The 257,084-nt window shown below is 37.3% G+C and overlaps 4 protein-coding genes, 2 long non-coding RNA genes and 1 pseudogene across 8 annotated transcripts; 3 read left to right on the top strand and 4 right to left on the bottom strand.

The window, feature by feature from the left end:
• Positions 1-4,412: 4,412 nt before the first annotated feature.
• LOC125225105 lies at positions 4,413-6,208 on the bottom strand (annotated as a pseudogene).
• Positions 6,209-7,742: 1,534 nt separating this feature from the next.
• Positions 7,743-8,094, top strand: LOC125229854. The gene is made up of 2 exons (XR_007177452.1): positions 7,743-7,843; positions 7,930-8,094. It is a non-coding gene; the product is annotated as an uncharacterized LOC125229854 (long non-coding RNA).
• Positions 8,095-15,989: 7,895 nt separating this feature from the next.
• On the top strand, positions 15,990-16,432 carry LOC125229848. The gene is made up of 2 exons (XR_007177451.1): positions 15,990-16,181; positions 16,268-16,432. It is a non-coding gene; the product is annotated as an uncharacterized LOC125229848 (long non-coding RNA).
• A 19,458-nt stretch (positions 16,433-35,890) lies between these two features.
• Positions 35,891-40,962, bottom strand: LOC125225100. The gene is made up of 3 exons (XM_048128652.1): positions 40,424-40,962; positions 37,306-38,697; positions 35,891-35,894 (listed from the first exon to the last, which is right to left on the bottom strand). Exons 1-3 carry the CDS (start codon positions 40,960-40,962, stop codon positions 35,891-35,893), a joined length of 1,935 nt encoding a protein of 644 aa, XP_047984609.1.
• Positions 40,963-43,503: 2,541 nt separating this feature from the next.
• On the bottom strand, positions 43,504-164,477 carry LOC125241591 (pyrokinin-1 receptor-like). 3 transcript variants are annotated; one of them, XM_048150178.1, is made up of 5 exons: positions 162,928-164,477; positions 65,404-66,294; positions 61,722-61,942; positions 46,017-46,125; positions 43,504-44,378 (listed from the first exon to the last, which is right to left on the bottom strand). In XM_048150178.1, the coding sequence occupies exons 2-5, from the start codon at positions 66,185-66,187 to the stop codon at positions 44,032-44,034; spliced, it is 1,461 nt and encodes a 486-aa protein (XP_048006135.1). In that variant the 5' UTR covers positions 66,188-66,294; positions 162,928-164,477; the 3' UTR covers positions 43,504-44,031. The 3 variants fall into 3 exon arrangements, with proteins under 3 accessions (XP_048006135.1, XP_048006206.1, XP_048006282.1); XM_048150249.1 differs by having other exon boundaries at positions 65,404-66,126; positions 162,928-164,476; XM_048150325.1 differs by having other exon boundaries at positions 44,183-44,378; positions 46,017-46,139; positions 162,928-164,476.
• LOC125225095 (angiomotin-like) lies at positions 144,922-146,195 on the top strand. The gene is made up of 2 exons (XM_048128642.1): positions 144,922-145,132; positions 145,774-146,195. Exons 1-2 carry the CDS (start codon positions 144,922-144,924, stop codon positions 146,193-146,195), a joined length of 633 nt encoding a protein of 210 aa, XP_047984599.1.
• Positions 164,478-176,336: 11,859 nt separating the features above from the next.
• Positions 176,337-255,193, bottom strand: LOC125228510 (acyl-CoA Delta-9 desaturase-like). The gene is made up of 7 exons (XM_048133106.1): positions 255,045-255,193; positions 223,568-223,884; positions 218,770-218,900; positions 189,941-190,152; positions 183,302-183,487; positions 179,470-179,639; positions 176,337-176,694 (listed from the first exon to the last, which is right to left on the bottom strand). Exons 2-7 carry the CDS (start codon positions 223,881-223,883, stop codon positions 176,582-176,584), a joined length of 1,128 nt encoding a protein of 375 aa, XP_047989063.1. The 5' UTR covers position 223,884; positions 255,045-255,193; the 3' UTR covers positions 176,337-176,581.
• Positions 255,194-257,084: the final 1,891 nt, after the last annotated feature.

Genomic DNA, 257,084 nt, shown 5'->3' with positions numbered 1-257,084 from the left:
CATAGTGTTATGTTTAGTGGTACTGCCGGTGAGTACGGTTGTCAGAGATCAAAGAGAGTGCAGTGTTATGGCCAGGCCCCGTAGCCAAATGGCATTACTACGACGCGAAACGAAAACGAAACGCCGCGAAAGTTAGTCTGGCTCAATCGCGCCAAAACGCAAGAGCGATAGAGATAGATAGCTACGAAAGATATATTATCGTGAGCGTTTGTGCATTCGGCTACGCATACGGTAACGCTTATACTAAAATAGTAACTACGTCTAAAGTTACTACGCTAACTGGTAACAAAAAATAACCAGTTCAACAAATGGAAGAGTAACAGTAGGCATATTAAACAGTTATTTTGCTACTGACATGATCATCAGAATACTTCAGTTTCATTAAAATGTGGCATTGTTCGAATATTTAAGTACGGCAAGGGCAAAAGATCGATAATATCTATTGTATGTTAATTAGACAAAGGCAGAGGTTAGTGAGCTGGTGTTGCTTTCTTAAAAGCGATTTTATGGCTCTTAGTGATAAAGTAAATTTGACACCTCAATAAACTCAAATGATAATTAACTTTATTTATTTACGATCGTTCTTGGAACCCGTTCAACGAACCACCTGACTACGGTGTCGATCGATGAGGGAGAAATCTGTGGGAAAAGGTACCCAGTACGTACAAATATCGGTATCGTCTTGAACCTCGTTTTTTTGTCGTCCCATTCTTCATTCGTATTAATGAAAAACTTATGTTAAAAACGGTCAAAATTTATGCTAAAACTTAATTTGTCAATAACTTGAAAACCGTGAAACTTTTACTGGGGCCATATTAGGTTGGTTGGGTACCTCCTGGCCTGGTTTACCTCTAGTGTTGGTGTGGCATGTCATTTATGGAACACCCTGTATATAGGAAATTAGAAACGTCTATCATAATAATGTCTAATTTTTGGTCTATTTAATTTTACCACCACAAAAGTCTTTAAAATTGATTTGTAATTAGTATTTTTGTAAGTAATATAATAAAATTATGTTCGTACCTAATAAATAGGTCAGCTATCGTATTATTCAACATACTTTGGTATTACTAAGTTTCTGTTTTCGCATGGTTGGCTTAATTGTGTGAATAACAATAGTACTTATTAAACATTCTACTACTTGTTACTATTATTTACTAATACCTAAACGGGTCGTGCCTAAATAAATGATAATTTTAATCTTATTACATTTTAGTAGATACAATACGATATTGATTGAATTGACTTATCAAATAAGTAGGCTGGTTTTGAGAGTTGTTTTTGGTTCATATCTCTTCTTGTTTAAATTAAGAGTATCATTACAAAGACAATACTAATACAGAAAATATTATCTCGCGGGAAAACGTAAGACGTTCCGTAAAGTTTCGTATCTTCGCCTGCGATACCTAACATCGCCGAGTTAGACATAAGTTGCCATAAATTAAATATTTACAGTTCTAACCTTACAGAAAACTGCTAAATACAGAGTAGGTATTTTTTGTGGGTGGCAAGATTCTCCGAACAAACTGCTGCTAACTTCATAAAGTTCATGATCAGTTAGGTTTTTGTCCGACGCCAACCACACGTTTTTTTAAGTCAGTGTTTTAACTTTGATTTTATAAAGTGATACAGAGCAGGCAATGTTAAATTTGTCACATTCCTATGTGCTATAACTATTTCTCTTTCACATGGAACTGTTATTTAATGGCTAGCTTACGTGTAAAATTTACAATAGAATAAAACGTTAGTGAAGGTAGTTTTCGTCCATCTTGTTGCCGAATTTCGCCTACCCTTAGGGTTGTCAAATTCGTTGTGACACATTAATTTGTTGAATAATATTATCTATTTTTGACATCAAAACCAAAGGTAGATTTGATCTCAATTATGAAAATGTTAATAATAAGCGGAAAGCGAAAAGTTTTTGAAATAATCAACATATTTTACTTAAAAACCATTACTCTCCTTTACTTGACCAGTTGGTTAACTTTTGGAAACCCTAGCATCTTCACAGATGTATGTATGAAATAACGTCAGATCGACGCCGAACTTCGCCTACTACCCATTTTTTCAAAAATAAACTTAATTTCGTGTGATTAAAATTCATATTATTTTATCCCACTCTAAGGATATACGACTTAACGTGTTTGAGCCACAAAAAAGTTTATCTAAGCGGTAAAGCATGCCATAGGCGAAGTTAGGGAATTGTACCCAATCTTCGCCTATCACCTTTAAGCCCGTTTATTACCAAGTTAACCAATGAAATTCGAACCTTTTGAGGACTATATGAATTGAGTTTTTTTGCCAGAATGGACTAAAATGTCTCCAAACTTGGGTGATTTTTTAGAAAAGGTGTCAAAACCCAGGCGAAGATACGAAACTCTACGGTTCCTTTTTATAATTAACTTAAGACGAAACGCAAATAAGGGGTGTTTGTTTAGCGCTATTTTAAACATTAATGGGTTCCTGTATATTTTGAACAACTTTGAACGAATTTTTTTTAATAGAATAAAAGGTTTTCTAGCGGTGCTTGTTACATTTTTTAAATTGTTTCGTTCTTTGGATAACGTTTTTAAATATATTATATCCGTCGACAACGTCACAAATGTTAAGTTTTGGAATTATGAATGCTTAAATTTTGACAATGTAATGTAATGCAACTTATAGGTGCTCATACAAAATTTAAGTCAATAATAAATAGAAAAAATCCTAAAAGTAACTAGTTTCCGTTTCCTCCAATATTACAGTATTTTTGTGATATAAATATAAAAAGTTACCTACCTCAATACGGTTACCTTAATGGCAGGCATTGCAGGGCGGCGCTACTAGGAGCGCGGAACTGGTAGACTGGTACCGAAGAAACAGCGGGCTAGAAAGTAGACATACCTTACATTAAAGGACTTACCTATTGAATTAGGTATGGCTCAAGAAGAGTTATTACTTTTATCCATTCATTCGATTGGCATCATAAAATTAGGAGTCATTTTTTTCACATTTTAGTCGGCTAGATTCCCAGACAAATCAAGTAAGTAATTGGTAGAAAATCTTAAAATAAAAAAATGCCCACTTTCAGTAAAATACCCTATCTACGATATTTAAAGTACTTTCTCTTCAAGGGACATCCTGTGTAGCATAATTAATCTTAGTTTCATATATAATTATGTAAATATGTTCATGTAAATATTTCTGTATACATTTACATATTTGGTTCAGGGACAATAAATAACATTGCAATTTTTATCTGCCGTCTAGAATCTATCACACTTCTCTGGTAATAGAATATACTGATAATTATAGTTCTATTCGAAAAGTATTGGCTTGGCACAAAAGTAATGAGACACTTGGTTTACGTTTTATATTTTTTATTATTATTACAATACAAAACGCTTAGTCGATGATGTAATCACCATTAGCATCTATGCTCGTCTTCGTCGTTTTTTCTTGATAGCAGAAGATAGTTCGGTGAGCTGTGTTGAATATTTGTTAGCGTTTACAGTTTCATTATGTAATAGTTCATGAAACAGCATGCCTTGCGAGTCCCAGAAACAACAAAGCAAAACTTTTAAGCGGTTCTTTTGACTCAGCTTCGGTTGAGTTGGTGGCGTTTCTTCTCGAGGCAGCCAAAAAGCACGACGTGTATCGTTCTCATAATAAATCCATGATTCATCTCCCGTAACCAGATCAGTCAAAAACTCTTTACGTCGGGGTCGCAGCAAAAGTGATTGACAGATGGCGACACGGACTGCACGACTGGTGTCGGTAAGGACGTACGGTACCCATCGAGCCAAAACTTTTCGATACCCAAGCTCATGCAGATGGTATTCCACAGCGTGGTGACTGCAGTTAAGTGCTTCCGCTAATTCACGAGTAGTAGCATCAGGATTCGACTGTAGTTCGCGGCGTAAATCGTCATCATTGAATGCAGGTGGTCGCCCTGAGCGTGACTGACTTTCAAGGCTCCTGTCTCCTGATTTAAAACGGTCAAACCATCTGGACACCGTGGCATGGCTTGTACTTCCAGCGCCCAATGCAGTGTTGATATTGTCAGCCGCAGCCCGCGCACTGTGGCCTAACAAGTACTCGTATAAGTAAAGTGTTCGAACTTATCGCTCGTCCATTTTATTTCAATCTAACTAAACCAATCACGAGGGCGGTTTTATATACCCTCACATTAGAAGTTCCTAGAATGTTCTACAACATTCTAGAATATTATCGAAAACAATTAACTTAAGAAAGGAAATGTATAGACTTTTGTAGAGTGTGTCATTACTTTTGTGCCAACCCAATACACACAAATCCTGATGTATCAGAATGAACAGCTTCTTCTTCTGCCTGGCTCCTTCTGGCCATTTACTTGGGGTCGGCCCTTCTAATCATGCGTCGCCAGGCCGTTCGGTCCTGGGTCGTCTCTGGTCTTAAGTTGCCATCCAGGTTGTTGGGGGTCTACCTGGTCCACGAGGTGCATCAGCTAACCCTAGGACTTCTTTGGTCATGTGTTCTGGTGGTCGCCGCATCACATGACCATACCACCTTAATCGGCCTTCTACGAATTTCTCTAGGATCGGTACCGCTCTGAAACTGCCTCTTACGTAGTTGTTCCGCACATGGTCAAGTCTCGTAACTCCGCCTGCCCATCTCAGCATTTTCATTTCAGCGCAGTGTATCTTGTTTTCCTGCTGTTTTTTGAGTGGCCAGCATTCAGCTCCATACGTCATTGCTGGGCGTACTGCTGTTTTGTATACTTTGCCCTTAATGTGTACCGGCATTCGACTATCGCAGAGTACACCCGTGAGCTCCCTCCATCTCATCCACCCCGTGTTTATCCGATGGGTAACATCCATGTCAATCGACCCATCATCACAGATAATAGAACCAAGGTATTTGAAATGAGAGACCCTTTTTAACTGATGGTTTTGTAAGTGGATGCTGGCGCTATTGTTGATGGTGCTGAAATTGCAGTGCATATACTCCGTCTTCTCCCTGCTCACACGCAGTCCTGCTCTTTCCAGCGCGTCCCTCCATTCCTCTACTATGCTTTGTAAGGTGCTGGGGTCTTCGCTTATGAGTACTATATCATCAGCGTAGAGAATGTCCCATGGCGGAGGTCGTTGTAGCTGTGATGTTAGATGGTCCATCACAAGGTTGAATAAGAGAGGACTGAGTGCCGAGCCTTGATGTACACTGACCTTCACTTGGAACTCTTCGCTTATTCCGGCTGGGCTTCGGACTCTTGCAGTTACGTCTCGGTACATGTCCTGGACGATGTGGATATACCGCTCTGGCACCCTATGTGCTCGGAGGGCCTGCCAGATTAGTTCCCTTGGTACCCGGTCGAAAGCCTTTTCCAAATCTATAAAAGTCATGTGTAAGTCGGATTTATTGGCTTTATATTTTTCCATCAGAATTCTAATCGAGTGTATAGCATCGGTCGTTGATTTGCCCGCGACAAATCCACACAGGTTTTCAGAAACGTTTGTAAGTTTGAGGAGTCTCCTATTTATGACCTATTCCCACATTTTAAAGGCGTGTGATATAAGCTTTATGGCTCTATAATTGCCACAAAGTCTAATGTCTCCCTTGTTTTTGTAAAATGGGATTAAAAAGCTTCTTCTCCATTCATCAGGAATGCCATCGATTAAAATTCTGTTGAAGAGCTTAGTTAGAAACTTAACCCCCTCGTTTCCCATTTTCTTCCAGAACTCGGCAGGAATTTCATCTGGTCCAGCGGCTTTATTGTTTGACATCGACTTGACTGACGCGAATACCTCTTCTGGTGTTATGCATGGCTTTATATTTTTCCATCAGAATTCTAATCGAGTGTACAGCATCGGTCGTTGATTTGCCCGCGACAAATCCACACTGGTTTTCAGAAACGTTTGTAAGTTTGAGGAGTCTCCTATTTATGACCTATTCCCACATTTTAAAGGCGTGTGATATAAGCTTTATGGCTCTATAATTGCCACAAAGTCTAATGTCTCCCTTGTTTTTGTAAAATGGGATTAAAAAGCTTCTTCTCCATTCATCAGGAATGCCATCGATTAAAATTCTGTTGAAGAGCTTAGTTAGAAACTTAACCCCCTCGTTTCCCATTTTCTTCCAGAACTCGGCAGGAATTTCATCTGGTCCAGCGGCTTTATTGTTTGACATCGACTTGACTGACGCGAATACCTCTTCTGGTGTTATGCATGGTATCGCACCCTCTATGGATGGGTTTTCGAGGAGATGCTCTCTGGGAAAAGTTTCATTCAGTAATTTGGAATAGTACTCTTTCCATCGGTTATTAATATCATCGTTCGATGTAAGCAGCTGGCCTTGCTCGTCTTTAATAAACTTGGTTGAATGTGTATCTTTACTATTCCTGTGTCTTTGTTTCGCGAGTTTGAAGATATCATTGTCATTTGAGGCAGCCTCGAGTTTTGCGTAAAAGTCATCTTTCGACATAGCCCTGGCTTGTGCTACAACACGCTTTGCGGTTTTCTTTGCCATTTTGTACATTTCTAGGTCTTGTTGGTCTAGAGTGGCCTGCCATTTTTTGAAAAGTGTTTTCTTGACTTCCAACTTCTCGTTGACTTCGTCATTCCACCAGCTTGTATCCCTGTTGCCGTTAACGGCGCCTTTGGATATCCCAAGATATTGTTTAGCTTTTTGGGTACAGTGCGATTGAAAGTCACTCCACATTTTATTGGCAGTCTCCTCCCCTTCAGCCATCGCCTGAGTATATTCAGTAACGTCTTTGCATAGTTTTAGCCCTTCTTCTCGCTCTAATTTGTGCCAGCGGATTCTAACGGATTTGTCTTTCTTCACCTTGATAGGTCTGGGAGTTATAAATTCAGCCACTAGTAAACGATGTTGTGATGTTAGCGGTTCTCCGGGAATGATTTTACAATCTCTAAAAGTTTTTAACCGATCACGATCCGCTAAAATGTAGTCTATTTGACTGCAAGCTCCACCGCTTTTATAAGTTATGAGATGTTTTGAAGTTTTCGAGAAGAACGTGTTGAGAATAGCTAGATCATGTGTGAGCGCAAATTCTAAGATGCACTCTCCTTGTGAGTTAATGTTGCCATACCCACTATTGCCATGTATTCTTTGGTAATTGATAGATGTCTCGCCAACATGGCCATTAAGATCACCGCCAACGTACCTGAATTCACTGCTTGGGATAGATCGCATCAGTTCATTTAACTCTTCCCAAAATTGATCTTTTTCCGCAGTTGAGCAGCCGACTTGTGGGGCATACGCGCAAATGACATTCATTGTAACGTAGTACATTTTCTTGGTCGTAATTAATTTTTTTTTATAAATCTAAAATCGAAATTTCTTTAATTTTATTTTAATTCAAATCCTCAATTGGTGCAAAAATACTTGCATCCACACATGTATGCACCTTTCTGCATAATCTGTGCATGGGTTGCCAGATAGCTAAAAATAACCCATTTTATGAGATTTTTAATTGTTACTCCAGTACATTTTGATAAATTAAATTAATATAATTATATAAAAATAATGCAAAAAATTATCTTAAATACATAACAAAATACAGTAATATTAATACTCTAAATAAGAGGCCTGTCTGGAGTGACAATCTTACTATGTACATCATAGTAAATCTTTCATGACTCTGATGGAGTCTCAAATAAATATAATATATTAATTCGATATATTATGTCTTCCTGGGTTTGTCACCCTATGTCCTTGATTGCTCCATATGCAAATAGGTTAATGATCTTGGGTGGTCCATTTCCTTTTTGACCCTTTTGGGTGCACACGCACTTTCTCCACAAGACCATACCGCATGGTGGTCAAAACGGTGGAAGCAGAAGGCCTGCAATAATCCTCGGATTGAGTGAGTATCTGAATTGTTCTGATCAACTCCATAATGGCGTGAAACGTTGTGGGTTTGTTCCTAACCATATGCTTGGTTATTCACAGGGATGATCTGTCTTCTGCTGTGGGATTGGGAGCGCTCCGCTAGGAAATTTCTTTGACCTTTAGCGGTGAGCTAATTTATTAGATTGTCTTCTATTTTGTCATGCTGGTCTTGAGAGCATTAGACTAATGTATTTTTATGTCGCTTTCAGGAGCCGGGATTATATTTATAGATATATATATTATTAACTCTGGAAATCCTTGTGACCGGCGCAAGTTCTGAGTCCTGTTTGCTGGAAGACGGCCTGCCTCTGCCGCATTTGTCTCGGTGTCCACGTGGCACGCGTTCCGGGTTGAAAAGTCTCCGCAGTGCAGCCAACATTCCCCGGGAGGTCCCGTGCCACCTTCCACAGCTTTCCCGAAGGTTCACCATCTTAGAGGTCGGTCCAATTTATCCTTCTAATGGTCAGGGCAACTGCGTCAGCTGAAATTTAGTTAGATTAAATTCATAGAGTCAGTAATTTAGAGCAAGCAAATATTTTTGAGAACTGGTACCTAGGTATTTTAGTAGTATAAATTTCTAGTTAAAAATTAAGATAACTTGTGTGAAAATTTACTTAGAACCCTTTTAAGCGACCTAGCTTCCCGCTGAGCTCTGTACATTTCATTGGTGTCGAACAAGAGAATTATAGGTCAGTTTTCACACGGTTAGCGCAGTAAGTAACTAAATTAAGAACCAACTGAACAAACACATTTTGGCAAGAATTTTCCATATAAATAAATGTTATAAAATATAAACAAATCTTAAATTATTTATCTCCACCATATACTTCCCTTTGCAAGCTTATTTCGACACCGTTTTTTTATTATTTTCAGTTTTAGTATTTTTTTCTATTATTATCACTTGTGTCCTTAATTTTGTACAGCCGGAGCTTTAAGTTTATTTAACAATAAGGCACCCAGTGATAATTGGCGCCCAAAGTTTTGAATTTAAAAGCTTGCTGAAGGAATTTTGTGGAATTTTGGTACCAGAGAAATATTTAGAATTTTTTTGTATGACTCACCTTTTGTTTTTGCTGCTTGCTCTTAGACTATGAAATATTCCTTTTGTGTTATTATTGAAGTGCATTTCTGTTGATTTCCTGCACATTTTTTTATATATTTAGAAAGGAGAAAGTTTAGTGATTACGTAATCATTTTGAGGTTATTCAAGTGTCAAAAAGAAAGTTGAACACGTGTTAGTGTGCATTGACTTCCATAGTTGGAAATTTGAATAATTTTGTGTGCATTTTCTATAATTTGTATCGCCTTGAAACTTTTATTATTATTTTGAACGTTTTACAATATTTTTTGGAAAACTAAAAGTTGCCTGCACTTGTAAGCAAAAGTTTACCAGGGTTTTGATTAAAAGTAGTTGCATTGACTTTCAAATTTGCCAGAGCTTTATCATTGTGTTACTAGATTTTATATTTAGCTTAGAGCCAGCAAGCATTTGGTTTTTGTTTTTTTTGTGGCTTGTAACTCTAAGACTGTTTAGGACACATATTTTTTTTGTTTTGTGTTTGGACTTTGGCAAGTTTAGAAAGAATATTAGATTTTGTCAGTCAGCTGACTGTTTTAAAAGGTAACTCAAATAAAACAAGGTTTGAATTTTTTAAAAGAAAATTTATAGTTTAAAGTACACACTTTTACATAATAGAGCATTGTAATACCAGTATTCTCAAGAATTAGATTCACATTTAGCAAAATGGAGAGAAATATTCAGTTTCACGCATTGTTGAAAGATGAGCTGACTTATGAGGTGAAAATTCGTTCTGAAACTCCCGCCAGTACAGTAGATGCTCTGAGGAAACAGCTTCGGGTTCTTGTTGTCGAGGCTCCAAGCGAAGACATTTTAGAAACTTCGCTAGCGGCAGACACGGAATTGGATATTGTGGCTAGGAAGATTGATGATTTGTCGTCCCTTGTCGCGAAGTATAGTGAGTCCAAGGAGAGGTATGCCTTGAGCCGAGCGAAGGCATTAGGGTACCATATTTATCATCGTCTCGCTAGGATCCAGCCCGAAGAGGATGACCAGGCATTGTTGCTTACGAAGTGCAGTTTGCAGTCCAGGTTGGAGAGTCTGCTGGCGGAAATTGAAGGTCCACTTGTGGGAACTGCAGCACCAGTTTGTGCCGCTGAGGGTTCGAACCCAAGTGCTTCAGCTTCGGCCGGTAGTTCTGAAATGCCAACAGATAGTTTTAGAGAAATGCGTGTACAATGCTCGAGTGACTTGAACATTTCTAAATGGCAAGTCAAATTTAATGGATTGACAGACCCGCGCTCATTTTTGGAGCGTGTGGAAGAATTAAAGGAGGCAAATGGTGTGTCAGATTCCAAATTATTTAAGGCCGCGCCTCACTTGTTTATTGATGGTGCTTTATTATGGTTCCGTGGTATTAAGAGTTCGGTTTCAAGCTGGCAAGAGTTAAAGTCACTCTTGTTAGATGAGTTTGTCCCTGGTGATTATGATTTTAGGTTGAAACAGGAAATTCAGGCTAGGACACAGGGCGAGAACGAGCCCATTCATTTGTATTTTGCAGTAATGTCAGGAATGTTTGCTAGATTAAAGTCAGACTTACCGGAGGAAGCGAAGCTTGACATCTTGTTGCACAACATTCGACCACATTTTACACAGCAGTTAGCATTGGTAGACATCCATTCTGTCGCCGAACTGAAGACTTATTGTCGAAAGGTTGAGTTTTCACAGCAAAGGGCGAAGTTATTTGTAGAACCGCCGAAGGTTAGTGAACATACACTTTGTCGCGATCATGTGTATAAGGCCTCCAGTTCCAAACATCAACAAGTAAACGCTATTGCTGAAAAACAAAGCTTCGCGAGGAAGTCTGACGGTTCGGTGCCACAGTGTAACACTTTGCAACAGAGAAAGCAACATTTTAAAACTAATGACTTTAATATTTCAAAGCCACAGCGGCCGGTGTGTTACAAATGCAACAAAACTAATCACAATTTCAGGCTTTGTAAACAAAGGCCTAAAAATAGTTCGTTTAAATGTTACGGTTGTGGCAAGCCTGACACTGTACGGTCGCAGTGTGACATTTGTTGTCAAAAGGGTAACGTTCAGAAACCGATACCACAACAGTCAAAAAACGCCTAAGGCAGAATCGCAGCAAGTTAAATGGCCAAGTGAATCGATTAAATTTAGAATCGATTGCACAAAACAATAATTTAAGTTCGATTGCTACGATTCTGTTTACACCAAATAAAAATGATATCAGGCCATATTTAAAAATAGGTGTAAATAATTTTGAGGTTTACGGTTTAGCCGACAGCGGCTCAGCATTGTCGGTTTTAGGTAACAATGCACATTTGGACTTTTTGAAATTCGGTTTTGTACTTCAAGAGGCACACTCCAAGTCGTGTAGTGTTGCGAATGGAGTCGATTGTGAGACAATCGGGCATATTTTTGTCCCGGTTACTTTTTTGAATGCTACCAAGGTTATTAAATTTGTAGTTGTACCCTCTATTGTTAATCATGTTGTTTTGGGGGTAGATTTTTGGAAAGCATTCGATTTATTGCCTGACGTTTTAAAAAATGCGAAACGTATGACTCCACCTGAAAATTATTTTATGTGTAACGGTTTAAGTGCGGAACAAGTAAACACGATCCGGTCTTACGAACACTTAACTGCGGCCGAGAGGGAACTCGCGGATACCGTTGTAGGCAAATTTAAAAACATTTCGTTCGAGGAGAAGGGGCTTGGCAGAACCAGCTTAATGGAGCACACCATTGACACTGGCGACGCCATGCCCATCAAAACGAAACAATATCCTTTGTCTCCGGAAAAACGCGCTGCTTTATCCTCCGAGTTAGACCGTATGTTGAAGTTGGACGTAGTTACGCCCTGTGAGAGTCCGTGGAATAATCCGGCTCTTTTAGTTAAAAAATCTAACGGTGATTGGCGATTCTGTTTAGATTGCAGGAAGTTAAATTCGATCACGAAAGGAGATTCGTATTCCATTCCGTATATTCCCCAGATTTTGGACAGTTTGAAGGAAGCGAAATACCTGACCACGATCGATTTAAGTTCCTCTTTCTGGCAAATCCCGTTAGCAAAGGCCTCACAGGAGAAAACCAGTTTTTGCGTTCCCGGTCGTGGTATGTTTATGTTCAAGGTCATGCCCTTTGGCCTCTGCGGAGCGCCTGCGCGTCAGCAGAGGCTCATGGACAGCCTTATTGACCATAATATAACGAGCGACATCGAAAACGGTTTAGTTTTTTGTGACATCGATGACATCGTTATTTGTTCATCAGATTTTCAGACGCACATACGGTTGCTCAATCGTGTGTTGGCGAAGTTGGAAAAGGCGAACTTAACCATCAACTTGGAGAAGTCTAAGTTCTTCAGGCAGTCTATAAAATACCTTGGTTACGTCGTAGACGAGTTCGGGTTGCGTACTGATCCTGACAAGATCTCTGCCGTTCTCAACTTCCCCACACCAACGAGCGCGCGTGACGTAAGGGCATTCTTAGGAACGTGCTCATGGTATCGACGGTTTATCCGAAATTTTGCATCGATAGCCGCTCCTCTGAATAAACTTACGTCACAGGGCAAGAAAGCGCCACCTTTCAAATGGTCTGTAGAAGCAGAGGAAGCATTCAAAACTTTAAAAAACGCTTTAGTTACGGCACCCATTTTGGCGGTACCGGATTTTAATAAACAATTTACAGTACATTGTGATGCGTCGTCCTACGGGATTGGCGGAATGCTTTCTCAGACCATCGATGGTGTTGAGCATCCTGTTGCATACGTTAGCCGCGCCTTAAATAAATGTGAGCGAAATTACAGCGCCACAGAAAGGGAGGCTCTCGCGGTTTTATTTTCAGTGGAGAAATTTCAGGCATATTTAGGCTCGCGTAAATTTAAAGTGATCACTGATCACGCGTCACTCAAATGGTTCATGAACCTTGAAAATCCGTCAGGGAGGTTAGCTCGTTGGGGTTGCAGACTGTCTCAATTCGATTTTGAGATTGAGCACAGAAAGGGATCGCTTAACGTTGTGCCTGACGCACTTTCGAGACTTATGAAAGTTGACGTTATAAATATTACGAATGATGACGCTGAGCCAGACGAATGGTATGACAAGATTGTAAATGGCTGCAGGTCACTTCCCGCGAATTTTCCGAATTTTTGTTTAAAGGACGGGAAACTTTTTAGACTTTCGAAGGCCAAGTATAATTTGTTGCGAGAGTTTGATTGGAAAGAAGTGGTGAAGAAGAGTGATCGAAAGAGAGTTTTGCAGCAAAACCATTGCGAAGCAACTGCAGCTCATTTAGGTGTTTTTAAAACTCATCGCCGGTTGGCGTTGACATACTTTTGGCCCGGTATGTACAAGGATGTAGTCGAGTTCGTAAAGGCTTGCGATGTCTGTGCAGCGTACAAGCACTCGCAGAAACCGACTGCAGGCCTCATGGGACAACCAAAGGTATGTCATCGACCATGGTTGGTAGTTAGTATCGACCTCGTCGGTCCGCTTCCGCGCTCTCGGGCAGGTTATACATTTTTGTTGGTTATTACATGTTGCTTTTCGAAACATACACTGCTGTTTCCACTTCGCCGCGCTACTAGCGCTTTGGTGGCGAAGCATTTTGAAAACCATGTCATTTTGGAACATGGCGTACCTGAAACCGTGATTTCGGACAACGGAGCGCAATTCACGGGATCAGAGTTTAAGCAGTTATTGAAACGCTACAACGTACCTAACATTTTTTACAGTCCGCGCTATTCTCCGCACGTGAATTTAGTGGAACGTTATAACAAAATTGTAATGACCGCCGTAGCGTCTTACGTAAAGGAAAATCACCGTACATGGGACGAAAAACTGCACCAGATTAGGTTTGCCATAAACAGTGCAGTCAGCGAAACCACCGGGTATTCTCCTTTCTTTTTAGTGCACGCTAGGGAACCGGTCATTAACGGCTCCTTTTATAAAGATACCGATAAACAATATGGGGTAGGTATCCCTAGAGAGGAGTATGCGGGCGAATTTGGTTGTTTGAAAGATATTTTTGAACAGGTTGGGGTACGTATGTTGCAAGCACATGAAACAAATGCCAAGTATTATAATATGAGACGCCGAGAGGCGAGATTTTCGGTTGGGGATATTGTTCAGAAGCGTACGTACACGCAAAGTGACGCTTCTAAGTTTTTTATGTCGAAGCTCGCACCTAAGTATGAACCGTGCAGAGTTAAGAAGGTTTTGTCCCCATTAGTTTATGAGCTCGAAAGGTTGGACGGTCAACCAATCGGGTCGTGGCATATTAAAGACTTTAAGTAGGTATTAACGGGAGTCAGGTTTTGAGGTGGAAGTCATCTCTGGACGCAAAGCCTCGAGCCTATAGGGCTTGTCGCTTTGCCGCCAGGGTTGACAACTGCTATCACCTAGCTCTCGTAACATAACATATGCGGTTGAAATCGTTAGTAGTGTTAAATATTCGGTAAATATTTAATTCACGAATTTTGTTCGGAACGTGGCGAACAGAAAAGCTGCTTCGTTACTATGTTTGCATTGTGTGATGTATGTTAGGTATTATAAATGCGTGAAGTATGTTAGGCGCGATCGATACTGTGCTCAGTCTTAAATCGAATTGGGCTGTAGGTACTTATAGTTTGGTTAAGAGTTTGGAAGAGTTATCCTTGGACGCACGATCCCTCGTCTAGTACCTGTCGTCGTGCCGCCAAGGACGACAAACCACTCACCAGCTACTGTGCCCCTCAACCTCAAGGTCAGAGCCGTCTTTAATATGACCAAATAGCAACATTTGTTGCAAAAATTTTGTCAGGTACTACCATACCGGACAAACATCGAAATAGTACGTTTTTTTTTGTATTTTGTTAGCGTATCCTTTAGGTAACGCGTCGTTAGGCTAAATACCTAACGTTTTAGTTTAGGTACTATTTCGCATGTTGCCACGCCTTGTTTTGTTTACGGTATACCATGTTTTGTGAGTGTTGTGCAACATGATTTTGGATGTTTCGTTTCCTCCGACAAGTTAGTCGGGGACACGCTTTTGGAATATTTAGGAGTTTCAACTAAGAGGGACTGAAACTTAGATTTTGACGATTTTGTTTTGTTTTGAACTTCAGGTTCTTTGGATTTCGGAGTCGGCCCATAGTTTATGGACTAGACATTTTCATTTTGCCCGGACAAGAAGAGTATATTTTGAGGAATGCTGATCAGCGGTCCTGGCGTTGGATATTGGCTTTCTTAGCACAAGGTGCTACATCGCGTTGTGCTGAGAACGCCAACGGTTCGTTCACTGGTTGTTAGGTATTACGGAGGTTTTTTCTATGTGTTGCGCGGTTGGCCTCATAGTTTTTTTACCTGCCGTTATTGATTACGTGGGTTCGAGATTTTTTTAGTTTGAGTTTTGTGGATATGGCCTTTCAGGCAAGTTGATGAAAATGGTGGAATTGTTTAAAAGTTAGGAAACTTTGATGGTTTTGTGTAGACATTTTTTTTGAAATAAAATCTCGAAGCCTCGTTTTGTTTTTCTTTTTTTCATTGTCCTTCTGGGATACTATCTCTTTTAGTATTATAGTTTAGTTTTCTTGCCTTAGGGTTGTTTGTTGCCTTGGTTCCTCACAGTTCAATGTGATGAAAGCCGCTGGGGACAGCGGGCGGTTCACCTACGTTGAACCTTTAAATCGGGGAGGGAGGTATTGTAACGTAGTACATTTTCTTGGTCGTAATTAATTTTTTTTTATAAATCTAAAATCGAAATTTCTTTAATTTTATTTTAATTCAAATCCTCAATTGGTGCAAAAATACTTGCATCCACACATGTATGCACCTTTCTGCATAATCTGTGCATGGGTTGCCAGATAGCTAAAAATAACCCATTTTATGAGATTTTTAATTGTTACTCCAGTACATTTTGATAAATTAAATTAATATAATTATATAAAAATAATGCAAAAAATTATCTTAAATACATAACAAAATACAGTAATATTAATACTCTAAATAAGAGGCCTGTCTGGAGTGACAATCTTACTATGTACATCATAGTAAATCTTTCATGACTCTGATGGAGTCTCAAATAAATATAATATATTAATTCGATATATTATGTCTTCCTGGGTTTGTCACCCTATGTCCTTGATTGCTCCATATGCAAATAGGTTAATGATCTTGGGTGGTCCATTTCCTTTTTTGACCCTTTTGGGTGCACACGCACTTTCTCCACAAGACCATACCGCATGGTGGTCAAAACGGTGGAAGCAGAAGGCCTGCAATAATCCTCGGATTGAGTGAGTATCTGAATTGTTCTGATCAACTCCATAATGGCGTGAAACGTTGTGGGTTTGTTCCTAACCATATGCTTGGTTATTCACAGGGATGATCTGTCTTCTGCTGTGGGATTGGGAGCGCTCCGCTAGGAAATTTCTTTGACCTTTAGCGGTGAGCTAATTTATTAGATTGTCTTCTATTTTGTCATGCTGGTCTTGAGAGCATTAGACTAATGTATTTTTATGTCGCTTTCAGGAGCCGGGATTATATTTATAGATATATATATTATTAACTCTGGAAATCCTTGTGACCGGCGCAAGTTCTGAGTCCTGTTTGCTGGAAGACGGCCTGCCTCTGCCGCATTTGTCTCGGTGTCCACGTGGCACGCGTTCCGGGTTGAAAAGTCTCCGCAGTGCAGCCAACATTCCCCGGGAGGTCCCGTGCCACCTTCCACAGCTTTCCCGAAGGTTCACCATCTTAGAGGTCGGTCCAATTTATCCTTCTAATGGTCAGGGCAACTGCGTCAGCTGAAATTTAGTTAGATTAAATTCATAGAGTCAGTAATTTAGAGCAAGCAAATATTTTTGAGAACTGGTACCTAGGTATTTTAGTAGTATAAATTTCTAGTTAAAAATTAAGATAACTTGTGTGAAAATTTACTTAGAACCCTTTTAAGCGACCTAGCTTCCCGCTGAGCTCTGTACATTTCATTGGTGTCGAACAAGAGAATTATAGGTCAGTTTTCACACGGTTAGCGCAGTAAGTAACTAAATTAAGAACCAACTGAACAAACACATTTTGGCAAGAATTTTCCATATAAATAAATGTTATAAAATATAAACAAATCTTAAATTATTTATCTCCACCATATACTTCCCTTTGCAAGCTTATTTCGACACCGTTTTTTTATTATTTTCAGTTTTAGTATTTTTTTCTATTATTATCACTTGTGTCCTTAATTTTGTACAGCCGGAGCTTTAAGTTTATTTAACAATAAGGCACCCTGTGATATCATACATGGTTGGTTGTAGATAGCGAACTAGATCGATATTAACCGGTCGTTAATCCTGTTCACCTCCACTATGCGGTCCTGGAAGTCCTGATCCACGGCTATCCCAACACCATTCTGTGGTCGCGTTCCGTGGTACACGAGTTTGTAGTTGTGCCCAATATTGCGTGACTTTGACCCTTTCCATCTCGTTTCCTGGATGCAGCAGATGTTGATGCGTCTACGATATAAAGCTTCACTCAGCTCAGTGCTTCGTCCCGTCATCGAACCCACGTTCCAGCTTGCTAATCGCACTTTAGGAATTTTATCGGGAGCTTTATTGACGTTGTCGTCGCTTCGGGGGTACGCCCTAGAATTCGTAGAGTTTCGGTCGCTGCTGACGTCGCTTGCGGGGTACGCCCTAGTGGTTATCGTTCTTCTTAATTTTGTACTTTGCATGATTAGAAGATTGGTGTTGGCTTTTTATTTTACGGCCGGTTGCCACCTGACGCCAAGGTTGTAATCTTCCTGGAAGACTTGAGAGCCGCCGTTCATCCTTACTGTAAGGGTTCTTCCGCCGCCATCTCTACTGCACGCCCCAACCTGGACGCGCAGTACACCTGTAGCCTGGATTCCGAATCTCAGAAAAGCCTAACTGGTGAGGTTTTATCACGGAGTGTCCATCTCCGGCCTTGTGGTCCGCGGGAGGTATTTTATTTCCCTCCTACTCTTCGGGCGAGTTGCCTCGCCCAAGAGAGCATTCCCCTATCCGCCGCCTGGGGACGCGGGCTCTAGGGAATTAGGCTACCCCGAGTGAGATCAGAATGAACAGCACTCTACAAAATTAAGTTTGTAAAGACTTGGAACTTTGAAGAAACTGACCGAACAGGAGCTGGTACCGATACTACCAAGTTTCAAAATTAAATTCTAAATATAAATTTATGTTCGTAGGTGACTTAGTTGACTTACCCGTTAGTTCGCTGTCGTTGCCTTTGTATATATTTATTATTATTTCTTCAGCGGTGGGTGGGATTACTAACATAATTAACAGTTGGCAGAGTGGAATCAATAAGAACAATTAATATGTTTTGTGCCGATAATAGGATAAATACCTAAGTTTGGTTTTAAGTGCGGTGAATTATTTTGAAGTCAATGTCAAGCTGTCAATACGTCATGGTGCTATCTCGGTGTTCAGTTCAGTCACCTTGGAGTTTTTATGTGAAAAAGGTTCGTGGCGAAAAGGAACGATGTAAGGTCAAACCATCAACACCAGACACGACAAAAAAATCCTAGCATTTCACGGTTTCCCGATACGGTTTAGCTTTTTAGGGGAAAAGGTACAGAAGGAACCCCTTATGGTGCAACTCTGTCCGTTTGTCTGTCTGTCATATTATTTTCACTTATATGTGGCCTGTGGGTGACGTAGTGGAAACTACCATTTCCAATTTCCATGCCATTTATTGGGATTTTATCCATACTAATATTATAAATGGGAAAGTGTGTGTGTCTGTTTGTTTGTCCGTCTTTCACGACAAAACGGAGCGACGAATTGGCGTGATTTTTTAAGTGGAGACAGTTGATGGTATAGAGAGTGACATAGGCTACTTTTTGTCTCTTTCTAACTCCCCACTTCCCTAAAATGGGGGGTGGAATTTTGTATGGAGAATTCCGCAATTTTAGAATTTAACGCGAGCGAAGCCGCGGGCAGAAGCTAGTTTTATATACATTGAATCTGCTATTGATTAGTATCGGACAATGTTTAGTGAAAATGTCCAATTCTCTAAAATCTAGCCGGAGATAAAAAAAACTAGCAAACATTTTATACACGTTTGTACAATTTGTACATACATTTCGGAATCGTAGCCCACCTTGGGCTGCAGGGTATAGGTTTGGTATAGGTGAGTACATAAACGATAGTAAATTAATGTGGATTTAATTATTACAGCAGTAAATATCAAGTGCCTGAAATACTTCCATTAGCAATGCCCTATAGCAGATTTTTGCGTACCATCGGATTAGTGGGTAAATTATAATCTAAGGATATTTCATCTCATACAACAGGAATTAATAATGTTTTATTTACACAGTACACAGTATGACAGTATTTTTATTTATTTTTTATTTTATTTCAAATACGTCAACGGATGCAAAGGTGTGTAAGCGAATTATTTCATTTTGAATTTGAAGTTTAACTTATACGCTTAAATTGTTTAGCTGAAAAATCAGTTGACCAGCTAATATGCATTTAGTCGGACTAGGTCTTAATACACATCAAAATGTAAAACTTAGGGATTTCATTAAACCTCAAGTTCGTCGGATTTATAGGCGATCTAGGTGGCTCCGATAGTGCAGGTAAGGAGCCCTTCTGCCCTTGCGTAACGAAGCGCGGTCACTACACTCAGTACAATTTCATTTTGCTCTCAAAGGATAGACAAGTCAAGACCAAGTAGATAGTGTGGTATGCTAATTCGACATGAACCGCAAAACATTATAGACAGGCAAAATCCTGTATAGTCGTTAACGGCAACGCTTATGTACGAAAAACCCTTGTGGACGTCAGCTGCTGTTTCAATTTTTATGGAAAAACCGAGAACAAAACAATTCACCCATCGTCTCCCATTTAATGATTTGTCAGATAATATTTGAAAAACCGTCAGCTGCTAGTCAACAAGTAAAAAATATGTGGTTTACTATTTCCTGTTAGCAATGGTGCAAGCGCCTGATGATTTGATATTTCTGCATATGCTACGGCGCATACTTAAAATAAATAAAGGTTTTGACACCACAATACAAGCAGCTGGTATTCTTTTGGTTCTCATTACATCTAAACTATTATCTAACAAAATGTCGAACGGAAGATTGACTGATTTGATTATTTTTTTACGTCTTTCAGTAAATGACATTCTGAAACCAACCAAGGAAGTGGCAGCTGGCACTCATATGGATTTATTCTACATAGCCTAATAACCACTCTACTGTTTTCACTCAGGAGGCTATTTGTCATGAAACCTTTTCCTGGCTGGACGTATGTTACACTGCAATATGACTAAAAGCTAAAAGGTACCGTCGGTGCTAGTAATCAACGAATGAAAGGAGATTTCTCTCCGTCTGCAACTCTGCCGATTTTTCTAACCAAAATACCTCAATTGTATAACTTACTTAATTTTATCAGATTACCATCATTATGTATACTTCTGAAATAGGTATACAATAGGTATACTAGGTATTTATATGTCAACTATAAGGGTTAAATAAAAAGTAACACCAGAACCAAATACCATTTTTATTATAACATTTACTAGGTTTTCAAAATGATCACATAATGTCTAATAACAACACATCCTACGTAACAGTCGTGTTCGAAAGAACTTTTTAATACAAAGTTACGTATCTTATATTATAATATATTAATACATTTAAAAAATCGGTACATCAATTTTAAACGGTATATGTATAATATTGAGATTATTCTGCACAATATTTATGAAATTATTTCCAAACGGAGTCATTAATTCGAAACATTCTGAAATCACTACAAATATGTACTTATGAAATTGATTAATTTGAAAGGTAACAATAAAAATCGATATAAAATGTTCAAAATTTAATTATTTAGTAGCAATTAACCTTTAAAACTACTTTTATCATAATAATATCTAACTTACAAAATATAATGAAATCAGTCTTACAATACTTGTAGATACTTATGCACGGGTAGCATGGTCGCGCGATAGACATAAAATATCAGGCCGTCACTATCGCACTATTAGTAAGTGCGAAAGGAACGGCCAGATGTTTTATCATTTATCGTGCGACCGTAATTGCCTGCATGGTTTTAAATTGGAAACACCACGATGAGAATGAAATATTGAAGTGAACATGTTTACAAAAATACACTTTTCGGATTCTGATTGGAAGGGAATGAACGCCCTAATCCAGATTAAACCCTAGAATCTAACGGCCGCGATACATTGTTACTAGTTCACGGAATCATTAAGAAAAAAGAGGTTGATAACTTTATACAAACGTAGTCCTATTCCCGTTATGAATAAAAACGTGATAAAAACAGTAGCTTTATATCTAACAGGTATTTATGTACCTACGCATTCGTCTGATTTTCACAATTTACCGTAGGAGCAAGAAATTCAATAAGTACCAATTTGTAAATACTTCTAAGTTTTTTTGCAAAAAAAAAAATTGCGCAAGCTTTTATCACCGACTGAACCTTTCTTTCAACAGTCATTTACTGCTCTCCGAGGCGTTTCTAAAAATCCCTTACTCGATGGGGATACGACATTTCATAACAGAGTTGCTATGGCCACCTTTCTGCTTCATCATCAGATCAGCTTCATGATACCATAATATTGCATTGTCACGTTATTTACATATTGTGTGCAAAATTTCAGCTCAATCGGAAATCGGGAAGTGGGTCAAAGTTAGTTCCTACGTTCTAACCCAACTAACATACTAACAAGGCAAGTTGAATAAAAGCTTGTATAACCACAAAATTAAAATTTTGAAAAAAACCCCGACCGCGACATAGTGAACCGATTTTCATGAAACATGGCTAAGAACACTCCCGACTAACTCAGCTTTCAGACAAAAAAAACTAAATTTAAATCGGTTCATCCGTTCGGGAGCTATGATGCCACAGACAGACACACACACAGACAGACAGACAGACAGAAAAACACACACACACAGACAGACACGTTAAACTTATAACACCCCGTCGTTTTTGCGTCGGGGGTTAAGAAAGGGAGGAAAACGGGACTGGGGCTACGTTTGTACAGAAACACGACGTCGGCTGTCAAATCTAACCTAATTTATTACATTATTGGCATTACGAACTAAAATACGTGTCTTCAATGACATCAACTGCAGGAATTTTTCGCTACATACGGGTTTTCCCCATATTATGTCCATAGCTCTTTCTGTCAGTAATTTATGTATTACAAAACATATACATTTTACAGTAAATTATTTACAATACAGTTAAAGTGTTCTTAAAACTGTCTATCATCAATGGAGGCTGTATGGCCTATGGATACCGTATTACAATCATCTTTACATTTCATTATGGGTAAAATCTTTGTGCACTACAATTTTTTTTTTAATTATTTCTAATTAATCATTTGTTTTACAAGTTTCTTGCAAATTTCTTGTTAAAACTCAGTGAATTAATATAACTTCTGAACACGCAGATGATTCCAAAATTGTTTTGAATGTGAAGTCTTATGCGTTGCGAGGGTTCAACCAAAGCGGGAAGATTTAACAAACTTTATTCATCGTTTTTACCTCACTTACATTGAAATCCAGTTTCAAATGAATATTAAGCTACTCAGCGGAGTATTGAATTGGAATCTTCTGTTACTTATATCAAATTTTGATTTGATTATGACCCTTTAAAAGAGTCATTGGGACTAGGGCTTTGTGAATCAAAAGCAACTTTATTACTAGTTCTTGAACTACAAAGAGAGAAATTACGAAGAAAAAAATAGGTTTCAATCATGTCATTCCCAATTTGATCCCTTTAGCCTTTAACATATCTTCAGACGTTCCTCGTACTCGCACACGAAAATACAATAGTTATTTGTTATACAAGGGGGCAAAGTTGTATTTTAACGCCGAGTGTGGAATTGAGAAACGAGCAAGTGAAAGGATTCTATAGTTGAACCACGAGCGAAGCGAGTGGTTCGAGAATAGAATCCTGAACTTGCGAGTTTTTTAACACACGAGAAGTAAAATACATTTGCACCCGAGTGACACAAAACTTTCCCCTCACTATAGCGAGGAAACTACAACGCAAAAAATGCGTTTATCACTGCTTCCAGTAGTTCCACAGGTGGTAAATCATCTTTATTACTAGATTCACCTACTTTTATCAATTTTAAAGCAGTTAATTTGACTTTATTCAAGGTCAAATTACTTTACCCACTAGTGGATAAAATGCGTTTTTACCCGCTGGTATTAAAGGACAAAACACGTGTTTCCGAGCTAGTGAGGGGAAAAAATATTAATGCCTGAACACGATCTCGACAAATATCGATGAACATTTGAGAGACGAGTCTTTATCTTAATATAAGTATGTTTTGATTGACATGAAATCTACACGACATGTATTTAGTAGAAAGTTAGATGTGAGTGATGTGACATGTAGTAGTACTACAGAGTTCTATGCAAAAGTTGGCGTTATGAAATATTTGTAAAAATGACTGTTGACATATTTTATTATTTTCTATCATTTACACATACATTGGAAGGAAATCTTTCAAAATTCAATAAAAAGTCGCCTTAATTTAGGATTTCTTTACTTGCTTGCCTGAGTACGCCTATAAAAATATACTTTTAACATCACCCACAGAGACAGAGCAAAGTGACATTTTTCTGTTCAAGGACTTTATGTTGCTACTGTAATATATTTACGGAACAAAAGGAGCTAGCACATAATATAATCAAATATATTTTTTGTGGGAAAATAAGTTTGGCGTACAATAATAAATTATTAAAAACCTCCTCAGATGATGTAAAAAGCAGTATCCGTCATTTGATAGCAAAATAATTTCCATCTTATGCGTTAAACTTGTATCCCTCACTACGATCAGAATTCTAATTTATAATTGTAAGATGTTGTATTATATGTAAACAAATAAGCAATTTTGAATTTGAAATAGAACCCCTCGCTACGCTCAGGATTCAATTATCACAACCGTTGCTTCGTTCACGGTTCAATGTACGACCTCGCCATAACTATGGCACTTTGCTCCCTTATTACACAATCTATTACGTCATTTTCATTATAATACCTACAGTTCACACTAGAACCTGTGTATTGATAAGCTCACCATTTTATGATACTCTCAGCAGAAATGTATGAGCAAGACCGAGGGGTTTCGAAGCAGAACTTTCAGTTTTAGGACCAGTTATCACGTTTTCGAATATTTTGACAATTTCTATTAATCTCGATTGCAATAAAATTGCACTATGGACGAAATGCGTACAAAATAGATAGTTACACAATGTTATCAAATAGTTGACTTACCAGTCAATCAAAACTTGTGGTTATGACAAACTTTCAGGCAAATTCTGGTTCGAAATAAAAACATAGTCCTAGCCACGTCCTAGCGTACAGGTAAAAAAATAATTATGTTGTATTTTATTTTGTAACTACGAGTAGGTAATGTTTTTTTGTTTGTTTTAAGTATTAACAATATCTGTTACTAGCGCGTGTTCCCATAGATAACACCTAGCTAGATCGATTTTTCTCTCGCACCAACCTCCAGTCAACTTTCGCTAAAAAATGTTTTTAGACTTGATACTTAAGTAATATAAATATCATATTTCAATGAAACCACGTGAATTTTAAAAATATTATTATACACGTAAACCTTTCTCAAGTACCAGTCTATTCATCAGTAAAAAGCGTATGATTATCCGTTTAGTAGTTTATAAGGTGTAGAATAATGAACATACATAACTTTGCTAACATACATAACCTCCTAGTTAAGGAAAAAAAAATTATCAAGAGTTTCTCCAATTACTTATAACTGAATTTATTTACTATTACAGCAACTAATCAGCCAAAAAATTGTCAAGGTTTTACTTTAATGGAAACAAAACACGCTATGTTATAGAGGAAGATAGGCCAAGGAAAAGAATAGGTCAAGTGCGAGCTTGCTTAACTCTTTCAAGTCTTTCAACGAGGGTTATCACACAAACTTTTTACTATCTCACCATAAGAGGTTTTTTTAAACTATTGTACCGCTTTGATAAGGAACCCTTAAAATAGAAAAATAAAAGTGCAAAATTTAAACTGTGATATACCGAAATCTACGATAACACCTGGTTAAAAGCGATAGTTTTAGCCCAAGAACGTGAATTAAGGCATTAATACTGCTCATAGCACTGCTGGGTACGTAGCCGAATGGCACAAACGCTCATAAAACGAAACGCTCGTAGATACATATATCTCTATCGCTCTTGCGTATTGGCGCGAGAGTGCCAGACTACCTTTCGCGGTGTTCACCACAGACGCTCTATAAATCATCTGACAAGATGTAACAGGCCTAATTAATTAATTGTTATTTATTCAACAGAGTCGCCATTCACATTACTTGAGTGATGATCATGTGTGTAGTGTTAGTTATAACATGAAATACTTTTGAATAGTAAATTCAGACACATTCAATTACAATAGTATATTATATAACGGTAACGTTATGAAGGCTATAAAAGTTGAGTACCGCGGTTAGGTCACGAGGCTTGTCGAGTGGCCTAAGTAAGGTACGAGACTTTTATAGCCTTCATAATGTTACGATTGTATACTATACTTTTTCTACGACAGCCTACATACCTATTCGAGAATAATAAAATGGGTTATTTACCTACTTCATATAATGAATGTGTACATTTGTGTGGATCTCCATTGAGTATTCTGTCCATAATGTTGATGGCGAGAATTATGATAATTATTATTCTTCAAAATATGCCAACAACGCGGTTTCAGAGAAAGTTGAAACATTTTTTTGCAATGTTCATGTCAAAACAATCATAACATTTTTGGTACGCTTTATCTGACTTTTCAGGTAACAAATTGTCAGTCACTTTGAGCGCCATAGCCTTGATTTCTTCGGAAGTACATTGTTCACCAGAATCACTCATAATTACTTAAGTTTTTGCACAATAACGTCGAATTGAAACAAATTACACTACACCGAAAAAGTTCAAATACTTCTGTCAAAAGTTTACAAATGTCAAATATACCATAGACAAGAGAAATAGAAAATAAGCCGGTTTTCAATTACGAAAAATGTGGTTGCGTTCAAGAATATTTAAATGTCGAATGTAAAATTATTTGATAAACTTATGATTTTTACCTTTGTTTTGCAATATCTAATATGTAAAACACATTTCAGTTTAAATTTTCATCTTGATTTAAATTATTTATTATTTATTTGAAAACATATTTCAATGACATTACAGATAAATCCAATGCGTCATGAAATTAAATAATAAAAAAAAAAACAGTAAATAAGAACATTAAAAAAAAAAACATTACAAAGAATAAAAGTACTATGAAGTAGGTAATTATGAACCTAAATATTACATTATTTATTAAAAGTTACTTATTACTGCAAATGAAAACATACCTGATAAATGGAAGTTGTGCTTTAAAAAAAAATTAACAGAACTCCTATATTCCTATGATTACTGCTAGCAATAATCATATTTAAGATCCGGATATCCGGATATCCGAATTATCCGGATATCCGTTGAATTTGAGATCCGGATCCGAGGTCTCATAGGATCCGGATAAAACGGATAATACGGATCCGTAAAATATGGGTATCGATCCACAGCAGAAAGAATTTTCGAATGAAATTTATGAGTTGTTTCCTGTAGTTTGTCGCCTAAAATGTTTATTCACATTTATTTAATTCAAATACTACAGAAAGTCAAGCTAGGTTAGGTTTGGTACATTACGCCATGCGATGAATCCATAATACTATATGTATTAATGTTATGAAACTAAACGACGACTAAACGACTTGGACGACCGGTCTGGCCTAGCGGGAAGTGACCCTGCCTGCTAAGCCGCGGTCCCGGGTTCGAATCCCGGTAAGGGCATTTATTTGTGTGATGAGCACAGATATTTGTTCCTGAGTCATGGATGTTTTCTATGTATATAAGTATTTGTAATATTATATATATCGTTGTCTGAGTACCACAACACAAGCCTTCTTGAGCTTACCGTGGGACTCAGTCAATCTGTGTAAGAGTGTCCTGTAATATTTATTTATTTATTTTATTTTAAATAAAATGATGATTATGGTAAATTAACTATTGTAAAATGTGTTTGTAAAATATTATTTATTCTACTATTTTGAGTTTCAGAGTTAAGTATTTAGGATTTTAGATTTAATTTAGTTTTCCCCTCACTAGCTCGGAAACACGTGTTTTGTCCTTTAATACCAGCGGGTAAAAACGCATTTTATCCACTAGTGGGTAAAGTAATTTGACTTCGAATAAAGTTAAATTAACTGCTTTAAAATTGATATGAGTATGTGAATCTAGTAATAAAGATGATTTACCACCTGTGGAACTACTGGAAGCAGTGATAAACGCATTTTTTGCGTTGTAGTTTCCTCGCTATAGTGAGGGGAAAAGTTTTGTGTTACACTCGGGTGCAAATGTATTTTACTTCTCGTGTGTTAAAAAACTCGCAAGTCAGGATTCTATTCTCGAACCACTCGCTTCGCTCGTGGTTCAACTATAGAATCCTTTCACTTGCTCGTTTTTCAATTCCACACTCGGCGTTAAAATACAACTTTGCCCCCTTGTATAACAAATAACTATTTATTTTTAGGCTATACTTATACATATTAAATAAATAAATAAATAAATATTATAGGACATTCTTACACAGATTGACTGAGGCCCACGGTAAGCTCAAGAAGGCTTGTGTTGTGGGTACTCAGAAAACGATATATATAATATATAAATACTTATATACATAGAAAACATCCATGACTCAGGAACAAATATCTGTGCTCATCACACAAATAAATGCCCTTACCGGGATTCGAACCCGGGACCGCGGCGCAGCAGGCAGGCTCACTACCGACTGCGCCAGACCGGTCGTCAAAACATATTTTTACGCATAATTGAATAAATAAGAATAAAATGAACAGTAAACCATAGTTTTTAAAACTGCTTTCGTCAGCATCCCGCAGGAATAACGATAAATTATTAATTTTCTATAAAGCAGAAACGATTGCCATGGATATTTTTAAGCTTAGTGATTAATTAAAGATCATGGAAGTAATTATGTAATTACATACGTAATCGTTTTATAAGCTGAATCTAAGTAGATCCATTTTTTTTGTATTTAATGAGATGGGAGGCAAACTAGCAGACAGGTCGCCTGATGGTAAGCGATCACTCTTGCCTATAGAAACCCTAAACACCAGAAGGATAGGAGGTGCGCTGCCAGCCTTAGAGCTTCACTGAAAAGCGACTGCCAAATATCAAATGACATTTCGCACATACGTTCCGAAAAACAATTGAAAATGGTACATGATAACTAAATACATGTAACACAATTTACACGTCTAATACTTTTTGTGTAGGTACAGTCGACTACAAAGAGTTGTATCCATTTTTTCACCTTATTACAATGTAATAAGGTGAAAAAGTGTGTACATCTCTTTGTAGTCGACCGTACACACATATTGACACTCCCTAGTGGGGAAGTTTATCGACAAAAAGAGGCCAAACCTTTTTTTTCTTGACCAAAGCATGAAACTTGGCACAGTTGTTCCTTATATCAAAATAAGCCGATTAAGATCGGGAGCCTTCGGAAGCCTCCCCCCTGGGGCTCGGGAGGGGGGGTCAAAGTAACCGCTTCACCCGGCTTGCTTTGAAAAATTCTAACATACCCCGTTTAGTTCATAGGTCATGTTTGGTATCGTTTTCGAGTAAATCAATAACGTAGAATTCATTTTTGGTACTAAAATTATAATTTAATGGTACATAAAATAAAAAAAAATGAAAAGTTTGAAATTTTCATCTATGATTTACAAATTCAAGTCATCATAAATGTCAAACTGTTTGCTTTTTCTACAAATAAAAAATATGATATGAAAGCCTATTTAATATAAATTATGAATAATATAACTTTTCCCCACCTTTACTAACGTTAAGTTTTAGAAAAAAAACCTTTAAGCCGCGCGGCGTCGGGACGCCGCGAGCGTAATTTTAAAACGCCTTTATTTTAAAAAACTCTATTAGAACCCGTTTAGCTATTAGGTCATGTTTAGTATCGTTTTCGAGTAAATAAATAACGTAGAATTTAGTTTTGGTACTAAAATGACCATTTAATGTAAAATGAAATAAAATAAAAAAAATCTGTGAGTTGCAAATTCAAGTCACCATAAATGTCAAACGGTTTGCTTTTTCTATAAATATAAAAATATGATATTAAAGCCTATTCACAAAGGATAGTACGTGTTCACCTACGCGAGCTTAGACTGTGTGCGGGGAACGCGCCTCTTTCATATATTTGATCGCCAGTGTCAGAGGTGTGTTAATGCATAAATAGAAAAAGTTTCATTATTATTGACTCCGGTGTCGACAACGGCAACACTCGGGTCGGACCACACGATCTAAAGACCGACTGTACCTGTTATTTATTCATTGTAGTGAATCCTGTAAGAAATTTATATAATAGTATTTTATACAATCGTGATATAATACAAAACTTTTCAGTCGAGTACCATGTGTAGTACGGTATGAGAGTAAAAAGCTTAATTATATCACTATTGTATACAATACTTTTTCTACGAGTCATCATCTTCATCATCAATGGACGGAAATATCACCATTCATGCAAGTTAAAATTAATGTCAATAGAGTCGTTCACCGTTGTATCAACATCGAATTACCTAGCAACCAATTGTTTGTAATAACCGTCTCTGATTGGCCGATAACGCGACAGATAAAAAAAATGTATTTCAGATGCAGGAAAATTTGCCAGATATCGCAAATTAGTATAGAAATTGTATGAAGTTCTATTTTTGAAATTATTATATTTAACTAAAGTCAATTATAATGAGCTTATTATAATTGAGTCGGAACTGCCATAGAGTATCCAACACTGAAAAGTTAGCACTTATAGTTTAGTCTGTGGTGTCCTAATTGACAGATTACTCATACTCATACTCATACTATACATTCCCTTCACAGAGACATAGCTGGGTACATATGGAACTGCATAAAGAAGGTTCTACCCACTTTATGCAGTTGCATCGGTGTTTGCAACCTGATTTACATCTTTTAACTTCTAAGCATATACCGGCCACTTCAGTGTTGCCTGACTGGGATGGAAGGAAGAAGGAGACGAATGGGTACCACACTACCCATTCGTCTCCTTCTTCCTTCCATCCCCAAGAAGACGGACTTGGCAAATTTTGGTGTGGCACCAACGCCTGACTCCAAACAAGAACGCCCTGAGTCCCATTTCTCAAAACTGAAAGTTAAAAGTTACAAGCGGAAGTCTCTTTGCAACTTGTCATATTAGACATTGACAACCAGTTGAAAATTGTAACTTGTAGCTTCGAGAAATGGGCCCCTGGTACACTGTGCGCTGTATATGCTGATGCAAGGCAGCCTCTGAAGGAGGTATGTGCTCCAATTGTCGATCTTTTCTGGTACCTAAAGAGGTAGGTACTTCGACCACTCATTCACCGTTACGCAACGACTTGGTCTGAAACAATATGTGCATTATCATTTTAGAGTCTACAACTATCAAATTACAACTTTTTGGTGGATCACGTAACCTTCAGTATTACCCACTTACGTTACGTATCATACAAAATTATTACAAACTTTAGTAGAATCTGATTTGCCTCTGATATTGCTCCATCTTGTAATAGTTTGACACCTTGGGTGGCCTGGCTAAGCTTCAAAGCCAAAAGAAAACGTTTCTAGATTAGACATAGTATGGGATAGGTACGATAAACGCAGCTTGAAACGATCAACAAGGGAGAAACATGGCCACCCAAGGCTTCAAACTATTACGAGATGGAGCAATATCATAGATAGGCTAATCAGATTCTACTAAAGTTTGTAATTATTTTGTATGATAGGTAAGTGTGTAATAGTGAAGGTGATCCACCAAAATGTTGTAATTTGATAGTTGCAGAATCTGTTTACATAAAATGACAATGCACATATTGTTTCAGATCAAGGGTCCTTACGCAGCAGTGAATGAGTGAAGGAAGAACCTCTTTACTAGAAAAGATCGACACTTGGAGAACATACCTCCTTCCGAGGCTGCCTTACTTCATCATATACTGCCATTTGTCTAAGACTGGGGCTAAAGACATGCCAACCACACCCTTGCTGCCGACGCATTAGGACACCACGGACTCCACTGCCAGTCTAGTGCTGGCCGAATTTTGTGACACGCTGCACTTAACGATTTAATCCGCAAGGCTCTCGGTACAGCGAACATACCGACAACCCTCGAACCTGTCGGCTTGTCAGCAGCAGACGGAAAGCGGCCTGATGGTTGCTCGCTTTTACCTTGGTTTCTGGGACGACCCTTGGCGCGTGACCTGTGTGGATACCTTGGCTCCGTCCAACGTCTAACGTTCGACCCAGAAACCAGGGACTGCTGCTGCAAAACGCCCAAACATTTTAAAAAAAACAACTACATATTTGCGGCAATTGCATTTGAAACATTTGGACCATGGTCATCAGACACCAAGCAGTTCGTGAAGGAAGTTTCTACCAAACTTGTCTGGGTGTTTGGTGACATACGCATAGGCTTTTACATCATATTTTTTATTTAAAGAAAAAGCAAACAGTTGACATTTTTGTTGACCTGAATTTGCAAATCATAGATGAATTTTTTTTTTTAATTTATTTACCATTAAATTATAATTGTAGTACCAAAAATAAATTCTTTGTTATTAATTTACTCGAAAACTATATCAAACATGACCTAATAGCTAAACCGGGTCTAATAGAGTTTTTAAAATAGAGGTATTTTAAAATTACGCTCGTCGGGACGCCGCGCGTCTTAAAGTAATTTTTTTGTGGAACTTAACGTTTGTGAAGGTGGATAAAAGTTATATTTTTTATAATCTATATTAAATAGGCTTTCATATCATATTTTTTATTTATAGAAAAAGCAAACAGTTTGTCATTTATGATGACTTGAATTTGTAAATCATGGATGAAAATTTCAAATTTTTTAATTTTTTTTATTTTACTTACCATTAAATTATAATTTTAGTACCAAAAATGAATTCTACGTTATTGATTTACTCGAAAACGATATCAAACATGACCTAATAGCTAAACGGGGTCTAATAGAGTTTCTAAACTAAAGGCATTTTAAAATTACGCTCGCGGCGTCCCGACGCCGCGCGTCTTAAAGTAATTTTTTTGTGGAACTTAACGTTAGTAAAGGTGGATAAAAGTTATATTTTTTATAATCTATATTAAATAGGCTATCATGTCTTATTTTTTATTTATAGAAAAAGCAAACAGTTTGTTATTTATTTTGACCTGAATTTGTAAATCATGGATGAAAATTTCAATTTTTTTATTTTATTTTATTTTATTTACCATTAAATTATAATTTTAGTACTAAAAACGAATTCTACGTTATTGATTTACTCGAAAACGATACCAAACATGACCTATGAACTAAACGGGGTATGTTAGAATTTTTCAAACCAAGCCGGGTGAAGCGGTACTTTGACCCCCCCTCCCGGGCCCCAGGGGGGAGGCTCCCGAAGGCTCCCGATCTTAATCGGCTTATTTTGATATAAGGAACAACTGTGCCAAGTTTCATGCTTTGGTCAAAAAATTAAAGGTTTTGCAATAAACTCCCCAGCTATCCCGGGTCCAATGCAATAAAATTATATTTTTAACTTTTTATCCTACATCTGCAATTTTGGATGGATGTATTTATTGGCTATGTTTCCGGATTGACGCCCCAGTAAAACGGAGGTATTAGTGAACAACAATAAATTACCCTGCATTAGCTTATGTATGTTAAACAAAAATAGTGGCCTACAATGTACAATGGGAGTGACATAAATTGTGTCACTTAACTTCAAACTCGGGTAAGTCCTTTCTGCCTTTTTTGTATAATCATCCTTAAAACCGAATCGATTTACCCGAGTTTGAAGCCAAGCGACACAATTATGTGTTAAAGGTTCATCTAAAAAGTTAATGAAGCTATAATAGACTATATTTATGTCGTTTTGTGAGTTTAAATTATTTTATTTCGGTAACAGCAGCTTTGTTTTGACAAAACCCCTATATAAAAAGTTACCTTTTCAACACGGATCCGTTTTATCCGAAATATCCGGATATCCGGATCCGGCGAATTTTAAGATCCGAAATATCCGGATCCGAAAAATCGACGGATCTTGCAAACCCTACATATGAACCTATAGACAAATAGACTTTCTTATCGTTACTCAAATGAACTTAATTTGGATACCGCTGACAATAATCTAATTGACAGATTTAAGAGGGCTTTCATGTGAAAAATAGTGAAATCGCAACCGAGCGCTTAATCATACCGTATGTAGTATCAAATTAAAGAGCTTTCCGAGTAGTTTACAAATATATAACGTATTATAGGACTATTTCTACTTGGTCTAACAAAATATGAGAAAATATCCAGAAGTGGCAATAATTGTGACGGAGAAGGCTCGTTTTCAAAAAATTGCCAAAAATATATAATAGAAATTTGTAATCACTAATGCATTAGAGCAATTTAAGAAAACGTTGCAGATTATTTTTTTTCGAAAATAACTCCGATGTGATGTAGATTTTCAAAGAAATTGTCACTTAATTTTAGGTAATTTCTGAAAAAAATTGAATTCGTCTTACTCTTTCTAAAAACCTTATAATAAAAATGTAGTTTGAGGAGTTTGTAGTACAGGATACACGTATTATAAATTTACCAGTTTGAGTATTCCAAATTGTCCAAATTTTACAAATAAGATCGACTAATCCAGCTCTATACGCGGGTTTCCCTAAACGTGCATCAGAAAAAAAATTCGTAATTAATTTAGTGAGTAAGTTTTCTAAAATCCAGTCTTATAAGTATCAAGATAATAAGATGCTCTAATTGAAACTTGAATTAAATATATCTATTAGATAACGGAAAGTGTAGTATTTCACCGACTAAAACTATCAATTTTACATTAATTTTGACGTTTTTCTCGAAAGCAGCCTTAAGTGCTGGAGTAGAAAAAGACATACAGCGTGTGGATTCCATACGGGCGAATAATGTATCCAGTTATAGTATCTAATCATACAAATCATATAGGATAATCATTTTATTAAAAAGTGTTATTAATTAAGAGTAATTATTTTTTTGAATCTGACCAAGCAGCAATGTACGCCGTCCATATTAACTTGACATGACATAAACGTCATGTCGTAATGACGTTTAGGTAGGTACGCTAATTGATGTGGACGTAATACATTGCGTGCTGAATTATTATGTATGAAAAAAAATATATCTATTCAATAAAAAAACCATGTAGTTAGGCTCCTTAGGTCCAATACTAATCGTTATTCAAATATTCGCCCGTATGGAATACACACGCTGTATAGACGCGGAAAAGTATTTCATGTTATAACTAACAATACACGATCATCACTCAAGTAATGTGAATATTGTGAATGGTGACTCTGTTTAATAAAATAACAATGAATTCATTTTATTTTAAATTTTTGTAACGAAACCTTTTTAATTTTAACTATAAAACTCCCGTGAGACTCATACATATTTAAAAATATTTTAAGCGGGTTACTCACGTATTAAGTCGATATCGACTATATCGACTTAATACGTGAGTAACCCGCTTGAAACCTTTTTAAATGAGAATTATGTTAAGTGCGTTGTGCGATACATATTATGCCTAAATATAAATAATGACAAACAAAGTGATAACATTTATAGTTGATTTTTAACCGCCGCCTCAAATCTCTCAAGGAAGGTGGTTTTCAATTAGTTTTTTTTTAATGTTTGTTCCACGATATCTCCGTCGTTACTTGACCGATTTTGATTTTTTTTTTCGATTGAATGTATATGCATACAGATTGGTCCCATTTTTCTCAGAACCCAGTTCTGATGATGGGATCCTGGAGAAATCGAGGGAACTCCTCAAATCTGAAAGGCACACATAAATATGGTGATTTTTGTGTTTTTTAAGGAACAGCAGGTTCCGTTCTGACCATCATCAGCAGTTCTATCATTTCGTGCAAATCGGCAAAATTTGGGAGAATTTTTTAATTTCCATTTTTTTGTGTGGTAATGGTAAGAACTATGAAAAAGAAACATTTATCAATAATGCATTTTCTATTATACGCAAAATTTACCGATTTATGAACAATAGATTTTTTCCAAAAGAAATGGTAATGAAGTATAGAATATGGTAATGATGATAGATTTTATGGGAATGAAAATGCGATGATGGTAATGAAGTGTCAAATAAAAAGGCCATCATGTAGTCGTAAATTTGTTTTAATTGAGGTTTTTTAATCAGCCTTGGAACTCTAATCTTATAAAAGAGGAAATTCTTTAGTTTTGAATATTTACTTGTTACTTTCAATAGTCAGGAGCATGCTAATAAACGAGAATGGTAATTAACATAAAATGATGGTAATGAATTTAATACTGCAATTCATTACCACCGTTTTATGTTCATTACCATTCTCTTTATAGTAAACAGTAAATTACGGTAATGAAAAGAATGGTAATGAGTTTTCTTTACCTTTTGTCGATTAACTCTTTAAAAGCAAATGCTATTCTAGGTATATTTATTCACTAAGCTTTCGAATAGAATATTCATTATTTAAATATTCATAGTTCAATAAAACACGTAACAATTAAATAGCAAAACAGTGCAAATGGTAATGAAGAAAAAACGTACCAAATCCAAATCTCCGGCGCGATATATTTTTTTATAAAAAAATGGCACACGTCCGTCCTGTTCACTGTTTACTGGCCGACTGACGTGGTGATCGCGGTCAGAGCGAACGTCGTATAGAATAACACTTGCAATGCCTACTGGCCAATTCCATTGTTGCAAATTAAACTTATGGTAATGAAATTTTCTGTACAAAAATATTTTGAAGCGGTGGATATAAATATCAATGTTAATACTGTATAAACCACCAAACTTTTTTCCCCTTATAAGTACTTCATCTAAATTAAGAGGTTAAATTAAAGCAGTACATGTAATAGTTATGTAATTTGCTCTCGAATCTATAAATCTAGGTTCTAACTGGTAATGGTAATGATTAATGAAGTTTTAGCATGTTTATATTTTATTTATATATTTTATATTGCAATAATATAATTCATTTTAGATGCAAAGTATACCTATGAATCTTACGCAACATATAAAAAATATTTGAAATGAATTTAGGAGTTAGTATATGTTTTATATCAACAAACATATGATTTGCACGAAATGATAGAACTACCCATTTACGTACGGAACAATGACATTTGATGCAGTGGAACTGCTGATGATGGTCAGAACGGAACTCTTCAAATCTGAACGGCACGCTTATAGTGACTTTTGTATTTTTATAAGAACAGCATGCACTTACGTTCAGAACAGTGATATTTGGTGCAGTGGAATTGCTGATGATGGTCAGAACCGAACTCCTCAAATCTGAACGGCACGCTTATAGTGACTTTGGTATTTTTATAAGAACAGCATGCACTTACGTCCAGAACAGTGACATTTGGTGCAGTGGAACTGCTGATGATGGTCAGAACCGAACTCCTCAAATCTGAACGGCACACTTATATCATTATTTTTAAAATCGGGACTTAATCGCGTATAACTACATATTAAACTGACCTCCAACGTTTCAAGGACGGCGTTGTCCCCGTGGTCTCGGAGAAGACTGGCTTGAAATGACATCAACACCTTCTGACAGCCGCGCGAGTTTTTCGAACTACCCGCACTTGGTTTTGATTATCAACTTGAACTGTTTGCGCACTAGGGATGTTACTCTGTCGACATACAACACTGACGATATTTGATTTAACGACTGTCGATATTATTTTCGGCTTACACTTATTAATGACAGGATTCCATGTGGATGAGATCCTAAAACCTTCGTCCCGATTGAAATTGCGATGTTTTTTGATTTCAATGGCTTCACGCACTTTTCTACTGTAGAAATGGCGTTCCGTGGAAAGGACTTTAGGGTCATGTAGTTCGATCCAGTGGTTTGGCCCTGACTCTAACAAATGTTCAGCCACGGCAGACTTGTTGACCTGACGATTTTTCACAGCCGCGATGTGCTCCTTTACCCTTTCTTCTATGGTGCGCTTAGTTTCTCCAATGTAGGAGCTACCACAACTGCAATCAATTTTATAAACGCCAGGTGATTGAAACGGTATAACGTCCTTAGGTGATCTTAGGCTTCCTGCAACTTTGGATAATGGCGTGTACACCGTCTTTATAGAGTACTTTCCAAGTACTGTACCAACCTTATCCGTCACACCTTTAACATACGGCAGAAATGCCGGTTGTCTGGACACCTCAGGACGTTTCCCCCTTGCCTTCCGTCTAGGTTGCCACTTTTTATTCTTGTACCCGTTCCTTCTAAGCACCTCCTGAATATGTGACAACTCATCCTTCAAATATTCAGGGTCACACAGATCATACGCTCTATTCACCAGCGATGAGACAACTGACTGCAGGTGGCGCGGGTGGTGGTGAGAAAGGGCATTCAAATACCTGTCAGTGTGCGTAGGCTTTCTGTAAACAGTGTGAGTTAGGGTTCCGTCCATTCGACCAATCACTTTCACGTCTAAGAATGGCAAACTGCGCTGTGATTCTAATTCGTACGTAAACTTAGTCCTTGGATGAATAGAATTAAGATATTGGAGAAGTTGCTCCACCTCCTGCTTACCACCCTTCATAATACAGAAAACATCATCCACATATCGCTTCCACAACTTCACTGCCCAAGGCTGCAGATCTACACTGGCCTCGATATGCTCCATCCAGATGTTTGCCAGAACCGGTGCCACAGGACTACCCATGGCAACCCCATCAATCTGGAGGTAATGTTTTCCGCGATACAAAAAGTAGCTCCCTTCCAAGCAGTTCCTCAGCAGCACCATTATTGTCTCCGACATGCCACTATCGCTCAGTTTCCTTCTGACAACTTCTAGACATTCTTTAACGGGAACATTGGTGAAAAGTGACTCCACATCAAAACTCACCATTATCTCATCTGGTTCCAGCGTTACTTCTTTGAGGATGTCTATAAAGTGACGAGAGTCCTTCACGAAAGACGACGTACCACCCACAAGCGGCTGCAACACCGATCCAACATGCTTTGCAAGATCGTAAGTGGGAGAAGAAATCTGACTCACGATAGGCCGCAACGGCACGTTTGTCTTATGTACTTTTGGCAAACCATACAACTTAGGCGGTAGCACAATCTTCGGTTTGTACAAACGATTGAAAACGTCTTCCTCGAAAATCTCTCTGCAGTCTCTGATGACAGCCCTAATGCGACGAGTAACCCTAGCAGTAGGGTTGTACGAAACAGGTTTGTACACAAGATCGTCATCCAGCAAGTGTCGTATTTTACCATCATAAGCCGCTGTGTCCATCACTACTGTGGCATTCCCCTTGTCAGCCTTTAGTACTAAGATATCTTCATTATTCTTCAGATTTCTAAGGGCTATCCTCTCCTCTGTAGTGGTGTTACTCTTTGGCAGTTTGGCTCTCCTCAGGATAACGGCAACATCCTGTCTTAACGCTTCCGCGTCACACGACGGTACCTTATTGCGCGTTATGGCCTCCTCAACACCGCAGATCACGGTCTCATAAGGAATACGTTTAGGGGTTATAGCAAAATTCAACCCCTTCCCCAGTACACTGACAGTTGCATCATCCAAAGTAGCACTCGATAAATTAACAACTGTGGTGGTAGTTTTGTCATCGCGAATATTCCCCGTACTCACGTTTCTCCTATATCGATAAAGCAGTCTATCATATTTTCTGTTATGCACATCACTACTAGACTCAAAAATACGACCAGCTTGCTCGTAGGTAATGCGATCGAGTAAATCGAAATCCTCGCGTGACAACACTGAACTACACATACAATGTACTTCGTACAACTCACACTGCACTTTGTCCAAGTCCGAATAATTGTTTTTTATTAGCAGTTTCAAGAGGCGGATGCTGGCAGCCCTCAGGATATTTGCCGAAAACGGTATATCCCTACGCGGTTTTATCCTAACACACGTAGGTAGCAAGTCCGAATCGCGACACTTAATTAAAAATGCCAACGACGTCACTATTCGCACACGTTTCTTACGCAAATACCCTAGACGTTTTATTTTGTTTGCTAATTCCGGCCCGTACCGGTTTGCAAAACACTGATTTAAACTTTCACGATTATTACACATCATTATTTTTAAAATCGGGACTTAATCGCGTATAACTACATATTAAACTGACCTCCAACGTTTCAAGGACGGCGTTGTCCCCGTGGTCTCGGAGAAGACTGGCTTGAAATGACATCAACACCTTCTGACAGCCGCGCGAGTTTTTCGAACTACCCGCACTTGGTTTTGATTATCAACTTGAACTGTTTGCGCACTAGGGATGTTACTCTGTCGACATACAACACTGACGATATTTGATTTAACGACTGTCGATATTATTTTCGGCTTACACTTATTAATGACAGGATTCCATGTGGATGAGATCCTAAAACCTTCGTCCCGATTGAAATTGCGATGTTTTTTGATTTCAATGGCTTCACGCACTTTTCTACTGTAGAAATGGCGTTCCGTGGAAAGGACTTTAGGGTCATGTAGTTCGATCCAGTGGTTTGGCCCTGACTCTAACAAATGTTCAGCCACGGCAGACTTGTTGACCTGACGATTTTTCACAGCCGCGATGTGCTCCTTTACCCTTTCTTCTATGGTGCGCTTAGTTTCTCCAATGTAGGAGCTACCACAACTGCAATCAATTTTATAAACGCCAGGTGATTGAAACGGTATAACGTCCTTAGGTGATCTTAGGCTTCCTGCAACTTTGGATAATGGCGTGTACACCGTCTTTATAGAGTACTTTCCAAGTACTGTACCAACCTTATCCGTCACACCTTTAACATACGGCAGAAATGCCGGTTGTCTGGACACCTCAGGACGTTTCCCCCTTGCCTTCCGTCTAGGTTGCCACTTTTTATTCTTGTACCCGTTCCTTCTAAGCACCTCCTGAATATGTGACAACTCATCCTTCAAATATTCAGGGTCACACAGATCATACGCTCTATTCACCAGCGATGAGACAACTGACTGCAGGTGGCGCGGGTGGTGGTGAGAAAGGGCATTCAAATACCTGTCAGTGTGCGTAGGCTTTCTGTAAACAGTGTGAGTTAGGGTTCCGTCCATTCGACCAATCACTTTCACGTCTAAGAATGGCAAACTGCGCTGTGATTCTAATTCGTACGTAAACTTAGTCCTTGGATGAATAGAATTAAGATATTGGAGAAGTTGCTCCACCTCCTGCTTACCACCCTTCATAATACAGAAAACATCATCCACATATCGCTTCCACAACTTCACTGCCCAAGGCTGCAGATCTACACTGGCCTCGATATGCTCCATCCAGATGTTTGCCAGAACCGGTGCCACAGGACTACCCATGGCAACCCCATCAAAGGTAATGTTTTCCGCGATACAAAAAGTAGCTCCCTTCCAAGCAGTTCCTCAGCAGCACCATTATTGTCTCCGACATGCCACTATCGCTCAGTTTCCTTCTGACAACTTCTAGACATTCTTTAACGGGAACATTGGTGAAAAGTGACTCCACATCAAAACTCACCATTATCTCATCTGGTTCCAGCGTTACTTCTTTGAGGATGTCTATAAAGTGACGAGAGTCCTTCACGAAAGACGACGTACCACCCACAAGCGGCTGCAACACCGATCCAACATGCTTTGCAAGATCGTAAGTGGGAGAAGAAATCTGACTCACGATAGGCCGCAACGGCACGTTTGTCTTATGTACTTTTGGCAAACCATACAACTTAGGCGGTAGCACAATCTTCGGTTTGTACAAACGATTGAAAACGTCTTCCTCGAAAATCTCTCTGCAGTCTCTGATGACAGCCCTAATGCGACGAGTAACCCTAGCAGTAGGGTTGTACGAAACAGGTTTGTACACAAGATCGTCATCCAGCAAGTGTCGTATTTTACCATCATAAGCCGCTGTGTCCATCACTACTGTGGCATTCCCCTTGTCAGCCTTTAGTACTAAGATATCTTCATTATTCTTCAGATTTCTAAGCAACTGTCAGTGTACTGGGGAAGGGGTTGAATTTTGCTATAACCCCTAAACGTATTCCTTATGAGACCGTGATCTGCGGTGTTGAGGAGGCCATAACGCGCAATAAGGTACCGTCGTGTGACGCGGAAGCGTTAAGACAGGATGTTGCCGTTATCCTGAGGAGAGCCAAACTGCCAAAGAGTAACACCACTACAGAGGAGAGGATAGCCCTTAGAAATCTGAAGAATAATGAAGATATCTTAGTACTAAAGGCTGACAAGGGAATGCCACAGTAGTGATGGACACAGCGGCTTATGATGGTAAAATACGACACTTGCTGGATGACGATCTTGTGTACAAACCTGTTTCGTACAACCCTACTGCTAGGGTTACTCGTCGCATTAGGGCTGTCATCAGAGACTGCAGAGAGATTTTCGAGGAAGACGTTTTCAATCGTTTGTACAAACCGAAGATTGTGCTACCGCCTAAGTTGTATGGTTTGCCAAAAGTACATAAGACAAACGTGCCGTTGCGGCCTATCGTGAGTCAGATTTCTTCTTCCACTTACGATCTTGCAAAGCATGTTGGATCGGTGTTGCAGCCGCTTGTGGGTGGTACGTCGTCTTTCGTGAAGGACTCTCGTCACTTTATAGACATCCTCAAAGAAGTAACGCTGGAACCAGATGAGATAATGGTGAGTTTTGATGTGGAGTCACTTTTCACCAATGTTCCCGTTAAAGAATGTCTAGAAGTTGTCAGAAGGAAACTGAGCGATAGTGGCATGTCGGAGACAATAATGGTGCTGCTGAGGAACTGCTTGGAAGGGAGCTACTTTTGTATCGCGGAAAACATTACCTCCAGATTGATGGGGTTGCCATGGGTAGTCCTGTGGCACCGGTTCTGGCAAACATCTGGATGGAGCATATCGAGGCCAGTGTAGATCTGCAGCCTTGGGCAGTGAAGTTGTGGAAGCGATATGTGGATGATGTTTTCTGTATTATGAAGGGTGGTAAGCAGGAGGTGGAGCAACTTCTCCAATATCTTAATTCTATTCATCCAAGGACTAAGTTTACGTACGAATTAGAATCACAGCGCAGTTTGCCATTCTTAGACGTGAAAGTGATTGGTCGAATGGACGGAACCCTAACTCACACTGTTTACAGAAAGCCTACGCACACTGACAGGTATTTGAATGCCCTTTCTCACCACCACCCGCGCCACCTGCAGTCAGTTGTCTCATCGCTGGTGAATAGAGCGTATGATCTGTGTGACCCTGAATATTTGAAGGATGAGTTGTCACATATTCAGGAGGTGCTTAGAAGGAACGGGTACAAGAATAAAAAGTGGCAACCTAGACGGAAGGCAAGGGGGAAACGTCCTGAGGTGTCCAGACAACCGGCATTTCTGCCGTATGTTAAAGGTGTGACGGATAAGGTTGGTACAGTACTTGGAAAGTACTCTATAAAGACGGTGTACACGCCATTATCCAAAGTTGCAGGAAGCCTAAGATCACCTAAGGACGTTATACCGTTTCAATCACCTGGCGTTTATAAAATTGATTGCAGTTGTGGTAGCTCCTACATTGGAGAAACTAAGCGCACCATAGAAGAAAGGGTAAAGGAGCACATCGCGGCTGTGAAAAATCGTCAGGTCAACAAGTCTGCCGTGGCTGAACATTTGTTAGAGTCAGGGCCAAACCACTGGATCGAACTACATGACCCTAAAGTCCTTTCCACGGAACGCCATTTCTACAGTAGAAAAGTGCGTGAAGCCATTGAAATCAAAAAACATCGCAATTTCAATCGGGACGAAGGTTTTAGGATCTCATCCACATGGAATCCTGTCATTAATAAGTGTAAGCCGAAAATAATATCGACAGTCGTTAAATCAAATATCGTCAGTGTTGTATGTCGACAGAGTAACATCCCTAGTGCGCAAACAGTTCAAGTTGATAATCAAAACCAAGTGCGGGTAGTTCGAAAAACTCGCGCGGCTGTCAGAAGGTGTTGATGTCATTTCAAGCCAGTCTTCTCCGAGACCACGGGGACAACGCCGTCCTTGAAACGTTGGAGGTCAGTTTAATATGTAGTTATACGCGATTAAGTCCCGATTTTAAAAATAATGATGTGTAATAATCGTGAAAGTTTAAATCAGTGTGTGGCACACTTATAGTGACTTATGTCCAGAACAGTGACATTTGGTGCAGTGGAACTGCTGATGAAGATCAGATGGGAACTCCTTAAATCTGAACGGCACACTTATAGTGACTTTGGTATTTTTATAAGAATAACATGCATTTAAGTTTAGAACAGTGACATTTATTTAGTTATGTTTGTTAAGAATATTGAGTTTTCAAGTCAAATTTTGTCAAGCTTCGATTTATTATAATCGGATTCATGAGGAATTGTTGAGGAAACTCCTCAAACCTTAACGGTATACGTATATTCATTTGTGTTGCGATCAAATAATTAAAGTATTAAAAGTAGTTTTAAAAAATACCTACACATTTCTACATAATCCAACATTCGCAAGTAGCTTTCACCAGAACCCCAAAGGCGGCGGTTGTTTTTTTTTTTAATTATGAAATGATGCGTTGGTTCGAATTAGGCCCGTAGTATTGAGTGTGTTACACATAATGAAGTAATCTCTCCAAATTCCCTCGGTCTTCTCTATTCTAATATGTGTGACTCTGAATCTGTCCACGCTACCTTAGCATAAACGAGGCAGCAATACTGCATAGATACTATATCCCTGTAAAATTCATACCTACTTGACGTAACAATTGGCTTAAATGCGTGGTCCGACTTTAATCTACATCAGGTATTTATAAAAAACCGGGTAGCAGACCACCCTCAATACTGTCTTTTCATTAGGTAACTATCGCGAAGCACTTGCCTTTCGTCTTGTTAGGACTTTCTGGCCCGCGCTCTGTGACGACGGGAGCGCGAATCACGCTAGTAGTAGGTATCAATTGCCGGGAGTGTCCCAGCTGACCATCCCTTGTTTATGAAAACCTCTCTTTTATCCGTATCCCTTCTGCCGTCGATTCATCCGGTCTCGAATCTCTCTCATATAGGCTTCAGGCTCATCTGATAGAGTGACTTTGGACTCTTGAGTATCTCCACTGGCCTCCTTTGAAGCGACTACGTATATTTTTTTAGAAATGTTATTTTCTTCTGTTCCTTTACTTTCATAAATCCCATTTTCTACATCTCGCTGGATTGAGACGTCGGTCTGGGCATATTTGTGTTGATAATAAATTATATTACGGTCGAAGTCGAATTTGATTTTTTTATCTGACGATGATGACCTTAAAGATCCTCTTGTAGTTCTCTTGTCGCTAAGGGCGCCATCTTTAGGATTATTACCTGTTGAAAATATCAAATTAAAACAAACAGAAAATATCAGTAAACTTTGTTGAACTAATTTATTTTAAATTATGTACATTAATCACGCCAAGCACATTAGAATACGTTATTAAATATGTATCTTTTATCTTAGCTTTGAAGCTAGATTATTAAAATAATTAAAACCGAACAGGTCCTGCTCTCATTAAAACAACTCTCAGGTATTTTTGGTATGGCTTCTATTTATTTGGGGACATAATTAGTTTACCATATTTTTTACATATTTATCTAATGTAACGACAATTGGTCACCATTGGCCCACTTGCACCAATCACTTAACTGAGGGTTAGTGGGCTATCATCTATCATATTCCATATAAAATGGTGGGTTAACCCTCGGGTGAAATAGTTGAGAGACATTTGACTAGTTTAATACGCTGTGCCTAATCTAACCTCGTCTGTTCCCGGTGGGAATAGAACATACTCGGCTGACAGTGACATATTATAATCTAATAGACTAACTTATAAACTGTAGGTACCCTCCCAATCCCAAACACGTACGTATAGAAAGTCCAAGGGAGGGGGGAATTGTAATATAAAATCGATATGAATACGTGAGCGTAGCAAGCGAGATTTTCCCATATACAACCTGTTTTTATTGAATTCCGTTAACTTTAAGGGTTGGTTGTCATGGTTGTAAATCAAATACAATTAATTTATTTAAGAAACTAGTGTCTTAACTCTTACAGTTATCGAGTTATTAAAAAATAAAAATAAATTACTGAACATGTGTGTGACAGCCTTTACCAATGTTATTTGTTTTGACATGTGCCGTCAATCACTTGACACAACTTGAATATTATTCTTAAGGGTCTCTCACACTAACTAATTCATTTATTATGTATGAAAACGATGAAAAAATTTTTTTTCTGAATTTAACTAAAAGTAATATACAGGGTGGTTCCTGATAATGAACCTAACAACGTGTCGAATTTAACGGAAAACAAAAAAACACGGTGTATGTGACGTTATCTGGGTAAAGGGACCTTCTTGTCGATGGCGCTTACGTCCCGCGGCATGGTATTTTGTACACGAACATCGCTCATAACGCCGTAAGCGCCATCGACAATAAGGTCCCTTTATCCAGATATTGTCACATATCCAGGATTTGAAGATCTTTGGTCGTGGATCGTGGACGCTCGGAGCGTTTGGCGTGGCATGCAGTGGGGCGGGCGAGTGTACGAGCGTACGTCCAGTGTCAGTTCTATCAAAGAGGATCGAGTATTATAGAGAGTTACTGTCGAAGAAAAATGTGTAATCACAGTGCATAGACTGCCATCTCTTGACACAGGCTTAAAACTTTTGAACCTCCGTTTTGACAATTTGGTCCATATTCTTAGCTCGATATGTGTTAAAATGTCAAATATTAATATTAGCGCCATCTAGCTGAGCGTACCCCAAAGGCGTAATCCCATCTAGGCCACCGTACCTTTTTCTGTACGGTACTGAGGTACCTACGTTTTTTTTATTGTTTGACATGCAGGGTCCGCCCCGCTGCACGCCTGAACGTCCACTCAGGTCACTAAAGGAGGATTAGAGGCAAGGGAGTTTGGTGGAATCCGGGGAAATGAGAGGGAGAGGTCAACCCACATTTACCCACCTGAGTTGTCAGTGCTGCTTGAAGCGGGGTTTCGGCCAAGAGCGAGCGTCGTGTAGGAGCTGCGCTGTACGGCCCGCGCTCCGGGTCGGCAGCACCGCACCAGCGTGTTCTGAAAATGATCACCTGCGAGATTTATTCCGGTTAGCGTACGCAATGGCTCTACTCATAGATTAGTAAACAGTGGTTAATCTAATAGGACGAATCTCTTAGGGCCGCTTGCACCAACGAAAGTGGATGGTTAACCCACAAGCGGCTATTTTATGTGGAACTTGACAGAGTAAATTTTCAAAAAATAATTATGGTGTAAAAATTAAGAATATTTTAGTAAAAACATTTCTTGATTCATGATAACAATTAGTTATCGGTTTGGATTAATTTACCGCCCGTTAAAGGCTCACACACTGTAACCTTTGTATTATTTGAATTAACTTAATGGATTTCAAAGACAACACATTTTCGCGAGGAACCCGTATAAAACAACGCTTTTCTGAGGCCAAGGAAATGGAATAATAATATACGAATTGAGGTAAATTTTGCCAAGTTAAACGAAACTTTCATTTGGTATGGAAATTCCCTTTTTGTCGTAAAATTGAATTTTCACAAAATGTCTTATTTGGAACTTTTGAGCATTTAGAGTACGATCCATAGTGACAGCCACTCTGGACTGGGAAAATCTCTTAAAAGTTTCTATGTATTCTTTAAAACTAGGAGTAGGTACACTAAGTATAAACATATTTCGGTTTACTCTCGAACACTGTCCATTTTTACTTTTAATAGCGGCCCTCCCCGGCTACGCACGGGTACCTAAATCATAAATCCACTTGTCTAGTGTGTACCTGTGTCTATAAATATGTTAGAGCATTTGTATTAAATAAGTTAGACAGAGTGATTTATTTTTTTCGATTGTTCGAATTATCTCTACATGTGATGATAGTAAACCTCACATAATTATGCGTCGGCGGAACTATTTGTACAGTAATGCCATCATGTCGTGAGTTGTCTTGGGTAGTCATAGCCATTTAATTGTAATATTGTTAATTTGATGTCAAGTAATTGAAAACAATGCTCCATACAACCTTCCACCACCTTTTTAGGGAAGTCGGGGGTTAGAAAGAAACAGTGCCCCTCTCCATGCCTTCGACTATCTCCACTTAAAAAATCCCGTCAATTCGTCGCTCCGTTTTGCCGTGAAAAACGGACAAACAAACAAACACACACACTTTCCCATTTATAAAATTAAGTATGGATTTTGTAGAACGTGCCCTTTGCCATTTGACTGCCGTAGCCTATAACTGTAAGTCCTTATACAATATCGAGTGGAAAAGTGCGTAGTAACCCGACCGGAGCTCTTTCAAAGGTGGCTCTCGAGATAACCTCCTTGAGTAGGTTATTTCGAGCGTAACCATTGCCGGATTGTTTACCACACAAGTTATTATGTGTGCATCCCGTTTTGCACTGGAATTCAGTGAAATTACTAGAGTTGCTGAGTACTTGTGGTACAGTAATGCCGTTCAAGACAATTTAAAGTGGATAAGGAAGCAGTCCGGTGAGGTTAATGTGGAGAATTTGTGTTTTACTTAAATTGACGCGGAACTAGTTCAGCAGGTAATCTTGTTAATGGGCCTTTTTTAGAATTTGGGACCCCCAATTAGCGTAAGTTGTTAACAAAAATTACTCACTGTCAGTTTGATGACAATAATTAAGCATGAAATTTTAATAATAATACTGTTTTTGTGTTAGTTACATAAACTTTAAGCGATAATCTACAATCAGAATGTGAAAAAAGTAAATTTTTAGACATGTTTTTGCTTAATTGTCGTCACAAAACTCACAGCGAGTCAATTTTTGTTAACGACTTACGCTAATTGGGGGGACTCAAATTCTGAAAATGCCCTAATCTATGTCGGACCCACAGATCATAGAATAAATCTAGATCATATATGTATTATTAGTAGGTCAGACCTAAGGAATTCTTCCAACTACACTGTGTTAGCTGACAAAATGCTCGCGGAAATGTACATATCTCCGTGGACGGTGTTAGGCAGCTCGTTAACCTGAACAAGAAAACATATTTGCGAGTGAAGATCCCTACGGGACGCCGATGTCAACGCCTCCTCAACCTGCCGGTCGAGAGAAAGTGACAATCGTTGACACTCCGTGAAGATCAAAACGCAGTTTGGCTCTGTTGCGCCGCTGCAGAAGAGTAATAGGGAGAGATAACGAAGCGTAAGCAACGATGACGTTGGCTGGGTACCTTGGTGATAGTTTAGAACTAAGAGAATAGCTTGTCGGAGGTTAGATAAATAGTCTAGCATTCATTTGGGAGCCGGACCCCATATCCCTAAATTAAATTTTTTTGGACCAATCTTCGCTTGAAATTATAGTTATACAGGGGAGATCCGCCATGAAACGGACATTTAACTTTGAAGCAAGATTACATACTGTAAACTTAGGAACTTGTTAACTATCCTTATACATTTCAGATATACTATAGTATAATTATTAATACACCATCTTTAATGAAACTTTATTTTTAGTGACAAAAATCTATTTAATTTTTCTCATTTATGTCCGTTTCATAAAGCATTTAGCATTGAATCGGACAGTGGGTGTCTTGAAATGGACAAGGAACCAATGCCTTCCTTCGAGGCACATAAATACTCAATGTTTCACAAAGTTACTGCTTTTACATAATGATAATTATTTTAATAAGGCAATTACTTTGGTAGAACCCAAACCGAGGTCATATAATTAACAACTACAAAAACTCCACAGCAGACTACTGCAGCTTTTTCTGGAAGAATTCTTTGGCGGTATCTGATAGTGATCAAAATAAATAAAATCAGTTTAAAAAAACTACAGTAAGAATAATGCAAGAATAATGAATCGGACATTGACTGGTACATTATTGTACGTCCGTTTCAATGCGACGGTACCTGTCCGATTCATTGCGCATCTAACCTATAAACATATTGCCCAAATTACAAATAATTAAGTATTGATAAGATTATGTTTCACCATGCCGTATTTTCTTGAGAATATATCGCAACTAGTACAACCATTACAATTGTAGTTTAAGATTTTATGGAATTTTATATCGGTTTGCAAATATCATCATTCCCTTGCCCTTTTCCCATTATTTGGGGTCGGCGCAGCAGATCATCTTCCTCCATTCCTCTCTATCAGCCGTCATTTCCATACTAATACCTTTCACTCTCATAGGTCTTCCACTACTATTGTATCCATCCACCTTCATATTTACTACTCGTTTTATAACATCGCTTTCATCCCTCCGCATTAAATGCCCATACCATGCTTATCTACTTCCTCTCAACTTCTCTGTCACTGGCGCTACTCTCAGGCTTCCTCTTATATATTCATTCCGAATTCTATCCAGTCTTGTCACAACATTCGCATTTCATTCACATGCAGTCTTCTTTCATCATTCGTCTTGGTGGCCCAGCACTCACTTCCATACAGGACGACAGGTCGGATAACTGATTTATAAATTTTCCCCTTCAGCCTGAGAGGCATTCGGGGATCGTACGTTGTGCCTGTAACCTGTCGCCACTTCATCCATCCATCAGTTTGCAAATATACGACATTTTTTACTAAACTCGCGCGGTTCTACCGCCGGGATCTGTCATTATTGTGGGCTTACCTACGGTCATCAGCGTTGCCAATAACCATAAGGTATGAACATGTTCTCTTCGATTTCTTAAAGATATCGATAGTGTCCGTTTCATAACCCGTCCATTTCATGGCGGAATCCCTCTAGATATTCCCTACGCTTATAGAAGTATAGACCCGCGTAGCCGATTTGGGCTCAGTAAATAATTGTGAAATTAAAATTTAATATTCACTTAAAACATGCATAACACTCATGAATAACCACTCTGCACTCGAAAATTAAATCTAGTGGAACATAATTATATTCTGTTAGAGTTTTAAATGATTCACGGTTAGTTTGATTAGACTTATATTGACCGGGATATAGACCGTGATTACCTTTTCGACGCAGTTGCATGCATCATGATCTCGACGCAGTTGCATGCATCAAGAAGGTACTCGTAATCACGGTCTATATCCCGGTCAATATAAGTCTAATATATTCAGTTTATTTAACATTCAATTTGATATGTAAGTAACTACTTACTTAGATTGCTGCCTTGTTTTAGATTCAACATGTATGAATATTGTTAGTTTATGTACAAATATTATGTATATTGTGGTTTATGTATACTTGTGATTGTAACATACCAACATACCTGCAAAATCTTAAGTTTATAGGTAGTTTGGCTTTTCGGTATCGTATCAATCTAAAATTACAACTAATATCGCAGTTTTCAGCATCCGTTTGTGGTTTAGTGTGGTATTTCCTGCGATTATCCCTACTTGTAATCAATTTAATTATCAACCGGTATTAATACAATTGATTAACATATCGAATGCACGTGGATATACGAAGCTGTTTCTCTATCGACCGTGAGCAGTGAGCAATCGGCAACATACCTAAGCAGTTAGCGTTTTTCAATGCCACTTAATCAAGACGCCCACTGTTCTTTGGCTTCGCTATTCGCAGTAATTAAACTAAGCGAAACCTAGCTTGATTCCTCGATCTCCCATTGTGATTCAATGTTATTTAATGTGACACTTGCTAGGTACCTTTTTGATTTACTTTATCAGTCAATTGTATGTTTAACTTAGCACTTAAATAAAATAATAGATGTGTATATTAATACATTATTAAATTATAAACTATATGAATATTTCAGACATTAATACAACACATAACTAGGCGTACTTTTTTTGTACTTTGAACTAAGTACGAGTAACTATAATTGAATTGATTGTCAATTCAAAGACATAAATACAGGACAAGGTTGCTATTAATTATACATTAGCGTGCGTTTAAATAACCATTGTTAAATAATGATAGCGTGCATCTTTCTAATAACTCTGCAGAAAGTGACATGAAAACTGTTACAAAAAAATCATATTAAGGAGTTCTCATAACCTGACCCAATATCAAATAATTTCAGATTACAATAAGTTTATGCTTAAAACAAAAAAAAACGATAATTTCATTTTGTTTAAATCAAACATGACGGTCGACCGCAAAGTTCAAAATAGGTGGTTTACGCGTCATACAACAGATGGCGCTGGCTGCATTATGCAAACGCAAACCGTTCGACCGGCATCATAATTATGAGAAGCATAATCCATAATTATATGTTCATATCGTTGCTATGAGCAAATACAAAAAAATCAGCAAGTGTTTAAAGTGACGGACTGATGGTGTTTAAACTGAGAGTGTTTATGAAGCTGTGAGCGTAGTGAGGGATTCAAGGTGGAAACAGGAAAATGTTACTTAATTTAATTACATAAAAATATGCAAATAAGAAAGAAAAAAAACATGAAAAAAAGAGCTAGCGCGGAAAAAATAAACATCTTTTCTCGAAATTCTCGAATGAATTCGCCGTTCGAAAGTCTGTGGAAAACGACGTAATGTTACGACTTTCGAACGGCGAATTCATGTGTTCGAGATTCAAAAATCGGTCCCCAGCAGGCCTAGCACATGATGGCCGCGGGAGTATGTCGCCGCGAGGGTAACCTATCGATGTTTCGAAAATCCTTTGTCCGATTATCACTTGTCCGAAAACGGTTGACAGAATTTTTATAATCCAAATACATTGTTTACCATATTTTTAAAATGTCGCTAGTTTGCTATGCCACATTATCGTTTTCCCGAAACTCTTTAACCAGAAGAACGGTTGCCAACTTTATCATTTGACAACCAATTTGTTAACCACCTTTTCATAAATCCGATGCTACGTGACATCGAAATGTCATTTCCCCTAATATCATTTTATAGAAACTCAATAACCAGAAGAACGGTTGCCAATCTTATCATTTGACAACCGTTTCGTTAACCACCTTTTTCATAAATCTGATGCTACGCGACATCGAAATGTCATTTTCCCTAATATAATTTTATAGAAACATTACAATAAAAATAGGTTAGGTTAGAAATCCGACCCCCACGGAAACAAACTTGCTAAGAAAAGTGGGTTAGGTTAGGTTAGAACTGCACCATACAGAAACAAACCCTTACCAAAAGAGTGGGTTAGGTTAGGTTTGAACTGTGACCCTCACAAAAACAAACATTAGCAAGGAAAGTGGGTTAGGTTAGAACTGCGACTATTCAGACACAAACTTGTGCTAGAAAAGTGGGTTAGGTTAGGTTAGAACTGCGACCCTCACGGAAACAAACATTTGCAAGAAAAGTGGGTTAGGTTAGGTTAGAACTGCGACCTTACAGAAACAAACTTGTGCTAGAAAAGTGGATTAGGTTAGGTTAGAACTGCGACCCTCACAGAAACAAACATTTGTAAAAAAGTGGGTTAGGTTAGAACTGCGACCCTACAGAAACAATGGCAATGACTCATAGATCAAGTAAGAACTGCGACCGTGAGGGTCGGGAACAAACTTTTGTTAGAAAATTAAGGATTTATTGAACTTTTGATATAGCGGCTTAGTAATATTTCGAATTATAAAACTATACGCCATACAAAATTGCTGTCAAATGATACTTAGGAATTTTAATAAGTGTTAATTCGAATTTCGAACTTTTGATATAGCGGTTAAATAATATTTCGGAATAAAAACTTTACGCGACAAAAAGTAGTTGTCAAATGATTCTTAGGAATTTTAATAAGTGTTGATTCGAATCATAAGTGAAACAAAATTACAGCGAAATAAGAATCGGGAAAATAATAATAGGGGAAAAGTACTTTCGGGCAAACAAAACTTAGGCCAATTAATAAAATGGGAAGCGTTTTCGGGCTACTAATAATCGACATTACAATTTTCGACTTTTTGATAGGTAACCCGCCGCGAGATAGACTACCTGTCCTTATGTCATTAATACAATTAGACAAAGACGTGTCATCTATCTCGCGGCGACATACTCCCGCGGCCATCATGTGCTAGGCCTACTGTGCTGCCGGTTGGAAGTGTATAATCTAAAAATGTCATAACGCCGGCGGCGCTCTCGACAATCTCAAGTGTTGCTCTGTTGTCGCACTGCGCGTGCAGCTATTTGCAGGGACCAATCAATGAGCTACAATTTCATGATTGATGAGTTTCATATCAGGTTTTTAATATTATCCTATAATTATAATCTCGGTGCTTGGGCACTATTTGTGTTAGTACCTAAGTTATTTTTTTATGTTACGGACCATAACCAGTCATTTTCTTTTCTAATTAAAAAACCAGTCAATTTAAGTACCTACTAGATAGTTACGCGGAAAATTGGTTGCATATGATATAATTACTTCTACAAGCAAAGCACCCTACTGCTCCCACAACCCCCTTTTTCTTTGATCCTCCTTTACCGACCGAAGCATGTCTGCACATCGAAGACGTCGATGTCTACAACGCTATCATTTCCTTTAAAAATGGTTCGGCGGCTGGCTTGGATGGCCTGGCTCCACAGCACCTAAAAGATCTGACGGCCCCATGTGTCGGAGACGCAGGCGTAAAACTCACTGCATGTATTACTAAATTGATAAATTTTATGTACACAGGCGGCGTCCACCCAGACATTGTACCTATTATATACGGAGCTAATTTAATTGCGCTCACTAAAAAAGACGGAGGCGTCCGTCCAATCGCCGTGGGCTCTACTTTTCGCCGTTTGGCGTCTAAAATTGCAGTTCGGTACATTTTGGCAAAATTACAAAAAACTTTTGAACCTGTTCAATTAGGTTTCGGGGTTAGAGGAGGGTGTGAAGCCGCTGTGCATGCTCTAAGGTCTTACTTGGATACCGAGCAATGTGAGGTTTTGCTGAAAATTGATGTGAAAAATGCCTTTAACTCTTTAAACAGGGACGTTTTCCTGTCTGAGGTGAAATCTCACATCCCTGAAATATATAATTACTTACTCCATTGCTATGGGGATCCATCGAAGCTGGTGTATCATTCAAACGAACTATCATCTGAAGTTGGGTGCCAGCAGGAGACCCTTTGGGGCCGGCTATTTTTAGTTTAGGTATAAATCAGATAATTAAAAATTTATCATCAAAATTCAACGTGTGGTATTTGGACGACGGGACTCTCGGTGGTGACGTGGATTCAGTACTAGCCGACCTCTCGCTTATAATTGACAAATTCAAATCTATCGGGCTTACTTTGAATTTCGACAAATGCGAACTTTACATTCCAAATTCCTGTGTTGATGTTAACAGTCTGTTGCAAAAGTTCAACCACCTGGCACCAAATATTAAAACTCTAAATAGACAAACACTTAGCCTTTTAGGATCCCCAATATTTGAGGAAAGTTTTCCCAAGTATATTCAAAATTCGATATCAAAATTCCAGGATCACTCTCACCGTTTATTTGAATTAAGTTCGCATTATGCACTAACCATTATTAAGTTTTGTCTTTTCATTCCAAAATTAACGTACGTACTTCGTTGCTGCCCTTTGTGGAAGCATCATGATCTGTTAACACGAGTAGATAATTTAATTAAATACAATTTGGAGAAAATTCTTAACGTTCAGTTCAGTGACCGCTCATGGTGTCAAGGGGCGCTTCCCATTAGACACGGAGGTTTGGGCATCCGTAGCATGTCCGGGGTAGCTCTGCCTGCTTTTTTATCGTCTGCACATAGTTCCTTGGGTCTCGTAGGTAAAATACTTCGCACAAACTATGAGATCTCGGGCTTGGAAGACGCGAAAAATGCATGGCTGCAAACTTGCCCCGGACAAAGCATCCCTGAACATCCGGAGTCACAGATGAATTGGGACGACCCAAAGTGCAAACTGACTCTGACCTCCCTTCTAAACCATAACAACGCCGCCGAAAAAGCTAGACTCCTTGCTGTCGCAACCAGAGAGGCTGGGCACTGGCTTCACGCACATCCTTCCTCTAAACTCGGAACCTTCTTAGAGCCCAACACGCTTCGGTTGTCCATTTGCCTTCGTTTGGGTATGCCAGTTTGTGTTCCCCATCGCTGCCCCTGCGGTGCGCAAGTAGACCAGTTAGGGCACCACGGTCTCTCTTGCCAGAAAAGCGCGGGCCGCTTCTCCAGGCATGCCGCCCTTAACGACATCATCCGTCGGACTCTTGCATCGGTCAATGTGCCCGCTATTTTAGAGCCATCCGGCATTTCACGAAGTGACGGCAAGAGACCCGACGGGATGTCTTTGGTTCCGTGGAGTATGGGTCGGGTGCTGGTGTGGGACGCAACCTGCGTTGACACGCTAGCCCCTTCACATCTCCACGGAACTTCTGTGAAGGCGGCAGCTGCTGCAGAGGCGGCCGAAAATGTAAAAATCGGCAAATACCGCGGCCTCGGCGCCGAATACAGTTTCGTTCCATTCGGCGTCGAGACCCTGGGTCCTTGGGGTTCGGGCGCCCTGAGTCTCTTTGGAGAACTTTCAAAGAGACTCAGGGATACAACTGGCGACCGTAGAGCTGGCAGTTACCTCGCTCAACGGATCAGTTTGGCAGTCCAGCGAGGTAACGCAGCCAGCATCTGCGGCACCTTGCCGCGGGGACCTTTTTTAGATTTAGTTTAGGTTTAGTTTTTTATTATTTCTATGTATAGGAATTTTTGTATTTAGAATAATTATTAATTACTGAGTTTTAAGCGAAATCATTCTTAAGTTTTTAAGGTGTCATTTCAAAATTTAGTCCGTCATATTACATTATAATAAAGACTATCGTACAGTATGGCCACTCCCGCTCCCCGCTGAAAGTGCCGCCCAACCCCTCTCGGTTACCTCACAGCTACCACCTGTCAAAACGGGACCAGTCGACCTGTCATATCTCACTCATACAAGATTGGTACGCGTTCACCTACACCAGCTTAGAATGTGTGCTAGGAACGCGCCTGTTTTATATATTTAATCGCCAGTGTCATATAATCATATTTTCATTTTCTGGCGTCGAACGCACAGCCGCGGCCTATACGGTATTTAGGCCATTTAGGCTCGATTTAAAACAGTGCAAAATATTTCTAAAATAAGATTTTTTGCAAAAATTTCATTTTTAGAACAAGCTTTTATCGCCGACTGTACCCTTCTTTCAACAGTCATCTGCTGCTTTTCGAGGCGTTTCTAAAAACCCTTTACTCGATGGAGATACGACGTTTCATAATAGAGTTCCTATGACCACCTTTCTGCTCCATCATCACATCAGCTCCATGATACAGCTTCATAATATTGCATTGTCACGTGATGTCATTTACATATGTGTGGAAAATTTAAGATCAATCAGAAACCGGGAAGTGGGTCAAATTTAACGTTTTGACCCAAACTAACGTACTAAGGCCCACTTGCACCAAACACTCAACTCGGGGTTAGTGGGCTGTCAACTGTCAAATTCCATATAAAATGGTGGGTTAACCCTCGGGTTAACCCTCCATTTTCGTTGGTGCAAGTGGCCCTAACAAGGCAAGTTAAATAATAGTTATTTGTTTTACAAGGTGGCAAAGTAGTTGTTTAACCGCACGTGCCAATATTGATACCCGAGCGAGCGAAAGATTCCAATATTGAAACGCGAGCGCACCGAGTGGTTGCGAGGGTTTCAAGGCACGAAGGTTAAACAAACTTTGCCACCGAGTGAAACACAACATTTTTCACCACACCAATACGAACAAAATACTGACTATAAAACATCAAACTAAATCAAATCCATCAATATTCAATATTTATGATTCAAAATCATCATTTGTAGGTAAATTCTACCAGCCAGCTTAAGATATCAAGTTAAAATATGTATGAAATTACTTTGCACTCTTGTGGATAAAAGGCAATTTTGATATCTGTTTTCGAATAGCAAAGTAAGCCTTTACCAGTTGGTGTGGTGTAAAATCTTGTAAAAACTATAGGTAAGCAATATCACAGAATATAAAATAGTACTAGCAATTTTTCTTTTCTAGTTCCTTATGATATTCTGTTTTTTGTTGTGAACAGTAAAAATATCAAATTTTAATGAATTTATAACCTAATTTTTTCTCTGACCCGTAACGAAGGAACTTCGAGGAGGCCGGCCAAATTACAATTAATATGTATATTTTCAATGTAAAACCAGAACTTACCTTCTAACTTTTGGGATTTAAGGAGTGAACTATATAGATGAGGTAACATTGTAGGGCTCGGCGGATTAATTTCATTTAATAAGTAAATTAATTTAAAGTTTGTTGCTAAATTATCTTGGCGGATAACCAAAATGAGGTAAAATTGTTATGTTGCTTAAAATCACTTTACACAGAGTTTTAATATTATAAATATAAGGCCGGCAACAGACAGTCTTAAAATTCATAATCTGAAAAAAAATCATAATCTTATAAAAAACAGATCGAGTGCACGGAGTTCCATACAATTTCGGAACTGTCCACACACACTCTTGTTTTTTAAGATTATGAATTTTCAGATTGACCTGACAGACTGATACCAGTCTTTTTTAAGATTATGAATTATAAGACTATCTGTTGCCGGCCTAAGTCGTTAATGAAGGGACCCTGAGCTACTTTCATAAATTTAATCTAATACTTATTATTGAAAGGACGAGGTAAACATGATATCATTCTCGAAGAAAAATATATCTAGGGTAATCTTCAATAATACTGTCTTCGGTTAGCGCGATAGTTACTCATGAAATACAACATGTTTAACATAACGTTACGCCGAGACCACGGGGACAACGCCGTCCCTGAAACGTTGGAGGTCAGTAATATGTAGTCATACGCGATTAAATAAGTCCCGATTGAAAAATAATTATGTGTAATAATCGTGAAATTTAAAATTAGTGTATAACATGTTTAATTTAGTTTTTCTTGTACATATGTGGGTAGTTTGTGCACATAGTAATTTTCCTCAGTCACCCGTTGACCACGAATTGAACTGGGTACGGAACCGAATGGGACAAACGCTCACGAAACGAAACGCTCGTAGATACCTAAGAGTACGAATACGTCGGGATGTAATTATAAATTCATCATACGCGATATATTCCGTTTCCATAGTTTTATTTTAGAATCTTACAATATTTTAAGTCTTCGTTTTCCCAGCCAGAATCATGGTCATGTTATGTCATGGTTTATTCTAATCAGGACTGAGTTCTCTTCTACTATTTATTTTTTAGATATTGTGATAACAGTGAAATGAAGACACTATTACTTGCTGCCATGAAGTATATGCTGTGAAGCCATACGGTTCCCTTATTTATTGCTAACCCTCGGCTCTTTTTCTTTGACCCCTAAAGATTGATTGGTCGACCTAGTTGAGAGCAACACAAAATTAAAGGAAAACTCTGCGAGGAGTTTTTATTAGCACTGAAACAGTCGTGTGGCTGCAAAAATTGTACGTAACTTTTAGTTCCAGAAAGTAACCGTTTGGGACCGCTATTCACTTACTCCATAGGTACAATGAATGTCAGCCACTCGATCCAAGTGACCATATAACCACAAAATTAAAATTTTGAAAAAACCCCCGACTGCGATGCGACATAGTAGATCGATTTTCATGAAACATGGCTAAGAACACTCCCGACTAACGCAGTCTGTCGACTAAATCGGTTCATCCGTCCGGGAGCTACGATGCCACAGACAGACACACACACAGACAGACAAACAGACAGACAGACAGACAGACGGACGGACGGACGGACGGACGGACGGACGGACGGACGGACGGACGGACGGACGGACGGACGGACGGACGGACAGACAGACAGACAAACACGTCAAACTTATAACACCCCGTCGTTTTTGCGTCGGGGGTTAAAAATGAAAACTCGATACGATTTAAGTAAGTAGGTACTTACTGTACAATGTACATATTGTAAGTTTATTTGATAATTTGTTTAGGTACTTACATGTATATGCCCCACGTCGTTGAGTGATGACGTTTTTTTAGCTACTTTCCAGTTTTATTAAGTTTGTAAGTAATTGTAAAGTGTAATGAAATATTTTTTTTTTTTATTGGGGACACCTTACACAGATCTACTTAGCCCCAAACTAAGCAAAGCTTGTACTATGGGTGCTAAGCGACGATATACATACTTAAATAGATAAATACATACTTAAAGTAAAATCCATAAACCTACGGACCAAATTGACAAGTAAGTGTGAAGGAATGTTGCCACAGTTTGGCCAGTGTCGTTCTTATCGATATTAAAATTATTATTACATCGTAGATTTAAGGTGCACCCAGACGGGACAATGAAATTGGCAATTTGATCGGCTAATCAATATACCAACTTTTTCTGTGATTTCGACAGATCAAAAGGTCTGTAGACCGCTAATTAGAGATATTTTTTCTATTTCGAAGCAGCAATGATATTATTCGAAAATTATGTAGATATTTATGATATAATTGCCATAGCGTGACAGATAATTTATTATCGTCGGACATGGTATTTTATTTTTTACCTACAGGCTCGGAAACCTTTTTATGTTTTAAAACTAGTGGGTAAAAATGCATGGTATTCATCCACTACCTCGAAGATACATAGAACAAACCAAAATGTGTACCTCTTATTTGAAACTCATATACTTATTCTTGATTTAAACTTGTCTGTTGTATGTACTTTACAACTTGTCGATATATTGTTATCGACATATACCCTTCCCTATTTTAATTTTGCTGTTCCTGGTATTATTTTACCTGCCAGTCATTTGTCAATTTAGTCCGTAGGATTATGAATTTTACTTTATATACATAGAAAACATCCATGACTCAGGAACAAATATCTGTGCTCATCACACAAATAAATGCCCTTACCGGGATTCGAACCCAGGACCGTGGCTCAGCAGCAGCAGGCAGGGTCACTACCGACTGAACCAGATCGGTCGTCAATATTCCTTGACAGGCAGGCAGGGTCACTACCGACTGAACCAGACCGGTCGTTAATATTAATAATATTCCTTGAAAGGTGAGCCTATTTTTAGAGAGCCAAGTTTAATTTAATGCCCCGTAGGTTCAGCTTATTTAGAAATCCGATTCGATTTTGACGGAAAATGCATGAAGTTTAATATTAACTTTATCGCAAAGTTAACAATTGTCCGACAATATTTCGGCCTTAAACAAGTTAAGTTTCTCAGTAACAATTTTTGTTATACTCCTGATCAAGCCGGTGTTTCATGTAATGTGTGTGTCGTGCCTATTGTCATGCAATCCATTTCGTATACAGTTTATACACCGTGTTTCACTTAACACTAATAACCGGTTTGTTCAGAATCGAGAGTAGAATCGATTGAGCTATATCTTGATGGGGGTAATATTTTTTTTTGAATTGTATTATTATTTATTTTTTTACGTGCCCATTCTACTAATTCGTAATACAACATTGTGCATATCGTATTGCTAGAGGTTGTATACCTTTTTCCGTATGAAGGGGTATTAATACTGGCTCGTTACTTGGACGATTATTTTTTCCGCTATGAGTTTGACATTGTTTGTCAGTTTAATTTTAATGTTTATCATAAGTCATAACAAATTGAACTCGTACCTAATTACAACCTTGTCATTTTGAATGTTGGGTTTAAATTTGCTTACTGCGATTACCTGTCCAATTTGAAGTTTACTGTGACAAAGCTTTAAAGTGTTTTACATTGGGATAGCTGTCTATTTATTGGTAAACCTTATGTCGTTGCAGTAACGTACACAAATAAATAGTTTTAAGGTTTATGATGGTAGTTAGCAATTATTTTATTAGTTAAAAGTCGAGTAGAACTGTACATACAATTGAAAAATTAATTAAAAAATCAATAAACATCAGATTAAAAAATGAATACTCTAGATAAGTTTAAAAAAATAAAAATCAGTTCGGGTGTCTGAGGTTTTGAGTGATACCGGAAACACGGTGTATATGGTAGCGTGCCCATTTGCCTGACCAAAATGAGAAACCGGTATCAATGTGAAATTGTTACCCCTTTGGGGCTTAAGACTGGACAATATTGGCTTTAATACAGGATACAATAACCTAACCACAAAATTAAAATTAAAAAAAATAAAAACCGGCCAAGTGCGAGTCGGACTCGCGCACCGAGGGTTCCGTACAAACCTGCAAGGTTTACAATTATTAAAAAAAAATATATTATGTGATGTAACTAAAAATTTATGGTTTTCGTAATTTTTCCTTTATCTATGCTATAAGACGTTGCTTCGTACCAAATTTCAAGATTCTGAGTTCACGGGAAGCACCCTGTAGGTTTTGATTCCCTTGCAAGTGTCGAAAATTTGCGGCATAAACGGCTGTATCTTTTGATTGCGTTGGCTTAGAAGTTTGATTTTTTCACAGCTTCAAGGGACAGTAGACCTGAGTAATTGATATAAATTTCAGCTTCATACCTCCACGCGTTCCTGAGAAAAAGGGTCTTGACAGACGGACGGACGGACGGACAGACGGACAACAAAGTGATCCTATAAGGGTTCCGTTTTTTCCTTTTGAGGTACGGAACCCTAAAAACCGACAGAATGGACCGATTTCATGAAACATGACTTAGAACACTCCCGACTAATTCAGCTTTCACACAATAAAACCTAAATCTAAAGCGGTCCATCTATTCGGGACCTACGATGCCACAGACAGACACACGCACAGACAGATAGATAAACAGACAGACATGTCAAACTTATAACACCCCGTCGTTTTTGCGTCGGGGGTTAAAAATCAATGTGACAATTACCAACCTTGAATGCTTCCCGAAACTTGTTGGACATGATGTGGTAAAGTATGGGGTTGATGCTCGTTGAGAAATAGTAGAAGACCCCGGAGATATATGTAAGAGTGGTATAGGCGTGGAGCAGCAGGCTGGAGCGCGGGCGATGGTGTTCGTCCGTGCCGTAGATGGCCACAAGCCTTTGCGCGTGGAACGGCGCCCAGCATATGAAGAACGCTACCACTACGGCGACTGTGGAACGAAGAGTCATTTATATTCACGAGCTTATTTAACTTTTGATCAAAATCATAAACGATAGTACTCTTTATTATACTGTACTGTGCCGGGATATAGACCGTGATTTGATTAACTTTTTGATTTTTTTCGAGCTCCCGTGACTCCCGTGAGCGTGAGTCAGTACCTAACTATGCATTTATGCATGTATCCGCGTCAAAATACTCAAAATATCAGGCTCGATCAAAATCTCAAAAGTAATCACGGCCCATATCCCACTTAGACCGTTTTCACATTATCCGATCCGATATCGGATGTCGGAAGGATTTCAATAGAAAAAGTCCAAGATGGCGCCTGTAATATATGGGATATCGGTCCGACATCCGATATCGGATCGGATAATGTGAAAACGCACTTAATGTCTTAACATTTTTTTAGAATTCTGTACATTCATTCGTAAAGAAATATAACATTAATACAAATCAGTTTATTTATACTTAGTACTGATTTCCGTCAAATTATTTTGATAGAATATGTACAAAACCTCGCAATAGGGAACTTGACTGTAGTTATAAAATCTGTCAAATAGGACACCGCAGACTAAACTATATGTGGCGACTTTTCTGTGTTGGATAGTCTTTGACACTTAGTCAACTATAATATTTCATTACACTTCACTTTAGTTAATTAAAAAAAATTCAAAAGTAGAACTTCATACAAGTTCTATACTAATTTGGGATAACTGGCAAATTTTTCTGCATCTGAAAACATTTTTTTTAATCTATCGCGTTATCGACCAATCAGAGACGGTTATTACAAACAATTGGTTGCTAGGTAATTCGATGTTGATACAACGGTGAACGACGCTATTAACATTAATTTTAACTTGAATGATGATACTTTTCGTCCATTGATGATGAAGATGACTCATGATGACTCATAGAAAAAGTATTGTATACAATAGTGATATAATTAAGCTTTTTCTACTCGTCGACTGTAATATGTCAATTAGGATACCACAGACTAAACTATAAGTGCTAACTTTTCAGTGTTGGATACTCTATGGCAGCTCCAACTCAACTATAAAAAGCTCATTATAGTTGACTTTAGTTAACTATAATAATTTCAAAAATAGAACTTCATACAATTTCTATACTAATTTGCGATACCTGGCAAATTTTTCTGCATCTGAAACACATTTTTTTTTATCTGTCGCGTTATCGGCCAATCAGAAACGGTTATTACAAACAATTGGTTGCTAGGTAATTCGATGTTGATACAACGGTGAACGACGCTATTAACATTAATTTTAATTTGCATGAATGATGATATTTCTGTCCATTGATGATGAAGATGATGACTCGTAGAAAAAGTATTGTATACAATAGTGATATAATTAAGCTTTTCACTCTCGTACCTTACTAATCTTACTATTAGGCCACTCAGCAAGCTTCGTGGCCTAAACATGGTACTCGACTGAAAAGCTTTGTATTATATCACGATTGTATAAAATACTATTATACCATGCACGAAAGAAAGCATCAGATAATTATAAGAAAAACATGGACAGAAGTTATTTTGAAATCCAATTTCTATTTAATAAGTCACGCAGAAATATTATATGTATATAAAGTAACTAGTTGACCGTGACGTCACTCAGTTTCATATAAATCCATATTAGCAAGTCGTTCTTAAATTCGTTTTGACAGTTCTTAAAAAGAAGCTGATTTGACTATTATATTCGACAAAAAGAAAAAAGTTCTATTTTTGAATGTAAGTACAAATTTTTACAAGGGGGTTTTTATACAATCTCAGGGGGTTGTTATGCGTTTTTTTTTTATTATTTATTTATTAACATAAATGTATACAGCTTATACAAGTACAGTGTCCCACAAAACAGTTTCCACGGTTTGACTGTGGGATCGTGCATTATTGACAACGTGCGTGATCATGACTTATACAATTAAAGATGGAAAAGCCGACAAAATGAGGCTACGTGCGAATTTTACATCAAATATTAACCTGTAATCTTATCTTTTATTTATATAGAGGTATACTTGCGATCTCGGAAACCACTCTAATGAATTCGCTGAATTTGTCTAGCGGGGTTATCGAGGGTGAAAAATCGATCTAGCTGAGGTTCCGGAAAACGCGAATTTTCGTGTTTTCAAACTCCGAGCGAAGCTCGGTTGCCCAGGTACTATTTTCTAAATCATCGAAGAACGCTCCATCGTTATTTTTTTGTGGAAATAAATAATACATTTTGTTACAATAATTAATTACCTACCTACAGTGTTACAATATGACTCCATTCCCGGTATGACAGTAAGGCATTAGGTACAGTTCCTAATGGAGCATAAAACTCGTAATCCATAAAGAGGCTCCAGCTACGAGTATCAAGCACTTTTATTGCTTAGTAACATAAAATGTTACTGCAGCGTTGTTTTCCTTAGGACAAACAGACAAAGTTTAGGAAAAGAAATTCTTGATGATCTGCAATAGGCTACTTTCCTACTAGTCAAATCAGTTACTTTTTAAGAACTATCAAAACGATTTGTAATATGGAATGAATATGACAACTGAGTTTATGACGTCACGGTCAACTCATTAATTTATTTATTTCTATTCCATTTAAAAATAACTACTGTCCATGTTTTTATTTTAATTATTTGGTGCTCTATTTAGTGTACAGCTTGTACTAATATGTATTCTGTGGTACAGCTTAAAATATTTTATTTTAAGTACCTGCAGGAATTAACCTATTACATTGCATTTTCAGTATACATTCAGCAATAAATCCAATAGCCAATAATTGCATGGTGATTCAGAAATTTAATATTTAATACATTCCAATCTTTTGGAAAAACTAAATTGTATTTTAAGGAGAATCCCATTTTAAATATAACCTCGCCCTCACCCAGATAAAGTAGAGGAAAGATGAAATTATCTAGAATGCGATTGATCACATATTCTCGTTTGCAATGCAATGGTATTTTCTGCAAATAATAAAACCATTGAATACGAAGAAGATTGATGTTTGAAAAATAATATAAGCCAACTAGGGAACAAATCAAATTATTATATTAAATATTTTGAGATTTTTTGTTTTGCAAGTAGTCATGCTACTATACTATACATAAATTATATATACTGAAATTATATGCATATCATACAGGAATAAAAGAACGACCGAGCCTATTTGTGGCGGAGCCGGAACTCGAACCCTGGTCTTCAGCTCACGCGGCTAACGTCCACTACACACGGCGTAGGAGGATTTTACATGTCGGAGGTCAGTACTAGTTTTATGCGATTAAGGACCGGTTGCATCAAACCGTCTGTCACCGTTAAAGCATTCGTTAAATTTTATATGGGAAATTCCATAGACATCAGCTGCGTGACGATGATGTGTCTGTCAAATGTGGTTGATGCAACTGGCCCAAAGACCCGTTTTCAATTTTAAGTAATACACAGGGACTTACCTAGCATTTTTATGACGCGCTTCGTTGACTGGCTATGCTTCCTTTGTATTTTGGGAGTAAATCTCATTTTCAATTTTAATTCCTTTTGCCCCGGTACGTCATTACTTAAATCGGATTTCTTTAATCTCAGTCCGATTAGAGAATAAAGTACTGTTATTAGCGCCATAGGGGCGAAGAAGAAGAAGAAGGTGGACATCTCAAAGGAGTGCTGTATGATGACTCGGGTCTGGAGGCACATGGCGACGCCCTGGTGGCTGCGCACGCCGAACTGCAGCGCCTGCGGCAGCGCCAGCGTCAGCGCCGCCACCCACAGCGCCACCACGTGCCGCGTGGCGCGCGACAGCTTCGACATCTTGTGCGACACGAACGGGTGGCAGATGGCCAGGTACCGCTCGATCGTGAACAGCGTGATCGTCAGCACGCTCGCGTTCGTCGACGTCTCCGCCGCCAGCCCCCGGATCAGGCAGAACGCCGGCCCGAACACGTACGGCCACTTCGACCATATCGAATACATCTCCTGAGGCATACCACTAATGAGCAACAGTAAATCTGATATCGCTAAGCTAAATAAATAATAGTTTGTTGCGGTGTGCATACTTTTGTTTCGTATTATCACTAAGCACGTGAAAATATTTCCAAAAAGTCCAGTCACAAATATTATAGAGTACATTATTGTTATCGGTATCACTATGTACATGGGGTCTCTTTGTGGCCCGAATATCACTACGGGGTCCACAGGTTCGGCCGTAAAGTTTGTGTCGTTCACGTGCAAAAACGAGCCCATTTTATGAATAATATTGTACGTATATTTTCACATCGTTAATTGTTGTTTACACTATCGATCTTTCACTATACACACTGAATTGATTTGTCCATGAACCGCTTCGAGACCTGTAACAACAAATAGGTTATTAATTAAATGTAAACTTGCACCTAATGTCCTTACATTATATGTTAAATAATTAATATTCTTTACCTACATTAATAAATAGACCCAGAGAGTAGGGAGGAGTTCCGAACGATGACAAATAAAGATAAGCTCTCTTTCGGGTTTGCTATTGCCTGTTTGCCCCACCCTACGCAGGCTGGCCCCGACTCCAAAAATAATTGATTTGGTTATAATTTGGGTGTTTAGATTATTGCAATCCGATAAGAAATCTGAATTCAAAGGTTTATTATTTTTGCTTTTAAGCAGAGATGTTAACTATTTGAAATAAAAGCATTTCAAATAGAAATACAAAATACGTATTTTTTATTTGGTATTTTAAATAAGTACTTTTATCGAAAACTATTTTGTATTTTATTTGAAATACTTTTTAGTACAAGTAGTCTCGGTACCATCTACCATACGTCACTTTTTGAGGTATGGTAGATGGTACCGAGACTACCGAGCGCGTATTCTATTTTTTCTTTGTCTGCTAAGTTATGTACTGACCGGGACAACACGTTCGGAAGCGCTTAATTTAATGTTTTACAAAAACACACTTATTTTCAGTTTTGCCAACATAGTGGTTCCCATAATAAATAAGGTTCTAGTAGTAGTAGTAGTAACTCTTTATTGTACAAAAACACATTTAAAAAAAGCATACATTGAGATGTGAAGTACAAAGGCGAACTTATCCCTTTGAGGGATCTCTTCCAGTTAACCTTTGAGTAAATGAGAGAGAAAACTTGAAGAGGGTAACAAATTCCGCAATTTGTACAACATGGTTCTATAAATAGTAAGCGATTTGTTGGAAGATCCCAAAGCACCCTGACCTTGAACATCGAAAAATCGGGGAAAATCCATATCGATTCGTATACATAATAACTGTACGCATTTCTATTTAGTACAGCTCTGCTGTAATGTATGCTTATTTAATATTACTATTATTTTGGGATTTTTTTTTCATATTTCATACATATTGCAATATAACTCTTTCATTCGATTCTTATAATATTAAAGTAAAAGACACGGAGACAGTCAATTTTTGGCTTCACTTTTTAACGTGTTAATTTTTAACCGACTTCAAAAAAGGAGGAGGTTCTCAATTCGACTGAATGTTTTTTTTTTATTTTTTTGTATGTATGTTACTCGATATCTCCGAGAATTGTAGACCGATTTTCAAAATTTTTTTTTGATCGTACGGGTATAACCCCGAGATGGTCCCATTGGCACCAAGTCGGGGTCTGATGATGGGATCCTGGAGAAATCGAGGGAACTCTTCAAATGTTATAGGCACATGTAATGTTTTTAGTGTATTTTTCAAAGGTACACCAGTATTTACGCCTGATGGTAATAATTTTATGTGGCTGAGCTGATGATGGAAGGTCAACTCCTCAATGGTTAGGAGTTAAAGGATAATTCTTTCACTAGTGTGCATATATTCGGACTGATGCATATAATATCAATAGGAACCACTAAAAATCAACAAATAAACAAACTTTTTAACAAAAAATAAAACCGCCTTCAAAAATAAGCGCGTTACAAAACACGGAGAAACTAAAAAGCAAAAAATAATAAACCTTTGAATTCAGATTTCTTATCGTATTGCAATAATCTAAACATCCAAATTATAAACAAATCAATTATTTTTGGAGTCGGTACCAGCCTGCGTATGGTTGGGTGGGGCAAATAGGCAATAGCAAGGCGACGAACAGGTCTGGTACCGACTACAAAAATAATTGATTTGTTTATAATGTGGATGTTTAGATTATTGCAATACGATAAGAAATCTGAATTCAAAGGTTTATTATTTTTTGCTTTTTAGTTTCTCCGTGTTTTGTAACGCGCTTATTTTTGAAGGCGGTTTTATTTTTATAGAGTCAGGTTTCTGGGCTCTCTAGTGATTCTGTGTTTTAAACACATCTTTAAAATAAAAGTTTTACCTTATGCCAAAAAAGTATTTTATTTGAATAAAGGTATTTTGAAAATACCTATTTTGCATTTTGTATTTCAAATACCTTTTTGTAAAACTATTTTGTATTTTTATTTGAAATAGGTAAAAAACCAAAGTATTTGCATTTTGTATTTAAATACATTGCACTACCTATTTTTTAACATCTCTGTAAAGTTTCTCCGTGTTTTCTGACGCGCTTATTTTTGAAGGCGGCTTTTTTTAAAATTATTTATTTCTTGATTTTTAGTGGTTCTTAATGTTCTTATTGATATTATAAGTATCAGTCCGAATATGAGTACAGAAATAATTATCCTTTAACTCCTAACCATTGAGGAGTTGGCCTTCCATCATCAGCTTAGCCATATAATATTACTACCATCAGGCGTAAATACTGGTGTACCTTTGAAAAATACATTAAAAACATTATATGTGCCTATAAGATTTGATCATCAGACCCCGACTTGGTGCCAATGGGACCATCTCGGGGTTATACCCGTCCGATAAAAAAATAATTTTAAAATCGGTTCACGATTCTTGAAGATATCGAGTAACATACATACTAAAAAAAAACATTCAGTCGAATTGAGAACCTCCTCCTTTTTTTGAAGTCGGTTAAAAATTAACTCGCTGTCGGTTTTGTGGCGACAATTAAGCATAAAATCTGTCTAAAAATATACCTACTTATCACGTTCTAAATGTAGATTATCGCTTAAAGTTTATGTAACTAACACAAAACCAATATTTTTATTGAAATTTTATGCTAAAAATTATCGTCACAAAACTGACAGCCAGTTAATTTTTGTTGACGACTTAAGCTCATTTTGGGTCCCAAACTCTGAAAAGTCCCAGGTAGCTAAATCGACAATTAGAACGTATACCAGCGACTGTGCTAATTAATAGTAATTATCAGGATGATATTATTTAAGATGTCACTAGAAAAAGGCGCGAAATTAAAGTGTCATAGTAAACATTCACTTCTACTTCTTTTAAAGGAAATTGTAGTAGTATTGATATTTTTGAATAAATTTTTTGACGTACGACACGACAGAGATCGTCGATGTGTTCAGCGTTTCGGCCGACTTCAGTTTCAAGCGTATTAATATGAAACATTTGCGAGAATAATTCTCATAATTACTAGATCATGATAGTGTTAGCATAAGTACGAATGACTCCTCCGATACTGTTTAAGTAAATTTCAGCATGCGATTTGCAATGGTAAATCGGTAGCCAAAAATCGCCTATCTCTTTGCCGCTTCTTTCTAGTGACAGAAATAACTTGACAGACTATAAGTCATTAATGTCACAGCGCTGATATCAAAACGGAAGGCTGTAGGTATACAAGAAAAAGTTATCAACGGCAACGAATATTGAGATGTCTCTTCCTATCGCTTTGAATTTTATTGTCATTACGGATATTATGTGAACTTGGATATTACGTGAAGTCATTAATGTCACAGCGCTGATATCAAAACGGAAGGCTGTAGGTATACAAGAAAAAGTTATCAACGGCAACGAATATTGAGATGTCTCTTCCTATCGCTTCGAATTTTATTGTCATTACGGATATTATGTGGACTTATGTGAAGTAACTTGTAGTGAAATATTTGAATACATTTTTTCGAGGGTTTACTTGGTGAAACCCGATAAATCCAGATAATTTGTGCTTGAAATAACAACATTGTGGATATTACACATAGTTCGAATTTAAAAAATCAGTTTGCTCAACTTATCGGGTTTCACCAGTAAACCCTCGTTTTATTTTGGATTTCAATCCAGTTATTTTATTTAGAAAGTTAATAATTGTTTTAGATAAATAAAGAAAGTAGGTTGTACTTATCTTTGCACTTCATCAACTTTATTTTAAATTGAGCCAAATAAAAATAAAATTGTCACAGGAATTAAAATTCGTCGCGTGAACAGTTTGTGTTCTGTTATATGTTTTGTTATATATGTTCTGCTCGTGTAAGAAATTATTTATTACATATATATTACATTGATAGCATACCTACAACGCAATTGCAGTGCTAGAAAATGACAAGCAAGGTCTTTCCACTAAGGCGGTCATATTAGAGACTATTATGTCGTTGGCCATTAACTTACGCTGCATTTTAAGTGCTTATAATAGAACAGGCTACATTACTCCGTCAACTGCTGACATATGAAATATATACCTATGGTTATATTTTATTAGTCAGCATACAATGTGGCATTCCTAATCGTTGGTAATTGTATCGCATTACACTGTGGATATATTTAGTTAATTAATCTAAAATGGGCGAATAAAAATATACTGATTTGCACTCTTAAGGAAAAAAAAATGTTAGACGGACTCCTAAAACTGACCAACAATACATATGAAAATCACAAGACATATAATGTATTTTTCCCCTCACTACCTCGGAAACAAGTGTTTTGTCCTTTAATACCAGCGGGTAAAAACGCATTTTATCCACTTGTGGATAAAGTAATTTGACCTTGAATAGAGGCAAATTTTCTCCTTTAAAATTGATAAAAATGGGTTAATCTAGTGATGAAGATTTTTTACCACCTGTGGCACTACTGGAAGCAGTGATAAACGCGTTTTTTTGTGTTGTACTTTCCTCGCTATAGTGAGGGGAAAAATTTTGTGTTACACACGACTGCAAATGTATTTTACTTCTCGTGTGTTGAAAAACTCGCAAGTTCAGGATTCTATTCTCGAACCACTCGCTTCGCTCGTGGTTCAACTATAGAATCCTTTCGCTTGCTCGTTTTTCAATTCCACACTCGGCGTTAAAATACAATTTTGCACTCTTGTATAACAAATAACTATTTCCCCACACTAGCTCGGAAACACGTGTTTTGTCCTTTAATACCAGCGGGTAAAAACGCATTTTATCCACTAGTGGGTAAAGTAATTTGACCTTGAATAAAGTCAAATTAACTGCTTTAAAATTGATAAAAGTAGGTGAATCTAGTACATAATAGAGATGATTTACCACCTGTGGAACTACTGGAAGCAGTGATAAACGCATTTTTTGCGTTGTAGTTTCCTCGCTATAGTGAGGGGAAAAGTTTTGTGTTACACTCGGGTGCAAATGTATTTACTTCTCGTGTGTTAAAAAACTCGCAAGTTCAGGATTCTATTCTCGAACCACTCGCTTCGCTCGTGGTTCAACTATAGTATCCTTTCACTTGCTCGTTTTTAAATTCCACACTCGGCGTTAAAATACAACTTTGCCCCCCACAAATAACTATTTCATGAAAAATACGAGTAGAAAGTCGAAGTACCTGTTTCTGAAATATCGTTGTTTAAAGTTATATATATAGGTACAAACAATGCTGCAATGTTTTATTATTTCCATCTAGAAGTTCCTGTAAAATAATTAATATTTTATGCTACCGATGTAACAATTTATATACATATTAACAAATATCCATACTAATATTATAAATGGGAAAGTGTGTCCGTTTGCTTGTCCGGCTTTCACGGCAAAACGGAGCGACGAATTGACGTGATTTTTTAAGTGGATACAGTTGAAGGTATGGAAAGTGACATAGGTTACTTTTTGTCTTTTTCTAACTCCGCACTTCCCTAAAATGGGGGTTGAAAGTTTGTATGGAACATTCCGCAATTTTCGAATTAAACGGGAGCGAAGCCGCGGGCAAAAGCTAGTTATTAATAAAGTACCCAGTGTGGCCACGAGTATTTTTTGGCGCAGTTAAACACCATTGCATATAAAGTTTTTCTACTTCCATGCCTTTTTATAAATTATTCTGATACGAACGCTTTTCCAGCTTAATGATAAGGTTCAATTTAGTATGGCAAAAATGTGATGTTCTGTCTCCTTTAAGGGTCCCTGTTTAGTACCTACAGGATCCCTGCTTCGTCTTCACGTTCGAAGGCCCTGATAAGTTCGTTTTCGGATTTCGGACCGATATCCCATACATTACAGGCGCCACCTTGGATTTTTTCTATTGAAATCCTTCCGACTTCCGATATCGGATCAGATAATGTGAAAACGGACTAAGTCTGCTGGTGCCTCTCAACCTTATATAGGGAAACTGCTCGAATAAGGGAAATTGGGACCTTAAAGGTTAAGCCAAGACATCATTTGCGAGTATATTTTTCCCCATTTCGTATTTCGTGAAAAACACCCTATTTATATTATCTATGATTCCCATGTATTTCTGGGTTGTTAAGCTGTTAGCAATGTAACGTGATTTACACGTACCTACGTTAAAAGGTGCCAAAAACGTATTGCGTGTTTCCACAGATGCATTTTTGGGGAATAGTCTATAGAGTTGTCTAGACATCTATTATGTGGGGTTTTGAAGTATCTGTAAATGAAAAATAAAAGTAGTTACGGAAAAAAAAAAGAAATGAATAAAAGAAATGTTAATATTTAACGACCGGTCTGTCCCAGCTTGTAGTGACCTGCCTGCTAAGCCTTTTTTTTGTGGGATGACCACAAATATTTGTTCCTGAGTTATGGATGTTTTCTATGTATATAAGGATTAGTATATTATATATTATCGTTGTCTGAGTGAGTACCCACAATACAAGCCGTCTTGAGTCCCACACTCAGTCAATCTCTGTAAGATTGTCGTATAATAGATAAAACGTGTTATGTACACAATGGATGAAATTGTGAACATGGAATGTTAGGGTTCGATAAGAAAATAAAAATTTTACTACAGTAAAATAATATAAAAAAATTAAGGACTTTTTTATTAAAAGTGCCCGTTTTTTGGCTGTTTGCGTGCGAGAAGTTGTATTATACGCACTAGTGCGTAAAAAGTATGCGTTCCATTTTACGACTACATACCGAGCTGTTTAAATATTAGTTTATTTTACTAAGACGGAATAAAACTATAAACATACTATTAAGTGATTAATGTTTAAAACATTGATATTTCATATGTAATTGTTTATTTTTAGTCATACTAAACATAATTTATAAAATGGTTTATACTTTGAAAAAGTGGCTGATTCATAATGAGTCGTGTAAACAGAACGTGAAATGGAACGAAACGCGTCATCTGTCATTTAAAGTAGTGGCGTCTTACCAATTTTACCAACTTAATGCAAGCACGTTCAAAAACCTTAATATGTTACACGATTTGTCATAATTATTTTATGTTATTTGCAATACTTCGAGACATAAATGAGTCGATTGAATTAAAATGTAGGTATATATTAAACAACCGTTCCGAATTGTAAATGTTTATGTTTTTATAACAAACAATGAAATAAATAAATTGTGTTGGATGGATAGCAAAATCAAAAATATGAACGCAAGTTTAAAAGCTTCAAAGATAGGTACGTCAATGTCAATGCGAAAATTGGGAGTTCGGATTGTTTATCGTTTTATTTCGTTGTAGTAGTGTTTTTTCGCAACTGTATTAAAAACCGGCCAAGAGCGTGTCGGGCCACGCTCAGTGTAGGGTTCCGTAGTTTTCCGTATTTTTCTCAAAAACTACTGAACCTATCAAGTTCTAAACAATTTTCCTAGAAAGTCTGTATAAAGTTCTACTTTTGTAATTTTTTTCATATTTTTTAAACATATGGTTCAAAAGTTAGAGGGGGGGGACGCACTTTTTTTTCCTTTAGGAGCGATTATTTCCGAAAATATTAATATTATCAAAAAACGATCTTAGTAAACCCTTATTCATTTTTAAATACCTATCCAACAATATATCACACGTTGGGGTTGGAATAAAAAAAAAATTCATCCCCCACTTTACATGTAGGGGGGGTACCCTAATAAAACATTTTTTCCATTTTTTATTTTTGCACTTTGTTGGCGTGATTGATATACATATTGGTACCAAATTTCAGCTGTCTAGTGCTAACGGTTACTGAGATTATCCGCGGACGGACGGACGGACGGACGGACGGACGGACAGACAGACATGGCGAAATTATAAGGGTTCCTAGTTGACTACGGAACCCTAAAAACGTCGTTCGTCACACGTGCGAGAATGTCATTACTTCACGAGTCCCGAGACATTTTGCCACGAGCGGCACGCGAGTACTTCTCGCACTTATAACGAAATGTAGGTACTATTTTATAACAATTACACAGCTTGAATACGCAATGAAATATCCCTCACAGTTGTATTTATTCAGAAATCGCACGAATGGAGCCGGGACTTCTAAATTCGCAGTAGAATATATTTGCGTAAGGCTTGTTCATAACTATTCCAATTTTCAAATAATTCATAGTTGTGATATTTAGAGACGGGTTGAACTAGTTTTCGAAATATTTGGTGATGTGATGTACGAGTAACAGACATACAGATGAACAGAGTCGGACGTCAATTCACTACACTACATCTTATAAAATTACTCTAGTATTTCTAAATCTACTGAATGGATTTTTACACGATGTTTATCTGAGGAGTTTCTTTTCAAAAGGGCCTATTTCCACTTTGTACTTTTTTTGGGAAATCGAGAAAAACATAATTCAACGGTATTGATTTTGAAATTAATATTTAATTTGCAAAATTGTAATATTGTAAGTTGACGTTAAGGCTATGATTACACCAAACGTAACATGTGTACCTAAATAAATATGTAATTACCATATGTTTTTGAGAATTAAGCACTTTTGATGCGAACTTTTGGGAATTAAGCCCTTTTGTTGTGGCCTTGTAGCGTAAATGTTATTATTTTAAAAAAGTTTTATTTTATTTTTGGATTTTGTATTAAATAAATAATTATTATTGGACATTCTTACACAGATTGGCTGAGGATTTAAGTTAGTTGATATCAATGTTGTTGTACTACATACATTGGTTTAACCACATAAATAATCATTACACATTTTTCAAAATGTGTTCTAAACTTTGATGTTACCCTTTTTTTTAAAGATCAAGGCGAGACTTTTTGAGCTTTAATCTCAAAACAACACGTCATTTTCTATACTAAAAAGAACTGCATTCATAGTTAAAAAAAAAGAAAAAATGGAAATAAGCCCTTTTGAAAAGACACTCCTCATCTGTCAATAGAAAGTTTCGCGGGGAAGAGGGATAAGTTCGCCTTTGTACGAGTGATAAGCTCTTTTTCTTGTGTGTTGTATTATTTTCTGGTACATTAAAGTGTTTTACTACTACTACTAAGATTTAAGTATTATAACTAGTTGAAGTTTTGTGTCAATTGGGTGAAATACGATGATATTGTCTGAAAACGCGCTGGCTAGAAGCTTTTAGATCGAATGCTTCCTTATGATTTTGGCTAAAACCACAAAATGTATGATCATATCATGTCATGCTAATCCAATGAATATTTCGAGAGTAGATAATCGTAAAACACTTTCGAAACCGGGCGCTACGCGGCGCTACGACATTTTCGCTACATACGGGTTTCCCCATGTAATCGGCTACGCTTCTACGAGCGGTGTGCCCGACAGTCGGGTTCTTGGTAGCGAAAGTGTTAAAGTTTAATTTCGAGCCATATAACTTGTATGTGACATCAAAGACATTCCGCCGTTAGTTCAAATACTGACCACAACATGCGCTGCGGTCGCATTACTTACCCCCTCTATGTACTTTCTACGAAGCCAATATCTCTAACTCTACTTCTACAGATTATTTGAAACTTTCCATCGCAACGTGGCAACGGACGAGTGGCGTTCAATTTGTCAAAGTAGATTTCATCAGAGCACGATTCGCAGAAAGCAAAACCAGTACTAAAGTAAATGCTATTTTCTGATATCACTACGTGAAATATTGTTTGATGCTCCGTTGGCTTTGAACAGGTCTTTGACATTGGGTTCACCCGAGATAAAGGATGACATTAGAGCAGAAGCTTGGAACAAATGAATAATGTCCCGCTTTTGACAAGTGCTGTGCGGTAATTGAGGAGTGAATCTACAAAAAGGGTTATTTTTTTATGTCAACGAGAATTGTTTATCAATGAACACAGAAATAACATACATACATACATACAATCACGCCTGTATCCCATAAAGGGGTAGGCAGAACACATGAAACTACTAAAGCTTCAGTGCCACTCTTGGCAAATAAGGGGTTGAAAAAAAAAAACGAAACTGTGACATTGCAGTGACAGGTTACCAGCCTCTCGCCTACACCACAATTTAACCCATATCCCATAGTCGCCTTCTACGACACCCACGGGAAGAAAGGGGGTGGTGAAATTCTTAACCCGTCACCACACAGGCAGAAATAAGAAATAACCTAACCACAAAATTTAAATTTTGAAAATACCCCCGATATAGTGGGCCGATTTTCATGAAACATGCCTAAGAACACTCCCGACTAACTCAGCTTTCAAACAAAAAGAAACTAAATCTAAATCTGTTCATCCGTTCGGGAGCTACGATACCACAGACAGATACACACACACAGACAGACAGACAGAGAAACAGACAGACAGACAGACACGTCAAACTTATAACACTCCTTCGTTTTTGCGTCGGGGGTTAAAAATAACCCCAGCCGACAAATAGTGGGACCGTAAACCATGTCGAAGTCTCAGAACTCGACTTCCGCTCTCCGATATGGTTATAATTAATATCAATGCATTGATTATGATCTCCTGATTACAAATATATGAGTTAGCAAGCGTGAAAATAGTGGGAGCAGGAACTGTGATGGCATAAAGTTTTTGATACGAAGTAAAACATGTATTTATTTTAAACACATCATGCGGGGCCTGAAACGCCCACTAAAACGTCATTGTGTTCAACCAGGGGCGGCTCACTCCGCGATTATATCGCCGCGCTACAAGTACATGTCAGCGGCCGCGAGTTCGCGGCTCATTCATTGGCGACGACCTTCGCGCGGCGCAATAAAATTCAATGTTGGCTGCTCGCGTGCGGTCCGTTTGTTAATGTAGGTAAGAATTTAGAATAGCGGCATTTTATGAACATCAAAGGAGTGAGCCTTCTGTACTTGTACTATTATATATTCTGTGGTTCAACACTGTGTATCTACCACATTTGGCCATACAACACTACACCTTTATGACCACGCTTATACTTATTATTACTTGCTTGCAAAGAACTTGTCGATTAGTTACACCTACCTATCGAGCAAGCTCCACAAGCCATTATTATTGTGCATTTAAATTAGATGTTGCATCCCCCCCCTCTCAAATAAGTATTATGCTTTCTTGACTCTTGTAGCTCCACAAGCCATTATTATTGTGCATTTAAATTAGATGTTGCATCGCCTACAATTTCTTTGATTTGCCCGAAGTGTGACTGGTAGAGAAAGCCTTATACCATTAAGTCCGTCTTTTGTACAGTTGTATTTTCCTTCAGCAAGAAATATTAAATCAATAAATTCATTGTATTGAAATTAAATTTCTATAGAGTACCTAGACTGTTAATATTTTTTGATGAATACTATTGAATGCATATTAATTATAAGATGTAATGTTTTGAAAAGAAGTGGCCCGCCGTTTTTTTTTCCATCCTAGTGGATACCCTCCTCCAATTGAGGGTGGACTGAAATCTTCTCTAGGCTGAGGCGTAGAGCCGGCGTAGCTTTATTTGACGTTCATAATTATGCGCATTGTAATACTTACTTGAAAAATTAATATTTCATTTTAATTTTTTCAATAAACCCTTATCGCGTTCTAATAACTGTAACTACTAGTTTAGCTTAAAGCTATTGAAATTCCGGAACGTGCCCCTAGCCCGCTGCGTGAAATGTACGAACTTCGCCTTGCTTCACTTGCACGTTAGATAAACAAACAATACTTTGATGGATTGTATAATTACCGAGATAAATCGAGATCCCCGCCGCCAAAATTGCCATCTTAATGTTATAACGGCCCATGTACGTCCTTACAAGTCAATTTTATTAGGTTATTAGTGGCGCTACTGCGTTACACTTTCAACACTAACCTTTTTTGTGTACATTTTGAAGGTGACTTACTCGTACTAACCACCGAGAGAAGACGATGACAAGTTGACAGGTACACTGACAGAACTGACGACTGGCGTATATAATTATAAGTTAAATCAGGGGCGGCTCACTCCGCGATTCTATCGCCGCGCTACAAGTACATGCTGGCGGCCGCGAGTTCGCGGCCTAATCAGGGGTGGCGCGAGTTCTCACGGAACGCACGTTCGCACTTTCTATTGTTACTTTACGTCTCGAGTTTTTTTTTTAAGTTTTATATGCGATGTCCGTGTATGAATGGCTAATGGTGCTTAGTTAAATAGACATCATGAATAAAATAGGACAATCTTACACAGATCTACTATTGATTAAGTCCCACGGAAAAGTTCAATGAGGCTTGTGATGTTGGGACTTAAACAAAAATATATACTCAAGACTGGAATATAATAGCATAACATTTCATCGGAAGTATTAATTCGTTTTAATCCATAGGCAACCCTATCGTCCAACGCTGCGCACGTGCGGCTCGTTTCTTTGTTAGAATTTTGTAGGCATTTAAAAGGCGGCATTTCGTGAACATCAAAGCAGTGGACCTTCTGTACTTGTACTATTATATATTCTGTGGTTAAATACAAAGATATTATTGATTTAAAGTAATATAATTTCTTTCCGATAAATAATAATTCATATTTAATCTGCATTTAGTGAATAAATATACTCTTTAAATCTATATTAAAGTACAGCTAAGTTATAAAATCGTCGAATATTTTACCAGCGAAGAATGGTTCTTACCATTAAAGTACTTTGAAATATGAAAATCATTTTGACGAGAATGGATCGGGATTAAACGGGACAAATCATTTCAAGTGTAAATTAGATAAAGAAAAGACGCTATCTAGATTTACGTTTGAAATGCCACGAATTTTCGGCAAATGTTCAGTATTTGGCCTATTTGGCTAATTTGTTGAGTTAGGAAGTTTTACATCAGGACGTAATCGGTACAGTACAGGTAGTATGCAACATGTCACCGAATACCTAATATAAGATAAATTTGGTATTCGGTCACCTTTTGTAACGGTCCTCTTACACGGGCAACACAATTCCAAGCGATTTACATACCATTTCCGCGTTTGCTCCATAGTTACAGACTAACAAAGCATTTAGGGTAAACTCGCCTCATTCGGTGAAACAACCAAAAATCGTCTTTCGGAATAGTGCTTCAACGCTTGTATCACCGAATTAGGCGTGTCACCGAATGAGGAGTTTACCCTATTGTAAACATATTGGTGCGTGTTGAACAAATGCGGCAATAGTACGTACATTGCTGACAATCAAACACTAAGTGTCCCAATGTCCCAAAAGAAATAATAGAACTGTAGTTTTGGTCGTAAGCCGAACATTAGGTTGATCAATATAGGATTAGGCGGGTCGATGTACGAAAATCCTTTTGGTGTCTTTTCTTTCTCGCTTGTATAACGCCATCCATCATACACTGTCATTCGATTCGATGATGTGAGGATTTGATCCCGCGAAAATTAATGCACACCTACGTGAAGTTGTTGATGGGCATTTCTATTTAAAGTTGTACCCCCGAGTTTTCGCATGTCCCCTTACATTTTTTGCGATAAGATTTTTAAGATTGAAGTTTTAACTGGGTAAATGTTGGTTTTTATTGAAATATATTAAGTAGACGCATCATTTATCAAGTAAAATGCATAATAAATAAATTTTTTGTACTTAAAATTAAGTTTTAAAATATGGTAAAATGTAGTACTGTCCCCTTCCACGATTCGAAGTTTTGTTGGACTTTTCCACAATTTTTTTCTAGGAGGGTAACATTAAGTAATGCATTTCTACCATAGTTTAAGTAGTATAAAACGTATTTTTGACGAAAAAGAACTTTAAAATCAACAGTAACAGGGTATAATTTCGATAAAAACGTTGTCCCCTCGAAATGTCCAGTTTCGAGATCGTCCGTTTGGTTACGCAGTTTTAACTAAGTAGCAAAATATTTTTTACCAACATTTAAGGTTTACTTTAATCCTGGCAAACCTGTGACCATAGACAAACCTTGTCTAACTTCATTTTGGTTATAAAACAGTCAAACCGCGACCGACAAGGAGTGCTGGCGTGTGACAGGTAAGTTTACCACTATGTTTGGTCCGTTTTGTTCTAATTTTTACGTAACTAAACTGTTAGGTAAGTAAAGAACTGTTGATGTTAAATTAATCAATGCCTCATACAGTTATTTCTCAAGTAAATAAGTTAAATATTGCTGTTAGTTTTGTATTATTTTCAATCGATTTAATTCTGGTCTAGACAAATCGTTACGTCCGTTTGGAAACAATTTGCAGCGTAAGTAACATATTGCCGGACAGTCAAATGTAACCAAACTGACACGGTAAAGTTGCGTGCACATTGAGAATAGCTAGTTTTTTGCCGTGACTTTGTCCATGCTTATTTTTTTGGTAATATTCATACTAGTTTGCAGATCTCATGGACACAAAATATGACCTTTCCTTGGCTTTTAAGAAAATTCAAGCTGTTGAAATAGTAAATATCCTATTTGTTATCAATTCATATAAATTTCGTATTATTGGCAATCATCATCATAATCAAAATACTGTATATTTATAGAACAGGTGACTTTGTAAAGTATCGATATTAAACTAAAACTAGAAAAGGGACAATGGGGCAATTGCGATATCTTTCAAAGTATCTTTAATACATAGTATCTTTCGAAAACTACTATCTACGGTAACTTTACTGTTAATTCATTGATTATCTAGGTGTTCTTTTTTCTAACTCTTATCCAAAAGTGTTGATTCAGTATAAGTACTTTAAAATGCGATGTTTATATCAGACGGTTAAAATACTTATAGTTACCCCTCAGAGAGACAATTTCAACTATTAGTAACAAGTTTCGTTAATGATTTATAACTGTGATTAATACGCATTTGATACCACAGATGTTTAGTAGAACTAAACTCTACCCAAAGTGAGATTAGATATTAGGTTAGGGTGGAGCGTGCTTGTATGGAGAAAATTAAAAATTAGAAATTCATAACGGAATAGGTATCGAAAGTTGTGGAAAAAATTGTAGATTATATTTCTGGTATCAAATTTAAAATTAGGTACTACTTTTAGCCCTCTACCAGCCGTAAAAGCAAAAAAAATAAGGTAAAATTAACAAATAAATTAAATATGTCTGATGTCAATTTTTATTTTTTATTATTATTTTTGTGATATAAAAAAACCTGTTATTAAGTGAATTTTACCATAATAATGTTTAAATTTATTAAATAATAATAAATAATGATACTTCAATATTTCATTTTTAACTCAATAATCACGTTATCATGCGAAATACGATAAACGAAGTAACAAGTACAATATATTTTTTGAGTTGTCCTTTATATGAAAGGACATCTTTAGATATAAATAAAATGCTTTGGGTTTTTGCGTTTTTCTTGATTTTTCCTACTTTTACATGATGACCAAAAGTGACATTTTAGGCGTTAATTGGGCAATTTAAGCATACTTTGAAACGTTATAACCAAAAATTTTGGTTGGACTGATATGTTTTTCAATGTGCTATGAATTTATTTCGATTGATAGCTTTTCTGTCACATACTTAGAATATTTTTTTAAGCACGAGTTATATATAAATAGGATTTTTTGGAAAATTCCAAGTTTACAGTAAATTTAGGTCTCAGAAAAAAAAATGTTTTACCGTAAAAAAAAACTGAAATTAGAATCATTTCTGATACTAAAGGTGGTGTTTAATATATAAATGTAAAAAAATATATAAAATTAAAAAAAAAATATTTTCCAAAAAATATTAATATTTTTTTATTAAATTAATAGTAGAGGGCCAAAAGTATATAACTAGATTTTTTTTATTATTTTTCTCATAATCTACATAAAATTAGGCATTCTTTGAGTGGTATTCAATTGCATATTTACAAATTTTTTTAATTCGCTCCACCCTATTAGGTATATCTCATAAAAAGCCATTATAATAGTGATATATTTTTTAATAAGTATTGATATTATAAGTTCTGATGCTTGCTCAGTAAAAAAACTGTGTTTTTTTACTGAGCAAGCATTTGAGTGATATGTTTGCTTATTGTGATCTCGTCCTTACTTTGTCCGTCAAGTTACATTGGTGTCCATTTGGAAATTGTCCCCTTGTTAAAAAAGTGTTTTTTATTGTTTAATTTAAGTATATAAGCTATAAATCTTATGTTTTAATGCTAATAATTACAAGTTTTGTTAATTCTATTGATTGTTATTCATTATATGTCAATAATGCCCGTAGTTACTTAATAAACCTAAAAATAAGGTACGGTTTGGGACCATGCCGTAACCAAACCACCTAAAATACAGTTTTATAAAAAAAGTTTCATTAGTATTAGTAAATGATGATTGTTTTTACTTTGTTTAATACTAATTATAACTATTAAACATTAAAACCTTTGGTTCAAGTATGTCTTTTATTTCCTACACTAAAAAACATTTGTAACCAAACGGACCACAAAAAACCTCTCCCATCCTATTAAAAATTCATTTTAACTAGTTTATCCTAAAAATATTGCGATTCTCTTCAGTGTTTCGTAAACTAGAATACCAAATAATGCATATTTTATTTTAAATTTCTCAAACGAGTCATGGTACAAGTTTAAATAGAAATGCCCTGATGCGAGAAATAAGAATATGTAAATAATCGAAGTTGAACATGAAGAGCAGCGAAGCGTTTTCATGTTTATCTTCGTGTTGCCATTAAGTTCACCATTTGTAACTTTTTTACTCTGTAAGGCACTGGTCCCACCGCGAGCTAGTAAGCTATGAGCTATCGGCTATAAAAACGAACAAAAGATAAGCCCTCCCGTGCAAATAAAAGAGACACGGCGATATTGATAGCTCACCGCTCGGCGAGTAACTATAAACATCGCCGTGTCTCTTTTATTTACGCGGGAGTGATTATCTGTTCGTTTTTATAGCCGATAGCTCATAGTTTACTAGCTCGCGGTGGGACCAGTGCCTAATAAAGGTATAAGACGTGTGAAAAAGTTATCTTTACGAGCGAGCGTGGTGTGCTAAGAAACAGCGTGACTACGTACTGAATGGGGCCAACAAACCGGCGAACACACTAATGCAAGCCAATCGAGCGGTTCAAGCAAGCATAGAGGTATTTAAGTTTAGTAAGGAAAGAGTTGTAACTCTATACATTTTTTTTAAAATTATAAATGGGCTTACTCTTGACCACAGACTAGCCAAAGGCAAAGACGTGGCCTACGATGGAGTGAGCTCGTCCAGAAGATGCCTGTTAACTCTTGATTTGAAGGTTGCCGGGTACATACATTAGAAAATACGAGTTATTCGTAGTGACATCTAGCGTCAATCACGCGTCTAATAGCGTAAATTATCAGTACCACTACTCGACACTAGGTGTCAACAGTGTCTCGTCTAAAATTTAATTAAAAAAAGTTTACAACTTATATTACAAGCAGAAGGAATTCAAAACAGAATACTGATTTATACTATTGTAATATTAGGGTCATTCCAGAGAATTCGATTCTTGATGTCATTCCCTTGGCTTATTTTTTTAAACAAATTTCTTTATTTTTGTAATAAAATATGAAATTATATTTAATCATAAGCATATTTATCAAAGAGGCATCACTTTTAATTAATGCAGTCCAAAAACCTTAGTAAAATTATCATTACCCTGTTTAAAATCCAAGGGAATGAGAACCAGGGGAACGAGAAAAAAAGTAGAATTTTAATAAAAAAAAAAATTAAGCCTAAAATAGGTCTCTAGGTGTTGCTTTCAATGGAAAAGAAGTTAATCAAAAAATTATATGTCATGTTCATGTTCAGAATTATTAGGGGGGTTTTAAAGTTAAAGTGAAGTGTCACAATAGAGGCTTTTTGAAAGCGATTATATCCAAAAATATTTTTAATAACCTATTATTTTAAGTAATTTTTTATTACATAATATTATGAAGACCATATCGATTGCGTCTAGGTACACCATTTTCATGTTCATTTTATTTATTACCTACCTACGTACATTTTATTACGTACCTACAACAGTAAAACAAAACAAAAAGCAAACATATTAAGACTAACAAAGGAAAATGAATCAGATTTTCAAGATTAAAATTTTGAGAGACTGAAAATTGAAATATTAATAATTAAAAAAATTACAAGCGAATGGCAAGCCCTCTAGCCGAAATAATAATAATCGTTGACGCTACGAGCTACACTCTACATCTCTAACATCTCTATCGCGCCTAGCTACGAAACGCTTATGAAGCGTAATGGTCCATTTAGACGGTACGAAAACTCGCATACGAGTTATTTTACATTGCGCTATTTGATGTCTGTGCAAAATTGTATGTAACCTCAACAGTCCCCAATGTAACTAAAATCAAATACGAGTTCGCACGCAGTCTAAATCAGGACTAAGTGACGTTGGTTAGGTACCCTGGTGCCGTAGCCGAATGGCATTTCTGCGATGCGAAATGAAAACGAAACACCGTGAAAGGTAGTCTGGCTCTGTCGCGCCAATACGCTAGAGCGATAGAGACAGATATCTACGAGCGTTTCGTTTCGTGAGCGTTTGTGCCATTCGTGCCTGTCCGGTCGAATTGACATAACGCGCTATATTTACTTTGAATTGCAACCTTTGCGTGTCATGCACAAGATTCAATCCGCTTATTTGCATGGAGGATGGGATTTGAGTGATTAAATCAAAGATTATCTCGATTTCACCAATCGCAATTGATTGAATTCGTCCGGCCACTCCACAGTATGGAAATTAGTTAAATAATTTCCTAAAATGGCAATTAATAATATGCGCCCTGTGGCTTAAGACGATACGGGATGGGTCAATTCTCCGTACAAACGCTCTCGACTATTTCCTTCCTGGTTTTTGACGATAGAGCAATGATTTTTTCATCACAGATTATTATAATTTTTATCTGTGTCGGACCGTTTTGATTTTTTTGATATTATTATTTTAAAAGACGCTAGAGCCCATTAAAAAGTTCCAAAGACGGCTTTATTGATCATGGCGCAAAAAAGGTGTGGTATTCAAAATTTTTTCGCAATATCTTTCAACTGAGTTGTTCTGTAGGGACAATTTTTTTTCGATAAATCTAGTTAATAAAAAATTGAAAAATTCACACTTCCGGCAGGCAACCTCCGGCGGCGCAGTTGGAAGCGAGATGGCTCCGGCAAGGCCAAAGGTCGCAGGTTCGTGTCCTGCCGCGCGGAGGTGTGAATTTTTCCATTTTTTCCTTTAATTTAAAAATATGTAATATCGCTCGCAGGCGTTTCTGCATGATAAAAAACAAAACTAGTGTATTTAACTATACTTTCCATTTTATCATTTTCGCTCCCGTAGCCTCTTAAGGCAGTCGTCGTTTGACAATATTTCAGGGTAGCCACAGAAATGGGTTACAAGAAAAACATTTTAACTCTAAATTTCTCCGTAATTATATCGTTTAATTTTAGTGTTTCGTGACCACAATCTCAAAAAGAAACGTTTCTGACATGCGTCCGCCTGAACGTATTTAATTATTTGTGTCACTGCAATATAATGAAAACTGTAAAGTAGAGATATTCATAATTCATAAGAATTTCGGAGAGTATATCTACGAGTATGATGATGTAGGTATTAAAAACCTTAGGAATACAATACATAATGATCATATGTCTGTCAGTATACCTCCCTTTTTCTCCAATGTGAAGAAAATGGACGGCATGTTGTCTATGATCATAATATATTTCTATGATAGTGGACTATCGGCTTAAGACAGCCAAAATGCATGTTACTAGGTGGACATACTCCACTAACGATTTACTGACATACTTCAATAACAATATCTGCGACAATTTTTTTAATAACTGGATTCCATCGGTAGGAGATCCTAAAACCTTGAAATACCTAGGGCACTTTTTTATTTCAATTAGTTCCTACATACATGTTTCTAGCATAGCGCCGTTCATTCTGAAGCAGTGATCCGTGGAAAGTGAAGGGTCTCTAATGAAATAGTGCTGTAATTTATGTTGACTTTTTCAATGTTCTTAGAACTATAATAAGGTTGGACTATTTTAAGGACATAAATAAATACTCGTAAGGTACATCGGGGCAATTTCAACTGGGGGACAAATGAAACAGGTCCATTTTTTTCCTATGTTTTAAAATGTATGCCTTATTAATTAGGGTGTCCACTGGTTAAATATGGCACGCGTGTTCAGTGGATACGTGTGGAACTCAACTTGATAGTGTAATAAAAATGGATCAGTTACAATTGCCCCCAGTCGAGGTTTGCACTAGGGATGTTACGAATATTTGCATTCGCATTCGCATATGCGAATGATTCGCATTCTTTTAAACATTTGCATTGACATTCGCATTCGCTTCAAACGATGCGAATGCGAATGTGTGCAAGTCGCAGCTTGTTCCTCATTAAACTCGCTTCGCTCGTGGTTCAACTATAGAATCCTTTTACTTGCTCGTTTTTCAATTCCACACTCGGCGTTAAAATACAACTTTGCACCCTTGTATAACAAATAACTATTGTCTTTGCAAAAATATAGACCGTAATTTGAGTACCCTACTTTCAAACGACAAAGTTACTGTATTATTTGAGGTTTTAGGTACTGTTACTGTGTTATGAATGACAGAGTTTATATGAATAAGACATTTACAGTTCAAATTCTGCATCCAGCGCTTAGAAGGGATGTAATGTAATACAAAAGTATTACCATGTTTAAATGTTAACGGCAGTAGTAAACTCCTTATTGTACATGTAAATGAGGCATTAAAATAATAACCAGCGCGCAAATCAATTTGTCAAATAACCTTTTACGACAAATGACGAGTCACCCAAGAGGCACGTGTAATCGTATATGACACGATCTATTACATAATAAAATCATTTACATTGTTAATTTGGGACTTATTCTGTAAAAAGTGACGCCAGTGTGATGGGCCAAGCAATAAATAATGAGCCAAACATTCTGACAGTCAGTCAGCCTCAAACTGAGCCATCGGTTCGAGGCAGTTGCGGTACACAGCAAGTGATAATAGTTATTTGTTATACAAGGGGGCAAAGTTGTATTTTAACGCCGAGTGTGGAATTGAAAAACGAGCAAGTGAAAGGATTCTATAGTTGAACCACGAGCGAAGCGAGTGGTTCGAGAATAGAATCCTGAACTTGCGAGTTTTTTAACACACGAGAAGTAAAATACATTTGGACCCGAGTGTAACACAAAACTTTTCCCCTCACTATAGCGAGGAAACTACAACGCAAAAAATGCGTTTATCACTGCTTCCAGTAGTTCCACAGGTGGTTAATCATCTTTATTACTAGATTCACCTACTTTTATCAATTTTAAAGCAGTTAATTTGACTTTATTCAAGGTCAAATTACTTTACCCACTAGTGGATAAAATGCGTTTTTACCCGCTGGTATTAAAGGACAAAACACGTGTTTCCGAGCTAGTAAGGGGAAAAAGATATTAAAACCGGCCAAGAGCGTGTCGGGCCACGCTCAGTGTAGGGTTCCGTAGTTTTCTGTATTTTTCTCAAAAACTACTGAACCTATCAAGTTCAAAACAATTTTCCTAGAAATAATTTATAAAGTTCTACTTTTGTGATTTTTTTCATATTTTTTAAACATATGGTTCAAAAGTTAGAGGGGGGGGACGCACTTTTTTTTCCTTTAGGAGTGATTATTTCCGAAAATATTAATATTATCAAAAAACAATCTTAGCAAACCCTTATTTATTTTTTAATACCTATCCAACAATATATCACACGTTGGGGTTGGAATGAAAAAAAATATCAGCCACCACTTTACATGTAGGGGGGGTACCCTAATAAAACATTCTTTTCCATTTTTTATTTTTGCACTTTGTTGGCGTGATTGATATACATATTGGTACCAAATTTCAGCTTTCTAGTGCTAACGGTTACTGAGATTATCCGCGGACGGACGGACGGACAGACAGACATGGCGAAACTATAAGGGTTCCTAGTTGACTACGGAACCCTAAAAATGGCAACATCGTCTTGCTATTATCATCGTCGTCGTGAGAAAACAAGACGACACGACGAGTTTCCACTGTTTAATTTCTGCTTTATTTATTTAAGCGTATGGCGTGGCGTATACTTGTAGACAAAAACAAATTAATAATTTATATTTTATTATTTGTACAAATCTAATTTCTGCTTATTTGGCCAGGCTGTATGTATGTACCCTTCTAAAAACTCCCATACCTAAAGCCCTCTAATGGGGAAATTTGCAAAAGGCCCTGTTAAAATATTGGCTTTCCTTCACTTGTGACTGCGCTAATAACAGAGCGAACCGTCGCCATTTTTGCTACCGGACTGAACGTAGGTAATCGGAAACTCTCTTTATAACATATCCATGAATATTTTCACAGAACCGTCAGGATTATGAGTAACACCCACTTACAAGGTATAGCTTTTCTTCTGTTTGATAAGTTTTGTTCAGTTCAGTTGCGATGTCTTGTTTATTCAAGGATTTTATTTCAGGTATAGGTACCTGTTTAATGATGAACTAATTGAGCGGACTGTAATTTAATAAAATATCTTTAAGACGAAATTGACAAAGATAACTCGAAATTTTAGAGATTTAAACAAACACTTACTGGGAAAAAAACAGTGCATATGTCACATACCTTTTAGCATGAGGTTCCAGTGGGTTGGTTTCAGCTCGCTTACCATCAGCCTTGGTATGCAAGGCGCACGTGCGGGCCCGGCTTACCGTCTCCTCGAGCCCAGAACTGTTCTTGGAGCAGAGCTTTCTTCCTGTCCACTTTGATAATGTGACTAGCACTGAGTTTAAACTTAATTTAACGATAATTGTTGGGAAAATGTGACTTTAACTATTTAATTAGCAATAAATGGCAATTTTAATGCAGCGACGCGTTCGCAAGTTAGATCGAGAGCGAAAAAAATGTGAGGTAATGGCTACCGGAAATGATTAGTGCCGGGCTAAACACACCGGAAGCTAAAGACAAAATAGTGTTGTTTCTTTAAAAACCGATATTCATACGAAAGTTGAACATACCGCTCACCTAAATATGCAATATTTACTCTACAAATAGTGCTAGAGTTCGACAAACTACTTAAAACTATAATGTTAAACTAAGTGATAATACTAGAACGACGAAAGTTAATTTGAAAGTGGTAAAGGACACAGCTTCACAACTGGTCTTCTGTACTGACCAGTAGCAGTTTGAATTGTGACCACTCTACAGACACCGTCAACTCCGGGATGTAGAGCAACGATGCGCCCAAGGGGCCATTTTAAAGGGCTTGTCTGTTCGTTAATCAACAAGACCAAGGAACCCACGACAATGTTTGTATTTACTTTATTCCATTTCGTCCTCTGTTGTAGAGTATGGACGTACTCAGCGTGCCATCTACGCCAGAAGTCTTGATGCATTTTCTGTATCATTTTCCAACGATTACAGACACTTACTTTTTTATCTACAAGATTTTCCTCTGGGACAATCGACAACGGTTCCAGAGTTAAAAAATGGCCTGGAGTTAAGGCTGAGAGATCACTAGGATCCGAGCTAAGAGGTGTCAATGGACGAGAGTTGAGCATAGACTCAATCTGAGTCAGAATTGTATAAAATTCCTCGAAGGTTAACCTTTGATTACCTACAACCCGTGCGAGGTGAGTCTTAACCGAGCGTATCCCGGCTTCAGCTAATCCGTTAAAATGAGGCGTACCCGGAGGGTTAAACGAGAATTTAATTTCTTGGGCATCAGCAGCACCTTTCATGAGTGAACCAAGATAGTTACTAGCGCCCACAAAATTCCTACCCTGGTCAGAGACAATGTTACTGCATCGACCACGACGAGCGACAAACCGTTTAAGAACACAGAGGAAAGCTTCTGTCGACAACTCTGAAGCAAGCTCTATGTGAATGGCTTTGGTACTAGTACATACAAAAACACAGATGTAACCTTTGTACGTTTTCGCACCACGGCCACGACCGAAAGCAATATCAAATGGTCCTCCATAATCAATGGCGACACTCGAAAAAGGTTTAATTTGCGAGACGCGAAAAGTAGGCAAATTTCCCATAAGCGGCGGAGATGCCGCAGAGGGATTGGCACGAAAGCATTTCACGCAGCCTCCAATCACTGCCTGAATTGCTCGTTTTGGCGACAAAATCCAAAACGTTTGCGCAAGTAAATTTTGTAAAGTTTGGGCACCTGGATGTAAAAATCTTTTATGATATTCGTCAATTATTAAAATAGTGAGTCGGTGGGAGCGAGGCAATAAAATGGGATGTTTGACAGAAAATTTAATAGGAGAATTTGCCAAGCGACCGCCCACCCTGACAATACCCTGACTGTCAATGAATAATGAAAGCTTGCGCAAACCCTTTGGCAATGCGTTCAAACGATCCTCCCTTAATTGATTGATCTCTACACTGAACGAAGTGAGCTGCACATGTTTTACTAAAAACATGAGAGCTGCAGTGGTTTCAGCTGACTGTAGAGATCCGACAACTTTTCCATCCTTAGCTGACCGTAAAAAACGGAAACAGTAGGCTAACACACGCTTTAATGTGAAAAGCGAGGAGAACCTGCTAAGGACTTCATCAATTAAGTTAGGATCGGCCGTCACGAGTAAGCTACAAATACGTTGTTCCTCTACAATACAGTCATTGCTTGGATCGTGCAAAGGTGAGCAAGGCCAATCCTTCTCTTCCTTTACCAACCACGACGGACCCTTCCACCAAATATCACACTCTACCAAATCTTCAGGCAGTAACCCCTGGATCCTGCATCAGCAGGATTGTGGTGTGTACTGACGTGACGCCAGCGATCAGGAGCAACAAGATCCTGGATATGGCTCACACGATTTGCAACAAATGTTTTCCAGCGTGAAGGGCACGACTTGATCCAAGCTAACGTTACGGTCGAGTCTGACCATGCAAATATTTCCTGAACAACATAGAGAGGTTTTAATGCCTCTTGTGTTGACTGCATCAGGTCTGCCAACAACACGGCAGCCTGCAGTTCCAATCGAGGAATTGATAATTTACGCAGAGGCGCAACCTTACTTTTGGCACAGCAAAGCTCTACAAAAGTAGAGCCTTGTGTGTCATCAACACGACAGAAGACGACAGCAGCGTAACCACGCTCCGACGCATCACAAAATCCATGCAATTGTAATGAAACAAACGAATGGATGATGCGACGGGGAATAACGACAGATTTCAACGACGGAAGTTGATCGGTAAATTTCATCCATTCTGATGTGATTGCTTCTGGAACATCATCGTCCCATTGCACCCCAGATGACCACAAGACCTGCATTAAATATTTAGCGTGAAACGTGACAGGACATAAGAATCCTAGCGGGTCATATATGCGCGCTATATTCGATAAAATAGTACGTTTAGTACATTTCTGATCACGTGGTGTTGCAACCTCAAATTGGAACGAATCTGTTTGTGGACGCCATAACAATCCCAATATTTTAAGGGACAAATCCGAAAGTTCATCAAAATGTTTAAAATCACTCGAATACAACTCAGAAGATGGAAGGTCAACGATAAAACCTTTATGGTTGGAGGTCCATTTTCTCAAATGGAACCCACCCGACGACAAAATTTCAGATAAATCTGATCTAATTTTTAAAGCTTGCTCAATAGAGTCAGCGCCTGTCACGACATCATCAACATAAATGTCTCTCCCAAGCACTTGTGACCCTTCAGGATAGGAGTCAGCAGTCTCCTCCGCTATCTGTGCTATTGTGCGCAAAGCTTGATACGGAGCCGATTTCACACCATAAGTGACCGTCCGCAAACGATAGTCTTTAACTGGGCCGTCAGTCGAAGGTCGCCACAATATCCGCTGATACTCAGCGTCCTCGTTTGGCACGAGGATTTGACGATACATGGCCTTTATGTCACCCGTAAAGACTATTTTATGCCATCGAAACCTAGTAAGGACATCAAAAATATTAGTTTGTAACTTAGGTCCAGCTAGTAGTGTATCATTAAGCGAAATCCCATTGCTGTCACGACAACTTGCGTCAAAAACGGCTCTCAGAGGTGTACTGACAGATTCGGGGCGCAAAATACCATGATGTGGGATGTAATTAAAATTCCCGACACTAGAGACAGGCGGCGCAACCTGCTCCATATGACCACTGACCTCATACTCTTCCATAAAGGAGGCATAAGCTTTACGAAAATCCGCATGCTTTGTAAGCTTGCGTTCCAACGAAAAAATCTCCGCATTGCAATTTCACGAGTGTGCGAAAAGGTAGGCTTGTTCGAAGGATCGACGAAAGGTAGAGGTACCTCGAACCGGCCTTCACTCGTGCGACAATAATTTGCACGGAAGTTATCTTCACATAGTTGATCCTCTTTCGACAAGATAGGTTTACTCGGACCACAAATATTTTCTAGTTCCCAGAACCTTTTAAGAGAATCATCCAACGACAGCGACAAGTTTGATTGTGAAGCATTCGACACGAAAAAACAATCTTTCCGACAATTAGTGAAAGATTGTGTACGAGAGGCATAACAGTCACCCATCAGAACCCATCCGAAAACAGTCTCCAAAGCCTTTGACTGCCCCTTCCGGCCCTCCTTCTTACCACTTAAAATGGAAGATGCAAAGATCTCTGCATTTAAGAGTAAATCTATTGGGCCCGGCTTCGCAAAGTCAGGGTCAGCGAGAGGTAGACCTTGAATGTGATGCCATTCCGATGTATTGACTCTATAGTATGGTTGCTCCGGACAGATAACTGGAAGCACTGACGCTTGGAAGTCAAAATTAACCATTTCTGATCCAATAGGTTTAACAGAGCATGATAACATACCCTTAGGTGCAACTTCAGATAGTCCAATTCCAGTAATTGGCTCGCTAGTATCATCTACCTGTAAACCTAATCTTCGAGCACAGTCATGGGAAATAAAATTGACACCACTAGCACCGTCCAAAAGAGCACGAGCTATTTGATAATTACCTGAACTATCCCGAACAGCTACCCGAGCAGTAGCAAATAAAACTAATCCATTACTTTGGACCGACGTCAAAGTCACTTTGCTATTTAAACCGCTCACCGTTGGCTGAGGTGCTGGTTCAGCCTCTGGCGAAGCCGGTTCCCTTTTTCCAAAGTGTAATAAAGTGTTGTGGGAACAACCGCATATACTGCACCGACAATCTGATTGACATTGTTTGACTTTATGAGTTTTGGAGAAACAACAAACACACAAGCCCTTGTTTTTCACCACCTTAAACCGCTCCGAAGTGTCTAAAACTTTAAATTTTTTACAATTTTCTAAGTTATGCAGTTCAGTACAGAAAACACATATATTTTGTTGTGTGGCAACTAGTGTTACCTTGCCTTTACCTTTATTGGCACTTGCTACGGGCTTAACCTCCGTTACTTCCAGAGCGCGGACTTGTTTTTCAACAAACTCTTGTAGTGATTCAAACTTTGGAATTTCATTGGAATTGAACTCGAGGAGGAAGGCCTCCCGAGTCGCCTTGTCTAATTTTCCCCACAACAGATGAAATAACATAAAGTTTTTATCGGGTAAGTCGAACCTTTCTAACACTTGTAATGTTTCTCTAAACACACGATGAACTTTTTCTAATTCAGTTGAAGACTTGGTCTTCACCTGTTCACAAAGTAAAATCTTTTCATAGTACCCAAAGGCAATTTGCCGTTTTCTATTGTAAAAATTGTTTAAAGCATTGTAAGCATCCATGTAACTGTTGTCCGAAATTGGGTAATTCTTAATCAAATCTAAAGCCTTACCTTGACACGATGTCATAAGATAATGCAGCTTTTCAATGTTCGAAATATTCCTTTTATGAATTAAGGAATCAAAGAGTTCCTTAAATGACAACCAATTGTGCAAGGAGCCATCAAATGGTTTCACAACAATTTTAGGTAACTTCGCTGAATTATTATCACTACTATCATGTTTGTCAACAGTTTCATGTTTGCTTGTAATTACAGGCTCAGCTTTCCTTAACCTTGTCAAGATTGACTTTACTTTTTGTTCAAAATCGACAGTAACCGAGAACTCCGTATTTACATCCTTTGTTTTCTTCATTATAGCCTTTTGGGCACGATGAAAGTCTTCAACTATTGGGTTTAAGTCGGCCGCGACATAACCCTCTAAATCTATACAATCAAAGATTAACTCTAACCGCATAACCGCGTAATTGCGTTCAACCCTATCCATGTCAACGTCTCTATTGCTCACATCAATGTCCGACATTTTTTCACGTAATAATCACTGTTGATTTATCGAAAAACGAGAACGAAAATATAAATAAACAGTTTACGTTACTCAATAAAATTAACTTGAAGTTGACTTTGACAATGACAGATGAGATGACAACCGAATTGTTGCCATACACCAAAGCATAGAATAAGACCGAACGAGATGAGCGGATTGAACGAACTGTCACACTGCTACCAACTTAAATTCTACTATAAAAGTCACACTTCCGGTCAGCCATTAACCGAATCGAGAATTAAAAGTTTTACCCACCAATTTATTAGAAAAATATTACGACACGACAAATTTGATATTTTACTAAAAATAGGTAACTTTTCAACGGATCCGGCCGAAGGAACAAATGTTTAATGATGAACTAATTGAGCGGACTGTAATTTAATAAAATATCTTTAAGACGAAATTGACAAAGATAACTCGAAATTTTAGAGATTTAAACAAACACTTACTGGGAAAAAAACAGTGCATATGTCACATACCTTTTAGCATGAGGTTCCAGTGGGTTGGTTTCAGCTCGCTTACCATCAGCCTTGGTATGCAAGGCGCACGTGCGGGCCCGGCTTACCGTCTCCTCGAGCCCAGAACTGTTCTTGGAGCAGAGCTTTCTTCCTGTCCACTTTGATAATGTGACTAGCACTGAGTTTAAACTTAATTTAACGATAATTGTTGGGAAAATGTGACTTTAACTATTTAATTAGCAATAAATGGCAATTTTAATGCAGCGACGCGTTCGCAAGTTAGATCGAGAGCGAAAAAAATGTGAGGTAATGGCTACCGGAAATGATTAGTGCCGGGCTAAACACACCGGAAGCTAAAGACAAAATAGTGTTGTTTCTTTAAAAAACCGATATTCATACGAAAGTTGAACAGTACCCTACCTGTAGTTATGTTTTTATTTTCTAGGCTCAAAATGAAGTCCTTGAAAGAAGTCGGTTCGTGATTTTTACTTTGAATAGGTAGACGTTTGACCACGATCACACCTGATGGTAAGTGATGATGCATTAACACGTTCGCGGACGCTCAGTCACCCCTCTGGGACACTAATATTTTGTATGGGAATTTTCGACTGCTATAGCATACCTGTCCTTAGACAGCTTATATTAGGGTTATTATGTGACGAGGAACGACAGAGGTAAAATGTGATCTTATGTGACACCGTATGCTATAGCATACGATGCGATGCTATAGCATACCGTGACACAATACTGAGTCAAAATGTGATCTTATATGACACCGTATGCTATAGCATACCATCCATAGATGGTGATACAGCAGATTCATTCTGTAGAATCATATCAAATAAAACATTTAGTGTTTCTGGCTGCGGGGATGATGCCCACAAAATTAAATAAAAGTATAAAGCTTGTTCACGAATACAGAGTTTTTGGTACAAGAAGAATTGTCTAAATGTGTATCTCCAACAGACTCTTTTGGAGTACCTAACTTTCGTCAGAACTGTAGTCACCCGTTTCGTTATGGAGACTAGAATAATGTTTGTTCAAACCTGCTGTTGTATAGGTGCTAAAGACCTTCGTTTGGTGCGATGATTTCTGGGTAGAACTCATCCACTACCTCTCACTACGCGATGATTCCCCCAGCTTTATATACTTTTTTACAAGCATCTAAACCAAGTTCAAGTAGTTAAACACCAACAAAATTCACTCAAAAAGACATAATTTAACGTAAACAGTCAGTATCAACCAGAAATAAGGTTTATTCACAATTATATGAGCAAAGCAATGACTAAGTACGAAGGAAATTACTCAAATAATAGGTATAAACATGCCTCGGTTTTCTTAATTTATCGTTACCAAAATCACGGTGTAGATATTATTTTAAAACGACAGTGGACATGTTTGTTAACAAAACCGCAACACAAAAATATATAAAAACTGTAAAAATAATTACTTATGATTATTTAAACAATCCGTAAAATTGCGTTTGCGCTCGAAATTTGGCCACATTTCACGGGCCAACTCCCGGTGACACTTGTGGGGCTACTGAACAAATTTCCATACAAAGAGGTATTCTATAGCATACGCGTCACAAAAAGGTGAACTCGATTTGTGACGCCACAGCATAATTATTTTTTAACTGCGATAAAACTATGTAATGTTCCAGTATGCATACTATGATTCTAGTGAATGGTAGAGGAAATGTTGGTGAATAATATTATACTGTGAACAAGCAGATCACTAAGCAAACAGACGCAGAAATTCAAACTAAATAACGTATTCTATAGCATACGCGTCACCAGAAGTAGTACAAAAACGTATGCTATAGAATACGCGTTCGCGAACGTGTTAATAAGGGTTTTTATTGCATGCTTTTTATGAAAAATATAAAGGTACATTGCAAGGTGCTGACACTGCTGACAAATTTTCGATATTATTATTGACAAAATGTAGGTCGGTAAGTACCTAAGTAAGACCCCGTGTACAATTTTTATACATATTCCAAAATCTATTTTGAACTGTCGTAAGATTAATTGAGAGTTCCATATTCAAAAACAAAACAAATGCTGCTGAATCCAGGGGGTTAAACTTAATAGTACATTGTGCAACAAGGGGAGGAAGTTGAATATTACTAACGAGAGTAAGTTAAATCGCGACGGCTTGCCGGAGCGATTTAAAGACTCGAGTTACGCCGTGGCTTGCGTGGGCGACGGTCGATGCGACGCATACGAAATCAAACCTTATCGATATGGAAGTATGAGACGCGACGGCGACGGTCCCGCGACCGTCGCCCACGCAAGCAAGACACGGCGTTAGTAATATTCATACTCCCCGAGTTACACACAATGTTTTTCATCACACTCGCAATGTAAAAAATATGTAAGTAAATAGATGTAAAAAAGTTAAGCACGGTACAAGAAATTTCATTATTCCCTTGGGAGAACGATTTTTCTATAACTCACGCTCCGCCTGCGTGCAAGCACATTTAAAGTGCGGGTGTGATGAAATCTCTCTGTCTCTCAAACTTTCCGCTCTTTGATGCGAAAACTGTAAAAACGCTCAGAGAAGGTCTTCTTTATTGTCCACGAAATACGTGACATGGCGTCATGGTCGGAGATATTTGTCTATCAGCAACATTCACTTTATGGACACTAAAATTTAATGGCGTTTCGAATCGTAGTTAAAGTGCCAGTCGATTTCAGGAAAATTTCATGATTTAGTCCATGGTTTTTTTAGGTACAAAAGAAATGTTTTATTAAGTTTAACTATAATCAGTTTAATTTAGCTCGCAACCGTTCACCTTATTGGAACTAAAATAGTAAAAAAAGTTCTTCATTATGGAACTTAATTAAGCAATTTTCTTTATTTTCTGATACCCTAAGGTTGTATAAGACCGCCTGTTGCTACCTATATGTTTAATGTAATTCTACTATTTGTAAATCTGTTATCTTTGTGGTGCAATAAAAAATATTTATTGACTTACTTACCTACTTAATAGCCAAGCGTCTAGAAGCTCAGAAAAGGTCAACAACGGGGTTGAAGGAACCAAAGATTTCCGTTGGAAGAATTCATATTTGTGTTCCTAAGGCCCACTTGCATCAACCACTTAACTCAGGGTTAGTGGGCCATGTCATCTGTCAAATTCCATATAAAATGGTGGGTTAACCCGAAGGTTAGCCCTCCATTTTAGTTGGTTCAAGTGGCCCTAAGATGTATTTAAGAAGTGGAGATACGAGTACTCAGATATTTGATGCAGGTGGTGGTGTTTATGGCCAACGATGTTCAATAAAAAAATTACCTAATTTGGTTTAGTTATTTTTATTTAATCATGCACTTTTCACATTTTATGTTTTTTTTAGATAAAAACTATTCTATTTTCATTCCCGCTAGCGGAACTATCTCTTTACTAAATATCATTTAAATCGGTCCAGTCATTATTTTGACGAATCGCACCCTTGACTAGGCTGAAAACCCTAAATCTTGTCAATCAATAATCTAAATCTAGTCTGTGACTTTTCATATTTAAGTATAAGTACCTACCTAATCCTATTGGGACCGTGCGCGACGACAACGCCACATGACAGTGACAATATTGTAACCGCTGTGAAGCGAGAAGTAAGTAAACATTGTGAAAAAATTAATGAAATCTTGTGCTATTTTACTACATTAGACAATTTTGGACGATGGTGGTTACAAACGTTATCGCCAATAACATTAAATCGTTGTTTTCAGTGAGAAATTAACAAACTGGTGACTAAAACGGGGTTTCGTGCCATCGCTCAAGAAAACATTTTCCAACCTGAGACGATGAATAAAGGCAATAAATTGGTGCTAGCTGGGCATTTTATACAGATTAAAAACATTATTCCACCATTTATAATGTGCAATAAAGTATAAATAAATCATTGGCTTTTGAAATAGTTGATCAGTTCACTGCTATCCTGTCATTTTCATAGGCTAATTACTTATAGGAATTATAAATATCATTGCAGGGTACAGGGTTTATTGTAAAATAAAAACAAACTTGCTATAATAACGTTTAATTATAATATACATTACAAAAACTTGTTTCATTTACTTGAAAATATTAGAGGTTTACCTACCAGATATCACATCAAATACAATCATGAATGCGATGAAATAAGTTCTCAGGAATTTTATTTAAAATGTGATAAGCCTTCAGTGGATGGACTGCTTCTGCTTCTATTGTTCTCGTGCTCCTTCTTCCCATTGAAACCTCGATATTTACGCATTTTCGTCAATCCGTTTCGATTTGTAAACAGGAGCACAGATGAGGAAACAAATAAAATGACTTTCGAACATAACTGGGATTGGTTTCCACGTCGGCTTTACTACCTCCAATAAAATTTGCACTATAAATTCACCGTAAATTCAATTCAATACTTGTATCAAATGATTACGCACTATAAGTAAAACTTCAGAGATTGGACGACCCTTTTCTTCTTACGGCAACTATTCACTTAAACGGTGGTTTCGTTTCCACCACGGTCTTGGAAATAGCTAGAATTTAGTCGCTACTTTTCTTGGAGTTATTACAATTTGCCATAACAAATTTTACTGGGCCCGTATTACTTTATCTCAAAAACGACATGAAAATGTTTACTGCAATATGGATTTGACAGCGCAAGTCAGCGACTAAGATGTCAATTTTGGCCGTAGTGAGTGCTGTGATCGTTTTAGCTACCCCCTCCACCCGCTTTGCACCCTGCCAATACGATAAGGTACGTAGGTACCTTAAGGCTTAGCTTAGCCTACTGCTAATCCGAAATAAAAAATGTTTTCTGAAAATAACTTTAAATGTTGTGTGTTTAACCTGTTGTTTTCACCTTTCATTGTTAAGTTTTTTTTGTTCAACTTCTACAACGTTCGTTAATGTCAAGGCCACTTTACAATAACACACAAAATTAATTTACTGTATGACGCGGGTTCCTATTAATTTGTCGTAACCCCATATACCGGGTGCCCGGTAATTAATGGACAATCTTTTAACCACTAAGAGGACACCTTATACTGGTCCAGAAAATCGACATTAAGGTTTAGTAAAAGTCGCCTGGTTTTCGAGATTTTCACACTTTTTAAAATTTTAGGTAGTAGTAAAATATTAAAAAGTGTGAAAATCTCGAAAACCAGGCGACTTTTACTAAACCTTAAAGTCGATTTTCTGGACCAGTATAAGGTGCCGTCTTGGTGGTTAAAAGGTTGTCCATTAATTACACTGGTTAACAATGGTTTTGCCCATGAATGATGAAATACAAAAATAGACAGTACTTGGTAAATACTAATCATCAATTATAATATTACAAGTGTCTTAGCTCGAGTTATCGAGCTTTGCAAGTTTAATCTTGTATTGCGTTCGCCGCACTCTCGCAAGTTTCGACTTTTCGAGTAGTTTCGACTTGTTCGTTATTATAGCATTTATAGCACAGCTTTACTTTACTAGATTTAATACATCATAAAGAACGTTAAGATTGCGCTGGCGTTCGCTAACAAACACCGTGAAAATACAATTAGTGTATGACGTGGTAATAGCACTGTAACATACAGCAACATCTTAAGTGTATCAAACAAATTTTGTTTTTAGTTTTTATTGTGAAGTTTGAACTAAAACTTTGTGAATTTATATTTTTGATATGCCTCGTTCCTGTGAAAGTAATCCTAACAATTTTTGTTACGTTTGTGGTAAATTCACTACAAAAAAAACGGTCAAGAGCGTGTCGGGCCACGCTCAGTGTAGGGTTACGTAGTTTTCCGTATTTTTCTCAAAAACTACTAAACCTATCAAGTTCAAAACAATTTTCCTAGAAAGTCTTTATAAAGTTCTACTTTTGTGATTTTTTTCATATTTTTTAAACATAGGGTTCAAAAGTTAGAGGGGGGGGGGGACGCACTTTTTTTTCCTTTAGGTGCGATTATTTCCGAAAATATAAATATTATTAAAAAAACCGGCCAAGTGCGAGTCGGACTCGCCCACCGAGGGTTCCGTACAAACTTTCTTTCAAACTACCTAGTAAAAATAATCTCATATTTTCATATAACTCTAATGACTTGACTAGAAGACAAAAGTATAGGCACTAATGAGTATTATGGTTATAAAACTCCCGTGAGACTCATACATATTTAAAAATATTTTAATTTTTTTATTCTTTTTTGCGCTCTCGACATGTAAAGGCGGGGTGTCGCTACTCTTGAGAAAGGTTCTCGAAATTGAACCGAAACATGTCGAACGCTATATCGACTTAATACGTGAGTAACCCGCTTAAAATATTTTTAAAAATGAGTATTATAGTGTATAGCGCCATCTCCCGGTCAATTTGCTAACTAATTTGCGCGACCTGGTTTTTCAGGGATAATTCTTTATAATGTTAACCGATTTAAACAGTTTTTACTTTATTGGACAGAAGATGGTTTACGTAACATCTAGTATTAATTTTAAGTACGATATACATCCGCAAGGGTGGGTAAATTGAAAGTAAAAATCTGAAAAGTTTTTTGTGAATTAAAAAAAAAGTATTCAAAATACAAACACGATTATATTTTTCCTGTAATATATAGCATAAAACCAATGTTTACTAAAATTTTCATAATTTTTCGTTGGTAAACTTCGGAGATAAGGGGGGGGGAACGGTATTTTTTTTACATTTTCCTTCAAAATTCTTTTTTTTTTCCACAACAAAAAAATTATAAAAAATAGTTTATTTACGTTCAATTTGAGCTCTTTCCAACGATACCCCACTTGACCTAGTAATTTGAAATTTACAGTTTGCCCCCTTTCATTTTGGCCATTTTCTACAATTAAAATTATATTTAAAAAAATTATACTTTCTATTTGTAGAGGTTTACAATGTTCACAACTATTCCAAATTTCAAGTTGATAGCATTAGTAGTTCTCGAGATATTTAGGAATGTGACAGACGGACAGACAGACGGACAGAGTCGCACCATAAGGGTTCCTGTTGTACCTTTTTGGTACGGAACCCTAAAAACTAAATCAAAATCGATTGATTCGTTCGGGAGCTATGATGCCAGACAGACATGTCAAGCGTCAAACCTATTATTATTATAATATTTTTGCGTTGGTGGTTAAAAACAAGAGACCTCCTTCAAAACTATAATAAAACACAACTTTCTATGAAAATCGGTAAAGTGCGAGTCGGATTTCGACATTTCCATACAAAAAGGTCATGAGCGCCTGACGACATATGATGGCAACGTATACTAGATTTGTACTTTAAAGATTTTGCGTATATTTTGGAAACTATAAGAGATAGAGCAAATAGACTTCAGATTTTGGTTGTCGGTGGCACAATTTTTTTGTTTTCGTATATATACACCATTTTTTGGACCTATTAGGGCAATATTATGGTCAGTGCAGTTCTAAACAGTCGTAAGCGCCTCTTTATAGTAGGAACTTAAGTCATTTTGGCAAATGCTTAAAATTTTTAACAATTTCTAAACAGAAATGAATTTCTTTCTACCTGTCCATGGCGCTCACAAAATTTCAAAACATTTAGTAAGTACTTGCAGCGGCAGTGAGTGAAAAATCTCAATTTGAGTTTTTTTCTCTTAAGTCCGACTTACGCTTGACTGTAGATTTCTAATAGGTTTTCCTGTAATCTACAGGTAGAGGGCTATCTCGTGTATTTTTTTGAAAATTTTACGCTAAGTAGTTTCGGAGATAAGGGGGGGGGGAATGGTCATTTTTTGCTTATTTTCTTAAATTACTTCTAAATTACCAAAATAAAAACTATAAAAAAAATATATTTGAGATGCTTATAAAATGCTCTTTCATTTGATATGTAGCACAATATAGTTCTAATAACTTTGATTTTTAATTTTCAATTTTACCCCCCAAAAGTGGCCCCTATGATTAAATTTCGTTTAATTTCATTTAATTATATTACATGTCCGTCTTTGGGCCACTTGTTTACATACGTGTGCCAAATTTCAAGTAAATCGGTCTAGTAGTTTCGGAGAAATCGGCTGTGACAGAGGGACAGACAGACACGCGAGTGATCCTATAAGGGTTCCGTTTTTCCTTTTTGAGGTACGGAACCCTAAAAACGATCTTAGTAAACCCTTATTCATTTTTAAATACCTATCCAACAATATATCACACGTTGGGGTTGAAATGAAAAAAAATATCAGCCCCCACTTTACATGTAGGGGGGTACCGTAATAAAACATTTTTTTCCATTTTTTATTTTTGCACTTTGTTGGCGTGATTCACATACATATTGGTACCAAATTTCAGCTTTCTAGTGCTAACGGTTACTGAGATTATCCGCGGACGGACGGACGGACGGACGGACGGACGGACGGACGGACGGACGGACAGACGGACAGACAGACATGGCGAAACTGTAAGGGTTCCTAGTTGACTACGGAACCCTAAAAATACGAGCGAAAACTTCAGTCCCAGAATCTGTCGTGCTTACGAACTTTATTTCGGAATACCAGTGAAAAATCAAGACAAGCCCTGGGTTCCGCATGTAATATGCTTGAGTTGTGGTAAACACTTGCGAGATTGGCTATCCGGCCGATCATGTTTGCCTAAAAGGATCACATTAAAGATTGTTATTTTTGAATAAATAAGACAGAAGGGCTTAATACGCGCAAAAAGTTCAGGCATGGAACAGCGATACCAGGGCAAATGGAGTCCTGCTATGTTAGCAGACTACTGCTGGACGTTGAAGAGAGAGGCTGTAGATATTATTTATAAACGGAACAGCAATATATTAACTCATTTTTAAATTTTATAATATGTGATTTATGAATATAATGTTATCTTAAGTCAAAAGATTTTTATTTGATTCCATAAAAAACGCGAGCTAACTCGACCTTAAAACTTACATCAAAATGTATATTTAGAGGTATTCTTTCGCAATTACGCAACTCATTTCATGGATTAACAAAACCTTAAAATTTGTTAACCAGTGTTACCGGGCATCCTCTGTATATAGGATTTGTAGGAAATAAAAGAGAACTCAAAAATCACATTGTATCTCTCGGAAATGTCAGAACTTTCCATTATAATCGGTGTTATTAAAAAAATCGAACTAATTGTTATCGAAAAATAAGAGTTGAGAAACTAGATTCGTAGAGAAATTAAGTAATTAACCTCAATTACCTTCTCTTGAGTTGACGGAAATCAATAAAAACTGGCTGTAATTTTTTGGTATGTTGCCTTGAAAAGTTGTTTGTAAACTCGACCGTACCACGTCAGGAAACTATAACAGGGATTGTACTCATGTACTGTCACTTTTTAGGGTTCCGTACCAAAAAGGTACAACAGGAACCCTTATGGTGCGTCTCTGTCCGTCTGTCTGTCCGTCTGTCACATTGTTAAATATCTCGAGAACTACTTATGCTATCGATATGAAATTTGGAATAGTTATAAACATTGTGAACCTCTACAAGTTGACAGTATTTTTTTTAAATTAATTAATATAAATGATAGAAAATGGCCAAAATGAAAGGGGGGCAAACTGAAAATTTCAAGTAACTAGGTCAAATGGGGTATCGTTAGAAAGAGCTATGAAAACTATTTTTTATAATTTTTTGGTTGTGGAAAAAAAATGTTTTTTGAAGGAAAATATAACAAAAGATACAGTCCCCCCCCTTATCTCCGAAGTTTACCAACATAAATTTATGAAATTTTCACCAAACGTGGCTATTATATTGAATATTACAGGAAAAATAAATCGTATACGTATCTTGAAAACTTTTTTTTATTTATAAAAAACTTTTCAGATTTACATTTTCAATTTCAACACCCTTGCGGGTGTTTATTGTACCTGTATTTTTTAACAAAATAACAATGAAATTACCTGCTTTCAAATGTTAAAATCTGTTCACGAAATACGCAATTATTCCATAAAAATCATCTTCTATACTAGCTCGCGCGCATTAGTTTACTCAATTTGCCGATAAATATCGCTGTACGTTGAACGCTCATTTCCTACATCGGATTTTATCCTGATATAATGAGGTCGGTTCAGGTCAGGAGCGTCCTTGCGACATGTCGTAAGTCGTAAACTATATTGAAGTCGAATAGTCTTGATTTTATTTGAACGTTGTCTAACAATAAAATTGTATATATTAAAATATTACTTGTTATGTGGGAAATTGAGTCTTGAGGGATTTAGTCAAATCTGTAGAGTTCTATGAATAACATTTTGATGATTCAACTATTGAAAGTTTGTACGGAACCCTCGGTGAGCGAGTCCGACTCGCACTTGACCGGTTTTTTTTACTAAACCTTATCACCGAGCTACATGGGGGTTCCTACCGGACGAGAAAACGGACAGTCCACATGAGATAGACGAGATGCCCTGTGTTTCACTCGCACGTGTTGCCAATTTTAAACATTTACAAACACGTTAAGGTGGCAATCATGTCTACGCGAATAAGTTTTACAAGATTTTTATTATATCGGTACCAATGTAGTCTATATTACTATTTTTAGATATAATATATGACGCCGGAAAGCCCAAATGAGTATCGGAGGCGAGAGCAGTAAGCACAAGCAAGTAAGCTAAATCAAGACTAAGTGACGTTGGTTAGGTACCCTGGTGCCGTAGCCGAATGGCATTTCTCCGACGCGAAACGAAAACGAAACGCCGCGAAAGGAGGTCGGGTGGCTGGAATGGCCAATCGTAGCCGAATGGCAGTAGATATCTATCTCGATCGCGCCAAACGAAAGCGATATCGCTTTCGTTTGGCGTGAAATGCCATTCGGCTCGCGCCGAATACGCTCACGAAACGCTCACGCGATAGATATCTATCTCTATCGCGCTTCGTTTGGCGCGACAGAGCTAGCGGCGTATCGCTTTCGTTTGGCGTCGGAGTGCCATTCGGCTACGGGGCCTGGCTCTGTCGCGCCAATATGCAAGAGCCATAGAGATAGATATCTACGAGCGTTTCGTTTCGTGAGCGTTTGTATCATTCGGCTATGCACCCAGTACGGGCAGGCCCCGTAGCCGAATGGCATTTCTCCGACGCCAAACGAAAGCGATACGCCGCTGGCTCTCGCTACGCAAGCGCGCGGTCGCGTGAGCGTTTCGTGAGCGATTGTGCCATTCGGCTAGCCACCCTGGCCTACGTCTCTCGCTCGCGGTCGCGCGTTAAGTACCTATACGCTAGCCGTTCATTCGAATGAACAAGTGGCCGAGGGGCGCCACGCGTTTTCTTCTGAGTTTTACCAGGGGCGGCTCACTCCGCGATCCTATCGCCGCGCTACAGGTACATGCCGGCGGCCGCGAGTTCGCCGCCTACTCAGGGGTGGCGCGCATTCTCATGGAACGCACGTTCGCACATTCTACGGCCTGGCCACGGACACGCGCGAATTGCGGCAGCGGCAGCGGCGAGCGGTGAGCGGGAGAAACAAAAGCCTAAAAACGCATTTAGGATGCCACGAACCGCCGCCGCTGGCGACAACGCGCGCGAATTTTGTCGAGCGGAGGGCGGCAGCGGCGCGCTTGTTACTTTACGTCGCGAGTTTTTTTTAAGTTTCATATGCGATGTCCGCATGTGGAATGGCTAATAAAGCTTAGTTAAATAGACATCATGAATAAAATAGCACAATTTTACATAGATCTACTATTGATTGAGTCCCACGGAAAAGTTCAATAAGGCTTGTGATGTTGGGACAAACAAAAATATATAAATACTGTATATATACCTAGAAAGTACCCAAGACATGAATATAATAGTATAACATTTTTTGCAAATATTAATTCGTTTTAATCTATAGGCAACCCTACCGTCCGACGCTGCGCACGTGCGGCTCGTTTCTTTGTTAGAATTTTGTAGGCATTTAAAAAAGCGGCATTTCGTGAACATCAAAGCAGTGGGCCTTCTGTACTTGTACTATTATATATTCTGTGGTTTTACGTAGTAGTCTTAACTAAAGCGTAGGTATTAGTCGTTTTGCGGGCAAGTGAAGGATCTCTACGTTAGTAACTTATTAATAATCTAGGTACTGCTGTGACGTGATATTTCGTGCTTCCGATTAAATAGAGTGGCTAGCATGTTATCTAGTCAATTATACCCGGTGGGCGAAAAACTGGTCCCATATACTAGATAAGTCTTTTTATCACATTTATTTTATTTATTTAAGGTTTACCAACAGAGACACTACAACAAGTACAGATATAGGGCCAAAAAATCGATGAATGTGTCTATCCAAATACAGGTGAACACATGTGACAATACTTTAATCCATACTAATACTAAAGTGCGTGTGTGTCTGTTTATTTGTCCTTCTTTCACGGGAAGACGGAACGATGTATCGACGTGATTTTTTAAGTGGAGATAGTGTAAGGGATGGAAAGTGACATAGGCTACTTTTTGTCTCCCTCTGACCTTCCCCAAAATGGGACGTGGAAGTTTGTATGAAGCATTCCGCAATTTTCGAATTTAACGCGAGCGCAGCCGTGGGAAAGAGCTAGTGTAGGTACTATAAATCTAAAACCTAAAAACTATTGGCTAATATAACTTTCATGTTCTTTAGCGTATATTACTTTAGCTTATACATATGTAGCTAGCGTTTTTGTACAAGAATTTCTGACTTACCAGCTGACAATATATCTACTTGGCTGGCTTTATACATCTTGTTGTGTTCCCTACATATGTATTCTGCAGTATGGTACCATGAGATCAGAGGCTAGTTCGATAAGTTTTAAGAGCAAAAGGTCTAAAGTTAACTAAGCGAAATTTGCAAAATACAAACTGAATTTTACGCAAAATCATTTTTAAACATGGTTACATGTCAATTACAGGTTACATTAGACTGAGAATTATTATAATTATTTTGACAGGTAACATCAAAAGCACGACCCATTGGCGTTCAGCCACGATTTAGAATAGTGTAAAAATCAGTTTTGCTCATATTTCTGACAGATCATCATGGCAATTAGCCAAAATAAAGCTATTTATAATAAATATTTACTTTCTCGTTTATTATATTATTACGACATTCTGATTTTAGTGTATGCACCCACTGAAGAGTCTGAAGAATTGGAAATAAAGCTATTTTATGACACTCTTTATAAAGCTCACCAAATGTCAAATAAAGAAGTGATAGTTATGGGCGATTTTAATGCAAAAATAGGAACGAGAACCACAGAAGAAAAGAAGTTTTTAGGAAAGTTTTCATTCGGGAAAAGAAGTCCCAGGGGACAACAGTTAACACATTACGCCCAAGAAAATAACTTGTCATTTATGAATAGCTTTTTTAAGAAAAAACCTAGTCAAAAATGGACATGGAAATCTCCAAACCAAGAAACTATGAATGAAATAGACTACATACTTACAAATTTTCCAAAGAGGTTCCAGGATGTACATGTTTTAAATACCATCAAGTTTCCATCAGATCACAGAATGGTAAGAGCAAAAATACTATTTACACACATGAAAAAGAGCCGACTAAAATATCAAACTTCTGTCTCTACACTAAAAAGCCAAAAGGAAGTAAGCTGCTACCTCCAGAACCTGGAAAAAAACATACAGTGTATAAAAATGGAAGAGAAATCAAGTGGTCAAAGTTTATACAATCAATTGGAAAAATGCATATTAGACAGTATGAAAATAGACAAAAATGCAGAGAAAGACAAAACACATAAGATTTTCACTGAAGAAACACTAAATTTAATTAACCAACGTCACAAACTACAGATTCTGAAACCAAAGAGCCACGATGAAAAACAACAACTAAGCTCTATCTACAAATTGACAAATAAAAATATCAGAAAAGACTATAATAACTACAGATCAAAAATAATAGAAAAGCATTTAATGACGAGCGGAAGCTGTAAACGTGCATATAAAGAACTTCGCACACACAAAACCTGGATACCAAGCCTATCAGAAAACTCTACGTCAACAACAAACAGAGAAAACATCCTCAAAATAGCTACGGACTTCTATGCTAACCTTTACGACCAAAAAAAACATGATAGAGTCGAAAACATAACTTTTCCTCTTCAAAACAACCTAAACCTAAATTGGACTACAGAAGAGATAGATAGAGAAATAAAAGGCTGAAAACAGACAAGAGCCCAGGACCGGACGGCATTCCAAATGAGGCATTAAAATCAGCAAGAATACTACTCACACCAGTCATAACCTTTTTATTCAATTTGGTAAATGAAGAGCAAAAAGTACCTGAACAGTGGACAAAATCAAATATAACATTATTATATAAGAAAGGTGACCCAAAGGACATAAGCAACTATCGACCTATCAGTCTATTACCTAGCCTCTACAAACTCTTTTCTCAATGTATCTTAAACAGAATATCTACAAAGATTGACAATAACCAACCAGTGGAGCAAGCAGGGTTTCGAAAAGGCTACTCTACCATCGACCATATTCAAACTCTAGAAAATATTATGGAGAAATATAAAGAATTCCGAAGGCCTCTTTACTTGGCTTTCGTAGACTACCAGAAAGCTTTCGATTCTCTATCACACAGTTCCATATGGGAAGCGCTGAAAGCAAACAATATAGAAGAAATTTACTGTAACATAATAAAAAACATCTACGACAACAGCACTAGTAGGGTAAGCCTCGAATCAAAGGGCCCCGAAATAAAAATAAAGAGAGGTGTAAAACAAGGCGACCCTCTATCACCAAAGCTCTTTATTGCCGTAGTAGAGGTGATATTCAAAAAGCTCAACTGGAAAACATTTGGTATAAAAATTAACGAAAACTATCTCAGTCACTTACGCTTTGCAGACGATATAGTACTATTCTCAAATACAAGCTTACAACTAGAACAAATGATACATCAGTTACAGATCGAAAGCTCAAGTGTGGGACTAGAAATGAATTTACAAAAAACTAAACTCATGACAAACTATTTAAAACCACTGATAATGATAAATAATGAATATCTTGAATATGTAGATACCTATATATACCTCGGAAAACAAGTATCGTTTCACAGAGATAATAATCTAGAAGAAATAACTCGAAGAATAAACATATCTTGGCAAAAATACTGGGCCCACAAAGAAATATTAAAAGGAGATCTGCCGCTCACTGTAAAAAAGAAAGTAATGGACAGTGGCATCCTTCCTTGTTTAACGTATGGCTCACAAACATGGACATTTACAAAAGAAATAAAGGATAAAATTAGAATTTGTCAAACAAACATGGAACGATCCATCCTAAAAATTCGAAGGAAAGATAAGATACGCCTCTCTAAGATAAGAAAACTGACCAAACAAAACGACTTCTTAACCCACTCTATGAAGTTAAAGTGGAAATGGGCCGGACACCTAGCCAGAACACAAGACGACCGATGGACGAGCCACACCGTAGCGTGGCGTGGACCCAAAGGAAAAAGAAGAAGGGGAAAACCAACAAGAAGGTGGGTCGACGACATTAAGGACAAGAGGACAAATGGCAAGAAAAGGCAAAGGACAGGAAACAATGGGCAAAATTGGAGGAGGCCTTTACCCTACCGAGGGGTTCTCATCACAAATAAAAAATAAAAAGTAACACTAAAAATGTACCTGAAATTTAAAATGTAAAATTATTAATTATCTTTTAAAAATTGTCGCATGTACATTAAGTAATTTTAATAATGCATGTAAAAAAGTGAGAAAAATAAAAGGCTTATTTATTTATTTATTTATTTATTTTACATGTCAATTACAGGTTACATTAGACTGAGAATTATTATAATTATTTTGACAGGTAACATCAAAAGCACGACCCATTGGCGTTCAGCCACGATTTAGAATAGTGTAAAAATCAGTTTTGCTCATATTTCTGACAGATCATCATGGCAATTAGCCAAAATAAAACTATTTATAATAAATATTTACTTTCTCGTTTATTATATTATTATGACATTCTGATTTTTTCAATTGCGAACACTCAAGTTGTCCCGTTTAATAAGTGTGATGAAATAGTATTTTATACAATCGTGATATAATCATACATCAGAGCTTTTCAGTCGAGTACCATGTTTAGCCACGAAACCTGCTGAGTGGCCTGTACGGTACGAGAGTGAAAAGCTTAATTATGTATATCACTATTTTATATAATACTTTTTCTATGAGTCATCATCTTCATTATCAATGGAAGAACAATATCATAATTCAAGTTAAAATTAATGTTAATAGCGTCGTTCACCGTTGTATCTACATCAAATTTCCTGGCAACCTATTGTTTGTAATAATTGTCTCTGATTGGTCAATAACGGGAAAGACAAAAAATGCAGAAAAATTTGCCAGGTTTCATTTCTATTTTTTAAATTATTACAGTTAACTAAGACGCAGTCAGCACATATAGTTTAGTCTGTGGTGTCCTAATTGACAGATTAAAGTCACTCTTCGACTTAGGGCCTGGCCACATGGGCGCGTTGCGGCGACGCACCGCAAAAATTCTGCGTTGCGTTGCCGCGCCGCCAGTTTTTGCGGCAGGAAATCTGCGGCGCGGCACCGCGACGCAAGAACTCGCGGTGCGTCGACGCACCGCAAAAACTCGCGGCGCGGCACCGCAACGCAGAATTTTTGCGGCGCGTCGCCGCGCCGCCAAAACTGGCGGTGCGTCGCCGCGCCTCGATAACTATACACAGTGCAGAACTTCACGATCAGTCTTTATCCAGACATGGATCCCATTAAGTACGCGCATTCTGCTCTTGCTCGTATTACGGAGGCGCTTAAAAAAAAGGAGACGAAAAGAAGATGCTGGGTCAACCCATATATATATAAAATGAATAATGACGGAACTCATTTTGAAAGGAAATATGCGGCATTAAAGACAAGTGAAGTGAAGTTCAAAGAATATTTCAGAATGACAATAGCAAGTTTCGAAGAACTGGTCTTTAAAATCTCACCTCGAATAAAAAAAACAATATATATTTAGAAAACCTGTCGGACCTCTGGAGATGCTGAGGTTAACTAAATATGCCAAATACCGAATATTTACCGAATATTCGGCCCATCTCTAATGTGGACAAGGACGAAAGGACAGCCTTATAGACAGCAGGCAGGCAATTATGGTCGCGCGATAAATGATAAAAATATCAGGCCGTCCCTATCGCACTATTTGTAAGTGCGATAGGGACTAGGGACGGCCCGATGTTTTATCATTTATCGCGCGACCATGATTGCCCTGCAACTTCTAATTGCTATCGGTGTCGAGTACTTATCCAAGTTAGGTATCTATTTTAAATATGACGGTGTAATTGTGTGCAGTACAGTACCTACAAAAAAAAATGGTACAGAAATTAAAAATAATTACAGTACGCTGAACCAAAATAATATATTACTTACAATACTATATATCATATCATTTTCCTCAGAGCATTTTTCCTGTCTTTGTGTATACTACCTACGGTTGGCAACCCTACGGCCGTTTTCACATTATCCGATCCGATATCGGATATAGGAAGGATGTAAAATGTAAGATTTATGCGCTTCCAGGTTTTTATTTATGTATTTAATAGATCATTATTACTAAAAAACGATATAAAACGCAAAAATTGCGGATTTGATGCAGATGACACTCTCCTAGAACAGTTTTTGTCCGAGGCACCACCGAACTGCCGATATCGGCAGGACGCTTCCGACATTTTTGGCATGCCGGACCCCCGCCAGCTGTTGGCCGATAATATTTGTGTGTGTGCGTATATAATGTAGGTATACGTTTGTAGTGTATAGTCATACTAGTTATGAAAAAAAGCTGCACTTTTGGATGGAAGCAAGCCGCTTTGCATGGTGATAGTAGACATCATAGTAAACGATTTTTTCCGAGGATATCGAAATTTCATCCCTTAGGAAGCCGAGCGTAGCGAGGTGTTTTATGAAAATGAAAAAATTCTATCTTTTTATTGTATCGTCCGATTTTGACAAAACGTATCTCAAATGAAAGGTATTGATTTGTGTAATTTAAAAAAAATACAAAGAAAAAAAATTTGAAAGAAAAGTAAGAAAAAAATAAAAAAAGTAAATTTACGTCTCGCACTGAATAACTTCAAAGAATGACAGACAAAATGTACAATGTCGATATACGAGTTTTTTTAATCGAAGACAGATAAATTTTTAGTTGAAAACTGAAGACCGCATCGAAATCGGATTAGCATTTTTTAAGATACAAGTTGCCAAAGTTGGGAAAGATCGCTTTATATGGCCACTTTGAAATTCCTTTGCCAGAAAGTCAGAAATAATATGTTTTTCTGACACAGAAAAATACATAGTAACAGTACACATCAAAATAAAATTAAAAATTCCGAGGATATTATAATTTCATCCCTTAGAACGACGAGCGTAGCGAGGTCGGTTACGAAAACCGAAAAAAAAATCTCATTGTTTTGTACGTCGTCCGATTTTGACAAAAAATGTTTCATTTGAAAGGTATTGCTTTATGTAACTTAAAAAAAAATATTGAAAAAAATTGGAAAAAAAATGTAAGATTTTTAAAAAAAAAACCTTAATTTTCGTATCACACTGAATAACCGCAAAAAACGGTAGACACGGTGTATAATTTCGATATATGATTTTTTAAAATTAAAGACAAACAAATGCATGATTATAAACTAAAAACCGAATCGAAATAGAATCAGTAGTTTTTAAGATGCAAGTTGTCAAAGTTGGCTTAGTTTGTTTATATGGTCGCTTATAAATTCCTTAGGCAGAAAGTCAGAAACATTGTATTTTTCTTACAGTTAAAAGTATGCATAGGTAATAGATATCATAATAAACAATTTTTTACGAGGATATAAAAAATTCATCCCTTGGAAAGCCGAGCGTAGCGATGTCTGTTACGAAAAACAAAAAAAGGCAGTTTTTTTTATTGGATCGTCTTTCTAAGGGTTTCTAAGGGTTTTTAATTTTATTTTGAGGTGTACTGTTACTATGTATTTTTCTGTGTCAGAAAAACATATTATTTCTGACTTTATGGCAAAGGAATTTCAAAGTGGCCATATAAAGCGATCTTTCCCAACTTTGGCAACTTGTATCTTAAAAAATGCTAATCCGATTTCGATGCGGTCTTCAGTTTTCAACTAAAAATTTATCTGTCTTCGATTAAAAAAAACTCGTATATCGACATTGTACATTTTGTCTGTCATTCTTTGAAGTTATTCAGTGCGAGACGTAAATTTACTTTTTTTATTTTTTTCTTATTTTTCTTTCAAATTTTTTTTCTTTGTATTTTTTTTTAATTACACAAATCAATGCCTTTTATTTGAGATACGTTTAGTCAAAATCGGATGATACAATAAAAAGATAGAATTTTTTTCATTTTCATAAAACACCTCGCTACGCTCGGCTTCCTAAGGGATGAAATTTCGATATCCTCGGAAAATAGTTATTTGTTATACAAGGGGCAAAGTTGTATTTTAACGCCGAGTGTGGAATTGAAAAACGAGCAAGTGAAAGGATTCTATAGTTGAACCACGAGCGAAGCGAGTGGTTCGAGAATAGAATCCTGAACTTGCGAGTTTTTTAACACACGAGAAGTAAAATACATTTGCACCCGAGTGTAACACAAAACTTTTCCCTCACTGTAGCGAGGAAACTACAACGCAAAAAATGCGTTTATCACTGCTTCCAGTAGTCCCACAGGTGGTAAATTATCTTTATTACTAGATTCACCTACTTCTATTAATTTAAAAGCAGTTAATTTGACTTTATTCAAGGTCAAATTACTTTACCCACTAGTGGATAAAATGCGTTTTTACCCGCTGGTATTAAAGGACAAAACACGTGTTTCCAAGCTAGTGAGGGGAAAAATCGTTTACTATGATGTCTACTATCACCATGCAAAGCGGCTTGCTTCCATCCAAAAGTGCAGCTTTTGGCAAAAAATTCTCCATAACAAGTATGACTAGTAGTGTGCGTGACAAAAATGGCGTCTATTAAACAGCTGCTGTTAATGATGAATTTCTGTTGAAAACAAAAAGATTGTAATTCATCGGTCCGAATTGCGGATACTAATTTTTTCATCTTTTAGTAGATATAGTTAAATGTAAAATTATAAGTATTTATTTTACTTGCCGCTCTTGAGTATTTTTATGCTCGTTATTTTAATTTTACAATAAAATATTTGAAATATAGTGCTTATAATTATTAAATATAAAACTTTTTAAAAATATTTTTTGATACAAAATCATACTTCATTGATTTGGAACAATGCATTTTATCGGACCGACATCCGACACTATCGGAAGCGTTTATCGGATGTAGGATGTCGGTCCGACACCCGATATCGGATCGGATAATGTGAAAACGGCCTACACCGCTCAATGTGGCATTTGCACGATACAGCAACGTGCCGCGGCGGCCGGCCGTGTCGCAGTTGTTAGCTAAGCTACCCTTGTGTGCGTGCGTGATGACACGATTCGCTGGTTGTTCTTTTAGGTATTTAAGTACTTTTAGGTGTTTAAGTACTTTTAGGTATTTAAGACGCTACAGGAGCGAAAATGGAAAGGAAGGGAGCCCTTTCAATTTGGGAATTTTAGTTAAATATACTAGTGTTATTAACTAGATTTATCGAAAAAAATTGTCCATTCAGAACAACTCAGTTAAAAGATATTGCGAAAAAATTCTTTAAAATCGAGGTTCCGCTCTCGACTGTTTCCTCCTTCAAAACTTAATGAATCGTAAGTGCGTTTTCACATTATCCGATCCGATATCGGATGTAGGACCGATATCCCATACATTACAGGCGCCATCTTGTATTTTTTCCATTGAAATCCTTATGACATCCGATATCGGATCGGATAATGTGAAAACGGCCTAACGGAATTTAATTACTAACAAAAATAATTGATTAGTCTATAATTTGGATGTTTAGATTATTGCAATACATTAAGACGCTACGGGAGCGAAAATGCTAAAATGGAAAGGAGTCCCCCTTTCAATTTGGGAATTTTAGTTAAATATACTAGTTTTATTAACTAGATTTATCGAAAAAAAATTTCCATTAAGAACAACTCAGTTAAAAGATATTGCGAAAAAATCTTTGAAATCGAGGTTCCGCTCTCTTTTCCTCCTTCAAAACTTATTTAAACGGAACGAAATTTGAGAATCTGAATAATTTAAAATGAAATAATCTGTGTCGGACCGTTTAGATTTTTTGGACAATTGTTACCGATCTTGAGTATCCCTTTTTCGAGCCATATTGAAAAATGCCGTTTTTAGAAATTTTTGATTGGATCTAGCATCTTTTAAAATAAGAATAGCAAAAAATATCAAAACGGTCCGACTCAGAAAAAATAATAATAATCTGTGTCGAAAAAATCATTGCTCTATCTTCAAAAACCAAGGAGGAAATAGTCGAGAGCGTTTGTATGGAGAACTGACCTGTATCGTATCGTCTTAAGAAATCTGATTTCAAAGGTTTAGGTAGGAAATCTAATCATCAATATTATTGCAATGTAAAATTATATTTTCTTTTTTCTCCGTGTTTTCTAACGCGCTTGTTTTTAGGAAGCGGTTTTTTTTCATGGTTTGTTTAAGGTACACACCGACATGTTGTAAACATTTTTTAGTTTTTCGTAAGTTAGTCGTTAACGGTGGTCTACAGCTAAAATTGATCTACGACAGAAATGATCTGTACATATTAAAGTAAGTAGGGAAGAAAACCGCCATGCTGAAGTGTATTTGTGCATGCCACGTCTGGTCTGTCGCATGCATGGTGAGACGACTTGGACGCCTTTATGAGTGACTGCATGGCCGGAAAAATAACACCAGAGGGAGTTGAGGAAATCAAGGGGAGAGGCCTTTGCCCAGCAGTAGGGCACTATAACGGGCTAATTAAAAAAATCTGTACCAGTTTAATTTTAATCTATTTTTAAGAAAATTTCCTACTAAAATGTAGATTCTAGCGAAAAAACGTACCTAGGTTTTTCCAGTTGAACATTATTTTTAGCTGCAAGCCACTATTTACGATTTAATCGATTTAAATAAAACTTGCCTACTAAATTATCCATTTGCATATTGATCGTAGTGAAAACACGTACGAAAACGACGTACGTTTTTCTGTTTTACTTTTTTAAAGGCACAGGTCACACGTTTTTCATCAAATTTATATCGTACCGTTTTGGTTTTTTGGCTAATTGTTACCAATCTTGAGTATCACTTTTTTTGCGCCATAATGAAAAAGGCAGTTTTTGGAAATTTTTGATTGACTCGAGCGTCTTTAAAAATAAAAATATCAAAACGTTCCAACACAGATAAGATTAATAATTAATAACAATCTGACTGGGAACAAATCAAATTATTTTATTGAATATTTTTTTGATTTGTTATTTAATAACCTAACAATAAAATTAAAATTTTGAAAAAACTCCCGACCGCGACATAGTGGACCGATTTTCATGAAACATGGCTAAGAACACTCCCGACTAACTCAGCTTTCAGACAAAAAAACTAAATTTAAATCGGTTCATCCGTTCGGGAACTACGATGCCACAGACACACACACACACACACAGACAGACAAACACACAAATAGACAGACAGACACGTCAAACTTATAACACCCCTTCGTTTTTGCGTCGGGGGTTAAAAATAGTCTTTCGCTATATCGTAATGCTGCAAATGGATTCATATAGGAGGTGCAAGCACTAATTGTTGCCTTGGGCCTTGTCGTTTTTTCTTTCGTGTATGATGTCTATTTCAATTTATAGAATAATCTGTGTTGAAAAAATCAGTCTACCTTCAAAAACCAGGGAGCAAATAGTCGAGAGCGTTGGTATGGAAATTGAACCGTCCTGTATCGTCTTAAAAATATAATCGATTGTCGATTTAGCCCCGCTCCCCAGCTGCCAGCTTGCGGACCTGAGGTTGACTATGATAAGAGAAGCATCTTAGCAGGTTGCCTCAAGGGCCTACTCCAAAATCCTGCCAGATTTCCGTCCATAGTCCATAATAGTGCGTAATTTTATTTTCACGAATTTATCGGATTCGGTTCGGACGTAGTTCGAAAGCGCTCTATTTTTAACGTAGGTACCTATCGTCATATTCAGATAGAACGAATATTTTCTTTACCTATGTATTTACAAATTGTCAAATCTTTTGGGAATTATATAAAAGTCATAAAATTATTTATTTAATTAAATTTTGAAAAACCCCCGACCCCGACATAGTGGACCGATTTTCATGAAACATTGCTAAGAACACTCCCGACTAACTCAGCTTTCAGACGAAAAAAATAAATCTAAATCGGTTCATCCGTTTGGGAGCTACGATGCCACAGAAAGACACACACACAGACAGACACACAGACAGACAGACAGACAAACAGACAGACATACAGACAGACAGACAGACAGACACGTCAAACTTTTAACACCCCTTCGTTTTTTGCGTCGGGGGTTAAAAATGTTATTATTTAAATCTACCCATCGATGTACCCATTGCGGAAATATAAATTAGAGAGGCACTCCATTGTCAATAAACCCTTAATTGCATGATTTTACTTTTTTTAACAACTTACAGATATATGACACCATGGTGGTATATATGCTGAGCACTGGAAAAATAATGAAAAAAAATCTATCACCATTTTTTAAATATGAAACAACGTAACTAAAAAAGATGATTTTTAATAGCATATTGAAAAATTCGAATATTGCTTAGTATTTTATCGTGAAAAACTGTACTAAATCTACTATTGATTCAATTTTCGTGATGCTTGGAAAAAAACCATCACCAAGTAAAGAAGGGTTAAATATAAACGACACGAAGTTTAATTCGAACACAACAGTTCACAATTGCGAGCAGCGGTAACGCACCGCCAGTTTTGGCGGCGCGGCGACGCGCCGCAAAAATTCTGCGTTGCGGTGCCGCGCCTCGACTTAGGTAGGAATATATTTGTAGATATGACTACTACTATATTTTTTGGGTTTTAAGAAAACGAACAGAACATGGAATCCGGTCACAGGATTTCTCTAGAACCAGTTGGGAATTGCGACCTGTAGAGGAGAATATCCGATAATATCGAATTTAAACCGTAGACCGACACTGTCATTACAATGCACTGTGGTCATTAATATACCCGTCGCACTAATTTTGAAACGGGTAATTTAATCGGAACCACGTAGGATTGTTTTATATAGGTTTCACACGTCGCTTTGCGGTATAATCATGTTTGTATCCTATCCAAGTGAAGTACTCTAGCGTTTTAAAAATAAAAATAATGAAAGAAAACTGTCGATATTGATAAATTCATTGCTCTAGCTGCAAAAACCAGGAAGGAAACAATCGAAAGTTCTTTATGGAGAAATGATCTCTATTGCGTATTGAAAATACGAAACACATTGTGGCTGCGAGTTTACAAAAATCTTTACAAACCAACATCTCAAATATATAGTACCTTATTGTCACTGTCGTCTCTCCGTCTTAGAGACGTGTAACAGTTATTTTCATCAAACCAACTGATAAAGGTTCTCTTGATACTTCAAAAACGAATGACAAAGTTGCATTTTTACCTAAGAGTGCAAATATGCGGAACTGATGAAACTTTTCACGAGATGAGCTTCTCTTTTCTGAGGTTGAGACGTTCAGCAGCCCACGATGAACGAGTTAACCTTTATAGTGTCAAGATTGCAAATTTACGACCGTCAGACTAGTGAAAAAGTACTCGTGATCCGGAAATTCCGGAATTCCGCGATTTTCTCGTCTTTGTAGTTTTAGATGTACTACCAGCTGCAAAAGTGCATGTCGAATTTATCAATGAATTCATTCATATAATTTTTCCAACTCACTGTACCTACGTAAGGCCTGACCATAGAAATATATGAGTGACAGTTCTGTATGAAGAAAATTATTTCGCTCAATGGCACATAGTCATACATTTATTGTCAGGCTTTTTCGTAATCGGTAAAAGTACGTAATTTCAGTCTTATTTACCTATAAAGAAACTAAAAGGTTTTTTTAAAAACATTTTCCTCTACACCTCTTAACGATTTTTCATTTCCTGACCTATTAATACCCAAGCTAGCAAGGTTTATCAATATTTTTCATACATAAATTTCATATCATAAATATTGTTATCATTAGCTATCGTATCTACGTACCGTACTACGTACTTACGTGTATCGTTTTGTTTAAGTACTTACGTGTGGTGTTTTGAGTTAGGTCATTACTAAGAGTACCTCTAGTATTGATTAATTTCCATTATCTCAGGAGACAGTACTTTTTCCAAATTTATTATGACTAGCTGTTTGTATCGTTATTGAAATCTTCCCTGACGTTTTATAGTTATGTTAAGGTAGTAACGACTAGTGGCGCGACAGTGCCAGCCAGACTGCGATTTAATCGCATTTCGATCGTTTTCTCAATCAATACTGTTTTTGTGATTATTCAATTAAAATAATAATAGTAGGAGTTAGACTTCCGCTTTGTGTGGTAGGGCACAGCACAGCGGATATCTTCTAGCTCGAATCTAGAGCAGAGCCCAACTGGGGAAGTACCTCCACCCTACAGAAGACCGCAGCCAAATAGCACTAGACCCTACTCATAGTGTTCTGTTCCTGCTGGTGAGTAAGGCTGCCAGAGCTCAACGAGGGTGCGGTGTGCTGGCGACGGAAGGATCTACGGAACTAATTGTTCCGTCTATTGTCCTTTGAGTCGTCGGTATCCCGAACCCTCCTTAGAGCTTGTGTACTCCTTTTTAACCCCCGACGCAAAAACGACGGGGTGTTATAAGTTTGACGTGTCTGTCTGTCTGTCTGTCTGTCCGTCTGTCTGTCTGTCTGTCTGTTTGTCTGTCTGTGTGTGTGTCTGTCTGTGGCATCGTAGCTCCCGAACGGATGAACCGATTTAGATTTAGTTTTTTTTTCTGTCTGAAAGCTGAGTTAGTCGGGAGTGTTCTTAGCCATGTTTCATGAAAATCGGTCTACTTTGTCGCAGTCGGGGGTTTTTTCAAAATTTTAATTCTGTGGTTAGGTTATTGCTGTGTTAAAGTACACATCAAAAAGGAGTGTACAAGTTTCTAATGGGTTGGCAACGCGCATGTGACACTCCTTTAGTTGCAGGCGTTCATAGGTTACGGTGACCGCTTTCCATCAGGCGGACCGTATGCTTGTTTTCCAACGACGTAGTATAAAAATAATGATCCTTATTATAACTAGGGGCTGAATCGGCGGATTTGTGGTTGCTGAATCAGCATGTATGATACTATTAGTCAATATAAAAATGAACTGAAAACTCCTTAGGTATTAAAATTATAGCATATTCAGTAAAACTACCAAGCCACCGACTCAGCCAAAATAATTGCATCGATTTATATCATGAGAATATTTTTAACAAAGTAAAAATAGTATTTTATGCAATCGTGATATAATACAAAGCTTTTCACTCGAGTACCATGTTTAGGCCACGAAGCTTGCTGAGTGGCCTAATAGTACGGTACGAGAGTGAAAAGCTTAATTATATCACTGTATTCACTGTGTATACAATACTTTTTCTATGAGTCATAATCATCATCATCAATGAACGAAAAATATCATTATTCAAGTTAAAATTAATGTTAATGGCGTCGTTTACCGTTGTATCAACATCGAATTACTTGGAAACCAATTGTTTTTAATAACCGTCTCTGATTTGTCGATAAAGCGATAGATAAAAAAATTGTGTTTCGGATGCAGAAAAATTTGCCAGGTATCGCAAATTAGTATAGAACTTGTATGAAGTTCTATTTTTGAATTTTTTTCAGTTAACTAAAGTAAAGTGTAACAAAATATTATAGTTGACTAAGTGTCAAAGACTATCCAACACTGAAAAGACGGCACGTATAGTTTGGTCTGTGGTGTCCTAATTGACAGATTAAAGTCGACGAGTAGAAAAACAAATACACGAAAGAACTACATTAAAAATCAGTCGATCAGGGAAAATTAAAAAATGCGTATAAAAGATAATGAATTCATCATTCACAGAAATAATTAAATATGTGTATAAACCACGAATCACTTAAACACTAGGTATTTTGAGCACTGCAATTACTCTCTCAGTAACGATATTATTCATATTCATTTGGCATCAGTTTATAATAAACAGTTTATTGGTATTGGTTTACCAATAAATGCCAATGGAAATAAACCGTTCTCTAGTGAGTCGATGAAGGATATAATCGTTAATATCCTTATCAACGTATAAGAAATTAGGGATTGTTTAGTCGGGTGCCCTCTATTTCGTCTATCATTAATTCGCATAATTTGAATTCGCATAACAGATTTGGCATAACTTTATTGTTCATAACATTGAATAAGTATAATATTAAAAATGCATAATTTTTATTTCGCATAACAATGAATCTGCATAATTGAAATTTGCATACTACTATTACGTATAACTTTAATTATCCTAAAATGAATTGCCATACTTACTAACTGTATGGAGCAAGCGATTGGATCAATCAGGGGTTGATTTTCCAATTTCGAGCGCTCGATTTTGAGTGTTTAATTTTATACTGTCTCGCTTACTAAGCATGAAAAAAAATAGGGGCAAGTAAGGTACAGCGGGGCAAATCTCGAGTGGGGGGCAGATGTAACTGGTCCATTTCTCCCATGTTTGACAATGTTTGCATTATTAAATAGAGTGTCCACCGGTTATATATGGTAGGCGTGTTCAGTGGATACATGTAATAATGGAATAATGTTACAATTGCCTCCCAGTCTAGATTTGCCCCGCTGTACCTTACTAAAAAAATTGAAAATGGATAGTATTTAAATAATATTATTTCATCGTTCAGATTTTCGAGCGACGAAATCAAGAACTCGACTCGAAAGTTAACAGGCCAATAGTCTCACTAAATCCAATGAGGTAGTACAGCGATATAAATAAAAAGGTTGTATACTAAACAACTAGCTTAAGATCATTCATTCATTCATACAATCACGCCTGTATCCCATAAAGGGGTAGGCAGAACACATGAAACTACTAAAGCTTCAGTGCCACTACTACTACTACTGTGTGTGTACTAGCTTAAGATATCAAGTTAATATTTGTATGAAATTACTTTGCAGTTGCACTCTTGTGGCTAAAATGCAAGTTTGATATCTTTTTTCGAACAGCAAAGTAAACCTTTACCCATTAGTGTGGTGAAAATATAATTTTCAGTACAGATGGTGGTTTTTTACGCACTATAGTGCGAGAAGTGTCTCATTATATGCCAGGTCAAAACTTCGGAGGCTCATCTGTACTGAAAAACGTCGTACGATACACGTGCGAAAAGGAAATTCGGAACTCGTGTCGATTTAAAACACTCCCTTCGGTCGTGTTTTAATCTATCGCCACTAGTTTCGAACTTCCTTTTTTACGCACTTGTATCGTAATGTAGGTACTATTTATTGTATGCCATTTAATAATTCTACGAAACAAAGTTATGCTTATTACACTTATACTAATTCATCGTTATACCAATTAACATTATGCGCATTAGCATTATACGTAATCTGTTATGCGAAATAATGATATGCGTATTAAACGTTATGCGTAATAAACGGTATGCCAATATTCATATTAGGAGTATTCAGTTATGCGAATTAATATAGACCCTGTTTATGCATGTGCTTATAATTTAACCATATTGACACCGCAACACGGGTTTTTTTTATACAAAACCAAAACGCTCTGTGCACAACGCAAAAACGCGGTTCCGATAATTTTGATATACACCCTGTTTTTATTGAATTCCATTCACTTTAAGGAAAGGCTTTTTAGGTCAAATACAATTAATTTCTCTAAGAAACTAGCGTCCTAATTCTTACGGTTATCGAATTACTAAAAAAACTAATTTAATTACTGAACACGTGTGTGGCATCACTGGCATCCCTTACCACTTCCTTATGTTATTTGTTTTGACATTTGCCGTCAGACACTTAACACTGACTTTAATGTTATGATTAAGGTCCTCTCACACTAAATAATTCATTTATTATGTACCTATGGAAAGAAAAAAAAAATTTTTTTTTCGAATTTAACGACAAGCGATATACAGGGTGGTACCTGGTGATGAACCTAACTGCGTGTCGAATTTAACGGAAAGCAATAAAAACACGGTGTAGTATGAAGAATCATCATCCTCCTTGTGTTATCCCGGCGTTCGCCGCGGCTCATGGCAGCCTGTGTGCGTAGCCGAATGCACAAACGCTCACGAAACGATCACGATAATATCTCTTTCGTAGCTATCTATCTCTATCGCTCTTGCGTATTGACGCGACAGAGCCAGACTACATTTTTGCGGCGTTTCGCATCTCAGAAATTGCCATTCGGCTACGGGAGCCTTGGGTCTGCTTTGAAAATGTATGAAACAGTATGAAGCATATTATTTTATTATAGGTACCTACTTAATTATGTTTTTAATAAAATATAATTTTATAGGTTTTTATTTATTTATTATAAGTAGCGTAATTATTCATTTCATCAATTTCAAAACAAATACTAGTGATAAATTTTGCTGTTCCACGTATAATGTTGTTTTTAACCGCCGCCTCAAATCTCTCAAAAGAAAGTGGGTCTCTATTCGTCTGTATTTTTAACCGCCTTCCAAATCTCAAGGGAAGGGGTTCTCAATTCGTCTGTATTTTTTTTAAATGTTTGTTCCTCGATATCTCTGTCGTTACAGGGTGGCTAGCCGAATGGCACAATCGCTCACGAAACGCTCACGAAACGAAGCGCTAGTAGATATCTATCTCTATCGCGCTTGCGTATTGGCGCGACAGAGCCAGCGGCGTATCGCTTTTGTTTGGCGTCGGAGAAATGCCATTCGGCTACGGGGCCTGGACCGATTAAAAACATTTTTTTTTGATTGAATGTATATGCATACAGATTGGTCCCATTTTTCTCAAAACCCAGTTCTGATGATGGGATCCTGGAGAAATCGAGGGAGCTCCTCAAATCTGAAAGGCATACATATGGTGATTTTTGTGTTTTTAAAGGAACAGCATGCATTTACGTACGGAACAGTGACATTTGGTGCAGTGGAACTCCTGATGATGGTCAGAATGGAACTCCTCAAATCTGAACGGCACACTTATAGTGACTTTGGTATTTTTATAAAAACAGCATGCACTTACGTCCAGAACAGTAACATTTTATTTATTTATTTATTTTATTTATTGTTATTATTAGTTACAGTATAGGACTTATAATTAAAACATATCCCTGCAAAACTGCATCTACAGTTTGTCTGCAGGTATGAGTCTCTATTTAGCAGATATGTAGATTAAACTACTTAATGTATGTACTTATAATTTAAACAATATTAATTACATATTTAAACACTTAAATGACATTTACACGTTTGTAACTGTCATTTAAGTGTTTGCAAAAGGTACAGTTTTAATGCGTTTTTCTATTTTTTTTTCTTATTTGGCTCATGCCTAATATTCTCGGGCAGACTATTTAAAAAGTACGGAATTCTTTTCTTTAAAGTTCTGTCACCAAAATAGTTACTAACCCGAGGGACTTCAAATTTCCTCGCTGTTACTGTCCTTGTATTATGCTTATGATCTAATAGTATTGAGATATGTTCTCCATTGCCATAGTATCAAAGTATTAGAAACGCTGTATTTTCGCACCTATAGCGGTGTGGTCTATCGCTTCACATTTCCTAAATAATCTATCTCAATTTTGCTGCTGTACAGATTTGAACCTTACAATTATCAGGATACAGTTGCTTCTTGTTGTCTTAGCGCGTGCAAATACAGAAGCTCCCGCTCAACACAAAAGGAACAATACCTTTGTTTAGAAACGTTCGTTTCATAAAATTCATACTATACAAAGTTTGAGCAATTTATTAACCACCAAGGTCACGCCGATTAATAATCGGCGGCGGCGGCGTGGCCAAAATTACCGGCGGCGCGGCGCACACGTCTAGTCGTTACTTGACCGATTTTGAAAAATTTTTTTTGATTGAATGTATATAGATACAGATTAGTCCCATTTTTCTCAGAACCCAGTTCTGATGATGGGATCCTGGAGAAATCAAGGGAACTCCTCAAATCTGAAAGGCACACATATGTTGATATTTGTGTTTTTATAGGAACAGCGTGCACTTTCGTCCAGAACAGTGACATTTGGTGCAGTGGAACTGCTGATGATGGCCAGAACGGAACTCCTCAAATCTGAACGGCACGTTTATAGTGACTTTGGTATTTTTATAAGAACAGCATGCACTTACGTCCACAACAGTGACATTTGGTGCAGTGGAACTCCTGATGATGGTCAGAACGGAACTCCTCAAATCTGAACGGCACGCTTATAGTGACTTTGGTATTTTTATAAGAACAGCATGCACTTACGTCCAGAATAGTGACATTTGGTGCAGTGGAACTGCAGATGATGGTCAGAACCGAACTCCTCAAATCTGAACGGCACACTTATAGCAGAGAAAAGTTTAGTCTATGCTTATAGTGACTTTGGTTTTTTTTTTAAGAACAGCATGCATTTAAGTTCAGAACAGTAACATTTATTTTTCAAGTCAATTTTTGTCAAGCTTCGATTTCTTATAATCGGATTCATGAGGAATTGAGGAAACTCCTCAAACCTTAACGGTATACGTATATTGATTTTTATTGCCATCAAATAATTAAAGCATTAAAAACAGTTAAAAAAAATACCTACACATTTCTACATATCCAACATTCGCTAGTAGCTTTCACCAGAAGGCGGCGGTTTTTTTTCTTAATTTTTTTTTCTCTCAATATTAAACTATTTGTAGCAAAAAGGCTCATATACCTATATGATTTTATGTATAGGTAGGTAATATACAAACATAGGTACTATTTTACATTAATTATGATTTGCCGAGATAACCGCTTAACCGCTTTCTGACTCTTTTTTTTATTATAAATGGGTTGGCCACAGACTAGCCAAAGGCAAAGACGTGGCCTACGATGGAGTGAGCTTGCCCAGAAGAAGCCTAGTGCACTCTTGATTTGAAGGTTGCCGGGTTATATGAGCTCGGAAATATAGCCGCCGGCAAGGAATTCCACTCCTTGGCAGTGCGCATAAGAAAAGAAGAAGCAAAGCGCTTCGTGCGAATTCGCGGAATATCTACCAAGTAAGGATGGAAACCGGCCGTGCGTCTAAGAGTCCGATGGTAGAATGGGGACGGTGGAATAAGCTCGTGTAGCTCTTTTAAGTAACATTCAAAATATCATTATTATAAAAATATTGTTCCTACTAGGTATAAGTGTATACTATGTTTAGCAACATTTTTGTCAGCCTGACAATTATGTAAATGTGTACCTATATATCTGCCTTTTTTCTTTATTTAAGTATGTCAAATCAAATACGAAAATACTTTAAATAAAATACTTGTAAACAATAAGTTATTTTTAGAACAAACTCAGAAAACATTTCAATCGATATCAAAGGATGTAGTGGGCAGGGTTCAACTTATTTTTGTAATATAATCAAAAACATATTTTGTATTTTTTTTTTTTCTGATGCAAAGGCTGTCTATCGCAATTCAGCGTGGGAACGCATCGAGTGTGATGGGCACCTTTGCGTCTGAGAGGGCTCGGAACGAGTTTTGTGAATAGACTTTAGTTTTATAGTAATGTTAGTTTTAATAGAGTAGTATTATATTAATTAGTATTTGTAAGGTTTTTGAAGGATTAAGGACTTTTGAATAAATGCTTTTATTTTTGTATTATATTTGTTGTGTAAATATGTATAGAGAAAAACCCAAATCAGTTCTTATACATACACAAATATTTATACTCACGACTTTATTCCCATAAGTGATAGGCAGAGCACATGAAACTGTTCAAGTTTCAGTGCCACTCTTAGCAATTAAGAAGCCATTGGTTTATTCTTAATAAAAAAATAGCTACTACACTTGTACTTTTCACGTATAACACATTTTAATAGGCATTTAATTAAGTAGGTACTTAGCTTTCAAATGACACCTCATGTTTTGTCATTGGATAAGGGATTGCAGACAAATTGATAAAAAGATTTAATCCAAGCTTCTTTGTGACGTCATAGTTAACCCCCACAGTCCGAGAAATGAGAAAATGACATGTTTTTATTTTGTACTCAGTATGCAACGATACCATTTGTCAGCAATTATGCTGACCGTGTCCAGTCACATCAGTAGAGAGCGGATTTCAGGTAGCGATTTAAATATTAATATGGATATGACTAGTGCATTTTTTAATACATGTCATGTGGTTTATAATAAGGTGTTACAATCTATTATTATTACATCGCACACCGCAAAATTAAAAACTACATTTAAAGAAAAGTATGTTATTCTAAATAAAGAAGTTTGTATACAGAAAGCTAATTATTTTCATTTTTCTATTCTTTGAGTCGCTATAGAATTTTATTGTAAAATGCGCAGACGAAATAGTAAAGAAGAATAGCTTAAATAAATAACCTATTTAGAAAATTAACAAGCAGTATTTTTATATATTATCATCATAATCTTCGCCCAATATTCATAAAAGCATCCGAAAAGGTTTTAATTTTTAGTTCCGATACAATTTTTTGTGTGTAGAAATAGTACATTACGATACAAGTGCGTAAAAAAAGAAGTTCGAAACGAGTGGCGATAAATTAAAACACGACCGAAGGGAGTGTTTTAAATCGACACGAGTTACAAATTTGTCGTACGAGTTGCATCGTACGACGTTTTTCAGTACAGATAGCCCTCCGAAGTTTCGACCTGACATATAATGAACCACTTCTCGCACTAGTGCGTAAAAAATCACCATCTGTACTGAAAAATTAATATCGCTACCTGAAATCCGCTCTCTACACATCAGTTTCAGAACTAGAGGACTTAATCCAACTGGGCCGGGCTACAAAATTGCAGTGACAGGTTGTCAGCGACACCAAAAGAGCTGGTGAAATTTCCCGTCACCACTCAGAAAATAACGTGTTTTAAACTTTTTACAGTGTCTGTGGCCAACGAGAGGCTGAAGAAAATTACGTAGCCCTTTGTTTTACAAAGAGTCAAAGTTTGTTTAACGACTCGTGTAAATAATGAAACCCGAGAGAGTAAGATATAGCAAAAGTGCGTTATATTTACTACATTCCCTTTTACAAATACGTTTTCGTTAGCGACATGAACTCGATCAGTCTCTCTTAATCGCAGTGCTCAGACGCGCGAAAGTATCGATTGTTGATATCGTAAAGTAAAAATTAAGATGCACTAGCAATCTACAGATTTCTTAACGAAAACCATTTGCTTATCGTTCCTACTTAGTAATAGAAAATGTATTATTTATTTATTTTATTTTATTTTATTTCATAAGGTACAATAACATGATGTTATATTATTATATGGTATGTTATTATATTTTCATAATGCCAATGTCCAGGGGAAAAATCAGGATTGAGGACTCTTAAATACATCACACCAACTCAAAGCCTTATTCTTGCAAAGGAAATCTTTATTGAGAGATCGCCATAATCGACCTTTTTTTTGGCTTACCACCGGCTATCATTAATAATGAGGACGCTGAATGGTTTGGACACATGAAATGAAATCATACACATAAGTATTGGGTTGGTAAGAAAGTAATGAGCGATCGATTGAATTCCACATAAAATTTTTGAGAGAGTTCTAGAATCTTCTATGGTCGAAAGTATATAAAGGGCGAGTCGCACAGTTTCTCATCAGTCATTCACTAGCTGTCGCCGAGCTAATATAAGGAAGAAAATGGATGAATTAAAAGTGCATGTAAGGCATTGCTTACTATATGAATTTCAGTCTGGCCATTCAGCCGCCGAAGCAGTGCGTAATATATGTCAGCGTGTTGCTCCTGAAGTTGTGTCTGAGGCCACGGCGAAACGATGGTTCCAGCGGTTTCGTAGTGGCGACTTTTCATTATCAGATCAACCTAAGTCTGGTCGACCGGTGAAGATTGATGTAGCCAAATTAACAACCTTAATTGAAGGAGATCCGAGGCTAACGAGTCGTACTCTTGCTACCGAGTTAGGCTGCTCTCATGTCACCATAGAAACACATTTACACGAGTTGGAAAAAAACTACAAATACAGTGTTTGGATACCGCACGAACTTGATAGACATCAACTAAACCGCCGTGCCGATATCTGCATACAACTTCTGTCTTTTCGCCGCACATTCAACTGGTTGGACCATCTTATCACTGGAGATGAAAAATGGGTCTTATATATAAATCACACACGCAAACGTCAGTGGCTAGCTCCAAACGAAAAAGGAATAGAGGCACCAAAAACAGAGCCTCACCCGAAAAAAGTTATGCTGTCCGTTTGGTGGGATATTCATGGTATTATTCACTGGGAACTCCTACCAAGTGAAATGACTGTTACCGCATCAGTATACTGTAATCAGCTTGAAAATTTAAACCAAAAAATCTGTCAGAATCGTCCACAGCATGCTAAAGTTTTTTTCTTACACGACAATGCTCGCCCACACATTGCAAAAGTGACTCGGCTAAAGCTATTGGAGCTAAGTTGGAAAGTGATACCTCATCCACCGTACTCTCCAGACTTGGCACCTACGGATTACGCATTGTTCAGATCGCTAAGCAATGCCTTGAATGAAAAAAAGTTCGATGATCAAGCCCATCTACGACAGTGCATAGCTGAGTTTTTTGAATCTAAACCTAAGAACTTCTTCGCCGATGCTATTCATTCTTTACCAGAACGATGGAGACAAGTAGTAGATAACGAAGGCCGTTATATTTTTGATAAATGATTAAAATAATAAATTAAATAAAAATTACAATATTGGTTATGATTCGCTCATTACTTTCTTACCAACCCAATATTTAGCCTTGCATAAAAATGAGGTAGTTATAATTGGTGTTACATATTGTTATACCTCTAAGTATATGAAATAGTGACGCGACATGTCTATAATTTTCACCTCGAAAGTCAATGAGGTCATAATTAAATAGGTACATGAAAAAAGTGGTAATACCCTTTATTGTACAAAAATAAGAACACATAGGAACAGGAAAGAAAAAGAACACACACCATTTGTACAAAGACGAATTTATCCCATTAAGGGATAAACAAAAAAATTATAATTTTACCACCAAGAAAATTTTTAACGGTAAGAGTGCTATGAACGATTTGATATCTGCTATATTGTCATTACTATATGTACTAATTAGAACTACTTAGTCTACTTACCTCATTTGATGCAGTGCCTTTGAAATCCTGCCTACAACCGATATAAGATCGGATAACATTAAAACGCTCTAAGGGTCATTTAGACAGCGCGGAAACTCGCATGCGATTTTAAATGACTACCTAAATTGAAGTTGACAATTCGTACCAAGTATATCCGTTGCATTTTTGTTTGTATGTTAAATACTAGCGGAAGGAAGATCGTATCGTATCGCTAAGGTGTAAATTGGATCGTGAAGCTTATTATGAGGTACAGCGGGGCAAATCCCGACTGGGGGGCGAATGTAACTGATCCATTTTTCCATGTTTTACAATGTAAAAAAACCGCCGCCTTTGGGGTTCTGGTGAAAACTACTTGCGAATGTTGGATTATGTAGAAATGTGTAGGTATTTTTTAAAACGGCTTTTAATACTTTTATTATTTGATGGCAACACAAATGAATATACGTATACCGTTAAGGTTTGAGGAGTTTCCTCCATTCCTTATGAATCCGATTATAAGAAATCGAAGCTTGACAAAATTTGACTTGAAAACTCAATACTTATAACAAACATAACTAAATAAATGTCACTGTTCTGAACTTAAATAGAGGTACATGCTATCTTATACTTTTAAACGAGCAATTCTTGTATATTTATTTATATATACCGACGATCTCGGAAACCGCTCTAACGATTTCGCTGAAATTTGTTATGTGGGGGTTTTCGGGGGTGAAAAATCGATCTAGCGTAGCCTTAGATCCCGGAAAACGCGATTTTTTGAGTTTTCATGAGTTTTTCTTTCGCGTTAGTAAACGTAAAATATGGTCGTTAATTTCGCCGCGCGCGCATCGATTCCGCTTAGCTCAGTCGTACGAGGTCGGTCTAATGTACGCAGATAGATCGTAGGTGTCAGAGTTTCGAATCCCGGCCAGAAATTAAGTTTTTGTTTTTTGTCTTTTTTTTTGTTTTTGTATTTATAAGAGTTTTTTTTTATCTAAAGACGTGATATATTCAAATAGAACCGAGCGAAGCTCGGTCGCCCAGATATTTCTTATAAAAATACCATAGTTACTATAATTGTGCTGTTTAGATTTAAGGAGCTCCGTTCTGATCTTCATCAGCAGTTCCACTGCACCAAATGTCACTGTTATGGAAGTAAATGCATGCTGTTCTTATAAAAATACCAAAGTCACTGTACGCGTGCCGTTCAGATTTGAGGAGTTCCGTTCTGACCATAATCAGCAGTTCCACTGCACCAAATGTCACTGTTCCGTACGTAAATGCATGCTGGTCCTTAAAAAACACAAAAATCACCATATGTGTGCCTTTCAGATTTGAGGAGTTCCCTCTATTTCTCCAGGCTCCCATCACCAGAACTGGGTTCTGAGAAAAATGGGACCAATCTGTATGCATATACATTCAATCAAGAAAAAAAATTCAAAATTGGTCCAGTAACGACGGAGATATCGAGGAACAAACATTAAATAAAATACAGACGAATTGAGAACCACCTTCCTTTGAGATATTTGAGGCGGCGGTTAAAAATGGATCAGTTACAACTATCCCCCAGTCGATTTTTGCCTTGCTGTACCTTACACATAGTATATTACTGACTTATATTTGATTATTAATAACATAATAAACTATCTCGTGTGGAAGTTACTGCTTTTGTAGGTAATAATGAGTAATGAGAACATTGTTTAACCTTAATATTTAAATTAAATCGTGGATGTATAATGTAGGTAGTGATTTTGAGTAAATATTCTAAAAAATAATAATATTGAAATAAGTATTATTTTTTGTAAAATACCTACTTTTGAACATGATTTTTGATCTTCAACACAATGTTTTTTATTTTTACAGCATTTAATTGTTTTTAGAATTTGTTCGAGCTAACATTGTTTATTTGTTCATGGCTAAATGTTAACTCATTGTATTCAAATGCGGGAGTCAGTTGTTTTGATTTTACATATATTTCGCTGTGTTTGCGAGAGGTAATTAAATGTGTTAAATTTTGTCGCGACCTTTGGACCGCACTATGAAGCGATTCTTATACCTATTTTACCAGGTGTCTGGTATATTTACTTGTAGGCAACCCAAAGGTCAAATGTATAATGTACTTGTACATAACGTATATACGTTTAAGACGATACAGGAGGGGCCAATTCTCCATACAAACGCTCTCGACTATTTCCTCCCCTTTTTTTGATATTGTTATTTTTTTTGGAAATTTTTGTTTGGCTTTAGCGTCTTTAAAAATAACAATATCAAAAAAATTAAAACGGTCCGACAATCTGTGTTGAAAAAATCATTGCTCTATCTTTAAAAAACAGGAAATGGCTAATTGTCACCAATTTTATTTACCGCACCTTCTTTTACGCCAAAATTGTCAAGTAAAAAAAGTCAAGAAGAGCGGAACCTCGATTTCAAAGATTTTTTCGCAATATCTTTTAACTGAGTTGTTCTTAATGGACATTTTTTTAGAAAAATCTAGTTAATAACACTAGTATATTAAACTAGAATTCCCTAATTGAAAGGGGAGCTCCTTTCTATTTTAGCATTTTCGCTCCTGTATCCTCTATTATACTTGCTTATATTAAAAAAAATAGACGAGTCTAATTTTAGCGTTGACTCTTTCAACTCACAGTTTAATTTTCAAAGACGGAGAACTATTATTTTAGATGGGACACTCAGAACTGAGATAAGCCACGTGCTTCTAAATAAAGATTTCTTATTTAGAAGTTTGCTTACTTTTTAATTAAGGCAGATTATGAAGAAAGCAGACGGGATGCTCGTCATCGTCTTTAATAATCGGTACAAAATGACGCAATGGTTTTAAATGCATGATTTTTTGTTCTTAGGGTTAGTTAATATGCACCACATATAATCAGGGGCGACTCACTCCGCGATTCTATCGCCGCGCTACAAGTACATGCCGGGGTCGCGAGTTCGCGGCCCATTCAGTGGTGATGACCTTCGCGCGGCGCAATAGAATCAATGTCGGCTGCACGCGTGCGGTTTTTTGTTTTTTATGTATTTAGAATGGCGGCATTTTGTGAATATCAAAGGAGTGAGCATTCTGTACTTGTACTATTATAAATCTGTGATACAGTCTTATCAAGAAAGTTTAAATAATTAAAAAAAATCGGCATGACTGACATTTAGACCGTTAATTAGGATGTGGCATTTACCTATCACTTGAGAACTTCAAATTTATTAGCGTTAGTTATGATTCTAAGCTTATTTTTATTTCACAAGAGCACAATACATCGGTTATTGCCGTAGGTAGACACACATAAAAAGGCGGATTTTCGAGTCACAAAGAACCACTAATTAAGTTCATGTACATACAGAAGGCTCACTGCTTTAATGTTCACGAAATGCCGCTTTTTTAAGTGCGTAAGTACATAATTATTATAAAGAAACGAACCGCACGAGAACACCCAACATTAAGTCCTATTGCCCCGCACAAAAGTCATTATTCCGCGCTCCAGGGAGCATTTTACAGCGGACGAGAGGATCAACTTTTTATAATACATATATATATGTGTGTGTGTAGATACAAATTGGTTGTTCAGATCGCTCCGTGCAGTCGGTCCGTAAATGACACTAAAACCAGCCAAAAGAAAAACGTCGACATTCTTGCAAAATAAATATTCTGCCTACAACTATTGCTAATGGGCAAAGTTCAGTAAAAATATGATCAAAGGTAGTCGTTTTCTCTGCCTTTAAATTGATTTTAATATATTGAATATAGTATTATCAAAGAGGATCGAGTATAATAGAGAGTTACTGTCGAAGTAAAATGTGTAATCACAGTGCATAGACTGCCATCTCTTGACACAGGCTTAAAACTTTTGGCCCATATTCTTAGCTTGATATGTGTTAAAATGTCAAATATTAGTATTAGCACCATCTAGCTGAGCGTACCCCAAAGGTGTAATGCCATCTAGGCCACCGTACCTTTTTCTGTATGGTACTGAGTTACGTTTATTTCTTAGACTTTATCTGTCTATACGGAGTTATGTCTTTGGTATTATGTAGACGACCTGTCTGGTCTAGCCGGTAGTGACCCTACCTGGTAGGACAGGCGGGTATAGTCCAGGGAGCTGGGTTCGTAGCCAAATGTAGGTACAAACGCTTATTACGAATATCGTTATAGCGCGACATAGCCATCCGGCCTAGCCGAGATGGCAATCGTCGACGCTAACGGCCGAAAGAAATGCAGTCTAGCTCGGTCGCACCTAGCTGGAAGAGCGATGACCATAGATAAAAATTAAAATTTTGAAAAAACCCCCGACCGCGACATAGTAGACCGATTTTCCTGAAACATGGCTAAGAACACTCCCGACTTACTCAGCTTTCAGACAAAAAAACTAAATCCAAATCGGTTCATCCGTTCGGGAGCTATGATGCCACAGACAGACACACACACAGACAGACAGACAAACAGACACACACACAGCCAGACACGTCAAACTTATAACACCCCGTCGTTTTTGCGTCGGGGGTAAAAAATATTGTATTATCGTAGGCGTTTGTGCATGAGGCTCAATACCCAAACTGCGTTTCGATGGGCGTGCTGCTTTAAATCATTTTCTAAAAAGATTTTCATCAATAATTGCAATGACGAATGGATGGCATCAAAAACTCCTGACATTACGAAGTCTACGTTGTCTACGAATCGTAATGTTTTGATGACAACTTATCATTATGAACGATGTGTACAATTTATTGAATACAAAATTATAAATAAAAACAATAATACTAATCATAAACTAAACCTTAATCTAAAAATAAATACCCAACTAAACTAAAAATATTAAAAACTAGGTGAACTCCTTAGGCATGAACGATTGATATTAACATTTGAGTTTGTATAGCTTGGAAAAAATGCGTTGATATTAACAACAGTAGATCTTTTAACCGACTTCTTTACGTTTTATTTCCTACCCTCTCTTTACCATAAATGTAACTATCAGTATATTTTAATATTTGTTGTTGTATTAATGTTAAAATGAATACAGAACTAGCGTTTTACACATAATTGTTGCAAATGTGACGAAAAATAATTAAATTCTGGTTTTAACATAGATATTGTGTCACGTAAAATTGAAAATCCTCTGATGACGTCAGCAGCGAAATTATCGTCAATTATACATCATTTTATCGACACTTCCAATCACTAGGAATTGTTTTTGACCATATTTGACGTTTCATTTGTTTACATGATTGGACAAGTAAGGAAATTGACTTTAGTCATCTCATCATACACTTTTAATACCCAAAATCTATAAATACTTATTGATTTTTTATGTCAAATAGCTACTACAAAAGACAATCATTTGTTGTGCCAAATTCGTTACGAGTCTAGTAGCCTATATGACCAAAAGCGCAATGGAAGACTCAAAGACATTTTGTGTGTGCTTATTAACTTGCAGCTGTTTGCACAAACTTTTGGTGACATAAAACGGAAGATCACTCTAGATTGGTCTGTTTTCTTCTGAATTATTTATTTCATGGCGCCATGAGCACGGACAGATTATGATTTCACAGACCGTTTATTTCCGCTTATACTGACCCTCCTTTTTCACACTTATACGTGACAATTGACGTGACGTGACGTGAGTGACGAAATAAAACAACTTTTTTCTTTCTTGCTATATGCCTGCATTTTCCACGGATCATGAGATAATAAGGTTTACTCTGGTAACTAATCCTCCTAGATTTGACGTAGACCTACCTACTAATCCATATTTTACGAAAGCCTCTGCCATCTGACCTAGGACCTAGTAATAAATACTTAGTTGTGTTGTTAATACTTAGTTCGGTATCCTTACGATGTTTCTTGGACCCGCATGCACGCATGTCACGTAAAAAAGCTCTTGTCATGTAAAAAAGCTCTTCTCTTCTTTTTGCGGTTTATCACGATAAATCCGAATCATTCGACCTTAGAACACCTTCCGCTGGCTACGACTTCGATTCGCTTCACTCGTTATTTTCTATGTATAATTCATTCAGCATGTTTGCGTTTATCGCTTATGTGTATATTTTCAAGCAAGGGGTACATATGTACCTCTACAAGTGTACATGCTGCTTAGGCATAAGGATGCTTGTAATTCGTATAAGGGCCACTTGCACCAACGAAAATGGAGGGTTAACCCGAGGGTTAACCCTCCTTATGGAATTTGACAGATGACAGCCCGGTAATCCTGAGTTAAGTGGTTGGTGCAAGTGGGCCTAAGGAAGAAAACTTCATATTTAACACTTTCGAAACCGGGCTCTACGCGGCGCTACGACATTTTCGCTACATACGGGGAAACCCATGTAATCGGCTACGCTTCTACGAGCGGTGTACCCGACAGTCGGGTTCTTGGTAGCGAAAGTGTTAAGTAACAATATGGCCCCTGTTACTAAAAATCTCATATTATTGTTGCAGGAAATTGTATTTAAATTGCTTCCAATCATTGAATTTAAATGTCATTGGTTCAACGAATGTCAAACTCAGTGTGTCCATGACGTGGTAATGATGTAAGTAAACAACGACTATTTTATTTAGTTACTATTTTATTTGTTTTTGTTTACTTGAATATATTGAACAAAGAGCTTGATTCATTCATTGTAATATTATGTACTTTGAATAACACAATATTTAATCAAGTGCAGATAATTAACTTGATTCTGCATTGGCATCTACCTCGTAAGCCTCATAACAATCCTGTTAGCCTTAGGTAAACAGGTTATTTAGGTATTTGCCAATACAATCTACATGGCTAGTCAATAGGTAATGTGGTTGATATCAGATAGATTACAATGAATATGGATGGAAAATACGAGGAAAAACTAACGCCAGCTAAGCTTCTCTAGCCAGGAGCTAAGTATAAAGTAAATGGCTAACACACGCTCGGGAAACGGCCGAGGAAGGGAGGGTGACCTTCGCCACAGTATAATAAAGAGTAATGACCACTCCCGCTCGTACAGTATGACCACTCCCGCTCCCCGCTGAAAGTGCCGCCCACCCCCTCTCGGTTACCTCACAGTTACCGCCTGTCAAAAACGCGAGTAGTAGACCTGTCATATTTCACTCATACAAACATAGTATAGTAAATAGGTACGTGTACACCTTCACGAGCTTAGACTGTGTCTGTGTGCTAGGAACGCGCCTCTTTCATATTATATTTGATCGCCTATGTCCGAGGTGTGCATTCGCGCTGGCCTCGTAGGAAAACTGGGAATGCTTGCTTGAAGGGTGCTAATCACCTAAATCTACTAATATATGAAACGTAGTACCTACTATTTGTACCTAGTTAATTGTAGTTAGTTTTAGTGTTATAACTAGAAATTCTAGTTTATACTTGATACATTTCTATTTGCCTACTTTGGTGTCCCACTGCTGGGTACAGATCTCGGCTCGTTTTAGTCACTCGACTTTATCATCGGCATTTTCCCGCCACAGAATGCGTCCAAATTGTTCCGTCATATATTTTTAATTGCGCAATATTTATGAATTTTAAGAGGATACGGTAGCGAAAATGCTAAAATGGAAAGGAGCCCCCCTTTAAACTTGTAAATTTTAGTTAAATATACAAGTGTTATTGACTAGATTTATCGAAAAACAATTGTCCATTAAGAACAACTCAGTCAATAGATATTTCAAAAAAATCTTTAAAATCGAGGTCCCGCTCTCGACTCTTTCCTCCTTCAAAACTTAATCAATCGTAACGAAATTTGAGAATCGGAATAACAATGAAATAAACTATGTCGGACCGTTTAGCTTTTTTGGTTAATTGTTACCAATCTTGAATATCACACCTTTTTTTGCGCCACAATGAAAAAGGCCGTTTTTGGAAATTTTTGATTGGCTCTAGAGTCTTTAAAAAGCAGTATATCAAAAAAATCAAAACTGTCCGACACTGATAAAAATAATAACAATCTGTGTTGAAAAAATCATTGCTCTATCTTCAAAAACCAGGGAGGAAATAGTCGAGAGCGTTTGTATGGAGAATTGACCCCTACCGTATCGTCTTAATGATATAATAAACCGTTATATGTATACTCCTGATCCTGACTAAGTCAGCTTTCAAACAAAAAAAACTCGCTTCGCTCGTGGTTCGAGAATAGAATCCTGAACTTGGCGAGTTTTTCAACACACGAGAAGTAAAATACATTTGCACCCGTGTGTAACACAAAACTATTGCCCTCACTATAGCGAGGAAATTACAACGCAAAAAAACGCTTTATCACTGCTTCCAATAGTTCCACATGTGGTAAATCATCTTCATCACTAAATACATCCACTTTTATCAATTTAAAAGCAAATTTGAATATATTCAAGGACAAATTACTTTATCCACTAGTGGATAAAATGCGTTTTTACCCGCTGGTATTAAGTTATCCGAGTTAGTGTGGGGAAACATTTTTTCTTATTGAGCAAAAACGATATACATACATCTAGATAGATAAATTCTATAATAATATTCAACCACAAACTTACATGCTTTGCAACACAAAACAAAATAAAGAGAGACGAAATACAAAAAAAATGTATACAAAGAAAACTTAACATAACATCCATACTATCCATCCATACTAATATTATAAATGCGAAAGTAACTCTGTCTGTCTGTCTGTTACGCTTTCCCGCTTAAACCACGCACCGATTTTGATGAAATTTGGAACAGACAATCTTTAGACCCTGAGACAGAACATAGGCTACTTTTTATTTCGAAAAAAAGGGATGAAGGGGTTGAAAAAGAGGTTGAAAGTTTGTATGGGATTTCTTAATTTTAAAAGATAAAACCATGAAACTTTATATTTTAGCACTTGATAAGAAATCATTGAACATCTTGATAACGGATAGGGATAGGGATAGGGATAGGGATAGGGATAGGGATAGGGATAGGGATAGGGATAGGGATAGGGATAGGGATAGGGATAGGGATAGGGATAGGGATAGGGATAGGGATAGGGATAGGGATAGGGATAGGGATAGGGATAGGGATAGGGATAGGGATAGGGATAGGGATAGGGATAGGGATAGGGATAGGGATAGGGATAGGGATAGGGATAGGGATAGGGATAGGGATAGGGATAGGGATAGGGATAGGGATAGGGATAGGGATAGCGATAGGGATAGCGATAGCGATAGCGATAGCGATAGCGATAGCGATAGCGATAGCGATAGCGATAGCGATAGCGATAGCGATAGCGATAGCGATAGCGATAGCGAAGGCGATAGCGATAGCGATAGCGATAGCGATAGCGATAGCGATAGCGATACGGATACGGATACGGATACGGATACGGATACGGATAATATGGGTATCGTTAGAGGGATACGGATTAATCGGTCGGCGGTCTCCTACAATCAATGTGCTCTAAGACGATCGTTGTTTGCTTGCTTGAAGATTACGTTTGCGATAAGTATAAGCAAAATGTAAAAAAATTTAAGGGATAATAGAAAAAAGTACTTTTTACCCACCGATCATAGTGTCGAAATACGGGCTATGTGGGATGTTTATAAAGGTTTCCTCAGCGTATATAGAATTACCTACGCTGTGGTCGATGTGTAATATTTCTACAATCATTGCAAGCAAAAGTATTATGTGCAATCGAAATAATCGCAGATAAATATACCTACAGAGAAACCTAAGGATCCAAATGAAAATCTTAATGAATACTTTTATTACGCGGGCGAAGCCGCGGGTAAAAGCTAGTTATACAATAATAAGTACAGTTATTATTTTAAGTGATGTATGGTCGTGGACTGTGCGTTGTGGTATAGAATAGGCGCTGACTCAGCAATCTCAGCATACATGCTACAGAAGCCGCAGAGCTGATCTTCCGTCAGAACCTTAAGAACTTATACTAAGGAAACGACAAAAAAGTAGTTAGATATTAAAAAAGTACCAAGTTTATAGTGTCGTCCCTTTCAGACTATATCACTAAAATAATTTTATTAAAATTGGCATTGTAATATATGTAAATACCTAAACTAGTTTAGTATCATAACCTTCTGCCACCAGCCAGCTGCCATACAGTCAAAACAAACTTATAAATAGTTACACCGTTTGGATCTACTGTTTTGAATAAACCTAGTTTTTATACACAAAGACTTAGGACAATTCGCTCGAAGTCTTCGTGTATAAAAACTCGCTCGTAGAATATTGCATGTGATAGGAAAAATACACAAACACAATCGAATTTGAAAGTGAAGCGAATATGAATATTATGTGAACGTCTGCCAACAACTTGAGATGTATTGGATTTCAAATAGGTATACTCCGACGACCGGTCTGGCGCAGTCAGTAGTGACCCTGCCTGCTGCGCCGCGGTCCCGGGTTCGAATCCCGGTAAGGGCATTTATTTGTGTGATGAGCACAGATATTTGTTCCTGAGTAATGGATGTTTTCTATGTATATAAGTATTTATATATTATATATATCGTTGTCTGAGTACCCACAACAAGCCTTCTTGAGCTTACCGTGGGCCTCAGTCAATCTGTGTAAGATTTCCTATAATATTTATTTATTTATTTTATTTATACTATACCTATAGTAGACATTATACATTTACAAATCATAATTATGAATGAATTTACTGCACAAACTGACACCATCATTCAGGTAATTGCTTGTACTACGTAATTGTCAGACAGTTATATAAGTACTTAATTATCAATTTCTTGTTGGTAACAGAAGGTATTAGATACAGATACGAGTAGTTTGTTATTATTGCCAGGAATTCAACATTGAGTATGACAACTGTCAGGTTCATGAGTATTACGTTACCTATACTTAACTATATAGCGTAAACATCAGATCAAAAAAAAACATTCAATGTATGGAGAAAGCGAGAAAGTGACGTAAATGTCTATCTTGGTAAAGTCGGAGCAGGGGCCCGTTTCTCAAAACTGAACGTTACAAGTTACAAGCGGAAGTCTCTTTCCAACTTGTCATATTAGACATTAACGACCACTTGTAAATTGTAACTTGTAGCTTCGAGAAATGGGGCCCATTTCGGTCGCTAGTATGCGTCTATGATCACCCTACATAACTGATGGTAATTTTATGGTGGACGGGCGGAAAGGCAACTTGGAGTGTACCACATTTGGTCTGTGGTACCACATTATTATTATTTATTACAGCAACTGTTTACAGTTACGCATTTGCTTCTCAGTGACATTCCTTTCACAAGCAACCAAGTTTTTACCTTATCCACAGAATATTATAATAGTACCTTATCGGACCAATTTATTGTGAATAAAATGTATACTTATAGCATACATACGACGCGTATCTAAAACAAGTCGGTATCACGAAATAGTCCGTTTTGCATTTATGTATAAGAATAGGCGCAGAATACGCTAAAGTTTATCGTGACTAAGACACCCGTTGTAACATGTCAGAAACTGACTTCCATGTTTCATCATATGCAAGCATAATAATTATATTTTTTGTTTAGTTGATTAAAGTTCTGTTTCAGTCTTACGATACTTAAAAAATTGTTTATCTCAAGTAGATCATATTTTAAAAATACGAGATGGAGAGCTTGGAGATTTATAGTGAACCAAAATATTTAGATACTTATTTATAACTCAATTTGAACCTTGTTTCAAAGTCATAAAGGTTTTGCAGTAAGGGTTTTAAGAAATGTCGCCTGGTCAAATTCAAATCCACAAAAAGTTGTGTCAAATTTCAAACTGTACAAATAAATGTTACTAGCCAATAAAAACAAATTTAAGCCATATTGAACCATATTACAAAGAGCGTTAATTGAGACAATTTGTAAAACATGTGCAAATAGAAAAAAATCTAGTGGGCCAATCCTAACATGTGGAAAAAACTAGTTCGGCCACACCCAATGAGTAGATCAAATTGGACCTTATTCTAATCAGGAAATAAAACATATTTAAAAATAGTATGAAGTTATGAATTTCAGCGTTGGTTAAGAAATACCAACCAGGAGTGAGGAAGTGGGAGCTAGTGGGGAATTTCAGAATCTTGGAAGGGATGTTTGAAATGGGATGCAAGGGATTGCATGGGGATTCAGGATTCATTCATTGGCATTCGGGAATTAGAGAGCCTTCCGCTCGACCGTCAGACTGGTTCTATTTAAGTTTATTTGGGTAAATCTAGATTACCTATATTATGTCCTAGCCTTGATTTTGCTAGTATTTCATGATACTGGTATGGTTTGGGTTGGAGGATAATATAGAGTATTTTGTTAATCAGCGTATATTTCAGTGTTTAATTGGTGTAAATTTAAGTGTCTTAATTGTTATTGTTTTGGAGCTCGATCACTGCTAGTATTATAAAGTGTACTAGTAGAGTTTAGAGTTGTAGAACAAATAGTATTGCTAAAGTTTTAAAGTTTTGTTAGATTTGTGAGTGTTTCTTATTAGTTAAAGAGTTAATTGTGTTTTAATGTGTGAAATGTTTTAGCTTGGATTGCTTTAGTGTTATTTTACGCTAGAATAATTTTTGTTGAAGGATTTCATATATTACTTAGTTCTGTTAGTTAATTAATAACTTTTGTAATTAATTATTGGGGTAGATTATTTTAGTAGGATGAACTGGTCTGATATTTTGCAGTTCTTTGGAGGGATAGGGCGGGTAACCTAACGGTGTTCAACTACAGCCCTAGTCAACCAAGGGACATTTCTTGGGTTTTTTAGTAGAGTCCAAGTGAGCTCTTGGCAGTTTCCTGCATTTATTAAGACAGGATTTTGCTCCTGGAATCTGGACGATTTGAGTTGTTATCTAAACTTCTTAAATTTGCCAGGTTCTTGTCCAACTTTCCTATTTTACTTTACCCGTCTGGCTGACTTCTTGCTGTCCCAATCCCTAGTGTGAGAACCAGCCCACGTGAAGAAATAGGGTGTCAGGTCTAAGGGTTATTCTTCGCCCGTCTTAGTTAGCTTTAGCTAGAGATTTTCCATTGCACTTTAGGAAAATCACGCGAGTAAATTAAATGTGCGATCCGGATCGCTAGTTTGCTAATATGTCGGTAGAGTAGATGGTTAGTTTAGCTGTTAGGGCTAGGATTTTGTTTGGTATAGGAAATATTAGTATTAAAATTTCTAGAAAGTTCAACTATACATTTTTAACACGGGTTTTGGTTACTTAATATGGGGTTTGGTTACTTTAACTGTGTGAGTGAATTTATAAATAAATAAATAAATGAATGTTGTACATTTGTACATAGATTGAGTGAATCCCACGGTAGGCTCAGGAAGGCTTGCGTTTAATGATGTTCAATTATTGAATTGGGATTAATAGGGTTTATAGGAATTTATAATACTATGTTTATTTATGACAAAATGACAAACTCGACATATACATTTATGACTTTATATATATTTTTGGTCCCTTGTATACTTACTGGTAGTAAATAAATATATTGTGAGGAAATTAAAATAAATAACTCACAATATAATGTAAGATTGTAAATTCATTTTATTTTAAAATAAAAATGATTATTTTTAATTAGCTTGTCCCTCAGCAGTTTGTCTGTCTATTCTGTTATCTATGAACCTGTGATTTTTACATAATGGCTTTCAAATATAAAGTCATATTATTCCAAATACTTATCATAAATGATTTGTCTAGACTGGATCGAGGCATAAAGTTGCAAGATCGTGGTTTATTAAACTTCTGTGATTCGCCCTTCGTGATTACACTGTACTTTACATGGTAGTAGCACGCGAATGTGCTGCCATCGTACACAATTTTAGAGTAACATTTTTAACAAAAAAATATCTCGCCTAAATTGGGGGTATTACATACACGTTTTGTGTGGCGGCCATCGTGCACGTACTTTTCCTTTGTTAGTGAAATAATTGTGTTTTTACTAAGTTTAGTGTAGTGTTTTGTGTTTGCGGATAACATGGGAAAACGCAAACATCGTGAGGAAGATGAGGAAGATTACTTGGAAAGAAAAATCCGAAGTCTCGAGAGGAAAAGATTGAAGATTCGTCGCAGGCGCCGTCATCGTAGTTATAGCCCTAGTACGTCCTCATATACAGATAATGAATATGAGTATGCGGACCAAGATATCGGTGAACCCGATCCCTTGCTAGAGGATTCGCAATATGAAGGTAAGATTTTCAGCTATCTTCGTCTAATCATTTGATAGAATGTGTCTTATGTACATGCCAGCTTTGTTTTATTAAATAGATACATTGTGCAATGAGTATAGTCTGTAAGGCTATTACCGACCCTAATTTATACCTTCAGTTCAATCCGAGAGGTTGATCGCTGTGTAAAAGGGAAGCACATATATTCCTAGAGCATCAGTCCGTGAGGCTATGCCGGAATACTATAGGTAAAATACCTGGTTGCGGCGAATTGTCAATGCTATCAGTCTAGACTACAGTCCGCGAGACTGTAGCACGACTGCCTATATGTTTAAGAACATTAATTACGTTAATTACAACGGCTTATATGTACTATTTTATACGTAAGTATATAGATATGTAGATACGTATGTAGATACGTACGTAGTTATAGTATAACATCCAACATCGAGGAAGTAGGCGGTAGAAACACTACCTATTACCCTACCAAATGGGCAATTCACAAAGATCACCGAGCCGCTTATGATGTCTGACCAGTATAAGCGTCGGTCTCTGATTGAAAACATCATGTCTAGAGATAAGGGTCAAAGATAATGGACACTTATTTTTTGTTGCTGAAATTAGAGCAGCATTGTGAAGGCTATTTGACCGTATTGTTATAGAATCCCCATTGACCAACAATAATACTGTATACGACTTAACCGATGATGAGGCCGGTGCTTCAACGTCGGGTGCGCTGCCTGCTGCTGGCGGGCTGCGATCGGTGGTCATACAGAATGGAAGCGCCGCCGGGCCCCGCGCGGTGGACGCGCCGGCCCCCGCGCCCCCTCCCGCACCCGCCGCCGCCGCCGCCGCCGCGCCGGCGTGCGCGCCCGCGGCCGCGACCACCACGCCGGCTGCGCCTGCTCCCGCGCCTACATCCGCAGCTACCACCACACAGGTGACCGGTGAACAAATTGGTTTACAAGAATCTACGCCGATTGTGACCGCGCTTGATCCCGGTTTATTATGTTTGTTGGGCGATGAGCCCGTAAAAGAAGAAACATTTGGTCCTTGCATTCACGACGATATATCGACGAGATAGTCCAACATTCTAGTTAATGGTATGAAGGACGATATTAAGAATGATATTTTAAAACGTTACGAAATACCAGAAAATTTAAAGTTAGCGCAAGCTCCTATACTCAATCCCGAGATTAAGGTCGCGTGTAATGATAATGTTTTAAAACGGGATAATATTCTAAGTGACAAGCAAAGGTTGCTCTCGACTATTATAACAGGAGTTGCCAATACATTGTCGAATATCTTGACAACAGATTCAACTTTAGACAACAACAAACAGGGGATTATAAAGTCACTGAGCGATACAGGTAGACTATTATGTCACTTACTTTTTTCAGAGACTCAGAGCAGGCGTAATTTCTTGGTGCCTAGTTTAAATAAGGAGATCAAGGATAATATTAAGGACTTAAAGCGCGATAGTTTGCTTTTTGGTAAAGACTTACAAGAAAGTCTGAAGTCAATAAAAGCATAGACTAAACTAAATAAAAAAGCGAAAAACAACAACATAATTCTTTTTAAACACATTAAAAAAAAAACCGGAGCTGGGTCTCGAACCACTAGGTGGCACTTTTCAACATTGAAAACAGCGCCATCTGTAAATAACTCGAAAACTAAGAGGTACCAGCGACGATAACTCGCGTTAAGTAGGTCGCTACACGATGTACTGAGTTACCAATCTTTGTTTATTTAATTAATCTATGATAAAAGCAATGACTAAAACCGGAGCAGAATTGAGACCGACTGTCACAAAGCCTAAATGGACGCCCAAGCACCAACAGGCAGGAGCAGGACCGTCGACATCGAGGGCTTTAAACTGGAGGGGGCAGCCGTCGTCGGCGTCGCGGCCGCCGCCTCGCCAGAGTCGCCAGACGCCAGCGAGGACGAGCTACACGCGTGGCGGGCGCAGACCGCCGCCGCCGTCCCGCCGCGCGAGCGACCGCCGAGCGCCGCCGCCGCGGCCGCACGCCCGGACCTCGCGCCGCTAGCATCGGATGCTGATACACAACCTCAGGCTGGTAGACTTCAATTCTTTTATAAAGTATGGTTAGGCATTACCAAGGATCCCACCGTATTGTCTTGGGTCCGTGGTGTGCGTATTCCAATATCGGATTGTATATCTCAATCGAATATTCCTGTTAACAAACCCGAGTCGGTTGCACACGAGACGATTATGAACGAGGAAGTCAAAAAACTTATTAGTGCTGGTGCTATACATAGTGGGGAAGTTTATCGACAAAAAGAGGCCAAACCTTTTTTTTCTTGACCAAAGCATGAAACTTGGCACAGTTGTTCCTTATATCAAAATAAGCCGATTAAGATCGGGAGCCTTCGGAAGCCTCCCCCCTGGGGCTCGGGAGGGGGGGTCAAAGTAACCGCTTCACCCGGCTTGCTTTGAAAAATTCTAACATACCCCGTTTAGTTCATAGGTCATGTTTGGTATCGTTTTCGAGTAAATCAATAACGTAGAATTCATTTTTGGTACTAAAATTATAATTTAATGGTACATAAAATAAAAAAAAATGAAAAGTTTGAAATTTTCATCTATGATTTACAAATTCAAGTCATCATAAATGTCAAACTGTTTGCTTTTTCTACAAATAAAAAATATGATATGAAAGCCTATTTAATATAAATTATGAATAATATAACTTTTCCCCACCTTTACTAACGTTAAGTTTTAGAAAAAAAACCTTTAAGCCGCGCGGCGTCGGGACGCCGCGAGCGTAATTTTAAAACGCCTTTATTTTAAAAAACTCTATTAGAACCCGTTTAGCTATTAGGTCATGTTTAGTATCGTTTTCGAGTAAATAAATAACGTAGAATTTAGTTTTGGTACTAAAATGACCATTTAATGTAAAATGAAATAAAATAAAAAAATCTGTGAGTTGCAAATTCAAGTCACCATAAATGTCAAACGGTTTGCTTTTTCTATAAATATAAAAATATGATATTAAAGCCTATTCACAAAGGATAGTACGTGTTCACCTACGCGAGCTTAGACTGTGTGCGGGGAACGCGCCTCTTTCATATATTTGATCGCCAGTGTCAGAGGTGTGTTAATGCATAAATAGAAAAAGTTTCATTATTATTGACTCCGGTGTCGACAACGGCAACACTCGGGTCGGACCACACGATCTAAAGACCGACTGTACCTGTTATTTATTCATTGTAGTGAATCCTGTAAGAAATTTATATAATAGTATTTTATACAATCGTGATATAATACAAAACTTTTCAGTCGAGTACCATGTGTAGTACGGTATGAGAGTAAAAAGCTTAATTATATCACTATTGTATACAATACTTTTTCTACGAGTCATCATCTTCATCATCAATGGACGGAAATATCACCATTCATGCAAGTTAAAATTAATGTCAATAGAGTCGTTCACCGTTGTATCAACATCGAATTACCTAGCAACCAATTGTTTGTAATAACCGTCTCTGATTGGCCGATAACGCGACAGATAAAAAAAATGTGTTTCAGATGCAGGAAAATTTGCCAGATATCGCAAATTAGTATAGAAATTGTATGAAGTTCTATTTTTGAAATTATTATATTTAACTAAAGTCAATTATAATGAGCTTATTATAATTGAGTCGGAACTGCCATAGAGTATCCAACACTGAAAAGTTAGCACTTATAGTTTAGTCTGTGGTGTCCTAATTGACAGATTACTCATACTCATACTCATACTATACATTCCCTTCACAGAGACATAGCTGGGTACATATGGAACTGCATAAAGAAGGTTCTACCCACTTTATGCAGTTGCATCGGTGTTTGCAACCTGATTTACATCTTTTAACTTCTAAGCATATACCGGCCACTTCAGTGTTGCCTGACTGGGATGGAAGGAAGAAGGAGACGAATGGGTACCACACTACCCATTCGTCTCCTTCTTCCTTCCATCCCCAAGAAGACGGACTTGGCAAATTTTGGTGTGGCACCAACGCCTGACTCCAAACAAGAACGCCCTGAGTCCCATTTCTCAAAACTGAAAGTTAAAAGTTACAAGCGGAAGTCTCTTTGCAACTTGTCATATTAGACATTGACAACCAGTTGAAAATTGTAACTTGTAGCTTCGAGAAATGGGCCCCTGGTACACTGTGCGCTGTATATGCTGATGCAAGGCAGCCTCTGAAGGAGGTATGTGCTCCAATTGTCGATCTTTTCTGGTACCTAAAGAGGTAGGTACTTCGACCACTCATTCACCGTTACGCAACGACTTGGTCTGAAACAATATGTGCATTATCATTTTAGAGTCTACAACTATCAAATTACAACTTTTTGGTGGATCACGTAACCTTCAGTATTACCCACTTACGTTACGTATCATACAAAATTATTACAAACTTTAGTAGAATCTGATTTGCCTCTGATATTGCTCCATCTTGTAATAGTTTGACACCTTGGGTGGCCTGGCTAAGCTTCAAAGCCAAAAGAAAACGTTTCTAGATTAGACATAGTATGGGATAGGTACGATAAACGCAGCTTGAAACGATCAACAAGGGAGAAACATGGCCACCCAAGGCTTCAAACTATTACGAGATGGAGCAATATCATAGATAGGCTAATCAGATTCTACTAAAGTTTGTAATTATTTTGTATGATAGGTAAGTGTGTAATAGTGAAGGTGATCCACCAAAATGTTGTAATTTGATAGTTGCAGAATCTGTTTACATAAAATGACAATGCACATATTGTTTCAGATCAAGGGTCCTTACGCAGCAGTGAATGAGTGAAGGAAGAACCTCTTTACTAGAAAAGATCGACACTTGGAGAACATACCTCCTTCCGAGGCTGCCTTACTTCATCATATACTGCCATTTGTCTAAGACTGGGGCTAAAGACATGCCAACCACACCCTTGCTGCCGACGCATTAGGACACCACGGACTCCACTGCCAGTCTAGTGCTGGCCGAATTTTGTGACACGCTGCACTTAACGATTTAATCCGCAAGGCTCTCGGTACAGCGAACATACCGACAACCCTCGAACCTGTCGGCTTGTCAGCAGCAGACGGAAAGCGGCCTGATGGTTGCTCGCTTTTACCTTGGTTTCTGGGACGACCCTTGGCGCGTGACCTGTGTGGATACCTTGGCTCCGTCCAACGTCTAACGTTCGACCCAGAAACCAGGGACTGCTGCTGCAAAACGCCCAAACATTTTAAAAAAAACAACTACATATTTGCGGCAATTGCATTTGAAACATTTGGACCATGGTCATCAGACACCAAGCAGTTCGTGAAGGAAGTTTCTACCAAACTTGTCTGGGTGTTTGGTGACATACGCATAGGCTTTTACATCATATTTTTTATTTAAAGAAAAAGCAAACAGTTGACATTTTTGTTGACCTGAATTTGCAAATCATAGATGAATTTTTTTTTTTAATTTATTTACCATTAAATTATAATTGTAGTACCAAAAATAAATTCTTTGTTATTAATTTACTCGAAAACTATATCAAACATGACCTAATAGCTAAACCGGGTCTAATAGAGTTTTTAAAATAGAGGTATTTTAAAATTACGCTCGTCGGGACGCCGCGCGTCTTAAAGTAATTTTTTTGTGGAACTTAACGTTTGTGAAGGTGGATAAAAGTTATATTTTTTATAATCTATATTAAATAGGCTTTCATATCATATTTTTTATTTATAGAAAAAGCAAACAGTTTGTCATTTATGATGACTTGAATTTGTAAATCATGGATGAAAATTTCAAATTTTTTAATTTTTTTTATTTTACTTACCATTAAATTATAATTTTAGTACCAAAAATGAATTCTACGTTATTGATTTACTCGAAAACGATATCAAACATGACCTAATAGCTAAACGGGGTCTAATAGAGTTTCTAAACTAAAGGCATTTTAAAATTACGCTCGCGGCGTCCCGACGCCGCGCGTCTTAAAGTAATTTTTTTGTGGAACTTAACGTTAGTAAAGGTGGATAAAAGTTATATTTTTTATAATCTATATTAAATAGGCTATCATGTCTTATTTTTTATTTATAGAAAAAGCAAACAGTTTGTTATTTATTTTGACCTGAATTTGTAAATCATGGATGAAAATTTCAATTTTTTTATTTTATTTTATTTTATTTACCATTAAATTATAATTTTAGTACTAAAAACGAATTCTACGTTATTGATTTACTCGAAAACGATACCAAACATGACCTATGAACTAAACGGGGTATGTTAGAATTTTTCAAACCAAGCCGGGTGAAGCGGTACTTTGACCCCCCCTCCCGGGCCCCAGGGGGGAGGCTCCCGAAGGCTCCCGATCTTAATCGGCTTATTTTGATATAAGGAACAACTGTGCCAAGTTTCATGCTTTGGTCAAAAAATTAAAGGTTTTGCAATAAACTCCCCAGCTAACAAGAATGTGATCCGTGTCAGGATCAATTCTTGTCCAGTATTTTTCTTATTAAAAAGAGTAATGGAAAAAATAGATTCATTCTAAATTTAAAATCATTGAATAAGTTTATATGTACCCCGCACTTCAAACTCGAAGATTATAGGACAGCAATGAGACTTTTATCACAAAACGCTTACATGTGTTCAATAGATTTGAAAGACGCCTATTTTGCGATAAATATTGATCCTGATTACAGAAAATATTTACGATTTCTTTGGAAAAACAAAACATACGAATTCTTGGTATGTCCATTCGGCCTAAATATTGCTCCGTACATATTCACGAAGTTAATGCGTCCTGTTGTGCAGTTTTTGCGCAATCAAGGTTTTTTATCAGTCATTTACTTAGACGACTTGTTTGTTACTCTTCGGTGACACGTATTCTAACTGCTTACATAACTTTAATGTAACGAAAGACTTGTTAGAATCATTAGGATTTACAATAAATGTTGCTAAATCAATAGGTACACCAAGTCGAACGGCAAATTTTCTTGGGTTTAGTTTCAATTCTGCAAATTTGACAATTAATATTCCATGCGAAAAACGAGAGAGGATTAAAGACGAACTTTTATACTTTAAATCCATTCGAAGATGTAAACTTCGTAATTTCGCACATTTGATAGGATTATTAGTTTCTGTTTGTCCGGCAGTACCATACGGCTGGTTGTATACTAAGAGATTGGAAAGAATCAAATTTCTTTATTTAAGTAAAAATGATGACTATGATCAATACATTAGCATTCCGGGTAGCTTAGATGATGATCTAGATTGGTGGATATATAATATAGAAACATGTAGTAATCCGATCAAGACAGGAAATTATCAATTAGAGATATTTTCTGATGCGTCGCTAACAGGCTGGGGAGCAAGTTGCTCAGATATGACAGCCAGTGGTCAGTGGTCCAGTCATGAGCTTGGGCAACACATTAATTGTCTAGAGTTAACTGCCGCGTTTTTTGGTTTAAAAATATTTGCTAAAGATTACAAAAATTGTGAGATTTTGCTAAGGATAGACAATACCACTGCGATTTCATATATCAATCACATGGGTGGTGTTCGATTCCCACATCTGAGTGAATTAAGCCGACAGATATGGCAATGGTGCGAGGAACGCGACATACATATATTTGCTTCGTATGTTCGTTCAGAAAACAACGATATAGCAGATGCAGAATCACGCCGGAAACATGCAGACATTGAGTGGGAGCTAGCCGACAGTGCCTTTCGGAAAATTTGTAATTTTTTAAACAAAAGTCCAGAGATTGACCTCTTTGCGAGTCGAATAAACAAAAAATGTACTAGATTTGTTTCGTGGCATCGTGATCCTGACGCGTACAATATCGACGCGTTTACCATATCTTGGTCGTCGTATTTCTTTTACGCTTTTCCACCATTTTGTCTAATACTTAGGATATTGCAAATGATAATAACAGATAAAGCGGAGGGCATTGTTGTTGTGCCACTATGGCCTACACAACCCTGGTTTCCTCTTTTTGAGAGATTATTGATTTCTGAACGAATAGAACTCCCACCTAAACCAAATTTATTGTCCTCCCCTTACAGTGTCGAACACAAGCTGCACAGGAGCCTTACCCTGGTTGCCGGAGTGTTGTCCGGGCGGCATTCATGAGGCAAGGCACTCCTGCAGAAGCGGCAGACATCATGCTAGCGTCACTTACAGAAACCACACTTAAGCAATATAATTGTTATTTAAAGAAATGGTATATATTTTGTAAGGAAAAATGTTATGATATTTTTGATGTCGGCGTAGCAGAAGTATTAGATTATTTCACATTACTTTTTAATCAAGGTTGTCAATTTGGATCAATTAATACTGCGAAAGCAGTTTTGTCATTAATATTGAATAATAATGTTATAAATAATCCAACCGTGAAACGTTTTATGACGGGAGTATACAAACTGCGGTCTCCAAATCCACGATATGATTTTACTTGGGACCCTTCAATCGTTCTTAATCATTTAAGTTGTTGGTATCCAAATGAAAGCCTTTCTTACGAGCATCTTTCTAGGAAGTTAATAACTATTTTGGCATTAGTTACGGCACACCGTGTGCAAACCTTACCGTTAATCAAGCTAAGTAATATTCATAAATGTAATAAAAAATATATTATTAACATTACAGATAAGATTAAGACATCCGCAGTTAATCGCATGCAGCCAAAACTGATTCTGCCTTATTTCGATGAAAATCAGTCAATTTGTCCTGCAAGGACTTTAGAATGTTATTTGGTTGTCTCATCTACCAATCGCCCAAGCGATTGTGATTTTCTTTTTACAAGTTTTAAAAAACCATTTAGAAAAGTGTGTTCACAGACCTTGAGTCGATGGATCAAAACCACTTTGCTCGAGAGTGGTATTGATACATCGATCTTCAAATCGCATAGTACGAGACACGCAAGTACGTCAGCAGCCAACCGGCTCGGGGTTAGTATAGAACTGATTAAGAAGACCGCCGGTTGGTCAGATAATTCCTTGACGTTCGCTAGGTTCTATAATAGAGATGTTCTAGCGGACTCGTCCGAAGTATTTGCTCGTACAATATTACATGGTAATAATAATTGAAGTGTCTGTTGATTACAGTTAAACTGACGTAAACGTTTGTTTTATTTACATTTTTCAAACATACATGTTTCATTTAATCTGCTATTTCGTGTAACTCTAAACATCTACATGTAAAGTACAGTGTAATCACGAAGGGCGAATCACAGAAGTTTAATAGATAATCAAACGAACTTACCTGTAAGTGATGTTCGATGACTATTAAACGATGTGATTCGCCCGAGTGATTACAACCCTCCCTGACCCGAACTGGTCAAGCTCCAGATTCTACCCAATTGGTCACGAAATAGCACACGTATTTGATGGCCTTTTTTTATAAGAAACGTGTATGAAATACCCCCAATTTAGGCGAGATATTTTTTTGTTAAAAATGTTACTCTAAAATTGTGTACGATGGCAGCACATTCGCGTGCTACTACATGTAAAGTACAGTGTAATCACTCGGGCGAATCACATCGTTTAATAGTCATCGAACATCACTTACAGGTAAGTTCGTTTGATTATCTATTTTGGTCCGAAAGGTGATACAAAATGACTACATTAACAGTTTGGATAATATTATTTTGATAAATACCTACAAAAAAACAATGATGTACAAAATTACAGAATTCTGGAGAATTGCAGTGGTCAGATACACTGCTCTACTACCAGCATTTGATATTTTAAAGTGTCCCTTTGAAAGTCCTCTCTGTGGTGATGAAAGTGTCACAACATAATGGCTCGGACAAATGAAAGTAGTCCTGTCATTATGAAAAGATGTCCCTTCAGGACCACAAAATAGTTCCTTCATATGGCATATAATTAACCGGGCAACTCGACGCCAAAATATTTAAACGGGAAGTTAAGTCGGGCATACAATAATATAATTGCTGTGTTTTAATATTGTGGCGACAAATAAAATATATGAGCCTCAAATATTAAGCATCATTATTATTGAAAAAACGGCAGCAAATTTCAAGCGACAAAAATATTTCCGAGAAACATTAAACAATACTTTGGCGACTAAAATAATAATTGGCACCTAGTATTGTAAAGCGTAAGATTTTTAATATTTGTAGTCATATAGATGTTAGCACCTAAATAATTATACTTAGCTCATCGTTTAAAGTAGTATTTAAATTGCGGAGGCAACTAAAAAAATTAATGGGAAGTATGTTTTTTTAAAAACACATATAAAATCGTTTTTTTATGAAAACGGGTTGATGGTAGCTACGTACCGATGGTCTCATCCGAAGATCAGCGCTGGAAGTCACCAGCAACACGCTGAGGTGAGGCCATTTTGTGGCACTTCATTAATTTCTGTCTTGTTGTTATTATGTGTATTTTGTCTTGCCTGTGTTCACGAATATATGTTTATTCTATTCTATTCAAACATCGTATTTGCGACCCGTAAACCACGAGTAGTATTTAAATATCTCTATAAGGGAACGCGTACCATATCATTTTATAATAAGTACACAGCAAAAAGGAGTGTATAACCTTCTAATGGGTCGGTAACGCGCATATGATACCCCTTGAGTTGCAGGCGTCCATAGGTTACGGTGACCACTTTCCATCAGGCCGATCGTACGCTTGTTTACCACCGACATGGTATTTAAAAAAATACCGTGATAATCGTATAGTATAATATTAGAGGTACAAGAGCAGAATTATTTTCTGCTAGCAGAAAAGTGGGTTAGGGTTAGATTATTTTTTTAGTAGAATATAAGTCCTACCAAATTTGCTATGGCATAATTCTTAGGTACTTTGTATGAACAAAACAACGATAGCAAAAAGAAAATGAAATACAGTCCCAGAGGCACCGTTAGGTACGACGACGAGCGAAGCGAGGAGGAGTGTTAGGTATCTTGCATCCCCAACACACAAGACTCATTATCAAAACAGAAATAGGAAGAAGATGGACAACTTTTTACTGCCTAAATATTATGCAAACAAAAATCTACGGAAATACTCTTAATTTAGAATATTATTTTGCTCATTAACATTATGCCAGCATAAGATTCGATATTATAAAATCTGCGGAACGATTTATGAAAAGGCATATTAAGTAAGGTTTTCTTGCCAAAAAAATGAATCTTTCAGAGTGATGTTAAGACTGCGTAAGACCGGCCTTAGATTCGATAGAGTAAACGTCATGAAAAGTTAAATTCATTGTATAGAGTCGAAGTTGCCAGCACTCCCAAACACCTTATTTCTTACCCATAAGTATAATATTTTGTCGACCATTATATTTTATAAGAATTCTTTTTCTTTATTAAAATGACAGCTCAGGTGATGAGTGCCGATGTATAAATTTTAAATGTACTTTTTATGTTAATTTGCTATATAAATATTTTAAAAGAACTGTATATTTTATATTAATAGATAGCCGTTTTCCGATTAAACTGTATCTCTTAAATTGTTTCCAATATAATAATTCAGTTGCCAAATAAATAGTTGGTACTCGCGTCTGAATAAACCGTAGCCGTAATGACATTAAAATGCTACCTCATATTGAAATAATTTGAGGCCCCATTTTAGTCGCCAAACTATTATTTTTGATACCCATTTCTATGGTTATTTAGTCGCCCGGTTAAATACGTGCCTATTCGAACACAGAAATTGTTATCACCAGAAAACAAAAGTTGTTTTGGATGCAATTATTTTATATTTCAGTAGGTACCTTCATGTTTAAAAACTTAAAATTAGTCGCTGTATATTTTTTTCACCGATCTCAAATCAGAATATCGCATCGCATTTGCCAAGCCTATATTATCTTAACATGTTTCCGTAGCTTACGCCCGCAGTTGAGCATCCCAGTTACAATTTGAATAGATTGAGCCCGTAATATAGTCAACTCATACATGTTGTTATAAGCTAATCTCAAGTAAGTTAAATAACATAGTATGATAATAATAATTTATAGGCGACAATGTATAATATACATTGTAGCAAAATACAAAAAATGTAAATGTATGACATATGCCACATGAAAAAAAAAAAATTTTAAAATTTCGATTTAACTAATAAAAATTGGAGGAATCGCACGAAGTTACAATTTAAAATGAATACCTAAATATTCTAGATCTAGACAGAAGGACACAAATTAAGCAGATATATTGGTTTCGTTTCTCAAAATCGATACAGTCACAGCAGATTTTCTACGAAACTGTGAAACCGATTAACTTAGATTTACATATATTATGTGTACCAAGTTTGAAGTTAATCGGTTCAGTAGTTAAGTGGGTCATATGTGTACCAAGTTTTTATGACCCAAAGATGAACATGCAACTTAATTTTTAGTTATTTGTTTTACAAGGGGGCAAAGTTGTTTTCCCCTTACTAGCTCAGAAACACGTGTTTTGTCCTTTAATACCAGCGGGTAAAAACGTATTTTATCCACTAGTGGGTAAAGTAATTTGACCTTGAATAGAGTCAAATTAACTGCTTTAAAATTGATAAAAGTAGGTGAATCTAGAAATAAAGATGATTTACCAGCTATGGAACTACTGGAAGCAGTGATAAACGCATTTTTTGCGTTGTAATTTCCTCGCTATAGTGAGGGGAAAAGTTTTGTGTTACACTCGGGTGCAAATGTATTTTACTTCTCGTGTGTTAAAAAACTCGCAAGTTCAGGATTCTATTCTCGAACCACTCGCTTCGCTCGTGGTTCAACTATAGAATCCTTTCACTTGCTCGTTTTTCAATTCCACACTCGGCGTTAAAATACAACTTTGCCCCCTTGTATAACAAATAACTATTAACCGCACGTGCCAATATTGATACCCGAGCGAGCAAAAGATTCCAATATTGAAAATTTTATTTCAAAAAGTGGAATCTTGAGCGTTGCGAGGGTTTCAAGGGTTTCAAGGCACGAAGGTTAAACAAACTTTGCCACCGAGTGAAACACAAAATTTTTCACCACACCAACACGAACAAAATACTGACTATAAAACATGAAACTAAATCAAATCCATCAATTTATTCAATATTTATGATTCAAAATCATTATTTATAGGTAAAATCTACCTGTCCGCTTAAGACATCAAGTTAAAATTTGTATGAAATTACTTTGCACTCTTGTGGATAAAATGCAATTTTGCTATCCGTTTTCGAATAGCAAAGAATGCCTTTATTAGTTGGTGTGGTGAAAATATATTTAAACAAGTGCGAGTCGGACTCGCGCACCGAGGGTTCCGTACAAACCTGCATTTGATATGAATTTCAACTTGATAGCTCTACGCGTTCATGAGGAAAAAAGTAATAAGTTTATATTTATTAAAAAATATATATTTTGTAATGTAACTAAAAATTTAAGGTTTTCGGAATTTTTCCTTTATGTGTGCTATAAAACGTTGCTTCATGCCAAATTTCAAGATTCTAGGTCGACTGGAAGTACCCTTTAGGTTTTGATTCCCTTGCGAGTACTTGCGAGTTTCAAAATATGCAGCTTAAATTGCTGTTTCTTTTGATTGCGTTGACATAGAAGTTTGATTTTGTTACAGCTTAAAGGTATTATAGACCTGAGTATTTGGTATGAATTTCAATTTAATACCTCTACGCGTTTATGAGGAAATGGGTAGTAAGGTTAAAATTATTAAAAAAAAATATATTATGTGATGTAACTAAAAATTTATGGTTTTCGTAATTTTTCCTTTATCTATGCTATAAGACGTTGCTTCGTACCAAATTTCAAGATTCTGAGTTCACGGGAAGCACCCTGTAGGTTTTGATTCCCTTGCAAGTGTCGAAAATTTGCGGCATAAACGGCTGAATCTTTTGATTGCGTTGGCTTAGAAGTTTTATTTTTTCACAGCTTCAAGGGACAGTAGACCTGAGTAATTGATATAAATTTCAGCTTCATACCTCCACGCGTTCCTGAGAAAAAGGGTCTTGACAGACGGACGGACGGACAGACGGACAACAAAGTGATCCTATAAGGGTTCCGTTTTTTCCTTTTGAGGTACGGAACCCTAAAAAAAACTTAAATTACGAATTTCACTAATTGCCCCTGCAAGGTGTTACCAAATCTCTTGAGATTGTGAGATATAGATACTTTTGTTTCCTTTTCTTGGAAATGTGCAAAATATGGATAATTCTCGCTGGTCTTGAGCGCCTTCAGAAGTGTAAGGCGCTTAAAAATACCATTAGTTTTATTATTTTATTATTTGTTTGTCCTTTCCAGTACTCGGGACCATGGGGTCCCGGACATTTGGGAGGCATGTGTGGGGCCGAAGCCAACAGCACAGAGGCCCTTTCAGACAAGTTACTCTAAATGTAATATGACACTACCCGGCGATTATCCCTGTCCGCACTAAGTAATGCACCCAAGGACAAGCGCCGGTTAGTGTAGAGTAGAACTCTCTCTCTCTCTCTTCCAAGCTATTAATCCCACATGGTGGTGGGGTCAGCTTTCCTTGTCAGCCGAGTGTAGAGTAGAACTATTGATAGAAAAAGGTAAATAAAAGAAACCGGGCTATTAGGTTGAATTGCTGGTGGACTTGTAACCGGTACTATGGGAGACTATGGCACCTGCCTTGATCATATGTTATAAAAACATGAAAAAATAGGCAGGCGGTGACTAGCCAACTAACTATATGAGTCCCCTAAAACGGCCGCTCGCACGGAGCGGCAAGGGCACAACATAGCGTGAGCGGCTCAGGGTGTGGAGAGGTGTGCGCCGCTTTCTACCCAGTCTGTACGCAACAGCCACTGTGCCAACTCGCGTCTTATGCATATTTCACTTCCACCCTGCGAGCATATAGCTCTGGCACCCCACTCTGGACAGCCGGTTAAGGCAAGCCAGAGGTGAGAGTCCTGCGGCTCCTGCTCAGTGTTCACTCCGGTCGGCCAGCGAAGGCAAGCCGGAGGGAGGGGCCTGACCGACTCTCGGGGCATGGGACCCAAGGGACGCCACTTCCCATGCAGCTCGCCACAAGCTGCCCTGGGGGTTTATTTTATTTATTATTATTAAAATACAGTGGTAACCTTATAATTATAACGAGTTGGTTAGTGATGACTGAACGAAGAAGAAGTAGCAGATTTATGTTGCTGTTTTTAGTTTGAGTATAACATCCTATATATATATTTAAAATAAAGTTTCGTAGTTACATCGAAAACAACATTTGCACCGGCGAGCCTGTCAACATCGATGCAAAGTTATCTTGGACCGATTATATACCTACTTAAATATAAACTTCAAAGCTGCTTAGCCTACCACAAAATTAAATACGATAGTAATATGGAAATCGCAATAGTAGTCACTTGCTAGACTAGGAAGGTTAATTTGAGCGTTCTGTTTATTTAGTACCAAGCAACGTCAAGTATGTTTATGTATAATAATTACCCAAGTTGAATAAGGCATCTGCGCTTACGAAAATATCATGCTATAACTAGAGGGCAGTAACTAACTTAATGAAATATTTCAAATATAAAATGCCCATAAAAATGCAGGCTTTTTTTAGGCAGATTAGGCAGATTTCATTAAATATCTCAAGACATATACATAAGTACCTATACGGTGAAACATGAGGAACCCGAAAGATTATAACAACGCATTTTGAAGCCAAATAAATAATGATAAAATGTTATATACTATTATTAATTTAAGTACATTCCGCCAAAAAATAGTTATTTAAATGTATTTTACTTCTCGTGTATTGAAAAACTCGCTAAGTTCAGGATTCTATTCTCGAACCACTCGCTTCGCTCGCGGTTCAACTATAGAATCCTTTCACTTGCTCGTTTTTCAATTCCACACTCGGCGTTAAAATACAATTTTGCCCCCTTGTATAACACAAAACTTTTCCCCTCACTACAGCGAGGAAACTACAACGCAAAAAATGCGTTTATCACTGCTTCCAGTAGTTCTACAGGTGGTAAATCATCTTCATTACTAAATTCACCTACTTTTGTCAATTTTAAAGCAGTTAATTTGACTATATTCAAGGTCAAATTACTTTACCCACTAGTGGATAAAATGCGTTTTTAGCCGCTGGCATTAAAGGATAAAACACGTGTTTCCGAGCTAGTGAGGAGAAAATGTTATTTGTATTCAGGTACCTCGTTTTACACCGTGTAAGTAAGTATGACACACTCACGCTTATTTTCAGAGAAGGGAGCACATGAATTGGCCGTAGTGGTTCATTTATTGTCGGGTTGATACACGTGCGAAAAGGAAATTCGTGTCTTCCTTCGATCACTAAACTCATTGCGTTGTAAAATATGTAGAACCGTTCGCAGACTTTTCGACATGATACGGGAACATGATTAATAGTACGGGTTAGCACATTGTTACTGGTGAATTCTCAATGTAAATTTGAGACTCCAGGGTGGCTAGCCGTATGGCACAATCGCTCACGAAACGCTCACGAAACGAAGCGCTAGTAGATATCTATCTCTATGCTTGCGTATGGCGCGACAGAGCCAGCGGCGTAAAATGCATTCTATTAAAATGCATTCTATGCATACTCATTTTTCTATGAAATAAATGTTATCTTTATTTATCATTCTTACGGTTACATGTACACTATACGCCACCTCAAGGCGTTAAAGTATTGAGGGAACGCATGGAAAAATTCGCACACATCCAGCAGGACTCCGTGGCTCAGATGGTCAGAGCGGCTGCATCTAAGATGCAGAAGGTCCCAGGTTCGAGTCCTGTCGAAGGTGAGAATTTTTCCCATGATATAAAAATATGTAGGAATATTTGTGTATTCTTTTACCGTCCGTATGACTTAGAAGAATTTTATAATGGAAATTTACGCTAATTAAGCTTACCACCTTGACACGTGGTACTTCTATGGCATGATTAGGTATGTAGTTGTATAAATAGTTGCGTTAATAATAGGGGAAATACGTGGGTAATATATTTTTTACAAGCACCTGCCTACGATTGGACTTCGCTGGCGTGCAAAGTTTGCTTTCCGCATAATAATATAAAGTTTACTAGGTATCTATTTTATTATTGCATGATATAATTATCTTATTATTATTATTATATTATCCTTTAAACGAGCAATTAGTGTATATTTATTTATTTATAAATATACCGACGTGCCGCACAAAACCGCTCTAACGACTACGCTGAAATTTGTTATGTACCTAAGGGTTTTTAGCGGTTGTGTTTTAGGCACTGGTCCCACCGCGAGCTAGTAAGCTATGAGCTATCGGCTACAAAAACGAACAAAAGATAAGCACCCCCGTGCAAATAAAAGAGACACGGCGATTTTGATAGCTCACCGCTGGGCGAGTAACTATAAACATCGCCGTGTCTCTTTTATTTACACGGGAGTGATTATCTTTTGTTCGTTTTTATAGCCGATAGCTCATAGCTTACTAGCTCGCGATGGGACCAGTGCCTTAGGTGCCAAAAACCGCGAATTTTCAGTTTCCGAACTCCGAGCAAAGCCGGTCACCCAGGTACTTCATCTTAAAACAATTAATAATTTTATTTAAGTAAATCTTGTTTTTTTGGCAATAAAAATATATTTTAAGAGTTATTTTAATTCATGATTAACTTTTATTTTCACATTGTGTTATGGACGTTATTGTGCATCAATTACGTAATTATGTGTAGGTATATTTATATTATTGTAGACTACAACGTGTATACAAAAATAAAATAATTATCTTAGTACCTATACTGTTGGTACTTTGTATATAAAAATAATAATGTGCACATTTTTGCAGAAATTTCATGAATACGAGTATTATGAAATGTAGGTACTTATAGGTAAACTACAATAAAAGTTTCAATGTATACAAAATCTTACCTTATATTTAATCCATTATTGACCATTGTAATCCACAAAAAAGTGTTTTGTCACAGAAGTTTTATTTATTTATGTTTTAAAATTATTCTGTACATTTTTTTACTTAATTTAAAATATTAACTAATATTTACATTTAAGCACTTTATATTTAAAATTCAAATATCATAAAATCACCAAGTATATAACTAAGAATTATTCCGAATAAGTTTCACAAGTTCATCATAGCGAAGTTCACGAGTGATTTTTTATCTGTGCAATTTTTGTAAATATTCCAAGTTTATCTAGCGAAGTTAGCGTAAGATTGAGTTCGCGAATCCGCACGGGTCGCGACACGAGCTAGCCGCCCGAGGTGGAACCGCTGACTGCTGCGCGCCATCCGGAAAAATAAACCAGCCATTTCATGCGGATTCATGAGGATTTGACATGTAAAAATGATTCAAACTGGATTATACGAACAAGACAAAATACATGCTGAGTGTCCATTTTGTGGCTTATACCTAGGTTGAGTTACATGTATTTTTTATTCAGGTTTTATGACACGACACTAATTATTCTTACAAGTGTTTGTCAGACTGAGCTGCACATACAGGTTACCCAGTCATTAACGGATAACCTTTCAGCCACTAATAGAGCACCTTACTCGTAGACTGGTCCAGAAAATCGATTGAAGGTTTAGTTACTGGTTTGTTCTTACTTTCACTCACTAACTCAAAGCACACTTTAAAAAAATACGAAAAATGCGTAATAGTTTTGCTAAACCTAAAGCCCCCCATTCACGGCACGATATATCTGTACCATCCGTCGCAACAGATTCATCGAAACGACCGATCGATAGTATATGTCAATATCGTTTACGATTAACTTGATCGCATACGATATCGGACATCGCAAGAAAATCCCGTGCAAGCATGAATATCGCAACGATGGATCGAAACTATCGAAAGTGTGTGGACGCTTGCGACCAACGATTCGATTTTTATCTTTACTATTCCGTTTCGTTCGACTGACTTTATTACTGACTGACTGACTTTATTATTATTCCATTTCGTTCGAGTAGATCGTTTACGATCAATCGCTTCGTGTATGGTTGGCACTTTCGATGTGACCGGTCGCCACGATATCTGTCCGATCGATCGAAACGATGTATCGTACCGTGAATGGGGAGCTTTAACGTTGATTTTCTGCATCAGACTAAGTGCATTTTCACATTATCCGATCCGATATCGGATGTCGGACCGATACATTACAGGCGCCATCTTGGATTTTATCTATTGAAATCCTTCCGACATCCGATATCGGATCGGATAATGTGAAAGCGGACTAAGGGTGTTCTATTGGTAGTCAAAAAGTTATGCATTCATTACCGGACACCCTGTATATGTATATTTTTGTATCTATACCAATTTGCATGTACACACGTAACTATATGTGTAGCAAATAAATTGGTCTTTCTGATAATTTTATGTTGCTTGGTTTTCTTCTTGTACAACGTGTATATGTCACCGTAAAATTGTAAAAACCGTTAGTTTATAATTTCACTAGCGAGATTATGAACTAACGAAATATTGTGAACCGTAACGTACAGTTCACAATTTGACGGATTATTTTTACGTTAGATTATAATCTAACGAAGCGAACCCGTCAAATTGTAAACTGTCATGGCATCGGAACGACGCTCTGATTGGTCGGTTTTAATAATTACCTATGTACTTTGTATATAAAAATAATAATGTGCACATTTTTGCAGAAATTTTATGAATACAAGTATTATAAAATAAATGTACTTATAAATAGGTAAACTACAATAAAAGTTTCAATCTATACAAAATCATACTTTTCTTCTTTTGCCACGAACAAACGCCTTAATAGAGCGAAACGAACCGATACTTACTAAACTGCGTTCTAAGCGTATACGGTATTAACCAGTATAACCCTTTTTATATTTATTGAGGCTGCAAAAATATAAGTACATAATTACCAACATGTGTGGAGTCGAGGCATGATTTTCATTAATTATAATAATATGTGCACGTGATGTTGTTCTACCGAGTGCAATAGTTTATTTTAATGTAGCTGAACCTACCTGTAGACCGTAATTTGGTCGAGGGATCTCTTTCTTTCCCATAAACTTAATGTTCATAATTTCGTTATTCTAGAAGTTGTATATTCATAGCCCGTATTTTTGTGGTGGGTAAAAAGTACTTTTTTCTAGTACCCCATAATTTTTTTTACATTTTGCTTATACTTATCGCAAACGTAATCTTAGAGCACATTGATAAGAGACCGCCGACCGATTATCCGTATCCCTCTCACGATATCCATATTATCCGTAATCGCTATCGCTATCGCCTATCGCTGTCGCTGTCGCTGTCGCTGTCGCTGTCGCTGTCGCCGTCGCTGTCGCCGTCGCTATCGCTATCGCTATCGCTATCGCTATCGCTATCGCTAATATCGCTATGGATATCATAATCAATGATTTCTTATCAAGTGCTAAAATATAAAGTTTCTTTTAAAATTAAGAAATCCCATACAAACTTTCAACCTCTTTTTCAACCCCTTCATCCCTTTTTTTCGAAATAAAAAAAGTCATAAAGAGTTCCAAATGAGTATAAAATTGAACAATAATTATTCATTTAAATATTAGTTGGATAGCATATTAGTATGGATTAGTATGGATGTGCACTGATGTTGTTCTGCGATATAGATTTAATGTCTAAAATCCGGGATACCCCCATTTGCCAGAATTTCATTTGCCATAATTTTATTTGCCATCCTATTCAACAATCATAATATTGTTTCTCATAACATCTTATGCCATAATCATTGTTTACTATATTAATCTAGTGCCAGAAACTTTGTTTCCCATAAAGCCAGTTTCCATAATGTCATTTGTCAGAATCATCGAAATCCGTAATTACCACATTCCATACCATCATTTGTCATACAAATTAGCGTCCAGAAAAGTCAATTTCCATAATGTGCTTTGGCAGAATCAAAAACTACTATAATAGGTACTAGAAGGACTAGAGAATGAAACTGCTATCAGAAAGTAGGTTAGGTTAGGTTAGAACTGTGACCCCCTGGAAAATGAAACTGCTATCAGAAAGTAGGTTAGGTTAGGTTAGAACTGTGAACCTCTGGAAAAGGAAACTGCTTGAAAAGTAGGTTAGGTTAGGTTAGAACTGTGACCCCCGGAAAATGAAAATACTATCAGACAGTAGGTTAGGTTAGGTTAGAACTGCGACCCCTGGAAAATGAAACTGCTATCAGAAAGTAGGTTAGGTTAGGTTAGAACTGTGACCCCTGGAAAATGAAACTGCTGGAAAAGTAGGTTAGGTTAGGTTAGAACTGTGACCCCTGGAAAATGAAACTGCTATCAGAAAGTAGGTTAGGTTAGGTAATAATATGGGCAACAATTAATATGGCAATAATTGCTTATGGCGTTTGAATATTCTATGAAACCATATTATTGCACTTAATAATATGGCTAACAAATAGTATGGCATTGTATGATTATGGAAGGTAATATTCGGATAAACAACGAGTATGTCATATGATTTTTATGGTAAACAAATCATTCGGGCAAATGAAATTCAGGCAAGTTAGATTCGGGCAAATGAATATTATGTTAAATGACTGTTGGGCAAACAATAGACAACCCTAAAATCCCTAAAGTATATTATATTTCAGACAAACATATACACAAATCTGATGATTATTATTTAAACAAATAATAATCATCAGATTAAAAAATGAACATTCTAGATACGCTTAAAAAAATAAAAATCAGTTGGGGTGTCTGAGGTTTTGAGTGATACCGGAAACACGGTGTATATTTTTTTCATCTTTCTGCTTCAGTCCCTAAATGCGGAAAAGGGTTTAGGTATAGGATATTTAACATTAATGTTCGTTCTTCCGGGTCAATTTACCTCGGGAAATTGCAAAATCCAGAAAGAAAAAAAAAACCGACCAAGAGCGTGTCGAGCCACGCTCAGTGTAGGGTTCCGTAGTTTTCAGTATTTTTCTCAAAAACTACTGAACCTATCAAGTTCAAAACAATTTTCCTAGAAAGTATTTATAAAGTTCTACTTTTGTGATTTTTTTCATATTTTTTAAACATATGGTTCAAAAGTTAGAGGGGGGGGACGCACTTTTTTTTCCTTTAGGAGCGATTATTTCCGAAAATATTAATATTATCAAAAAACCGGCCAAGAGCGTGTCGGGCCACGCTCAGTGTAGGGTTCCGTAGTTTTCCGTATTTTTCTCAAAAACTACTGAACCTATCAAGTTCAAAACAATTTTCCTAGAAAGTCTTTATAAAGTTCTACTTTTGTGATTTTTTTCATATTTTTTGAACATATGGTTCAAAAGTTAGAGGGGGGACGCACTTTTTTTTTTTCCTTTAGGAGCGATTATTTCCGAAAATATTAATATTATCAAAAAACAATCTTAGTAAACCCTTATTCATTTTTAAATACCTATCCAACAATATATCACACGTTGGGGTTCGAATGAAAAAAAAATCAGCCCCCACTTTACATGTATGGGGGGTACCCTAATAAAACATTTTTTCCATTTTTTATTTTTGCACTTTGTTGGCGTGATTGATATACATATTGGTACCAAATTTCAGCTTTCTAGTGCTAACGGTTACTGAGATTATCCGCGGACGGACGGACGGACGGACGGACGGACGGACGGACGGACGGACGGACGGACGGACGGACGGACAGACAGACATGGCGAAACTATAAGGGTTCCTAGTTGACTACGGAACCCTAAAAACGATCTTAGAAAACCCATATTCATTTTTAAATACCTATCCAACAATATATCATACGTTGGGGTTGGAATGAAAAAAAATATCAGCCCCCACTTTACATGTAGGGGGGGTACCCTAATAAAACATTTTTTCCATTTTTTATTTTTGCTAAGTGCTAGTGCTAACGGTTACTGAGATTATCCGCGGACGGACGGACGGACGGACGGACGGACGGACGGACGGACGGACGGACGGACGGACGGACGGACGGACGGACGGACAGACAGACATGGCGAAACTATAAGGGTTCCTAGTTGACTACGGAACCCTAAAAAGGATTACAATTGCATAAAGTCAGTCGTCCCCTTTCCTATTCATTCGAGGTCACAGGCTACCTCAACTACTAGATGGAGCATTTAAGCCAACTCAGTCATCACACATATGATTTTCCGTAGTAATGTATGAAAACGTAGGATGCAGGACGCAGGACGCAGAAAGTATGTGAACGCAATTGTTTGGTCCAGTTGTGTCAACTGTCAATGTTCACAACTTTACTGGGTGGACTCTTGTAATTTTGGAATATTTAAAAAAAAGTGATTTTTAGGGTTGACACTGGGCTGTTATATGTACTATGTAATGGAATAAAATGGTACTCAATTACGCTGCTCGAAATGTGGTATTTTGCCAGTACATTTTGTCAAAAGTGACCACGCGCTCTTTGTCAACGACTCATAACTGTGACCAAAGAATATAACTGTGGCTAAAACCATTTGATATTGATTGATAAGTCGAGGTATGTGCCCATGATATGTTTGATTAGAACACATTTAATTATACATCCATACTAATATTATAAATGGGAAAGTGCGTGTGTCTGTTTGTTTATCCGTCTTTCACGGCAAAACGGAGCGAAAAATTGACGTGATTTTTTTAAGTGGAGATAGTTGAAGGGATGGAGAGTGACGTTCCCTAAAATTGGGGGTGGAAGTTTGTATAGAGTATTCCGAAATTTTCGAATGTAACGCGAGTGAAGCCGCGGTCACAAGCTGGTACAGACATAAACCAGCCTGTATCCCAGAAAGTTAGGCAGAGACCACGGATTTCTTTTGCTACGATCCTGACAAACCACTTCCGCTTCACAAATAATAAAATTAATTATAATGAAAGGAAAACACCAAATATGAGGTAAAACTTTATTCACACTCGCAGAGTGATAACCTTTTTACAATAATAAATTAAATAGTATTTTTCTCAAACATGCAATGAAATATTGTCTTTACGTTCCTTAAAATGGGCTGGGAAGTATCGCTTTTTGGGCGCAACAACTCGAGAGGACTGTAAAGGGATTTCATATTATTTTTTAGGCCTAGGCATGCAAAGTAACTTTTTTTTATAAAATATTGTCCTTTAGAGCATTTTTTTTTATTTCATTGTATGTTTGAGAAAAGCACTATACATGCCTCGGCGTGAAAACGGATTATATACCCACTTGGCCGGAAATCCTCATTTTCCCGGCCTCTGATGTAATGTACTATTAAATTAATGATACTTTATATTTTATTGGCAGGTACCCAATTACGGTGATGGCTTTACAAAACCTAGTGAGTCTGATCTCTGTTTGCACATTTATCTGGTCAATTAGTTCTACATATTAAACAGATATATGATCAATTCGATGTTCTTATGAACTTCATTTAAGTTTTCAAGAATAAAACATGAATTGGAATCTTTACATATTCTTTGATTTTGTAATTAGGTATTCTATTAAGTTACTTGTTTTTTTTTGTTAACTATAAGGAAAGGTTCTTTAGGTCAAATATGTATTACTTTCTCTAAGAAACTACTCTCAAATTTAACTGAAATAAAAAAATCACGGTGCATTGCAGCAAACTAGAATATTTTGTTCACAGATGATTGATATGAATTTATTATGAGAGTAAAATAGCAAGAGAAGTACCTCTTAACTTGAGCGACTTTTAGCTGGGGAGTTTATTGCACAACCTTAAATTTTTTGACCAAAGCATGAAACTTGGCACAGTTGTTCCTTATATCAAAATAAGCCGATTAAGATCGGGAGCCTTCGGGAGCCTCCCCCCTGGGGCCCGGGAGGGGGGGTCAAAGTACCGCTTTACCCGGCTTGGTTTGAAAAATTCTAACTTACCCCGTTTAGTTAATAGGTCATGTTTGGTATCGTTTTCGAGTAAATCAATAACGTAGAATTCGTTTTTGATAATAAAATTATAATTTAATGGTAAATAAAATAAAAAAAAATAAAAAATTTGAAATTTTCATCCATGATTTACAAATTCAGGTCATCATAAATGACAAACTGTTTGCTTTTTCTATAGATAAAAAATATGACATGATAGCCTATTTAATATAGATTATAAAAAATATAACTTTTATCCACCTTTACTAACGTTAAGTTCCACAAAAAAATTACTTTAAGACGCGCGGCGTCGGGACGCCGCGAGCGTAATTTTAAAATGCCTTTATTTTAGAAACTCTATTAGACCCCGTTTAGCTATTAGGTCATGTTTGATATCGTTTTCGAGTAAATTAATAACGTAAAATTCATTTTTGGTACTAAAATTATAATTTAATGGTAAGTAAAATTAAAAAAAATTAAAAAAATTGAAATTTTCATCCATGACTTACAAATTCAAGTCATCATAAATGACAAACTGTTTGCTTTTTATATAAATAAAAAATATGATATGAAAGCCTATTTAATATAGATTATAAAAAATATAACTTTTATCCACCTTCACAAACGTTAAGTTCCACAAAAAAATTACTTTAAGACGCGCGGTGTCGGGACGCCGCGAGCGTAATTTTAAAATACCTCTATTTTAAAAACTCTATTAGACCCGGTTTAGCTATTAGGTCATGTTTGATATAGTTTTCGAGTAAATTAATAACAAAGAATTTATTTTTGGTACTACAATTATAATTTAATGGGAAATAAATATAAAAAAAATATTCATCTATGATTTGCAAATTCAAGTCAACAAAAATGTCAACTGTTTGCTTTTTCTTTAAATAAAAAATATGATGTAAAAGCCTATGCGTATGTCACCAAACACCCAGACAAGTTTGGTGGAAACTTCCTTCACGAACTGCTTGGTGTCTGATGACCATGGTCCAAATGTTTCAAATGCAATTGCCGCAAATATTTAGTTGTTTTTTTAAAATGCATATTTGCGCGTTTAAACTGGGCGTTTTGCAGCAGCAGTCCCTGGTTTCTGGGCCGAACGTTAGACGTTGGACGGAGCCAAGGTATCCACACAGGTCACGCCCCACGCCAAGGGTCGTCCCAGAAACCAAGGCAAAAGCGAGCAACCAGCAGGCCGCTTTCCGTCTGCTGCTGACAAGCCGACAGGTTCGAGGGTTGTCGGTATGTTCGCTGTGCGGAGAGCCTTGCGGATTAAATCGTTAAGTGCAGCGTGTCACAAAATTCGGCCAGCACTAGACTGGCAGTGGAGTCCGTGGTGTCCTAATGCGTCGGCATCAAGGGTGTGGTTGGCATGTCTTTAGCCCCAGTCTTAGACAAATGGCAGTATATGATGAAGTAAGGCAGCCTCGGAAGGAGGTATGTTCTCCAAGTGTCGATCTTTTCTAGTAAAGAGGTTCTTCCGGCACTCATTCACTGCTGCGTAAGGACCCTTGATCTGAAACAATATGTGCATTGTCATTTTATTTAAATAGATTCTGCAACTATCAAATTACAACATTTTGGTGGATCACCTTCACTATTACACACTTACCTATCATACAAAATAATTACAAACTTTAGTAGAATCTGATTAGCTTATCTATGATATTGCTCCATCTCGTAATAGTTTGAAGCCTTGGGTGGCCATGTTTCTCCCTTGTTGATCGTTTCAAGCTGCGTTTATCGTACCTATCCCATACTATGTCTAATCTAGAAACGTTTTCTTTTGGCTTTGAAGCTTAGCCAGGCCACCCAAGGTGTCAAACTATTACAAGATGGAGCAATATCAGAGGCAAATCAGATTCTACTAAAGTTTGTAATAATTTTGTATGATACGTAACGTACCTAAGTGGGTAATACTGAAGGTTACGTGATCCACCAAAAAGTTGTAATTTGATAGTTGTAGACTCTAAAATGATAATGCACATATTGTTTCAGACCAAGTCGTTGCGTAACGGTGAATGAGTGGTCGAAGTACCTACCTCTTTAGGTATCAGAAAAGATCGACAATTGGAGAACATACCTCCTTCAGAGGCTGCCTTGCATCAGCATATACTGCGCACAGTGTACCAGGGGCCCATTTCTCGAAGCTACAAATTACAATTTTCAACTGGTTGTCAATGTCTAATATGACAAGTTGCAAAGAGACTTCCGCTTGTAACTTGTAACTTTCAGTTTTGAGAAATGGGACTCAGGGCGTTCTTGTTTGGAGTCAGGCGTTGGTGCCACACCAAAATTTGTCAAGTCCGTCTTCTTGGGGATGGAAGGAAGAAGGAGACGAATGGGTAGTGTGGTACCCATTCGTCTCCTTCTTCCTTCCATCCCAGTCAGACAACACTGAAGTGGCCAGTATATGCTTAGAAGTTATTAGATGTAAATGTAAATCAGGTTGCAAACACCGATGCAACTGCATAAAGAGGGTAGAGCCTTCTTTATGCAGTTCCATATGTACCCAGCTATGTCTCTGTGAAGGGAATGTATAGTATGAGTATGAGTATGAGTAATCTGTCAATTAGGACACCACAGACTAAACTATAAGTGCTAACTTTTCAGTGTTGGATACTCTATGGCAGTTCCGACTCAATTATAATAAGCTCATTATAATTGACTTTAGTTAACTATAATAATTTCAAAAATAGAACTTCATACAATTTCTATACTAATTTGCGATATCTGGCAAATTTTCCTGCATCTGAAACACATTTTTTTTATCTGTCGCGTTATCGGCCAATCAGAGACGGTTATGACAAACAATTGGTTGCTAGGTAATTCGATGTTGATACAACGGTGAACGACTCTATTGACATTAATTTTAACTTGCATGAATGGTGATATTTCCGTCCATTGATGATGAAGATGATGACTCGTAGAAAAAGTATTGTATACAATAGTGATATAATTAAGTTTTTCACTCTCGTACCGTACTACACATGGTACTCGACTGAAAAGTTTTGTATTATATCACGATTGTATAAAATACTATTATATAAATTTCTTTCAGGATTCACTACAATGAATAAATAACAGGTACAGTCGGTCTTTAGAGCGTGTGGTCCGACCCGAGTGTTGCCGTTGTCGACACCGGAGTCAATAATAATGAATCTTTTTCTATTTATAACACACCTCTGACACTGGCGATCAAATATATGAAAGAGGCGCGTTCCCTGCACACAGTCTAAGCTCGCGTAGGTGAACGCGTACTATCCTTTGTGAATAGGCTTTAATATCATATTTTTATATTTATAGAAAAAGCAAACCGTTTGACATTTATGGTGACTTGAATTTGCAACTCACAGATTTTTTTTTTAATTTCATTTAACATTAAATGGTCATTTTAGTACCAAAACTAAATTATACGTTATTTATTTACTCGAAAACGATACTAAACATGACCTAATAGCTAAACGGGTTCTAATAGAGTTTTTTAAAATAAAGGCATTTTAAAATTACGCTCGCGGCGTCCCGACGCCGCGCGGCTTAAAGGTTTTTTTTATAAAACTTAACGAGTAAAGGTGGGTAAAAGTTATATTATTCATAATCTATATTAAATAGGCTTTCATATCATATTTTTTATTTGTAGAAAAAGCAAACAGTTTTGACATTTATGATGACTTGAATTTGTAAATGATAGATGAAAATTTCAAACTTTTCATTTTTTTTTATTTTATTTACTATTAAATTATAATTTTAGTACCAAAAATGAATTCTACGTTATTGATTTACTCGAAAACGATACCAAACATGACCTATGAACTAAACGGGGTATGTTAGAATTTTTCAAAGCAAGCCGGGTGAAGCGGTACTTTGACCCCCTCCCGAGCCCCAGGGGGAGGCTCCCGAAGGCTCCCGATCTTAATCGGCTTATTTTGATATAAGGAACAACTGTGCCAAGTTTCATGCTTTGGTCAAGAAAAAAAAGGTTTGGCCTCTTTTTGTCGATAAACGTCCCCACTATTTGTATGCTACCGTAAATAAGATTATTTTTACTTTGAAACTCTGTTCTCGTGTAAGTGACTTGTATGTCTTTTATGAGAATAAATATCTTTAAACCTAGAAGTAAGTGCAGCACCTTAAGGTTAGTGACCTGAGGGTTAGTCGGGTGCATATTTATCTACACTTACTTCCAGTAAAATGCCAAAATATATTATTTTAGATCGATATCCCAAATTATCATTTATTCTCTAACCTTATTACATAACATTACCTAAATGTATTTATTTTGTTGCTATCTGTGTAACGCCGTGGTCGCGTGGGCGACGGTCGCGCGATGGTCGCGCGACGGCGATGCGACGCATACGAAATCAAACCTTATCGATATGGAAGTATGAGACGCGACGGCGACGGTCGCGCGATGGTCGCGCGATCGTCGCCCACGCAAGACACGGCGTAAGGTCTGTTAAGTTTACTAAAGGCCACTTGCATCAACGAAATTGACAGATTGGAATTTGACAGATCTGATGACAGCCCACTAACCCTGATTTAAGTGTTTGGTGCAAGTGGGCCTAAGGGCTATAACTAGCTATTAAAAACCTCTTTGAAATTACTGATTACAAAAAAACTGAAAAATTGATAATCCAATCATATTAGAAAATACATTTCATACGAGAGGAAGAGCGTTTAATGGTTAAAGTCATATAAAAATATATTCCTATTTTCAAGTGTCCGCTTAGTAAACTAAACAGTCCTTACATAGCCGACGTGCCAATCGATTACACTCCATAGCCAAAGAAAATCAACTGTTTCTGGCGCACTAATGTGGAAGAGTCATATAGAAAAGTAAAAAAAAGAGATAACAACACAACGCATCGCTAACGAATCGCACGTTGGCTAGGCAGACTGGTCTTGTAGTCTCTCTGGGCATTTTCGCGAAAAAAGATTCAAAAACTTTTTTTTCTAAAATAGGTAAACTTAATGTTTTTCCTACTCAAAATCATGAGCCCTTTCGATCCTACTAGGTAAAAAAAGCGTCCTAAAATTATTTTTTCCACTTTGTTATCATTTTTCAAACAATTTGTACAGCGCGGTTACAAAGTGGAAAGTATACAAAATAATAGAAAATTTTGGGACCATTTTTTTGTGTCTTGTTTTTTGTCCTAGATCGAAAGGGCTCCTGATTCTGAGTAAGAAAACATAAAATTTACCTACTTTAAAATAGTACATTACGATACAAGTGCGTAAAAAAGGAAGTTCCGAACGGACACGAGTTCCGAATTTCCTTTTCGCACGTGTATCGTCCGACGTTTTTCAGTACAGATGAGCCTCCGCAGTTTCGACCTGGCATATAATGGACCACTTCTCGAACTAGTGCGTAAAAAAACGACCATCTGTACTGAAAAAATATTTTTGGTGATTGTTCTCACGAAAATGCCCCTCTGCTGTTAACAGATTCAAAGGTATCGTCACCCTTTTAGTTTAACAATTAAATATCTAATTAAAAGTTAACACATATACCTATATTGATTTTAAAACAGTGATAAACTAAATTCATTTTACATATACCAACGTAAATATTTAACATAACCATTTATTATAACATCTCGTAAGAAAAGCTGTCGGGTAAAAAAACTTTAAGTATAACGATTTGCGAAAGGAGTAGGTAATTATGTTTTAAATCTGAACAAATAAGCGTTAAGATTGGTAACTTGCGCTGGTGAGGTTCGAATTAAAAGGTTCCATTTTAAAGTGCATAATAGGTACATACTTACATTTAACATTATAAATGCGAAAATGTGCCTGTCTCTTCGCGTTTACCATTCAACTAATAAACTGTGTCCCGGGAAATAACAGAAAGTTTTTATCCCAGAAATCCCTTAAATGAGTAAAAATTATCTCATATCCTATGCGAAAGTAAAATGATTTAGAAGCGCCTGTCAATTAATATAAAATTTGTTCAACTTCAATTATTTTCCATTATTTTCAATCAGGCGCTATTCCTTATTCTACGCAGACAAGTCGCGGGCAAAAGGTTAGGTACAAAATATAGTCATATCAAGAACGATTTAATACTGTATTATTTTTTTTTAACAAGCAGAAACGTCTGCGAACGATAGATGGCGCTAGACGTCACCCCAAGACGTGTGTACATAAGGAAAGGCATGGAAAGATTTGCGATGTCCGGCGTGGCTTCCGTAGCTCAATTGGTTAAGAGCCTTGCACGGATTGCAAATGATGCGGGTTCAAGTCCCGCCGGAAGCGTAAATTTTTCCATTTTTCCTTTAATATAAAAAAAAGATTGAATACTGGACTGACAAAGCCCATACAAAAAAGCGTACCCCTGAAATTTATGGGCCTTTTAAGCTTAAAACTAGATGGCGCTGTTTCGCAGTCTGAAAATGTTTTTATTTTTTATAAGAACATATGACGTATTTCTTTATTTTAAAATCATGAATCATGATATCACGTCAATACACATTTTGAAAATAAATAAATTTGTAGGCATCATCATTGTAGTTATGATAGTATTTAATAGGTGGCGCTAAAAAATCGAGGTACGATTCTTAGTATGAAGTATGTAAATCCTATATAAATAATCCTTGGTCATATTAAATATTTAATCATGAATACTAAAAGAAAATGTCTCGAAAGGAATGTCTTGCCGAAAATATCAGATTGTTCTCTTATTATTTTCGCTTTACGCGTCAGGTGTCTCAATGAAGTCAGGTTTATTTATAGTTGGCTCATTCTATGCCTTCGTTTTTCATCGTAGGTTCGGGTTCCTCGACGTCTCCCAGGGTTCCGTCCCCGCTCCGCTTCGCTCGGCTAATGATCATCGCCTTTGTCGCCGTTTTTACTGAAAATAATACAAATGTATCTTAATAAGCTACTAAATAGTTATTTTCCCCTCGGAAACACGTGTTTTGTCCTTTAATACTAGCGGGTAAAAACGCATTTTATCCACTAGTGGGTAAAGTAATTTGACCTTGAATAAATCGTTCGTTCTCAATCGCTCGTTTTTTTAATTCCACACTCGGCGTTAAAATACAACTTTGTCCCCTTGTATAACAAATAACACTCGGTGGCAAAGTTTGTTTAACCTTCGTGCCTTGATACCCTCGCAACGATCAAGATTCCACTTTTTGAACCACTCGCTACGCTCGCGGTTCAATATTGGAATCTTTCGCTTGCTCGGGTATCAATATTGGCACGTGCGGTTAAACAACAACTTTGCCCCTTGTAAAACACAAAATTTTTCACCACACCAACACGAACAAAATACTGGCTATAAAACATCAAACTAAATCAAATCTATCAATCTAATCAATATTTATGATTCAAAATCAGCATTTACACGTAAATTGTACCAGCCAGCTCAAGACATCAAGTTAAAATTTGTATGAAATTACTTTGCACTCTTGTGGATAAAATGATAAAATGCAATTTTGCTATCTGTTTTCGAATAGCAAAGTAAGCCTTTACCAGTTGGTGTGGTGAAAAGATAATTATATTTATTTCAAAAACGTCTTAATTCTCAAACTGTGGATCTTATTTGTGATTTTCAAGATCTAAACAGATACGCTACTTGCCTCCTAGTCAAATCAGCTTCTTTTTAAGAACTGTCAAAACTAATTTGAATGACTTGCTAATATGGAATTAATATGAATTCGAATCGAGTGACGTCACGGTACAATTCAGTTACTTTATATATTTCTACCTGACTTATTAAATAAAAATTGGATTTAAAAATAACTTTTGTCCATGTTTTTCTTATAATTATCTGATACTTTATTTCGTGCGTGGTATAATATATTTTATTTTAAGAACAGTCAAGTTCCCTATACTGATAATTAATACTAAGTGATCGAACATGAATAGGTAGATTAAGTCCGTTTTCACATTATCCGATCCGATATCGGATGTCGGAAGGATTTCAATAGAAAAAAAATCCAAGATGGCGCCTGTTATGTATGGGATATCGGTCCGACATCCGATATCGGATCGGATAATGTGAAAACGCACTAAGGGCCCATTTACACGCTGCGAGAACTCGCATGTGAGTTTTATTAGATTGCGGAATACTTGTTATAAAGACCGCATCGAAATCGGATTAGCATTTTTTAAGATACAAGTTGCCAAAGTTGGGAAAATTTGCTTTATATGGCCACTTTGAAAATCCTTTGCGAGTAAGTCAGAAATAATATATTTTTCTTACACAGAAAGTCAGAAACATTATATTTTTCTTACAGTTAGAAGTATGCATTGGTAATAGACATCATAATAAACAATTGCGAGGTCTGTTACGAAAAACAAAAAAAAACTGTTTTTTTTTATTGGATCGTCTTTCTACGGGTTTCTAAGGGATGAAATTTTTATATCCTTGGAAATAATCGTTTAATATGATGTCTATTACCAATGCATACTTATAACTGTAAGAAAAATATAATGTTTCTGACTTTCTAGCTAAGGAATTTATAAGCGACCATATAAACAAACTAAGCCAACTTTGACAACTCGTATCTTAAAAACTACTGATCCGATTTCGTTTCAGTTTTTAGTTTATAATCATGAATCTATTTGTCTTTAATTTTAATGGCAACGCCAATATTACTTTATTCAGGCATTTTACTTTATATGACTGGAGCTAATTTAGAAAGTCGTACGCATTTCTCTCTTAATACCTAGGTACTAAACGATTTCCGTGACTATCAATATACGTTTATTCTGAAAATTAGAAAATATGGGGATGTAATTAATTCTAAGCACTCTAAAGCCCTATTGAAGATAGTTTGTAAATCAGACTAAGTAGCTTTTATCTCGATTAAACTTACTAGAATTAATACAATACAATACAATACAATACAATACTCTTTATTGCACACCTCATATAGTTTACAAGTAATGCACAAGAAACAAAAACAAATTAAACAGAGGTAACAACAGGCGGTCTTATCGCTTAAGAGCGATCTCTTCCAGACAGCCTTTGGGTACTGGAGTTAATATAATCAGAATATATGGTAGGTGGCTCTAAGAAATATAAGAAGTAGAATTTAAATACAACCAAACAACACAAAACACTCATTCAAATAGACATACATAAATAAGTATAACCATAAACATACATACATAAATACATACATAAAAAGGTTTAATATTAATAAAGAAACAAACAACAGTGTCATTCATAAAATCTAAGGAAGGGAAAGATAGGTATTCTTTAAGATTTGATTTAAAAGAGGCAATAGATTGAGAACATTTTAACTCAACAGGGAGAGAGTTCCACAGTCGAATAGCTTGGAAAGTAAATGAACGATTATAAAATTTGGAAGATGAAGATGGCACAGATAGAAGGTTTTGAGAGGATCTAATTGAGTTAAAATAAGAGAAACGCTCCTTGAGATAGCGGGGTGTTGCTGGATTAAAAAGAAAAAACTACTAAAATTACTACTTAATTAATTACTAGATTAAGGAGGTAGACCTGTCCTCCCTGAGCTCGGCGTCCGCGAAAGCTGGCGCGATACCACTCCAGACAGTGGAGTGTTCACAAAGTGGAGTGCATTTGTGTTGGAGTCCAAAACTCATTTTGGGTCATTGCACGAGCCAAGTAATTTTAAATATTAAGTAAACTTACAATTATACGCCCATCCAATTTTAGCAAAAGCGTCAATGAAGCCCGTGGAGATGTTGATTCGCCCTAGCTCGGAGGTCCTGTAGTCCCACGGGAAAACATGGTGATAGTTGTGCCAGCCCTCCCCCAGGGCTGCCAGGCTTACCATCACGCTCTCTGTCGACTTTATAAACCTGCAACAAGCGAATATTTAAGAACACTCGATATTAGTCGATATATCCAGCAGAGCTAGCATATTGATTGTCACGAGAGTATTTATGTAGTTGCGAGATCGCACGACCTTTTCTAAAGAGGATACGGTAGCGAAAATGCTAAAATGGAAAGGAGCCCCCCTTTCAACTTGCGAATTTTAGTTAAAAATACAAGTGTTATTAACTAGATTTATCGAAAAAAAATTGTCCATTAAGAACAACTCAGTCAAAAGATATTTCAAAAAAATCTTTAAAATCGAGGTTCCGCTCTCGACTCTTTCCTCCTTCAAAACTTAATCAATCGGAACGAAATTTGAGAATCTGAATAACAATGAAATAATCTATGTCGGACCGTTTAGCTTTTTTGGTTAATTGTTACCAATCTTGAGTATCACACCTTTTTTTGCGCCACATTGAAAAAGGCCGTTTTTGGAAAATTTTGATTGGCTCTAGAGTCTTTAAAAAGCAGAATATCAAAAAAATCAAAACGGTCCGACACAGATAAAAATAGTAACAATCTGTGTTGAAAAAATCATTGCTCTATCTTCAAAAACCAGGGAGGAAATCGTCGAGAGCGTTTGTATGGAGAATTGACCCCTACCGTATCGTCTTAATGACATAAGGACGGGTAGTTTATCTCGCGGCGACATACTCTCGCGCCAATCATGTGCTACTCCTGCAGAGAATGGGCGAGAATTGAGCCGTCAATAGATTGTTTTATGACAGCCGGCATAGTAGATGTGACAATTCCTTAGCTAGTAGGATCGAAAGGGCTCGTGATTCAGAGTTGGAAAAAACATTAAATTTACCTGATTTAAAAAAAGGTTTTTTAAACTTTTTCGCGAAAATGCCCCTAAGGTATCCCTGGCTGAGTAAATAGTGGAGATAACCAGATGCACCCGTATTCTTGTATAAGCTTAATACATCAACTAACGACTAATCGGTCGTTAGATATAATCACATTTGACTTGACTTGTAACACGTGACTTAATCGAATTACGTTTGTGTAACTAATTTCCAATGTTTCAAGGACGGCGTTGTTCCGTGGAAATCCTAGTACGTTTTCAGAATATGTTGATGTTAATTTTAGCCAGTTTTCCCAGAAACTACGAGGACAATGCCGTTCTCGAAACGTCGTAGGAGTTCAAAATATACGAGTTCAAAATATACCTAAATCATACGCGTTACGCGTCTCATGTTACAAGTTTTAATATTTAAAATCGTGATCGTGAAGTTCATGCCATTTGCATTATAATAAGTACTATACCAATTTAAAATACTTTTGACAAGTTTTTGTACAAATATAATTGCGACCCTTAAGTATCAGTGCGACAAAGCCAGTTGCGTATCACGGACTGTCAAAGATTGTTCTCTTGGCTGCCTGTCGGCCCAGCCGAAGTGACAATCGATAAATGGGCGAATCAACTTTTTGACCGACAGTTTTGAGTGTCTTTGGCGTTACTCAAAATGTCTCTGGAGTTACCAAGAAATCCACCTTCCAATGATTTATGTATCAGTTTATTAGGTATAACGGTTAGGCACTGGTCCCACCGCGAGCTAGTATTAAACTATGAGCTATCGGCTATAAAAACGAACAAAAGATAATCACTCTCGTGTAAATAAAAGAGACACGGCGATGTTTATAGTTACTCGCCCAGCGGTGAGCTATCAATATAGCCGTGTCTCTTTTATTTGCACGGGAGTGCTTATCTTTTGTTCGTTTTTATAGCCGATAGCTCATAGCTTACTAGCTCGCGATGGGACCAGTGCCTTAGGTTCTTGAATGTTTTACATACACCATAAATGAAAAAATCCATTACTTATTTAAGGACGAAACTTTTAATTTGAGTGAGTAGGTCAAAAAATAGATTCGTCCAAATACAAAAGAGTAATAGCGAGAGCTAGCTACAGATGTAGTGCGAAAAGATTTTCCTTCGTATTTTTACGTAAACGTTCGTATTTGTCATGCTAGTTCAGACAGTGTCACTACGTCTTGTACTGAGAGTGACTGAAATAGCATGATACGTTCGTACGTTTCCGTAAAAATACGAAGTGACCAAATACATATATTTCACATTAGTCAACCAATTGGAACCCATTGATTATACAGACTACATCTCTGATATATGATAGACAGACGTTAATATGCAAGTAGCGCTTTATTGACAACCGACACTTATGAACCTTTTAGATAAAAAATGGCACATGTAATGATCTATTGTTTTACCTTAAAGAGAGTATGTAAGTAAGTTTGAGTAATGTTCTTCAATTTATGGTTCCAAATCTCCTGAGGAGTCTCAGAGATACATTGGGCACTCGTTCAATACGCTAAGGAAATACCTTTCGTGAGCCCCTGACTTCGCCACGCGCCATTCTGAGAGCCAGTTCAGGTGCTACCTCGGAGGAAATATAGACTGGAGTAGCCTTTCAGTTACTTACCCCTCTGCCAAAAAACTTGAACAAATGTTCATAAAGTCACGTAAATACAATTTCACAATCGATTCATGCTCATTCACAGAATCGCCACGACACATATCACTGGTAATTAAAAATGCCTGCGTGTGCTGTGAACACTTGTAATAAGCGCTCAAATACCTCAAGTTTGCAAAAAGATGGCATAATATTCCATTTGTAAGTAATTTTAATATTGTTATATTACTGTTTTTATTATCTAAATGATAATATTTTTGTCATACGTCATCGAATATCGATTTATGTGATCGAATGCAATCGATTTGAAATTTGTTGGTGGGTAGAAATTACGTCACGAACACTCCCCACGAGACTTCGATTTTTTGCTGTTTAAGAAGTTACCTAATGTGGTTTACAATAGGGTCGATATTTATGTATCAATTTATTCATAAAAAGACGCACTCCCCACGAGACTTCATTTATATATTTTGTAAGAATTAACCTAATTTCAATTAGAATAGAGCATATAATAATATTGACATCGTAATGAGACATTGATCATCATAATGAGCATGTGTTATTTTTTTATCATAATGTGCGTGTGTATTGACAATAATATTTTTTGCATTTGTGAGTACTCCTTTACATGTGTTATTTCCTCACCTCCCGCGAATCTTGGCAGAATTATTTGACATTGACGCCACTCTAGCAATTGGAGTATACAACAAACATGACAAAATGACAAGCAGTAAGAGATTTCTTACAATCTCATTTATAACATCACTATGACACACTACAGTGGCCTAAGGCACTGGTCCCACCGCGAGCTAGTAAACTATGAGCTATCGGCTATAAAAACGAACAAAAGATGATCACTCCGGTGTAAATAAAAGAGACACGGCGATGTTTATAGTTACTCGCCCAGCGGTGAGCTATCAATATCGCCGTATCTCTTTTATTTGCACGGGAATGCTTATCTTTTGTTTGTTTATATAGCCGATTGCTCATAGCTTACTAGCTCGCGGTGGGACCAGTGCCTATTAGGGTTCCAATTGGTTGACTGTACGTTGGCTGGGTTCCCTGTAGGCCTAGCACATGATTGCCGCGGGAGTATGTCGCCGCAAGATAGATCACACGTCTTCTTCTAACTGTATTAATGACATAAGGACGGGTAGTCTATCTCGCGGCGACATGCTCCCGCGGCAATCATGTGCTAGGCCCTGATCGTGTACCTGTCGTAAGGCTTATTTCCCCACAGATGCGCGAAGCTGTTGACGCAGAAGGCGATGTTGAGCGTGATGGTGAACCTGGTCACGAAGCTGACCACGAAGCTGTTCACCAGCGACTCGCCCCAGCAGTGCCACGGGATCCACACCGGCAGGATCACGTTCAGCAGCGCGAACAAAGGGATGAAGTATCTGAAAGTAAATATTCATAATTAGTAGACGGGCCTTTTTTTTTTCAATGTTATCACTCCACTTTTTTGTATTATAGGTATTTTTTACGCGATTCATACTCAGAATCGCGAGGTCTTTTGATCCTGGTAGGAGAATGTCACAAGATTTCCATACATTTTTCAAACCTTTCATTCCGTTACCGCCATAGAAAATATATATGAACGGAAATATATGTAACGGAATGGGGAAAAAATCTCGGGACACTTTTCTTCTCCTATAGGATTGAGAAAGCTTGCCATTCTGAGTGGAAACCACAGTGGTTCGAGAATAGAAAAATTCCAAATGCACCCGAGTGTAACACAAAAAAAGTGGGGTGCGACAACTTTGTAAATCATCTTTATTACTAGATTCACCTACTTTTATCAATTTTAAAGCAGTTAATTTGACTTTATTCAAGGTCAAATTACTTTACCCACTAGTGGATAAAATGCGTTTTTACCCGCTGGTATTAAAGGACAAAACACGTGTTTCCGAGCTAGTGAGGGGAAAAAGCTTTTTTTTACAGCTTTGCAAAAAAGTGGGGTAACAACGGCCGCTGATAGCATTAATATTGGTAATAATTTCCATAACATTACGTCGTGTATTTCTGACAATCAGTCCTTGATGCACATTGACAATGCTACATTGTTTTGACGACCGGTCTGGCCTAGCGCGTAGTGACCCTGCCTGCTAAGCCGCGGTCCAGGGTTCGAATTCCGGTATGGGCATTTATTTGTGTGATGAGCATAGATATTATTTGTTCCTGAGTCATGGATGTTTTCTATATATATAAGTATTGTATATTATATATATAGTTGTCTGAGTACCCACAACACAAGTCTTCTTGAGCTTACCGTGGGATTCAGTCAATCTGTGTAAGACTAAGAATATCCTATAATATTTATTTATTTCTTATTTATTTATTTACACCGAAGACAGTGAATTTTTCACTTTTGATTTGTCTCCAAGTATTAATTAAATCGATTGCAGACGATTCAATTTGATACAAAATTAATTTAATTTCATAAATGGTTGAATTGAAATGGCAGATAATCCGGTATAAATGAGTGATCCGTCAGGAGCAGCTTTTGAATACAAAAATCCATCAAATATTTTTCACTACGGACATTACATTATGAGTTTCAAAATTCACACCAACTTGGTGGAGTTTAATTTAAGTTTACGCTTTGTTAAAATTCTGAATAAGATATAAGTTTTAGACACCTCTAGTTAATTAATCACTCAAGGTAAAGAACAAGTTTCAGATGCTTTTAAGGACGTTTATTTTCTCACTAGAATTGGAAATTTTTAAATGAGAAAATTTTCGGCCTCTAAAACCTGTTTCCGTTATAGATGAGGCACCAAGAGGATGTTCGTTTGCAAAAATAGCGCACCTCATTCTGACTTCTTCTGATATATATTGTATAGGTCTCAGACATCATATAAACAGATGTTGCCAAGCAGTTTTGTGGTCCCCCCCCCCGCCATTTAAAAATTGCATACAAACAAAAAAAATGGTTTTTATCAAATCATGCCGTGTAGGGTATCAAAAGAAAGGGCTTATTGAGTAGTTTACGAATATATAGCATACTATAACATTTCTTACACTTTTTTTAAGAATTTTTTAGAAAATTTACGAAAATGCTTCATTTTGGAGTTCACTTTAAACCCCTGTAGATTAAGAACTAATGAGTATATTTTTATAGTTATTATTTTAAGTAACTAACAAGAGTCCAATGTCTACAAACCAATGGTTCGTACAGTGAAAAAATTGCATTTGGGAGCAGGGGGAGCAGTCAAAGATGGCGAGTTTCGATAATTGAAAAATCTTATCATTTCGATCTCTGAGTGGAGTTCCGTTTGCGGACCTCAATCTGGCATATATTTATTACATAGACGGATATTGTCAATTTTACACCCCCCCCCCCCTCACCCTCCCCTCCTTCACAAATATTATTGAAAATTACATAGACCTTTCAAAGCTCTTTTCAACCGTTACTTGAGCATATTGATTTCCTTCAATAATAAAACTGATTGACAATATCTGTCTATGTAATAAATATATGCCAGATTGAGGTCCGCAAACGGAACTCCACTCAGAAACCGAAATGTTAAGATATTTCAATTGTCGAAACTCGCCATCTTTGACTACTCCCCCTGCTCTCAAATGCAATTTTTTCACTGTACGAACTATTGGTTCGTAGACATTGGACTCTTGTTAGTTACTTAAAATAATAATTATAAAAATATACTCATTAGTTCTTAATCTACAGTGGTTTAAAGTGAACTCCAAAATGAAGCATTTTCGTAAATTTTCTAAAAAATTCTTAGAGAAAGTGTAAGAAATGTTATAGTATGCTATATATTCGTAAACTACTCAATAAGCCCTTTCTTTTGATATCCTACACGGCATGATTTGATGAAAAAAATTTTTTTGTTTTTATGCAATTTTTAAATGGCGGGGTGGGGGGACGGGGACCACAAAACTGCTTGGCAACATCTGTTTATATGATGTCTGAGACCTATACAATATATATCAGAAGTCAGAATGAGGTGCGCTATTTTTGCAAACGAACATCCTCTTGGAGCCTGCTCTATTAGCTTTTAAGAGTCTAATACAGTTAATTTCTCTTAAAAAACTAGTGTCTTAACTCATACTGATATCAAGTTATTCACAAAATAAATGTAATGACTCAACAAGTCAATCACAATCTTTTCTCACCTCAAGCTCGACAAAGTCGGATTATATGTCATTAGAACTTCACGGAAAGCATGACATTATATCCCTTGTCAACAACCGTGATATAATGTTGTATGAAAATTCATTATTACACACGGCGCAATAATGTAATTGCCAAATAATTGCACCTTATTGCTATGACGATAAAGTCTAATTTCGTTAAGCCGTAATGCCCGCGGCGGGCATGGCCAACTCGATTTTCAAAAACCGAAGCCGCGACCGACTCGATTTTCATTTGACGCACGATCTTCATTTGTTGAAATACTGTCAGAAACGAGTTGTGACAAGTTTCCATAATTGGACTAATGTCTCAAATATAAACTTGTATTTTTAAATTATAATTATTTTCTTAAATATATAAATATAAACACTATTAATTTGCTGTTTTTTCTTGTCTCGCATAAGGTGAGAAAAGTAGAGTATATACTTATATCCATACAAAAGAACTAGGCCCGCAATGTAATGCAGGATGCAGGCACACTCGCGTTAAAGGCTCGTTTTTAGGGTTCCGTAGTCAACTAGGAACCCTTATAATTTCGCCATGTCTGTCTGTCCGTCCGTTCGTCCATCCGTCCGTCCGTCCGCGGATAATCTCAGTAACCGTTAGCACTAGAAAGCTGAAATTTTGTACCAATATGTATATCAATCGCTCCAACAACGTGCAAAAATAAAAAATGGAAAAAAATGTTTTATTAGGGTACCCTCCCTACATGTAAAGTGGGGGCTGATATTTTTTTTCATTCCAACCCCAACGTGTGATATATTTTTGGATAGGTATTTAAAAATGAATAAGGGTTTACTAAGATCGTTTTTTATAATGTATATTTTTGATAATATTAATATTTTCGGAAATAATCGCTCTAACTTTTGAACCATATGTTTAAAAAATATAAAAAAAATCACAAAAGTAGAACTTTATAAAGTCTTTCTAGGAAAATTGTTTTGAACTTGATAGGTTCAGTAGTTTTTGAGAAAAATACGGAAAACTACGGAACCCTACACTGAGCGTGGCCCGACACGCTCTTGGCCGGTTTTTACTTTTATATCTCATAGTATGACGTAACATGTAATGTCATTAAGTGTCATCACAATATTTCATAGCTACAGTACTTACATTGATGCTGAGAAAATTTCCAAAAATTTATATATGAGGTGAAAATTAAGTGTAACTTAAAAACACCTGTAAATTAATAATAACACTAATGAATCATCATCATCCTCCTTGCGTTATCACGGCATTTGACACGGCTCATGGGAGCCTGGGGGTCTGCTTTGAAAACTAATCCCAAAATTTGGCGTAGACGCTAGTTTTACGAAAGCAACTGCCATCTGACCTTCCAACCCTAAGGGTAACTAGGCCTTATTGGGATTAGTCTGGTTTCGGTTTTTTAAGTTCTTATATGAAAGTAAATAAATCTGTGGACAATCAGCTGAAGTGGTTAAATATGTGTGATTCCTAGTACTTTACATGGCGCAATCGGTAGGATACGAACCTTGCTCAAACATGGAGTCTGCATGATTTCCAATAAAGTCTATATTATATTATAATTACTATTAGACTATGATACTTCTAACCGCGAATTGTACAGACAGATATATATTTATTTAAAAAAGTTATTTTGGAATGCAGATAATTTTGATTCGTTGTTTCATCCGCTACTATTGATACTGTCTGTACCAGCCTACATTTATTTGGTGGTGTTAGAACACTGTATTGTCCTGATTCAGTGATTTCGGCTTTGTTAGACTTTAATTGCTATGTAGCAATTATTAGGGTTAGTACAACTCGATGTCACTTTGCGTGTGACGAGCGCTACCACAGGTGCCGTAGCCGAATGGCATTTCTGCGACGCGAAACGAAAACGAAACGCCGCGAAAGGTAGTCTGGCTCTGTCGCGCCAATACGCAAGAGCGATAGAGATAGTTATCTACAAGCATTTCGTTTCATGAGTGTTTGTGCCATTCGGCTACGTATCCAGCTCAGATATAAGATAATTACATCTAGATACTTGATGTTTAACAGCTCTAAGTAGGCGAAGGATCAAATAGCGTCATACATTAGTAATAGTACGATTCGACTCTGAACCGCTGCCAAATGTCGGTTTTGGTAAGAAGTGCCCTTTCTGTACCTATAATTTTATAGGTTAATTTATTCTGTAGTAAATCTGCGCTCTAGGGCCATAAAGCAGCGACATACGACTGTACGATACGATGGATATTATAATTATCTTATAATATTGAGATACGAGTATAGTAAGCGCAATGACGATCACTTACTCATGTCAATCACGACGATCACAACGTCTCGAAATTTAAATTTGCCTTTCTCTAAAATTTAAATTGGATTGAGTTACTTCCTTGGCACAATTTAATTCAATTTCCTAAAATTTTCAACCTAATAAAATCGGAAGCGGGTCATTAAAATACCCCGATAAGTATCTAGTCATATTTCCCGAATATGGGAGCAAGAATTGATATTCCAGTTTTAACGTGAAGAAAAGCCAATTATTAAGCGTCCTGAGGCGTTATGATTGTTAATGAAATATAAAGCATCGATTTCTCGGTAGATCCTTTATATCCCTTTGACTTGATGTATGACATAGAAGGTAAAATTTACGCAGCTTGGACTTGGCGCCGTGTGGTGCCAGCAAAAAATGGGTTGTGACTCCAACCGGGCTCACCGAAGCACAGTATAATAAAGAGTAGGTACTATCGTACAGTATGGCCACTCCCGCTCCCCGCTGAAAGTTCCGCCAACCCCCTCTCGGTTACCTCACAGTTACCGCCTGTCAAAAAAGCGAACAGTCGACCTGTCATATTTCACTCATACAAGCATAGTACGCGTTCACCTACACGAGCTTAGAATGTGTGCTAGGAACGTGCCTCTTTCATAAATTTGATCGCCAGTGTCCGAGGTGTGACCGAAGTAAGAATACTAAACGTTTATTTATTTATTTTATTTTTTTAAACGTTATGTGGCGACTGGCAATCAAAACTTAGTCTGGCTCTGTCGCGCCTCTACAGAAGAGCCACAGGGAGAGCTTGTGAAGATACGATTACACAGCGTAAGCAAGTGAGACGTTGGATAGGTACCCTAGTATACTAGTACCTAGTCTACCGAAAGTGTACCCTCTCAGCTTCGCACACGTGATCGTAAACACAGTTCTAGATCATTACAATCTTATCAGCTTCTGAAAAATCTAAAGGTAGACCAGCTCTCTTATACGTAGGTATTAGTTTGCAAAGCTGCTGCATGCAGTGTAATCGCATCTTCATTCTTTAAGACAAAAGTTTGATTTTGCGAGCACATCAGAGCACTTGCACTCCATTATCCGGTGAATAACTGTTGATAAAGTCCCCATTTCCGGATACGGCAAGGAAGGATAATATTTATGATGATTTGACTTTTGGGTTTATGTACAATTGTACATACTTGTGTGTTTTTATTCAAAGCGGCTCCATCGCAAACTTATTTTGCTACCTTTCTTTCCACGAATCTCTGTTTTGACATTTTGATGGAATGTCGATCAGTTTCGCTGCGGCACGGTCATGACCAGTGAAACTTCGAATTATTATAGACCCGCCAATCGCTTATAAACTTTGACCATGCGGTCTAGCACAGCTTGCGCTCTCGCGCTTTTAAAGGCGCGAGATCGCAAGTTGTTCTAAGCCGCCAGGAGATGACTGTAACTTACTTCTTCTGCCACGCCACAACAGGGTCCGTCTCGAGGTCCCTCGAGGTGAGCTTCAGCGCAGCGCGGCGGTCCTCGACGGCGGGGTGCGGGGTCAGCACGAGCCAGCCCACGTGCGCGAACCAGAAGCCGCGCCGGATGTCGTGCGGGTCCGCTGCCGTCTCCGTGTACTTGTGGTGCACGCGGTGATCTAGCGCCCACGTGTATATGTCGCGCTGGAAAGAATACCAACGGTCAGTTTTCACTTTAACTTGGAGTTGCCAGATGGCTACAATTTCACAGGATTTTCCCGGTTTTTTTTATTTCTTCGCGACTCCCGACATACTGAAAATTTCGGGTAACAACATGTCAAACTTGCTGATGCGCTACGCCCGGATAGGTTCACATAGATAAAATACACATGATAACCTTAGTCCTTAAATAACTTTATTATATTTTGTTTATCATTACAAACTTATTTGATTTTATTTTACAAGATTTTATTTTAGCTCGACATCTCGAAAATATTACCTTTGTCCCGATATTGGGATACTTAATCTGCTAAGTCAAAATAGTCTCATATCTTAGTAAAATAAGCGTACATCTAACCAAGAGTGTAATCGATGACGCTTAATATTTTATCGTAGATATCTCATTCTCTCGTTCTTTCGTATTGGTACGACAGTGAGTAGCGTATCGTTCGACAAGGTGCGTCAACAATTTGTACACATGGTTTTGGTACAAGCACTGAGTTTTGGGTGCGGGAATGTTACGAGTACCTACACTATTTAAACACAAGAGACTGTGCCGATAGCCGACTCGACTCTTTAAAAGTATACTTAATCCTGTGAGTAGGTGTACTCGTAAACTGAAAGTGTCGTGTTTAATACCTATTAACCGCGTAAACACGCACGGAACAGATCTAAACTTTTTTATGTGATAGGCAAGAGCAGGCAGCAGACAGACCACCTGACGGTTAACGGCCCCCGTCGCCCATGAACATAAGATGCAACGGAGGGGACCACGTTACCAATCCCTGGGAACCCTAAACACCGCTTCTTGAAGAACTATGTAGTGAAGGACAAAGGAGGTAACTAACTCATTTAGCGTGCGATGGCTACTGGCCCGCGACTTAGACTATTACCCGTCACACAACTATGTAGAAAGGGACGGGTAGTCTATATCGCAGGCTAGATACTGTCGGGCCTATTATGTGTTTTTCCTGTTGGTATGAGTTTTTTAACCGCCGCCTCAAATCTCTCAAGGAAGGAAGGTTCTCAAGTCGTCTGCATGTTTTTTTTTTAATGTTTGTTCCCCGATAGCTCCGTCGTTACTGGACTGATTTAGATTTTTATTTTTTATTTAATGTATATGCATACAGATTGGTCCCGTTTTTCTCAGAACTTAGTTCTGATGATGGGATCCTGGAGAAATCGAGGGAACTACTCAAATCTGAAAGGCACACATATGGTGATTATTGTGTTTTTTTAAGGAACAGCATGCATTTACGTACGGAACAGCATGCATTTACGTATTTGGTGCAGTGGAACTGCTGATGATGGTCAGAACGGAACTCCTCAAATCTGAACGGCACGCTTATAATGACTTTGATATTTTTATAAGAAGAGCATGCACTTACGTCTAGAACAGTGACATTTGGTGCAGTGGAACTGCTGATGAAGGTCAGAACCGAACTCCTCAAATCTTAACGGCACACTTACAGTGACTTTGGTATTTTTATAAGAACAGCATGCACTTACGTCCAGAACAGTGACATTTGGTGTAGTGGAACTGCTGATGAAGATCAGAACGGAACTCCTTAAATCTGAACGGCACACTTATAGTGACTTTGGTATTTTTATAAGAATAGCATGCATTTAAGTTCAGAACAGTGACATTTATTTAGTTATGTAAGTTATGTTTGTTAAGAATATTGAGTTTTCAAGTCAAATTTTGTCAAGCTTCGATTTCATATAATCGGATTCATGAGGAATTGAGGAAACTCCTCAAACCTTAACGGTGTACGTATATTCATTTGTGTTGCCATCAAATCATCATCATCCTCCTTGCGTTATCCCGGCATTTGCCACGGCTCATGGGAGCCTGGGGTCCGCTTTGACAACTAATCCCAAGATTTGGCGTAGGCACTAGTTTTATGAAAGCGACTGCCATTTGACCTTCCAACCCGTAACTAGACCTTATTGGGATTAGTCCGGTTTCCTCACGATGTTTTCCTTCACCGAAAAGCGACTGCGTGGCAAATATCAAATGACAAATGTGTTGCCATCAAATAATTAAAGCATTAAAAGCAGCTTTAAAAAATACCTACACATTTCTAGATAATCCAACATTCGCAAGTAGCTTTCATCAGGCGGCGGTTTTTTTTTCTTAAAAATTATCCATTATGAGGACCGGTCTGGCCTAGCGCGTAGTGATCCTGCCTGCTACGCCGCGGTCCCGGGTTCGAATCCCGGTAAGGGCATTTATTTGTGTGATGAGCACAGATATTTGTTCCTGAGTCATAGATGTTTTCTATGTATATGAGTATTTGTATTAATATACAAATACTCATATATCGTTATATGTATATCGTTGTCTGAGTACCTGCAAAACAAGCCATTATGAGCTTACCGTGGGGCTCAGTCAATCTGTGTAAGAATGTCCTATAATATTTATTTATTTATTTAATTATGTAAATGCCGCCACAGTATGTTCGTCTTTTTAGCTCAAGTCAGCTTTAACACACTAAGGGCCTGTTCACACTAGCGATTCTTTTCGGCGATTTTTGGGCGATGCGAGATCGCGGCGAGCACGCAACGAGCTCGCCGCGGGTCGTCGCGGCATCGCAGCAATTTTTTATCGCGATTGTTGCGGCAAGCTCGCCGCGATTTCGCTGTTGTTATCTTTACGGGCTTTTATTATTCACAAAATGGACTCTGACGAGGAGATACTTTTAGCTGTGTTGCTCAGAAGGCGATTAAATCGAAAACGAAAATCAAACCGTAAATTTTGGGAGGATCCCGCATTGGACTACCGCCTAGCAGAAAGTGATTATAATATTTTGTGCCCTTTCGCAAGAGTGTTGAATGTAACCCAAAATAGTACATTTCGTTATAAGTGCGAGAAGTATGTCATTACTTCACGAGTCCCGAGACATTTTCGGGACGAGTGACTGTGCTGGACGCTTGCGTATTTCTTCTATAAACAATTAATTATCAATTTCTGATGCCATTTTCGCGTAACGGGATGCAAATGCGTCTTTGACTTGAATGGTAGCATAAAGTGGGTAGATTAGATTGTCTACCTCATAAACAATCGCGGCGCAGCTTGCTCGCCGCGTGCTCGCGGCGATATTATGCGATAAAATAATCGCCGCCCCGCCGCCGACGACCTGCGGCGAGCTCGCTACGTGCACGCCGCGATCTCGCATCGCCTAAAAATCGCCGAAAAGAATCGCTTGTGTGAACAGGCTCTAAATAGTACAAGCTAGTCACAATTTCATCTTCGTTCCTTTTAAAATGATTTGTGTGAGAAAACGGGACAACACTATACCATGTTGCCACTTGTTTATTTCTACTCTTTTTTTATCAATCTCTAATGAGGAGGCGGCGCCTGTGCAAGTGCCTAGGCATGTCACTGTGAGAGAGAAAAAACATCTCGCTCTCACGTATGAAATTCTTTATCTGTGAAATGAACTAATCAGGTGGCGCCATCTGTCATTAACCTTTGAGTGTGCCTTCTCATTATTTGCTCGGATTACAGGAAACACGCGGTACAACCGTAGGAATGTTGGCACGGGACGTTAATTGCTAGTAGGTAAATGTGTTCGTTTGTTGTGAATGCCGTACAATTAAGCATTTAAATAATTGTCTGAATTCAATTCGCACTCATAATTTTAGAACAAAACGGGACTTAAGCATTTAAATAATTGTCTGAATTCAGTCCCGTGATGTGCGATGTGTAGCCAGTAAGCGTATGTAATGGAATATTTTATGCAGTTGATTAATTATTTCAATGTGCTTGCTTGTTCAGATTCTTAGATGGATTTGATATATAATAAAAGTAATAAAATTAGTGTAAGTATATTGTTATAGTTAATTGCGCTAGGTTTAGCTCTTAAACTAGATATTTTTTCCTAACAACTTTTGTATGAATCAACTAACATTCAATAACCTTTCGTGTCATGTACAGTCGAGTTCATAAATATGTGTACATTTTTCACCTTATTGCTACGAGTTAAGGTGAAGAAATGTACAGATATTTATGAACTCGACTGTAACAAACGTCTATAAGTATATGACTCGTGAACTATGTACCTACAATTTACATTTTACGGATTTTGGAAGTGATAAATTGATAATGTGTATGGCATTATTATTTTTCACACAAGTACCTATTAGGCCCACTTGCACCAACCACTTAACTCAGGGATAGTGGGCTGTCATCTGTCAAATTCCATATAAAATGTTGGGTTAACTCTCGGGTTAACCCTCCATTTTCGTTGGTGCAAGTGGCCCTTAAAGGTATAGTCCGGTTGCCAAAAACATTTTTATTTTTAACAAGCAGAAACGTCTGCTAACGATTCTAAACATTTTTATATTAAAGGAAAAAATGGAAAAATTTACGCTTCCGGCGGGACTTGAACCCGCATCATTTGCAATCCGTGCAAGGCTCTTAACCAATTGAGCTACGAAAGCCACGCCGGACATCGCAAATCTTTCCATGCCTTTCCTTATGTACACACGTCTTGGGGTGACGTCTAGAAGACGTGTGTACATAAGGAAAGGCATGGAAAGATTTGCGATGTCCGGCGTGGCTTCCGTAGCTCAATTAATATTTTAAATCAATTCCCGCCGGAAGCGTAAATTTTTCCATTTTTTCCTTTAATATAAAAACATTTTTGTTCTATTTTTCCCTTTTTTTATATTATAAATGGGCTTACTCTTGGCCACAGACTAGTCAAAGGCAAAGACGTGGCCGAATATGGCATTCAACGAATATTCGCTATCTTTGTTACACCTTAGCCTAGCTCATTTAATATAATACGAGTAGATGATTGTCAAATTGCTTCAGCTCAATAGGTAGGGTCTATTTTTTAAAGTAATGGTCAAGGCTACTCCATTTACAAAACATTTCATTATAATATCGCTGAAGCATGCAATTTAAACTAGAAAGAGAACAACAATGCATAAATAGAGGTCAACTAATACTGGTCCGCCTGTGTTCAAGGTGTTGTGAATACCCAACCAGGGTCAAGATCAATTGACTCAATTTGTGGTAGACAAAGCAAATTATTACCTATTTCATTTTGTTCAATTGTTTGAAACAAATATTGTTTAGGAGAGCAGGTAGAGAGTTTATTATGGGTTGAAAATCCATACTAATATTATAAATGGGAAAATGTGTGTGTCTGTTTGTTTGTCCGTCTTTCATGGCAAAACGGAGCGAGGAATTCACGCGATTTTCTAATAATGGCGATAGTTGAAGGGACTGAGAGTGACATTGGCTACTTTTTGTTTCTTTCCAACCCCCACATTCCTAAAGCGGGGAAGGGTGAGGAAGAGAAGAGATGGAGTATTCCCCAATTTTCGAATTTACCGCGAGCGAAGCCGCGGGCAAAAGCTAGTATATATAGGGCGCCACTGGCTTAGGACCGATTCGTTCACAGTTCTGTTGTCTGTCTAACCTTTTGGACGCCTTGTCATAAACAAAAGCCATGTCTCCAATTGTATCAAAAAAAAACCGGCCAAAAGCGTGTCGGGCCACGCTCAGTATAGGGTTCCGTAGTTTCCCACATTTTTTACAAAAACTGTTCAACCTATCAAGTTCAAAATAATTTTCCTAGAAATTCTTTTTAAAGTTCTATTTTCGTGATTTTTTTCATATTTTTTGGACTTATGTTTCAAGGGACAGTTTTTTTTTTACTTTAGGAGCGATTATTTCCCAAAATACAAACATTATCAAAAATTATTTTAGTTAACCCGTATTAATTCTTCAATACCTATCCAACGAATAACGATATATCACACGTTAGGGTTGAAATGAAAAAAAAATCACTCCCCACTGTCCCCACTTTACGTATAGGTACCCTAATAAAACATTTTTAACCACACCAACTGGTAAAGGCTTACTTTGCTATTTGAAAACAGATAGCAAAATTGCATTTTATCCACAAGAGTGCAAAGTAATTTCATACAAATTTTAACGTGATGCCTTGAGCTGGCTGCTAAAAATTACCTTTAGATGATGATTTTGAATCATAAATATTGAATAAATTTATAAATATTGAATAAATATTGAATAGATTTAGTTTGATATTTTATAGTCAGTATTTTGTTCGTGTTGGTGTGGTGAAAAATTTTGTGTTTCACTCGGTGGCAAAGTTTGTTTAACCTTCGTGCCTTGAAACCCTCGCAACGCTCAAGATTCCACTTTTTGAACCACTCGCTACGCTCGCGGTTCAATATTGGAATCTTTCGCTTGCTCGGGTATCAATATTGGCACGTGCGGTTAAACAACTACTTTGCCCCCTTGTACGAGTAAAACAAATAACTATTTTTCCACTTTTTAGGGTTCCGTAGTCAACTAGGAACCCTTATAGTTTCGCCATGTCTGTCTGTCCGTCCGTCCGTCCGTCCGTCCGTCCGTCCGTCCGTCCATCCGTCCGTCCGTCCGTCCGTCCGTCCGCGGATAATCTCAGTAACCGTAAGCACTAGAAAGCTGAAATTTGGTACCAATATGTATATCAATTACGCCAACAAAGTGCAAAAATAAAGAATGGAAAAAAATCTTTTATTAGGGTAACCCCCCTACATGTAAAGTGGGGGCTGATATTTTTTTTCATTCCAACCCCAACATGTGATATATTGTTGGATAGGTATTTAAAAATGAATAAGGGTTTACTAAGATCGTTTTTTGATAATATTAATATTTTCGGAAATAATCACTCCTAAAGGAAAAAAAAGTGCGTCCCCCCCCCTCTAACTTTTGAACCATATGTTCAAAAAATATGAAAAAAATCACAAAAGTGGAACTTTATAAATACTTTCTAGGAAAATAGTTTTGAACTTGATAGGTTCAGTAGTTTTTGAGAAAAATACGAAAAACTACGGAACCCTGCACTGAGCGTGGCCCGACACCACAGTATAAAACCAGTAATAACTCTTCTTACAAACTTCACGCCGCGCGGTGTGTCCCCCTCCCTCCCCTCGCATGCGGCGAAAACATGCGAAACTGGTGATTATTGGGCTGGACAGTCGGGGCCGCGTTTGCGCGCTGTGTTGACGTGTTGAGTTCGGGAGAAAATGACGTCAGCACCGAAGACATATTTTCGTTACTGTAGTGTTTATGGGTGTATGGAAAGTTCTCAAAATGCGGAAATGTCATTCTTTAGAATTCCTAGACACCCAGAAAAGTAAGTGGTTGTTATATATTTGCAGTGTTAGGTACATTATTGCTTACGTAAATGGCGTAAAAGTGAGATTTAAAGCTAGAATGACACATTAAAATCAATAAGGATTTATCTGTAACGACATTTAGGTAGATGCTGCGATCTATCTAGCTCGAAAGTTTGGTACCTACTTAAATATTGTGCAAACATCTATTCAAACATTTTATGTAAATATGATTTCGTCAGTATTTAAGAAACAAATACGTACTTGAATCTTTATTAGATAAAAAGGTAGAAAGAGCGTTGGTACTAGCATAGCGCCATACACAGTTACTAATACGAGTAGGACAGTAGGTACCTACGTTTCTAGTTCAAACGAATCTTTTTTTTATTGTGATGGATTGGGTGTATTCTAGAGAAAACATATAAAATGAACACTTAAATTAACGCTTTTGCAATTATTGTTACACAATCTACTATTGCGCGTATGAGAGTAATATATTTATAATGATTTTTTGTATCTTCAATACTGACTAATGTGGTGTCATGACGTGGTATTGTTATACTAAAACCTACTTACAGTTAATAGTACCTATTAGATTTACAACAACTTACATTGTACGAAGTCGATTATAGTAACGTTGTACAACCCTGCGTGACCTTGCGCAGTAGTAACGACCGCGCCGCCGCTGCCGGAGATTAACTACTGATATATCCTTATACTGTGCCGACACGCTCTTGGCCGGTTTTATTTTACCACTTTGTCGGCGTAATTGATATACATATTGTACCAAATTTCAGCTTTCTAGTGCTAACGGTTACTGAGATTACTCGCGGACGGACGGACGGACAGACATGGCGAAACTATAAGGGTTCCTAGTTTACTATAGGTACAGAACCCTAAAAACTGAATGTAAGCACGAAAGTTTATGTTGCTTCGGTAAGTGGCAGATTTTGTCGTTGACGTTGAAACAGTGCCAATACTCATTCCCGTGGAAATTATAATCGCCTACAAATGCAACTAAAATTCATCATCACTATACCTAGATATTTTTCTAGCACGAACGAAATGACACTAGTTATTCCCTTCCAATATTTAGTTCATCGATAACTTACATTATAATAATTATGTCATTAATTATTGCCGTGTTACTGGATCTTGAGTAGTTTCATGTGCTCTGCCTACCCCGTTTAGGGAATATAGGCTTGAATTTAGGTGTATATAACATTAATGTTTTATACAAATGTCACATGGTTGAAAATAAATGGACAATAATAATAAAACGAACCATATTTTAATGGTTTAAATAAGTTCTTACATTATTATTCAAGATTTTAGAGGTTATTATTAGGGGTAATTATTAACCTTATGTATATAAGGCTATTTTATCGATAAAAGGATTGTCGATGTTTTTATTTTGTCAAGCACTTACAACTTGACGTTCGTGCCAGAAAAATATCTAAGTAGGTATAATCATCACCTTCCCAACTTATTCATATTACTATTAAAGTCACAGTCTATACTTCGATCATAGTGTCAGCTGTTCCAGAAGTCGCAATGATATACCTACCTATATGGTAAATACCAACCATTATCCTGCCTGACTGATCTTATATAACAAAAAATAAAACCGCCTTCAAAAATGAGCGCGTTACAAAACACGGAGAAACTAAAAAGCAAAAAATAATAAACCTTTGAATTCAGATTTCTTATCGGATTGCAATAATCTAAACATCCAAATTATAAACAAATCAATTACTTTTGTAGTCGGTACCAGACCTGTTCATAACCTTGCTATTCCTGTTTGCACCACCCAACCGTGCAGGCTGGTACCGACTCCAAAAATAATTGATTTGTTTATAATTTGGATGTTTAGATTATTGCAATCCGATAAGAAATCTGAATTCAAAGGTTTATTATTTTTTGCTTTTTAGTTTCTCCGTGTTTTGTAACGCGCTCATTTTTGAAGGCGGTTTTATTTTTTGTTAAAAAGTTTATTTATTTGTTGATTTTTAGTGGTTCCTATTGATATTTTATGTATCAGTCCGAATATATGTACAGTAGTGAAAGAATTATCCTTTAACTCCTAACCATTGAGGAGTTGACCTTCCATCATCAGCTCAGCCACATAAAGTTATCACCATCAGGCGTAAATACTGGTGTACCTTTGAAAAATACACTAGAAACATTACATGTGCCTATAACATTTGAGGAGTTCCCTCGATTTCTCCAAGATCCCATCATCAGACCCCGACTTGGTACCAATGGGACCATCTCGGGGTTATACCTGATCGAATGAAAAAAAAATTTTGAAAATCGGTCCATGATTCTCAAAGATATCGAATAACATACATACAAAAAAAAAAATAAAAAAAAAAACATTCAGTCGAATTGAGAACCTCCTCCTTTTTTGAAGTCGGTTAAAAATAAGACACTTTTCATTTATATCTTAGGATATAAACCTAATACGGGCGAATCTCTTCACGGTGGTGAGTAAGAGTAGGTATATAAGAAATTTAATTAGATAAATTTTACTTAAAATTGAGATAAATGTTTTTTCCATATAAAATAATTCGGCCTGCAATGTAATGAAAACACACTCGCGACGCTCGTTGACAGTTGTCATTGTTGATTGCCATCGCAACCACGTTTACAGTACATAGCGGCTAGGAAATTTTTCAAAAAATCATTATGGGGTCAAAATTAAGAGTAACTCAAAAACACCTTTAAAAAAAGTTTATTTAACAAACACTTATTACTAGATAAGTGTTTGTTAAATAAACTATTTTTTTAAAGGTGTTTAAAATAACACTAATTGACAACGTTTCAAAATTTTCAATGTCCCTAAATCGAAAACCATTTCGAGATATACGCTTGTAGATCACATTAATCATTTTTTTAATTTTTTTTTCCGCATTTTTAGTATAAAAAATCTTAAAAATAGTTTAAAGGGGAAGTGACGTCAAATAGCTGATTTAGAGCAGCCACTATATCAAAAAAATCTTCCAGTTGGGATGTCACTTGAGTTTGACAGTGAAACTTATCACAGTTCGTAGCAAAGATATTTAAAAAATCATGGCTTAGTCTATGATTTGTAGTCATTCACTAGTGGTCGACAGTGCCACTTGACAGTCAGACATACCGGACTGTTTAAGCTGACTGTTAAAACTTTTTTTTTTAGGAATGATTTTGTCGTTTTCTTAGGTGTATGAAACAACACATGTGACGTCACGAAGCTGTGTCTTGACGTTTGTAACTTACGCTCTTTCTGTTCGAAGTAGTAATAAAAAGGGATTTTCGCATTAAAATAGCAGTTTTTGGAAAAATAAAAAAATACGTGTATCTTTTAGTTTTGAGTTCTTTCAAACCAAACAATAAAAAGAAGTAGTCGAAAATATGAAATGTTGTCAATTAATTCTATGCCCGGTTTCATTAATCGCCCGTATTACGTTTACAGGCTGTATACTTGGAATTTCTTATTCGTTTGTCATTTCGACACCAAACAATGCCAGAAATGTGGAATGTGGACAAGTTAGCACCGTGGACCATATAGGAATGATAAAGAGAAAAAGAAAATGAGGAAATAGGATACGACAAGTTCCAACTTGTCCTGTCCTATTTCCTCACATACATTTACACGTGTATGAATGTGGCAAAACAGGATTGTGGACGAAGCGGTTCTGAACTGCCCTACCTACGTAACTACCTAATAAAGTTACTAGAGTTCAAAAGGAGAAATTTAATGTATTTCAGCATAAAGGCATATAATAATACATATATCTACTAGAAAGGTTACGCGCAACAAAGGGCCAACATTTAGAGCCTGTTCACACTAGCGATTCTTTTCGGCGATTTTTAGGCGATGCGAGATCGCGGCGTGCACGCAGCGATCTCGCCGTGGGTCGTCGCGGCATCGCGGCGATTATTTTATCGCATAATATCGCCGCGAGCACGCGGCGAGCAAGCTGCGATATCGCCGCGATTGTTTATGACGTAGACAATCTAATCTACCCACTTTATGCTACCATTCAAGTCAAAGACGCATTTGCATCCCGTTACGCGAAAATGGTATCAGAAATTTATAATTAATTGTTTATAGAAGAAATACGCAAGCGTCCAGCACAGTCACTCGTCCCGAGATTTGCCACTGGCGTGCCGCTCGTGGCAAAATGTCTCGGGACTCGTGAAGTAATGACATACTTCTCGCACTTATAACGAAATGTACTGTTTTGGGTTACATTCAACACGCTTGCGAAAGAGCACAAAATATTATAATCACTTTCTGCTAGGCGGTAGTCCCATGCGGGATCCTCCCAAAATTTACGATTTGATTTTCGTTTTCGATTTAATCGCCTTCTGAGCAACACAGCTAAAAGTATCTCTTCGTCCATTTTGTGAATAATGAAAGCCCGTAAAGATAACAACAGCGAAATCGCGGCGAGCTTGCCGCGAGTACGCGGCGTTACAATCGCGATAAAAAATTGCTGCGATGCCGCGACGACCCGCGGCGAGCTCGTTGCGTGCTCGCCGCGATCTCGCATCGCCCAAAAATCGCCGAAAAGAATAGCTAGTGTGAACAGGCCCGTAAAGAGGCGGTAACTATATATATATATAACGGCAACACTGGCCTCTAAATTTAAACAATTGTGTCTTAAGGTGTTTATGTTTCTATTAAATTATTTTTTATAAAAAACAATTAAGATATTTTTGTAAATTTTAATGTACATATTTGTCATATGACTTTGTACCTGTAGCGAAGCCGCGGGCAAACTAAGGATCCGCTTTTATGTTTAACTCTCATGGTAATACTGATACTATAATCTGAAATATTACCACATACATTACCTATATATATATATTTTTTTTGGCAGAATAAATAATTAAACACACTAACAACACGCTATAGCACGTTACAATTTACCAGAGTTTCTCACTCAAAATACAATCCTAAATTGTTCAAATATTTAATTAAGTTTCACTAGTTCATACCAAAATTATGTCAAAGCTGAATTATACTATTATTCTATTTAGTATTTAAATAGATTCATTGATGTGAATCGACGTGTTAATTTCAATTACTGCCAAAACAAATTACCGCGTTTGGTTTACGTAAATCATATCGAAATTGTTAATTACGATTAGTTACGCTACGCACTGACGACGATGCCGACACGTAAGGAGAAGAGTTAATCAGAATAAGAAAGTAAGTAAAGTAAGTAAACACTTTATTGTACAGAAAAATAATACAGCACATAATATTTAAAATAAAAAGTTTCAGTACAAAGGCGAACTTATCCCTTTAAGGGATCTCTTCCAGTTAACCTTTGAGCATTTGAGGGAGAGTTTGAGACGGTAGACATCCACATAATACAAAAACTACAAAATAATAACAATAAGCTATACTATCAACTTTTTGAGCTCCAAAAACAAACAAATGATAGAGACACGCTATACTTTACTTTTAAAATAACCTCATGGATCTACAAAATGAAACCATTAAAAGAGGTTGCCAGCAACTTTGAGCTCCACCGATAGCCAGCTGTATAAAAACTTTGGAAACAAATTATAATATGCGACAAAAAAACATTAATTTTGTATTTTTTTTAGTTATTACATTTAATTTTGCAGGTTGATCGCAGGTTGTCTTCCCGTAGGTAGTCCGTATTATCTCGAAATCGAATCCCACGCATATTATACCATTTTAGAAAGCAACGAAGGGCTTTAGAGGTCGACAACCTTAAATGTTACTCTTGCCACGTGCCCCATACCAGATTCGTCTAGCGGACACGCTTGGCAGTTGGAGCATTTTACAAATTCTTTAGTGTCCGACCGAAATCACCGAAACATATTTTTTTAAGAAACCAAAGGTACCGTTTTGAGTCTATTGTCTGTACTTTTCGGTAGCCAGTTAAATAATGCCTAGTTAGATTTGTATTGACCGGGATCATAGAGGAATAAGTAAGGGAAGATTTGTAACTCCATACATCAGTAAATGCGAATTATTTGTATAGGCATAGTTAAGTGACATCTAGCGACAATCACGCGTCAATCACGCGTCAACTCTATATTAATTCGCATAACTTAATACTACTAATATAAATTGGTATAACGTTTATTACGCATTCTGTGATTACGCATAACGTTGAATACGCATATAATTATTTCGCATAATAGATTACGTATAATGCTAATGCGCATAATGTAAATTGTTATAACGATGAATTGGGATAATTGTAATAAGCATAAATTTGCTTCGTAGAATGATTAAATGGCATACAATAAAATTATATTTGACTGGCTAATTAAGTTGTAAAAAAAAGTGAAATAAGTATACCTACTTACTCGTACACCATTTTTAATGAAAAATACCTAATACGTAATGTATGTAATACGGAATAATATCTCAATAAAATCCACATAAACTGATTGTGTGATGTTATACACCGTGTTCATTTTTATTTTCCGTTAAATTCGACAAGTCGTTAGGTTCATTATCAGGAACGAACCCGTATACAACGTTTTGTTAAATTCGAAAAATATTTTTTTCGTTTTCATACATAATACCTAAATTAATCAAATAGTGTGCGAGACCCTTAAGAATAACATTAAAGTTAATGTCAAGTAATTGACGTTACAATATGTCATCTATACAGGGCGTCCCACGGCGATGCCACATGGAGGGAAAGTACCTTAAATATCATAGATAGCATACTTTGCTGAAAGAAGACTTCATTTTATTTTTAAAACTTAGTAAAATTGCATTAAATTTTTTTTTATTTTTACTATGAGGACTTATATTATTTTTTTTTTACTTTCCTCCTCCACGCGATAATTTTTTTCCATACAATTTTTTCAAAAAAAAATTAAAAAAATTATGAACGCATTTTACTAAATTTAAAAATAAAATTTCAGCAAAATATGCTATCTATGATAGGGCGTCCCACGGCGATGCCACATGGAGGGAAAGTACCTTAAATATCATAGATAGCATACTTTGCTGAAAGAAGACTTCATTTTATTTTTAAAACTTAGTAAAATTGCATTAATTTTTTTTTATTTTAACTATGAGGACTTATATTATTTTTTTTTACTTTCCTCCTCCACGCGATAATTTTTTTTCATACAATTTCTTCAAAAAAAAATTAAAAAAATTACAAATGAATGCATTTTACTAAATTTAAAAATAAAATTTCAGCAAAATATGATATTTAAGGTACTTTCCCTCCATGTGGCATCGCCGTGGGACGCCCTGTATAGGGTGTATTTTGATAGCGGGTCAGTAAAGGCAGCGACCAGATCCCGTGCTGCCACCCCAGATCCCGATTTTTAATTTATCAAAATTATGCTGCCACCCAGAAAAATGGTCAATAAATTTTATTACAGAGGTAAAGAAGATCTTCCTTCGATTTTTAATTTATCAAAATTATAGATAAATTTGGAAAAAACATACAGGGTGCGAGAAAAAGGTCAATCGCTAATCGATCCCATTCCTATCAAGAATGAAACCTTGTACGGGACCAAAAAAATCCGACTAGGAACAAATCACAAATCGAGAAAAACGTTATCTATTAAATTTATTTTTTAAAATATTTTTTTTTAATTTCACATAAATACAAACTTTTGATCCTCGATAGGAATGGTATCTTTTGGCATAAAAAGATGCTTAAAATAATGCTTCATAAATGAGACAGTATAAAATTAAACACTCAAAATCGAGCGCTCTAAATTGGAAAATCAGCCCCTGATTGATATAATCACTTGCTCCATACATTAAGTATGGTAAATCATTTCATTATAATTAAAGTTATAGGTAATAATAGTATGCAAATTTCAATTATGCAGATTCATTGTTGTGCGAGATAAGTATTATGCGTTTTTAATATTATGCTTATTCAATGTTATGAACAATTATGTTATGCCAAATCTGTTATGCGAATTCATATTATGCGAATTAATGATGGGCGAAATAGAGGGCACCCACAGTTGCCACCTAGTAACGAGTAGTGAATTCATACCGGACACCGGAATTATAGCGGGACGATTTGTAATTGACGTTAGAACATCAAACAAAGTACAAAAGGTTTGGTTATATTAAACAAATAATGCTATATTAGTTAAACAATTAAAGAGTAGGGGTGCGCAAACGCGTCCGTTCTCTACTAAAGCTAAATTAATAACGTGATTGGATAATTAAGCGTACCGTCTCTCTGAGCCAGTGTCACACGCTATTTTCTATAAAAATATTGTTTTTGTGTTAACTACATAAACTTTAAGCGATAATCTAAGTAGTACTTTCAGAATGTGAAAAAAGTAAATTTTTAGACAGATTCTGTGCTTAAAATTGACGTCACAAAACTGACAGCGAGTTAATTTTTGTTAACAACTTACGCTAATTGGGGGTCCCAAATTCTGAAAATGCCCTTAATATGAGAACATTGTACATACAAAAATCAAATAAACAGTGTTTATTTCTAGAAAACTTTCAAAAGTATGTGCATGGTCGTAGAAAAAGTATTGGACTCGTATGCAAACATTGTTTATCTAAGTCAAAAAATACTCGCGGAGTCTATAATATAAATATTCGCCTCAAATTGTTACCCACACCACTCGCCTTTTTGACCCCTCTAAAACATTCAAGATAATATTCGTTTATATTTAACTGAGTTGGAATGAAAGCTTTTAACGTTTATGACTTTTTCAAGTAATTCTTAGGAACTGGAAAAGGCAATCGTAAAACATCGTCAGGAAACTTATTTTAAAACGAATGCTTTGCCACAATTTCCATCTCTCAAATCAAATCCACTCAGCAGTATATATTATTTCTTGGCGCAAAAGGGATTTATAATAATGTAAACAAGCCAATTTATATCTACTTTTTTTACTTGCAGGGTTAGCACATGATTGGCGCGAGAGCATAATAAAGAGTAGGTACGATAGTACTCCCGCTCCCCGCTGAAAGTGTCGCCCACCCCCTCTCGGTTACCTCACAGTTACCGCCTGTCAAAATATAATAGCATAGTCGACCTGTCATATTTCACTCATACAAGCATAGTACGTGTTCACCTACACGAGCTTAGACTGTGTGCTAGGAACGCGCCTCTTTTATACATTTGATCGCCAGTGTCCGAGGCGTGGCGAGAGTATGTCGCCGCGAGATAGACTACCCGTCCCTTGTTATTAATACGATTAGAAGAAGACCTCGCGGCGACATACTCCCACACCAATCATATGGGTCCAACAAATTTCGCTGGCTGTGCAACGCGGCAATGCTGCAAGCATTTTTGGCACTCTTTTAATAGTTGCCCGTGTGGTGACGAGTTAAGAATTTTACCACCCCCTTTCTTCCCTTGGGTGTCGTAGAAGTCGACTGTGGGATACGGGTTAAATTGTGGCGTAGGCGAGAGGCTGGCAACCTGTCACTGCAATGTCACAATTTTCGTTTTCTTTCAACCCCTTTTTGCCAAGAGTGGCACTGAAACTTTAGTAGTTCATGTGCTCTGCCTACCCCTTTATGGGATACAGGCGTGATTGTATTTGTTGGAATAGGTGATAGCAGCACGGCAAGCATGGTCGCGCGATAAATGATAAAACATCTTGCCTGCCAGGAACTGTTTGTTTGTCCGTCTTTCACGGCAAAACGGAGCGACGAATCGACGTGATTTTTGAAGTGGAGATAGTTGAAGGGATGGAGAGTGACATAGGGGGTGGAAGATTAAGTAGGTATATGGAGCATTCTGTAATTTTCGAATTCAACGCGAGCGAAGCCACGGGCAGTCGGGCAAAAGCTAGTTTATTTTTTTATAAAATACATAAAACTATGGAAATGGATTATATCGCGAATAATGAATAAATAATTCATCCCGACGTTTCGAACACCTTTCACCGTTACAGCATTCGTGGTCAACGGGTGACTGAGGAAAAATTACAATGTGCAAAAACTACGAGACCCACATACGAGAAATATTAATGAACCATTACCATAAATAACATAGATTTTTAAGGTCTTAAGCTTTTTTTAGTTTAGAATACATAATTTCACGCCTGTGTTTACATGATTAGCAAATTTAGAATAGGTTGCCAGTTTTACGACACCCACGGGAAGAAAGGGGGTGGTGAAATTCTTAACCCGTCACCACACGGGCAACGGGCACGGGCAGTTTAGAATAGTTTTAATGTATTTGTTATTTTTATTTGTATTAAATTAAATGGTTTTACTTTAATATACTTACCTATTAAATTTCATATACCTATCTACTTCATAATCAAGCACTTTTAAACGACAATTACGCTTCTTCAATCTTATCAAAATTTGTATCAATTTTTTGTTAAAATATAAGACAATATAAACTTTATCAGTAATAAAAATAATCCCGTCTAACACAAAGGGTTTTCTACTCGTCGTTTACTGGAAAAGTATTAAAGTGACGAGCTAAACGTGACGCTCTTAAAAGGAGTCAAAAGAAAATCCGTAAGCAAGTATAAAGCCTTATCTGTCATCATTTCAGACGGTACAATCTAGCAACATTTTCCTTAAATAAAACTTATTCCAGCTTTCGCATAAAATACAGATTAATCCATACTAATACTATAAATGGGAAAGTTTGTGTGTCTGTTTGTTTGTCCGTCTTTCACGGCAAAACGGAGCGACAAATTGATTTGTTTTTTATGTGGAGATAGTTGACGGGATGGAGAGTGACATATGCTACTTTTTGTCTCTTTCTAACGCGAGCGAAGCCGCGGGAAAGATTGCTAATTAAAATTTTGACACTCGTAAAATTAGTTTTCTGAACTGCACCATACAATATTATACATACATACATACATACAATCACGCCTGTATCCCATAAAAGGGTAGGCAGAGCACATGAAACTACTAAAGCTTCAGTGCCACTCTTAGCAAATAAGGGGTTGAAAGAAAACGAAACTGTGACATTGCAGTGACAGGTTGCCAGCCTCTCGCCTACGCCACAATTTATATTAACCCGTATCACACAGTCGACTTCTACGACACCCACGGGAAGAAAGGGGGTGGTGATATTCTTAACCCGTCACCACACACCACAATACTATCATCCTAAATACCTACTAATACAAAACATCAAAAAATCTTCAATGCGCAAACGCGTAGGCATGGCATGAAACAGCGTCCGATAAACTTCGCTTGTAACTACGTTGGTGAATTTGGTGATTATCTGCCGCAGGCTTTATCAAACAGGGTTCCTAACTAACGTCACTGTCTCTTACGCCTAGTCAGCGTGTCTCTCTCTATAGCTCTATAGCGGCACGACAGAGCCAGACTGCATTGCGATCCCCACTTAGCGTCAACGATTGTCACTTCGGCTAAGCCGGCTGGAATGCCAATAAAGAAGTTTATTACAAACAATTCAAGGTTTCAACGACCACCCCTTAAACGCAAACGTATAGTTCAAAATTCCAGTGTTTGAAATATTATGCTTGAGGATAAATGAGCTTGCGTACTGGTTAATAACTAGCTTTGGTCCGAGATTCTTCAGCTGTGTTCATCAAATACCCGGACTTACTTCCCCCTAGTTTTACCCCAACTCCTGGGTGCGTTGCCGAATGGCACAAACGCTCACGAAACGCTCACGACACGACACGCTAGTAGATATCTATCTCTATCGCTCTTGCGTATTGGCGTGACAGAGCCAGACTACCTTTCGCAGCGTTTCGTTTTCGTTTCGCGTCGGAGAAATGCCATTCGGCTACGGGGCCTGGAATCATTCTGCTCAAAATATAATTTTAGTAGAAACCTATTTATAGAGAAAATAGCCGAGCAAAATGTCATAGACATAGTTAATTTTTATAATGCGAACAAAATGACCAAGCAGCAACCTGACTGATAAGATTCTAATGTCATTTTTATATCCATGTGATGTTAGAACACAATAAGGTTTTTACCAGTGCTAAACAGTGTACCAGTAGATGCCACTTTCAATAAATAATGTGACAGAAGGGTATCATTTATTGGGTGTAGGGCATACTCCCGGTATTTCCCGGTTCTCAGTTTCCCGGGAAATTCCGGTAATTTTAAGGTGGCAAAAGAACCGGGACTAAAAATTAGGAACCCGTGCTCCCGGTTCTTTTCAAAATATCCGATTTTTTTTTAATTGCATCTGTATTTGTATTTGTGTAATGAAATTTTTAATACATATTTGTAAATCATTAGTAAAGTTGAATCTGACGAGATAAACATGATAATTATTGCAAATAATGCAATTTGCAACATTGCTTGCAAACCATGGTTACTTGGGTCCTTCCTTACATGTATAACGTAAACAAACCACAGTAAGGTATAGGGCAAAAATTTGTTAATTATTTCCAATCCAATGTGCTAATTCTCTCAAAACACACAGACACACGGAGAGAATCGCGCCATAAGGGTTGTTTTTGAATCTTTTTGGTATGAACTCTAAAAATACTAAAGAATAAAATCCCCTTAGAACCGGGAAATGAAATTCTTGGAACCCGTCCGGGTCTGCATGCCCTAATTGGGTGTTAGCCTATCGAGCACTAGCTAATAATTTTACCTATGAACTGCGTCGGTGTAAAAGAGCCTCGCGGAGGGATCTGATCACAGAACTAACTGATCCTTTTTGTTCGCCTGGCGGCAATACTGAGGTCTTTCTGATTCTGATCTATTTAATATATTTTTTTACTAGCATATAATGGTGTCCCACTGCTGGGCAAAGGCCTCTCCCCTTGACCTTCATGACTCCCGGTTTAGTGCCTCTTCTTGCCAGTTAGTGTGGAAGGTGTCTAGGTCGTCCCTCCATCTCCTTCTGGGCCTGCCGCGTCCGCGCTCTATTTAATATTATTGTTGGATTTTGAAGTTTGCTGTTAGAAAGACCTGGCGCCTTAGTATCGTCGGCTGGCGAAAAAAACGATTCAGATTACTCTCACAAGAACAGTTTTTAAGCTACCTATAAGTTACTGTTAAAAGATACATTTCGTAATCCGAATTCCAGTTTTCATACGAACATAAGTAGTTCAGTCAACAACAGAGCTTTTTAATTAAACCCTGCTCGCCATAAAATACAGCTGGGTGCTCCCACTAGACTGACACTTATAGCCAGAGGACATGCAACCAGCATGGTTCACATTTAAGTAAATACAAAAGAACTAAAGGGCAATAAACCTTTAGCAAAATCATGCTTCATAAAATTATATTTTTAAATATGTCTTGTTTTTAAACAATTTAAAAATGTTCTAAATGTCTGAACTTCACTCTGCTCGAATTTTTGGTGCTCAAAAAGTAAAACGTTGTAAACTGTGCGTACATATTGATAAAATGCTCTAGAGTATAATAATATTATACTATCCAAGTATATTGTATTTACTTTTTTCTACTCCCGTGTTGTTATTCGTCATTTACAGTGTTGTGCATAAATAGATCGTTAAAACCCTACATAAAAGATGCCCGCCCCCGCCCGGCGCCCCGCGCACCCACGCATACGATAGCTCTTAAAGCATTGTTAGGAAGCCTTTAAGGGATATAGCGGGTGTGCGCGGGGCGCCAGGGGCTGGCGGCGGCGGGGGGAGTGCGAGCGACAGGGTGAGGCAGGAACAGAGGAGAAGCCGACGCGTCAAAATACAGGAAATAGTGCGAATTTCACGAAAGTTATTCAAGAAAACTATTAAAAAGTAAGTGCATGGTCGTAGAAAAAGTATTGTATGCAACGGTGTTTAACTGAGTTAAAAAATACTCGTGGCGTCTTTATTAACAATTTTCGGCTACGCCTCAAATTGTTACTCACGCCACTTCTTTTTTGACCTCACTTAAACGCCAGTTGCATAAAATACTATTAAATTAATGAACTGTGATTTTTTTTGTCTATTTCTCTATTGAACACCCCGTTTCATAATTTAACAGTGTAACATTTTTAACCGCCGCCTCAAATCTCTCAAGGAAGGTGGTTCTCAATTCGTCTGTATTTTTTTTTTCAATGTTTGTTCCACGATATCTCCGTCGTTACAGGACCGATTTTGAAAATTTTTTTTTTGGTTGAATGTACGATATATGCATACAGTTTGGTCCCATTTTTCTCAGATGATGATGGAGTTCCAGTTCTGTTCTGATGATGGATCCTGGAGAAATCGAGGGAACTCCTCAAATCTGAAAGATATGGTGATTTTTGTGTTTTTTAAGGAACAGCATGCATTTACGTACGGAACAGTGACATTTGGTGCAGTGGAACTGCTGATAATGGTCAGAACCGAACTCCTCAAATCTGAAAGACACACTTATAGTAACTTTGGTATTTTTATAAGAACAGCATGCACTTACGTCCAGAACAGTGACATTTGGTGCAGTGGAACTGCTGATGATGGTCAGAACCGAACTCCTCAAATCTGAACGGCACACTTATATAGTGACATTGGTATTTTTATAAGAACAGCATGCACTTACGTCCAGAACAGTGACATTTGGTGCAGTGGAACTGCTGATGATGGTCAGAACCGAACTCCTCAAATCTGAACGGCACACTTATATAGTGACATTGGTATTTTTATAAGAACAGCATGCACTTACGTCCAGAACAGTGACATTTGGTGCAGTGGAACTGCTGGTGAAGATCAGAACGAAACTCCTTAAATCTGAACGGCACACTTATAAAGACTTTGGTATTTTTATAAGAATAGCATGCATTTAAGTTCAGAACAGTGACATTTATTTATTTTTCTAAAAAATATGTTCTAAAATAATAAATTTACTTTGTATTAATTAGGGTGAATATTTCATCCCTTGGTGTATAATATAAAACATCCATACTAATATTATAAATGGGAAAGTGTGTGTGTCTGTTTGTGTGTCCATCTTTCACGGCAAAATGGAGCGATGAATTGTCGTGATTTTTTAAGTGGAGATAGTTGTAGGGATGGAGAGTGACATAGACTACTTTTTGTCTCTTTCTAACGCGGGCGAAGCCGCGGGCAAAAGCTATTACCTAATAAATATAATATTTATTACTAAAATAAATTATTTATTATTATAGTCATTATCAAAAGGGATAGGTCAGAACGTTGCCAAAATACACACAATCTTTTTATAAATATTCTAATATATTATAAGGTAAGTCAAATCACGTTCATAAGTACTCGTATATCCACATTATACTTGGGAAAGTGTGTGTGTCTCGTTCTTTGTCCGTCTATCACGGCAAAACGGAGCGACAAATTGACGTGATTTTTTACGTAGAGATAGCTTAAGAGATGAAAAGTGACATAGGAAACTTTTTGTCTTTTTCTAACATCTCATTTCCCTAAAATGGGGGGTGGAAGTTTGTATAGAGCAGTCCGCAATTTCGAATTTAACGCGAGCGAGGTCGCGGGCTTAACTAGTGTTACATAAATTCTTAATAGGGTTGAAACTTTTACAACGCGGACAGGGTGACAGCAAATGCCTAGTTACAATGAAATTCGAAGATTTGTTTCTAAACCAATTAAACGTAGCTCAAGATTCGAATGATCTCCAAACTTGTAATATTGTACGAGGGTTGTTCCGAAAGTTGTTAGCTTCTCAGGCTCTTCTCATGCGCTTTGAATAAATATTCTGTGAAATATTTCAATATGGATCATATCTAAAAGAAGTTATGAGACGATATATTTTTTACCAAAAGTTGTTTTGTATGGAATTTCTGACTTCTTAGAACAAATCGATTTTTTTTCTATCATTGATCGAATTTGGTATTCAAATAGTTGTATAACATGCTTGGATCCCCCCGAAATTAATCGATTGTGCCTTTCTGCTACTTTCCATACATAAATTACTGCACGTAATAAGGTTTATTTGATTTACTTGTTTGTAAACATCTGATATTTCATATTGTAACCGGGGCTCGGGCGTAGGGCGAGTAGTAAAACTAACCGGGATAGCAAGTTCGTGTCTTTATTTAAATCAACGGTACAACTAGATACACCGGGTACTAAGTGAAGGTTCGGGAACCGTACGCAACACTCAGTAGTGATCTAAACTAGAGAGCCGGGAAACCGTCTACACTAGAGATCAGCTGAAGATCGAATGACGAACAAAATCGCCGTCCCTACTTATAGTTTCTGTGTTGCACAGTCGTTAGCGGCATCTATCTAGTCGTCAGCGCCATCTCTCGGTGTCTTTATATTCGCGATGTGCGTTCTAAGGTGAAGTTCCGCTACTCAGCACAAGATGGCGCTAGTGGTATCATGTTAGTGGTGTTACATACTCTCCCCCTCTATCCACGATGACGTCCCGGCGAGTAGGATAGGTTTTACTTCCTCTTGTTGGTAGTCTTCGCGGCTGCCTTCCTAGGCCTTCCTCTTTTTCTAATCGGTTGTAGGGGTTCTGGCAAGGCTTGATAGTTTCCCTTAAATGGGGTGAGTGCTGAGGTATGGTAGGTTCCCACTTGCTTATCTGGTTCACTCGGATTTGCTAATTTGTATGATGTCGCGCCTTGCTTAGATTGCACAAGGTAAGGTCCATCGCGGCGTGGCATCAATTTGTTACTCATTCCTTGAGCGGAGCGACTTGCCATGTGGGTATCGGCAAGCACTAGATCTCCGGCTTCATAACCTGGGTCAGGTCGTCTTGCCTTGTCAGCTTGTTCTTTTCGGGTTTCTTCTTTATCCTGACGAAGCTGTCTGGCTTGTTTTAGCGTTTCCGCTAGTAACAAAAGCTTCGGAGTAATTTCCGGTACAAAATTTTCAGATAGCACGATATGCTTCAGGTCATGTTTGACATCGTCGGGTGATCGAAGTTCGCGACCAAAAGTGAGATATGCTGGGGTATGACTTGTTGCTAGACTTGTTGCTGTGTTCATAGCAAATCTTATACAAGCAAGCTTTTCCGACCACTCCGGGTGATTGTCCTGCACTAAGATGCCTAGTTGAGTCTTTATATCTCTATTCTTCCTTTCCACGGGGTTTGCAGCTGGATGGTATACTGGAGTAAACGTATGGTGAATACCCAGGCAATAAGTAGCCTTCTGCATGACTGCGCTGACAAATTGCGATCCATTGTCGCTATGAATACGTCTAGGAACACCATATCGAAGGAAAACTTCGTTTATCATTGTCATAGCACATGTTTCGGCGTTAGCCGTTTCTAGCGCGAACAGTTCTACCCATCCCGTTGCTAAATCCTCTACCACTAGGATCCAGTGTTTGTTTGTAACTGACTTGGGCAAGGGTCCAAACAAGTCAAATGCTAGACTTTCAAATCTTTGATTTATTGCAGTAGTTTGCAAGAGTCCAGCAGGTTTAAGGTTCTCAGATTTAGGTGACAGGGTAACGACAGATTCTTCGATTGACTGTACTGCGTCAGCGAACATATAGTCCAAATGATGTGACTCTGGTTCGTATCCATCAAATACTTGACGAGATCGTTTGACAGGAACGGGGTTGTACGAAGGAGCTTCAGTCGCGACTTTGGGTTCATTCCGATGTATCGGCTGGGTATGCTTGGGTAAGACGCCTGGGTATAGGTCAGGTTCAAACTGGGCCATGGATACGTTATCTGGTTCTTCCAAGATGAAATCATAATTAGTATCCGGACGCTCCACAAAATTCCAAGAACGTTGGGGTATGTTGATGACCATGCCTGCATCTTCTATGAATCCCATACCCAGTAAAGTCTTATTTTCTTTGGCGTGCGGTAGTACAACAAATGTCGTGGGTACAGTCCGATCACAAATTTTTACTGGAACTGTAATGGACATGACATCCTCTCGACGTTTCAAGCCGTCTGCCATTGATATGTTAGCAGTTTGTGAAGCGAAACTACATTGTCTTTGTTTCAAGCATTTGTATAGCTGATATGAAGCTACACTAGATTTAGCGCCGGGGTCAACGAACGCAGTGCCAACAACATCGAAGATTGCAATCCCCACTTGCATTCTCGGGCGAGCGTCTAAGTTGATGTATAGGGCGCAGAAGCCAGTTTTCTCGATCTTGACTGGTTGAGCTTCCTTACACTTAGGACATTTGCTTCTTGTGTATCCAGGCATTCCACACCCGTAGCAGTAGAGCGTCGACATACTTGGTGAGGGCGCTTGGGTAGACTCAGTCTTGATCTCCTTAGGAGGGTGTTGGCCTTGTCCAGGTTGACCACCCATTTGCTTCATCCTCTTTCGACATTCTTCAACGGTATGGCCCGTGGCACGACAGAAGTCACACCGCTGCTTCTTGCTAGCTTGGGAAGGTCGCTTCGAGCCTGGGGTCGTAGACAGCGTTGTTGACGCCCTCTCCCCTAGCACCTGTTCCACATTCCTAGCCGCCGTTAGTAATTGGTCGAAAGTTGTCACGGAGTCGCGGGGTATCCTTTCGCGTATGTTTATATTCAGCTGTCCGTGAATCGCGTCTATTTGTAGTTCTTCTGTCAAACCCGGTGAGCGTAGTTGGGTCAACAGAGCTCTGTTCTTCGCAATAAACGTTTCGGATAGCATGTCTGAGGGTTGCCTGCGTGAGAATACTTCTTGGAATATTTGTACGCCTGATATTTTGGGTGCAAAAGCGTGTCGTAGTCTTGCCTCAAAATCAGTCCAACGGCTAATGCCTTCTTTGACGCCTTGCCACCATGTTGAAGCTTCCCCTTTTAATACCAGAGGGAGACTCATGATGGCGGCTTCGTCTGACATATCGTTCACTTTCTTATAGACTGCAGCAGCTGACAGGAACTCTTCAAGACGCATTGACTCTCTAGTGCCGTCATAAGAGAACGACACGTTCGCAAACGAGGCCGTGGTATTCCTTGCTCCACCGGCTGCTTGAAGTGCCGCCGACGTAAGTGACGTCACTAGTTGCTGTAACTGCTCCGTGGACATGGATATGTTCTGAGTCATCTTCTTCTTCTTGCTTGAAGGTCCGTGTAGTTTTCGTGGTCTCAGCCCCACTCGCAGCGAAGGTCTTGATTTGGGAGTGATCGAAGGTTCGTTCCCGGAATCCGCCAGTTTGGATGTCCTTTGCCGAACGTTGGTACGCCAGAATGTAACCGGGGCTCGGGCGTAGGGCGAGTAGTAAAACTAACCGGGATAGCAAGTTCGTATCTTTATTTAAATCAACGGTACAACTAGATACACCGGGTACTAAGTGAAGGTTCGGGAACCGTACGCAACACTCAGTAGTGATATAAACTAGAGAGCCGGGAAACCGTCTACACTAGAGATCAGCTGAAGATCGAATGACGAACAAAATCGCCGTCCCTACTTATAGTTTCTGTGTTGCACAGTCGTTAGCGGCATCTATCTAGTCGTCAGCGCCATCTCTCGGTGTCTTTATATTCGCGATGTGCGTTCTAAGATGAAGTTCCGCTACTCAGCACAAGATGGCGCTAGTGGTATCATGTTAGTGGTGTTACAATATGGTTTTAGGACATGGCTCATTTGTCACCCTCCACTAAGTCACTATTATATTTACGTAATCAATCAAGCGCAATTGTACGTAAATAAACAGTAAAGATTCTCAATTAGGACCTACCACCTATAAGTACAATAACTCTGAATTGATCATAAATGCAGAACGTAAACACGTTGGTTAGGCGTCGACACGTTCTAGTTAAATAAATATAAAAAATAAACTAATATCTTTCTAAGCCCAAATCTACATCGCCAATCTAGTCAATAATGAAAAATCCCTCAAAACAATAAGAAAAATACAAATCGCATGAATACAACCGGAGCAGCTAAAAACTTTCGGAACAGCCCTTATAAAATGATTTGCTGTTAATTCTGTGAAAGTACTCATCAAAGGCAATAAGACGGTAAGATCTGATTCTATTGACTATAAAGAGAAGGGCTTTCAATATTTAATAACCTCTCCTTATTTGATTTTCACGTTTAAGGTGAATGAATACAGAATGCTACTTAAATGAATGTTCTTCAATAGACCCCTTTAAAGTTTAAAGTCGTAGTGTACACCGGCACCGTGTTTTTATTGCATTCCGTTAACTTTTTCTTTAGGTCAATTACAATAAATGTCTCTAAGAAATAGCGTTTTAACTCTTACTGTTATCGAGTTATTCGAAAATTTCATTTAATGGTTCAATTAGTGTAGTACGGCCTTTATAACTTCTAAGTATTATTTATTATAACATGTGACGTCAATTACTTGACACTAACTTGAATGTTAATCTTAAGGGTCTCTCACACCGATTAATTCATTTATTATGTATGAAAACAACGAAAACATTGTTTTTTCGAATTTAACAAAAAGCGGTATACAGGGTGATTTCTGGCATAGATTAAATCTTTTCTCTGTTTCTGGTAAAGAACCTAACGACGTGTCGATTTGAGCGGAAAACAAAAAACACGGCGTAGGTATATTATGCGACGTTTTCAAGTAAAAGGTAGCTTGTAGGCCGGGTCAGCCCCTAGACATTTAATTTATATTTCGTAGTAGAGTAATAGATAATAGCAAGGACCATATAATACCAGGACAGACAAAGCCCTTATAAAACCGGCCAAGTGCGAGTCGGGCTCGCGCACAAAGGGTTCCGTAGCAGCAAATATAATAAACTTATTATGTCAATTTATACACCTGCCAAAATTACAGTTAAATCAACCTATCTCAAAAACTATAAGAGATACTTTGATCAAACCAAAAATCGTTGAAAGAGTTAATTAGCATGCATCACCTCTATTTTTTTTAGAATTTTATACCCCGTAGTTATAAAAATAGAGGGGGGGGGACATACTTTTTACGACTTTGAGAGCTGATATCTCAAAAACCGTTCACTTTAAGAAAAATGTTTTTTAGAAAACTTTATATCATTTTAAAAGACCTTTCCATTGATACCCCACACGGGTATGTACATCGAAAAAAAAATTTTCATCCCTCAGTTACATGTATGGGGGGCCCCACCCCCAATTCTTTTTTTTACTATTTAGTGTCATAATTTTGTAGCGGTTCATACAACACATATTCCCATCAAATTTCATCACTGTAGTACTTATAGTTTCCGAGTAAATCGGCTGTGACAGACGGACAGACGGACAGACGGACAGACGGACAGACGGACATGACGAAACTATAAGGGTTCCGTTTTTGCCATTTTGGCTACGGAACCCTAAAAAAAGCGTACCCCCGAAATGTATGGGTCTTTTAGGCTTAAAACTAGATGGCGCTGTTTCGCAGACTGGAAGTGGCCAAAATCATATTTTCCCTAACTATTTTTGCGTGTTTTTATTTTTTATAAGAACAAATGACATGCTTTTTTTATTTTAATATCATGACATCACGTCAATACACATTTTGAAAAAATATGTAGGCGACATCAGTGTAGTTATAATAGTATTTAACAGATGGCGCTAAAAAATGGATTATTAGTATGAAGATTGTAAATCCTATATAAATAATCCTTAATAATAGTTGGGAAAATGCGAGTGATAGGGTCGAGTGGAGGAAAAGAGAAGGAAGGCCTTTGCCCAACAGTGGGACACTAATGCAGGCAAAAAAAAAGTTTATAGTTCATACCTGTCCAGTGATGGTAAACAGCAGCGCTAGTATCACCCGTAAAGGCGTACGGGCTTGGTAGGCCCGGTGCGACCACAGGCGGTGCACTCCCGCTGTGATGCCGAAGCCCGATGTGTAAATTGTCAGGAATGCTGTAAAGACATGGACAGATTTTTACCTTTATCTGAGATAAAAAATTAAATAAATGTCATACACAAAGAAAAAAAAAACGGCCAAGAGCGTGTCGGGCCACGCTCAGTGTAGGGTTCCGTAGTTTTCCGTATTTTTCTCAAAAACTACTGAACCTATCAAGTTCAAAACAATTTTCCTAGAAAGTATTTATAAAGTTCTACTACTGTGATTTTTTTCATATTTTTTAAACATATGGTTCAAAAGTTAGAGAGGGGGACGCACTTTTTTTTCCTTTAGGAGCGATTATTTCCGAAAATATTAATATTATCAAAAAACGATCTTAGTAAACCCTTATTCATTTTTTAATACCTATCCAACAATATATCACATGTTGGGGTTGGAATGAAAAAAAAATATCAGCCCCCACTTTACGTGTAGGGGGGGTACCCTAATAAAACATTTTTTTCAATTTTTTATTTTTGTACTTTGTTGGCGTGATTGATATACATATTAGTATCAAATTTCAGCTTTCTAGAGCTAACGGTTCTTGAGATTATCCGCGGACGGACGGACGGACGAACGGACTGACTACGGAACCCTAAAAATGACCAATGCCTCCAAGCGTTCCAAGCTGGCTTGGAGGCATTGGTAATTTTTTCTTTGTAAATGTCATTTATTTAATGTTTATAGTATAATAGTATAGTGTTTATAGTATAGTAGTAGTATAGTTTTGACGACCGGTCTGGCTCAGTCGGTAGTGACCCTGCCTGTTAGTAGGTAGGTAGGCGGTCCTGGGTTTGAATCCCGGTAAGGGCATTTCTTTGAGTGATGAACACAGATATTTGTTCCTGTCATGGATGTTTTCTATGTATATAAGTATGTATTTATCTATTTAAGTATGTATATCGCTTAGCACCGCATAGTATAAGCTTAGCTTAGTTTGGGGCTAAGTTGATGTGTGTATTGTGTCCCCAATATTTATTTATTTAATAGTAGTGAGACTACTTAAAAAATACAAATTAAAATATTTCCTATGAGAAAATAGTTTAATTTGATCTAAGATTTTGTCTGAGATGTGAAGAGTGTCAAAGCTTAACCTACCATCCACCATAAAGCTACCATCATTTGCCCCATCTCAGAGGGCGGAATTGCTCGTGGCAAAAATCAAACGTCAATAGAGTTGGAACGTTAAATTTTATCGACTATTGGTTATACAAAAAAGGAGTGTACAAGTTTCTAATGGGTCGGCAACGCGCATGTGACACCCCTTGTGTTGCGGGCGTTCATAGGTTACGGTGACCGCTTTCCATCAGGCGGACCGTATACTTATTTGCTACCGACGTAGTATAAAAAAAACTGACATTAACCGTATATTGTTGAGTTTTTTTCAGACAAGGATACTTCTTTATCCATTTGTTGACTGTTTTTGTTTTGGGTTAGCCATTTTTTTCAAACGTGAATTAGTTGCAAAAGGACTAGTGACAGAAATGGTAATCAAATGTCATACAATTCACTTTTAATTTAATCAAAGAGGTCAAAATCAAATGATCGAATAGCTAATCAGGGGTCAATGTTAAAGTCAGAAATGTAAAAGGTGACTGAATTTATCGATAGCTGAAAATGTCGATAAAATTTAACGTTCCAACTCTACTGACGTTTGATTTTTGCCATGAGCAATGAGGAGGCACACTCAAAGGTTATGACAGATGGCGCCACTTCATTAGTCCATTGCACAGAGCGAGAAGAGAGCGAGAAGTTTTTTTTCTCTCTCACACATATGATATGAATGACAGTGACATGCTAGACACTTGCACAGGCGCCGCCTGGCGGGATGAAATGTCAGTGTGCCTCCTCATTCCGCCCTCTGCCCATCATACATGGCCGCCGCAGTGCCCTTTAGACAAGTCAGTTTGGAATTAGTTGCGTAGGACGATGTGCTTACGTTTATGCTGTTACGACTTGCATAGTGGGACTGATTTCAAATATGGTAAACGCTATAACTACTGGCTGTTGATGGGGCAATATCAATTTACAATCAACAGTTGGTAAATAAAAGTATTTTTCTCAAACCTGCAATGAAATATTGTCTTTACGTTCCTTAAAATGGGCTGGGAAGTATCGCTTTTTGGGCACAACAACTCGAGAGGACTGTAAAGGGATTTCATATTATTTTTTAGGCCTAGGCCTGCAAAGTAACTTTTTTTTATAAAATATTGTCCTTTAGAGCATTTTTTTTATTTCATTGTATGTTTGAGAAAAGCACTATACATGCCTCGGCGTGAAAAAGGATTCCCGGCCTCGTATCTCTATCCGGTATATACCCACTTGGCCGGAAATCCTCATTTTCCCGGCCTCTGATGTAATGTACTATTAAAGGTTCGAAGCAAGCAAGGCCGAATCTCAACATCCCGTTCAAACTTTGCCCGTTAAACATCTTGACACATGAAGTGTACTCTTATTACCATAAGATACAGCAGGACAATCTCGACTGGGGGGCAATTATAAATAATCCATTGTTTTCCTTTATTACACTATGATGTTGAGTTCTACATGTATCTACTGAATACACCTACCATATATAACCGGTGGACACTCTATTTAATAATGCAAACATTATAAAACATGGAAAAAATGGACCAGTTACATTTGCCCCCAGTCGAGATTTGCCCCGCTGTACCTTAACTAAATAAGTTTGTATCTTAATTGATTCGTAAACTAAAATTACTTGCAGCTACTCTGACATTCAAAATACGTTGCCACACACAGCTGAGTCATTGAACTATATCAAAACAGGATGTATCAATCCTAATTTGAGTCAACTAGAGGAAGAGAAGGCACACTGTCATTTTATCCCGCCAGGCGGCGCCTGTGCAAGTGCCTGGGCATGTCACTGTCATTCATATGTGAGAGAGTGAAATAAAATATCATCTTCTCGCTCTCACGTATGAAATTATTTATCTGTGCAATAGACTAATAAGGTGGCGCCATCTGTCATAACCTTGAGTGTGTCTCCTCATTTCGGCTTTATGCGAGATAAAAGAGAAAAGTGCGATCTGAAATCAAGCGACCTTTTTCCTAAATTACCGTACGCATTTTGTGTAACGTTTATAAATTGACGAGAATAGGAACAATGCCCTCTTGAAAGATTGCCAATCTCTTACGACAGTCAAACCACTTCAACCAAATAAAAATATAATAGGCTAGTTTCCCATACTTAAAAAAAACATATTTTATGCAGTGCACGAAATAAATCACCACATAATTAGAAGAAAAATATGGACAGCCGTTATGTTTAAACATGATTTCTATTTAATAAAATAAGTCAAAGAGAAAGATATAAAGTAAATGATTTGACCGTGACGTTACTCCTCAGTATTTCATAGTAATTCCATATTAGCAAATCGTTTTGACAGTTCTTAAAAAGAAGCTGATTTGACTAGTAGCAAAGGCGAACTGGATTCACTTTCAAGTTTGTTACTTTACAACGTGTTTACTCGAGTTGTAATATGGCTGGTACTCAACGTTGCTATACATATGGACTAATGGTTGATAGTAACGATATTAAATGTTCACAATGTCATAATCTTTCTTTAGGTACTCATTTTTGCAACTATAATTTGACATGTTTGTCACTAGCAAAGAGGCGCAACAAAAAATGTTCTATTCGACGGTAAAGGTTTGTGCTAATAGTTATTTGTTATACAAGGGGGCAAAGTTGTGTTTTAACGCCGAGTGTGGAATTGAAAATTTTTTAACACACGAGAAGTAAAATACATTTGCACCCGAGTGTAACACAAAACTTTTCCCCTCACTATAGCGAGGAAACTACAACGCAAAAAATGCGTTTACGACTGCTTCCAGTAGTTCCACAGGTGGTAAATCATCTTTATTACGAGATTCACCTACTTTTATCAATTTTAAAGCAGTTAATTTGACTTTATTCAAGGTCAAATTACTTTACCCAGTAGTGGATAAAATGCGTTTTTACCCGGTATTAAAGGACAAAACACGTGTTTCCGAGCTAGTGAGGGGAAAAATTAGTTTTTTCTAGTGACAGAAACTGCTTTAGTATGTTGGCGACTGGCTGGTGCGCGACCTCCTCGTATGAAATAATGTCACTTTTATATTGTTTGAAATATGATTGATTAGTAGTTAGTCTGCCTTATGTCACGGAAGCACGGAACTATATGTTTTGTTTACCAATATCAACAGAACCAATCAGCTAGTTTTACTGTCCATTAAAACAATTCTATAACTTTTGGCGTTATTGTTAAAAACTTATAAAAAAAATGGTTTTTGGGAAAACATGCGTATTTCTAACTTTACGCAACGGGTAAGCAAGTCATTTAGATTTAGGCATCTAATCTAAATTCTGTGAAAATTTCTAACAAAATTATGTTGTCGGATTAACTTATACAAAAAACAACACAGAGGTAAAAGAAAAAAATTAAGAGGGATTTCTTTCTAATCGTTTAAAGATTGAGGACCGGATAAGCCAAAGTATAGTAATTAAAGTGTACTATTCATAGAATTCCGATTATTCTCAAATATACTTTTGCGACAAGACGACATTTTTTTGTATTTGTTATCAAAAGGAGGTTCTTAGGAAATAAAAAGAAACTAACATACAGAAAAATAAATAGATTGCGGTGAAACTGTAAAGTAGTTTATAATGTAAAACGCTTACCAAAAATCGTTGTTAAGAATTTCACTTTAAACGTAACTATCAGGTACAGTCCGTAAATAGAAACTAAATGCAACAACACTTGTACTGTGAGATCGGGCCATCTGAACTTCGCCTTAAAATCCATAGACTCGTATTTTTCTAAGTCAAACCCTGTATCCACGTTCACTTTCTCACTAATATTGTCCACTGAATTATTGTTATCACAATGTTCTTCTCGGTGACTCTTAATGTCCGTAGCCATGAGCCTCATTTTGATTTGGGAAGGCAGGTCGCTGTCGCATACGCCGACGTCGACGTTCTTTTGCGCAGGCGCCATTCTGAAAAAAGAAAAAACAGATAAGTACCAGAATACAGACGGTTTGTTTCTCTGGTAAAATCTAATACTAGTATCTAATTTCTTTGAAGTATTAGATCTGATAGATAAATACATCAAATCTATGTCGTTGCTTTACTTCGATGCTCCTAAGATTTTGTTTCTTTATTCTTTATTTATCCCACGATAATTGATAATATACTTAGTAATATTTATAATTAATTTCCCTTCGAGCAATTCTGCTTTATTCCGTTAGTGGAAACTGTTTTGGCTCATTTTATATTCATGTAGCTTATATTCTGTATAATTGTAACTGTTTGTTTTCCAATAAAGATAAAATAAAATAAAGTAATGTAATGAAAAGATGGAGTAAATATACGCAGGGGCAAGCGATACACTTATTATAGGAGGTCCTAATACTGTTGGTCCTGCCTCTAGGAAATTATGTCAATCTTACCCTACATGACACTATCCCTAACTTCAGTTTATTCTCGGTTGTCTGCTAATTTATGTAAAGAATTAATAAAGAACCTTTTGGTCTAAATATATTTTTGGTGAGGAGAACTCTTGATATGTTCGACAGACAGTCCGACAAAGAAACTCATAAATCTCGTGAATAGAGGAAATGAAGTGAAATAGAGGGAGAATGCTATCGATTCTGTGTGGAATGGGCCCATTGTATCTGATAACACCATTATCTGTGTGAATGAGTGAATCAATATATCAAGTTTTCAATAGGGAAATCGCCCAATTAGCAAACACAGCCAGACGCGGCGTGACTCATCACCCAAGTCACGCCCAAACATACTAAACGATTACTTATTAGCCGACCCAAATATCTACATAACATCCGGTCAGCACAGGTGTTCCGTTTATCTTTCTCCTAATCCCTTATCAACAAATATGTTTATCCTTATCTACTTGTGTTTAACTCTTGTGAGTCATAACTATTAACGCTTAAGTAATGTTTTATTCACGTGTTTCAGGTCACTGCACGTGTTACAATATAATTTGGAGAGTTCTAGAGAGAAATCTAGCCATAGTGCCGACGTTCTGTAGTCATATATATCACGACCGCGCTTCTAGGTATATTAGTGCGGCAGAGACAGTTGGGGTTCTCTCGCTAAGTAGCGTGAACGGTTGGCACGCTGTCTACACAGTCACTATATGGCTAAGATGATGATGAGATGATCGGCTGTCTATCATTTATCACTATATCAATCACGCACGTTCTAAGAAGTGTGAAGGTCACGCACTATTAAATCACTCACTAAGAAGCTGTGCATAATCCACAGCAGGGTAGCACACAGAGCCATGGAGCTGAGAACCAGGCGGGGAGCATGAGGCTTCATGGTCGAGTGAGAAATGTCGAAATCATTCGCCGCACCAAGATGCAAGACGTGAATTGGATAGGACTTGCTGCTAGGCAGAGTGATGTCAGGCGCGCACTAGGCAGAGTAATGGATGGTGATGGCGGTATGTTGGTCGCTTTTGAATGAAATAAGGGCCTGGTGTCCGTTGGCTCGTTGGGTGGATGGAATTTGAAAATTTCGGGACACTTCTGTATGATAAATATCATCCCAGAGCCCAGTACGTCAGTGGCGTACTGAAAAAGCCTATGTAGCGTTTTTAGAAAAAGCCTTAGTATTGGGTGATAAAGGCCAAAAGTGATCCTATTAGTTAAATTTAGTATTAGTAGTAGCAGTAATAAACTTTTTACTGTACAACTAAGGTAAACGTCCCAATGGATGACACTGACCCAATGTATGACTATTTCACAGTTTATTTAAAAAAATAAGAAATCGGTTAACAGTATGAACAAGATACAGGACTTAATCGATCGTCAGCGTTATCTATGAATTTTGTTTAGAATTTGTGAATGATAAGTTTAGTAATTTTTATTCTGTGGGGTAGTTTTTGCAAGGAGGTGCATCTAGCTGGTTGTGCGTCGTAATTTTTACTAAATCTGTTAAGAAACTGCTTTTGAAAAGTGGAAATAAAAACCAGGATTTTGAAGTTACTGGTAAAACATCATTATAAACTGTTAGATGATACATTAAACAATTGATTTAGTAAATTGAAAGTAGCTTATTTTCCTTACTTTAGTATTTTAAAGACATGTTATTCACTGGAACAAATTTTTAGATTTTACTAGTGTATGACACCCGCGTCATTCATTGGCACAAAATGTAATTTCACAAGTTTTTATTTTGACAATAAATTAAGGAAGTATAACATACGTATAATATACCCTGTAAAAATAAATGTTCTATCTATCACGTGAGTAGTGTCTGACATGGGTGTCATACACTGTTTTACTATGGATATAGAGTGAATGACAGGTACGTATTTACATGTCATTCATTAGGTCTAAAGTATAGTGTCATACACTGGTTACAGATATAGATAAATAAAAGTAAAAATGCCTCCAAACTCTAAAAATATAGTTTAGATGACGTATTAAAGGCATTAGACGAAGTATCGAGAGGGATAGCTGTTGCTACAGCAGCTAATAATTACGGAATTACCGTATCACACTGTCATACATTAGGACAGCCAATTTTTTTTTCCATAGTCATATATTGGGACATACGAGTTTTCGCGTGTTATCCATTGGTACAATTTCAGGTCTCAAGGGAAACTGAAATTATAAAGAAATGTTATTACTATTATACAATGTAATGTTTCACTGACATAAAGGAAGGATTGGTTCATAAATCTGCATACACCAGTAATCTGTATGGGTGACATAATAAGTAGTTTTCATAGAAAATGTCTCAAATCCCTCCTAATAGTGTCATTCATTGGGACGTTTACCTTAATAACATAAAACACAGTAATTACAGTAAAGAACAGTACAAAAGCGAACTTATCCCTTCGAGGGATTTCTCCAGTTAACCTTTAAATTTACATAGGTAAACAAGAATTGGAATTTAAATATGCGAGTAAAGATAAGACTTATATATTTATAACAGACAAGACTATACATGAATGATATTTGATAAAACAACGTTACGTGGTTTATTATTTTATTATTGATGATTTATATTATAACAATAATAAAAACAATAAATTGCTCTGATAATTAGATTAAGATTTTTTTGAGTTGAGTTGAATATACAGGATAGTTATTTGGGAACTATTTACACAGCGCAAGAACTCGCATGCGACTTTCATTACATTCAGGTATTTGATTGGTATACTGCATGTAACCTCCCTGAGCCCTAAGTCACCTGAAATAATTTACGGGGTTCCTAAAGTATAATATATATGTATAAAGAACAAACAACTGTTACCTATATATTCTGTGATAAATCATAAAACCAGCTCCAGCATATCTCAAAGTTAGTCTGGCTCTGTCGCAGCAATGCGCAAGAGCGATAGAGATACATATCTAACTATGAGCGTTTCGTTTCGTGAGCGTTTGTGCATTCTGCTACGCACGCTGGTGTTTTATCATTTTTCAGTATAGATGGTGTTTTTTTTACGCACTAGTGCGAGAAGTGGTTCATTATATGTCAGGACGAAACTTCGGAGGGCCATCTGTACTGAAAAACGTCGTACGATACACGTGCGAAAAGGAAATTCGTAACTAGTGTCGATTTAAAACACTCCCTTCGGTCGTGTTTCAATTTATCGCCACTCGTTTCGAACTTTCTTTTTTTACGCACTTGTATCGTAATGTACTATATCGCGTCGCGCGACCATACTTGCCTGCCTGATTTCCGAATTAGTTCATTAGTAAAAATTGCTGATTATAACCCGTATAATAAATGTAATTATTATGTATTCACTCTAAAATTTAATTTTATGCCGGCCACCGCAACCCGCGAAATTTTAAGAGGCACTCGTCCTAACCCTTCTGTAAAAATACCCTTTAAAATATTCCATTACTGGCATTGTACTCGTACGGTAATATGATTCAGCACCTTAAATGGTGAGTCAGACGAAATTATGAATGCGTTATCGAGTAAACAACTAAACATAGCGCTTATCAACGATCGGGCGTCCAGGGCTATCGAAAAGATAATTATCTATAGGCGTTCAAGGCTATCGAAAAGATAATTATCTATAGGCGTTGGTAAATGTTTTATTATGTAAACACAACACACAGTTAAACATTTCGGAGAAAGAACTGGTATTAGGCATCATGTCACCGATGTGACACGCACATTTGACTAATCTGACCTGTTTCCGAACGTGATTATTTTAGTTATAAGTATTTCCGAACGTATCCTCGCTCTTGTTTATATTTGTATTTTGTCCTGGATATAACTATGTAGTAGTTCAGCCATTAAAAATCTGATTACTTATAAAATAAAGATATTTTTATTTTATTTAACATGGTGACAGCAAACTAGTAAACATGGAATTAGAAGAATATAAAAACTTGTGGAGCAGCAGTCTCAGCTCGTACAAGTCATGCAACAGCAAATGCTCATGCTGCAAGAGCAAGTGAAAAATGTCACATCTTCGGAGGTCAAAAGTCTGGCCGCAACCTTTAGAGGTAGATAATGGCGATCCTTACGAAAATCTTGTCTTCTTTAAGAGCCGATGAGAAGATTATTGCCTGGCTACGGATATGAGTACATGGCCTTCAGAAAAAGATGTCACAAAAGCGGGCCTTCTCCTGAGCGCTATAGGAAGTAAAGCCATGAAAAAATACATGGATTTTGGATTGTCTGAGGCGGAAAAGATGAGTGAAATGCCATATTTGCTAAAATTGAAAAGACAATATTTCTTAAAACCAACATAATATACTCAAGATATTTATTTAACATGAAAGACCAGAAGGCGGCAAGAAGGAAGGAGGGAAGCTTTGATGACTATTTACTGGCCCTAAAGAAATTAGCTAAGAGATGTAATTATAAGGAGTTTGAAGACGAAATTTTAAGAGACAGAATCGTGGTAGGAATAAAGGATGGTGAAGTCATCAAAGAGCTATTGAAAAAGCAAGACCTAACGTTAGAAACAGCCATAAGTAAATATTTGTCGTGCTTCTGAGGATGCTTCTGCTCAAGTTGCTGATTTACAGAAAGCAGAACCGGTCAACAAAATTACCAAGAACAATAAGCCTTATAATACACACCTAAAAAGTGTAGATTTTGTGGAGGTGTTCATGTCTACCAAAAGAAAGTATGCCCTGCCTGGGGACAGCGTTGTGAAGAATGTGGTGGCCGAAACCATTTTAAGAAGGTTTGCAAGAAGCGTGGAACTATAAAAGATATACAAGAAGACTCAGATTGCAGTGTCATCATAGCTGAAGTAAGGTACAATGACGAGTCAGGCCATGCTGAAGCACCACTTTTGTTTCATATTGGTGATAGAAAACATAAAATATACTGTGCTCTGGACACAGGAGCGGCAGTTAGTGTGATGGGGGCAGAATATTATAAAAGTTTAACAGATCATAAGGACTTATCAGCTTTGACTCCGGCATTGAAAAGTTTGAAAGCATTTAATGGTAGGTACTCCCATTATTAACTTGGGAAAATCATCCTTTATAGTTACCAGGAAGAATAAAGATTACAAATTAAACTTTCACATTGTTAATGTTAAACATGAACCACTCTTATCAGAGAAAGCTTGTTTAGCTCTGGGCATTATAAAATACTGTGATGAAGTATTAACAGAGTTGGACCGTTCTAAGGCAGAGCAAATTATGAAACAATATGAAGATGTCTTCAAGGGTTATGGCAGCCTGCCAGGGGAAGTTTCATTGGAGCTGGATGAATCGATTCCTGCCCATATTCAGCCTGCACGTCGAGTTCCAGTTGCTCTAAAAGAAAAATTAAGAACTGAACTGGCACAGCTATTTAAAGTACGCGTACTTATACTTACGGTGACACACAATCGAAAAAGGTCGTCGAGCCATAAGTACCTAAGCTTACTTGCTCGTACGCCTATCACCCACTTTTAGATGCTTTTCTTTTGACAGATCCACCAAATATTTACTTTACAAGTTTCTTTAAGTTTCGAGTTGTTAATTATTAAAAATTCAACAGATACGCTCTGTACTCTAATACATAGGTATTCAGGGCTATAGAATTAATTAGGTACTGGTAGTCAGAACAAAGTCTAGCAGATGCCAAAAAATGACATTTACACGATGTCACGATCCTCAGCATTGAGGCAAAGACATATATGTCGCAGGGAAATGGCCAAAACAGAGATTTCATCAAATCACTAAGGGATATGATCAAATCACACAGGATGTCAAAATGGCGAATCCATTTTATCATTTCTCTAGAAAATTTCAGTCATTTGACTAAATCCCTTACTCTATTTAGTGAAATCACAAAATCGACCAACAGACACGCCACGTCTTGTCATTTCACTAGATTTGTTTAGGGATTTGATAAAATCCCTGAACCACGTCAGTAAGTTGACGAAACGAGCTTATAAAGTCAACTAGTTTTATCATTTCGCTAAGCAAGTTCAGTGAAGACAAAATGTTTTAATAAATATGAAAATAATTTAAAATGAAACATTTTTAGCTTTGTTTCTTCACTTATTCTATATAGCGAAATGATAAAACTAGTTGACTTTATAAGCTCGTTTCGTCAACTTACTGACGTGGTTCAGGGATTTTATCAAATCCCTAAACAAATCTAGTGAAATGACAAAACGTGGCGTGTCTATTGGCCGATTTTGTGATATCACTAAACAGAGTCAGGGATTTAGTCAAATGACTGAAATTTTCTAGAGAAATGATGAAATGGATTCGCCATTTTGACATCCTGCGTGATTTGATCAAATCCCTTAGAGATTTGATCAAATCTCTGTTTTGGCCATTTCCCTGCGACATATATAACTCCATATAGACAGATAAAGTCTAAGAAAAAAACGTACCTCAGTGCCATAACGAAAAAGGTACGGTGGCCAAGATGGCGTTACACCTTTGGGGGACGCTCAGCTAGATGGCGCTAATATTAATATTTGACATTTTAACACATATCAAGTTAAGAATATGGTCCAATTTGTCAAAACTGAGGTTCAAAAGTTTTAAGCCTGTGTCAAGAGATGGCAGTCTATCCCTGATTACACATTTTACTTCGACAGTAACTCTCTATAATACTCGATCCTCTTTGATTGAGGTAACGGCTGAAGAAGAAGAAACAAAGGGCTACTATTTAAATGAGCACCAAAAAAAATTTTGGTACCCCAAACTTGCAACCAAAAAAAGTAGTTGAGCACCAAAATATTGTTACTGAAAATTATACAACTGTCACCAGTTTTAGTAAACCGTTCACATTAAATTGTAAATGACCCCCAACAATAGTAAATGAGCCCCAAATTTAAGCACCAAATTAATGCGCTTTTGTAACCTAAATAAATAGTTGATTACCAAAAAATATGCAAATAGAATAGGTATATTACCGAATATAATGACACCAAATTTAGTAGCCTCTCCCGCTAAACCCATGTACACCGCACCTCATGCACAGCGCGTTTTGACCAGTCTCATTAGACAGCGAAGCGATCCACACACAGACAAACTGCTACCAAAAAGTGGGTTAGGTTAGGTTAGAACTGCGACCCACACACACACGAACTGCTATCAAAAGTTAAAGTGGGTTAGGTTAGGTTAGAACTGCGACCCGCACACACACGAACTGCTACCAAAAAGTGGGTGAGGATAGGTTAGAACTGCGACCCGCACACACACACACACGAACTGCTACCAAAAAGTGGGTTAGGTTAGGTTAGAACTGCGACCCACACACAAACAAACTGCTACCAAAAAGTGGTTTAGGTTAGGTTAGAACTGCGACCCGCACACAAACGAAGTGCTACCAAAAAGTGGATTAGGTTATGTTAGAACTGCGACCCGCACACACGAACTGCTACCAAAAAGTGGGTTAGGTTAGGTTAGAACTGCGACCCACACACAAACGAACTGCTACCAAAAAGTGGTTAGGTTAGGTTAGAACTGCGACCCACACACAGACGAACTGCTACCAAAAAGTGGTTTAGGTTAGGTTAGAACTGCGACCCACACACAAACGAACTGCTACCAAAAAGTCGGTTAGGTTAGGTGAGAACTGCGACCCACACACAGAGGAACTGCTCTACCAAAAAGTGGGTTAGGTTAGGTTAGAACTGCGACCGACAGCACAGACAACTTTTAGGCCTACGGTATCTGAGTATCATTTTGTATTAAAATGCGGCAGCAATATTGGTGCTCATTAATTATTTTTGGGTTTACAACGATTATTTTGGGTGTTATGTACTTTAATCGCACGCCAAGATGTTAAAATTTTGGTTTCCATTTCACATTAAAATGGTGTTTCAATATTGGTGATCATTTACAATTTCTGGGTAATTAATTATTATTTCTTTAACAAAAGTTACCATATTTGGTTACCATTTTTCATTAAATTGGTACACTGATTTTGGTGCTCATTTACTAAAATTGGTGCTAAAATGTATTTTATTTGGTGTGAAATGTTACTAATTTTGGGGCTCAGTTAAACATGAGCCGAAACAATAAAGTCTAGTCAATAAAGAAAAAATACAATTTGCTACGTCGCGAGCTTCGTCAATGTTAGACGTTATTTAATTATAGTAAAGTTACCTATTAATTAAAAATTAATAGTCATTTGTTATACAAGGGGGCAAAGTTGTATTGAACGCCGCGTGTAGAGTTGAAAAACGAGCAAGTGAAAGGATCCTATAGTTGAACCACGAGCGAAGCGAGTGGTTCGAGAATAGAATCCTGAACTTGCGAGTTTTTTGACACACGAGAAGTAAAATACATTTGCACCCGAGTGTTACACTCTGTTAAACTTTTAGTGTAAAACTCACTATAGCGAGGAAACTACAACGTAAAAAATGCGTTTATCACTGCTTCCAGTAATTCCACAGGTGGTAAATCATCTTTATTACTAGATTCACCTACTTTTATCAATTTTAAAGCAGTTAATTTGACTTTATTGAAGGTCAAATTACTTTACCAACTAGTGGATAAAATGCGTTTTTACCCGCTGGTATTAAAGGACAAAACACATGATTCCGAGCTAGTGAGGGGAAAAAGTACTTGGCCATAATTAAGTTCTGTGACAAGGATTTGTAATTATGAAAAAAGAAAAATATTCATTTATTCATAGCTTATAAGCTAAATAAATTGCAAAACCATTGTTTTAAGCAATTGTTTTAAGTATATATACTTTTCTCAAACATGCAATGAAATATTGTCTTTACGTTCCTTAAAATGGGCTGGGAAGTATCGCTTTTTGGGCGCAACAACTCGAGAGGACTGTAAAGGGATTTCATATTATTTTTTAGGCCTAGGCCTGCAAAGTAACTTTTTTTTATAAAATATTGTCCTTTAGAGCATTTTTTTTTTATTTCATTGTATGTTTGAGAAAAGCACTATACATGCCTCGGCGTGAAAACGGATTCCCGGCCTCGTATCCCTATCCGGCTATATACCCACTTGGCCGGAAATCCTCATTTTTCCCGGCCTCTGATGTAATGTACTATTTTAATAGTTTTTGTTTTAATAGACTCTAATGAAAACAAAGCTTTGTTAAAAGCTTTTATTCTACTTCACTTGTTAGTATGTTAGTGTCCATCAAAACGTAGAAGCTAAATTTGACCCACTTCCCGATTTCTGATTAAGCTGAAACTTTGCACACATATCAAAACCCGATGACAATGCAATATTATGGTGACTTGAAGCTGATCTGATGATGGAGACTGGAGATGCTTATGAGTACTCTGTGATAAAATAGCGTAAACGTACTATGTTTGGGGTTTTTAGAAACGTCTCGATCAGTATTTGTTGCTCGTGGAAAAAAAAAGTACAGTCAGCGATAAAATGAATCAACCATTTCTACCTAACCGATTTCGAAACAAAACTTTAGATCTAAGTTTGACCAACTTCCCGAATTCAAATTGAGCTGAAGCTTTGCATACATAATTATGTATATTGGATGTCAATGAATTGTTATGATAAGTACAGTCAGCTGTATAAATAACTGACCATTTCTATTTAACCGGTTTCGATAAAATTTGATATGAGTGTAATTACTGTGTCATTTGAATAGTCTTGACAAGCACTCTTGTGCTACATGACAGCCAGGGTCTTAAGATGGAGTCGGAAGGTGGCCATAGGAACTACTAAACTAAACAAGAAAACCATCGAGTTTGGACTCGTTGGAATAGTCGTGACAGGCACTCTTGTGCTACATGGTGGCCAGGGTCTCAAGATGGAGTCAGAAGGTGGCCATAGGAACTACTAAAGTAAACAAGATAAAACCGTCGAGTTTGGACTCGTTGGAATAGTCGTGACAAGCACTCTTGTGCTACATGGTGGCCAGGGTCTCAAGATGGAGTCGGAAGGTGGCCATAGGAACTACTAAAGTAAACAAGATAAAACCGTCGAGTTTGGACTCGTTGGAATAGTCGTGACAAGCACTCTTGTGCTACATGGTGGCCAGGGTCTCAAGATGGAGTCGGAAGGTGGCCATAGGAACTACTAAAGTAAACAAGATAAAACCGTCGAGTTTGGACTCGTTGGAATAGTCGTGACAAGCACTCTTGTGCTACATGGTGGCCAGGGTCTCAAGATGGAGTCGGAAGGTGGCCATAGGAACTACTAAAGTAAACAAGATAAAACCGTCGAGTTTGGACTCGTTGGAATAGTCGTGACAAGCACTCTTGTGTTACAAGGTGGCCAGGGTCTCAAGATGGAGTCGGAAGGTGGCCATAGGAACTACTAAAGTAAACAAGATAAAACCGTCGAGTTTGGACTCATTGGAATAGTCGTGACAAGCACTCTTGTGCTACATGGTGGCCAGGGTCTCAAGATGGAGTCGGAAGGTGGCCATAGGAACTACTAAAGTAAACAAGATAAAACTGTCGAGTTTGGACTCGTTTGAATTATCTTAGCAAGCACTCTTGTGTTACGTGATATTCAGGATCTAAAGATGAAGTTCTCAAGAACTCTCTCGTAGTTACGAAGTTTTGTAAAGATCGGTGAGATAGGCGTCGATAGCATTGGTCTGCAACCTGTCTAGGAGAAGGAAAACTCCGAAATCAAACCCGGACTCGAATTTCCGTCAGGCGCAAGGTCCAACCAGAAATAAGCGGCGATATGAAAAGCACCCAAGTGAAGGTGAGGCCGTGCTGATGAACTGAATGGCAATAGGGTGTTAAATAGTATATTGTCGCGAACGAACCACCTCAGGGAACCGGGGCGCACCCTGTTGTAACGAAGCCCTTGCCCATCCATAGGAGGGTTGACGGTTTAAAAAGTATGATACTCGTGGGAACAAAATGAGCAAAGAGACAGTAACACAAAAAAAAAATAAGGCTAGAAAAATCCAAAACCAAGTATAAAGAGAAACTTTCTCAAGAAGATGACGAAACAAAACGCAGGAGATTAGAAAAAACTAAAACTACTTTTTAAAAGCTTTTATTCTACTTCACTTGTTAGTATGTTAGTGTGCATCAAAATATAGAAGCTAAATTTGACCCACTTCCCGATTTCTGATTAAGCTGAAACTTTGCACACATATCAAAACCCGATGACAATGCAATATTATGGTGACTTGAAGCTGATCTGATGATGGAGACTGGAGATGCTTATGAGTACTCTGTGATAAAATAGCGTAAACTTACTATATTTGGGGTATTTAGAAACGTCTCGATGAGTATTAGTTGCCCGTGGAAAAAAAAGTACAGTCAGCGATAAAACGAATCAACCATTTCTAACTAACCGATTTCGAAACAAAACTTTAGAGCTAAGTTTGATCAACTTTCAGAATTCAAATTGAGCTGAAGCATGTATATTGGATGTCAATGAATTGTTATGATAAGTACAGTCAGCTGTATAAATAACTAACCATTTCTATTTAACCGATTTCGATAAAATTTGATATGAGTGTAATTACTATGTCATTTGAAATTCGTCTTGACAAGCACTCTTGTGCTACATGACAGCCAGACAAATAGAGTCTGCCGAAGGTGCCATCATACTTTAATAGTCGGGCGAAGCACGACGCACGTGGTCTTAACCCAGGCGCCGAAGGCGCCCTCATACTTAAAGAGTCGGGCGAAGCCCGACGCACGCGGTCCTAAACCGGGCGCCTCCTCATACTTAAAGAGTCGGACGAAGCCCGACGCACGTAGTCCTAAACTCATTCTTAAAGAGTCAGGCGAAGCCCGACGCACGCGGTCCTAAACCGGGCGCCGAAGGCGCCCTCGTACTTAAAGAGTCGGGCGAAGCCTGATGCACGCGGCCCTAAACCGGGCGCCGAAGGCGCCCTCGTACTTAAAGATTCGGGCGAAGCCCGATGCACCCGGTCCTAAACCGGGCGACGAAGGAGCCCTCGTAACTTAAGAGATTTAAGAGTAAGAGGCTCGACCTATACTGTCTAGTCTAGAGCCGGGCTACGAAAGCGATTTCATAGTTAAAGAGTCAGGCGAAGCCCGACGTGCGCAATTACAAGACGGAAGCCGGGCCGAAAGATTGCTCATACTAAAAGAGACAAGCAAAGCCCAACCTCCAGTCAAAAGCTGGGCGCCAAAGGCACTTTCATACGTAAAGAGAAAAATCAAGAATTATGAAAAAAAATTCGCGCTCGCTTCGCTCGCAGTTGTTTTCATTCTAGTGTCCTGTAAATAGCTTCTTATATCAGATCGCTCAAACAGTGTGAACATTTTCGTAATCGCTGCGGTCTTATCGTTCAGATTACGTGATAATTCTAGAAAAAATTACGCTCTCACTTCGCTTGTGGTCAGTTTCATTCTGGGGTGCTGTAAATCAAACTTCTTATATCAGATCGCTCAAAGAATGTAAATATTTTTGCAATCGCTTCGATCTTACAGTTCAGATTACGTGATACTTATGGAAAAAAATTCGCGCTCGCTTCGCTCGCGATCATTTTCGTTCTGGGGCGCCCACAAAAGTATTTCATTTCTACCTTAGACAACTAAAAGCTAGAAAAAAAATTAAATAAAAAAAAGTTTTTTAAGTTAAAGCTTTTATTTCGTCCCCAAAATGAACCAAAAAGTAGAAAATAATTTTAATAAGTTACTAATATTTTAGAGTCCCATCTTTGAAGACTGGTTGTAATGTACTCTTCTGGAGTCGTATTCTAAACACCACTTTTTGACACTATGTCAGTGGATTAAGTACTAATGGGAAGCTTATCGCGGACTAAAATAAAAGCGTGGGGCGTTAGTATTCCAAAATATTGCGAAAAACTAAACATATAATAATTATAATGCAATGTGAAGCTTTCCAAGGCACAGAGGAGAAAAAGTTACCTATAACTTTATAATTTTCAACGATTATGTATAATTGTTTATGTCGCGCCCCACGCTTTTATTTTAGTCCGCGATAAGCTTCCCATTAGTACTTAATCCACTGACATAGTGTCAAAAAGTGGTGTTAATACGACTCCAGAAGAGTACATTACAACCAGTCTTCAAAGATGGGACTCTAAAATATTAGTAACTTATTAAAATTATTTTCTACTTTTTGGTTCATTTTGGGGACGAAATAAAAGCTTTAACTTAAAAAACTTTTTTTATTTAATTTTTTATTAATCTATAATTTTCCATGAAATGTATGTTTTTTTTTATGGGATAGGAGGCAAACAAGCAGACAGGTCTCCTGATGGTAAGCGATCACTGCCGCCAATGGACACCCGAAACACCAGAGGTGTTGGAGGTGCGTTGCCGGCCTTTAAGATGGCGCGCGCGCCTTTGATCCGTGTCGAAAAAACCGACAAGTGATGGATCGCGCGAACTTTGCCGAGCCGAGCCGAGCCGCGCCGATCGTAGCTGTTTAAACGGCGCGCGGCGCGCCGGATCACGAGCTGAGCCAGGCTCGGCTCGCGTTATCGCGCGCCGTTTAAACGCACCTTAAGATGGGTGTACGCTGAATGTGAATTTAAGTAGACATATGTTACCTACCATTTGAGTTTGTGACTCAGATTTTTTTTCCCTTTTGCGAAGTGTAATTTTCCGCGCGCTCGCGTCTAATGACAATCTCAAAGTACCTAATCAAAGACTGTATAAATCACGTTTTTTTTTATAATTTATTATTTTAATTCTACCTTTTGGGGATTCTACACGCTGTTCAGTTCACCGTACAATAAATTACATTCTCCATGATGTTTTCGGTATCGAGTACAACCTTGTGTATATGGATGACGATTTGTTTAATACAAACATTATTACATATATTCACAGACAGTCAGACATGCTCGGTATCTTTAAGTGTTGATACTACAGATATTTACAAGAAATAGATTTCGATACCTGAGTCATAGTAAACAGTCATTCAATTTTTCTTCTTTATCAATCTTATCACGGCCAAAGTTGTGTCATTTGCATTGGGAAAAAAGTATGACACACATTTTTTGCGTTAAAACTGGATGGTGGTTTTTCTAATGCGTGCAAAACTGACACGTTTCTGTAAATGCCTGTATTTTTTTTAGAAATAACGGTTTGCCCTTTATCTACATGTAAGTCAAGCAATCAAAAGTAATAGAGAAAAATGTAGGTAATTTTGACTTCACAACTTTGTTTGAGGTAGTTAGGAAGTAAACATTATCAAATGTCCCCGAAAATACACCATGAGCCGAGGGGAAAAGGGGGCTAGAGGGTCCCTTTTTTCGGTTCTTTTATATCTCAAGAGCTATGTATACACCCCAGCGATATTATGATTATTAAAAAAAAAAGTGATAAAATCTTCTACAAGTTTTATTCCGTTGTTTATCGATATTATCCATTTTTTGAAATATTAGCTCTTATAAGTTTATTTGGAGTTGGTTTTTATTATTATTTACTCGCACTATTTCACTTGTATAATAATATACTTACATGTACTTTTCTGTAGCAGAAGGATCCTTATGTGCACATACGGAACTTGTATGTATGGAACACGACACATTATAGTGAAGTGGTTGGGTATACAGTCATATAGTAAGTGTGCGTGCATCACTAATTATGAACGATTAAGTATATTTAAAGTAAAGATTAAACTCCAGTCGCGCATCGAAGCTGACATACGCACATACACAGTTTTTTAAACTACTTAATGTGTAACTTATATTTGTGTAAAGATAAAACGTCTATTGTCTAATTGTGACCTGGAAAGTTATCATATTAGAAGGGATTTACATTTATCTTAACTAAAAGCTGAAGCATAAATATAACCCAATACACCTTACATGGTGTCGTCAAGTGGAACTTTTTAGAACGGTCGTTTGATGTGTTTCAGTTGGTTCGACAATTTTATTGTCCAACAGTGTAATTCCACTCTAACCTAAATGTATAAACAAAAAACAAAAAGAAAAAATGTCGCTACATTTGCTGTATAGTCAGCATCGAATATACATATAAGTATACTGTGGAAGCGAACGCTCCAAATATGTAGATGTTAAACTTTTGTGAGAAGATGTATTCCCGCTATTACATCGCTGTCAAACATCGAGTCATATGGAACCCTAACATAATTCAGGCAGGTGCTCGCGGCGGCTAGACGAACGTCTAGTCTCATGTCTGATGATGGGTCCCCATATGACCTGAAACATGTCACCGAACGCGATGTACATCCGTATATTTAAATATCACCAAATATATACTTATTTTTATGGTAACAGAGGAGTTTAACGATTGGCGTATCGACTGTCGTAATATTTTTAATGTGACTTTACATACGTATAAGACGTTAAGGTCACACGTATTATAAATCAGAAGCAAGATTATAAGAGGAAGAATGACGTGACACATATGACTTCATCAGCCATTTCGGGTTAGGTACTGCATTTGTAATTCTCTATTAATTTGAACACTACACTATTCATTGTCTTTACGACGTTAGGTCATAAAACACTTCTACCAACATCTGCTAGTGAGTCAATGATTAATTTGTTATCTAGGCAATAATTCTTTCTTTAACTACCTATTGTGATTTGAAAGTGAAAACGATAAAACGAGGATAAATTTGCCTACTTACTTACCTACCTATATCTTAAAATCGCATAATACAATTGCGCTGCTCGCAAGCAAAGGCTACATTACTTTTCACCACACCAACTAGTAAATAAGTTCTGGAATCTTTCGCTTGCTCGGGAATCAATACGTGTGGTTAAACAACTTCGCCCCCTTGTAAAATAAATACCAATTATTTTTGCTATGTTGTGGATTTGATTGACTCCTAATCTTCACGAGTTCTGCGAAATCAAACGCTGAGCTTTGTTGCCAAGCAGTTTTGATAATAAATGCGACTCAAAATATGTGATGTTGTATGAATATTCGCTATTCAGCAGAATCGTGACGTAATTGTATATTATTTACTGTATGAGTTTTCTCTACCATTGTTATTAAAGGAATTTGTTGTTATACTAAAGATTGTTATAGGTACTAAAGAAGGAAGATAGTATAAATATGAAATAGATATTTGTTTTGTTTCGAGGTCTCTCTGTAATTTGCCTTGAAATGTTAGATAACTGTTAAGTTCTTGTAATGATACAATAAAAAATCAATCACGTGCAAGCAGGCAAGTAGCTGCGTACCTAATAATGTTAATTTATCCTGTTTGATTCATTTCTTGTGATGTAAACTGGAATGAGTAAAAATAATTGATTAAGAAGTAGTGTTTCGTCGATGATGATGGTATTGACACATAGGATGGATGGTATTGTCTACTGAAACATAAAATCATTTATACTGCTACTTAAATCATGAAATTAAATTATTATTCGGGATTAAATTATTTTTCAATGTACTTTCTTCTGAGTGAGATAAATGATAATTATATGGTCTTGTCGCATCTCGCTCGCGTCTCGCTAACATAAGCAAGATACCTAACTGAAATGAGCTGAAATGATACACCGAAGAATATGTGGAAAAAGTTGATGGCTCCACTTCTTTAAATATATCCTTGGGTCCTAAGAACTAATTTTGCCAAAGGAAATCTAGTGTTCACATCACGTGTCATTTTTAGACCTACTTACACAATAACTCTATATATCCTCGACTCCGTTTGACTCATCATTGCTACAACCACCTATTAGAGCAGGCACAACTTAAGGCACAACAAAGTACTAAAAAGATATTCCAATATGAAGCATGTTTCTATCTTCTACCAGAATGAACGTGGGCTTCGATCTAAAAATCAACTGTTCTTTAATGTTGTTTTATTATTATGTCCGCATGATGTCATCGCACTGACGAAAACTTTCCTTAATCGCTTAGTACTGAATGGTGTGCTGTTCCTTCAAGAGTATACATGTGAGCTGAGGCGAGGTCCATATCGCTTTATTATCTCCTTTTCCTACTCTATTCTTCTAAATAGTTACAAACATTGGAAAAAAAATGGTGTTGCATATTATATCCACCACCTAACAACAACGGCATTTCTGCGACGGGAAACGAAAACGAAACGCCGCGAAAGATAGTCTGGCTCTGTCGCGCCAATACGCAAGAGCGATGAGATAGATATCTACGAGCGTTTCGTTTCGTTTGTGCCACTCGGCTACGTAGGCTGATGTTGTCGGTATGCGTGCAATAAGGAACATTCCAGTTACTACTGAAGCACGTTTGTTTGATCTACTAATCCTATCGTCTATACCTAAAAAATATAGAATATATAACAAACGAATTAATTGCTAGCCTTCTAGCCTTTACTGAACATATTGTGCTCGTCGATAGCGGCAAGCTCAGATACTCATAAGGCGCTAGACACTTCTACTACAATTATTGTATAGGTACATAAATGTATCGTAACCTAGCCAACACCACCATCGGTTGGCCCGGTGATGGCGGAATATATGAAAACCTTTTATCGCGCGTGGCTTCATTCGTAGATACCCGTCGGGCCCAGAACGCTCCCACTTCTAAAGCTCTGTCACTTGTTAATGAGTTTTTTTAACTTCAAACACGATGCTGTCATATTTATTATTTATACGACGTATTCGGTGTTTATTATGGAAACTTCCTCAATTTTCTAAATGTGTACTCGTATTTGACGAATGAATAATGGTATTTTTATCTCTTTACTTTGGTATGGCATCCCTTTATTCGATTTAAGATTGACATCCTTTCTTTGTTCGATTTCATTTGTAATGATCGTTGATATTTTTTTTCCAAATATTTTTAGAATCTGTTATTGGTAAGGTGAAATACCCCATAATGGACGGTGATGCCATTATGGACAAAAAAAACACAAATCCTTAAAAATAAGTATCTAAAATTACTTTCTAAAAACTGACGGCTACGTACCATAAACTAGAGTTGTAGAGCTATTTCATTTTGAAGTTTCAATTAATTCGGTTATTTCTGAAGGATTTGGCGACAAGATAAAATTCACCAGTTTAGTGAAAAAAATATCAAGACGAATTCTTAGTAATGTTGCTAAGAGAGTTGAGTTCATGTATAAAATCATAAAAAAATAATACTCGGTGTAAACTTGAATGCGTTTTACTTACTGCATTAAGCATGAGATAAGGTATAAAACATACTAGTTTGTTGCTCCAAGACAACGCCAGAAATGGCGTTATTTTGCGAGTGTCCATTACTGGAACCGAAAAACTGCGTACCTCCTATGATGGACAAGGAACAATTTACAAAACCAAAATTTACAAGAAACAATCCTATGTTAAAATAACCCAAACTAATTGTATTTATGGTATATAAATTTGACTAGTAAAAATTTAAACTTATTTCACTGTCCATAATGGGGGATCCATTACTGGAGAACTGCCGTCCATAATTGGAGAAAAAACACCTAGTTTTAATTTGTTAACTATGAAGAAACCAATAGGAGTATCTATTCTGCAATACGCTTGAAATGTAAAAAAAGGATAGGACATTCAAGATTTAACACGCTTAGCGGTAGAATTTTTACATTTATTAGTGAAATATCAAAAACAGGCGAAAATTTTTCTTAAACTGTCCATGATTGGGTCCGTTACCTTATTGTTGTATTTATCGGAAATATTACCCTTTATACCCATTTTAGCTATTAATACCCATTTTATTAACGTGACTGAAATAAAATAGAAACATTAAAAAAACAGAGTACCTACTTAGTCCTCAACATGATATTCCGTGGTAATAGATCCCGTTTACTAGGCCCATTTAACGGCCCATTTTCTGTTACCTTTGAATGAATTTAATCGGTCAATAGAATGAGGCCTATTGAATCATAAACTGTATCTAACTGGTCTGACAAAGTCAATTACTATTACGTCGTGTCTTGCGTGGGCGACGGTCGCGCGACCGTCGCGCGACCGTCGCCGTCGCGTCTCATACTTCCATATCGATAAGGTTTGATTTCGTATGCGTCGCATCGCCGTCGCGCGACCATCGCGCGACCGTCGCCCACGCAAGCCACGGCGTTACCCAAGGTATTCATTGCTTTAGAGCAGTTACGAACTTTAAAATACGTCAAATATTAGAAGGCAATGTCAAAAGAAACATCGTTTCGTTGCCAAGAGTGAGACTAACTAAGTAGTTTCATACGCTCAGCCTTTTGGAATTCAGCGTAAGGTTACGTAGCTTTGTGTACCTAGTTCTAGTCTAATAGATTTGAATAAAAAACTTATAAGGTACAGCGGGGCAAATCTCGACTATAATATTTGCATTATTATTAAATAACCTAAGTAACCTAACAACAATTTTTTTTTTAACCCCCGACCGCGACATAGTGGACCGATTTTAATGAAACATGGCTAAGAACACTCCCGACTAACTCAGCTTTCAAACAAAAAAAAACTAAATCGAAATCGGTTCATCCGTTCGGAAGCTACGATGCCACAGACAGTGTGACACAGACAGACAGATACGTCAAACTTATAACACCCCGTCGTTTTTGCGTCGGGGGTTAATAAATAGAGTGTCCACCAGTTATATATGGTAGGCGTGTTCAGTGGATAGGATACATGTAGAACTCAACATCATACTCGTAGTGTAATAATACTAATAATGGAAAAAATGGATTAGTTACAATTGCTCCCCACTCCCCAGTCGAGATTTGCCCCGCTGTATCTTAAATCTATTTCTCCTTGAATTCCACCACCACTAAAAAAGTTGGACAATATTGAAATTGATATCATCGTTTATCGACCATGTAGTAGTTAGTCACCATTGCTTTCCCACACCACACGAGATCTTCATAATAGATATATATCCTTGCCGTGTTTGCATGTCGTATCGGATGTTATAATTGTACCTTTGATGATGTACATGATATATATGAATAATAACCTCATTTCAATTACTGACCTCAATATGGGCAGCCAAAGTGACCATCGCTTCGACGACGAAACGCTATTTCTCTATCACTCCCTTATTTCGACAGTGACAGTTGCGTTTAGTTTGCTGCGTTAACGATTGGTACGTGGTCTATGCAGCCTAGATTGATTAATGTAATGTCATTGCCCGAGGGGTCATAGTGGAAAACACTAAGAGAAATCTCGCGGTATCCATTAAATCGTCACAAGGCCGGCTGGATTGTTGACTAATACTTTATCACAATTTTCTAAGGTTTCCATTTGAAATATTTTTTTATGATAAGGTACAGCGGGGCAAATCTCGACTGGGGGTTTTACAAAGTTTGCTCTATTAAATAGAATGTCTACCGGGGTTATATATCGTCACTACTTTGAAACAAACTTGTATCTTCGTCTGTCAATGAAAAGAAAATTGTAGTAAGTATGTATGGAATGCATACATACTTACTGCGTTTTAACTTTGAGGAGCAGCGTGAGATACGAGATTTTTTCAAAGCAGTGACGATATGGTACGCGTGTTCAGTGGATACATGTAGAACTCAACATCATAGGGAAAAAAATGGATCAGTTAAATTGTCTCCCAGTCGAGATTTGCCCTACTTTTAATTTAAATAGGTAAATAATCCGATGTCTGATGGAATGTTTGCGAGCAGATAGAACAAATCCAGCAGGTCTCCCATTGCTGTTCAACTAGGGATTGCAGTAGGAATACTGGGGACCTTTACGGCGGGCACGATTCAGGGTAAACTATTTTAGAATTTGCGATTTTTTTTTATCAATTTCGTGAAGAAGGTAATTTAAAGATGCAACTTCTAAAACGTTCAAGTCGGCTTGATGAAGTTGTCTCCACTTTGGTCGATCCGAAGCGAGCCTTTTAGTGTCCTGGTACGACACGGCCCTTACATGTTCCTTTACTTGGCTCATATAACTCTTTCTTGGCCCCCTTCCTCTCCTTCCATTTAATTCCCCTTCTATTATGTTTCTGATGAAATGGTCGTGTCGTAACAGGTGTATCATCTTTCCTCTCCTCTTTAATAACATTCAATAAGGTCCTCTTTTCCTTTACTCTATTTAAGACTGCTTCATTGGTTACTCTTTCTGTCATTAACCGAAGAGGAAAGAAAAAGAAAGATTGAAAGGATTACCTCTGCAATTAATATGAAAATCCTACAAAATACCTTCATAATAGATAGAAACAACGTTACAAATACAAACGATAGGAACAAAGTAGCTACCTTTACAACTTTAAATGACCCAAATTTATTACAAAATTCTCCTATAGGAATTTCTGCACAGTGTGCGTAGCCAAAAGCCGAATGCACAAACGCTGACGATAACATCTGTTTTGTGGCTACCTATTGATTCTCCGACAATTTTTTAGCCGATTATTGATTCGCCGACAATGATTCGCCGAATGTCATTTAGCCGAATAATCAAACTATCGCTGTCACTTTTGGTCGTATTCGACCGTTACGTTACGTTATTACGTACGTAACGTTATTTAACTTCGCATACAGTTCAGGTGGCTAGCCGAATGGCACAATCGCTCACGAAACGCTCACGAAACGAAGCGCTAGAGTAGATATCTATCTCTATCGCGCTTGCGTATTGGCGCGACAGAGCCAGCGGCGTATCGCTTTCGTTTGGCGTCGGAGAAATGCCATTCGGCTACGGGGCCAGTTCGCTTCTGTGCAAATTATCCGAACTGTCATTGGACATTTTTCATTTAGCAAAGTAATATTTTCGTTTAGGCCACGTTTAGTCGAATAACGTTTCACATTTTATACATTGTTAAAATATTTTCGAATGAATGAATTATCGCTGTTGTAAAAAATTACGCACTTAATAGACACTTTTTTTCTTAAACAATGTATAATGTGAATTTTTTTCGTTGCGGTAATAATTTACATATTCTGGCAATTAACATTATGTTCTTGAACAGAAAAGTGCTAATTTCCGAATGGGAGAACTAAATATTTTAAATGTATAAATTTGGTGAGTTGAAAACAACAATACCTAATTTACTAAAATAAATCCTTAGAATCAGACCTTTTTGACACGTTGAAATAAATGTGAGTTTGAAACGATCTAACAACTAGATTTTTGAATCCGCAGAACAGTTTGTACGCAAGTTTCAGCCAACTCATCAAAAAAAAATACCAAATGATCACTCGACCTGTTGTGTTTCGACCAATTTTTTGTCGGCCAATTTTTACAATTACTAAATGATTATTCGACGAAAAGTCAATCGGCGTATCAAATTTCTGCCTACCGACTCCGTTTACGAGCGAATATTATGCGAAATGAGACTCTTCCAATCGTTATTCGGCCAAAAAAGACGTCCACGAATCGTTGTCGGCGTACCGAAAATCGGCGTATTTTATTTCGGAATATCAATCGGGCACCCTGTTTTGTAGCTATCTATCTCTATCGCTCTAGCGCATCGGCACGACAGAGCTAGTCTACATCTACGGCGTCTGGCTACGCCGGCTGATAGACTAAGCCCTACGATAAAGATAAAGATAATTATTTAATATGTAGGCATATTACGATGCGCTTATGAACGTCAAATGAGGCTATACACGGTGTAACATGAGGAAATCAAATAATTTTAACAGCGTATTCCTCATCATATTAGAAGAATAAAATGTCATATAAACCTTTCTGGATTTTGCCTATATGTACATACTTTTAGAGTTATAAGCATTTAAAAAAATAACAATTACTTATTATTTCTCAGAATAAAACGCTGTTTTGATGGCGATGATGCCGTTATCGAACATAATCTAACTATCCTCGTTGATAGATACCTATCGCTCTTGCGTATTGGCGCGACAGAGCCAGACTGCATTTCTGCGGCGTTTGGCTTCGCAGCAATGTCTTTCGGCTACAGGGCCTGCTGATAATAGGTACTTTATAGAGATTTTATTTCAATATAACGCAAATAAATGCTTTTTATTCGAACCCAGGACAATCGGTTTAGTAGGCATAGTCACTACTAGGAGTACTAGGCCGAACCGGTCGTCAATCTTAGTATTTTGTCTTACCCTACACCGCAAACTATTATTCGTGAAAGAACCCCGCACGAAATGTTCGGAAAAATCCGTTCGGTCGATTTTGCTGAAATTTTGTGAAAAGATAGCCTCTAATACTCTAATTAACTGTGCGAAGACGCAACCTTAATTAATGACTAGTTTTCAAAATATAACGATTTTAGGTTTAACGAAAAATGAAGTAAGTATATATGATGCTAATAAGGTCCGACCGAGATCTCGGTCTCGGTCTCGGTCTCGGCATTCTCGGCCGAAAATCAGGCCGAGATTTCGGTCTCGGTTCTCGGCCAAAATGGGCCGAGATTCTCGGTAAAACCGAGACTAAGATTTTGAATTTATTTAAAAACTGCATATAATAATTAGTATTATAGATAATATAGTTATATGTTGATTATATACATATGATAATAGTGATAATGTAAGAGAGTAGAGACTGCTCGATCCCACAGTCAAACCGTGAAAACTGTTTTGTGGGACACTGTTCTAATGTAAACTGTTTATTTGTGTGTTAATAAACAAAATAAATAAATAAAATAACTCGCGTCCGCGCGGTATTCAGCTACCCGTTGATTACATCGCCCGTTTGGTATCCAGATTTTAGTTATTTTGATAGGTTCTCTATCGATATTTTTCTATAAGCTATGGCGCTTGCTTACCATCAGGCGAGCCGTATACTTGTTTATCACTGACGTAGTCTATTTTGCTACGGTAGATAGGTAAGGAGTAGCGGTAGGTTTGGGTAGTTACGGAACTAAACACGGCCCGACATGCTCTTGGATTCCTGATTAATAGGCGAATTACGATTATGAAAACATTTTTTGCAAAAATGGCATGTTTTTCGCTGTTTTACAAATTCTCGGTCTCGGTCTCGGTCTCGGCCGAGAATCAAATTGAATTTCGGTCTCGGTCTCGTTCTCGGCCGAGACAAAAATATCGTTCTCGGTCGGACCTTAGATGCTAATATGCACTTACTACCTTTTTCCCAAGGTTGATTTAAGATAAAATTATTTCATAGTAGTAATAATATGACGTATTATAATCCTAATTATCTAACGTGTAAATATATTTATATATATCTAAATATATTCGTGGCAATATCGGGTAAAAAAAATATATGAAGGTTCAAGCTATCTTATACTACGATGTTAAACTGTACAACTAATAATTAGCTTAGGTATATCTAATTGTATTTACAACGCTACATTTGTGCATTAAGGATGGCATAAAGTGTTCTTAATGATGGGTACTTTATGTTCTCTTCATATCGGGCAAAACCTAAAAACCACAAAGATTGCTGTTACCTGACCGCATGTACCGATCGTTCTTGCTCCACTTTTGCAGGTGCAATAATAGCCCAATATTGGGTCTTCATTTTCAACGTTATTGTGTTCTAGGTCAAATGCAATCCACACATAATAAAATGCTGCGTTTAGAAATCGCGATGTAGCCCTTATTTTTATAAATCCTGGCTCATTGAAGTTTCCATCGATTTCGAAAACTCGTTCGTCTTCGTCTTCCGCTGCTAGTTCGTTCATATGACGCAATGTACTATCTTGAATATATCCTGGGGATAGTTTAACTTGGTATGTACCAAATGTGATGGAGTGCAAGTACGCCAGGTCTAACCGTGGAAATAACGGTATTTGTGCAGGAGTTAGTGGGATCCATCGTGCTCTTCTCCGGTTAAGATTTTCAGCTTCAATCCGTGCCTGTACAACATTAATGTCTTCGACGCGACGGAGCATTGCATTGGCTACCTGGCCATTACAATCCGGCATTGTAATAGGTCCATAGTATTTATTTATGATAGCTCCAGTTATTAAAAGAAATGTGTTCAAATTCGGAACATGGGATGTCGAAATCATATGGCCAAAGAATTTAAATACATTTTTTAGATGACCGTTACGTGCCTCTACTTAACTACTACCCATCTCGTTTTTGTCACAATCCGTGCATAATTCGTGTCCTCAGTTGTTAGTTGACTTTGACCAGGTCTTACAATATTTTAAAAGCCTTGTGAAACGATTTATATATATCAAGAACATTTTAATATCGTAATAAAATTGACTTCGGGAAAAAGGTAGTAAGTGCATATTAGCGTCATATATACTTACTTCATTTTTCGTTAAACCTAAAATCGTTATATTTTGAAAACTAGTCATTAATTAAGGTTGCATCTTCGCACAGTTAATTAGAGTATTAGAGGCTATCTTTTCACAAAATTTCAGCAAAATCGACCGAACGGATTTTTCCGAACATTCCGTGCGGGGTTCTTTATTGAAAACATATTTCCACATATCGAGCGATATGTACCATCAGGGATAAAAACGTTCATTACGAGATTTCTAAAATATTTACAAACTAAAATGTAACTAAAGTGCACACGGTTGGTAGCCGCTCGTGCTCGTGACATCATTTTAAAACAATACGGCGTAGGTACATAGTCGTCAAGGTCTGCTAATTTGCGCTCTTTATACATTTTGCTTAAAGAGTTTGTTTCAACAGAGTGGGGCCTGTAACAAAGGCGAAGAATCGAACTGTAGGCTATTCTCCTTATACTGATCAACATTTGTTCAGTGACTTTTAAAAATTATGAAGTCTTTAAATTTTTAATTTTTCATACAAAATAAATATTAGCTTCAATGTACGCCATTATTGTTGTCATTGACGTTGTCTGTCACACTTTAGACTTAACAGAATTCGCAATACATTACCTCTTAGAAAAAACTTTCAAGGGTGATAAAAATCAAAATACAAGTTATTTTTAAAAGTCGCCGAACAAATGTTGATCAGTATAAGGAGAATAGCCTAGAGTTCAATTCTTCGCCTTTGTTACAGGGCCCACTCTGTATAAACAAATACATATAGGACATTTGTAGGTTTGGGGAAGCTTGTGTTGTGGGTACTTAAATACGAGTCATACGAGTACATAGAAAACACCCATAAATCTGAAACAAATATATGTTCCTGTCAAAACAAATAAACAGCCATACTTACTATACCAGGAATACCAGGCCCCATAGCCGAGTGGCATTTCTGCGACGCGAAATGCCACCGAAACGCTGCAGAAATGTAGTCTGGCTCTGTCGCGCCAATACGCAAGAGCGATAGAGATAAATATAGCTACCAAAGAGATATTATCGTGAGCATTTGTGCATTCGAACTACGCACACAGGATTGACAGGATTCTAACCATCAGGACCATCGCTGCAGAGCTCAGTCAGAGCCACTTCCCACTACGCCAGACTGGTCGTAAAATATTAGATTAATATTATATTATTTGTATCGTTATATTAACTTTATATTAAACTAAAGTATGATTAGCATTCATTATCGACCAGTCAATTAATGGCCGGAAAAGATTACTTAATTTGCTGTTGTTGTTATGCAGCGCTAATCTTTACAAGTTTTTAGGTTGTTACCGTTTTGTTGAAAAAGCGGTTCCCGTAGCATAATAGTACTACTTAAAAAGTTAAAATCTATATAACTGTAGCAATTCTACATTTGTACAAAATATTTAACTGCGCTTCCCTTGAAAATACTGTCGAATGTTTTTGTTTTTGACATCACCAAGCCGTTTATAATTTGTACATTTTGTCGCTGTCTAAATTTATCCCGCTTGACTCGTTTCTCACTCGTTTATTAATATTAATAAGTGATGATCAAAACAGAACAAGGATTTGTAAAAACATATTAAGTAATTAAAAGAAAATCCAGGAGCATCTGTCATTTCCTTCGCTTCGGCCTTCCATTTTTACAGATTTATCCTTATACATCCCGAAGAAACGTATTTATTGTGTGATTTAAATGAATCAACTTTATTGTCTCCTTATTATATTTACACATGCAAAATCCCCATGACGATTGCTCCAAGTTACAATAGGAATAAACTTAGTTTGAAATGTTTGAATGTCTTAATAATCCTGCCATTAACTAAACTGTTCGTGACCGAATAATTTAAATAGGCCAAACGTCACGCTTTGTAAGGATCGCTAGACAGCCAATTAAGTCCCATTGACACAGTTTGAGAACTCGCATGCGAGTTTCTTTACATAGCGATATTTGATAAATGATAAGTGAGCTGAATTGTATGTAACCTCCACAGTCCGCAATGTACACCCTTAATATACTTAGGGGAGAAAAAAAAGAAAACGTAGGACTTTAAGAGGGGGGGGGGCTATCCTATCCATTCCGACTGCGCTTAACTACTTATCTTGAAGAATTACCTAGAGTAAACTAACGTTTGTGTCTAGATATACAATGTATTTCACGAACGAATATTATCGTTTTAAGAACGAGAAAGAACTCTCGTTGAGCTCACTGACTATGACTATCTCACTGGCCATGTGCCATGTAAGTATTGTAAGTAAATAATTTTCATGTAATATGGCAGCAGTTTTCCGTGAAGTGGGAGGTACTTCCCCAGTTGGGCACCGCTCAAGCCATCTTAGAATGACATCCTCAGCGATGTTTCGTCACAAAGTGAAATGGACTCTTTTTAACCGCCTTCCAAATCTCAAAGGAAGGGGTTCTCAATTTGTCTGTATTTTTTTTTTAATGTTTGTTCCTCGATATCTCCGTCGTTACTGGACCGATTTTGCAAAAATTTTTTTTTTATTGAATGTATATGCATACAGATTGGTCTCATTTTTCTCAGAACCCAGTTCTGGTGGTGGGATCCTGGAGAAAACGAGGGAACTCCTCAAATCTGAAAGGCATACATATGGTGATTTTTGTGTTTTTAAAGGAACAGCATGCATTTACGTACAGAACAGTGACATTTGGTGCAGTGGAACTCCTGATGATGGTCAGAATGGAACTCCTCAAATCTGAACGGCACACTTATAGTGACTATGGTATTTTTATAAGAACAACATGCACTTACGTCCAGAACAGTGACATTTGGTGCAGTGGAACTGCTAATGATGGTCAGAACGGAACTCCTCAAATCTGAACGGCACACTTATAGTGACTTTGGTATTTTTATAAGAACAGCATGCACTTACGTCCAGAACAGTGACATTTGGTGCAGTGGAACTGCTGATGAAGAGTGAGCCGCCCCTGGTTAGAGTTCCGTTCTGATAATCATTCTCATCTGTAAGTACTTCAGAATCATCCAAATTTCAAAATTGGTTCAGAAATGACGGAGATATCGAATAACAAACATTAAAAAATATACAGACGAATTGATAACATAATCCAACATTTGAAAGTATCTATCACCAGAACCCCAATGGAAGGCGGTTTTTTTTTCTTAAAAATTATTATATATATATGTATATATATACGGAACCAGGGTGTAGGGTGAACCACCAATTTAGTTAAAATATGGCATAAAGATAGTTTCAGTCCCGGCGGTATTTGACCTTTTTATATTGTGTGCAAGCACCGCTACTTACTCTAGCCTTCAGTGTTGATTTATTACTAAAATAATTATACAAAAGTCAGCTGACGATAAAACCTATTAGAATATATCTCTTAAAAGATGAAGCGCCGATATTTCCGTGAAGACAATAATTATTTCGGTGAACTGGGAACTCGAGCATACGTATGATACGTATTCTTCCATTCGGAATAAATTCTGAAATACCGGCATTAAAATGAAGGAAAGTAAGTCTGTGCTACGATATACATAAATTCTGCGAAATGTTTATTCCTGTTTTATACCAAATACTGACTGAAAAGTTGCTTTAACATTCAACGAAGACATGCTCCACATCTAATCTTACACAAACCTATTAGCTAGAGCTAGCCATATCCAAGAAAGGCAATAAGTAGGTACGCCTGTCTTGATGAACTTGACATTTGTGCCGTACACTTTACATGCCCATCGTGAAAAATCGTTGCCTTTCGGTGACCTTGAAAGAAAGCCATGAATTCCAAACGCGGGGAAATTCCACATAAATGTCATAAAAGTAATTGAGTACGTCAGTGGCACGCCATCATCAAATTTTTACGAAGCTTTATTTACTCTATGGCGATTTAGGACTGACCGCGCGCTCCGTTTGACTTGATGGTATTATTTGAAACTAGCTTTTTCCGGCGGCTTCGCTCGCGTTAGAAACAGACAAAAAGTAGCCTATGTCACTCTCCATCCCTTCAACTATCTCCACTTAAAAATTCACATCAATTCGTCGCTCCGTTTTGCTGTGAAAGACGGACAAACAAACAGACACACACACTTTCCCATTTATAATACTACTAGTACTAGTATGGACTTATTTTGTGCAATAAAGGTTAAATTAATCAAACAAATACTTAAAATTACTTATATTATGATTAAAGGACTAGGTATACATATATTATATACGGACTAGATATTAGCTCTTTAAGTTCTCGCGATTTGTACACATTTTTTAAAGACATGCACATTTAGCTGTTTGATTTTACCTTTTCACAGTATTTGTATAACAAATAAACTATTGATATAAATTATCTAAGGATAAATCCGCGTAAATTACTAGATTAAAACATTGTTTTTATTAAAACTGAGGAATTCTCGCGTTATACACTCGCAGTTATATCTTTACTACACGGAAATATTTCAAACTCATTTTTAATGGGAGTCTTCTTTACCTTGTTTTCATATTGCCTTATAAGTTCCTGAGACAAACTACTTGTTGCAGTAAAGCCAAAAGAAGCTACATTATATTAATATTAATTCATAACCAGAGGGCGGAATTGCTCATGGCAAAAATCAAACGTCAATAGGGTTGGAACGTTAAATTTTATCAACTATCGATTAAACTGAAATTATCAGTATATTATTGAGTTGTTTTCATCGTATGTAAGACAAGGATACTTCTTTATGCATTTGTTGACTGTTTCGTTTTGGAATAACCATTTTTTCAAACGTGAATTAGTTGCAAAAGGACTAGTGACAGAAACGGTAATCAAATGTCATACAATTTACTTTTAATCTAATCAAAAAGGTCAAAATCAAATGGTCGAATACCTAATCAAAGGTCAATGTTAAAGTAAGAAATGTAAAAAGTGACTGAATTTATCGATAGCTGAAAATGTCGATAAAATTTAACGTTCCAACTCTATTGACGTTTGATTTTTGCCATGAGCAATTCCGCCCTCTGTTCATAACATAGACTCGATTCATGATTGGAAGACGTCAAAAAAGCTCACGGTAGAGGCCCTGGCACTCTGGTGACGTAAAATAAGACACTGCGACCAATTGATTACGAAACAGATCTCAATCTGATCTAATTGAGATCGTTTGAAGATCTATAATTTTAATTGTCACATGACTTCGGACTTTGCCCGGAAACCATCTTACATCTTCCACTTCCTAAACATGCTCATTCTGCATATATTCCTCTAAAGGAACATTTCATTAATAAAAAGTAATTGTAAGGTTAGGTAGTCCATGACAAATCCAGTCTATTTAAACTTCCACTGAACAATATGCTTGAATTGAAAAGGAAGTCGTCAGTGGTGGTTTTAAATTATACTAGGTTACATGGGGTACCTCTAGGTCCACAGTCAAAAAATATTACCTATTAGACAGCTGCATAATGAACAATTTGGTTGGTTTCCTAACTACTAAAATAAAACACGCCTCGGGCGTTACTTATAATTAAAACAAAACTCACTTCTTACATTTTAACGAAAATGTTTCAATTGTAGATAGTTTAACTAGCATAGATACTTTAACTAAATATTTGTGACTTAATATCAATCAAATAGAGAGTATATTCGTGTACTGACGTAAGTGCCTACCTATGACACCATCGTTGTTTACCTAGCCTTGGAGCCGGCATAAACAAAATTTAGAAATGCCGACGACACTAACATACAACACAACATATAAGCGAGTTAGGAAATTCTCATGGTTTACTTACGAAATGTTTTAGAGGCGGAATACACTAGGCGAGTCGTGTGACATTCACTATGGTCTGTTTACACAGCGGTGGGTTTCGGCACCGGCGATGCAGCGTGGTGGTGTGGTGGAACCAGCGCCCGCGACGCGCTATGGTGGACTGAGTCGGCTGCTCGAGCCGTGCAGCGTCGAACTGATGGGATGGGGTCGGTCGGAGCCGTACAAACATCACTATGCGATAAACCTAGCTATTCAACCTACGGCACGCGACTCTAACCACGGACACGTCTTCGGATATGCGGGGCATTCACCCACCTCAACGATCAAAATTAAATCATCGATCGATGGGATCTTCATTGATATACATTTAGGTATGTATTTAATATTTTTAAACCAGTCTCACTCAATAAATATTACTAAGATATAACGTTCCTATAATTTTATTTAGTATTTATAGGTACCACAGAACTAGCACTTGGCTAACCTAATTATCGTCACTGTAACAAAACATGTAAATTGTAGACTGTCTAGAAATAGCGCCGCCGCGGCCTTGGATTTTTCGCCGGGCATAATTCGACCGCAAGACTTTTCAGATATTTAAAATAACATTGGTTATTAAACTCGATGAATATTATTTGATGCATGAAGGCTGAAAAAAGATTAATATACTGATATCCAAACTAATATTATAAATGGGAAAGTGCGTGTGTCTGTTTGTTTGTCCGTCTTTCACGGCAAAACGGAGCGATGAAAATTGACGTGATTTTTTAAGTAGAGATAGCAGAAGGGATAGAGAGTGACATAGGCTACTTTTTGTCTCTTTCTAACCCCCTACTTCCCTAAAATGAGGGGGTGGAAGTTTGTATGGAGTATTCCGCAATTTTCTAATTTAACGCGAGCGAAGCCGCGGGCAAAAGCTAGTTGATTACCAATAAATGTCTGAGTCTGAGTCTGAGTCTGATTGAAGGCGTTTTCACAATAGGTACGTCAGAAATATTACCATACTTAAGAGGCCTTATTCCTAAAGACGAGCGTTTTTTGCAAAATACAACCTTTTTCATTCAAAATTATAAAGAAACTATAAATGATTATTAAAAAAATGATAATGTTCCTAAAAGTACATATCTTAAGCTAGAAAGTCAATTGGTACTACTTTAAAATATGTCTTTTTATACTTCCGAAAAATCAGTTTTTTCGGAAGACGTTTTCAATTTTCATAGTGGGATAGCTCGTTTAGAATCGTGATTGTGCTGTTAAAAATGTTATTTGGGGTAATAAATGATCACAATCCTATTTGTTATATCCTGTACGAGTTAGCTAATACTTTGACATTTTAAGATTTACTTGAAATGGTAGATAAATAACCTTCCGTATCCTCCCCATTTTTTCGATAAAAAGAGGTTTACATTATGTATTTTTCCTGCGATTCCTGCATTTTTTGTAACTCTTAAATAATATTATCCTAAACTAGAACTTCTTATTGACCTATAAGAAAAAAATCATACATATAAGACATACCTTTCTGTCGATAGATATGTTTTTAAAACACCTAAAATTCGAATAAAAGACACTGTGCTAACGCGAGCCCGCTCAGTCTGCGCCGAGCGCTCGAAGACAACGGACCTGCGTTTGATCGTCCGGCGCACCTAGCTTTCGTAAGCAGCTCGATAGTTCCGAGAAGTGCCGTAAACTGCGACTAAACAAATCTTGATCCTTTTTACACCTTATGCAATTTTAGCATTCGACATGCTTTTCATATGATTTTGGATTTTAAGTTATACGTGAAGTTTGTTGAGAGTTTGAATTATTATTATATTTTGGGACCAGGATGAGGTTCTGGTTCTCATGATGATGGAGTCAGGCAGGAGATGTTCAACAGAACTGCTATTCTACTTATCATAACTCCACCATGTTTGGGCTCATTAGATTTGGGCTGATGAGCACCATCGATCTAGATGAGGTCCAAGGTCTCATGATGGAGTCAGGAGGTGGCCAACAGAACTGCTATTCTCCTCATCATAACCCCATCATGTTTGGGCTCATTAGATTTGGGCTGACGAGC

The sequence above is a fragment of the Leguminivora glycinivorella genome, chromosome 1 (genome assembly GCF_023078275.1).
Source record: "Leguminivora glycinivorella isolate SPB_JAAS2020 chromosome 1, LegGlyc_1.1, whole genome shotgun sequence".
Lineage (NCBI taxonomy): Eukaryota > Metazoa > Arthropoda > Insecta > Lepidoptera > Tortricidae > Leguminivora > Leguminivora glycinivorella.
Note: the sequence above shows the minus strand (reverse complement) of the source record. Positions and strands in the feature narration are given on the sequence as shown.

Coding starts and splice junctions, on each gene's coding strand:
- LOC125228510 (XM_048133106.1), bottom strand. CDS start 223,883: ATGGCGCCTGCGCAAAAGAACGTCGACGTCGGCGTATGCGACAGCGAC. Junction 183,488..189,940: donor GTTGTGGCGTGGCAGAAGAA/GTAAGTTACAGT, acceptor ATTTACTTTCAG/ATACTTCATCCCTTTGTTCG. Junction 176,695..179,469: donor AATTGGATGGGCGTATAATT/GTAAGTTTACTT, acceptor TATTATTTTCAG/TAAAAACGGCGACAAAGGCG.
- LOC125225100 (XM_048128652.1), bottom strand. CDS start 40,962: ATGGACACAGCGGCTTATGATGGTAAAATACGACACTTGCTGGATGAC. Junction 38,698..40,423: donor TTGGAAGGGAGCTACTTTTT/GTATCGCGGAAA, acceptor TTATCGATATAG/GAGAAACGTGAGTACGGGGA.
- LOC125225095 (XM_048128642.1), top strand. CDS start 144,922: ATGGGAAAACGCAAACATCGTGAGGAAGATGAGGAAGATTACTTGGAA. Junction 145,133..145,773: donor AGAGGATTCGCAATATGAAG/GTAAGATTTTCA, acceptor GTATTGTTATAG/AATCCCCATTGACCAACAAT.
- LOC125241591 (XM_048150178.1), bottom strand. CDS start 66,187: ATGGGCTCGTTTTTGCACGTGAACGACACAAACTTTACGGCCGAACCT. Junction 61,943..65,403: donor GCGCGTCATAAAAATGCTAG/GTAAGTCCCTGT, acceptor TTCGTTCCACAG/TCGCCGTAGTGGTAGCGTTC. Junction 44,379..46,016: donor AAGCAGCACTGACAACTCAG/GTGGGTAAATGT, acceptor TATTTTCAACAG/GTAATAATCCTAAAGATGGC.